This window comes from Sciurus vulgaris (assembly GCF_902686455.1).
Source record: "Sciurus vulgaris genome assembly, chromosome: 16".
Lineage (NCBI taxonomy): Eukaryota > Metazoa > Chordata > Mammalia > Rodentia > Sciuridae > Sciurus > Sciurus vulgaris.
The window spans coordinates 5,327,686-5,556,043 of NC_136477.1; the positions used below are offsets into that span (position 1 = coordinate 5,327,686).

The 228,358-nt window shown below is 54.4% G+C and overlaps 10 protein-coding genes and 2 pseudogenes across 28 annotated transcripts; 9 read left to right on the forward strand and 3 right to left on the reverse strand.

Annotated features, from left to right (window-relative positions):
• Positions 1-26,823: 26,823 nt before the first annotated feature.
• Positions 26,824-101,688, forward strand: ARHGEF18 (Rho/Rac guanine nucleotide exchange factor 18). Of its 3 annotated transcripts, none has more exons than XM_079114493.1 (29): positions 26,824-26,952; positions 36,062-36,190; positions 43,859-44,126; positions 44,976-45,126; positions 46,178-46,292; positions 46,932-46,989; positions 47,322-47,366; positions 47,968-48,045; positions 48,743-48,845; positions 49,001-49,142; positions 80,134-80,272; positions 81,058-81,170; positions 81,282-81,422; positions 82,323-82,573; positions 83,366-83,491; positions 85,267-85,384; positions 86,205-86,453; positions 87,397-87,473; positions 90,255-90,433; positions 91,241-91,332; positions 93,746-93,925; positions 95,005-95,142; positions 95,577-95,686; positions 96,388-96,453; positions 96,543-96,590; positions 96,697-97,167; positions 98,121-98,454; positions 99,196-99,321; positions 99,398-101,688. In XM_079114493.1, exons 2-29 carry the CDS (start codon positions 36,172-36,174, stop codon positions 99,556-99,558), a joined length of 4,098 nt encoding a protein of 1,365 aa, XP_078970619.1. In that variant the 5' UTR covers positions 26,824-26,952; positions 36,062-36,171; the 3' UTR covers positions 99,559-101,688. The 3 variants fall into 3 exon arrangements, with proteins under 3 accessions (XP_078970619.1, XP_078970620.1, XP_078970621.1); XM_079114494.1 differs by having other exon boundaries at positions 96,397-96,453; XM_079114495.1 differs by lacking the exons at positions 26,824-26,952; positions 36,062-36,190; positions 43,859-44,126; ... (5 more) ...; positions 48,743-48,845; positions 49,001-49,142 and adding an exon at positions 54,087-54,240.
• Positions 67,888-69,906, forward strand: LOC306646074 (protein archease-like; annotated as a pseudogene). The gene has a single exon. The product of its transcript is annotated as a protein archease-like (transcript).
• Positions 101,689-103,137: 1,449 nt separating the features above from the next.
• PEX11G (peroxisomal biogenesis factor 11 gamma) lies at positions 103,138-116,212 on the reverse strand. 6 transcript variants are annotated; one of them, XM_079115955.1, is made up of 7 exons: positions 116,070-116,212; positions 115,206-115,363; positions 112,019-112,172; positions 107,399-107,587; positions 105,812-105,990; positions 104,216-104,278; positions 103,138-103,759 (listed from the first exon to the last, which is right to left on the reverse strand). In XM_079115955.1, exons 3-7 carry the CDS (start codon positions 112,130-112,132, stop codon positions 103,525-103,527), a joined length of 780 nt encoding a protein of 259 aa, XP_078972081.1. In that variant the 5' UTR covers positions 112,133-112,172; positions 115,206-115,363; positions 116,070-116,212; the 3' UTR covers positions 103,138-103,524. The 6 variants fall into 6 exon arrangements, with proteins under 6 accessions (XP_078972081.1, XP_078972085.1, XP_078972082.1 ...); XM_079115959.1 differs by lacking the exon at positions 107,399-107,587; XM_079115956.1 differs by lacking the exons at positions 115,206-115,363; positions 116,070-116,212 and adding an exon at positions 112,660-112,985.
• A 191-nt stretch (positions 116,213-116,403) lies between these two features.
• On the forward strand, positions 116,404-120,603 carry SAXO5 (stabilizer of axonemal microtubules 5). The gene is made up of 8 exons (XM_079115954.1): positions 116,404-117,313; positions 118,196-118,299; positions 118,385-118,485; positions 118,735-118,847; positions 118,928-119,037; positions 119,308-119,509; positions 119,853-119,938; positions 120,328-120,603. The coding sequence occupies exons 1-8, from the start codon at positions 116,788-116,790 to the stop codon at positions 120,553-120,555; spliced, it is 1,470 nt and encodes a 489-aa protein (XP_078972080.1). The 5' UTR covers positions 116,404-116,787; the 3' UTR covers positions 120,556-120,603.
• A 4,400-nt stretch (positions 120,604-125,003) lies between these two features.
• ZNF358 (zinc finger protein 358) lies at positions 125,004-129,091 on the forward strand. 2 transcript variants are annotated; one of them, XM_079115216.1, is made up of 2 exons: positions 125,004-125,475; positions 127,314-129,091. In XM_079115216.1, the coding sequence occupies exons 1-2, from the start codon at positions 125,259-125,261 to the stop codon at positions 129,020-129,022; spliced, it is 1,926 nt and encodes a 641-aa protein (XP_078971342.1). In that variant the 5' UTR covers positions 125,004-125,258; the 3' UTR covers positions 129,023-129,091. The 2 variants fall into 2 exon arrangements, with proteins under 2 accessions (XP_078971342.1, XP_078971343.1); XM_079115217.1 differs by lacking the exon at positions 125,004-125,475 and adding an exon at positions 127,168-127,190.
• A 1,553-nt stretch (positions 129,092-130,644) lies between these two features.
• On the forward strand, positions 130,645-138,898 carry MCOLN1 (mucolipin TRP cation channel 1). Its single transcript, XM_079115953.1, has 14 exons — positions 130,645-130,797; positions 132,691-132,896; positions 133,605-133,772; positions 133,851-134,016; positions 134,498-134,606; positions 134,836-134,932; positions 135,094-135,193; positions 135,442-135,548; positions 135,663-135,812; positions 135,957-136,058; positions 136,370-136,492; positions 136,845-137,060; positions 138,446-138,576; positions 138,671-138,898. Exons 1-14 carry the CDS (start codon positions 130,767-130,769, stop codon positions 138,705-138,707), a joined length of 1,743 nt encoding a protein of 580 aa, XP_078972079.1. The 5' UTR covers positions 130,645-130,766; the 3' UTR covers positions 138,708-138,898.
• Positions 138,899-140,329: 1,431 nt separating this feature from the next.
• Positions 140,330-161,026, forward strand: PNPLA6 (patatin like domain 6, lysophospholipase). The gene is given in 48 exon segments (XM_079115961.1): positions 140,330-140,398; positions 140,729-140,816; positions 140,952-141,034; positions 141,194-141,291; positions 143,322-143,462; positions 143,551-143,710; positions 143,989-144,069; positions 144,249-144,377; positions 144,653-144,733; positions 144,816-144,978; positions 145,288-145,371; positions 145,776-145,885; positions 146,025-146,192; positions 146,274-146,351; positions 150,796-150,807; positions 150,809-150,826; positions 150,828-150,920; positions 150,922-150,966; positions 150,968-151,005; positions 151,480-151,614; positions 151,709-151,832; positions 152,207-152,320; positions 152,510-152,585; positions 153,913-153,917; positions 153,919-154,023; positions 154,025-154,055; positions 154,254-154,338; positions 154,622-154,678; positions 154,680-154,761; positions 154,763-154,789; positions 154,942-155,100; positions 155,102-155,125; positions 155,310-155,361; positions 155,364-155,427; positions 155,619-155,664; positions 155,666-155,677; positions 155,679-155,780; positions 156,124-156,204; positions 156,206-156,241; positions 156,338-156,398; positions 156,401-156,406; positions 156,859-156,979; positions 158,632-158,929; positions 159,697-159,813; positions 159,984-160,080; positions 160,164-160,273; positions 160,740-160,772; positions 160,774-161,026. Coding segments are annotated over 48 exon segments (4,161 nt in total). The 5' UTR covers positions 140,330-140,371; the 3' UTR covers positions 160,978-161,026.
• A 20,443-nt stretch (positions 161,027-181,469) lies between these two features.
• CAMSAP3 (calmodulin regulated spectrin associated protein family member 3) lies at positions 181,470-196,437 on the forward strand. 5 transcript variants are annotated; one of them, XM_079115529.1, is made up of 19 exons: positions 181,470-181,747; positions 186,925-187,178; positions 187,724-187,846; positions 187,926-188,021; positions 188,191-188,223; positions 189,139-189,186; positions 189,445-189,583; positions 190,148-190,287; positions 190,364-190,457; positions 190,526-190,580; positions 190,701-190,774; positions 191,087-191,156; positions 191,306-192,740; positions 193,834-193,973; positions 194,070-194,386; positions 194,798-194,897; positions 195,186-195,298; positions 195,373-195,491; positions 195,576-196,437. In XM_079115529.1, the coding sequence occupies exons 1-19, from the start codon at positions 181,600-181,602 to the stop codon at positions 195,879-195,881; spliced, it is 3,804 nt and encodes a 1,267-aa protein (XP_078971655.1). In that variant the 5' UTR covers positions 181,470-181,599; the 3' UTR covers positions 195,882-196,437. The 5 variants fall into 5 exon arrangements, with proteins under 5 accessions (XP_078971655.1, XP_078971652.1, XP_078971654.1 ...); XM_079115526.1 differs by having other exon boundaries at positions 191,255-192,740; positions 195,576-196,160; XM_079115528.1 differs by lacking the exon at positions 189,139-189,186 and having other exon boundaries at positions 181,471-181,747; positions 191,255-192,740; positions 195,576-196,160.
• Positions 196,438-197,255: 818 nt separating this feature from the next.
• Positions 197,256-205,705, reverse strand: XAB2 (XPA binding protein 2). The gene is made up of 19 exons (XM_079115532.1): positions 205,630-205,705; positions 204,351-204,499; positions 203,949-204,072; positions 203,491-203,688; positions 202,926-203,060; positions 202,675-202,839; positions 201,446-201,590; positions 200,942-201,093; positions 200,738-200,857; positions 200,468-200,599; positions 200,251-200,382; positions 200,060-200,173; positions 198,825-198,987; positions 198,541-198,731; positions 198,264-198,386; positions 197,982-198,153; positions 197,632-197,761; positions 197,445-197,554; positions 197,256-197,361 (listed from the first exon to the last, which is right to left on the reverse strand). The coding sequence occupies exons 1-19, from the start codon at positions 205,678-205,680 to the stop codon at positions 197,300-197,302; spliced, it is 2,568 nt and encodes an 855-aa protein (XP_078971658.1). The 5' UTR covers positions 205,681-205,705; the 3' UTR covers positions 197,256-197,299.
• A 192-nt stretch (positions 205,706-205,897) lies between these two features.
• PET100 (PET100 cytochrome c oxidase chaperone) lies at positions 205,898-207,389 on the forward strand. 4 transcript variants are annotated; one of them, XM_079115538.1, is made up of 4 exons: positions 205,898-206,016; positions 206,671-206,758; positions 206,911-206,943; positions 207,242-207,389. In XM_079115538.1, the coding sequence occupies exons 1-4, from the start codon at positions 205,991-205,993 to the stop codon at positions 207,323-207,325; spliced, it is 231 nt and encodes a 76-aa protein (XP_078971664.1). In that variant the 5' UTR covers positions 205,898-205,990; the 3' UTR covers positions 207,326-207,389. The 4 variants fall into 4 exon arrangements, with proteins under 4 accessions (XP_078971664.1, XP_078971665.1, XP_078971666.1 ...); XM_079115539.1 differs by lacking the exon at positions 205,898-206,016 and adding an exon at positions 206,017-206,155 and having other exon boundaries at positions 206,672-206,758; XM_079115540.1 differs by lacking the exon at positions 205,898-206,016 and adding an exon at positions 206,093-206,246 and having other exon boundaries at positions 206,672-206,758.
• Positions 207,337-209,312, reverse strand: LOC306646807 (Purkinje cell protein 2-like). 2 transcript variants are annotated; one of them, XM_079115536.1, is made up of 4 exons: positions 209,087-209,312; positions 208,403-208,517; positions 208,129-208,253; positions 207,337-207,573 (listed from the first exon to the last, which is right to left on the reverse strand). In XM_079115536.1, exons 1-4 carry the CDS (start codon positions 209,291-209,293, stop codon positions 207,454-207,456), a joined length of 567 nt encoding a protein of 188 aa, XP_078971662.1. In that variant the 5' UTR covers positions 209,294-209,312; the 3' UTR covers positions 207,337-207,453. The 2 variants fall into 2 exon arrangements, with proteins under 2 accessions (XP_078971662.1, XP_078971661.1); XM_079115535.1 differs by having other exon boundaries at positions 207,342-207,573; positions 208,623-209,303.
• Positions 209,313-213,620: 4,308 nt separating this feature from the next.
• LOC306646812 (syntaxin-binding protein 2-like) lies at positions 213,621-221,503 on the forward strand (annotated as a pseudogene). Its single transcript, XR_013766908.1, has 19 exons — positions 213,621-213,657; positions 214,771-214,819; positions 215,073-215,155; positions 215,648-215,746; positions 215,890-216,001; positions 216,085-216,189; positions 216,557-216,706; positions 216,910-216,994; positions 217,091-217,220; positions 217,323-217,430; positions 217,747-217,804; positions 217,951-218,016; positions 218,130-218,210; positions 218,477-218,615; positions 219,054-219,163; positions 219,899-219,994; positions 220,591-220,676; positions 220,775-220,932; positions 221,357-221,503. The product of XR_013766908.1 is annotated as a syntaxin-binding protein 2-like (transcript).
• Positions 221,504-228,358: the final 6,855 nt, after the last annotated feature.

Here is a 228,358-nt window from a genome sequence, read left to right on the forward strand (position 1 = left end):
GCAGGGTATGAAATTGGTGTGAGGAAATGTGCCTTTTAACTTACATCATGTGTTGTCTACCTGTTCTGCTCCTTGATGGGTGTATTCCAACATTTTCACAGACCTCTTTTATTTTTTATTTTTTAGAAATGGGGTCTCACTGTATTGCCCAGGCTAGTCTTGAACTCCTGGGCAGAATTTTAGCAATTCTCCTGCCTCTGCCTCCTGAGTAGCTGGAACCCCAGGTGCACAACACTGCACCTAGCTTCTCCTATTCTTAAAATTTCCCCATTCCTAGTTCTTTTGAAATCCACTGGCATTTTGCTTTTCTTCAATTTTTGTATTTTGGTAAAATACACATAATGTAGAATTGATCTTGTTTTGTTTTTTGCTTGTTTGTTTCTGCAGCACTGGGCTGGAAACCAGCGCACTGAGCTTGCTGAGCATGCGCGCCCAGGCTGAGCGGCTCCTCCAGCCCAGTCTGCCCTCCTACCCATTTTGCAGTGTGCCGGCAAGTGGCCTTCCCACTCTCAACACCCACGCTGTGCCCTGCCTCCTTCACAGGCTTCCCACAGCCCGCCCGAGGCCTGTGCGCACAGAGCACCAGCTCCTCCCTCCCCCCCCCCAGCCACTCCCATCCCTGCAGATTCACCTGTGGTGGATATCGCTCATGGTGCAATCCCAACACCTGAGCTTCTTGTGACCAGCCACTTTCATTTAGCAGGATGTTTTTGAGGTCCATCCTTGTGGCGCATAGACCTTCCCGCTTTTATAGTTGAATGAAACTACATCATCCCTTGGTTTGGAACAATCAAACCCACCCCTCCTTCCTCGTCTTGAAGCTGGACTTGAATCCACACTTTCTGGAGCTTCACTGTGGGACCCACAGGACTTTCTGGATGATCTGCTTCCTCTGGCTTCTTAGGCATGGGCCCTTGAGACTTCATCTTTTTTGTTGTTGGTTGGTTGGTTGGTTGGTTGGTTGGTTGTGTTGCTGGGGCTAGAACGCAGGGCGTCGGTCACACACTAGGCAAGAGTTGTACCATGGAGCCAGCCCAGCCCCAGACTTCATCCCAGAGAGTTAACTGGACCAAACCAATAAACGTCCTAGAAGATGAAAGGTTGCCACAGAACTGTTTGTGCCTCAGTCAGGCAAAAAGTATAAAAGAAGCCCAACGTGTCTTGGGTCCTCCCTGCTGTGGGATTTGCCCGTCTTCCCAGCTCCCTCCTCCCAGGGCCTTTTCAGGAGATGGAGATGGAAGTCTTGTAAACACTTTCAATGAAACAGCGTTTCATTGTTGCAAATGTACAAGACCCTTTCCCACCGCCAAGAGATGCAGTTGCATCTAGGTGGAAGATTTCTTTCTCTCTCCCTCCCTCCTCCCTCCCTCTCTCCCTCCCTCTCTCTTTCTCTGTTTCTCCCCCTCCTTCCTTTTCTTCCTCCTCTCCTCCTCCTCCTCCTCTCCTCCTCCTCCTCCTCCTCCTCCTCCTTCTTCTCTCCCACACCCCTCTCCCCTCCCATTTCTATTTTCTTTGCTTCAGAAAACTCTGGGTGATCTAATCCTCTGCCAAGATATTGACTCTTAATTGTACGGAGCCCCTCTCCCAATTTTTTTTCTCCATCCAGGATCGTATGGACAACTGTCGGGTGGGTTTTCTGAACTGGATTATGAGCAATTCAACTGCTTGGTGGGGCTCAGTGACAGAGCACTTACCTAGCATGCACAAGGCCCAGGTTCCATCCCCACCCAGCAACAAAAAACAAGAAAGAAAAAAATGATCTCTTAAAGATAACTATTATGAAAGATTTCAAAATTAAAGTAAAATTGCTTTTCCAACATAAGTAAATATTGGATGACATTCAATGGAATACCATGACCTTTTAAGAAAAGAATGAGCTAAATCTACAAGACTAGAGATGAAAACCTCCAAATGTATATTATATATGAAAATCATTAAATGAAGGATTGGGTAAATAGAAGCTACCATTTGTAGCTTTAAAAGGGGAGAGGTACTGCAACACACACTAACACATACATATTTATAGATAGTTCTAAAATAATGGAATATTTAAAATATTGATGCATGCATAGAAACTAGCAATCCTTTCATCGTTTAAATTGTTTCAACCATGTGTATTAATTTGCTTTTAAAACTCAGCATATGAAAGCCGTACTTTTTTAGAATAAGATCACCATAGCTACAAAGCGACATAAGATAAAATACAGTGGGAAAAATGTAACAGTAATGGCTCCAACCCGTTTTTTTTATTATAATGCTTAATAGAAAAACAAAGTAAAACTTGAATAAATAAAGAAATATGACTTATTTCTGGGTAGAAGATGAGAATTTTGTACATGAGCCATCCCTCTCCCTCCCTGCAAAATTTATAAATCCAAAGCAAATCAAAATCCATATCTAAAAGAATGTAGAAAATTATCCTGAAATTCATCTAAACCTGAGGTGCTTAACCTCAGGGCTGTGGACATTTAGGGCCAGATGACCCTCTGTGGTAGAGGGTTTTCCTATGCATTCCACAACCTTCAGCAGCCTCCTTGGTCTCTGTCCTTCACATACTGGCAGCATGGCCCCAGATGCGACTCCCAAAAATATCTCTAGACATTGCCAAGTGTACCCTGAGGGAAAAAAATCACGCACAGCTAAGAATCATCAGCCTAAATGAATAATTAAGTCAGGATGGGGAAGAAAGAGGGCTGGGGGTGCAGCTCAGTGGTAGAGCACTTGCCTAGCATAGAAGAGGCCCTGGGTCCATCCTCAGCACCACAGAAAGAAAACAAGGGTGTCCATCAAAAGTGTATTTGGAAAAGGCGATAATATCTCCAGGTGTTAAAATCGTATAAAGCTGAGATCGGTTAAACAGGCACTAGTATAGGCTATTGAATCAACCTACCAGAGAAATAATCTTAAAAGGAGACTCCAATTTTAATAATTTATTTTTGAAAGTGCCTCCCAGGCAGTTGAAAAGAGAAAACAACACCATTATTCAATAAAAAGGGCGGGGGGGGGGGCGTGGAAATTGGCAATTTCAGAGGGAAATCCGTAATCTCTCACGAATGGATTTTTAAACATAGACCTAGAAGTTCATTTAAATATAATTTGTGAAGGCCAAATTTAAAGCACCGAATGAACTAGAAGACCATAGAATTAGGAAGGGATCAGCGACCAGAGGGAAAACCCTGCTCAGCGTGAGGTCACCACAGACACGGTGACAACCTGGACAGCTCACTCTGACGCTCTCCAGCGGGAAAGGACCTCATGAAAATATGAGCAAAGCGGTAGGAAGGGAGTGCAGGTCCCGCAGGGTCGAGGGCGAGTTCAAGTCCACAAGGAGGAAAAATAGACTCTACCCAGGTACCAAGCAGAGGGTACCGAGGAGCTGCTCCCACGTTCTGTCTGTGCTTAACCAAAGAAATTCCAGAAAGAGCAGCTTAGGTGGGGGTCGTAGCTCACCTACTAAAGCCAACAGCTTAAAGAAGGACACAGAAAATTAAAGAGCGTCACCATATGAACCAGCACTTCCACCTCTGAGCCTCTTCACCAAGGGGCCGGAGGCAGGAACTCAACAGGCTCAGAACAGCACCTGCAGGGGCTGCCAGCGGCGGACAGCCATGTCCATTGACAGAACATGGCACATGCCTGCAACAGATTATCATTCAGCCACAAGGAAAGGAAGGAAGCCCTGGCTCCTGCTACAACTTGGATGGACCTGAGGACGTGGTGCTCAGTAAAGTGCACCAGACACAGAAGGACGCAGGCTGCAGGGTCCACTCACAGGAGGTCCCTGGAGTCGCAGAGTTACAGAGACAGGAAGCAGCATGGTGGACACAGGGCGGGGAGGGGACAGAGCTGGTGTGGAAGGGGCAGAGCTTCAGTGTGGGGAGAGGAGGAAGCCGTGGAGGTGGATGGTATGGAAGACTGCACAGCCCTGTGACTGCTCCGTGCCCCAGGACTGTGCACTTGGACATTTAAATGGTAAAACTCATACTACACACATTTTATCACAGGCTTTCAAAGGAGAAAATGTGAATACATATTGCTAAGAGAGAGGAGGCAGTTTAAAAAGGCTAGGATGCCAACTCTGTGACATTCTGGAAAAAACAAATCCCCGAAGGCAGCTGACGCTCTGCTGGTGGACACGTCCTGTGTGTTCGCCAAAACTCAGAACGGCCAACGCGGAGAGCGGATCCCCATGCGGGCTGTGCACACTGATTACTAATGGTGTCTCAGCAAGGGTCCATCAGCCGTCAGGAGAGGCTGAGAAGAGCAGAGTGGGGGAAGAGGGGGGGACCTTTGTACTCTCCATAAACCCAAAGGAGCTCTACAAAATAAAGCCTACTAATTAGAAAATTTAAAAAGGATGTCCAGTGGCACATTTCAGGTGCCTTGTGCCACCTGCATCCTTGAGATGCAGTCAACCCAGCAAATGGGGTAAGGAAATTGATCAGGAGGTGCCTCTCCTGATTCCAATCTGTGTCCATGTGGATGACGCCGGTCAGCTCTCACCTTGAACTTTGACCTCCCCATCCCCAGGGCTGAGGGCACCTGGGCTAGAGCCCACCCGGCACCTGGCCCCTCTGGCTTGGGGTTCACCAGCTCCCCACTCCTCCCCAGGTCCTAGCCCCGAGGTCACCCTCCCACCATACATAACAGATGCTCACTGAGCTCTGACGGGACACAAGCAGAGAGGGTTCCCGTGGCTGCTGCGACTATCACAAACATGGTGACGTAACACAGCCCCGCGTCACTTGATGCCAGGGACGCACTCTGAGAAAGGCATCATCAGGCAATTTCGTCATCGTGCCAAAACCGTAGAGTGTCCTGCACAAACCTGGATGGAGCAGGTCCCTGGCTGGACTAGGCACCTGGAGGCCATCTAAGACCAGGTCCAAGTGTTCATGGGGGGCTGCTGCCAGCCCAACACAGCATACTGTTTTTACAGTACATTTTAAAAAGGAAAAATAGGAAGATACCCTAAAATAACAATAAAAATATAGTGTAGATAGGCATGGTGGCACTCGCTGGTCCTCCCAGCAACTTGGAAGGCCGATAGGGGAGGATCACATGTTTGAGGCCAGCCTGGGCAACTTAGTGAGACCCGGTCTCAAAATAAAAAATAAAGAGGGCTGGGGGCGTAGCTCAGTGGTAGAGCAGCCTGGGTTCAATCCCTAGCTGCCCACCCCCCCCCCACACACACACACACAGTACAGTGACATGGAAACCAGAGACGTCACGGCTCATTGTCAAGTGCCACATGCTGTCCATAACTGCACAGTCACACTGTCACCCGACGGGCAGCACAGTGACCCTGTTTACGCCAGCATCACCATGAACAGGAGCCGAAGGTGTTGCATTACAAGGTCGTGGTGGCCACATGTCACTAGGGGGCAGGAATTTCCCAGCCCTGTTATGAACTCACAGGACCACGGTCACAGCCCGGCTGTTGTGCAGGATCATCACCTTACCACTCTGGAGGCCAGAAGTCCAGTGAAGGCCCCCTGAGTTAAAATCCAGGTGTCTGCAGGGCGGGTGGCGTCCCAGGCCCCTTCCAGCTTCCAGAAACACCTGTGTCCCTGGGGTCCAGCTCCAGGCACACCTCCCGACCTCTGGCTGTCCCTCTCCTGCCTGCTTCGGCCACAGGTAAGGACTCTTGCCATTACCCTGGGCCATCTAATTCCCCTTTGCCATAGGACCTGCTGCACTCACGCTCACGGGCTCCTGGGCTTAGGACGCGGACATCCTTGTTGGTGGAGGTGATGTCTCGGTGGCGGGAAACTGGCAGTAAACATGGAGGGGAGGGCAATAAAGACAGCCGCAATAGCAACAAGTGCCACACAAAATAAAACAGCGGACCTGACAGGCCGCAGTAACAGCACCGCCCGCCGGAGGGCCCAGGAGGAGGGCCAGGGCGGGTCACTAAGAGGCTTTCTTGACCCTGCTTGTACACTCGCACTAAAGTCCAGTTTAGAAAAAGAGAACCCCATGGCCTGGGGCTGTGGTCGGAGGTAGAGCTCTCTCCCAGCACGCCCAAGGCCTGGGTTCAATTCCCAGTACCAATACAGAAAGGAAGAAAGGCGGGCAGGAAGGACACAGAGAACCCCAAGACTCATCCAGAGATATAATCTTTGATACAGCAATTCTGCCACCAGGAAATTGGGCTGAGGAAAATCATACCACATTTTTATTGAGTACCTACTATGTACCACATGACCCAGCTCTCTGGGATCTTACCCGTATTCTATGAATTTGTCATGAGTATCTCATCTTGGGGAAAGAGGTGACTATAGGATTAGTTAGGTCAATTGCAGGGTTACTTCGTAATGCTCTGTAAAAGGTCACAAATTCATGATCCACGATGGTTATGGACAAGGCTGTGCCGCAAAGCCAAGTGGACAAAGAGACTTTAAAGAAGGCATGATCACAACTATGCTTGGAGAGAGAGAGGAAATGAACAAGATATTAACAGTAATTGTGTTGAAATAATAGAATCCTGGTTCCTTTCTGCATTTTCTAAATATTATATAATTGTCCTGAAACTCCCGTAACAGAAGAGAAAGCATTTTAAAAGTGAACAATTATGTGATATTTAGCACCTTCACCACGCTGTAAAGCACCACCCCATCTAGTTCCAGAACATTCCATCACCCCCTAAAGGAAGCCCCACACCCATGAAGCAGGGGTTCCCCATTCCATCCTGCTCCTTGGAAGCCAGTAATACACTTTCTGTGTATGGCTTGCCTCTTATGGAATTTCCCCATGAAGGAAACCATGTGACATGTGACCTTCCATGCCTGGCTCCTTTCACTAAGCATAACATCCTGGAGGTTTGCCCCTGTTGCAGGCCAGGATTTTGTTTTTTGAGGGCTGAATGATATTCCACCATATGCACACGCCCCATCCTACTTCTCCATTCAGCAGGGAAGGACACTTGAATTGACTTCACCTTTTGGCTACTATGCGCCATGCTGCTCTGTCGAGTCTCTTTGAGATCCTGATTTCAATTCTTTAGTGTTGAACCCAGAAATGGAACTGCTGGGCTGCATGGTGACTCTGTGTCCCCATTTCTTAAGGAACAGGAATACTTTATCCATGGTGGCTGCACATCTTACATTCCCACCACGATGCCCAGGGGTTCCGGTGTCTCCATACCCATCAACACTTGATGTACACACTAATAAACATTTTGTACCCCAAATCCTTCCTACAGTCTGCTTTCAGGGTGCCTCACAGGTGACAGTCAGATCTCACCATGTGTGTTCCTAGCCACTGTGCCTCCCAGCCTCTTTCTGGTAGGTGCTGTCTTCAGAACAACTTTGAGCCACAAATGCCCACAAAGAGGGCTTCCAGCTGGCAGGGCCATGTGAGACACTGTAGTTTGGTGCAAATAGACCATCTCCAAATCCGGGAGACATTCTTTCCCTAATTTTTGGTCAACACACCCCACCCCCACATCCCACAACCTGATCCATACCTTCCGGTTCTCAATCCCTGTGACCTGACCTCTCCCCTCTTCCTAAAACACACCCAGCTGGTGGCCTCGCCTCCCATTCCCAAGAGGAAGAGAGGTGTCCATCCCACCACCTCCCAGGCCATACTTGGATCTCTGTCCACACCTGCCTGTGGCTCTCCCTCCTCCTGTTCCTGTCTGGGAACAGCCTTCCCCCACATCTGGAGCCTGGCTCTGAAGTGCCTTTGGGATGGTGTTCACCAGGCGTCCTCTCTCCTGAGCCTCTACTCCGTGCCCCAGTGCAGATTCCAGGGCTCTGATTCCAGCTGCATGGGAGGCAGGCCACCTCCTGCAGCCTGGAGCTCTTCTTCTGTAGAATGGGGATTAGGGAACCACCCGGCCTCGTGCAGTGCTGGGGCATGAGAACGTGGAGTGGAGGTTGGCGTCTGCTGGAGTGCAGGAGGCTGCTCTTCCCTCTGTCTGGAACATTCGTCCTTCCAGCAGACACGCCCATGGCTAGTGGCTCACCCCCTTCCAGTCTCCACTCACATGTCACCTCTTCGTTCCTTCTCCTGATCCCAGAACCTAGAAGGTGAGCAATAAGCATTTGTTGGAGGGGTGGAGGTTTCTCTCCTAAGACCATGCTGGCTACTGCTGAAGAATGCACCATGGAGCAGAAGGGGGACCAGGGCAGGCTGGTGCAGCTGCTTAGAGCATGGTGCGGTGGCTCCTCAGAAAGTTAAATGGAATCGCCAGGCCACCCAGCAATCCCACTGCTCGCAGCACATCCCAAAGAATTGAAAATAGGCTCTCCAAGGGACATTTGCACACCCAGGTTGAGTCACAACATTCACAAGAGGCCCACGTGGAAGCATCCGCTCATCGGTCACTGGATGAAGGGCTAAGCAGAATGCTGTCCAGCCTCACATAGGCATATGGCTCAGCCTTGAAAGAAAGGAAGTTCTGGTAGGTGCTGGGCAGGAGCAAGCCTTGAGGCTCGGTGAAATGGGCCAGTCTCAAAACGATGGAACTACAAGTCCACAGGAGGCCTCTGCAGTCCTATCTGAGACCTTCCACCTCTCGCCAGCATGAGAATGTTTTCCCAGGGCCTCGTGCATGCTAGGCAAGCACTCTACTACTAAGCCCAGGCCCCGTTCTTCTTACTTTTTATCTTGAGACAGGGTCCCAGTAAGTAGCTGAGACTGGCCTCTAACCTGCGAGTGGCGTGGTGACAGGCGTGGCCACTGCACCTGCTCGGAGCCTTAGAATTCTTCCTGGGTGTAGGCATGCGGTCCCAGCACTGACTCCCCAGGTCTGCACACAGACCACAGGGTGACCTCTTTGGGATTATCACATCTCACCATTGCCCTTGGGAAGCCCTTGGAAGGGACACGTGTGACCAGCTGTGGCATTTCCTGGAGTCTGTTTAGTGAGATCAATGACTCGAGTTGGCACCGGACCTGACAGTGTCCTTTCAGGCGCTGAGGACGCTACTGCCTTTTCCGTCCTCCAACTGGCGCAAGGAAGACCTGTCCTCTGGCTGCTGCTCTCTTCCTTCTGTGTTGTGGGTAAAAAACAAAACAAAACCAAAAGAACACAACATAAATCCCACCATCTCAGCCCACTTCAGTGCAGTCAGGGCGATTGCTCATCATCACCATCCTGTCTCCAGGATGTCACCTTCCCAGACGGCAGGATGGCACTTGTGCGGTCGACACATGGTTCTCCACAGCGGCTGAGTTGGACATCCCCACGGGCCAGGTGCCACCAGCTCGCCTTCCTCTGCACTGTTTCCCGGCCTGTCACTGCACGAGCACGCATTGGTCCCGGACAGGCAGCGGTCCGCTTCACCATGGTGGGGCAATGCACCTGGGTTTTATTCTGGGTTTTATTTCCATACAGTATCCAGTAAATTATACTAGTCACTCAGCGTTTTATTGAGGAACAGGCTCTGTGTTCCGCGGTTGTGCGGCAGAAGTGTTCTGAGCACTGTAAAGGTAGGCTGGGCAGAGCCGGGAGGTCCGCACGGTGAATGTACTAGGTCAGCCCAGGAAGATCAGGATGCAAACTTCCAAGTATGTTTCTGTTGAGCGCACATCACTTCTGCACCAAGCCACAATGTGTGAGCGAGCACCCTGTGGCCTTCTACAGCTGGGTGGGAAAAGAAAAGGCAGATACACACTCTGGAATTCCGTACAACCTTTTAAAAGCAGAAATCCTGCCATTTGCAACAACATGGATGGACCTGGAGATGCTGGACTGAATGAAGGACACTATGTGACCACTCTTAAACCTAAGAGAGTCAGCTTTGCAGAGAGAAGAGGGATGGTTGCCAGGGTCTAGAGTGGAGGAGGAGAAATATCAGTCAAAAAATACAAGATTTCACACAGGAGGAGTACTTTTAAGAACTCTATCCTGGTCGCCTGTCATCCCAGCTACTCAAGAGTTCCAAGCAGGAGGATTCCAAGATGGAGAACAGCCTGGACAACCTGATGAGGGTCTCCACATCAGAAATAAATACATAAAAAGGGCTGGGAATGGTAGAGCACCGTTGTATGCAATTCCCAGTACCAACAGGGAGAGAGAAAGAGAGAATCCTCCAACAGAGTAACTGCAGTTAATAACAATGTAATGTATACTTGAAGATTACTTAGAGAGGAGACTCAAAAAAAGATACATGTGTAAAGGAAGGCTCTCCGGCACTGAGCTTGATGTAGCTGTTGCACGATACACATTTCAAAATATCCTGTTACACATCATACATATACACAATTTTTGTTATCAGTTTTAAAAACTCCCTTTTCTCACATAGCTGTGAAGGCAGAGACAATAGGCAAAAGAAATAGCTAATGCACAAATTCTATCGAACTGGGGTGTACACTGAGGGGAAAAAAACAAAACAAAGATAGTATTGGCATCAGATCTGCTATTTCGCTGCTGCCATTATTCTCCCTCCCCCACACCATTTTACAACCCAGATTGTTAGCCCGTGAGCTTCCTAGTTAGTCATTGGTTCAGACTTTTAGCCCTCAAACCTCCTCGCCAGTCATTGGTCTGTTGTTATTAGCTCGCGACATTCCACTACTTAAGGATAGCTCCCTGTCCACCATTCTCTCTCTCCCTCCCTCCCTCCCTCCCTCCCTCCCTCTCTCTCCCTCTCTCTCCCTCTCTCTCTCCCTCCCTCCCTCCCTCCCTCTCCCTCCCTCCCTCCCTCCCTCTCTCTCCCTCTCTCTCTCCCTCCCTCCCTCTCTCTCTCCCTCCCTCCCTCCCTCTCTCTCTCTCTCTCTCTCTCCCTCCCTCCCTCCCTCTCTCTCTCTCTCTCTCTCTCTCTCTCTAGCTTTTCTCTCTCTCTCTTTCTCTCTCATTTTCTCTCTCTTTCTCACCCTGCAGAAACTCTGCCTGTTCACTTAATAAAAGCTCTTGCGTGAGTTCCCACATCCAGAGTGGTTTCTCAGACAGAGGTTGTCAGAGGGCAGGGGTGCAGTTTTAAATAGGGAGATCCAGGAAGCCCTCTCTGGTGTGGTGACATTTGAGCAGAAATCTGCAGGGTGAGGAAGGGAGGGACTCAGCTGAGCAGTTGGGGGAGGAGCATTTTAGGAAAGGGGAATAACCAGTGCCAAGGTCCTGGGGCTGGGAGGTGCCTGGTGTGTTCCAGGGATGGCAAAGGCTGATGTGGCTGAAGTCCAATGGGACAGTGGAGGTGGGACAGGTAAGAGGCAACCCTCAGACACATAGGTCTCAGAACACACTGTCAAGGTCAGATTTGACCTCCTCAGTCTCAGGAGTTCGATAAGCTGATAGAAGCAGTGAACTTACATGAAATCTGGTAAATAGCAAATGACCAGGGATGAGAGCCAGGGATTATTTCTCAAGACCGTCAACAGAGGTGGAAAAAAAGGAGACGTCTGTAAATTTCAATGAAAAATGAACAATTACAAGGAGCCCAGAAACACACAGCAGGGGAGCCCAGAGCTTTGCACATGCTAAGCATACACTCCACCACAGGGCCACACCCCAGCCCCCACCCCACCACCCCGGCCAGATTATCAACAGCCCTCAGCGCTCCTAGACACCAGCCCCAGGGCTGCAGTTCTTGGGTCTGTCTGAGAACTGACATATGTTTTGAACCCTGGAAAATCTGAAGGTCAGTGCTGAAATCACATCCTCATCCACCGTCAGGCCAGGCAGCCACTGATAAGGCGCCTCCTGCCCTGCTGGCTCCACACCCATCCTAGGGGAAGACTCCTCTCTCCCTGGCCCTGGCCCAGGGGTGCTCCGTGAAGCAGAGGAGAAGCAAGTCTGATGATCCCAAGCGCAGGGTTCACTCTACCAGAACAGGTTCCCTCACACTCGGCACTGCGGACATTTGGAGCGGGATCCTTCTTTTTTTAGGTTGTTATTTTCATTTTGTTTATTTTTAAATATAGTTATTTTAATTGCTAGTGGACAAATTAAAATGAATTGACAAATAATAATAGCTGTGCACATCCCTGAGGTGTGCGGGTTTCCACCAGGCGCTTGGTACAATGAGGGGACCAGCACTCAGCAGACGGGCATTCCAGACGGCGTCACTTCTTGGCGATGAGAACATTCCAACTCCTCTTTCAGCTGTTTGCACATCAACGGTGCATTATTACGAACAACTCCTAGTTACCCGTCCTGTCGATCGCAGCTGGGCCCTGGCTGATCCACAGCACACCGTCCCTGACCCCATAACTTCCCACTCCTGAAACTCTGGTAACCACACCTTTCTCTGCTTTACTTCTGGAAGTTCATCTTTTTAATTTTTTAATCTAAAAAAAAAATTTAGCGGTGCTGGGGTGTACCCCAGGGCCTGATGCTGCTGGACAAACCCTCCACCACGGAGCCGCACCCAGCCCTACCGTGTGTTTGGGTTTCCTGCATGAGTGCGATTGCACAGGATTGGCCTCTCTGCTCCTGGGCTGGCCCACTTAAGATCGCGCCCTCTAGGTTGACCCAGGTTGCCCCGAGTGATGGAATTTTATGGCTTTTTAAAAAGCTAACTAGTATTCCACTGTGCGTGTACCACTCTCTAAACTCATCTGTCTTGATGGCCTGGGTTGTTTCGCTCTCTGGCTATTGTGAATCGTGCCACAGGGCTGTGGGGGTGACCCTCCTGGAGGGGCTCCTGCACATCACAGAACAACATCCCCACCAGATGCCGACCTGGTCAGTGCTGCACATCACAGCACTCCTCCCCAGCTGTGACCTGGTCATGTCCCCAGGCCTTGCAAAATGTCCCCTGGGAGTTCAGACCACTCCAAGTTAAGAACCAAGGGATTAGGATCCTACTGGCTGCTACAACAGACAAACCCCAACATGTTAGATCTTAACTGCTCACTTCAGCAACAGTCTCTTTGGGGGCCTTGGTTTCCACATCTGCAAAATGTGTGCTCCCAAGTAATGAATGATTCAGGGTTGCATCCTCCTTTCCATCTTGTATGTTGGCCAAACCTGGGAAGACGGCACATGTGTGTTCCAGCGTCTGTTGAAAGAAGACAAAAAGGAAACGGTTCAGCTACCCATCTGCAGGCAGCTGAGGAAGTCGATGCTAAGGGACACTCATGTCGTGTGTTGTCACAAATGGAGGTCTGTGTCATTTATTTGTTCATTCAGTCACATCATGTGGGCACCTCCTTCTAGAACACAGCTGGCCTTTCATTCCTCTGTGGCTGGAAGTTATTTCAACTGGAAAGAACCTCTTCTCCATCCAGAAAACTCCTATTCATGCACCAACACCCAGCCAAAACGTTCCTTCCCTGACCCTTCTCTCTCCCACAGGTCGCAAAATGAGCTCCTCCCTCGCAGTAAATAAATTTTACCCTGAAGCATTTAACCCAACAAGCTCTGTCTGTGTTTATCTGCCTGTTTGTCTGTCTGTCTGTCTGTGTTAAAATAAGAGTTCACCATGACCGTGTGTGGGGGTCCTCTCTGCCACGTCCCCCGTGGAGGAGAAAAGGGTTAACTGCCGGAGGAGGATGTTGACGTTTTTTCTATTACCCAAAAAACTCATTTACTCAATAAACACATGAGAACCAATACTCTTTTTAAATGAGAGGGGGCTGGACGGGTCTGGCCATACCAACTCTGGCCTTTTAGCTCTGGCCTCTTACAACAACGTGGAGTGACCCAACTCTCCTGTATTTATAACATACAGGTAAAGGGGGCCAGGACTGGGAGGAGCTTCTTCTGTGATGGACAGGATAGGGTGGAGTTAGGGGAGCCATCCTCTTAGGGGAAAATTCCAGAAGGAGACAGGGAACCACTCCCACGCAGCGCCACGTGCTTGCCAGCAGTCCCTAGAAGCCAGGTCTCTGCGTCCCGTGGCTCAACCTAGTCTGATTCTGCTAAATAAGGATGGCTTCCCACAACCATGGAGGGCATTTGCTGGGAACACAAGTACGGATCAAAATGGGCAGCAATGTGCTGAAATTAATTTGTGACCGGTTACAAGAGCTGCCCAGGACCAGCCCTTGCAGCCCCTTCCTCAGCGGTGTCCTGTTGGCAGCCTGAAATTCAAACCATGGGAATTGACGATGCCGCTAATCAGGACTTTCCCCTTCTTATCAGCCCTCTATCCAACCTCGGGAAATCTTTTAGGCGAAAGTCCGTAGGTAAAAGAAAGAATACAGTGTGATTCCCTTCTTATCTTCAGTTTCACCTCTATGGTTTCCATACCCACAGTCAACCATGTTCTGAAAATACTCCATAGAAAATTCCACAGGTAAACAATTCGTAAGTTTTAAGTTGCACATACTTCTGCGTAGTGTGATGAAGTCTCATGCTGTCCTGCCCAGGGTGTGAATCATCTCTGCCCAGTGTGTCCAACCTGTATATGCTACCCTCCCATTAGTCATTTAGAAGTCATCTTGGTAATCAGATCAACTGTTGCTATATCAAAAAAGCTCAAGTTCCAGTAACCTTTATTTTATTCAATAATGGTCCTGCAGCATGAGAGTATAGATGCTAGTGACTTGGATATGCCAAGAAGCTGCAAAGTGCCTCCTACTCCACCTCCCTGATGACCTCATTGGAATCCTAGTCAGAACCATCTTCCTATATTCACACCAACCCCCTGAACTAGAGAATTTCAATTTGGTCTCCAGCCCTGGTCCAACTGAACTGTCCAGTCCCAAAGAGAATGAGAAAGACCCTGACATGAAGACTGGGAGGAGGACACAGCCCTAGAAAGGGGACGAACAAGTGTGAAGGCCCTGAGCTGGGACAAAGGGCTGTTGAAGGACAAAATGTCAACCTGTGTGGCTGGAGCACAGTGGCCCGATCTGTTAGGAGGAAGGCCTTTGTGGCTGCTTTGTCCCAGACCTGGCACACAGCCCAAACTCAGTCAACGTTACGATTGTTGCGATGGCCTCCTAAGAGATGGGAGCCACTGTAGCTGCCCTGGAGGTTGAAATTTGGGAAGTCCCCTGGCCTTCAGATGCGGCCACAGTACAAACAGCTGCCGTGGGAACGTCTCCCAGGCCTGGTTCAGGAAGGGCCCGTCAAGGAAGCCAACTGTCCACAGCGTCATCTTCCTCAGATCCTCCAACACAGCCCTGGGGTCACCCACCTGCCAGGAAGGCAGCTAGAGAATCATCACACCCTTCCCGTGCTCCCAAGAACCCCGCTGCCAGGTGACAGCTGACTTTCTCACACAATAATAGTGTGTGGGAAAGGAATAACCAAAAACAGAGACTATTCAAAACTCACTCAAACTCTCGCATGTATCAGACGTGTTTTATGTACTGCAATGAGGGCCGCTAAAGCAGGCTTCCCAGAAGCCATTCAATGGGTGTTTGTGCCAACCAGGGGTAGCGAACCCTGTGGCAGGGAGCAAAGACCTTGAGACCAGGCTCCCCTGGGAAGCACCACCAGCTCTGAGCTCCTGGTCAACGGTGGCTCAAGTGGATAAAAATATATGACTGCAGTGGCATGCAATTCAGTGAGAGGGCCAAATTCACTTCCCCAGCCCTGGACTTGGCTTAACCGAGAGAACATGGTATGGTATGAGTGACAAACTGGGAGATGAAGATGAGTGAAGGGAGAGTGACAGGTAGGTGTAATGGCAGAGGACTAGAACCATAGATACATTAGATAGATGATAAAGATAAGTGATAGATAGATAGATAGATAGATAGATAGATAGATAGATAGATAGATAGAGGAGATGAATGGATGGATGGATAGAGTGGATAGATGAGTAGATAGATGGATGAATGGATGGATGGATGGATTTGATGAGTAGATGGATGGATGGATGAACAGATGAGGTGATGAGTAGATGGATGGGTGGGTCAATGGATGGATGAATAGAGCAGATAGATGGGTGGGTGGATGGATGGATGGATGGATGGATGGATGGATGGATGGATGGATGGATGAGGTAATGAGTAGATGGATGGATGGATGGATGGATGGATGGATGGATGGATGGATGATGAGTAGATGAGTAGATGGATGGGTGGGCCAATGGATGGATGGATAGAGTGTATAGATGGTGGGTGGGTGGATGGATGGATGGATGGATGGATGGATGGATGAATGGATGGATGAATGGATGGATGGATGATGAGTAGATGAGTAGATGGATGGATGGATGATGAGTAGATGAGTAGATGGATGGGTGGGCCAATGGATGAATGAATAGAGCAGATAGATGGTGGGTGGGTGGATGGATGGATGGGTGGATGGATGGATGGATGGATGGATGGATGGATGGATGGATGAGTAGATGAGTAGATGAATGGATGGATGGATGGATGAACGGATGAGGTAATGAGTAGATAGATGGATGGGTGGATGGATGAGTAGATGAGTAGATGGATGGGTGGGCCAATGGATGAATGAATAGAGCAGATAGATGGTGGGTGGGTGGATGGATGGATGGGTGGATGGATGGATGGATGGATGGATGAATGAGTAGATGAGTAGATGAATGGATGGATGAATGGATGAGGTGATGAGTAGATAGATGGATGGGTGGATGGATGAGTAGATGAGTAGATGGATGGGTGGGCCAATGGATGGATGGATAGAGCGGATAGATGGTGGGTAGATGGATGGATGGATGGATCTGTAAATTAATGTACTGATAGAGCTGTAGTGACAGGTATACAGGTATACAGACATACATGTGTACACAGATAGATGTGGTATATATCTCTATATATTTATGTACCTACCCATCTCTGCCTGTGCTGCACCTCTCCAGAGCATAGGTGTACAGACCTGTGTTTCTGTGCCTATCTCTATCTACATGCGATGTCTACATGCCTCTGTATCTGTGCATGTGTGTGCACATGTGTGCATATCCACACACATACACGTGGAAGGCAGCCTTCCTTGACTCGTGGCCCTGTCCTCCAGCATCCTCGTGCCTCCATCTCCAGCCTCCCACCTGCTTCCATCATCACACCTCCCTCTCTGACTCCACCCCTCCTACCCCCTTCATTGGCCACTGGCACTTCATCTGTCCGCCTTTTGTGAAGCACGAGCCCAGCTGTGTGAAGGTATCCGAATTCACCCTTGCCTCAGGGTCCTGTCTGACTCCCTCGAGCTCCTGAAGAACCTCGCAACAGGGTGTCTCCCCCTCAGCACCCTCATCAGCCAGAGTAGCATCACTGTCCTGGGTGTGTCTGGTGCCCGGTGCCTCGTAACAACGGGAGCAGCCCCGGACTTGACCTACCGGAGGCCAGCAGCACCGACCCTTGCAGTGACAACCAGAAAGAATTCCAGGCCTGATTAGTGTCACTGGGAGGCAAAGTCACGCAGGAGAGAACACTCAGCCTGGGTTCAGATCATGCCGCTCTGGTCATGCTCAGGATTCTTGTACCATGACCTCCAGGAAACACCTGCTGTGCAGCAGACAGGACTGCTTTTCTTTCCTTAGTCCCCTCCTTATACACAGGGACCCCTTCCAAGACCCCCAGTGGAGTGTGGGACGTGGAAGAGCAGACCACAAGGGACCACCATACTATGGTCCAGTGTCCTGACTGAGTGTTGGTGGGCGTCTTTGGCAAACATCCCGGTTACTCAGGTCTAGCCAGATCCAGGAGTCCCTTCTAAGAACACTGTTCTGCTCCAGACAGCTCTGGATGCCTGTGGGGACCGCCAGGAGCGCTCAAAGCTGCTGGGAGGACTTCCCTGCTCAGCATCCTGGTTCTCTGAAGGTGGCTTCGGCTCTGGGGGAGGCTATGAGGTTGAGCAGAGGCCGGGAGCTGTGAGGGAGGCATCCGGACACCCCTGGGATTAGGCTCCCAACTCCAACAGTCCACACGGAACTCTCACATGGCTGCACTTGGGTACACGCACAGGCATGTTGGGGACATGTGTGTTCCCATGGGCACATTCAAAGACAAGCCCGAACGTGCATTGACACATCAGTGAGCACACACTAAAGGCTGTGCTGAAACCTCCCTGTGTAAAAACACAGAGACGCCCCGGCACACGTGGACATCTGTGGGGTCAAACACACACAGCTGTGCCCCAATTCACTCACATGGGGCCACAGGCTGCTCAGGGACGTGCGTGTGCCCATCTGCTCTGACGACGTGCACAGGTGTGCACTCGAGTGTGCGTCCCCTTGGCACACGCAGCGACGCTCAGACCCACTGTGGACAAGCACAGGGGTCCTCATGGCCCCCGCCTCTGTCTCCACTGCCAGGCTGTACACATTTGTTGGATTCATGTGGACCGATGTCTGCTGAGCACCACATGTATACCTGGAAGGGGATCCAGCAGGGGCTAAGTCAGCTGCATTGTACTCTGGGGAGCACTCAGAATGGAGGGGAGCCCAGTACTCCAATCCAGTCTCTAAAGACCCCAAGTGGCCAGAACCCAGGAGGATGCCAGCTTTCTCAGGCTCTCCTGGCATGTGGGGCAGGCGTGGGGCAGACTGGAACGTGGTCTGCAGACAGGTGGCGCTGGAGAGGGACTTCCACAGGACGCGTTCTGCATCCCTCCTTCCCTACACTTGTTGGGTCCAGGTGCCCCGAACACGGGTCCTCCAGCCCCCACCCAGGCCTGGAGTTCCTCAGCACCGGCAGGGTCTGAGTCACGGCGGCTGTGACCCCTGGTCCACTTGCTGGATACCCTGCCCTTCCTCCCGGGTTCCCAGAGGCTCTGGCACCAGCTCCCCTGGAGGAAAAGGAAGAGCGTCAGGCCAGGGCATCCTCTGCCCTTCAGGCTGGTGCTGGGGTGGGGACCTGATTCCCAGGCTTCTCCTCCAGGATGACAGGAGGAGTGGCTGGGAAATTCAAGGCTCAGGAAATGCAGCTGGCGGAAAGGGAGTAGGGATGCTACACCCACAGATGGCGGGAATGGAGGCCGCAGGTCCACCCCGCTGACCCTAGAACCTGCCCGGGCTGTGTCCCTGGAGAACCGGCTGAGAACCGAGCAGCTCCCTTGCTGTCCACACCCCTATCTACACAAAGACTGGCTCATTCTGCCTCCTGAATCCCCCTGCAAGTCACCCACTTTCCTCTCTCCCATGCCTGGGCCCCTGTCCTGTCCCCCCTGAATGACAGCAGTGCCACCTCCCCAACCTCCAGGATTCACCCTATTCATTCTCCTCATGCCCAACCACAGGGAGCTTGCTAACACAAACTCCTGACCTTGCCACCCCTCTGCATAAAGCACCCATGGCTCCCCACTGCCCTTGGGAAGAACCTAAAACTCGTTGCCAACCCATGTCTTCAGACCCAGCACACGATGGCCTCTGATTCCAGCTTCCTCCACTGTGGCCAGTCCCCGTCGTGGCTCACCTTGCTGCAGACAGGGGCGTCACCTGGGGTCCTCCCCGCCTCACTCCTCTGCCTGGTGTCTGCTGGGCATCACTTCCTGATGAAGCCTCTCTGGACTCCCAAGTCCGGGGCCGGGAGCTACTCCCCTGGCTGGCACATTACTGCACCCTTACCTGTCAGTCGCCTCAGTAGACTGGAGCCCCCCGCCTGATCCACATCTGGTGGAAGGAGACGCTCAGCAGATGAGAGCCGAGTCCTGTCTGGGCCCACAGGTGGCAGGCTGGCAGCAGGAGTGACAACCTGCTGGTCCCAACCACTGGTCCATGACAGGGGGCAGCGGGGGCCACCAAGGACTTACCAGCTGCCCTGCACCGCTCACCCAGAGGTGGACACAGGTGGCCCTGCCCTTCTGCGCTCTTATTTGAGATAAATTTCATGGGCCAGAAGAAACCTTCTGACGTGAAATGAAGTGAGGTGGGCACAGAAAGCGTCCCCTCTGACTCTCTCACAAGCAGAAGCCGCAAAGCTGGTCTTAGAGGAGCCAAGAGTAGGGAGGGGAAGAGGAAGGGCCACCAAAATACCGCACTGAGGAGAGGGACGTTCTAGTGCCCTGTGGCAGGGGATGGCTACAGTCGGCAACTACTTATTGCACAGTTGGTAAATAAGTAGAAGAGAGGAGTTTGATCGATTGTTAAGGAGACGAAGTGCCACAGCGTACATTACAACCCGTGGACAGCGCACACACGTGTTCCAGGATCACCCTGCACCCCATGAACATGTACAATCATTACGTCAGGGAACACTTATTGACAAAAAAAAAAAAAAAAAAAAAAAGGAAAAAAGAAAGTTTTTCAATGGTGCCAGGAATCTAGAAGCTGAAAGCTGGCCCTGCTATGGTCAGGAGTGTGGATGACCCCGGTGGCGGAGCTCACAGCCTCTGGTTGCCAGGTGACCCTGACTTCTAAAAGGCAAGGTTAGGCCCAGGCCTGCCCTGCCTCTCTGTACCCGCCAGCATCTGGGGAGGCCGCTGCTCCCCGAGACACCCCTGAGCCGGCTGAGAGCTGCAAGATGTGGCTCAGGGACTCCCAGGCTCAGCGCTTCCCGTGACCTGGAGCCAGAAAGGCCACCCCGCTGCTGGGGAAGCTGTGGCAGGATTGCTTGAGCCCAGAAGTCTGGGGCCAGCCTGAGCCGCAAGGAGAGACGGCGTCTCAAAGGAGGTAGAACATGGCCCCGAGAGCCTGCTGTGTCTTCCTCAGGCGCGCAGTGGACAGGTGTCCACCTGCGGCCAGGAGACTCCGGGCACTCTCAGGGACAGTCAGGGTGAGCAGCACGGTGTACAGTCTGGTGCTGCGGCCGTGACTGACAGCCTGCCCAGCGCGCCTCCCTCAGCACGTCCTTCGCGAGGCAGGCGCTCTGGGGTCTGCACGCAGCAGCCCTGGGCGCAGCTCATAGAATCTCACCCCCCACCTGCGCCTCAGTTTCCTCTTCTGCAAAATGGCCCCGGGGAGCCCCACCACCCCGCACGATCGAGATGACGCGCACCACGGAGAAAGCGCTCAGAGAGCAGCAAGCCCCTCGGGAGTCATTGCCAGCCCGGAAGCTGCTCTGGGTCAGCTCGCCGTTGGAAATGCGCAAGGAAGCAGAGCCGTCCTTCTGTGGACGTGTCCTTAGGAGGACTCTGAGTCCTCGGGTATATTAAGATGTGGTTTTCCTGTTGAGGTTCTGAAGCGCCTTGTGGTTTCTCTGGGAGTCCAGCAGCAGGGGAGGGCGAGTCCCCAGAGAGCAGTGGCCTCAAGGAAGGGCCCAGCAGCCCCCAGCCCTGGGGAAGCTAGGCCTTGAGGACTCAGAGTCCACCAAAGGGCCACTACACAGGGTGACCACACATGGCCAAGAAAAACACAGGATGTCCAGTCATCAGGTGACCCTATTCCCGAGACCAGAGGTGTGCCAAGAACCCTCACTTGTCTGAGGATGTCTCCTGCATATATGTAGGTCTGCTGTTCTAATGTGCATAGGTGCTGTTCTATTTTTTAAATACAAATGATTTAATGACATCAATTAACTACTCTTGGATTTAACTAGTGCATGCATGTGCACAAGAGCATACATATGCATGTTCCAAGTTAAGTACTTGAAAGAAGACCAGAGGAATACTCCAGCAGAGGGGATTGCAGTGCAAAGGCCCGGGGGCTGCAAAAAGGCTGGCAGAAGAAACCATGGGAAGAACTATCCAGTGCCTGCAGTGTGCCAGATACTGTTCTGTGCCCTTCTCCTGCTCCTCTCCTCTAATCCTATGACATGGGAATACTGCCACATTCAGAGGAAGGAACTCAGCAGGTAGCTGCCCCACTGGGGTCATGCAACAGTGATTAGCAGAACCAGGAGTTGAGGCTGGAGGCCCACACTCCTAAGCCCCTCATACCTAGGTATAATTGAGGTGCGTTCAGCAAGAGAACCTAACCAGCGTGGCCCCAGAATGATGGAGAACCAGGAGACGAGGACGTGAAGGGAGCCTCTGGCCCGCGGAGCACCCTGCGCATGTGCCAGGTGAAAGGAGCCAGACGCAAAGGCCACGCGGCAGCAGGGTGCCCCTTACACGCTGCTCTGGAAAAGGCAGAACGAGAGACAGGGAAAAACAAATCGTGACTGCCAGGAGCAAGGGAAGAAGATGCCTACGAGAGGAGAGCAGAGACTTTGGGGGGCAGCGGAGTGGTTCCATGTCTTCATTGTGACTGTGGATGAGCCAGACTCACAGAAATGAGGGCTAAGAAGATCGGATCTTCCTATGTGTACATCAGACCTCGATTCTGAAAAGTCAACAGAAGGGGAAGCTTTATGCTCAGAAAACGGGACCCTTCTGGCCATCTTCTCCCACGTGGGTCTTAAATGGAGTGGGATGAAGAATCTCAGCTAAGTCCTACAGAATAAAGTCTCTTCACACCGGATGACCAGAGCAGAGGGACCCCCCTTAGGGGTCAACTTTCGTGGACGATGCCCCCTAAGGAGGTTTCTGCAACATGACCACGTGCACGGTACCCTTTCTCTGCATCTCTGCTAGCAGTGGGTGTTATCACTTTGTAATGCTTTGAATCACTTTATTTTCATATATTTTATGACAACTGCTTAAAAACTTTTGTTCGACTTCTATAAATTATTCGAAATCATGGACAAATTAAATTGGTAGAATTTCTAATTTCCAGTATATTTTCAACCATAACAAGATGACAAGCAGATACATGCTTTCTCTTTCCTTTGTGATTGTGATTGCTGATGGCTTTGATGTGAACAGCACATTGTTACTAAAATTTGCACCCTATGGGGGCTCCTGAGACTCTATTTTCACACATTCTTTGACTCACAGTAGAGTTCATTATAATGATTGTTGGTGTCCTTTCTCAGTTTTCTATTGAAGTCACCTTTTTCTTATCACTGTGTGAAAACTCTTTACATAGGGTGGTACCAACACTTCTTAAAAAACCAGCTGATCTTTACTTATATTTTATAGTATTTTTCTCTATAATAGTATTTTCCCTAATCATTTATAAAACTATTTCCCTAAGTTAGTGTTAGTGTGTGTGTGTGTGTGTGTGTGTGTGTGTGTGTGTGTGGCCAAATTATATGGTTATATTGTGTGCATGTACAACTGTGTAACAATAAATCTCACCATTGTGTACAACCATAATGCACCAGTTAAGAAGAGGAAAAGAAAGATGATATACTTTTTTAAAATGTGTATTTCTGTATTTGCGTTAGTGGCTTCTGGGTTTCCTGTCTTAGTTTTTCAAAATAGCATGTTTTCAACTCTAAGTTATAAAAATAGTCTTGTAAATTCCTTCCAAGATCTATATTGGCTTATTTTACACATTTTATCTTTAGCCCATCTGGAAATTTGGGGGTGTGCCCTTCACAGCACAGAGTATTTCACCCTCCCGCATCTCTATATGGGAGAAGGAAGGTAGACCAGGGGCCACCTGGGCCTGGCTGACTCAGGCCTCCGCCTGGCCCCAAGTCCTGGGGTCTCATGCCCACTGGTTTTTCTCTCTTTGGTCTTAGCAGGTGGGAGCGAAGCCGCGGGAAAGTGCTGCTCTCTAGTGGCCACATCGATGATAGCAGTTGGAAGCAAAAAAGCCATCCTAAGAGTGAAAGCAAGGGCCTAAAGAAAGCAAGGGCCACGGACTCGTGGATCACGTGGTCCATCTCTCCAGTGGAATATCACTCAGTCATGAAAAGGAAGTTCTGACATGGGTGTGCCTCCAGGACACTGTGCTGCAGCTCTGTCAGTCAGACACAGAACACACCCTGCAGGCCCCACCCAGAGGAGGACCCTAGAGTCAGACCCAGAGGCAGGAAGCAGCATGGTGGGAACCGGGCTGGGAGGAGGGCAGGGGTTGGGGTTGGAGGGGACAGAGCTCCAGCTGGGGAAGATGAGGAGGTTCTGGAGATGGGGTGGGGGGCTGCACGGCCAAGGGAGTGGACCCAATGCCACTGGACCATGCGCCCAGGAGAGTTCAGATGGTGGATTTTACCACCGATTCAAGCAAGATGGCATCAGGCAGGGTGAAGGGGTGGGAAGGGACCAGGTGCGTGAGGCTGAGGGCGTGGTCCCGGATTCGGCCTCCAGGAGGCCACTGGAGATGCCATTATGGCCCGTGGGGCAGGGGACAGAAGCCAGGGGACAGGGTTGGGATGTGTGGCTGGGGGCGTGGGCAGCTCCCTCCAGCAGTCCTGTGCTGCCCTCCTGCTGCCCCGGCCACACAGCCTCCTCCTCGCCCACCCACTCCATCCTTCCTCCCAGCCTTTGCCCTGGCCTTCCTGGATTGCCTTTCCCCCAGATCTTGATTCACATGCTCTGAGCTTCTGGGCGTTCAGAGCTCAGCTCAAGTGGCCTTTCCTGACCTTGCTGACTGAAGCCGCAGCCTCCCCACCCAGCCAGTCACTTCATGCTGTTTACTTCCTGCCCCAGCAACTCGGCCGTCTCAATTTACCTCCCGGGGCTGTTTCCTGGTTCACATTGGCCTCCTCACTGCACCGTGAGCTCCTCCTGGCAGCAGGCGTGTCTGTCTTGTTCACTGGACAGTGCAGGCATGCAGCAGGTGCTCAATAAATGTGCGTGGCATTAAAAATACAATCCATGGGTCATGGAATGCATGTGTGCAAATTCGTGCTGTTCTGCGTCCCCTTCTGTCCTGTGCAGGGCTTGGTTCTATTCTTGTGGACAGTCCCTGAGGATGAGTGTGAACTTCTGTCAAAACAACCAAGCTCTTAGGTGTAAAGATGACGTGCTAATAAAGGAACAGGCTTCCCGCCTCCAGGGAAGCCAGGAAGTCCTCCCTCACTCAGCCATCCTCTGGGAAAGTTAATGCTTGATGCTCTAGGTCCTTTAAGAACGTCTGCCTCTCTGCACAGGACCAGGGAAATGACTGATTACCTACCAATGCCCCAGAGTTTAAAAATAAGCTCCAACTGATGGCACCATGGGCCCAAATTTTTTTGCCCTGAATTAAACAATATAAAAGTAAAAAAAAAAAAAGAAAAGAAAAGAAAAAAAAGTTCCGTGTCTGTGTTTGTGTTCAGAGGCTTCTAGTTCTGAGTGTTCTTGAGGGGGGGGTCACCTGATGGCCAGCGTGCCAGTCAGTGTGTCCACGGGTGTTGGGGTGCCCAGGTCCCCAGGTGTGTGTGTGAATTCGAGTCCATGCATGTGTGTCCGGCACGTTCACTGTGTGTGCGTGTCTTCCTGTTGGTCCCATGTCCGGGAGCTGGTATGTGCTCGTGTGTGGCCCTGTGCCCAAGAGCAGGTGCGTCTGGATCTGGGTCTCCCGTGTGCCCCTCTGCTGTTCCGCTGCGTCACGTTTCTAGGGGCCCATGGGCCTGCGGCACCCATGGGTGCCCGGGCTCCTACACACATGCGTGTGCACTTACACCGGCCTCTGGAAGCCCTGGGCCTGTGTGTTCACGAGTGACTCTGGGTGTCAAAGTCCACGGGTGCCGGCCTGTGTGCTGCCAAGCCCTCCGGTGGCTCTCAGGCAGCGGTGTGGGCTGGTGCGTGAATTCACACCAGCTCCCCAGGGGTGAGCTCTCCCAGCGTGGCCGATCTCACACCCCCATGTGGGTCGCTGAACACGGGACAAGATGTCAGCAGCACACGCTGAGCAGCCCCTCTACCACGCAGGTCTGGGGAACACCTGGCGTCTCAAAAACACATGACCCAGAAAAATGCAGGAAAAAAACTGGGAAGCAATTAACATTTTTATTGTGGCAAAATAAATACATCCTAAAATTCACCACCATGACCGTTTTCAGTTGATTAGCACTAACACATGATGATGGATGCTTGATGAATATTTTTAACCTTCACTTATTTTTTTTAAGGTCTGGTTGACAAAAAATTATGGTATACATTGTAATTTTTTTTTTTACGGGGCTGGGGACGGAACCCAGAGCGTCATGCTGGGCCAGCGCTGACCACTGAGCCACCTGGGCTAAGCCAGCGTCGTGAACACACCCTGGCGCCGCACACATGCCGTCTTCTGCCGTGAGAACCTCGCAGACCCCCTCTGGGTGACTCGGTATCTGACACGCTGCTGGGCGGAGCTCCTGAGCTTGCTGCCCGCTGAGGCCCTGCGCCCGTCTCCCGGGCCCTCCCAGTCCCGCGTGCTCAGATCCCATTTGGGAAGGACATCACGCTGCATTTACAATAGGATTTCTTCCGCTATGAGGTCATATTCCTAAAATTTCTAACGAAGGCTGGATTTGACTCCGAATTCCCGAGCACTCGAGCAAGGAGCGGCTCCCGCGGCCAGCACGGGCCGCCCTGGGGGCGCTCAGAGCTGAGCCTGGGTGAGGCCTCCTGGGCCTGTGGGCCCGGGTGTGTGCGAGTGTGCATCTGCACTCCTGCGTCCAGATGTCCAGGCAGGTGTGCCCAGGTGTGACCACGTGCAGACCCAAACCGAGGCATCTCCAGGGCCGGGTCCCTGGGTGCGTCCTGTCCCTGTCTGTGTCTCCTCTGGGGCCTTGTGGTCCCCGCCTTTGTCCCTGCGCACACCCGCTCCATGCACGGGGCTGGGGCCACAGCCCGTGTGCGCCTCGAGTCCACGCAGGGCCGTGTGCACCACACTGCCATCTGCACACGCTGCACTGGGGCCCTGTGGGGGTGAGAGCGCCCCCCAGCTCTTACTCTGTGACGTCCGGGGGTGGATGGACAGGGCCAGGGTGTTCACCCAGGAGAACTGACCCACGAATGCCACCAGCCGGAGAAGGGTCATCAGGCCTTCCTAGCACACCACAAGACCCACGCGTCCCTCCCCGTGTGTCCTGTGCGTGTCAGAGCGCCTGGGTCCCTCTGCAGACACGTGACGCCTGTGTCCCCATGTGTCTCTGCCTGTGCACCCATGTGCCCGGGGGAGGCCCCCACGCCCCGTTCCTCTTGAGCAGCTGGTTCCGCAGGAAGCTGCTGGGTGGGGTGAGGTGCCGAGCCTCCGGGCCCCCTCTCCGCCTCCCCACACCTGCGAGCGCGGGCCAGGGGAGGGCTTGCTGCGCCTCAGGCTCCTGCTCTCTGCCCTCCTCAGACCCCTGGTCTGCCCCCAGCTGGGGCCGGCGGTGGAGGAAGGGGAAGTTGGGGCAGAGTTGTATCATCCTGTGGCTTGCGCCAGGCTCTTGGGGCCAAGCTCCCCGGAGCTGCTGGGAGCCCTGGCCGCGGGCTGGTAGCCAGGCCAGGTACCCACTTTGCTGAGAACCAGGATCCCTCTGGTAAGTAACCCCCCAGGCAATGGGGTCAGATGGACCCGCGGGGACAGAAGCAGAGGAACTGGGGACCTGCCAGGTAGCAGGCCAATGGACAGGCATCACAGTCCAGCCACCTGCTTCCCATCCTAAAGAGGCCTGTGGCCCTGAGAGATGACTGGGGTTCTGGCGCCAGGGAGGAGAATGGAGCCCCTGGTAGCCAAGGAGAGTGTGGGGCAGGGGACAGGAGGCTCCCTCTGGCAGTCACCAGTCATGTCACTGTCCAATCTGCAGATTCTGGGTCCCCAACGGGCTTCCCTGAAACTAGCTCTAAAGGGGGGACCTGGGGACTCCATCTTGCACAACAAACTCTCCCTGGAGAATGGCATCCAGGCTCCAGCCCAAGCAGGGCCTTGCCCATCTTCTGGGATCACAGGAGGATGACCACCCTCTCCCCAGCATCCTGGGTGGGGGCTTCTCCTGGGGAGCCACCCCCAGCGCTCCATGGCCACCTTGGGGAACCTCCACACCAGCTGCCGGTGGGGCGAGGCAGCAGCTGTGGTATGCGCTGACCCTGGCCCGCCTGTTTCTCAGCTTCCTCCAGCCCCAAGGCCACCGGGATGGGCCCGCTGGGGTCCCAGAGTGTGGCCCCAGAGCCAGGAGGGGGCAAATGTGGAGCTGAACGCTGGGACCGGGAAGAAAGGAACTGGTGAGGGAGGCTGTGGGTATCCGAGTGCCACACCCAGGGGATGGCCCTTGAGGGTCCGTCCCCTGTGGTCCTGAAGAAAGGGCTTGACACCCAAGGAGGCTGTCCCCACCTCCAGCTCCCTTGTGATTGAGTCCCTCTGGGAGGGCTTCCTGGGAGAGGAAGTCTTTTCATGAGGTCTTGAAGAGCCAGCAGAATGCTGGTTGCAAACCCCTCACCGTCTGGGCGGGGCTGTCTCCACAGGCCTCTCTGATGTCCCCATCAGAGGGCTGGACACACGCTGGTGCTCAGTCCTGCTGTTGTCAATATGATGATGACTGTGCCGGGCAGATGCGGGTTCATATCCCAGTTACCCTGCTTCTGTGTGTCCACCGGCAAGTGGCTTAACCTCTCTGGGCTTCAACAGCTCATCCATAAACAGGTGGCCATGGGGTCTTGCATGTGAGATCTTGGTGCAGTGCCTGGCATGCCGACCGTACCTCATCTTTCCTTTTATGATCTGTTCTTGCGCCACAGCCCTAGGCCTGGGCCGTCCCCACCCATGCAACACTTGGGTGTCACCAGAAACTTTGGGTTGTGCTCAAGAAAGACTCGAGATGAGTCCCCATCTCTAAGCAAGTCCCATAGTTCCCGTTAGCCACAGCTACACTTTTTGTGGTTTCTTTTACCCGCAGTCAACTGAAGTCTAAAAATACTACGTATCATAAACATTTTAAGGGAGAGATCCCATTTGTATGACTGTTACCAGTCTATTGTGATAATTGCTCTATTTTATTATCAGTTCCTGTCTACTGTGATAATTGCTGTATTTTATTATCAGTTCCTGTTGTTAATCTTTGTGCCTGGTTTATAGATGAAACTTTATCGTAGGTTTGTATGTTGGGGGAGAACACTGGGTGCCTTCTGTGGAGTCCGGCATTCACCGTGGGGGATGTCTTGAAATGCACCCCTGAGGATTAGGGGGGACCACTGCATCCCAGGGTGGGCTCCTTAAGATCTAGTGTCTAAGCAGGCCACCACCCCATGGACCCTGAGGGAGGTTGGATCTTCCTTGGCAGGGTGAGGTTTAGCAGCCAGGGAAAGCTTGAACCCTCGCCCTGGGTCAATGGGAAGAGTCTCTGGGGCCCCAAGGGAGAAGCAGCTGGATTGAAGTGAGGGACCAGAGGCAGCAGAGACCCTCGTGGAGCTGGGGGCAGCTGGAGCCCCGGAGCACTGTGGGCTGAGAGCAGGCTGCGGGACGCAAACGGGGCCTGGCTCCGCCTTGCTGGGCGGGTCAGGGGAGGGGGCGGATGACAGATGCTCCCCGACTTATGATGCCCCGACTTACGATTTTTCTTTGGCTTCACCAAGCCGGGAAATCGTATCCGTGCAACCCATGGGTGCGCTCGCTTGCAGAGGGAGTCTGCACGTCGCTACTCGTTAGGTTTTGAGAGACGATTTCGCCGTCGGCTCATGTGAGCGATTCCCAGGCGGGCTGGGCTGCGCTGGGGCGCTCCAGGGCCCCTCCGTGCGCAGGAAGCGGTACTGGGGCTTCCGCCACCAGGGGGCAGCACTGCGCGCTCGCGTACACACCGCACACTGCACGCGCACCACACTTGGGTACACACAAGATACACGCATACAGAGAGACCCAGAAACCCGGGCAGACGCCAGAAACCCTCCCATACCACAGCACAGACCAGACACGGAGATGCATCCCGACTGACAGCACCGGCATATCACACACACACACACACACACACACACACACACACGCACGCACTACAGATTTCAAAACCACTTCGACCTGACATACGCTCCCACCCAGACAAGTCGACACCCAAGACTGACCCTCACCAGCTCAAAATACACGCTCTGTCCACTGATACAACAACGCACTGTCAAACACTCAGACTCACACACACACACACACACACACACACACTCAGACACACACACAGTCTCCCTGAAGGACCCAGGCTGTGTGTGTTTCCTCCGGGTAATGTCTTGTCTGGTCAGAGGCCCCAGGACTGGGTGAAGGGGGTGCTCAGGGCTTGGCCTCCCGGCAGCTCGGGCCTCTGAGCCCCCCAGCTGGAAGTCCCAGCCCTCCTCCCCCAGTCCCAGGCTCCCATCAGCTGATGCGTCTGGCAGACCCCGCGGCAGTCTCCGCCCCTTGCTGGCAGCCCAGTCCTGGCAGGGATTCCCAGCCCAGCTCCCACCTCCGCTCGCCCTGCATCACACTCTCACACGAGGGCCCCATGGCTGGCTCGGCGCTCAACCACTCCTGGCCGGCCCTCTCCAAGCTGTGGCTGACGCGGTGGGCCTTCAAGAGAGGTAAGCGGCAGGCAGTGACCAGCGGGCACCATCCACCCAGGAAGGGACCCTGGGTGGCCGGCTCACAATCCCCTTTTCTTGGCTGGGGAACAGACACTGCCTGAGCCTGCCCAGATCCCATGACCCCGGTTTGCCCAGGCTCCGGGGAACATCACCAACCCGCAGGCCCCCTCTGGTCTCAAAGAACGCGTCTCCCTGGGCTCTGCAAGGAACTTGTCCCAAGACAGTAAAGTCTACAGGACGGTCCACTTTCTGCACTCGGCCACAGAATCCCCAAGGGCAGCCTGCTGACTTGCTGGGGTCCCCCTGCTGTGGGTTCCTGGACCCCTGAGGACAGGAGGCTCAGGGTGGCTGCTAAACCAGGGCTCAGTTTACCTGTACATGGACCTGAGAGGCCCCGTATAGCATCCCCCAGGGCTCGGGTGAACGGTTTTTACAAAGACCCTCCTTCCTCTGGGGGGAGGTTAGCTCCTGAGGATAACCAGGAGCTGTCTGAGCACCCAAGACATGGGGGGACAATGTGATAGGAGCTGGCCAGGCTCCCATTGCCTCCGGATTTCCTTATGGTCTGTGCCTCCACCCACCAACAGGAGTCCCTCCTGGTCAGGTCAGCTGCACGGCTCAGCCTCACCAAACCTGGCCACCACCGCCAAGTGAGCCAAGTCCTTGTTCAAGGTAGCTTGTGTTCCATGAAGGAGGGGGTGGCCATGAGGATCCCATAGCTCGTTCAATGCACAGACACTGTGCTGGGTCAGGGAGTAGGTGGGAGTGTCAGGGGACCCAGAGGCTATGACGGGGGCTGGAGAGAAATAGGGCAGGCAGGGAGCTGGGATGCAATAGAACAGTCATAAAGGTAGAAATTACTGCCAGTTGTTGAGCCTTCATGACGTTGAGCTCGGAGAGGTTGAGTGACTTACTCAAGGCCACACAGCAAGTACATGTTGGAGGATGTAGAATTTGAAGTCAAGTCTGTTCTGGGGTCACCTTTGTGGTGGGTTCTGACCAGTACATAAAGCAACCAATGTGGGCAGCCCAAGCACTTGGGGAAGGTTTAGCAATCTGTTAGTGGATGCATTCCTGAAGAATCAGGGCATGGGCCGTGGATGGCCGTGGTGTCTGCCTGTGACCTGTCCCAGTGAAGGTCTGCTCTGCTCCTGGCCACCCTGCCTTCCCACCCAGGCAGGTTGAGGCTGTGATCTACAGGCTGGCAGGTGGGGGAGTCAGCTGTGGGGACGGACAGTGATTCTTACACCCTTTTATGGCTGATGCTGCAGGGGCCGGCGGAGGCTGCCTGGGACCTGAACTCAGGCTGACGGGCGGCCGCGTGGAGACAGGCAAAGGGTGAGAGGGGGGCTGTCCCTGGCTGAGCCCCATCCTGATCATGGTCTGGGGTCCTCTGCTTTACCCCCGCCCAGTGACACTCCAGTGCCATCCCTTCTTCCGAAGGCCTAGACGGTGGGCAGAGGGCCTTTCTGGACCCTGGGAAGCTCCGCCACTGGCTGCCTGGGACCTCCAGAACTTCCTGGGGCAGTAGTGGGGTTAGACCTGGAAGAGGGGACTGAGGCCAGCGGTGAGGGTCCCGTCCTGGCCACATGTTCCCCCCTCCCCAGGGAGTAACAGAGTGTTCTGGGGGTCACCTGGTGGCCTCCCTGCCGGGCTCTGCCCCAGTTCCCCCCCTTTTCCTTCCATTTCTGCCCCCGCAACTCCTCAGAATTCTGTGTGTAGCACATCGCTGCCTCTGGATGCAAACACACCGCCTTCCACCCGCTGTGGACCCATCTGTCCACCCACCGGCCAGTCAAGCAGCCAACAATGCACCCATCCACCAACCCCACCTAGCCATTCAGCCACCATCCTCCTCTCCAGCCAGCCCAACGTCCAGTGCTCAGCTAGCCAATTGACTCTCCATTACCCAGCCACCCACCCAATCATTCATCTACCCTTCTAACCATCAGCCAGCCAACCCACGGTCCCTCTACCCAGCCAGGTAGACCTTCACCCCCCAACTACACAGTCATCCATCAACTAACCAAACAACAACTAGCCAGCCAGTTAACTGTCCAGTCATCCAGCCAGCCACTGTCCATCCCTCCATTTATCCATTCATCCTTACAGCACTGACTCTGCCCAACCCAACACAGCACAGGATAGACTGGTGGTTGCGAGTCCTTGTTTTGAATTCAGAAATATACTCGTTCAAATCCCAGCTCTGTCCTGTACCAGTCTGGTGTGACCCTGGTAGGGTAGTGTACCTCTCCAAATCCCCATACCCTGCTCTATAAAACGAGGACTCCTGGGACACTGGGGACAGAAGAATGAGAAGCCCCTGGTGGGTTTAGTCCTAGGTAGGCACAGAGGAAGTAAGAGGTCCCTAAACACAAGATTTTACTACTAGATACCAGAGAACCCAGATTTACTGAGCCATGGATTGCAGAGTCTGGTCTAGGAAGAGCAAGTCAAATAATGACACAGAGCAAGGCCTGGGGAAGAAGGCAGAGCCATGCAGAGCCTCGGGCTGCACCTGCAGAGTCTGAGCTGCCAGCTTCAGGCAGGAAGGGTAGGAAGGAGGTAGGAACAGGATGGGGGGACACAGCAGAATGGGGAGCTGGGGACTAGTAAGGGAGGAGAGTTGAGAGGGAAGGCTGGAAAGAGCTTTGAATGCCATTCTAAGGAGACTGGTGCCTAAAGGAGTGCGGGCAGTGAAAGGGCAGTGGTCACCAAAGTGTCAGGCCAGGAAGATACATCAGCTCCAGGACAGAAGGTGGACTGGATGGGAGAGACTAGTGGCTGAAGGTTAGTGGCAGTTGTGGAGCTCAGCCTATGACACTGGGATCAGGGCTCAGCCCATGACATGAGGACAAAGGTCCAGCCTCTAATAGGGCATGAGGACCAGTCTATAGCATAAGATTCAGGCTCAGGATGTGGCACCAGGATTAAGGGTCTGTCTATGATACTGGGATTGGGGCTCAGTCCTCAGATGAGGACTCAGCCCGTGACACTGGGGTTGGGGCTCAGTTGATGACACCAGGAGTTATAGATTATAGGGAGAGATGAAACTAAGACGAGGGCAGAGAAAAGAGAACAGAGTAGAGAAATGTCACAGAGGTGGAACTGGTAAGGTTGGCGTCCTGAGGGGTGAGGAAGTCTGGTGGTCTCCAAACTTCCGGCCTGCTCACCAGGAAGCTGGTGCAGTCTCACTGGTAAGGAGACGCGGGAGGAGGGAGATGATGGTTTGCAGTCTGCATTCCGAGGCTGGTGTGCCTGGGATTACCAGGCGGTGAGGACGGAGGCCACTGGAGACAACACCAGGGGCCTGGGACAGTCTGTCTCCAGTGTCAGAGCTCCATGTGTGGCCTGAGGGTCAGGACCCAACCTGTGCCTGGAGTCAGGTTTCAATGTGGCCCTGGGATGGAAGCTCAGTCTGTGACAGGATTGGGGCTTGGCCAACTACACCAGGATCTAGGCTCAACCTAACAGCATGGACTGAGGAGGCATGGACTACAAACCAAGATCAGGGCTCAGTACACAACACCAGGAGCTCAGTCTATGACACCAGGATGGGACTCATCCTGGACGGGAAGACTGGGACTCCGTCTCTGAAAGAGGATCAGGTTGAGTAGGTTGAGTGTGTCATCAGCTTGAACCTGGCTTGTTCCTGGGTCAGAAATTTCCACATAAAGACTCAGCTCAGTCCTGACCTTTGATGCTTGGCCTGTGGATCCCAGAGCTTCAGGGTTCACTAGTACAGGGCAGGAGGGTCTGTCTCTGTCCTCTGAAGGACACCTCGGGCCTCTTCACGGCCCCTGCCCAGGGAAGCCGGCAGACCCTGCTGGCCGTGGCTGCCCCTGGGGGGCTCCCGCCCCGCAGGGCTCCCTTCGGCCTTCAAGTCTTACCCCTCCGCCTGTCTTTCCTCTTCCTTCGCAGCCTGTTTGGCTCCCATGTGTCCACCGCAGAAATGCCTTAGCTTTGGGGTGGGGAGAGGGGAGCTTCTAGGCTTGAGGGGGACTGCAGGACCCAGCGGCTCCGACCTGCAGCAGAAGGCTGGGAGGCGTGTGTCCCTCCGCAGCAGTGCACTGGTGCGTGGCGCCAGAGTGGCAGCGCCGCTGGGAGAGTGGCGCTGGAGCCATGGCTGCACGTGCCTGTCCCTCCCGTGCTTGGCTGGGGGCGCAGCTTTTGTAACTTTTGTTGAGATAAAATTCACTTACTAAACAATTTACCAACTTAAAGTGTACAAGTCCAAGGTTTTTAGTACACTCACAGAGTTGTGCACCTGTGAACACATCCATTGTAGAATATTTTCATTACCCTAAAAAGAAGCTCATGAGCCAGCCATGGTGGTACATGCCTATAATTCCAGTGACTCTGGAGGCTGAGGTAGGAGGATGGCAAATTCAAGGCCAGCCTCAGCAATTAAGTGAGGCACTGTCTCAAAATACAAAATAAAAATAAGAAAGGGTTGTGGATGTGGCCCAGTGTTTCAGCACACCTGAGTACAATCTACAGTGGGAGGGGGGACGGGGAGAGAGAGAGAGAAAGAGAGATACCTGTATCTATTAACCTACAATCTCCATCCGACAGGGGCTCCCCTGGCCACCACTAATATACTTTCTGTCTCTATAGAGCCACCTAGTCTGAACATTTCATATAAATGGAATTGGATAATGCATGGGTTTTGTGACTAGTTGCTTAGAACATATTTTCAAGGCTCATCCATGTAGAAACATAGACAGAATTCCATTCCTTTGTGTGTGTGTGTATTTATTTATAACTCTTTTATTTGTTCTAATTGGTTATACATGACAGTAGAATTCATTTTCACACACTATACACAAATGGAGCATAACTTCTCATTCCTCTGAATTCCATTCCTTTTTACAACTGAGTAATATTCCCTTCTGCAGCTAGACTGCACTTGGTGTATCCGTTCATCCACAGAGGGGCGTTTGGATTGTCTCCACCTGGCTTTCGTGGATACTGAAGCTGTGAGCAATTGCGGACTGGCTTTTAGGTGGATGGTGTTTTCTATTCTCCCAGGGCATTTGGTAGGGGTGACTTGCTGGGCCACATGCTAGCCCTCTGCCTAACTGTTGGAGGAACTGCCAGACGGTTTCCCACTCTCGTTCTTTTTGTACACATGCTCGCGTGCACACGACCCCTTTTCATTCATCTATTTACAAAGCGTGTTTATTTCTGCTTGGCTGCTTTCCACTGTTCTTGGTACCTCCCAAAGGCCCTGGCAATTTTGTGTTTGTAACTTTACATACTTTTTTCTTAAAGAAGTCTCCCCAAATTGTATACGCATCAAGCCCCCAAAACTCCAGCCAGCATTGATGTACACACGGGGAGGAGAGAGAATACGACGTGGGCGGGGACATCTGCAAGCCCCTCCCTCTGTTGGTCCCACGTTGGTGTGGGAAGGGGCATCGCCCCTGCTCTCCTCTGCCCGGGCACGTGGCCATGTAGTGAATCTTCCTGCCTTTAGAGAGCAAAACCCAGGGTATTATAAATAAATACCCTGGTACAGCAGGACTGTCCCGAGCAGATGGGAGGTGAGATCAGCCCAGCCACGGGGCAGCCGAGCTGTAGAGTGAACAGGAACCCTTGCATACTTTCCAAATCTGTACGACCATTACTGGCAGGTTCTGGAAGGAACAGCCTGGTGGGCCCCAAAGCCCTTGTTTTCTCCTCTCCTCTGTGCTGCCCGTAGGTCCCCAGAACTCTGGAAACTTTAGGACTCCAAGGTCAGAAGGGAGATGCTGGTATGTAAAAAGAAAGAGGCAGACTGAAATTCCACCATTAGAGACTCTCCTGCAACTGTGGGCATGGGAACTTGCTTTGGTCTACGGACCCTTAGGACCCTTAGCACTGCCCTCGAAAGAGAACAAAGGCTCAGCAGGAAAGAGTCTCCCGGTTGACTAGGAATGTCTGCCACAGGCTCAGGATGAGGGAGGTAGTGGGTACAGTGGCTTCGAGGTCATTGGAAGATCTTTGCCAAAACCTCGACCCTCTTCCCACCGTCCCATCACCCGGGACGAGCAGTGGCAGGTGCAGAGCTCAGGTCCTGGCTTCCTCTGCCCTCCCAGCCAGCCTGGCATCTTGTCCCTCCTTTCTCCACAGGCTCTGAGCCCAAACCATGCGTCCGAACCTTTGACTCCAGAGCTGCATCCTTGGCCACCAAAAGCAGCCGTGAAGCCTGGACACCTGAGAACCCGGATTTCTTCTCCACCATGGAGGATGAGCAGGCAGGTGTCGGCTGCTGAGAAGGGCGGGAGCCGATGACAACAGTGGCAGCAAGTGCACTTTGTTTAGCACCCGCACTTTACCAGGCACTCTGTTCCCGACCTCAGTGAGCTCCCCCTGAAGCGTGGCACAGTGGGCACATTCTTGTGTGACGGATGAGGGAACTGGAATAAGAGGAGGGAGGGGGTGATGGATGATGGATGGATGGATGGATAGGTGAGTTGGTGGGGATGTGTGGCTGGGTGGATGAGTGGATGGATGGATAGATGGATGGATGGATAGGTGAGTGGGTGGGGATGTGTGGCTGGGTGGATGAGTGGATGGATGGATAGATGGATGGATGGATAGGTGAGTGGGTGGGGGATGTGTGGCTGGGTGGATGATGGATGATGGATAGGTGAGTGGGTGGGGATGTGTGGCTGGGTGGAGGAATGGATGGATGGATTTTACTAGGCACTCTATGTACATGGTCTTAGCAAGCTCTCACTGAAGTGTGACAAAGTGGTTATGATCTTGTGTGACAGATGAGGAAACTAGAATCCTTTCTGGAATAAGAAGGGGGAGGGGACAATGGATGATGGATGGATGGATGGATGGATGGATGGATGAGTAGGCTGGAAGGAAGGAAGGAAGGAAGGAAGGAAGGAAGGAAGGAAGGAAGGAAGGAAGGAAGGAAGGAAGGAAGGGAGGGAGGGAGGGAGGAAGGAAAATCAAAGCGTCTTGGAGAGGAGTGCTGACGTCCCTCATCCTGCAGTGACCCTGCTGACCTCGCAGCCTGCACCCTTGCCCTCCACCCTCAGGCTTCCTCTTGGTGCTCGTCTCAGGAGCCTGTGGATGAGCTCTGCCTCCAGGGGAGACTCTGAAAGCTTAAGGTCCCTGTGCTTCACCAGGCCCTCTGCTGTGTGGTTGAAGCTGGGACTAGAATTGAGATTTTGACAGAGGTCCTCATGACAACCTCCAGCCTGCTTCTGGGGCAAGGCCCCCTTGGGGTGGGGGATGAGACAGCTAGGAGAGCAATCCCAAGTAGGAAGGGGCTGCGTTGTGGCCTCAAAAACACATCTCCACTCCACCTCTGCCAGGGATAGAGATGACCAAGTGGTGTGAATTCGATTCCCTGGGAGCAGACTCAGAAGGAGTTGATCTGAGATGGTATATTGGTCCACTTTTCATTGCTATAACAAAATACATGAGGAAATTAATTTTTAAAGAGAAAAGGGTTATTTTAGTTCATGGTTCTGAAGGTCCCCATGGAAGACTGTGTGACCCCATTGCGTTGGGCCTCTGGAGAGAGTGGCACTGTGGTAGGAGTGTATAGCAGAGGAAACCACTCACCTCACAAACCAGGAAGTGGAAAGAGAGACCCAGGACCCACAGTTCCCTTCAATGGGTGACCTAAGGACCTTCTACTAGGCCTGCCTCGAAGGTTCTGACACCTGCCAATACTGCTGTACTTGTCAACGTTCCACATGACCAAAATGCCCAGCAGGAACAACTTAGAGGAGGAAAAGCTTATTTGGGCTCACGATTTCAGAGGTTCAGTCCAGGGTCAAGTGGCTCCATTGCTCTAGGCCCTGGGCCTAGGCAGAGCCTCACGGCAGGAAGGCATGGCAGAGGAAAGCCAGGAAGCCAGGAGGGGGCAGTAGGGGGACAAGATATAACCCCCAAGGTGATGGTGCTGGGAGGTGGCATGGAACCTTCTGGAGGTGGGCCCAGTGGGAGGTCCCTAGGCCAACTGGGAGGGTGCCCTTGGAAAGGGCTGTGGGACTCAGTCTACAATCCAACCTCCCCCAACTACGGCGAGCCTGGAACCTGCCTAGTGGCCACCAGTCAGTCCTCTAGGCTGGCCGTCAGGTTACAGTGCTCACGTTCTACTCGTTGCACCTCCTGCGTTGACTCAGGAGCTTTTGGGCAGCACCTCACATCCAAGCCACAAGGCCAAGCTGGGGGCCAAGCCTCTAGCCCATGGACCTTTGGGGGACACTCTCCATGATCGAAGCATCGCAGGACCAAACGCCAGTGAGATCCTGGCTGGAGCACCTGTGGGAACAAGAGATCACGTCTTGAGATAGGAAACCAAGCAGTCCTTTCCAAGCGCACCCTCCCAGTTGGCCTAGGGACCTCCCACCCAGCCCACCTCCGGAAAGTTCCACGCCACCTCCCAACACCATCCCCCTGGGGACCAAGCTTCCAACACAAGAACTCCGGGGACACACCACATGTAAATGGTAGTAGATGGCTCAGCCTTTATGTCCCCATGTCCATCAGCCAGTGCTGGTAGGCTGCCCAGGAAAGCATGTGACTGCTGGGCAAGGGGCTCGGAGCTGACTGCCTCCCCCACCCCGGAGTCTGGGGATCTGGGTGGCATTTCACAGTGCGACTGAACTGAGGAAGGAGACTCTGTGACATACAGGGCGCTCTGTGTCTACTCATTTACAGAAGGGGACGCTGAGCCTCGGGCAGGGTGAGAGCGGCCCACGAAGTAGCCACAGCACCAGGGCTGGTGGAGCCCTAGCCCTGCCCCCAACCTGGACCCTTCAAACAGGACCCATGGCAGCGGGTGGTCAGGTGGACAGAGGAACTGTGGGAGGCCATGGAGGGAGGCTCCGTCCCTGCAGCAGGCCTGTGCCTCTTCTGCATCCTCAGTCATCGTCATCCAGTTGCCCACCAGAGCTGAGACCTGGCCTTGTCCTTATTCCCTCCCTGTCTCCTCAGCCGCTCAGTCCCTCAAACGCAGAACCCTGGCAGCCCTCAGTTCTGTCTGCATCTCCCTTCTGCCACCACCCTGGTGGAGGCCACCATGACGGCTCGCCCTGGTGACTTCATAGGTCTTCTCTGGTTCCCCAGCCTTCATCTCGGCCCCGAAGGTGGGCTGTAGCCACCCTGCTCGCCAGGCTCTCCATGAACACTGGTAGAAGCTTCCGGCTGACCCGCTGATGTTCTCACTGGCAGCTTCTTACTCATTCTGGCCTCTGTTGGCTGTCCCCTCCTCCGGGAAGCCCTCCCTGATGCCCGGTGGACAAGGACAGCTGTCCCCCTCAGTTCTTCCCTCGCCCACTGCCTGGACACTTCTGTCATACTTGACAATAAAAGCTGGGTGCAATCCTGTCTTCTCCACTCAGCTCCATGAGGACAGGAAGCTGATTCCATTTGGGGCTGTTGTGGACTTGGAGGGCAACAGTTCTCCCATTTTTGGGAAACCAAGGCCCAGATAAGCATAGGAACAGGTCTGAGGTCACCTGAGCTGAGGAGAGCCACCGCAAGTACGCAGACCTTGGCCGTGGTCTCTATGAGGCAGCCACTGGAGAACCATCTGCCTTACTATAGGTTGAGGATCCCTAATGCGAATTGGGGCCAGAGAGGTTTGGATTTCAGAATTTTTTCTTTGGGATTTGGGAGTATTTGCATATGGGAAGTGGGACTCCAGCTCTGGGAATGGGACCCAAGTCCAAACGTGAAGTTCCTTTAGCCTCACAGACACCTACACCCGAAGGTCATTTTATCCACGATTTTTGGGGTCTCTGCATTTTGCCGTGACCTGACATGAGGTCAGGGGTGAGATTGTCCACTTGTGGCATCAAGTTGGGGCTCAAAAAGTCTCAGATTTTGAAGCATTTGGCCTTGGGGTCAAACCTGTATTTATGTACTGGCCATCTTGTTTGAAATCAAGTTACTTTTTAAAAATACTTCTTTAGATGTTGATAGACCTTTATTTTATGCATTTATTCATATGTGGAGCTGAGGATCGAACCCCGTGCCTCATACATGCTAGGCAAGTGCTCTACCACTGAGCCCCAGCCCTGAGATCAAGTTCCTTTTAAACAGAGCAAAATGAGACCCGGGAAACGGTACCCTTGGACTCCTTTGATGAGTTCTTTCTTTCCAGAAAACACCACGACGGATGGCTACTTACACTTTTGAAATGAAAGTGTTTCCCTGGGTCCCCTAAGAATGGGGAACGCTGGGATGTTGGCCTTCTGAGTTTGACTGGGGGAGCCCATCCCCCAGGGAGCCTGGATTTACTGCATCCTCTGTGGCTGTCGGGACCCAAGAAACGTTTAACCAGAGCCGGGAAAGGCCCCCTGCGGGCTGCCGCCTGTCTTTTCTCTCCCAGGAAATAAGTCAGAAAATGGGCACAAGCTTCCAAGCAGAGGGTGAGCCCCCAGCTCAGGGTGCCTGCTGGAGAGGAGCTGGACAGCCTGGGCCACAGCTGACCAGGCCCCTCTCCCCGCAGCTCTGGCCTGGCTCCCACCTCTGCCTCTGAAGAGGGAGGCCAGATGCAGGAGAAGGAGGGAGGCCCGGGCCGGGCCGAGAGGCTGTCCTGACGTGTTTATATTTGTGGAGGATGAAAACCAGAGATGCCAGAAAACCTTAGGGGGCGATGGTAAAGGAGACGGGCGTCAGGAGGAGGCTGTCCAGGCACTGGGGCTAGGAATGGAGTGCCCGGGGGAAAGGCCAGCGCCCAAAGGAGGCTGCCCGGGAAGTCACGTCAGGCAGGGCCGGGCGGTCCGCAGCCCGCCTGAGCCAGAGTCGTGGGTATTTCCATAGGACTGAAGAGGGAGGAGGAAAAGAAGGAGCCACAGGGAAGCAAAGGGGAGGAAAGGCCGCAGGAGAGGTGCAGGAAAACCGGCTGAGAAAGGGTGGAGGGTCTCTGGAAAGTTCCGCAGAACCACCCAGGACGCAGCCACTGCCTCTGGGCGTCTGCCACAAAGCACTGCAAGCTGGGATGCAGGGAGAAAGCGTCCTTCACCGCAGCCAGGTGGGGGCCACGCTGGTGTGGCCGAGGCAGGAGCCACAAAGACCAAGTGCGGGGTCCAGACGGGGAGCATCGTCCTGCCCGCAGGGGGAGCCTTCCGCCACCTGCTCCAACAGGACCAACCCCGAGGACGCTGTGCTCAAGGAGAGAGCCAGATGCAGGACGCACAGGCAGGATCCACTCACGGGAGGTCTCCGGGCAGCCGGCTCTCAGAGAGACAGGAGCTGGTGCTGAGGGGCAGAGCTTCAGCCGGGGGAGAGGAGAGCTCAGGAGTGGGCCGGCCACAGCAGCAAGGCCTTGTGAAGGCAACTAATGTCCCTGAGCTGGACATGCACAAGTGGTCAGGACGGCAGCTGGGGATGCAGCTCAGCTGGGGGAGGGCTTCCCAGCACCGCAAAAGATGAATAAATAAATAGAGGAGGAAGAGGCCCAATCCCTAGAGAGACAAGCGTGGACTGAGTGGCCTGCCTAGCCCCAGGCAGGTGGGGACCCTGCCCTCTGCCTCCTGTCTACCAAAATCCACAGCCGGCCCAGGGCCTGGCTTTGGGCTGGCAGGTATTTTCCATCTAGACAGGAAACATCTCTGGGAATGCCCCACACCAAGCTTTCGAGGGGCTTCTGCATTCTTCCCTCACCTGAGAAAGAGGGACCCAGCCCCGCCGAGCTGTCCCATCTGGGGTAGGTCACCTGGCAGAGCAAAATGAAATTGCAAGACACCAGTTAGACTTGAATTTCAAATATTGCCATGTTTGGGATAGACTTTTATGAATAACGTATTTGCTATCTGAAGTTCTAACTGAACTAGGGGTCTTATGTTTTATCTGGCAATGCTACGGTGGGGGCTTCCTATGGGATTTATAGAAGGGGCGAGTTCTTCTCAGTGGCCTGCTTCAGGACACCAATCCGCAAAGCCCATCAGGGCTGCCTGAGATCACACAGAAGCCTAGGTCCCACGTCTCAGCATTGGCCTCCTGTGAAGCACCCACCCACCTCCCCACCAAAACCTGTCTGAGGACAGTCCCAACAAAGACAGAGAAGGGGCAGCTCCTATCTTGCAGATCCTGACAGCCTAAAGGAGGCCACCTTACCAGCCTCAAGGAGTCAGGAAGGCAGCCTAGAGGGCATTCCCAAGCTGGGTTTTGAAGGATGCATAGGAGCTCACCAGGTGATCTCCAAATGGGTTGAGTGCAAGTAAAGGAGAGGAAAAGGAAAGAATGGTAAATAGCATGACTGGGAGGAGGAGAGAGAAGTGAAAGCCAGAGACATAGAGACAAAAGAGAGGAACGAGAACAGCACATGAAGAGCCTAGCACTTGATTTTTAGCAAACCTGAGTCTGAGTCTAGCTCTGCTGTTCATTGGCTGTGTGGCCCAGGGCAGGTCCTTTCTCCTCCGCAAGCTTCAGACTTCTGATCCAGAACGTGGAGGCACAGCGCCCCCTGGTGGAGCCTTCCAGAGATTAGAGACCACACAAGTTTGGGTCAGGGTGGGAAATTCTGGTAGCCTCTGGGCGTTGTTCACACCTGCATCTTCGGTGTCTCACGGTGCCTGGCACCTCACTGCCTCCCGGGTGGATTGGAGATGAAGGCGCAAAGGGGTCAGGCAGGAGGTGGACGAGCTTGCAGTGTTTCGTGCTGGACTGAGGAGGCTGGGCTCCCCTACCCTGCTGGGGAGAGGGGGTGCTGAAGGTGCTTCACAACTCAGTTTCAGACTCCACTGTGGTGGGAGGTGCCTGTGCTGAGGCTAGCGGGAGGTGGGTAAAGTGAGCAGCTCAAACCCAGGGTCCAATAGAGATCAAGCATCCCTAATCCGAAAACCCCAAATCCAAAGTGTTCCAAAAGCTGACACTTTCAGGAGTACTGGCCAGACCCCAGGAGTAGAAAATTCCACCCCTGACTACATGGGACGGGTCATAGCCAAAACACAGGTGTGTCACAAATAGTGCATAAAATGACTTTGGGCTGTGTGCATAAGGTGTGTGTGAAACAGAAGTGAATTTCATGCTTAGATTTGGATCCCATGCCCAGGTTAGCTCACTGTGTACATGGTAGTATTGCAAAATCTCAGAAAGCCTGAAATCAGAAACACTTCTGTTCCCAAGCATTTTGAATAAGGGATGTTCAACCTGTACTGTCATTATGTAAAATTCAGGTAATTTATTCACCATGGATCACCTTGCATTATTTTTGAGTTTTAAGACATTGCATTAAAATATTTAGCTGGGCAACTTGTTTTTTGGCCCCCACTTCAATTTTGTGCCCAAGGCAAATGGCTCACTATTGCTGGGTTGGGAGGGATACGTAGGGTCCCGGAGACCTGCAGGGAGACCCTCTAAGCAGTCCAAGAAAAAGACCAGGAGTCCTGAGGCTGCCGGAATTGCAGCATTGCCATCAGCAGTGACCTGCCTCCGCACAGAGCTTTAACAAACTGTTCAGACATCATCTTTCTTGTGCCTTAAAATAAGCTGAGGAGTCCGAGATCAGATCCCCAAATCCAGTTAGGTAGGAAAAGTAAGCTCCAGGGTCCTGCCGCACAGTAGAGTGCCTATCGTTTACAATAATTTCATGTACATTTTGTGAAGAACTGGAGCAGAGGAGTTCAAACCTCTGTTTAAAGAGATGAAAGTGCTGATTACCCTGTTAGATCATCACACGTCGTATACACGTAGTATTGTCACACTGTACCCGTGAGTATGTACCGTGATCGTGTGTCACCTAGAAATAAACACCAGCTGGTGAGTAGGACAGAGGTGACAGTGCATAATGATCAGATGGGGACAGTGAGGTGTGGCCCTTGGGGGACAGTTGGATGGGAGGGAGATAGGCAGGGCCTGGGTGCTTGGGCATGGGGATCTCATGGCCAGGAGACCCTGGCTTTGCTGTCCCAGGGTCAATGCCTTCTTCTCCCACCAACCTATAGGAAGATGGTTTTCCAGGACGGCTCAGCGAGAGCACAGAGGACCTCAGCCTGGATTTGGGAGCCCTTCAGGGCAGCGAGTATCTCCAGGACCTGGGTCTAGGGGCCCCTTCCCACAGCCAGCCTGGGGACGCCACAAGCAGTGGCCCCCCTAACAAAGAAGGTGGAAGGGCTTCGCCCTTCTCCAGCTCAGCGGGGGCCCAGGTCCTGCCTCGGAGACGGAGGCGGAGACGGAGCTGGGAGAGGTCCCGGAGCTGCTCAGAGAGCTGGCGGAGGTGAGCCCCTCTGCCCCGCACCCCACCACTGCACACTGTCAGTGCGCCCCCAGGACAAGGCAGGGGTCTGGGAAGCCAGGGCCAGTTCCAGCGTACCCTGGTGCCCTACACCTGCAGCGTCTAGCTCCAGGGTCACGAGGGGTGTCCGCTCGGTCAGAGGCAGCCTGGACATGAGCCTGTACAAACACACTTGCATGCAGACACACATGCACGTACGCACACTCACAGGCATGCAGAACACACTGCATGCACTAGTGTGGAGACTGTGAGGGCACACAAGTGGACTTGCATGCTGATCAAGTGCGCGTGCACAAGCCAAATCCAAGACTGCGTTGCACACTGCAGGCACGCTTTCCCGAGCACACCCATGCTCAGGCTACACACTTGCACCTTCGCCCTGTCAGGCCCATGTCTATAAGCTTGGAAGCCTATATGGGGTGTGGTTTGCACACTGCCTGCACACATATGCACCACGTCAGAGAGGCACTTGTGATCCAAGCACATATACGTGCTCAGCTCCTTGCACCCCACAGCAGCAGCAATGAAAATGAGCCCTCACCACCCACCCTTGTCCCTCCATCCTCCCAAGTCACCCCAAATAGGAATCCAGTCTGAGCCAAAAGTTGCATCTGCCATGCAAATGTAGCTTTGGCAAATCTAAGGGGCTTCCCGAGCACCGCCCTGCTGGTACAGACCCCTCCTGTGTGGGGAAGTCTGGACCCCTCTCTGTGGCCTACACACCCCTCCCTGACGTGGAAGGGCCCCTGCAGGTCCCCTCAAGCCCTTGGGTGCCTGGGGCAGTGACCAGGTGAACAAGACTGAAGCCCTGATGTCCCCCTTCTAACCCAGGCTCAGCCTCGATGCCTCGGCCATGGACGCGGGACCCTCTCTCCCTCGGACGCTGGCTAGCCTTGCTCTGAATCTGTCTGGAGAGGGGCTGAAGACTTGGACCCAAGTGTGTCTGTCTGGGGGCGGGACCCCAGCAGAACCCCCAGGCAAGGTGGGTGTAGCTTGCAGCTGCCTGCGCAACAGCAGCCCTCTAGGCCTAGAGGCCTACTGCGGGTAGGAGAGGACGCCTCACCATAGCTAGCGGGACCACTTACGAAGGGGAGTCCATGGTACAGCCCAGGGCTCGGGCGTCTCCCTCCCTGCGAGTCCGGTCCATACCCTCTCTGTGGCTAATAGCAGAACCCCACAGACTGGATAAATGGTCAAAATGTCTGTTTGGACTCATGATTTGGGAGGTCCAAGGTTAAGGGCCTGCATCTGGTGATGGCCTTCTTGCTGCCGAAGTCCCAGAGTGAGGTAGGACTTCACATGGTGAGAGAAACGGAGCATGAGAGTTTCCTGGTGTCTCTCAGTCGCTCGCGCGCTCTCTCTCTCTCTCTCTCTCTCTCTCTCTCTCTCTCTCCTTATACAGTTACCAGGCAAGTTCAATCATGGGGACTCCATGATCTTATCTGACCCTGGTCACCTCCCAAAGGCCCTGACTCTAACGCCATCCTGGGATTAAGTTTCTGTCCTCTGAGTACCTGGCACTGGTCATAGAGTCCAGCATGGGATGAGGAGGGGGAGGCCACACTCAAGCCATAACAGTATCCCGAGTCCCGGAGGACCCCGTGGTGGGCAGCCGTGGCAGCTAATGAGAAGCCCAGCCAGGCTCCGAGGACCTTTGACGGGCTGCAGTCTGCAGGGAAAGGGAGCCACAGCTACAGCTGGGGAGGCTGCACTCAGACTCGAGTCTGGGGGACTCTGCCCACAGCTGGGGGACGTCTGTCTGGCTGGGGCAGCGTGGCCCATGATGCAGGGGGGCATTCCTGCTGCTGCAGCTTTGGGTCTGGGGTTCCAGTCCACAACTGGGGATCCTCAGCCAGACACTATGGCCATGTCAGTGTCCCTTGGCTGGGGGGAGCTCCTGACTACAGCTGAGGCTGGGGCAGTTGTGTCCCCAGGTTCTACGACGGTGGCCCTGGCTGTGCGTGGTTGGGGCCCTCAACCTGGGGAGGCTGCCTGCAGCCAGGCTGTCTCAGGGCCGTGCTCATTTCCTGCAGGAATGTGGCAGCTCCCAGCAAAGAGTGAGGTCAAGGTCAGTTCCCCTGTCCTGCGATGAGATCAGCTCCCTGGAACTCACTCCTGGCTTGGAATCGCCAGCCCCACCTGTACAAGGTAGCCTGCCCAGAGTGTCCCTCATTCACACCAGGTCTGGGAGGGAAGGGTACAGGGACTGGGGCTCCACTAAAGGGTTCCAGGGGAAAAGGCTGGTGGAGGGGCTTAGGGTCCCCTGGGCAGGAACTGGACAGTAGGCTGAGGATCCTGCAGGCCCAGAGGTGGGAAGGCACCTTCCACATCTGCCCTTCTCTCTCCCTGGGTCCTCAAACCAGGGTGATTCACCCATTTCCATGGCATTGCCACACACCCTGGGTCTCCTCTGCTCTCTCCCTCTCCCTCTCCCTGTCTCCTCCTTTGTCTCTGAATCTCCCGTGTCAGTCAGACCTCCTGTCCAATCCCACATGGGCCATGTTCAGGCAGGCCTGCGCCCCTGAGGCTTTCTCTGTAAGGTGGGACAATAAGTGTACCTCCTCAGGCCACTAGAGTTTGCTGAGCTCAAACACATGCATCATCTAAAGTCAGAAGAGCCCAGGGAGCTGGGGACACCTTCCTCCCTGGCTCTCTATCCTCCTCCTCCCACCTCTCCTCTCTGAGAGCAGCAAGTCCCATCTGGGTGGTGTCCAGTCCTGAGGGGACTGGGTGGGCAGGAGCAGGGCTGGGCCCTCTCACCTCTGCCCCCGTGGGGGCTGCTTCTAGGCCTGGAGCCGCCGGTGCTGGAGTGCCTGGAAAAGGACCATGTGGAGCCAGACCATGTGTGAGTGTCTGCCCCGTGGCAGGGGTCGGGTTAGCTTGGGTTGGGGCCAGGTCAGAGGGCACTAGGGAAGCAGCATGGCTGGCCATGTGTCCAGGGCCAGCCATCTTCCCACCTGGACCTCATAACCTGGGACTTCTCTCCCATACCATCCTTCTCCCAGGGAAGGGACACAGGGCCACTTGGAATGGGTCTCAAGCTGGCACTGGGAAGTGGGTTGGGGCTCCCAGAGAGGGCCTGCAGCAGGACCCATGGCCTGCCCAGGGCTCACGGCTCATCCTGGGGAAAGCGTCTAATGGGGCAACTGCGGGCCCTTACCTCCCACCCCGCCCCAGGTTGATTGTTCAGCAAGTGCTTCAAGAACTTCGCCAGTATCATGGGTAAGTGGGTCAGGTGCGAGGGAAGAGGTGTGGGGTAGGGGTGGACAGGTACAGGGGACCGATGTAGAGACAGGTTAGGGAGAAGCATGAGGAGCACACGTTCAGGGGAATGGGTGTGAGAGGGCAGGTGGGGCAACAGGTACAGAAGTGGGCAGGTGTGGGGGACAGGTGCAGGAAAGGACGGATGTGGAGACTGTCAGGGAGAAGTGGGGAACTCAAGTTGAGGGTAACAGGTGTCAGGGGACTGGAGTTGGGGTAGACAGCTTGGGGGACAAGTATAGAAAAGTCAGGGAGCAATGGGGAAAAACAGACAGGATCCGGGGAGGAGCCAGCTGCCCCGAGCCGGGCAAATGAGAAAGAGGGCCTCCTTCCTCAGACCCTGCCGTCTGTCAGGGAAGGTTCGCCTGGGTCCAGTCTTGCCTGGCCCATGCTCAGGTCTCTGCTGGAAACTCTGTCAGGATGTCCCTGTGAGCAGGCCCCGGTCAAGGCCCGGTGGGCTCTTAGACCTGGCATCTGTGCCCGGAAGCCCTGGGAGGGGGGCGGGGCAGGAGAAGCGCCCAGGCAGCTGCTGACCCAGGCGTCTGTGCCTCTGATCCCGCAGGGCCCGGCAGAGGGCTCGCCTGTCCACCGGCCCTGGGGGAGCCCCCTCGAGCCTCACCTGGTTTGAGTTCCTGTCTGAGTAAGTGTGAAGAGCTGCCGCAGGTGGCTGTGGCAGGATGGGAGGTCCCTGTGTCAGGACCCCTGAGCACGGACTTTAACCTAAGCAGCGATGGAACTTCGGGCATAATCCGTTGTGGTGACAGAGGATGGGGACCACGGACAGGGCTGAGGGTCCCCGGCTCCTTCTCTCACTCACACATTCACTCAACAAACATTTATAGATACTAGCAGTGTCCCAGGAGCCACGTGGGCTTGAGGAGTGAGTCTCCCTCCAGGGGACAGATTCCGCCAAGGCTGGAAGTGAGGTGGCTTGTTTGTCACTGGCTTTATAGATATTTATTAAACGACTGTGAGCGGGCAGTCATTTAGGGGAGGCGTGACAGTGACAGCGTTGGTGGGAGGGGCAGGATTAATGCCAATAAGATGTGGGGCAGGTAGGTGGTGGGTATGGATTAGAGGGAGGGGTCAGAGGCGGAGGGAACCTTAAGCTTGAGACTATGTTGCATTCTCCTTTGCAAACCCAGACCCCTTAGCTCCGGGAACATTGCAAAACCTGCAGATGTTTGTTGAGTGAATGAGTAAGGGAGTCAGGGATCCTGCCAAGAGTAAGGCAGGATTGGGATGTCACGGGGGAGAGAGTCCAGGTGGATTCCAGGATTTGCCTCAGAATGGCCCGCAGCCCCTTTCTGACCAACCTTCCCCCACCCCCATCCAAGGAGCGAGGACGGTGCCAGCAAGAATGAGAAGAATGAGAAGAGTACCCGGGTGAAGCGGAGTCTGAGCTCCCTCCGCAACCGGGTCACCAGGCAGAAGGAGAAGGTCAGGGGGCTGGGCAGGGGCTCTCTTTCCTTCTCCAGCTCTGCAAAGTGCTCTTGACCCAGGAGCCCTGGGATTCAAGCTGGGGCTGATGCACAGGGTATGAAAGGACCAGCCCTGACAGAGGGCACCCTGTGACCCACCTCCGTCCCATACAGGGGAAGAGCCCGGCACATGTAAAGGACAAGGCTCAGGATGCTCGGGAGAGGCGGGAGTGTGTCAACGGACACCAGCTGGTGCGAGGAACCTTCTTGGGCCACTCCAGCTGCCCCCTCTGCAGCAAACCCTTCCTGAGCTCTGGTGAGTCCGGCGGCCCCATCCAGCCCCTGGATGCCAGCTGCTCTCTCTTCTTTCCAGCCTTCCAATTGCTCTCTCAGCCTCCCTTGCTCTGTGGAGCCTCACTCCATTGCACCCTGGTCCTCTGCAGCCAAATCTTGGTGGCTCCCTGGAAAGAACCAGGGATCGGGCACCGAGGACAGGGGTCCTTGAGTTATCTGAGAACTGGCAAAATCCTCTTTACGTACCAACTTTGTTATGGTAAGAATCCTCCTGCAAAATCTGGGCTCTGAGAGGGTATTCCTTTGCGGGAGCTGCCGTGATAAAGTACAACGTATCTGCTGGTTTAAATATCAGAAATTTATCACCTCACAGTTCTGGGGGTTGAAGTCTGAGATCAAGGTACCCCCAGGGTGCAGCTCCCTCTGAAGGTGCTGGGAAAGGATCCACTCGTGGCCCCTCTCCTGGCTTCTGTAACTCTTTGGCCTGTGACAGCGGAAGTCCAGTCTTTACATGATATTCTCCCTGTGTGTATGCCTGGGAAATGTCCCAATTTCCCCTTTCTAAGAGGACACCAGTCATGTTGGATTAGGGGCCCCACCCTACTATACTGTGACCTCATCTTAACTGAGTACATCTGCAGACATCTTATTTCCGAATAAGGACACATTCTGCAGTACTGGAGGGGGGGGGGGTCGTGACATATGAATGGGGGGCAGGGACAATGGAACCCATAACAGGCAGTTTCTGACCTGGAGCTCTCCATGGTGCGGATGGCAAGGGTCTCTGCTCAGAAACAGTATCAGGCTCCAAAAGCTCCGGAAAGAGAGGACTCTGGTTGTCACTAGGATTTAGAACTTTGCTCTTTTGAAATCCTGCCTGACTTTGAAGGGAATGAAGAGGTTGCTGTAATTGCCTATTAGAAAGTTGTGTGTGTGTGTGTGTGTGTGTGTGTGTGTGTGTGTGTGGTTTGTATCCAGGATCCAAACTGCAGACTGTTTGCAGGTAGAACTCAGGCAAGTTCAAAGTTCCTGAATCTCAGAGCTACTGACACTTGGGGTCAGGTAATTCTCAGCGTGGAGGGCCTCCCTCTGCATTGTAGCATCCCTGCCCCTCTCCGCTAGATCCAAGAGCAACCATCTTGTCTCCAATTGTGACAACCAAAAATCTCTCCAAACATTGCCAAAGGCCCCTATGGGGACTTTTGTCCTGGGCAAGACTCAACAGGCTAATGAGATGCCCGCAGGCCCTAGAGTGGACCCAGACAATGTGGTGACAGCAAGATTCTCCACCCACTGGGCAGGAGCTTCCTCCGGACCTGAGCTGTAGAGTTTGTATTTCTTGACTCTGCTTGCTTCAGACTTGGGCTTTTCCCTTCTTCCTCATCCCCCCTCTCCCCAGAGTGCTGTTTTGCTGACTAGGGGGCTATGGGTCAGTCGCTGGTGGCTGCTGCTATCAATGCTGTCCAGCTTTGAGCTTTCTCTCCAGGAGGTGATCCCCAATGAGCTCTGTGATACATGAGCTGTCTTCAGGCAAGGCTTGCATGAGCTTTGCAAAGGTCTTGCATGCACTGACAACTGGAGCATTATGAGGCCCTTGATTTTAAGCAGCAGGTAGCTTCCTGCTCTTCTTGCATTCTATTCTCTTCTGCAGGGGCTGGGGTTCGTTGGATCTTTATTAGGCGTCAGATTCAAGGGGCAGGTGAGATGTCGTCAGGAGGAAGGGTGAGCCCAGAAATCCAGAGTCAAGCCTGCATGCACAGAGCAGGTGCCAGAAGCCTGCTGCCTAGAGCACTTGTTGGCACAGGCGTAGCCAAAACCCCCACTTAACACCGGCACTGCTGCTTCCTTGTTCATCATTGGCCTTTAATTTTTGTTCCTGCTTTTCCTTTGCTTCTCAGAAAAATCCTGAGGTCTCTCAGCTCCATTTTTGTGTCATCAAAGGACTTGTGTGTCTTTGTGGTCTACTCACCTGCAGTCTCACTGTCATTTGGGGACTTAGAAAAACCCACTGAGACAGATGGAAGTAGAATTTGCATTTTAACAAAATCGCCCAAGTGTTTTGTATGGTGTTGGTTCACTACATGCTAGCTCTTACTCTAAGGCAGGTTTCTCCACCTCTACCGCAGACATTTGGGGGCCAGCTCATTCTTTTTCTTGAAGATCTAACCTGCACACTGCATGATGCAGTGATGTTGATTGGCACCTCTGGCCTTTAGGTCAACTCAATGCGAATAGCAACCTCTTTTGCCCTCAGTTGTCACCATCAAAAATGTCTCCTGACATTATGAGATGCCTGTGGAGGCAAAAATCACCCCTGGTTGAGAACCACTGTCCTAGGACTCTTCCCATCCAGACGTGTTTTCAGCCCCAGTGTCTGCAGTCCTCTTAAAACATGGCTGGTGTCCCCTCTCAGGTGCACTCAGGGTCAAATCCAGCTCTTGGTAGGGCCTGCAAGCTAAGAATTTATTTTTTAACATGTTTAAGTGGTTGGAAATGAATATTTTGGGACATATAACGTAGTACAAAATGCACATTTCAGAGTGCCTAAATAAGGTTTCGTTGATGTACAGCCGTGGAGGTTTTCACGTGTATTATCTGTCACCACTTCCAGGCAGCAATGGAAGAACTAAGTAGTTTGAAGCGTGGCCTGCGAAGCTGGAACTGTTTACCGGCAGGCTCGCCCCTGAGCCAGATTATCCAGCAGCACACCAGTCAAACCAAGTGGGTGGCTTACCATGGCTTGCAGATCAGTAAGTCCCTTACAAATAGAGCCTTTGAGATCAAGGAAGATTTGAGTTTGTGTAAAAGAAGTGCTTAGGGAGCACTTGGCGTGGCGCCTGGTGCACAGAGGCCATGGTACATGTGTTGCCTCCGCCCCCTCCCTATCATCATCATTATTGGGTTTGCTGTTGTCATCTAAGGTCTTTCACCAGTAAGAGGCAAGGCAAGCATTTAAATCACATGCTTTGACCGCGGCCCTCTCCACACCTGGGTCAGGAGACTTGAAGCACCAGAATGTGCACCTTATTCCCAACAGGTGCCCCCAGTTATGCCTCAGAGGTATTTGAAGCCAGATGTGACTGTCCTGTAGAGGAGCAGGCTGGCAGTGTGGTAAACAGAATAGAGAATGGATCGCGCTCAGGTAATTAGGGCAGGTAGTCTCCAGGGGAAAGCCGGGATGCTTTCCCAGACACCAATCCACATGGCCCTATTCCTGGTCTCGACCCTTAATGCCCTTCAGGGTCTGACCCCACCTGCCCCTCCTCTCCTCTGTCACCACCCGCCCACCCAGACTCCATGACCTGGCCACTGAGAAGGACTAGCTGATGAACAATGTCTGAACCTTTATCCAGTTCCTTAGATCTGTTCCCTCTCTTGACCTTGAAGGCTGGACTTAACCTGAGCGCTCTCACTTGGGGGCCTGTGCCCCACACCCACTTCCCTACTAAGTGCTCTTGACAACATAACCATGTGTGTTGATGTGAATTCGGTTTGGGGAGATCTTTTTGGCCTGTTGACCAGCCTGGACTTTGAGAGTCGCTGGGCTCTGCTCCTGGTTACTGCCCAACTGCCACACCTGGGGGTGGGAAGGGCCTGAATTGGACAAGTAGCTTCAGGGCTGGACTATGGTGGCACCTGGGGGAACTGACATTGTAGCAGCATCCAGCATGTCTACAGGTGTCTCATAGCACCTGGGGGCGGGGGGGTCTGGAATGTGTTTCAGATTCGCAACACCTGTTGGCAGGTGGCTGACGACATCTGTAATGGAAGCATCTGGTGTATGTTTTGGGGTAACTGAGAGCTCCCATGTAGGGTCTCTGAGGTGTTTCTGAGCGTCCAAAAGCTTGTTGAGGACATCTGATGGCTCCTAGGTAGAGGTGTCTGGTACTTTTGGAATATTGGCATGCTTTTTAGATTCTGAATGTTAGTTTTGAGATTTCCAATGGATCTAGGTGGGGTGTCTGACATATTTTGGGGTGCCTGGAAGCCTGACATATTTGGTGGTGCCTGCCTGGGTGTCTGTGTGTTTGGGATAGCTGATGCCACCTGTGTTGTGGTGTCTGGGAACACCTGTGAGGTATATGAGTAATTTTTCCCAGATCCACCTTTCTGTTATCTATGCTGCACCTTATCAACAGATCCTGCCCTCTCCAATTCTTGCCACCAGAGGAGGAATTCCCCTTAGATACTGCAATGCCCCCCCAACATAACTGATTCCCCCAAGACATTCCTCTACCTTGTGGGCCTCCCCTAGGATTCCATCCTCAGATGTGCTAATCACCTAGGCTTCCACTGGCCCTACAAAATGCCTCCAATTCATTGCCCCCCCATCACAGGAACTCCCCATTCCACTGACATCCCAGGCCTCTGCTGCCCCCCAGTAACTCCCAACCCCGTTGCCTGCCTCCCCACACCCATGAGACTAGTAGGCCCTCGCTGACTCCTCAAAACGCACCCCCCACACCCCATTTATCTTCCTTCAGGATCCTCCCAACTCCAGATCCCTCTCAGGAGCGGCTAAACCCACTAATACCCCAGGTCCCCATTGCTCCCTCAAAATAAACGCCCCCAACCCCGTTGCCCCCTCCCCAGGATTCCCTCCCCAGCTCCACTAATCACCCAGGACCTCCAGCCCCGCTGATCTCTCAGGATCCCTCCAACCCCGTTATCCCGGTCCCACACATAGGGTCTCCCATCCCTGCTGATATCCAGGCTCCGAATGGCCCGCCTCCTATGAACGAACGCCCCTCAAACCCGCAGACCCGCCGCACAGGCTGCCCTGGCCCTGTCACCACAAGGCCCCTCCCCGTGGGGTCCCCGCGCCATCAGCCACCGCGGAGCCGACGGCACCCCAGCCCAGTCGCTCAGCGCTGAGCCTAAGGCAAAGTCCCAGGTGTCGGGTACCGACCCGCCAAGGCCACGCCCCTTGTGGCCACGCCCCCTCTAGGGCCACGCCTCCGGGTGGGTCGCGCATGCGCCGCTCGCGCCGCGCTGGCTCCCGCTTCCGGCTCCGAGCTGCGGGCTTCTGTGGTTCGCGGAGGCCGGGCGGAGGCGGTGGCGGCTGCGGCGAGAGTGGTGGAGGAGCGGGCAGAGAGCGGCCTGCGGGGAACCGGGTCGAGGTGAGAGCGGCGGAACAGTCCCGAGGGAGACCGGGCTCGCGGGGGAGGCCTCGGTCCCACTGCGGACGGCCTGGGGGGCGGGACCCCCGGAGCTGCCTCAGGCCTCACGCCGGGCCCGGTAGAATCTATGGGGCAGGTGGACGGGTGTCCGGTTGAGGCTGCCCGTTCAGTGCATGGGGACTCTGCGTGGCGAATGCAGTTGCAGAGGTGCAGACGTTGTCCAGCCAGTCCTAGGGCGCTGCAGCCTCTCCTCCGAGAGAGGAAAGGTCGCTCGCCTGCAGTCTCTGCTCCTGGTTCAGGGGTGCCTGGGGGCAGGACCAGAGATGGAGTGATACCCACGACGGTAACCAGCTCCCTACTGCTTTAGGCTTCCCAGAGGAATCCTGAGACCCCGGAGCAGATGTCCCCCCAGCCAGCGAGCGTTTGGGTGCAACGGAGCTGGTGTGCTTGGGTTCTTCCCTACGCTTCTTTCCAAGTCCTTGGCTAAAAACTCAGCGGGTGCAGTGCAACTGCCCACGGGAATGAGAAGCCATTCCTTGAGTGTTTTGTTGTAGCTGTCTTCCCTTTACCTTTTACCTGTTGGTCTGTTGAGATGGCTAGCAGAGAGAGTAAAAAGTTTCTCAAAGTTTTAACACGGAAGTAAGGCCAGAAGCAAAGCTTTTCCCTCTTTGCCTTGTTCTCAGGGAAGTGGAACTCCAGACTAGCTTTGAGGGGTCCCTTCTCTTCTCCTTAACCACAATTCCCGAATGTGTGTACAGTCCTGTAGGCGAGAATGATTTGGGGATGGTTTTTGCAGGTATCCTGGTGAATGATTAATCCTGAAACTAGGAGGAAGAGTCAAGAGGATAAGTTTGAGTGTCACATCAGACCTGAGTTCTGGTCTTAGTTCCACCACCTCTTGGTCATGTAACTTCATCAAGCCTGTCTCTTCCATTTTAAAAATGGGAAAAAGGATGAGTTGGGGATTCAGTTGGACAATTATGTGTAAGGTGCACCGGCAGAGTGCCTGGCATGGTGCATGCCCAATATAATGTTTTATAACCTCTGCTAGGTACCCAATGCCAGACCTGTATTTTTAGGTTAACATTCCCAGTACTAAAGGGTCCAGAAAATTTGAGCATCTTTGGTGTCTTGAACTGGGTCACGGTTTACACTTATCAATATTTTGCTATTTCTGTGGGTCATTGAACCCTTCTGAGGAAATACAAAAATGAAGACATTTGTTCTAGAGTGAATAAGAGCAAACAGCCAGAAGGCATAATTAATTTTATTCTTGTAAAGGCAATTTGTTTTGGTTTTGTATGGCTTATTTCATTTTTAAATTGCATAGGATAGAGAAATGGAAAAGATGCTGTAATTCTCTCTCCTTTCTTTTCCTTCTTTCTTTCTTTACTTATTGGTAAATTGACTTGGGAATGCCCCCACTTTGCAAACTGAAGAGGTACATATGTTGTTTCTCATGAATAGCTGTGGTATAATTTTCATTCTTGTCACAGAGTAGCAATTAAGGCCCCAGCCACTGCACTTGTTGTCACCAGCCCCAGGGACTCAGGCTGTGGTAACCAGCTGTGCCTCCCCGGGTGTTTACCTACCACATGTTTAACATAGTTCTGATCTTGTGTCAAGGTCTCCTTGGTTCTCATATGCTGGGTCATATTTCCATTTCTTTAAACTCCATCTGTGACTTTTGAAACCTTTTCACTTCCAGCTATCTTAAATAATTTCAAGCCCAAAGACCTCTGATAAGTCCAGCCAATCATTGTTTCTTTGTCACTTGTTAAGTAAACTTCACTTTCCCCCTGAAAGTGATCAAGAGCTGCTGTTTTTGAAAACCCTCTCTCCGGGTGCAAAACAGTTCCAGTCTGTGGCTCTGGAGCTGCCCATAGGAATTTGTTTGGAGGAGGAAGGCAGCTCCTAGGGAGGTGGGGGTGGGGGGAAGGAAACTGGTTAAAATAATGTCTTCCTGGGGGTCTCAGCTGCAGCTATGCTTCATTTTTGTGTTCAAATCAAGTTGTGTATACTAAATTCAGTTTGCTTGCTTGTTTTTTAGATGTACAGGTAGATTCATAGTTTCAACCAAGCATAAAGTTGTAGTTGGTTATGTTCAAAGTAGCAAATATACTAATTTGTGATCAAACCTTGAAAAAATATTCTAAAGGTTCACCAACAGCTTAACACATTGTAAATAGTTACATTTTGAATTATTTCACTTTTTAAATGTAACAGCTTCATTAAGATATAGTTCATGTACCATAAAATTCATTTTTTAAAAATGTACCACTGGAGATTTTTTAGTGTATGTAACAACTGTCATCAATATCTAATTCCAGCACATTTTATCAGTTCATTAATCTTATGAGTGGGATTCAGAAGGAGAGAAATTCAAAGAGGGTGTCAGTTGGAGCAAGCAGCCCCTCCATTGGAACATGGGATTGAGGAAGGAGAGGACCACGTCAAATTCTTGGCAGGCGTCCAGCATAATCCTGCATACAAGGACATCCCGGTTACGCAATGTTTATGGATAACTCTAATTTGCTGAGGTTTGTTTATAGAGTAAAATTGAATCTAGAAAGAATAATAAATCATAAAGTCATGCAAGGTAGGGGGTTCATGTACTCAGTAATCCCTTTACCAGGGTGAAACGGAAAGTGAGTGACCACATATAATGTAGAGCAAGAATCTGAGCATCCGTTTACGACGGCAGAAGCAGTGAGGGAACAACTCTGTGGTGTTCACACCACCAGGCTAGGGTGATTAGTACTGGGCCCCTGTGACCCTCGTGGTATCCACTTGGGGAGTCTTAACTGAAGAACTCTTAAGAGAGATGGGAAGACAGGAAAATTGGGATCCTCTTATAATGCTGGTGGGAATACAGAATGGTGCAGTTGCTTTGGAAAACTGTCTGCAGATCTCCAAAAGCTTGAACACGGGATGAACATACAACCCAGCAATTCCAGCTTAGGAATATGCTTGAGAAGAAGGAACCCATAGGGCAACCAAATCCCTGACTGATAGCCCTTGGCTTAACCATGGAGTTACATCCTGATGAACCCATTGTTAAATTGAAGATATTTATAAGTTGAAAATTCATTAATACATCTAACATAAAGTCATTGTACAATTTCTGCTGAATGCATACTGCTTTTGCACAATCAAAATTGAGAAATTGAAATTGAACCATCACAAGTGGGTGATGTTCATAGCAGCATTCCTTCAAATTCTGTCCCATATCCAAACTCATTTCCACTGTGCCAGAAACAACCCGGATATCCATCTTGCAGTGGATAAGTAATCTGTACAATGAAATATTATTGAGCAGTAAAAAGGAGTGAAGATTCAATACATGGATGAACCTTGAGAGCAATATGCTCAGTGAAATCCCCAAAAGGCCAGATCATGTGACCACTTACATGAAGCATCTGAAACAGGCAAATCCATGAAGACAGTAAGCAGATTTGTGGTTGCCAGGGTCTGAATGGGCAGAGTGGGGATGACAGCCAAGGGGTTCCAGATTTCTTTTTAGTGTAATGAAAACATTGTAAAATTGGTGGTGATGGATGCACAACTCTGTGAATATACTAAAGGGAGAGGTAGGAAGAAATCTAGGAGCATAGTGGAAATGTGTTTGTACGTGGTCAGAATTGGAAGGAATGACTTGAGACTGAGTAGCCGGAGGTTAAGGGGGTAAAGCTCAGAGAACTCCAAAGACAAAAGAAGCAACCCCATCACAAATGGCATGGTCCTTAATCATTGGCCTGGACAGATTGCCTCCTCTGTCAGACACTGTGGCCAGGCACTGGTGGTAAAGTAATGCATAGACTCAGTCCCCTACCAGGGAGGAGACGGTCATTAGGTGTGTGCACACTGTCCAGCCTGGCAGGGGCATGGAGAGGGTTCTGTGGGCGAAGCCCCAGCACAGGCAGGAAAGTTCTCTCAAGCCACAGTGGTGGACTGAGTCTCAGCAGCTGCTGGCAGATGAGGAACATGCGTACAACAGCTGGAAGTCGGGAACCAGCAATGTGCCGTTAATCTAGTAGCACCAAAACTGTTGTTTTCTGGTCTAGACTGGCATGCTGTTGTAGAGGAGTCTATGGTTGTTTCTGTCGGGAGTAGAGGATGACTCAGGAAGGGCAGAGGCAGGGAACAGGGAGGCCTTATTGGTAGTGACCTGGGCAGAGGACAGAATTCAGGTCTATTTGAAGATAGATGTGACAGGGCTTGGGTGACAGTGTCGGGGAGAGAGGAGTGTCCTCCAGTTGCTCTAGGGGATGTGAGCTGGGCCAGGTAGATGCAGGACCAGAGGTTGTCTGCTGGGACAGATCTTTCCAGGTGACATGGTACCTGCAGCCTATGGGTACCACCATCCATTGGTACAATCAGCTTGTACCCTTCTCTAAAGTGTATTTTGCAGTGGGGAGGCAGAAATCTGTGCTCTGCTCCAGAGCACAGATCTCCCACCTCCACTCCATCCTAGGGTTATTGTTCTTTTTTTTGTTTGTTTGAACCCAGAGGTTCTCTGCCACTGAGCTATATCCCCAATCCCTTACCTTTTGAGACAGGGTCTTGCTAAATTGCTGAGGTTGGCCTCACACTTATGGTCCTCCTGCCTCAGCCTCCCAAGTTGCTGGGAGTTGCTGGGACTACAGCCTTGTTTATAGTACTTTGGGATGGAGGGGGCAGGGCAGAACAATGTTTAGAGTGCCCCTGCTGCCAGCTGGAGGCTGGTGGAGGAGGGAGGCAGAGAACCTGGCAGCTGAAAGATGCAGAATCCATCAGAGATGGAAACTAAGTAAACCTGATGGCAGAGCAGTGATCTGGTTAATGTGCTTATGTAACTAGAGGCGGAGACCTCCAGTGGCTTCCGAGTCCTTGCAGGTCTCAGGCTGCCCTGTCCACACCTGACAGGTGTCAGCACATTGTTCATGGAGAGTGGAATGTCTCTTTAGAGACTGCAAGGACATACCAGTCTCTTCTCTGTTCTGTTATTTATGGCTGGCCTCCGGACACGTTGATCTGTGAAAACAGCATGACTGGCATGGTGGGCAGAGTAATGAATGGCCCCCAAGGACATCCACAGGCTAGCCCTGAAAACTGAAAACATGTGCCCTCGCACGACAAAAGGGACTTGACATTGTGATTAAGTTAAGGGTCTTGAGATAGGGGATCATCCTGGATTATCCAGGTGGCCCAGTTTCATCACAGGGTCCTCATAAGAGGGAGGCAGGAGGGTCAGAGTCAAAGAGAGACTGGCGGACCCTGCGCTACTGGCTATGAAGGTGGAGGAGGGGGCCACAGCAGAAGGATGCAGGCAGCCAATAGAGATGGAGAAGGCGGGACACAGCCTCCCTGGAACCTCAGGAAGGAACCAGCCCTGCCTCTGCAGGATCTTAGACTCCTGATCTCAAGCATTGCAGGATAATAAATCGGTGTTGATTTCAGCCACCGATAGTTATTTGCTACAGCACCCTCAGGAAACTCACATTCCGAGTGTCTCATCCAAAACTGAAGGTCTTGAACTTCCAGACTTGACTTGGGAGTCCCTGCACTGGCCCTCTCTCCCAGCTTTCCTCGCAGCTTGGCCGCTCCTGGCGCTCTGGGCTGTGCTGTGCTGTCCCTCCTGCAGGCGCCTGCCCTTTCCCTTCCTCTGACCTGTCCAAAGGCGGCAGCAGGAGCTGGGGCACCCTCCTGTGGTGAGAGCCCTCCTTGACCCCACCCTCACTTCTCACCTGGGAACCGGGAGGTGCAGGGCTCCTCGTTTCCTGGGTCCGCGATGTGTGCGAGGCTGTGTCAGCGTGGGTGTTCGTGCATTCAGCAGGTAGCTGCTGTGTCACAGCTTCCAAAGGGGAACGCGGTGTAGCTATTACACAAAATTATTTTTTAAATTAAAAATAATTTAAAAAAATAACTCAGTGACAAACAAAGTGTGGTAATGAATGGCACAGAGGTCCACTTCAGAAATTTGAGGAACAAGTATAAGTCACATCTCGTAAACATATGCCACTAAATATGTCATTAGCTCCACCTCGCTTATTTCCTTTTAGGTCTCTTCCTCTTTCAGAGTTTTCTAAAAGCTCCAATCAAGGGGGGGGGCAACCCCCCACCACACACCTGGCTTCCCTACTTGCTGGGCAGAGGCCTGTCATTCACGGCCCTTTTAAAATCGTAATGTTATCATTAACATAAAATCCACCCTCTTACAGTGTGCCGTTTGGTGGTTTTTAGTTTATTCACAGAGCTGTACAAGCTTCACTACTAATTAATTCCAGAAATTTTTCATCACTCCCAAAAGAAATCACATTCCTAGCTGTCATTTCCTGGTACACTGTCCTCCCAGCCCCTGGCCAGTGCCACCCTGCTCTCCATCTCTGGATTTGTCTATTCTGGGCATTTCAGATCAATGGAAGTCTACAATCTCTGTGGCCTTTTGTATCTGGCTTTTGTAGCATAACATGTTAAGACTCATCCAGGCCTGAATTTTGCTGTTTCAATCTGTAACAACATGAATGTTGAAGCAGTAGTGACAGGGACGTGCCAGAGGGGAACACAGCTGCCCCAGGGCCGCATCAGTTTCACTTGGTTGCCTTTATCCTGTGTCTCTGACTGTGGTTGATTCTTCCTTGTCCTGACTCTGGGAGACAGCAAGTTAGCTCCTGGCTTGAAGGGCTTCTTTGCCAGGTCCTGCACTGTCCCATAAATACTTCCTGTTCATCACTGTAACACACACCTAAGATAAACCAACTCATAGGGGAGCTTTGTTGGCTCACAGTTTCAGTGGGTTCAGTCCATGGTTGCTTGACCTGTTGCTTTTGGGCCTGTGGTGGCATAGTACCTCATAGTGGAACAGTCGGGGAGTAAGCTGCCAGGAAACAGAGAGAGAGGAAGGGGCCAGGCCCCAGCCCCTCCAGGGACATGCCCCCGTGACCTAGCTGCCTCCCTCTAGGCTCCACCTCTTAAAGGCTCCACCACTCAACATAGGGGCCTTTGGGAAACACTTAGAGCCAAATTCTTGCAGTTCTGAGGGTAGAACACTGAAATCAAGTGTCTGCAGGATTGGACCCTCTCAGAAGGCACTGGGGAAGAATTCTTCCACGGCTCTTCCGGCTTGCAGAAGATAGCCCGTGGGCTGGGGAGATAACTCAATTGGTAGAGTGCTTGCCTTGCAAGCCCAAGGCCCTGGGTTCAATCCTCAATACCGCAAAAAAAAAAAAAAAAAAAAAAAAAAAAAAAAAAAGGTAGCCCATGACCAACCTCTCCAGTCTCTGCCTTCCTATTCACTTGGTCTTCTCCTGTCTGTCCCCCCATGTCTGTGTGTCTTGCTGTGTCTCAGTCTCCCTCTCCTTTTTCTACAGAGACACCAGTCATTGGATCTAGGCCCATCCATGCAAAACTGAAATTGCTCCTCAGGATCCCTAACCAAGACATCCCCACAGGCTCTATTCCCACTTAAGGCCACATTCTGAGGTTCTGGGTGGATATGAAAGTGAGGTGGGCACTATTCAGCTGAGCACAAGAACCTTCTATTGCAAATGACTCTTAAATGAGATGAAGTTTACTAGTTATTAGTACTCACTTCTTATGTTCTTTATAGTGCATATCAGTTTTTCAATACTTTGAAGTTAAAGTAAACGGTAAACTTGGGCTCATGCAGGAACCAGTTAATCGCAAAAAAGAAAGAAGAAAGCTCTTGGATTCTTTCTGGAAAGCTTTTGAATCTATTCTCTGAAGATAAACTTGTTATAAAGTATAAATAGGTACCTGATATTATTTGTCAAATGTTCGGCCATTTGTCTATACTCTATGTAACTGTTCTCTCCCTGGGCATTCAAATGCCACTTTCAGCAAACACAAATGTTAATGTGGGTGCGGTGGCATGCATCTGAAGTCCCAGCTGCACAGGGAGATAACTAGATGGCTAGGAGGATGACTTCAGCCTAAGAGTTCAAGGCCACCTTGGGCAACATAGTGAGACCCCCATCTCAAAACAAACTAAAAAGTTTTGTAGATCTAAAAAAGGAAAGAATTGTACCAGTCATCCTTCCCTGCACCTAGCTTACAATCTGACCTTGAGATGCAGGATATATTAAAATAAATTCAAGCTCACACCATTGAGGTTGTAAATGGAATACTAATGAAGGTCTTTGCAAGGTTCTGGAATTAATAGTTAACACCCAGCATTCCTAAGATGATGGGGAACTTGAGATGCACAGAAAACAACCTCTGTGCCACCTGTTTGCCACTGGCATAGGCTGTTTCAGGACTCTGGGATTCACTGATGACTCCCCAGTTAATCCACGTGGGCTTCCTCTATCGGGATCCCTTCTGCACTTCAGACATAGCAGGAGTTCCCCTGCGGCTGAAGCCACCTGCAGGGCTGTGGAGAAGAGGCTTTTCCTTCCAGGACAAGCCAGTTTGGTTGTAGACTTGGGGATCAGCCAACTTTTACTGCAGAGACCCGGGTAGTAAATATTTTAGGCCTTGCAGACCAGGTGGCTAATCAACCCATACAACAGGCTCATGCGTTTGAGCTTGTTTCTAGGCCATGGCTGTGTGGCTTTGTAAGTGTGGTAAGGCCACAGGTTAGGGACTGGAGGTCCTCATCCGCCTCAGGTCTGTCTGTCCTTACAGGGACCCTCTTTACCCTGTGGTGCATTTTGTAGGACAATGATGATCTTGCGTGGTATTTGTAGGTCAGGGAGGTGGGGGTCAACATGACCCACCCTGCCCCAGTTAAACAGTGAGACTTAGAGTTGTTCAAGCCCCTGCTTTGGAAGATGGCCTCAGCCGACCTTGGGCAGGTTCAGACTGGAAACATTGGTGAGTCTTCCAAGTTCCCTACCCATCCCATTCCAGTTATCTTCTTCCAGAAATTCAGTGCCCTTGGATCATTTCCCAACGCATTGAAGCAAAACGGTTTTTCTTCTGGGTTTCTATGACATGCTTTTTGCCCTGCCTCCCCCTGTGACAGAAGTTTCTTATCTGCTGAAAGAAAACCCACTGGCCTCCATCAAGTGTTTGATTTCCTCTGTCCTCTGTACGGCCACCTCTGCTAACATTTGCACTTTATTTCTCACATTAAAATTGTCTTTTATTTTTTAAAAAAATAAGGCCAGAGGGTTTTCCAGAAGATTTCAGATGTGTAATAGCTACACCTGAATTAATCTTTTCAGAATCAATTGTTTTCATTAAAATGTTTTTTTGCCATGTCATTTTGATTTCTGCATAGCCAGTTACTTTGACATAATTGTTTAAAAGATGCCCAAAGGAAAGCCGGCTGCCCTTCCTAGGAGGGCCCAGCGGGCGGAATTGTTCTGCTGAGACCCAGCCGTTCAGCTCCAGCTTCGTTGCAGGTCAAGAGAAGTACTGTCCACAGGCGTCTGCTTTCCCAGTGGTGGAATACCTGAGTGACCTCGAAGGTCCTCCGTCCTGATTCTAGAAAATTGTGTGAAACATGAGCCAGAGGAAGTGAATAAGCTCCAGGACAAGCCTGGGCAGTTCAGGGCCACCTCCACCCCATTCTTGGCCTTTTGTACTTTTTTTTTTTTTTTCCAGATATGGTAAAAATGAGATCACACACCAAGCTTGTCTTTCTTCTCAGTCCCTCTCTGGCCTTGAGACGGAACTCTTGCCTCCTGATTAGATTTGCCCCTTTCCAGACTCCCTTTGCAGGGCCGCTTCCTCCATGGCTGGTCTCTTCTTAGCAGTGGTTCTTACCTCTTCATCCTGGGCGAGCAGTTCCAGCACTGGCTTTGCTCATCAAAGCGATTCCAGACACCAAATGGAGCCAGTCTTGGGTCCCTTCTCCACCAACAGTCCTGGGATGGCCTGGGGGTTTGATGAGTGCAGGCAGAGAGGCAGACACCTTTTAGGCACACGTGGACTCAGCAGGGGTGTTTAGAACTGATCTCTTGGGAGGCCGCCTGGGTCCTGTCACCCAGGACGGCTGCAATAGAGGAGGTAGGAAGAGGTTCTGAAGTGTTGTTTAGCATTTGCCTTTTATGAACGCTGTCAGGTTCCTGGGAGGAAATCTTACGTCCAAGATGTGAGGAGCCCCAGCTCTGAGGTTCAGGTCTCCAGAATGGGTTACATCCCTTTAAAAAGCCATTTTAACCATTTCCCATGCATGATTCAGTGGCGTTAAGCACATACACATCGTTATACGACCATCCCCACCAAATGAAACCACCCATGCTAGGTGCTAACCCTGCCCCCAGCCCTTGGTACACACTGTTCTATCTCCTGCCTCTATGGATCCGGCGGTTCCAGGGACCTTCTGTGAGTGGACTTGTGCTGCTTGTCCCAGCATGGCTCTTGGTTCACTGAACGTGGTGTCCTCAGCATTCAGCCATGTGGTGCCAGGTGTCAGCATTGCCCTTTAAGGCTGAATAATATTCTAGCAAGCGTGTTTATTGTGGGAGGTGGGTATCACACTTCACCGGTTTTTCTGCTGGTAGAGGATTAGGCTGTGTCCACTTTCTGGCTGTTGTGAATAATGCTGCCATGAACATGGGATACAAACACCTGGCTGAGTCCCTGCTTCAGGTGACCCTGCAGAATGCAGTTTACGAGGCAGGCTAGATTGAGGAACGCAGAAGCCAGCACAGATCCTTGTGGAGAAGTCCTTAGCCCCTCTGGAAGGTGGACATCAAATCCAGCTGGCCAGGAAATGGAGTTGACCGTGTGAAATGGACAGCCATCATCAGGTCCTGTACATGCTCTTGGGGGCAGGCGAGGCAGGACAGATGCTGAGCTAATCATCCTGTAGCCAGGCTTGTAACTAGGCAGGTAAAGTTCTCGAAGCTACTTATTAGTGCACTGGTTCCAGCAGGAGGTCACCACTGGGGTGGTTTGCTTAACATGTCAGTGAAAAAGATAAGGATGTAAGAAGCTTCCATATCAGAAGTAAAGATGACAAACAACCAGAGGGGCCTTTCCATCACATGGCAGAGTCAGGACCCAAAGATCTCGGTGACTGAAGCAGTTGGCTAAAGCACATTAGAAGGTCTCAGTGTGATGCACATTTAGACTCCCGTGCCTGGGTCTAAATCCAGTTATCCAACCTGGACACAGTTGACTTTGGGACCGGGTCATTATGGTGGGCTGTACTCAGCACCACAGGGTATGGGACAGCATCCCTGGCCTACTCCTCTTCTACACCAGGAGCACCCTCCTCCCTGGTGGTAACAATCAGAAATGCCCACAGAGGGGCTGGGGGTACATCTCAGTGGTGAAGCATGGGCTTAGCATGCTGGCTGCTGGTTGGGAACTACTGGCCTAAATAAGCCACTATGTAAATATGCAGTGGGGGAATGGACCTAATGACAGCTTATGAGAAAACATCTTAAGGCTTTTAGTTAATAATAAAAATAAAAAAATAGTCTGAGCCAGTGGCTGTGATGCAGTAGTCCTTCCCCTTGTTCCCCCAAATAAATGACTAATGTAATTTGACTGCTGTAGTACCTTGACCTCTCTCAACAAAGCCAGACCCTCAGGACAGTTAACTCCATCTCATCCCGATTAATCCCTCCATAAAGCTGCCCGTGAGCTCTGGAATGTCACCCACTTCTGGGCTGCAGGTATCTTCCTATGCCCAGATTTCCATCTCCCAGCCGTGACTTTGAGTTCTCATGGGGGCAGGGGCTAGACCCCCACCTACAGTGGAACTGAACTTGCCACCTCTGCCTTGCCCAACCCAAGGCTGCCCCAGTCTCCTCTCTTCACTGCTCCCAGCCACAGGCCCGGGTGCCCCAGCAGCCTCCTTAGCTGTTCCCAAGACCACTAGCAGCACCTTCAAATTCAGTCCCCATGCCACTGCATTTCCAGAAGCCAAGTTCAGCCACTGCTCTGCATAAACCTCTGTGGCTTCAGCTTCAAGGAGAAAGCATCAACTCCACGGGCCCCGAAGGCCCCCAATTGTACCTTCCCAAACAAGGACTCCTGTCCACTTAGTGGACCCCAGACCAGGGATCTCCTGGACATCCCCTCCCTCTCTCTAGTGAACATTGTCCAGCAGCATCATGTAGCAGGCCCGTGCCAGTGAGGAACAGCACAGAGCCCCCACCTCCCAGAGACCCCTCCTCAGTACACAAATATCGTACAAATTCACCTGCTGGGTAAAAAGTCTCTGTGACCCCCAATCAATATTCGGGTACTTTCTTGGTCCTTCATACGTGTGTACAGAGTGGGAACTGTCCCCAGGCAGGTCCCAGTTGAGGGGGTGCCCGGGCCACCTGCCTTCTGGCTTTCGCTGTCCTGCCCTCCTCGAGGTCTGGGGTGCCAGGTGTTAGCCCTTCTGTGCTTTTCACTGGTGATTTTGATATTGAACGCGGCTCCCAAGCATAGTGCTCAGGCACTATCTGGTGTCCCTTACAGCAAGTGGGCTGCAATACACCTCACAGAAACAATGTGTTCACCAGAGAAGCTTCACCTGGGCACGGGTGGCAGCACTGCTGGCCACGAGTCCAACATGGATGGATTAACGGTGAATATTAAATAAGGCTTCTTTTAGCAGAAACATGAAACAAGGTCAAGTATTGATAGGGTGACAAAAACCCGGTGAGGGGAGGCTGGCAGGAGCCCACCCCCCTTCCCCTGGGAGGTGGTACAGTGCTGGCTGACTCACTCTGCCCAGTGCCTCTGCAGACAGCCACCAAGAACACGGAGAGAACTGGCTCAGAGTGCTAGCAGGAAAACTGAAGCCAGGCGGGAGGGGGCCTGTGTTTCAAATAGGGCAGTCCCGGGGCCTCCGTGACCCACAGGGTGGGACAGGCAGAAGGTGCGGTCGCCAAGCCCTGTTCTTTCTACACCACTGTTGATTCTGGGTGGCATAAAAAAACCACTGCCATGCTCTTTGAACTTTTTTGTGATTTTTATTTTGAAAGAATTTTAGGTAGTTTTTAAAGAGATTGTGCAGCGCTCCTGCGTGCCCTTCCCCCAGCCTCCCGCTGTTACCTTTTGTTATTATTTGAAAGCCCGCGGAGGGCAGGGCCTAGGAGGGCAGGGCCAGGACTGAGGGGCAGGGCCAGGAGCCTCCTGCCTGAGGAGGCAGCACACCACCACCTGGGGCAGAGACGGCACCTCTCTGGGGGCCCTTCCCGCGGACACCACCGCCCCAGATGAGGGTTTCACCATCTTAACTGGTTCTGAACCGTGAAGCTGTATCCCCTTGAGAAGGTGGGCAGCGCATCGCCTGAGCCAGAGAGCCTGCTCTCATGCTGTGTGGCGTCACTGCAGGTCCCCCAGGTTCTGAGAGCACTGCTTCCTCTTGAATCAGAGTTGCAGAGTTTCAAAGAGAATGGCCTCCTTGTGGGTAAGGGCAGGTCAGGCGACAGCGGCCCCACAGCATTTGTGCGGCTGTTTACAAGGGCGAAATCCAAGATATTCCTGTGAGCCCGACATTGCCCCATGCTGCGTCCAAGTCCCTAGTATCTTTGAAAAGAAAAATAAACATAATTAAAATCTTTAAAAACAAAACAAAACAAAACCACAGGAGCCTAGCCAGCATGGGGGCACAGGCTTGTGACCAGGGGGTGTGGCTCGGCGGTGTTCCTCCTGCCTCATGGGAGAGGCCCTGGGTTCTCCCAGCACCTTTTCCTCGTGTCAATCTTCAGCTCACCTCATGCTGCTGAGGAAGGAGGGTGGGATTCAGCCAGGCGTCTGTGGGTGAAGGGTTCACAGCACAGGCACCCTGCAGGACCCTGCTAGGCAGCTGGCTGGTTTCAGGCCCAAGGATGTTCCATGTGGTTCTTTTTTTCTCCTAAGATGATACACCTATAGCAGTTTGCCTTGTTTGCTTCTTGTCTTTATTAAAGAAGAATGAAGCTGTGTGTGTAAGACTTCAGTTTAGAGAAAACGCCACGTTGGTGTTTGTTACGGTTTCCATCTTGAATGTCCCCACAGGCCCGCGTGTTCAAGCCTTGGTCCCAGCCTGTGGAAAGCGTGGGACCTTCAAGAGATAAGGCTGGTGAAGCTAGGTCATGGGGACGTGCCCTTGAAGGGACTGTGGGACCCTGGCCCCCTCTCCCTCTCTGCTTCCCAGCCACCTTGAGGGGAGCAGGCCTCTGCCACGTGCGCCCGCTGTGACACACTACGCCAGGGCCAACTGACCCTGGACTGAAACCTCAAGCCACACACCAACACGAACATTTCCTCCCTTTAGGTTGATCATAACGTGAAGCCATTCTGTCACATAACAGAAAACTGACTAAAGGCAGTATTGGATGTTAATTTTTTAAAATGTCTTATATATCAGTGGAATAATTAAACTAATGTGTATACTCCCACTTAAAAAAAAACTTCGAAATTAAGGTTAAGAATGATGAGGGAATTAGGGGGCTGGGGAGACAGCTCAGTTGGTAGAGTGCTTGCCTTGTAAGCATAGGGCCTTGGGTTCAATCCCCAGCACCCAAAAAAAAAAAAAAAGACTGATGAGGGAATCAGAGCGTGCAATCCTGTGATCATGGCGCAGGAAGGGGAACGTTAGAGATTGCAGTTTGACTGAGGAGCAGAAGGCGATCAAGGCCAAGCATCCTCCAGTCCATCGGAAGTGTGACTGAGTAGAAGGCTCGCTTCTCTGTTCAAATATGGGCACACGAGCATACCTGACTTCTCGCCTGCAGCTTCCCTCCTCACCTTCTACCTTGCTCCAGAGGAGCTTCAGGCATCAACTTATTGTGCCCTGTGTGCGCCCTATCTTGTAGTATCTTTTGGATTTGTCCTAAAGGGTTCTAAAAGGAATAGGCCACCTGGCTTGGGAGTCAGGAAACCTAGGCTTCCACACTTACAGTTTCTTGAACAACTTCCACAAGTGCCTGATCACATTTGAGTTTTACCAGTGTGCTAATTATAAAGATTTGGATCTTATAGCAGATGTCCAGTTACATGCATGGGGAGATACTCTGGAGAAAGCATTTGAGCAGTGTGCAATGGCCATGTTTGGTTACATGACAGATACTGGGACTGTGGAACCCCTCCAAACGATAGAAGTAGAAACCCAAGGGAGATGACTTATAATCTCTGTTTCACTTTTTGGACAGGTGGCTTTATAAGTTCAGTGCTGATGAATTCTTCATACCCCGGGAAGGAAAAGTACTTCATATTGATCAAAGAAATTTTAAATTGCATTCAATTGGGTGGGGAGAAGAATTTTCAAGCACCCTCAGGGAATGAAAGTCAAAGCAATAACATATGCAGCAATACAGGTCTATAATGAAGAGAAGCCAGAAGGTTTTGTGATAGTTGATATTTAAGACACAGAGAGAGAGAGAGAGAAAAGAAAAGGAAAGAAAGATGAACTCCTATGAAGAACTTTTTCAAAATCCTCCTTTTGAGAAGATCAGTGATTTGATTTCTGTGGTATCTTGATAAATGGGCATTTATGCATCAGGTATTTTTAACTTAAAGTGTGACTTTCAGAAATGGAAAATCAGAGCAGAGCCTTGGTCTGTGTTCCCTACACATTCAGACTTCGAAGAATCGTTTAGTGCTTGAGGGCAGTTATGTTCCCTCCTGTGCTCATTCCCTGCTATGGCGCAAGTACCCAGGTTCTCCTAATGCAGTGACAGCCCTCCAGTTGGTCCCAGAAGGGATCACTGACAAGTGACAGTTGGGATAGAGTCCAGTTTGGAAAAAAAGAATAATATGAGAAAATAACATTTCTTTACCTAGAAAAAAAAATGATGAGGACTGGGGATGTAACTCACTGGGTGAGGCTCTGGGATTTATCCCCAGCACCACAAGAAGAAAGGGAGCGGAGGGAGGGAGAGAGAGGAGAGAGGAAAGAGGGAGAGAGAGGAAGTGAGAGAGGGAGAGAAAGGAGAGAGGGAAAGAGGAGAGGGAGAGAGAGGAGAGAGGGGGAGAGAGAGGAGAGAGGGGGAGAGAGAGGGAGAGAGAGGAGAGAGGGAGAGAGAGAGGAAGGGAGAGAGGGAGAGAGAGAGAGGAGAGAGGGGGAGAGAGAGGGAGGAGAGAGGGGGAGGAGAGAGGAGAGAGGGGGAGAGAGAGGGAGGAGAGAGGGAGAGAGAGAGAGGAGAGAGAGGAGAGAAAGAGAGGGAGAGGGGGAGAGAGAGGAAGTGAGAGAAAGAGAGAGGGGGAGAGAGAGAGAGGAGAGAGAAGAGAGAGGAGGGAGGGAGGAGAGAGAGGAGAGGGAGAGAGAGAGAGAAGAGAAAGAGAGGGAGAGGGGGAGAGAGAGGGAAGAGAGAGGGGGAGAGAGATTTGGCCGCCGAACCCCAGCCCTCTACCAGCGTCTCCCTGTCCACAGTGGGTTTTCCCCTTGCCCAGAATCTGTATCTAATGTCTGAAAACCCTGCTGCACTGGTTCAGGGAGGGTTGGAGCCAAGTGGAATGTGTCCAGAGGAATCAAGGCTTTACCTGAGTATTTCCAAGTGTTTCATACCACAAAGTGTCCCTTAGTCTTAGGGACTGGACCCAGAGGGAAGAGCTGTGGCTTCTCGTGTGGCCCCTTGGCACGCTATCAGATGTTCTGATCGTAAGTCACGTAGCAGCATTGAAAGGTCCTGCAGAGCCCTCCAAATGGCAAAGAAAGTTAGGCCCATTCTGAGGAAGGTCAGGTGGGGCTCTTGGAGGTTAGAGGTGAGGACACCAAGGGGCCCCTTGTTCTTTTCACCCTGATGGGCTATGGCCAGGGAAGGCCAGGACCCCGATTCCAGACAAGGATGTTGCTCCGTCTGACCATCTTGTGACTCAGAATGTTACAGCCTGCCAGGAAAGCCCACATGGGATGTTTAGGGCCCGGTTTACCACAGACCATGGAGGGTCCACATGGGAGAAGTTACCACAGGAGGTCCCAACAGCCTAACTGTGCCTGCTGGGTCCAGGGGTAGGTGTGGGACTGCCTGTGGACTCCATGTGTCCAGGCACCATGCAGAAGAGCTGTGATGTCAGCTCAGGTTGCTGACTGGTGGAGTCCCTGGAGAGCAGAGGTTGGGAGCAGACAGCTTTGCAGGAACACAGAATCAGGTCAGGTGAGGGCAGGAGCTGGCTCAGCGGCCCTATCTGGGGGCGAAGAAGCGCATCAGGTTGTGGGGGACAGGCATCTCATGCAGACTTGAGCTGGGAGGGTGACTGAGGCATTCATCTTTTGCCCACCTGCCATGGGCTCCTCAGCCTGGGGCACCTACCCTGCAGTCAGCCTCTTTGCCCGAGGCCCTGAGTAATCGTAAAAGAAAAAAAAAAAATCTGGATTCTGGAATATTCCATCCCTCGAGTAGCAAAGAGTGCTCCTCGAGGAGCAAAGGAGAAAGGCAGCAAGCCCAGTACTGGCAGCAGCTCAGACATGCCTAGCAGCCATGTCGGCCCAGGGGCTTACCAGGCAGCTTCCAGAGTTGACTGCCTCTGTTAGAGTCCTCGTGTTGCCGCCCCCGTCTCTCTGTCCCCTTCATACCTCCATCCCTCGTCTGTAAAATGGGCACAAAAGGACACTAGGGTTCAGATGAGAAGGAAAGGAGTCACACGTTCAGACTTGGCAGGGACCACGTGTGCATGTTGGCTGCAGCCAGTCACCTCTCCCCACTCAGCCTGGGCTGCCCAGGTCCATGCCCTAATCCCCAGGCGTGTCCATGGTCACATCATGGTATATGGCAAGATGGGATCGAAGTTACTCCTCAGCAGACCTTGAGATGGGGGATCATCCTGGGTCATCTAGGGCCATCATCACAGGGTCCTCATGAGAAAGAGGCAGAGATGTCCTTAAGACAAAGTCAGCTTTATGGTGGGATGTGCACTGGGCCCCCGCAGGCCACCTTTGGGTACCACCTTCATCCCGTCCTCACTCTGCCTGCTGCCTTCATGCAGGGAGGGATGCAGTGGTGTGTGTGTTCATGCCACAAGAGGCTGGCTAAGCACCCAGGTGACCTCTGCCCTTGGGGTCAGGTATAGGGCGACTTGTGATAGCCATTGCCAGCAGTGTGCTGGGCTGTAGTGTAACAGGCACACTGGCCCAGGCCATGTGCCAGGACTGCCCCTAAGCTGGCCAGGCAGAGGGGCTGAAGGCAGGCGCCGGAGATGCTGAGGATCCCTGGTGCTGCAGGACAGTGTAGTTGGGGTGCAGGATGCAAATGTTGTCAAGAGATAAGGCTGAGAAGGGTCCCAGACACCAGGGATGGGGAGATGAGAGTGGACGTCACCAGAGAGGCCACAGCCTGGGCAAGTGACTGGGGGACAGCCCATAGCCCATTAGTAGGCAGAATGCAGGCAGTGTTCTGTAGGCAGCCCAACCTGGGCTGTTGTCCCTGACCTGAAGAGCCCACAGGAATGGCCACGGGAAGAATGAGGCAGAACGTCAAGGGCCTGCAGGGGGGAGGATGCCACCTCCCAGGAAGTGCTGTTGAGTCCAAGCTCCCCACTCCCCAGCCCCCACAGTGCTCAGTGGACACCCACCAAACACAGCCTAAAAATCTGAGCAGCCACTGGGAGTGATACTGGCCAGATTATATTGCTACGTGGTGTACGCAGGGCTGGGCAGAAAGGCGCAGCTATGGGGCGTGAGCGTGTTCTCATGCTCCTGACATCACCCCAACCTCCACACCCCTGGGAGCTCCCTCACGGGTGTCAGCCTGGATGGCTTTGAGGGTCCCGAAGGATGAGGAAGCCCCCCTCTGGCCACTTTCTACCAGTGAGTACAGATCCCAAAGAAGTATTCAAAATACCTTCCCATGATGTCTGTCACAGTTGTGTTTATAAACAGTCACGTGTCACTCAATGGCATGGGGGTGCATTCTGAGAAATGCCTCGCTAGGTGATTTCGTCACTGTGTGGACCTCATAGAGCACGCTTGCAGGAACTAAGGCATCTACAGTGTCCCAAGATGATGTGACTTGCGGGACCACTGTCTCACATGCAGTCCCCAGACTGACACTGTGTGGTGCTCAACTGCATGTGAAACGTTGGGAGCAACCCAGGTATGTGACACCTGAGGAGTGCTCTGAGTGATCAGCACAAAGGGTTTCGAAATCTCTCCGGCAGTAGGTGTGGAATGGTGTACACCACCGTCAGCTGAAGGAAGAGGCAAACGTATTCAGTCAGAGACCCGCGTGCTAGGCCAGTCTGTGCAGTGGTCTGTTCTGGAGGTCACAGTGGTGACCCTCAGCAATGGATTCCCCCTCATTGGAGGAACTAACAGAAATAAGAATGGGAAGGAACGTGCTGGACAGGAGTCTTGGTGCTCTCAGGTTTGCGGACTGCTGAGCAGTTGCTGTGTAAGTGGTCTTGACAGGCTGCAGTGATAGAGGTGTCAAAGACTTGGCACAGATAGCAGGTGGGTGGGCCCTACCCGTGCAGCAGATGGGTGAGAAAAGTAAGCCTCAGAAAAGTTAGAGCATGGTGTATCCAGGCCTGGGTCGCTTAAGGTCATGTCAACACCAATGCAGCAACAGGAACCTAGAAGCCAAGTTGCTGGCCAGCCAGTCTCACTGGGGTTGATCTCAAGCCCAGGCCAAGTTTAGGGAGAAGGCTTGTCACCACCACACTGGAAGCTGCATTCTGACAAGCACCCTGGTAGGTTTGTATGCAGGTGGGCTGCAAATTCCACAAAGACCGAGAGGTTGAGCAGAGTGGCCCAGGAATCCAACCATGACTCGAGGAAGGATGAGAAAATGGGCTGTTTGTAGAAGAGGTGGCCAGTCCTCGGGAAGGCTGTCCTGTGAGCAGGCAGAGAGCGAGGCCCTTCTGGGGGGCAGCCTTGGTCCAGGAGAGGCTTTCTGGCTGTGAGTAGCTCGTGGATAGCAGCTGCCCCGGTGCCTCTGCCTCTGTAGTGTGATGACTGGGAAGCACCTATGGTGGCATCGTGACATTTGTCCTGCTGGGATGGCTCATTCACTAAGCCCAGTGTCCTCGAGGGTCACCCACACTGGCCTGTGTCTGGGCCAGATCCTTTTCATGGCAGAATCACGTTCTTTGGCATGGAGGGACCTCCTGGTGCTTATCATGCCTCCGTCCACGAGTGGCCTGGGCATGTGTGCTGTGAACGTGGTGGCCGCAGGTACGGGGGCTGTGTGTCCCGCAGCTCCCTCCTCTCTGCTCACGGCACCAGTGGGTCCTATCTCGGCTCTGCTGCTCACTCTCCGAGCACCTGGGGCAAATCTGCCTGTCTCCTCAGCTGTGAAATGTGACAGCGACCCCTGCTATTGAGCCACCATGAGGATGAAGGAGCTAAAAAATGCACAGTGCTTAGAATTCAGCCTGGAGCATAGTAAGTTGAGAAAGGGGATCTGCTGCTACAAATCAGCACAGTTTTTAAAATTACCTGGTTGGTGGTGTGGCTCCGTGGAAGAGTACTTGCCGGGCACTAGTCCGGATTCCATCCCCAGCACAACAGAGTAATAAATAAGCAAGCAGTAAGAGGATGTTGACTGGACTGTAGTCTACGGTGGGGAACTTACAGGTTTTGTTGGGTGTGCTGAGTGGTGCAGTCATCCTTCAGTGTCCGTGGGGGATTGGTTCCAGAACACTCCACCAAGACCAAAATCCATGGATGCCCAAACCCCTCTATACAACGGTGCTGTGTGTACCTACCACCTGCCACGCATGGGCCCGTGGAGTGTGCGTCTCTAGATGACTGCACAGTGCAAGTGCCCCGTAACTAGGTATACTGTGTGGTTTGGGGAAATGACCAGGGAAACGTTTGTATGTGTCCTGTACAGAACCACACTTTTGCCAGTGTTTTCCACCAGGTTGGTCAAGTCCACAGGTACAGAACCCGTAGATTTGGGGGCTGCTGTTCCAGATTGAGGAAGAAGATTCTTTCTGACTCATACTTACTTCTAATCTGCAAAGTGTCTTTTTAGATTTTCCTTTGTCCCCTGAGGCGTGGAGTTAAGTGGGCTTTTTTCCTCCCATATTCTACTTTCTCTCTTACAGTTGGCTTGTGTGACATCAAAATGAGGCAGAGCAGAGAAATCAATGATTTTTCTTCTCATCGATTCAGTCTCACCTCAGGCGGCCAAAAAGCCAGGAACTGTGAACTGAAAACTTCATTTTGCATCAAATTCTCTAATTGTCTCTGAAGCACTTGCCAGTAACTGGTGCCTGCTAGAATTCTCCAGAGCCAGTAGCACGCTCACCTTTAACAGAAGTCTCGGGAGAACAGAGCACAGATGACTGGGTGGGACACAGGGCCTCGCCACACAGGAGAAAAGGAGCAGGGGTTTCTAGGCCGAGTCTGAAGCTGCTGTGTACCTGGGAACTGCAGGTGCCAGTCCCCTGGTCCCTTTTTTCTCCAGTAGCCTTTTACAGAAGATGCAGCGATTTCTGTGCCAGGCCCGGCTGCCTCTGCATGATGTCTTCAGTCACTTTGCCACTGAGGGCAGCAGCAGTTTGCATTTAGAATTCACAATGGTCACTTAAACATTGACATTTCAATGGCTGGAGTATAGTTCATTGGTAGAGCTTACCTAGCATAGGCAGAGCCCCAGCACACATGTGCACGTGTACACACACACAATCACCTGTTTTTAGAAGCTGGTGTACTTCTGGATTTTTCTGGATTGTATATAAAAGGTGGTTTAAAACTGAGTAAGACAGTGAACATATATTGGGCTTCCTCTTAACTTCCTTTCCGTGATCAGAAGCTATGCTGTCCTCTTAACCTAATCTCACTGTGGGTCCTCGATTCCTGCAGAGCTAATGGGGCTTGTGCTTGTGCATCAGAGAAAAAAACCTGTGACTTGGAAGCATTCATGAGAAACTGAGCCACACAGGAGCAAAGCTGCAGAAAAGCAGCCTATGAGCTGGAGCTTTGTAGCACGGGCTCTTCTGCCCAGGTGGAGTTACGTGGACGGGCTCCTGACACCTGCCATAAGCTTCATCATCTGACTTGCTCCCACAGACTGCTCCAAAAAATCCAAAAGCCAACACAAAACAGGTTTCTAGAAATCCTCATGAGGACAGGCTGCTGTCTGAGAGTTGCTGGGAATGAGTGTATTTTTCCATTTGGGCCAGAGGACTTCCACACTGTCACTGTTCATCTCTGCCTCTCCTCCAGGTCCCCTTGCAGAAGCAGCTCCCAGTGCTGTAGCCCCGCAGATCAATCTCTCCTCTCAGCAGGGGCAGAGAGTGTTAATTGAGCGCCAAGGCCCCCCCCCCCCCCTTTTTTTCTTTTCTTTCTCTCCCTTCCATTGCTGGGGATGGAACCCAGTTGTCCTGCATGCTAAGCAGGACGAGCCACACCCCATCGCCATTTTTATTTACTATTTATTTATTTTGGAGTGCCTGGAGTTGAACCTAGGGGACTCTACAGCTGAGCCACCCTAGCCTGCCCAGAGCAGCTTTTGTGGCTGCACAGGCAGCACTGGGCTGAATCTATTGTGTGGCACGGGTAGCGTGCCACACCACTGCCGGTCCATCCTGCCATAGCCATGGGCTTTAGGAAAACATGGTAGCAGAAGATAAATATGCATTCCTACCTCAAGGCCAAGGACAGAAAGACTAACTCATACCAAACAACTGCAAATCAAGTCTGGTTCCCCTTCAGAAAGGTGGCTGTATGTGTGTGTGTCAGCCTCAGACTTGCCCATTCAAGTGTACCATGCAGTGCTCTTAATGTATTCAGAGTCACCATAACCAACGTTAGGGCCCCAAAATAAACGTCATTTCTGTTAGCCATTACCCTGCAGTCTTCCACGGTCCTGGACTTGGCTGATTTGTTTTGCAGTGCTGGGGATGAACCCAAGGCCTCACGCATGCTAGGCAAGGGCTCCACTACCAAGCCACACTCTTCTGTGCCAATTCTGGACATTCCCATAGGTGGCTCCTCCGCTGGGTGGACTTCTGTCTGACTTCCCCCCACTGGGCATGGTGTCCTCAGGGCTTATCTGAGCTGCAGCATGCACATGGACTGCAGGAAGATCTCGAGTTCAAAGCTAGCCTCAGCAATGGTGAGGCACTGAGTTCAATCCCCAATACTAAAAAATAATAATAACAGAAGAAAAAGATATGATTAATACAGCTGTTTGTGGTAGGGCCACTGGCTTATGAGTTACTTCCACAATTGCAAGTTGCAGAGATGTGATTTGTGACTGTCTGCCCTAAGCTGTGAAGCTTCAGGCTGTCTCCTGAATCATCCAAAGGAGCGTTGAGTCGATGACCGTAGCTTGAGCATTACCGATAGTTTATTAGCATTTTTTGGACCAGTGACTCGTACATGATGTTGATAATAGCTTTTTCTTCCGGGGACTATGTGATTAAAGCAGAACCTGTGAGACATCAGGCCAGACCTTGCTTCCCAGGAAAGTTCTGCCAGCCATGCCAGGAGGCTGAGCAAAGGCTGCATTTCAGGATTTGTCGCATATTTGTACATTTAGGTCATAATTGCCTGGGTAGGGTTTCATGTGGTGTGGAACTGGCAGGAAATGCCTGCCCTGGACCACATAGACTTCAACTTGTGACTTGTGTCTTTTTGTACACAGGTGTTTGTATATGAGTGACATCGTGATTGACTTACTCTATCATAATAATAGTAATCATTAGCCATTTATTAACATGATGTCTGGCACATAAATGTCATCACCACCATGTGGGGCCGTAGTAAGGAATGAATATATATGGAAAATATGTGCAGTGAGGAATCACACAGCTGGTGATTGGCATCTCCATTTATAAGCTTTCTTCATTACTCTTCTGCCAGAAAACCTTAATGCGTGGTGTCTTACTCCATCTTCTGCTGCTGTAACAGAATACCTGAACCTGGGTGATTTATAAAGAGCAGAGATTTATTTGTCTGATGGTTCTGGAGGCTGGGAAGTCTTAAGAGCATGACGCTAGCATCTGGCGAGGGCCCTGAGCAGTGTCATGCCATGGCAGAAGGTGGAAGGGCAAGGGTGTGAGCCACAGGGAGATGAGCTTGCTGTTGAATCAAATCCACTGTCGCCACAACTGACCCCCTGCAATGAGAGCGAGATCAATCCATTCATAAGGCAGAGCCCTCAGGTCCTGATCACCACTCACTAGACTTCACCTCCCAATGCTGTTTTACTGGGAATTGAATTTCCAACAGATTGCTGGGCACGGTGGCCACACCTGTAATCCCAGAAACTCAGGAGATCAGGAGGCTGAGGCAAGAGGGTCACAAGATTGAGGCCAGCCTCAGCAACTCAGTGAGGCCCTGTCTCAAAATAAAAAAGGGCTGGGGATGTGGCTCAGAGGTAAAGTGCTCTTGGGTTCAATCCCCAATACCAAAAAAATAAAATAAAATAAAATCTCAAAACATAGACTTTGGGGGACGATGCAAATCATGGTACATACCTATCTGCACATTTGCAGTCACCTAGAATTCTACCCAAATTAGCACTCGCTCACAATGCCAAGTTCACTCCCTGGGAAAGCTGCCTAGAAGCATCCTTCCACCCGGGGTAGGCTCCATGACTAGCTCATTCATAGACTCCGTTCTGCCTAGGACCAAAGCCACAGCTGCCCTCTTCCAGTGACCTAGAGAAACCAATGGATGGGTGCACTGGGGACACAGGAACCAGGTTGGGAAGATATCAGATTCCCTTCTAATGCTATTTGTCTTCATCTGGAACAGGGCCTTAAAATGCAGTTTTTACCCTGAGAGCACATTAGCCAAGCAGCCCATCCTAATGAGACAGGGTTTCAGTGACTGGCTTGTCAAATAGGAGGGGGAAACTCAGCCCAATGCATGAGCCGTGATCAAGCTTGCATTAAGAGTTGCATCTTGAGCCAGGCTTGGTGGTGCATACGTCTAATCCCAGAGACTCAGGAGGCTGAGGCAGGAGGACTACTGTAATTCAAGGCCAGCCTCAGGAAATTAAGGAGGCCCTAAGCAACTTCATGAAACCCTGTCTCAAAATTAAAAAAAAAAAAAAAAAAAAAAGGACTGGGGAATGTGACTCAGTGGTTAAGCAACCCTGGGTTCAATCCCTGGTACCTAATGGTAATAATAATAATGTTTTTAAAAAGAAAAAATATCTTTCAGACCTGGGGTGCAGCTCAGTGGTAGAGTGCTTGCCCAGCATGGGCGAAACCCTGGTTTGATCACTAGCCCTAGGAAGAAAAAAGTGCATTTTTTTTGTGTCCGTAGCAAACATTTCCACTCATGGGTACATGCATCCTCTGATCCAGACCTTACGTTAACAGGCATTTGGGTGTAGACAGCCCTCTGGAGCCCAGTGCGTGTTGGGTTTATTACAGTCGCTGTGTAAGGAGAGTCGGAGCCTTGGTGTGCTCTGACGGTAGCACTCAATCAGCATGGTGCCCCGTGGTCCCTGGGTCTTAGCGTCGCCCTGACATCAATCTCAGATTAATTATCCTTGTGTGTGTGTGTGTGTGTGTGTGTGTGTGTGTGTGTGTGGTGTGGGCACGAGCCACTCCAAGCACAGGGCGCTGCCTCACACGCATAGGTCATTTACAGCAAGCACACCCGCCCTCAGCTCTCCACCCCTGCGAAGACCCAGGAGGTGTAGGAGCGTTTTTATTCTTTTTACTGTTTTACTGAAGGAGGAAACACTATGCGATTTCCACACTAAGCGGTCACAGTGGGGACCAATTTCCTGCGCTCCAGCCCCGCTGCTTCAGCCAATACAGCAAGGGAAGGCGCAGCTGTATTTTCTAGAAGGATCCCGCCAAGGCATAAAAACGGTGCAGACCAGCCTGGCCCGGCGCCGGGTCCCTGAGCCCCGAGTGCCAGCATGGGGAACACCCATTCCAAGGGTGGCGACAGGCACGGGGCTCTCCCGGGCCGCCCCGACCTGTCTTTTTACGGCTCTTTCCCCAGGAAATGGAGCGAGAACGTCTTCCTAGATAATGAGCTGTTGACCTCTAAGATCCTGTCGGTGCTGCGGCCCCAGTCGGAGCGGGGCTTCCGGACCGGTGACCTCCGCTACCCTGCCCACTTTTTGAGCACCAACTCTGTCTTTGCCTCTGTCGCAGCCTCACTGAAGGAGCATCCGAGGAGCAGCCTCCTTTCTGATGGCAGCCCAGCCCCATCCAGGAATGTCGGCATGACGGTCTCTCAGAAAGGGGGTCCCCAGCCAATACCAAGCCCGGCCGGAACTGGGGCACGACTCGGGTAAGCCAGGGTCCTCTCTGCCACCAGGTGCAGAGGTAGGGCCGGGGCAGTGGGTGGCACTCATCAGTGGCCTCTCTGGAAGGAGGCCCTTTCTTGGTCTGTGTGAATGGCAGGGCAGCCCCCCCAGGGGAAGTTCCCATTAACAGTAGCCTTTTCAGGATTTATGCCTTTGTGGTTAGAAAATGATGTAGCCTGGGGTAAATTTGACCACCGCTAAGCCAGTTTGCTTAATACCCATGACTCTCATCAGACAGGGCTGCTTCGTCCCCAGGACGATGCCGAGTCTCGCAGCCCAGTCTGTACCCGGCCGGGCTCTGCAGGGTGCTGAGGGCCCCTCCGTGTGTGTTCAGCACTGCTGGGGCAGAAGGACTGCAGAAACCCAGTGCCTTCACAGCCATCTCACCATGAGTTCCTGGCCAAAGGATCGATTATCTTTTTTCTCTGTGAAGAGACTATCTTCCCACCCTTCAATGTGAGGCTGTGTCCCCCTAAGTCCTGTAGATAGAATTCCAAGGGCTCCAGTGGGCTCTGGTGGCCAGCAGTGGAAGCCCACAAATCACGCCTCTCAGATGGACCTGGACTTTAAGGTCACTGTTGTGCACAAAGTCCTGGTTTTAGGTCAGTAGTCTCCTATTTTTAAAAATGACCTGTGACCAAGTTAAAGGCTTCTACTGGAATCCAGAAAGTTCTCTGATCACATCAAATCAGGTGGAGTAACAATCTGATTTGCCTCCGTAGACTGGGGAGCATGCGTTGAAATGGCTCTTCTGATTATTTCCACTTAGACCAGCCACAGGAGAGATGGATGAAGCCAACTCTGTGGTTCTAAAGTTCAAGCAGGCAACCGAGGACAGCCTAGCACTCACATCCTCCAATACTGAGTCTGTTTTTGTAGAAGGTAAGTTCGCCCTGAGTCTCAAGGACACCGCATGGTCCCATCCATGCTGGGAGGTGCCGGCCAGGCTCTGCCAGGCTGCAGCTCCCACAGCAGCCCCCGTCCTCCCTTCAGATCCCTACACTGCCTCACTGAGAAGCGAAGTCGAGGCGGACACCCATGAGTTCGAGGCTGAGTCCTGGAGCCTGGCCGTAGACTTGGCCTACGCCAAGAAGCAGAAGAAAGAGGTGGTGAAGAGACAGGATGTCCTATATGGTAGGAGACCAGTGCCCCATGCCCCAGGCCCACCCTCCATCGCTTCTTCTCTTTCTTTTTTTCTTTCTCTTTCTTTTCCTCTCCCTAATTCCATCTAGGCATTTGGGCTCTGTGGCCAACCGTAGACCACATCACCCTCTCTGTGCCCCGCCCCCAGGGCAGCCCAGCCTTCCAGCCTGGGGAAGAGGTGGCCGGAAAGGGCTTTGTTAGCACAGGTCCCTGTAGTTGAGCCTGGCTAGATGCCCACAGCTGACTCATTCTTACCTTGTTGGTGGCTGTCTCCGTCCACTTGGGCACCTCTGACAGAATTCCGCAGACCACAGACCGACCGGTGACTTGTAAACAACAGAAGTGTATTGCTCACTGGGTTCTAGAGATCAGAGAGTCCAAGGTCAAGGCTCCGGCATGTTCAGTGTGCAGTGAAGCCCACTTCCTGGTTCACAGGTGGAACCTTCTCTCTGTGTCTTCACTGGTGGAAGGGGCAGGGGACTCCCTGTGTCCCTTTCTCAAGGGCACTAATGATGTCCATGGTGGCGCACTCTCGTGACCTCATCACCTCCCCAAGGCACCACCTCCTCACAGCTTCACCCTGGGGAAAAGTTTTAACATATGAAATGGGGGGACATAGACATTCAGTCCTCTGCAGTCTGGTCTGATCAGACACACACGCGTGTATTACACACAGAGCACAGGCATGAAGTTCCTCAGAACAACTGTCTTAAAAAATAAATACAAATTTTAAAAAATTAAAAAGTAAACAAGAAAGGCCAGAAAGGCAGGCTTAGGTAGAAAGCCTTCAGAGGTCAGCCCCACCCAGGGCAGGAGGGCAGCACCCACTGTTGCCCAGCAGGACCATGGCGCCCCATGGGTAAGCGCTGCTGGCCCTCTGCATCCTCACAGAGCTGATGCAGACAGAGGCACACCACGTGCGGACGCTCAAGATCATGCTGAAGGTGTACTCCAAGGCCCTCCAGGAGGAGCTGCAGTTTGGCGGCAGGGCCATCAGCCGCCTCTTCCCCTGTGCAGACGACCTGCTGGAGATGCACAGCCACTTCCTTGCTCGGCTCAAGGAGCGGCGCCAGGAGGCTCTGGAGGAGGGCAGCGAGCGGAATTACATCATCCAGAAAATCGGGGACCTCCTGGTGCAGCAGGTGGGCACCATTGGGACGGGGTGGTGCCACTCGAGTCCCCGCCCCATCTCCACTCCTTCCAATAACAGAATGAAAATGACTCCTCTTCATCTGCGTGTGGCTACTCCAGAAAACACGCAGCCCTAGCCCTCCCTCCAGCCTGCAGCTCTGTCCTGGGAGCACAGAGGCCGGAGTAGCCAACATGTCTGTCCAGACCCTGTTCAGCTGTGCTCTTCTGTGCTTTTGTTTGGTTTTTACTTTGGGGTTTTATCACTGTTTGTGATGGTTAGAAGCATACTTCTGACCAGGACCATCCATGGTGGGTCTGCTGAGTCTAGGCAAAGATAGAAAGTGGGAGCAGCACCCCATCTAACCTCAGGCTGCTTGCCCAAAGTATGCCAGGTCAGCTAGTAGGAATTAGGAGCTGAGGGGAGGCTCAGTGGCAGACACTTGCCTGGCACGCACCAGACCCTGGATCCACCCCAGCACTGAAAGACGAAACACGTGGAAAATTAGAAGTAATTTTTCATTTTTCTAACATTCTTTGACATAAATTTCTTTTTCTTCTTGAATCTCTGCAAGCTTTGCAGCATCTGTGAGTAGCAAAGCCCTAAAGCACAAAATCTTCTCATTTTACCTTAATCGTCCCTTATGATTAGACACCCGAAATGAAGCACATCTCTGATTGAGGGTGTATCAATCACCCTCAATCCAGTATTTATTTTAACATAATCATATAGACTACTTGAAGACACACTGTGGAGGTTTCCATGTTTTTCGTTTTGATGACATTTCCATCCTCTTCCATATTAGTTTTCAGGTGAAAACGGGGAGAGAATGAAAGAAAAATATGGTGTGTTTTGTAGCGGCCACAATGAAGCTGTCAGTCATTACAAGTTGTTGCTGCAGCAAAACAAGAAATTTCAAAACTTGATTAAGGTAAAAAAAAAAAAAGTTGTTTAAAATATTTTCTTTGCTGTTGGTTTTTTCCACCAAACTAGCATCTTGGGTTTCAGGAATAGTAAGTTGTTATAAAGCAGTGGTTTTCACAGTCTGGTTTGGTTTTTAAACAAATTCATTCAAACATGTCAGTGGAATCTCACATAGAATCCCAAGATACAAAACAAATCAAAATACTTCCAGGTCGCTGCTCCTCACCACACCAGGATGGCCCAAGATCCCCTGCAGGTGCTTGGTGTGGACTCTGCTGAGCATCCTTTCATGGGGCCTCCCATCCTGGGAACTGCCCTTCAGAGGCACAGCATTCTGCCTGCAGAGGCTCCATCAAGGCATGCGTTCCTCTATACCTTATCCCCTTGAGGGTCCCTGCCTGCCCCCTGAGGCCTGTGGGGTTCCTCTGACTGAGAGCATTCAGGCACTTAAACCCAGAACCAAACCCCCTCCACCCAGCCACAGTCCATGGAGTCAAGCTGGTCCCACCTCCTGTGTCCCAGTAATGACACTTAGGAGCTGGGCGTGGTGGTGCATGCCTGTAATCCTAGTGACTTGGAGGCTGAGGTAGGAGGATTGTGAGTCCAAAGCCAGCCTCAGCAACTTAGCGAGACCCTGTCTCAAAATATAAAGGGCTGGGGGTGTGGCTCAGTGGTTGAACGCTCTTAGGTTCAATCCCCAGTACCTAAGGGGGAAAAAAAAAAGTCAGAAATGGTACTTAAGTTCAGCCACACAGCCCATCAGCAGTCACTTTTGCAGCAGCCCCAGCTCCTTTGGTTCCAAGCTCCAAAACAGCTCTACAGTCTGTTCCCTGGGCCCTGGGGACTTTGTTCTGAGGGGGCATCAACAAGTACTGGTCTGAAGTTAAGAATGACATGCATTTAAATTTTGTTCCAGTCTGGTGATTCATGTGGACAGTCCTGCTCCTCAGCAGTCTGAGGCAGGAGGATCACTGAGCCCAGTAGTTCAAGGCTAGCCTGGGCAACATAGCAAGACCCCGTCTCAAAAGAAAAAAGTGAAACAAAAATCTGTTCCACAATCCTCACAGTAGATGGGCTTGAAAGGGGGAGAGTAATTTCAGACCAAAATCCACTGAGCAATAACAGTCCAATGGACCACCTGAGAGCATAAGCCATCTAGAAAGGGGGCAGAGGGTGGCAGTTCCCATGGAACCTGCAGCCACAGATTGTCACAGTCCCACAGTGACAGTACGGTGCTCTCAGGAAGTGGCTCTTTGTGAAGGCTGGCTTTCCTCAGATACACAAGAGCAGCGGGAGCCAGTCCACAGAACGCATGGAGTGCTCCACAGCGCAGGAGCCGCTCGCCCACTAGGGAGTGAGTGCGAGTGGCTGCTGCTGCGATCGCCAGCCAGAGGTGTGCGCACCAGAAGCCACCAGGGAGCCAGTTCTACAGCAGAGGCACATGCCCAGGCTAGTCCCAGAAGCTTCTGAAACAACAGCCGTGCAAGCACGTCTGACAGCGTGCACATGTGGGCAGCTCCACAGGTGATCCCCACAGCTGCCCGTGATGCCCTTGTCTTCTGGCTAACCAGTCTTTGAAGGCGAGGCCACCTTTGCTCGTGTGGCCTTTCTGTATACGTCAGGTGGTTCCTGCTTCCAGATATCCAGTAAGTACCTCCAACAAAGCAGCATGGAAAAGGTCTCAGCAAGCTGGCCATGAAGGAGCCCCCAGTCGTGGAGGCTGACAGTCAGTAGTCAGAAGACGAGATGCTAACCCCAAGCGACTCTGCTTTCCCTTCCTAGAAGATCGGCAGCTTCTCCATCGTGAGGCGGCTTGGTGTGCAGGAGTGTATTCTTCTGGTTACTCAGCGCATAACCAAATACCCAGTGCTGGTGGAGCGCATCATTCAGAACACAGAAGGTAGAGGAGCACACCCTGTTCTCTGGGGCCATGGCAGGGCGGGGTCCCTGTCTACCTGGTGCAGATTTTACCAATGGCTTGGACAAATTCCCCTAGGAGTCCATGATGCTGGGTTTGGGGCTTCCCACACGAAGACGGGGCAGTCATCCCGGTGAAGGCAGGGGCTGGGTCTCATCAGCTCACCATGGCCCAAGCACAAGCTGGGCACAGCAGGTCTGTGGCCTGGATAAATGGATGGAGCCCAGGTTATTCCTGGGTTGTCCAGACATGCCCCGAGATGACCTCTGTCATATGGCCAAGGGCAAGAAAGTGAGGAGGCTGGAGCTGTGGGGGAGGGACGAGAAAAGGCTTATATCCTGCCCAGGAGTTCTTGGGGGCGGGCAGTGTCGATCACACCCAGCACACCTGCAGATGATTGGGTCTGGGAGAACAAGAGAGTTCCCTGCTGCATTCTTGGAGCAGGAGGACCCAGCTCCAGGTCACAACAGGAGGTGGAGGGAAACTTTTATGATGAACTAGACTTGAAAGGAGTTTGTGTAGCAAGGAGTGACCAGAGAGCCATGCTGGGCAGTTTTTGTCACTTGAGTTACACCTTAACTTCTGCATTTGACAAAAGCTGTACCTGGGTATAAGCGAAACTCTAGGCTATTGCATTTATTTTGGAGAACCATTTCTATCTCAGAAATGGGAGGTATTTCTCGAGGGTTACTCTGGCCTCAGGGAACATATCTCACACATCCCATCCTTACCTAGTGAAGCCACTTCATTTATGTTCTTGAACATGGGCAAAGAAAGGTGCTAACCCTGCTGTGTGTGGCAGCCGGCACTGAGGACTATGAAGACCTGACCCAGGCCCTGAACCTCATCAAAGACATCATCTCACAAGTGGATGCCAAGGTCAGTGAGTGTGAGAAGGGCCAGCGTCTCAGGGAGATCGCAGGGAAGATGGACCTAAAGTCCTCCAGCAAACTCAAGAACGGACTTACCTTCCGCAAGGAGGACATGCTACAGCGGCAGCTACACCTGGAGGGCACACTGTGCTGGAAGACCACTTCAGGGCGCTTAAAAGGTAAAGCTCTGTCCCTGGCCACCTCTAGTGGGGGCCTGTCTTGGATTGGTGGGTGCCCTCTTGGAGTGATAGGCACTGTCTTGGAATGGTGCCACCATCTTGGTGTGTTGCACATTATACGGAATTGGTGGCCTCAGTCTGGGAATGGTGAGTATTCTCTTGGATTGATGAGCACCCATCTTGAACTGGCACCAAGCCAGGTTGTGGGAATATATCTCACAAGACTTGACCTTTACCTTGGAGGCTTCAGCCTGTGGGCGAGAAAGGGAAACAAGTAAACAGATACCGAAAAAAGTACTTAAAAGTGTGGTAGATGCTTTGAAAGAACCATCAGGCTGCAATGAGAGAACTGGATGAAAAAGGATATTTGATTTCAATAGGAGTATCAAAAATGGCTCCCCCAGAAGGTAATGTTTATTCTTCCTGCAACATGAGTATACCTCAATTCAGTATTTGCACTTACATGCAGAAGCCTCATGGTGCAAGATGTCCATACAGGGACAAGGCACCAAACAACACTAGAGCATGAGGGGACTGAGGCCAGCCCTCCCTGTATCACTGCAGTAGGGAGAGGACTGGAGTACCAGCAGCTCGTGGTTGGGTGACCTGGGCAGGGAGGGTGATGAGATTTGTCCACCTTGACAGTCAGCTAGAGCAGCCCCGAGGCCAGACCATGACAGCCACCTGGCATGGTGGCCTGGTGGTGAGGCTGGAGTCCTGACTTCAGCTCTGAACACTGAGCTGGAGCCTGAGGGGAATCTAAGAGGAGACGCCAGCGTTCATTGGTGACACACATGGAAACCCAGAGAAGTGATGGCAAGGTGTGAGTGAGAAAGGAACTGTCATCTGCAGGAGCCCTTTGGAGAGTTGGAGACTGTCAAGCTTCCCAACCAGACCTGGGGGCCCTGTGACCTCTAAGACGACCCCTTTGTGCTCTCTCCAGATGTCCTTGCTGTCCTCTTGACTGACGTGCTTCTACTGCTGCAAGAGAAGGACCAGAAATATGTCTTCGCCTCTGTGGTGCGTACCCAGTGTCTCCAGACAAGGGCCTCCTGTGGGGCCCCAGGGGGTTGCCATGGAGGGGTCCAGGGAACAAGGAGAGGAAGTGCCGCTGGAACAGTGCACGGTGGCACCCGGGCCTCCTGGAAGGCTCCCCCCAGGCAGGAGTAGGATCTTGCAAGAACGAGCGCCCCACTCCCTCCCTGACAAGGCTCGGGTCCATCGCCGCAGGCTCTCCACCTCCATTCCCTGTGTTTTCATGTTCTTCCTCTGGTAAGGACTTAGGGACACTCACAAGCCCCAGATTCCTGGCTGGGAGGACCTTCCCTTCCTGAGGACTTACAGGCCCTGTCACTGGATCCAAGCCCAGGCAGCTGCTCTGTGAGCTGTGACCGTGTTGACCCCAAAGAGTCAAGGCCCCAGAACACCCTTATCATGGGAATGGAACCCACCCGGCTCTGTCACCCAGGACTCCCCACCCCATCACCAACGCTGGCCCTGGACACCTAGGCATCTCACAGCACAGACCCAGCTGCAGGGCAAGAAGGCAGGCCTGACCTTCCAGGGACACCAGCTCCTAAAGAGGGTAAGGAAGCCATTGGCTTCCAGGTCACTTGGAGAAGAAGGCCCTGACCACTGAACCACAGAATCACATAGCTCCCTATAATGTGAAGTGACTTCTCCAGGGCTGGGACCATAGTTCAGCAAAGGACTTGCCTGGCATGTGCAAGGCCCTGTGTTCCGTCCCAGTGCCATAAAAAAAAAAAAAAAATTTAAGTGGCTTCTTCAAAGAAGTCCACACTGCCACCTGGCCCTGTTCCTCCCCTCAACCCACTGCAGCTGTGTCAGTGTTTTGTCCAGCAGGTGTCCTGCCTTGACCCACACACCTCTGAGCCTGCCATGCCCTCACAGGAGTATGATGTGCCCGGACAGTGTGATGCACCAGGTGGCTCTGTGTGCCCACCTCACCTCATGAGAGAGCCTTGCGGGGGTCTCTCCTGCCTGTACTGTGGTCAACCACATGGCCACTATGCAGCCCAAGAGCCTGGGGTTCTGGCTGGTTGAGGGTGAGACATAAAGTAGCATGTCTTGCACCCCAAAAATATAGAGACAGGGAGACCACATTCAACTGGATGCAACTTTGTTTCAGAGACTTTTACAGTTCAGAAAAGCACAGAAAAGAATCCAAATCATCCTGTCACCCAGGGACATGGACATGACTGTCTTTGTCTTAGGGAGTCTGCTCAGCCAAGGTATGCCATGTAGGTGCTTAAGGAGTCACAGTGATCGCTCCGTGTGGCCACTGTGTTCTGGAACCACAGTAGAGAGTGTGCCCGGGAATGGCATCACTGCATGCCAGTAAAACTCCGTTTACAAAGCCAGGGACTGGAGTGTGCTGTCACCCTGGTCTCCAGTGATCAAATGCATATATTTTAACACTGCATTTTTAATCTTATAACCTTCCTTTTTTATTCCCACTCAGTACATTTTGAAGCTCCCTCCAAGTGCACATTTTATGCTGTGGCCTGGTATTTGTGGCTGCCTGCCCCTTCCATGTTATAGCCACCCTGCATTTCTATTGACCCTTTCCAAGCAACCTAGGTAATAGTCTCATTAATCCACTCTCCTGTTGGTGGATATGTGTGTGGTTTTACAGTTTGGGAATTGGCAGGGGCTGGAGCTGCTTTGAATATCTATTAAGGTTGTACAGTCACATGCTCCTTACCAGATCTTTGGGGGCAGGGGTACAGGTTATTGAACCCAGGTATACTGTGATTACAGGCAGGTGCCATCCTGACCATATTCCAAAGGTCATGCCAAGAGAACTTCCTCATGTGTGGAAAGCCAAGACTTGGGAAAATTAATAGTTTTGATCCAAATGGGCTGAGAACCCTCAGGGAACATTCAGACCTCGAATAAGGGATGGTCGGATGTGCTTGTTATGGCTCCTGTGGAAGTGCTACAGACTGACTCACACAGGACAAATGTAATGCCTCACTGTTCTGGAAGCTGGAAGTACAAGACCAGGGTGTGTGCAGGATTGCTTCCTTCTGAAACTCCCTCCTTGGCTGGTGGACACTGTCTTCTCCCCAAGTTCTCACAGGGTCATCTCTTCTCCTGAGGACACAGTCATGTTGAAGTAGGACCCACATTACTTGATTATCTCTGTAAAATCCCTGTCTCCAAATACTGCCACATTCTGTCAAGTCCTAAGGGTTAGGACTTCAGCATATGAGCTGGAAAGGCTAGGGATGCAGTTGAGCTCGTGACACCAGTTGAGAAGTGCCTTTTACTGGTCTACCACAGCATTCTCTCTCACCAGTGTGCAGTAGGTTGGGAATACTGGTTGGCTCTGGGTGGTCTGTGGTACAAAAACCAGACAAGGATTTGTTGTTGCTTACATTACATACTATGTAATGTTGTATCTTGAGTTTAGTCGGATGTACTGTGCACTGCTAATTATTTACATAGTTGCTACTGTACCTGTAGCTCCAGCTACTCCAGAGGCTGAGGCAGGAGTTACTGGAGACCAAGAGTTCAGGGCCAGCCTGGGCAACATAGCAAGAACCTCATCTCTTTAAAAAAAATATATATATATATAATAAAGTTGACACATTAAAAGGATAATAGGATATTATTGCATTAGTCTTTTTCCCCAGGTGGCAAAGTATTTCTCAGTTGTTTGCAAGGAAACAGGGCACGTGACTTCTCTCTGTGTCTCCCACCCCACCCTGAGACTCGGGTCCTGCTGCTGTTTGGATGCAGCAGGTAAGATGGGACCTCTCTCCTCCACCCGTGCAGGACGCGAAGCCACCCATCATCTCTCTGCAAAAGCTCATTGTGAGGGAAGTGGCCAACGAGGAGAAGGCCATGTTTCTGATCAGTGCTTCCCTGCAAGGACCCGAGATGTACGAGATCTACACCAGCTCCAAAGAGGACAGGAACTCCTGGATGACCCATATCCGCCAGGCTGTGGAGAGGTGAGAAGGGCCAGGTCTCCCTCCCCAAGGAGGGTGCACTTTCCATAGACTTCATACCCTTGGCTTTGAGGGAGCCTTGGCTAGACAGCAGTGGCCTCGTACTCCCTGAGAGACCCCTTGTTTTCCTCTCTACCATCCCCCAGATGCTCTGTTTGCTTCTCAGAAATGGGCAGATGGTGCCATTCCAGCTCCTTCCAACAACAGCCCAAGGTGTCAGATGTCAGCTCCTTCCAACAATAGCCCAAGCTGTCAGATGTCAAAGAGGCCTGGGTGTCTCTGGCCAGCAGGACTGAAGGCCTGCTGATCTAACCTGGACCTTTTTGCATTCATGGGCCAGACACAGTGGGCTGTGTGCTGCACTCAAGCCTGAGGCCAGACCCCTTGCAGTAGGCTGTGGCTTCCTGTCCTCCCTCCTCCCACACTGTGCCCTCTTCATTCCAGGTTAGAGAGAGGGGCAGAAGGAGGCCATTCAACCCCAGCCCCAGCTGGCTTCCTGCTCCCTCTAGGTGCCTGGAGACTTCTTGCCACCTCAGCCTGTTCCAAGCTCCATCCATGCTCAGCAGCTTTAGCCTCCCATGCCTAGTGGTCCCCAGAAAGCACTGTCCAGTGGCAGCCTCCTCCAGGGCACAGCTGGACACTTGAAACCCTTGCCTGGTTGCACCTTGACACTTAAAGACCATTCTCCCATCCCTCTGTTCCCCGAAGGAACACCACTTACAAGTCAGAGATACTCTGCAGAGCCAGCAGCAGTGTTGGAGGCCAGCCAGTGTGGGTAGAGTTGATTCTATCTGTCCCCCCTCTCTGCAGCTGTCCCGATGAGGAGGAGGGGCCCTTCACTGAGGCCGAGGAAGAGAGGAAGGTCGCTGAGGCCCGTGCAATGAGACTCCGGGACTTTCAAGGTAAGGGGTTGTCAGCATTATGGTCATGTCCCTTGTGTGGTGATGGCCCTGCAGAGCCCTCCTGAGACCGCCAGCCTGGTGCCCCAGCCCCCAGTGGCATCTCTGTTCTGTCCTGTTGAGACTTGAATGTGAAGGGAATCTCCACCCAGGTGGCCAGGCATTTTGATGTGAGCTGCCCATGTCCTGCAGCTCTTCGAGCTTCAGAAGGGGGCTGCCCACAGGGGTGGTGTTCCAGAGGCCAGAGGGTGTGGAGGCGAGGGGAAGGGAGAGAGCTGCCCTCAGGGCCTGCAGCCCCTCGCCCACCAGCTCAGCTGCACACAGCGCCACCACTGTCTTCATTCGGGAAGGACGTGCGCGAACGCAGCCTTCACACGTCAGTTCAGAGCATTTTCTTCACCCTGAAAACAAAACACCCTTTAGCAGTCACTCCCAGCCTGGCAGCCACCAGTCCACATCCCGTCTCTGTGGACATGCTCGTTCTGGGCACCTCCTGTCAGTGGAGTTGCATGCCGGGTGTCCATGTGTACCTGGCTTCTCAGCAAGCACAGCGTCTTCAAGCTCCATCCACGTCGTGACCTGTCAAAGCCTCACTCCTGTTGGTGGCCAGAGTGGGTGCTCCTGGTGCTCCTGGTGCTCCGGGGCGGGTGGAGCACACGCGTTGATGCGCCTCCTTCCTGTGCCAAGAGGTTCTGAGAGTGCATTGTGGTGCTTGCCCGAGCAACTCCTGGTACCCAGGGCTCTGGCAAACCCCTTCCTCCTTTCCTCTAACTGCGTTGTTTATTTCTTTAATTAGGTAGTAGTTAAGCAATGAGTACGTAGAATTTAATAGCATATGTTTTATTTCTCTTGTGGGGAGAGCAGCTTTGATTTAAGTATGTTTTTTTCTTTTAATAAGTTTGAGAGTGTTAATTAAAATGTCCAAAAGAAAGGCAGGAAGAATCCCATTGAACCCTAGAAGCACAGCTTAACATAGTACAGAGCTCCTCGGCTTCCACTGGGCTCAAAACTGCACTTACACTCAAGCCACGAAACATCCTGGTGCAGCCACAGGCCACACTGTCGTGTCTCAGTCGTTTCCTCTTGTGACTGGGAGCTGTTGCTCACTGCCACTACCCCTGCCTAGCACCACAAGAGAGTGACATATCTCATGTCACTAGCCCAGGGAAGGACAAGAAATCAAAGCTCAAAGCACAGTTTCCACTGAACACATCGCTTGCGCATCATTGTTAAATCAAAAAAAGTTGAACCATTTTGAGTTGAGGACCATCTGCACTAATTTTGTCCCATGCTAATTGCTTATTTCTGCTGGGTGGTGATTCAGACATGTTCCCTGCAAGGAAGCACCTCCTTGAAGGCACAGTCATTCGGTAACACTCGTGGCTCATTCCCCACAAGGCTGTCAGTGAACCAGAAATGGGAAGATATTCAGCTTACTGAGGTGCTTCCCACCTTGAATCAAGAGCCTGTTGACCTCATGCTTAACAGCAGAACGTGAGGGACACTCTCTTTAAGCCAGGAGCCAGGCAGGGCCCTGCTCTCACCACTGTTTCCTTCCTCTTAGAGGTTCCCGCAAGAGGGGAAGGGGAGAGACAGGGATAAGGTAATATCAGGAGGCAACAATTTATTTTCTGCATATGTCATAACTCCTTGCCTGGAAAATCCCGCAGAATCCGCTAAACCGGGCCAGGATTGGTCAGCACGCCCAAGTAGTGCAGCTGAACCAGCACCTACCCCAGCAGCCACCAAGGAGGAAGGCTGCCTGTGCGCATCTTCTGCTGCTAAAACCCAGGACACAGGCTGCTAAAAAGAACAGAGATTGGTTTGGCTCCTGGTTCTGATCTAAGACTAAGGGCCCACATCTGTGATGGCCTTCTTGCTGGCAGAGTCCCAAGGCAGTGCAGGGCATCCTCTGGAGAGAGACCCAGCCCACCCTGGCCTTTACAGCAAGAGGCCCACTCTCGAGGTAACCCATTAACCATTAACCCATCAGTTGATCAGTCACATGAACAAATTAATCCACTCTAGGGGGCAGAGCCCTAATCACCTCATTAAGAGGCCCCAGCACCACAACAGTAATCATAATAAGGCTGGTCACATTAGCAAAAGAGATCCCTAAGGAGTTCCACCACCCAAAGTCTTGAAGGGAGACTTCCGAGTTTAGGAGACCCAGCTTCTAGGCTCTCAGCTGCTCCATACCCACTGTAACTGGTGCTCTTGATGCGCATGCACCAAACACTCAGGGCAGGACCACACCCTCCCCTGCTGCTCAGGGATGGTGGACACCAAGAGTGGCCCACCTCAGGACAGGGTTGCTCTCCTGGGGCTCCGTCCTCCCAGCTTGACCCCAGCTCCAAGGCCACAGAATCCAGGGGAAGCTGACCCAGCTGATCACCTCCTCCATGTCCTTTCACAGAGCGACTGAGCCAGAAAGACCAGCTGATCGCCCAGAGCCTCCTGGAGAAGCAGCAGATCTACCTGGAGATGGCGGAGATGAGCGGGCTCGAGGACTCCCAGTCACGCGGCTTTTTCCGTGGAGGCGATGCCTCGGAGACCCTGCAGGGGGAGCAGATCCTCAAGTCGGCCATGAATGAAAGTAAGCCAGTGCCCCACCCTGCCAAGTGCACTGGAGGTGCTCTGGGATCCCAGGCCAGGCCTGAGGCTGTCTGGCCTGACAGTGGGACAGTGTCTACCCTGCCACATGTCCCTGCTCCTCACTGCAGACACACACTTTCTCTGTCCATTGACACATACTCTGTCCAGGTGCCCTCACCAGCCCTGGGGATCTGAAGCTGACTGACACAGACCCTGCTTCTTTCTCAGCTGGGTCTCTGAAGATATCCCTAGGAAAACACCCATGCACACTCGGTGGCCGTTTCAGGGAACCCCCTGAGCCCAGCAGACTGCCTGCACTAGTAGCCATGGTGGAGGCTGCTGGCCAGTGAGGCACCTCCTGTCTCGTGTGTGCTCTGCCCTGTCTGCTGAGGCCCTTCTGCCAGCCCCAGGCCAGGGCCTGCTGCATAAGCCCTTGGGGCACAGCACACTGCGCCCTCTGTTGGCCCAGCAAATGAGACAGACGCAGCCTGCCCTCCATAGCTTTCCTTCAGAGACAAGAACAGAAACCAGATGGCGTGAGGGGTCAGTCTTTCTCCCCCAGCCACACCCACACTGTCCTTCCACCCATTTCTCCAGTGGCCATTGTCCTTGATCCTTGAGGACACTTGCATATCCTGCACCTGGGCCTAGAATGTCCTCTTCACCTCTTCACCTGGCCAGAGTTTTGATCCTAGAGGACTGTATGTGCAAAGCTCTGCCCCCCAAGAGGCACTCCCTGTGTGGCCATCATTACATAGCATGGCCATGGGTGGAGGCTGGTCAGGGCCTGGACGCAGCCAGTGCCTGGGTAGGTTGGGAGGGGACATTAGAAGCCAGCACAGCCCTCCCACATGGCCACACCATGGCCTTGGCATCTTGCTTAGACAGAGATTGGCAGGTCCTGGTTACAGAACCAGAAGTGAGGGAGTGCAGAAAGGATCGGAACCGGAAGCTGGAATTCCACATCAGACAGTGGGTGGGGGTGACCAGCACCCAGTGAGCTCCCTGGGGTCTCAGCTGCTCCCTGACACCCCCCAGCATGCCTCTGAGGGTGACTCCTTCCTCCCGTCTCCTTCACAGTTGAGGGTATCCAGAACCTGATCTGTAGGCGACTGGGCAGCACCAGTGGCCTAGCGGAAGAAGGAGGCAGCTCCACAGGCCTGCCTCGGAGGGCTGAGACCTTCGGGGGCTACGACAGCACAGGCAGCCCTAGCAAGAGTAAGTGATATCCCCTGCCTCCCCGTTCGCCTCAGGCTCAGCAGCAACAAGTCTGAGTGTCCCTGAGGTCGTGTCCTTTCTCTGTCCAACCCCACTGGTCTCTACTACAAAAGCCACTGCCTTGCCTCACACCTGTCATCCCAGCAACTTGCAAGGCTGAGGCAGGAGGATCGAAGTCCAAGGCCAGCCTGTACAACGCAGCACGACAGACCCTGTCTCAAAATAAACAATAAAATAAAAAGGCTGGGGATGTGGCTCAGTGGCAGAGCACCTGCCCATCGCTGTGCAAGGCCCTGGATTCAAATCTCAGTACGGGGGGTTGGGGGCCGGGTGGAGCCACTGTGGATTTCCCACCTGGGCAGGGCTGGGGCAGAGGAGTGTTCCAGGTCCCATGGGATCACAGCAGCCTCACAGACATGTCTTGGGCTTCCCAGATGGCAGTTTTAAGAAGAAGGTCTGCAGCTGGCGGGGGCCTGCCAGCAGCCCAGACCCGAAACTTGGAAATGGCGATGTCCCTGGGGGCTGGGAGGAGTCACCTCAGGAGGTATGTGACTTCCTGGGATGTTGGTTCACTCTGTGCAGAGTCAGTCCAAGTCATTATAGTTGTCATTAACCAGTGTGACCAGCTCCTTGGGGCTGTCTGTCTCTCTATCATATGGCAATGTCCATAAGTGCCATACGGCAAATGAAGCGTTTCCACCCAGGTTACCATGCAGCCAGGTACTTCATCCTGTAGTCCTCTGGGAAAGGCAGCCAGTGTTCCAGGAGGGAGATGGGGAGGGGACAGGCTAAGGGCAGCAGGGATGGCTTCAGCAGTCCACAAACCCCATGTGGGAGCCACAGGCCGTCTGCCCAGGTGTAATGACACCTCCCACATCTGGCTGGCTCTGCCCTCCCCTTTGACTCAGAAGGCCCATCACGTGTCTGACCTTGCCAAGGTTTGGGCTCAGAGGCCAAGGCCAGCTGCCTCTGGCCAGCTCCAAGGCTTGGCCTCACCTCCTTACCCAGAGCTGGCATACAAGCTTCACATCTGGGCCTGCACTGCCATGGACTGGGTGATGGCTGGCCTGTACCTTCATTCTTCAGACACCAGACTGGCTTGTCAGATGACCCGCAAGACCTGTCCCCCACAGTGGCCCAGCCCTGGGTCCTTTCTGTTGCCCATGCCAAGGGAATGTCTTGTTGGTAATAGGTGGACTGTGCCTCCTTGGATCAGTCCTTAAACACTGTGGTTTGATGCTATAGTCTTCGCAGGTGGAGGTGCCAGGTGCAGATTCTAGCCCTCGGCTGCCCACTGTCCTGGAGTCAGAGGTAGGTGGCAGCTGGTCCATGTCCTTGGGGGTGGCACACAGGCCCCCTGTGCTGGTGGGCGGAACCCAGAATCTGCCTTCTCTCCACAGCTTGTCCACAGGATCCAGACTTTATCACAGCTGCTCCTCAGCCTCCAGGTACCAGTGTGTCAGGGAGGGACCAGCCACACCTGCCCTTTCCTAGTTAGCTGGGTCTGGGCAAGGACATGGCTCTCACAGGCCTGGCTCGTGACCCTGTCCACAGGCGGTCATCGCCCAGCAGGACAGCTATGTAGAGATGCAGCGGGCAGCCATCCAGGAGCGGGAGAAGCAGTTTCGACTGCAGTCAACGCGTGGGAACCTGCTGCTGGAGCAGGAGCGGCAGCGCAACTTCGAGAAGCAGCGGGAAGAGCGCGCAGACGTGGAGAAGCTGCAGAGTCAGCTGCGGCAGGAGCAGCAGCGCTGGGAGCGTGAGTGCATGCGCCAGCGGCAGGAGCTGGAGCGCGCAGGCGCGCGGCTGCAGGAGCGGGAAGGCGAGGCGCAGCAGCTGCGCGATCGGCTGGACCAGGAACGCGCAGAGCTCGAGCGGCAGCGCAGGGCCTACCAGCAAGACCTGGAACGGCTGCGCGAGGCCATGCGCGCCGTAGACCGTGAGCGCGAGCGCCTGGAGCAGCAGCGTAGGCTCAAGAAGCAGAACACAGTGCCAGGGGCGCTGCCGCCGGGGGCACTGGTGGAGGTGAGCCCGGGCCTCGTCACATTGGGCTCTTGGGGTATCAGGTTGGCACATGCATTTGCAGGTATGAGATCAAATGTCAGAAAACGTGAGTGAATGCGTGGGCCGGGGGTGCAGCTCAGTGGTAGAGGGCTTGCCAAGCTCATGTGAAGCCCTGCGTCCTGGCCCTGGTACTGCAGATGGTGGTGAGGATGACCTGTGAGCACCATGGCGCCCTTGTAGGCCCAGCACTGGGGAGGCCAGGGCAGAAGACTCATGAGCGCAGGAGTCCCGGCCCACCTGGATGACACAGCCACATCCTCTCTTTAAAAAAAATGTTTTTAAAGAGTGAATGGCCGGGCATGGTGGCACACGCCTGTATACCCAACAGCTCAGGAGGATTGCAAGTTCAAAGCCAGTCTCGGCAATTTAGCAAGGCACTAAGCAACTCAGTGGGACCGTTTCTAAATAAAGTACAAAATAGGACTGGGGATGTGGCTCAGTGGTCAAGTGCCCCTGGGTTCAATCCCTGGTACCAAAAGTGGGGGGTGGGGAATGTACAAGCATGTACACACACGTGAGAAGGTAATACTTGTTTATCTGCATGTGGCTGCAGAGAACACAGGAAATGTCGGCGACTTCTTTTTTAAAAGAATGCAGTGCAAATGTGAACGTGTGACTTTGATGTCTGTGAGAGCATCTGTGTCACTGAGTGTGACCATGAGTGTGCACAACTTCAGGCTGAACCCAAGCTCTGCATGCAGAACAGACATCCCAGGGGGATCTGGACCGGGTGCAGGAATCTGCCCATCTCAGCCCTGTCTCCCGCATTGCCTGGCTCTCCCTGCCCCTCCTGGGGCCTCTGAGCCTGGCAGGTCTGCTTGTGCACATCTAGGAGAGCTGCCCCTCCAGGGATGCTAGGGAGAACTTCCTGTAGGTTCAGCAGCATTGGGATATGTCTTCTGTCACTCTTCCAGGCCCAGCCCCCAAGCCACCCTCCCAGTTTCAACGGGGAGGGGCAGGAGGGGTCCCTGGCCCTGGCTAAAACACCCGGGATCCGGGCGAGCCTGCTGCTGTCCAGTGCTGGACCTGAATATGTGGAGCGCCCTGAGGTGGCTCGCCGGGACAGTGCCCCAGCCGAGAGCCGACCAGCCAAGAGTGACGTGCCCATCCAGCTGCTCAGCACCACCAACCAGATTCAGAGGCAGGCAGCAGTGCAGCAGCAGATCCCCACCAAGCTGGCCGCCTCCACCAAGGGCAGCAAGGACAAGGGCAGCAAAAGCAGGGGCTCCCAGCGCTGGGAGAGCTCAGGTGAGCCTGGCCGCGGCCCCAGAGCTCGGAGCCTGCAGGAGGTGGCTGTCCCCAGTGCCTCTTCCCCCTGGGACCCAGAGGTCCAGCCATGGGCAACTTGTGCGACTATAGGGACTCATTGGGAGTAAAAAGCAGGATACTAGTGTCACCTGGAGAGGGTGCCAGAGGAAAACCAGAAGGGACAGGTGTGACAGGACAAGGCCTCCCCTCCAAACAGAGGCCTTTTGCTCAAGAAGCAAACTTGAAATGGCAGACCAGTCCCCATGTCTTTTTCCCACCGTGGACTTTAAACAGTAAGACGGGGGCTAGGGGAGCTTCAGACAGTGTCACAGGCCAGAAGTCAGCCTGCTTCACTTAGGACCATGACAGGGCCAGGGGCTGTTCTCAGTGTTCTGGTTTCAGGGGGATGCTGCAGCCCAGACAGACATAGTCCCTTGCCCTCGGGCACCTGCAATGGATACCACCAGAGTGAGCCTAGGAGCTCCTCCATGCCCTGCCCTGGGTAATGCTCCTCAGATAACAGCCAGGGATGTTGTGGGACATTCTTAAGGAGCAGAGTCTGTGTCCTGGGTCCACTGGGCATGACGGTCACCGGAAAGGGATCCTTCCCCGGAAGCCACACCTTCCCTTTGTCCAGATGTTGGATGACTCTGAGGGTTTGCCCATGGGGACTGTCAGTGGCTGGCCGTCCTCCGGGTCCTGAGGGCCTGGAGCAGGGCCCAAGCTCCTTCCCTCTTCCAGCTTCATTCGACCTGAAGCAGCAGCTGCTTCTCAACAAGCTGATCGGCAAGGATGAGACCACCTCTCGGAATCGCCGGTCGCTGAGCCCCATCCTGCCCAGCAGCCACAGCTCTGCGCCTGCTACAGGTGAGCCCAGCACCCTGGCAGTGGGGTCGCCAGGAACACCTGGCGACATCTGAAGCCCTGGTCCCCTCTCTTCCAGACGCCTACGTCCCAGCCCTGAGTCCAGCCCCAGCCGACATCTCCGCTGAGGCCTTCCTCACCAAGACTGGGGGCACATCCTTCCCACCTGTGCCCCCATCTCCCTCACCACTACAGGCCACCAGGGAGGAAGCCAGCAAGGAAGATGTCATCTTCTTCTAGAGGGGCTGAGGCTCCAGGTGCAGGCTCCCCCTGGCCTGCCAACCCTATGTCCCTGGGGATCCCATGGGGTGGCCGCCTGCCCAGCTATCATCCTCTCCTGCCCAGGCACATCCCTGATGTCCATCTGGCCTGGGTTGGCCCGTTGGTGCTTTGGGTCTCACGGCTCTGTCTGTAGGATTAGTGGTAATGCCTGGGTAATTTCCTAAACCTCTTTTTTTAATTCGTATATAAAAAAAAAAAAAAAAAAAAGCTTGTAATGGCAGGCTGAACCAGCTAAGACAAGGGGTTGTTTTAAACTGTAGCACCCCTTTGGGTAGGGAAAGGTTGATTCCCATCGTTCTCTCAGGCAGTGAGGAGTGCCAGGGTGGCCGAGGAGCTGGAAGACAGGTCAGGCCTGGGTCTGAGGAGCTGCCGGCCCCAGGCCAGGCTCCACAGACACCCAGAGGCACTGGAGTGGTCACATCATGAGGGTACCAGAAGGGACCATGGCATTGGTCTGCAGAGTCAGGCAGAATCCTCTTTCAAAGCAGAGACCCCCCACTAGCCATGGAAAACCTCTGCCAGCAAGTGAGTCGGGCAGGGGCAGGACAGGGCCCACCCAGGAGTAGAGAGGGCCACAGGGAGGGGGCAGCCATGGCACTTCATGCATGTTCTGTGGGTTCAGAAGCTCATCCTGAAAGGGGCTGATCATTACTCCTTTAATTTGGCAGAGACTTTCCAAACTCTGGTCTGCTTCTCGAGGGCACCTGCCATCCCCACCACTCAGCCTGTCCAGGGCAACAAGCCTCAGGCTTCAGCCAGGGCTAGCACACACCCAGGCAGAGGTTCTCAGTCTCCTGTGAAATGGGCAGGTTTTCCTGGGGCTGCTGGGAAGAAGCCCCCAGGGCTACTGTCCTGCCAGAACCTGAGGGAACACCTGGAGACGCTGCCAGCAAGTGGACAGGTGGCTATCTTGGGGGCACCTCACTTGCACTGAGCTGTTGCAGTATGGAATCAGCTTCCTCTGGAGGACAGGGCTTTGGGGGTGGTCTCCAGTGCCCAGGGCAGGTCCAGATGGTCAGATCCATGTTCCAGCTGCAGCCAAGATGGAGCCTGGCGGCCCAGAGCAGGAGGGGCACATTGCCAGCCTTGCCCCACAGCCCGGGCTTCCCTGCTTTGGAAGTGTTGACAGCAGGACCAGGTCCTGGGCTGGTCATTCTTGTTCCAGAACTCAGCCCTTCTGGGACATCAGCAGTCGCCCTGTGACGCCCAACACAGTAAGCAGGGGACATGTCCACCACTGAGGGACAGGTGGGCACAGAGGAGGGGGAACTGTTAGGAACTGTGCAGCCTGCCATCAGCTTCCTGTAGCCATGGTGCCTGCTAGTGTCACAGGCTCAGGAGGGGACTGGGCAGGTGCAGGTGCCAGCAGGAACCAGGACACAGCCTTGGTGGTAGGGTTTTTAAAGCAGCAGTTCCTAGCGAGTGGTGTATCCCCACCCTCTTCTCCAGGCTCCTGGCCTCTCTTGAGAACCTACTGTTCCCACCCTGGTCCTTTTCCATCAGCAGTGCTATCCTGTGTCCCGAGTGTCCCCCGACCCACCAGACCTCGTCTGTGCCATGTTTATAATCAGTGTTTTGTATTTTTGTACTGAGACGTATTGGAGCACTTTAGAGAAACTGAGCTCCTGCTCTGTGGCCAAGAGAACATTCCTGGACCCCTGCACTGGGTGGCCTCCAGCTCATGTGCTCTGGACCCACCATCCAGATACGGGGATTCCTTGAACTTGGACAAGCGCAGGGAATTTCTGCTCAACCACAGCAGGCCATCAGCAGGAAGTGGGGCCTCCCTGCCAGGTGGCCAGGGAGGGGGGTTTAGTCAGGCTCCACACATAGTAGGGCAGTATGGCCGGTGCGCTGCTTGCCACACCCACGGGTACTCCTGGGTAGAGCCATTTTATCCGTACAGCTGGTGACTGCGCAGTTCCCCGTTTGTGTGGGCCCATGCCTGTGGTCTTTGGTGATCGTGACCATGACCTTAGCCCACCATTACTTCACAGTGATTATGTTTCCTTACCAGAGGGTGTTTGGGAACCACCCTAGAACTTAAGACCAGATTCTAGCAATAAAAGTGTCTAAGATGATCTCTGACTTAAGCTGCTGTTCTCTGGAGTTTGGGGGGTCATCCCCAGTCCACGTGTCAGCCTCAGGGGATACTGGGAAGCAGGGGAGGAGCAGGCAGGATCCATCCAGAAAGGTCCTGGGGCAGGAGATGGTAGCCACCTGCACAACCCAGCACTGCCACCCTGTCCAGCCCTGACTGCTGGGATGCTGGCCAAGTACAGGCCACAGGTATGCCAGCCACCTGGGGGCCTATGAGCTGGCCCACTCCCTGGTCTGGACCCTGCTAAGTACCCCCAACCCTAGCTGTCCCCCATCATCTGCCTGACAAGCCCCTTGCCCCAGGACGCCCCTAGCCTTCCCCAGCGGAACCGCACTGCCTCCCACGGGGTTGCCGCTCTGCCATGGGGTGTGCAGGTATGTTCTAGAGGAAGGTCATGTTCAGGGGACCGCAGAGCGGCCCCAGTCCTGAGGTTGAGCCACTGAGTCAGAAGGTAGATTAGCGGTCACAAGAACAGAACAGCAGGGAGGAGGGCGGTGAGTCATGGCTAAGGGGCGAGGTTCCTTTTTAGGGGTGAAGAACACATTCTCGGCAGGTTGTGGCCGGCTGGGCAGCACGCCGCAGTCAACCTCAATGGGCTGGGTGGCCTGATGGCAGGATGTGGGCTCAGCGCCAGACTCTGCATCCCATCCTCAACACAAACAGAAAAGAAAACACTAAAGACCATAAAGAGGCTGAGGTCGCAGCTCCGTGGCAGAGCACGTGCCTAGCATGTGAGCACTGGGTTCCATCCTTAGCACCACATTAAATAAAGACATTCTGTCCGTCTACAACTACAAAAAAACAAAAAAAAAAAAAAAAAAAAAAAAAAAACAAAGAGCCACTGAGTCGCTCGGGGGTGGCCAGGGGCCTCTTTTTGGGAGCACCTGCCTGCCCTGTGCCGCACCCCTTGTGGTCCCTAGGCCTGGCTTTCCTTCTCGGCTCACGTGGGAGCTGGGAGGGGGCCTGTGCTGAGGGCCAGGCAGACACGCACCCACCCACATGGGATGGACTAGAGAACAAACGTGCCTCAGCCTACCACATTTGCCATGACGTGGCACTTAGGACCGTCACAAGTCTCCAGGCACCAGCACACGTAGCCTGGTCCCAGCTCAGAGCCCACAAAATGCACAGGAGGGCCCAAGTGGACCTCAGCGGCTGTGGGTCTAGCACACGTGGCATGAGTTAAGTGTAAGTCACCTTGGCCACAGAGCAGGAGGAAGATGTGGCGCGGGCGTGGTCTGGCAGGAAGCAGCACCCCACTCCCAGGGCCCGTGGCAGCTGGGTCGGTGGGCAGCACTTACTCAGGCGGAGAGAGGCTGCAGGGCCAAGAGCATCCTAGAAGGTGGGCTGCGTGCTCGGGTGAGCAAGTCAGTGGTGTGAGCCGAGGACGCAGGGCCCCGAGCTGTCAGCGTAATCATCTCACACTTGAACTGGGCACCAGCTCCAGGATATTTAATTGATTCTCATTCCAGCTTTCCCAAGTCCCACTGGAAGCGCGGCACGTGTTGCTCCTGCTTCTCTCATTCAGACGCAGGACGTGGCCAGCAGACGGAAGGCTCTGCAGAGGCCCACGCAGGGCCCTTCCAAGCTCCACCATGGTTGGGAGTCCTGGGGGCTTCCCCGTTCGGCCCTCAGAGAAGAGCTTTCCCCACCGAGGCCCTGGCTGGGGTTGGGAGTTCCCACGCCAGCCCCTCTTCCCTCCCTGCCTATGCACTGGCGCCAGGGCTGCTCAACTAAAGACGCACCTCCTGGCCTGGTGATTCCGCCCTGAGGGAAGGGGCCTCCATTGGGTCCAGCCGCATCCGCCTGCTTCTCACGCCAGGTCAGGGGCTGGCAGCCTCGGGCTGGCCACTAGCCTGGACCGCCTGGTAGATGCTGAGCAGGGAGGAGGTGGTGCCCAGGAGGCCCACCAGCCACGGGGGAAAGCGGCCAGCCCACAGGACACCTGGTGGCAGCCAGTGCACAGCGTTGGCCAAGTCGGCCAGGTTGCTGAGGAGCGTCAGCACCTCCGACTGCATCCGTGCCTCAAGGGCCCTCTGCTTGCTCTGGGGCAGCCGGCTGTGGAGCAGAGCAGGCACTCACAGCCTGCACCACCTGTCCCCACCCGCCACCAGCTTGAGCCTCAGAGGCAGAGGGAAGGGCTGGTGGCCCGGTGGCCATCCTGACCCTCCCACAGGGACTGCACCCCCAACTCAGCCCCACAGGGAGCCCCAGCCTGAAACGCACACTCCATCCCCCCAGACTCCCTGGAAGATGGGGCGAGGTGGAATGGGGGCTGTGGGGTGTAGGAGGACACACAGTGACAGTGGCGACTGTCCTTGGAAAATGCCTGCCTCATCCAGCCAGGGGTGTGGCCTTGAGCACCCAGCCCTCAGCTTCCCCACCTGTAAAAGGTACCACCTTCCCACCCAGGGGCCAAGGTGAGGCCCTGTGACCCCCACACACGCAGGGCTAGGGAGGGGGTGACTGGTCACTAGAGCCAGCAGGCACCTCCAGGGCAAGGCCCAGATGTACCTGGTAAGGTTGGCCACGGGGCTCCGCAGCCTCTGCCTCAGCCTCAGCACCGTCCATAGGGACCTGTAACCCAGAGACAGCGGGGGAGCCTCTGCCGCCTGTTCCTGCAGCCACAGGCTCCTTCCCACCTGCTGCGCTCTGGGACAAGCGGTCTTCCCTTTCACTGCCACCAAAGGTCCTGTACCTCCTGGGCAGAGCTCTGCACGGGGCAGTGCCTCAGAGGCCCCTGGACTGATCACACAGCCCCACGCTGCCCGGGCCACACCACAGACCTGCCCTGGGACAAGAGGCTGTGAGCCAAGGCCCCTCTGAGCCACAGCCAGAGCCCAGCCCAGGGGCCTGCCCAGGAGTCTGAGCACACGGGGAGAGAGGGGGCAGCTGCACCAACAGAGACCTCGAGGAGACCTCTGAGGTCAATGAGCTACTGCCACCTAACTGGACGTGAGGAGACGGTCGAGTGCTGAGCATGAAGACAGAGGCTGGGAGGAGCCACCCGAGCGGAGGCACTGGGGCCTCCTTTGGGGTCCATCTGGTTTCTAGACTGTCGATGATGAGCACGTCATCAGGGCACTGGCGATGAGCGGGAACTACCTGAAGTCAGAGCCTCACCCTGGGACAAGGGACAGCAGACGCAAACTCTCCCCAGAGCCAAGAAGGTTCTGCCTCCCTTCACCAGGTTAGGGGTGGCCCCACCTCACTCCGGGGATCCGAGAGGGTTTCTCAGCCACCATCAAACATGGGGACTGGAGGACCCTGCTCCTCCACGTCTTCTCTGGGCCAGCGGATTTTGAACAAACCGGCTCAGCAAATTTACAGAGGAAAACATTTGGGAGGAAACCATTACAGTAAAGTTCTAGAAACCGGACAGCTTTCAGAAGCACAAAGCCAGTCAGGAAACAACTGGCTCTCTCCTCTGGGGATTCTGCTGACAAGGCAAGCAGGAGTCAGCGACCAAGGAGAGGTCACCATGCTGTCTGCTCTCTCCAGTTCCTTCTCCTTCAGGGATTCAGTTGGCAGAATCAGGGCCCTTTCCCCAACATGTCCCCAGAACATGTGAACGTGTGACTCTGCAGGTAGGATTAAGGACCCTAAGGTGGGGCATCATCCTAGATATCCAAGGGGCCCAGCTACACCACAGGGTCCTCACAAAAGGGAGGCAGGAGGGTCAGGATCAGAGAGATGCTAGAAGACACTGCTGCTGGCCCTGAAGATGGAGGGGCCACCAGCCAAGGGCTGCAGGTGCCTCCAGAAGCTGGAGAAGGTGGGACGTGGATTCTCCCACGGAGTCTCCGGAGGGACCAGCCCTGCTGATGCCTTGATCTGAGCCAGGCGAGTCCTATTTCAGATTTCCAGAGCTGTAACGTAACATGACCTTCTAACTGTACAACTGAGAAAAAATAAGTCTCTGTTTAAAGCTGCCAAGTGTGTGGTCCTTCATTACGGCAATTATCAGAAACAGGCACAGCAGGGTGGCAACAAAGGGCAAGAGGCAACAGAGGGGCTCAAGAGGTGAAGACCAGCGCCCCTCGGGCCTACGGTGCTCTGCGGAGTCATGGCCAGGGCCCTCAGGTGCTCCCTCTGGCTGATGTCACTTACCTGGCAACCCCCAAGAGCAGGGAGAGGCCCCAGAGGGCCGTGCTCAGTGTCCACCACCTGGCAGAGTCCGCGTGGAGGACCTTGGCGTCGGCAGCCCAGGCCATGTGCTCACATGGATAGTAGAGCTGGTCAGCTATGTTGCCCAGGACAGACATCCAGCGGACAAAGACGTCCTCCTCCTGCAGGGCCGGGGACGCAGGGCCTGCAGTCAGACCTACACACACACTTCAGGCCCGTGGCCAAGCCAGCTGGTGGCAAGATTTCTCCCCACAGTCCCAGGGTCATGCCCAGGCCCCGCAGGCTGCCAATGGCCAGGTGCTGCAGGTGAGGAAGGCTGCTGGGCCGGGGGTCCCCCAGGGCTCGTTTCTGCTCCCCACGCCCACTGCATGGAGCAGCAGGTCTTAGACCAGCTGGGCAGTGGAACCCCCAGGGAGCTTAAAGAGCCCAGGCCCAAGGCCAGCCCTAAGGATTGTGCCTCTATGGCAGGGGATGCCCAGCTCGGGACATGCACATGTCTACATTTCTGTTCCTCAGGGATTCTCATGTACGGCCAAGTGGGGACACCTGCAGCAACCTGCCTTCCTGGAGGCTTCCAGTTCCTGCACACAGCTCGGGTGAGGCTCTCTGATGCAGGACCCTGGGCGGGGGCCAGGGAAAGCAGGGTGGTGCAGCAGGGCAGGAACGCCAGCTGCATGCCCGAGCAACAGTGCAAGGCTTGTGTCACTCCCCCAAGCCCCAGCGCTCAGCACCTCACGCCACAGACTGTGCATGGAGGCACTTAGGTTAAGCTGCTCACCCCCTCGCCCCTGGCCGATGAAACACGAGTCCACAGAGCACGCGGTCCTCACAAGGCCTGGGCCACCCACCCCAAGTGCTTGTGCTTTTCGGTTTTGTTCGTTTGCAGTGCAAGGGTTTGAACCCAGGGCCTTGAGTGCTGCGCTCCAACGCCAGCACCTCTGCGCCCAAGTCCAGAGCAACTACCGGTGTGCGCCTAGCCAAGAGGAGCTCAACACAGAAGCAGCAGATGCACAGAGGATACCAGGTGGCCATGAAGAAAACAAGAGCTTTGTGTGGAGGGATCAGCAATGACCTCCAGGTTGCACTGTTCAGTGGACACAGTAAGCAGTGGGACACAGTAAATGGTTAACTACCAACAAGGCACTTGCACCTGCGCAGGTACAGGAGATCCCACCGGGGAAACGGAGCTGACCAAACTCCTCTGAGGAGGACGCTGGAGGCCAGAGAGCAGGGCGGATTATGCATTCCCGATTACACAGACAAGCAAGCTTTATTTTTGAATTTTAAATCAAGGGCTGGGGATGTAGCTCTGTGGAAGAGCTCCTGCCTAGCAAGTGTGAGGCCCTGGGTTCCAACCCCAGCACAGCAAAGAAATAAAAATAATAAAATTTAAATTAACATGAGAACATCTGATCGTCTCCAAATAGAAAGCAAAATTTAAAAGATAATAAACTGTCCAACAGGGAGCCCTTTGGGACAAATCCATAAAACACCAACAGAGCCCAGGGCCACAGGCTTCCCAAGGGTGGGGCCAGGGGTGGGGCCCTCCCTACAGACCCTGAACATTACCTCTGACCCCAGGCCGTACTGCTTAGTGTAGACAAACATGGCCAGGTCGTCAAAGAGTCTCAGGACAGTCCTGCAGTGGCTGAGCTGGGCCGACACGGCTAGCAGGCGTGTGCCCACTTCAGACCTGGCAGGACACTGTTCCATCAGGACCCCGCCAACCAGCTGGCAGCAGTACCCCAGCGTTCGGATCTGTGGGAAACCAGAAGCGATCAGCATGGCCCTGCTCCTGAACTGAGCTGGAGCAACCCGCCTGGCCGTTGCCCCTGCAGGACCCAATGAGCAGACGAAACCAACAAGCGTCCAACGAAAGCTCCGCCTGAAAAGGTACCAGCAGGCAGGACAAATGGAAAAACACCGGACAATGGCCCAAAAGGAGAGCTAACAAGGGCCCTGGCTCATGGCACTGATGAGCACACCCTTTGGAGACAGTGGTAATGGGGACAAAGAAAACAAAACTACTTCCCACCTCCTGGGTCCTCCTTCCCAGCAGGCCAGAGGAGGATGAGGTTGGAACATACACTGGCATCTACCTGGCTGGGAAAGCCCTTAGCTGGGCCGCAGGCTGGGAGCAAGTGGCCTGTCCCAACCCAGTGAACAGGACAGTAATGTGTTTGAATTACTTTAGTGGCAAGGAGCCCATCCAGTAGGTGATCTGGAGGGTCACAAGGAGATCAGGTTCGTCACCCCTGTATCTGTAATTCACCTGCGTCTCAGAAACTGCTAGTTCTGTTGTTTTACGTATTATTTTACCTGTAATTCTTTTTCAGCCCAGGTGTAATGGCGAAACACTGCTATTTATTGTCCAACTTAGGAGGCGTTAAAACCTGACTGTTCAGCCATAGGGGATTTGGTTGGAACCTAACTGCCCTGCTACGAGTAAGCACCGGCCTCCTGTACAACCTAATGTCTACCTTTAAGGGACTGGTCAAGACAAGCCAGGAGTTCAACCTAAGGGACTTGGATGGAACAACCTTAATGCCCAACTAGAGAGATTTAGTTGGAACCTAAAAATCCAGACAGAGGGATTTAAATCCTGATGACATCCTAAATCCCCATAAAAAAACTGTTCAGTACAACCCAGGAACTAACTTCGGTGGCCAGATCAGATCTAAGGGTCCACACGAGGAGACTGGGTCAGTCGGGTTGCCAGGAACAACCTATATGTCCAACCGGAGGGGACGAGTTTGGGTCTGGCTCAGACAGGGCCTCTGCAGTGAACGATCTGAGCGACCCTGTTCCCGCTTTGGCCTGTTTCCCCTTCTCTGAACTTCGACCGAACTCCAGGCCTCCGGCCCCACTCGGCCCCAGCCTCACCAGGCGGTCGCGGCCCCTGTAAGACTCCAGCGCCGACGCCAGACCGTTCAGGGCCGCCATGGCAACTCCGCCGTGGCGTCACCGCGACGTCAGCGCGCTGCGCCAGAGGGCGGGGCTAGACCGCGCCCCGGGGAGCTGCCGAGGGCCCGCGCGCAATCTGCGCAGGCGCGGCCGCTGCCCTTTGTCCCTGAGACGGACTTTTGTCCGCTGCACTGAGGAGCCGACTTTACAAAAAGTTAGGCGGCCACGTGTGCGCTGCCCGGGCCGATGAACCCAGGATGAGCCAGCTTGCTGTAATTTGCCCAATGGCGACTAGACAACTGCCCACTCGCAAAGTGTTGCAAAGTTAACCGGTTACCAAGCAACCCAGGGACAACTGCAGTCAGATACTGTCCAGATGTGGGACCATCCCGAGGAGGGACTTCTCTTCCGAACTCTTCTGCTCCACCCGTCTTCTGTTGCGTGTTTGTCTGCAGTGAGCATAAATGGCTCTTGTAATATCATGAGTTATTTTCAGAAGTTAAGGAAAAGCGCAGATCATTCTAGACTAGACAATAATCTAGTAACCAGAGTTGCTCCAGGAAGGAAACTGCCGTGACTGGGGAAAAGATTTAGGTTTTCAGCTTTATACTGTTTTGAAGCTTTTGAATTTGGTGCAAGATGCCTGGATTAGCTCACCAAAGATTTTTCAAAAAAGTGGACGCCCATTTCCTTTCATTGTTTCTTATTGAGGTAGAGTTCGCATAATGTAAAGGCCACCATTTTAAAATGGATAACCTAGTGCCATTTAGTACATTGTCAGGTTGTGTCCCCACCCACCCCTCACTAGTTTCAAAGTTTCGTCAGTTCCAAAGGAGACCTTCATAGGAAACCAGAACATGCCACCCCAAGATACGCCACCTTGGCATAAGGGTTCTTTTGAGCTAAAGGCAGTTAGGAAAAAGCACACAGGAAAAGCTCTCTGGCCTCCCACTATTTGCTTGAAAGGAAGATAAATTTACAAAGGTGTCCTCCCCCGCTACCAGGAAGGACAAACGTTGATCACTAGAGACACCTTTGGGTCCTTCCGCACCAGAGGAATCTATTTAACAAACCTTGCTAACTATCCTTTAACTGCCATTTATCTTCCTACCCACAATTTGCCACTACCAGAGACTCCAAGTCCTTCTCCCTTGTCTTGTCACTTCTCTAAAAATTCCCTCTTCCTCGTTGTAGATGCCTTATGAGCCAGGGTTCCAACCTACCTCTTGAGAATAGCATTTTTCTGGGTGTCGCCCATGTATACATGACATACATGTGTTAATGTATGTTGCTTCCCTCTTGTTGATTCTTTGGTTTTAAGGGTCCATCTCAGCTTAGAACCAAGGACAGAAGGAAGGTTATTTTTTTAGTTCTGCACTGTAGTCCCTGATCCCTTGCAACCACTACTCAGCTTTCCCTGTATGTATTACCTATTCTTGATATTTCATATAAATGGAATCGTGCAATTTGTGACTGCTATGGTTTGGAGAGGTGTCCCCAAAGGCTTATGTGTCAAGGGTTTAGTCACCAGCCTGTGGCACTATTTGGGAGGTGGTGGAACCTTTAAGAGGCGGGGCCTAAATTAGGTCATTGGAGGCATGCCCTGGAAGGGAATATTAGAACCCTCCCTTCCTCTCACGCTTTTCACTTCCTGGCCTCCATTAGGTGGACAGTCTTCCTCTGCCACCTGCTCCCACCATGATCTGCTATGTCACCCAGAGCAATGGGCCAAACAATCATGAACTGAAACCATAAGCCAAAAGAAACCTTTTCCTCTTCACAAGTTGATTATCTCAAGTGTCTTGTTGCCATAATGGAAAGCTGCCTAACACAGTGATCATTTGTGTACTGCTTCTTTCCCTAAGCATAACGTTTTTGAGGTTCACCTACGCTGTAGCATGTTCCAGAGTTTCACTCCTTTGTGTGACTGAATAATAATCCATTGGATGGTTAGACCACATTTTGCTTATGCATTCATCATTGATGAACATGTGGGCTGGTTCCACCTTTTGGCCATTATGAATGGAGTTGCTGTGGACATTCTTGACATGTATTTGCTTGACTCCTTGCTTTCAATTCCTTGGGATGTATACCTATAGAGTGGACTTGTTGGGTCACTTGATAATTTGTGTGTGTGTGCGTGGTGCTGGGATGGATCCCAGGAGAGCTGTACCACTGGACTACATCCCCAGTCCTTTTTATTTTGAGACAGAGTTTCACTAAGTTGCCGAGGGCCTTGCTAAGATGCTGAGGCTGGCCTCAAACTTGTGATTCTCCTGCCTCAGCCTCCTGGGATGACAGGCATAACTTTTTGAAGAACTACCGATCTTCGGGATGTGAGTGCACCATTTTATGTCACCAGGAGTGCACCAGGGTTCCCGCCTCTCCACATCCTTGCAACATTCTTTTTTTTTTTTTTAATTACTAAAACCAACATAGTCGGCATGAAGTGGTTCCCCAACTTCAAATTCTATTATTTTCCTCCCACTGCCTTTCACTTTCCTCCTGTTCCTTGAAGTGACAGCACGTTCCTGCCGCAGGACTCTGCACCGCTGTTCCCTTTGCCCAGAATGTTCTTCCTCCGGATACCTGCCTGGCTCCCATGCTAACCTCCTCTGAATGTCCCCTTGGATATCATTTGCCCATGAGCGCTCCACGATGACACCCTCGCGGGCGCTTCCTGCTGCCATTCTTCTCAGCACCTAGCGTATTGGATTAGTCATCCGCATTCCGATAGTGGAACAGCTGGCACAGAGGAGGGTTTTTGGTGTTGGAGGTTCAGGTGAGGCACTGGCCTCAGCCCTGTTCTCAGTGACGTCACGTCACGGTGACGGCCTCGCTGGAGCACGTGCAGCAGCAAGCGACTCCATGGCAAGCAGGAGCGGCAGGACGGGAGGCGCCAGGCCTGCACCTTCCACGACAGCCCTCTCAGCAGAACCACCTTCAGAGGACATGCCGGAGGCCCCCAGCCCCACCTCCCGAAGGTCCCACCAGCCCCGAGAGCGCCACACTGCCCGCCGAGCCTTCCTCCAGGGTGGGCCCTGGCGGGTGCCAGCGGTTCCCAGACCACGGCAGCTCTCAACAGCCACCCACGAGGTTTGCCTGCTTTCCCGGTTGCCTGTCTTCTCAGCAGAATGGGAACTCCTCCGGGGCAGTGGTGGTCATGGCTCTTCACAAGCGGCCTTGCTTGCGGGGCTCAGCTCCCCGACCGAGGCCCTCTTACGCGCCACGTGGTCGGGGCGAACTCACCTACTCCCGAGGACAGGGGACATGGTGGGAACTCACCATGCCTCGAGCGGGCAGGGGCCTGACTCGAGTGAATGTCCCATCAGAAGTGTTTGGGCCGTCATCTAAACGCCACTCCACAGGGCTGCGTCCCCACTCCTCGCGTGAGCTCATTCAGCACAACCCAGTGCTAACCTCTCGGCCTGGCCAGAACCTAAGTGGTCAAAACGTGGAGATTGGGTTGCAGGCGAGGGTCCAGCCCAGTCCAATCCCCAGCACCCTTCCAAAAGAAAAGAAGCCCGGAGCCCATCTCTCTCCTCCCGGCCCAAGCCCTCTCCTCCAGCAGCCCCCGTTCTTGCTCACCTAAGACCCTGATCTCCCACAACATCCCAAGCAATTTTTTTTGCAGTATGCCAGGCCTGGCTCATGCACAAGAGCTCCACCATTGAGCCACACCTTGGCCAGCCCCGCGAGCAAATTTTCACTCCCACATCCAACCAATGCCAGGCCCCAGGAAGACTTGAGTGCAGGGGTCTGTGTGCACCGTCCTCCTCCAATTGGGTTCCCTCCTTCTGCAGCAGAAAAGAGCCAAGCCAAGGTGGAGCATGCAGAAGGAAGAGGCCCCTGGCCACAGTCTGCGGCCACATAATTGGGGGATCCTTTCTTTCAAGCCTGCACAGTCCCCCACGACCTTGGGATACCTCAGTGCATTTCTCTGGGCAGCCACCGGGTGTCAGGCCCTGTTGCGGGCACCCAAGACACAGCGGTGAGCCCTGCAGGCACTGCCCAGCCCTCCCAGCACCCGCCATCTGGTTAGAGCTGCATTTGACCTTGGAGAAAGAGACTGGAGTTGGCCTGGCCTTCACAGCTGGCCTTGGTGTTGCTAGGCACTGGTCTGGCAGTCACAGCTGGGCCCCAGCCAACCTCCTCCTGCTCAACATAAACAATCCCATGGAATGCCAGCATCAGACAAGGCCGCCCTGTGACCCCAGAGGGCAGGACAAAGCAAGCCTGCTCAGCCATTCCATCTGAACACGCAAAGCAGGAACAAGGATGGCAGACACCACCCCCCACGCCCGCTGAGAGGAGCCTTGATAATCCGTCACCCATCGCAGATTTAGTCTTGCTGCATTCCTCCAACTTCTTCCTGAAAACGATTAAGATAATAATAGAATGACCTCAATCCCTGGCTTCCTATTAGCATCCAGAATCTGCCTTCCAGATCCTCCTTTTCCCAGCAGGCAGCAGGACAAGATCGAAATCTGAATTGCATCTGCCTGGCTGGACCAAAGCCGGTGACTGGGCCGGAGCTGGCCGCAGGTGTTTGAACCTCAACCCAGGAGACAAAATGATGATGAGCTTGAATATAGTGGAAGGAGCCATTCAGCTGGTGAGCTGAGGCATTGACAACTGGGCCAATCTTACATCTTTATTTCTTTTTCTTTCTTTTTCTTTTTCTTCAATTTTTCAGTCAGCTGGGCATGATGGCACATGCCTGTAATCCCAGCGACTCGGGAGGCTGAGGCAGGAGGATCAGGAGTTCAAAACCAGCCTCAACAATTTAGCAAGGCCCTAAGCAACTCAGCGAGACCCTGTCTTTAAATAAAATATAAAAAAGGGCTGTGTGGTTCCGTGGTTAAGCACCCCTGGGTTCAATCCCCAGTATCAAAAGAAAAAGAAAATTTTCAGTCAGTTTTATTGAAGTATAATTTATATACAATAAAATGCACCATTTTAAGAATGTGGTTTAATGAGTTTCAACAAGTGTATACAGTCATACAATCTACCATAACAGTCAAAATTTGAACATTTGTATCATTTCCCAAATCTCTCTTGCCTCTCCTGTGTATTTTCTCCCTCAGTACTGGGGACTGAACTCAGGGGTGCTCTGAACATCCACGGTCCTTTTGAGATAGGTTCTCACTAAGTTGTTGAGGCTGGCTTTGAACTTGCAATCTTCCTGCCTCAGCCTCCCCAACCAATGGGATGACAGGCATGGATCACAGCTCCTGGCCCCTTTTGTATTTTTTTTTTTTTTTTTTTTTTGCAGTGCTGGAGATTGAACCCAGGGCCTTGTACTTGCGAGGCAAGCACTCTACCAACTGAGCTACATCCCCAGCCCTCCCTTTTGTACTTTTTAACACACTAATTTTTTTTTTAAGTTTTAGATATAGGGTCTCACTATATTACTCAGGCTGGCCTTGAACTCCTAGGTTCAAGTGATCCTCCTGCTTCAGCCTTTTTTTAGATATTGAGAGACCTTTATTTTATTCATTTATTTATATGAGGTGCTGAGAATCAAACCCAGTGCCTCACACATGCTAGGCAAGCGCTCCACCACTGAGCCACAACCCCAGCCTCTTTAATGCTGGGTCTACAGGCATGTACCAAAGGGGTTTTGTACATTGTATATGTTTATAGCAATACAGCAAGATGTGGAACGACTACATCAAGCTAATTAACATATGCATCACCTCACACAGTTTTTGTGGTGAAAACATTTAAAATCTACTCTCTTTGGCTGGTGGTGTAGCTCAGTGGAAGAGTATCTGGTCCATCCCATAGGACCCCCTGCCCAGCAAGATAAAGAAATAAAATCGATCCTCTTAGCAACTTTGAACTATACAGTACAATATTGTTATCCTGTTGTTTGTTGTTATTTTTATTTGTCTGATTGTGTTAAAAAAAAAAAAAAAAAAAAAAGCAAAATTTCCAGCCACTGGTATTGGGGTGCAGCTCAGTGGTACAGCACTTGCCTAGCATGTGTGAGGCCCTGGGTTCCAGCCCCAGCACCACTTAAAAAAAGGAAAAAAAAAAAAAAAAAAGTCCAACCAATAAATGTATCCAGCACAGAACCAAGTCCTGCTTCCTTAAACTCTCCCCCAAACACCTCACGCAGCCCGAATCCTCTTACGAGCATTCTCACCTGCAGGCACCTGCTGGAACCACTCACAGCCTGAATTAAGCCAGCCTTGAGTGTGTGCCTGGTGGTCTTTGGTGGTGGGGCAAGCTGATCCCTTTAAAGTGCACCTCCAGGTCTGTGAGCCCTGGGATGATGTTAATGGATGCAGAAACCAGGGGAGATGGGCCCATCCCGTGTGGGAGTGTCAGGAGGCGAGGAGCTGCTCCCAGCAGCCTGTTTAATGCGATCCTCACTGGCCATTATCAACCTCAGTCCCATTCTCCAAATGACAAAACTGAGGCTCCAAGAAGTCAGGAAGACGGCTTGAAAACCAGATACGCTCACCTGCCTCCAGGGGTGCTAGAGGACCATTGTGACAGCATCTTCTGGGGAAGCTCTTGGTCACAATGGGCTGAACAGGACCACAGTTGGATGAAGTCCTTGGAAGGACCACGTGAGTGTCCGCTGGAAGATCTGGGACAGAGGGAGTCCAAGAGTCCCGCCTGTTGCAAAGTTCAGGATTCGTTAGTCCCCATGTCGTCTCTTGAGGTAGGTCTCTGTCCTTGTCCCTGTCCCTACGTGGAAGGAAACTCAAAACTACCTGGCCCGCAATCCAGCCAGTTGTCAGATTCTCCCATAAACTATTTTAGAAAGACAAGAAAGCCCCAGGTGGCTGAGTGGAGGGGCTGCGAGTCTGAAGTGGAAGGTCAGAGAAGGGAGGGAAGGGGAAGGTGTCTAGAGAGACAGAAGATGAGGAGCCGGGAGGGCGGGCGACTGCAGACCGCAAGCGCAGCGAGCAAGGCTGTGGCAGAGACAGGAGACCGTGACAGGGCTGTGGGGCTGGGTCCGACAGGCCAGAGGTGGGCCTCCAGGTGGGAAGGAGAAGAGAAGCCGGGCCATTGTGGCTGAGGGTGAGAAGACATGTCAGACACATGTAGAATGCAGTGGTTAGTTGTTTCGGTTCTAGAATCAGAATCAGCCCTGGGTTCAAATCCTAAGCAAACGGCCACCTCCCTGAGTCTCAATGTCAGATGTGAAGCAAAGGCTAAAACCCACCTCACTGAGTCCACCGGATAAAAATGGATGCAAAGTGAACATTCCACACATACTGGCTGTGGATGGACATTGTTCCCCATAATAGCTACCCTCCTCTGCTCTAAACCCTACTACCATGACTCCAACTTCATACTGAGAAAATGAGGTTCTCACCAGGGTCTTGCAGGACCTCGCCAATCTCATGTCTCTGGTGCTTCCATTCACTCATATTACATGTGTCTCTGGGCTTTTGCACTTTCTGTTCCCTCTGCCTGGGATGCTGCTCCCCCTTGATACTCAAGTTTCTCTTTTCCAGCTGTCAGGTAGTTCACTAACAGTCACCTCAGGGACATGTTCCCTGATCACCCTGCTTAAAACTGCAATCCTGAACTGGGGTGTAGCTAGCTCAGTGCAGAGCGCTCACCTAGCACCAGGGAGGCCCTGGGTTCCATCCCCAGCACCCCAAAAACAAAACACCCGCAACCCCCCAACCCCCATCCCTCTATCCTGCACGACTTTCCCCCCAACCCATACCACTTAACTTACACTGCAACGGATGTTATTATATTTATTGATTATTGTCATCTCCTGCCTCATTATCAACTACATACGGGTTCTTGGTCTGGTTAACTGATGTCCCTCCCCGGGCCTAGAACAGTGCCTGGCACAGGGTAGGCACCAACTCAATGATTATCCCTCGACTTTCCCTGGGGGCAGGCACAGGCTGCGCCTGTATTCTGGAGTCCCCCGCCGCCTGCGCAGTGCTTGGCGCACGGAAAGGAGTAAAAGGCAGCATTGTCCTCGCGGCCACTTTGCTCAGTCTCATGTCTCCGCCCCCTCGCAGGTGGCGCACTGTCCGGTGCTGGCAGAGAGCGCCCTCCTGCCGTGCCCGATGTCCCGGCTGGACTTCCTCAAGGCCTCGCACTTCGCGCTGGGGCCGGACCCGCGGCTGCACCAGGGCGTCATGCAGTCCACGGTGCACCGGGACTTCCCGGCCTACCCGCGCGCCACTCGGGAGCAGCCCAGGCCGCCGCCTCCGCCCTCGTCCGTCTTCCAGCAGGACGCGCGCTGGGTGGCAAAGGAGCAAGTGTCCGAGATGCACCGCGAGTTCACGCCGCGGGATGTGAAGCCCCCGGAGGAGACGCGGGAGCGCACGCTCGCCATGCAGTCCAGCAATCTGCGCATGCACGCGGACGCGCGCGCCGGCCTCAGCTTCTCCACCGCGCGCGCCGCCTACGGCTGGCCCGAGCAGCCGGCGCACGCCGGAGAGCAGATCCGCGGCGCGCGCCTCATCTTCGACCGCGACTCCCTGCCGCCGGGGGACAGGGACAAGCTACGGGTCCCGCCCACCACGCACCAGGAGCTCTTTCCGCCTCACAACGCGTGCCCGCCGCCCCGTGCGCCTAGCTACCACCTCGGTGAGCGCGCGCCCCGGCCTCCTGCGCGATTTGCTCAACCCGAGAGGGAACATTTGGCAATGTCTGGAAACATTGTTGGTTGTCACCACCGAGGCTAAGAGTGTTGCTAGCAGGCAGCGTGTAAAAGCCGGGGAAGCTGCTCAGCATCCTGCCATGCGAAGGGCAGATCACCCTCAAAAAAGAATTAGTCAGTCCCAACTGTCAGTAATACCAAGGCTCAGAAAATCTGCAGCTTCCTGGAGCCTGTTTCTGCATCTGTGGAGTGGATTCTTTCCAGGAAGAAGTCACCAATGTTAGTCTGAGGACACAACCCTCAGCCTTGTGTCCGTAGTAGCTCTGAGCAAATAGACCTCTCCTCATCTGCAAAATGGGTACAATCACAGGGCCTAACCTCACAGGAGCGGGTAAAGTGGAACGAGCCCAGTCTGCACTGTGCACCTGGCGGTAGCAACTGTGCAACAAAAATTAGCCACCATCTGTGTGATTTTCCAATTCCGTCACCTAGGGGTCCTTCCCGTGGACGTTACTAACCTGAGTCCTTCCAAGCTAGACTCAGGGATTGTCAGACTTGAGTTTGACTCTGAGTTCCAGCCCAGACTTTTCTTGACTTCTAGTAAGTTGCTTTACTACTCTGAATCTCAGGCAGGCTGTAAAACAAGGAAATAGCAGATCCAAGAAGGAAGTGCAAAGCACTAGCCTTAACCCCTGCTCAGCACTGGTGAGTCTCAGTGCCCTAACTGTTCTTATTACCGGCATTTTCTAGACTGATCAGGACTGCCCACCTTCCTTCCCAGGCAAGGAATCAAATCCCAGGGGGCCTGAGGCTGCAGGGAATCAGACCCATTCCCCCTTCTCCCCCCCCCGCCTCTTGCCCATTAACAGGTGGTCCCAACACCCTTAAGTGGGACTACAAGAAGCAACAAGGGACCTCCTACCAGAGACAGTTCCAGGCCCTGCCAGGCTCACCTGCCTTGATGTGTAGGAGGGTAAATCAAGGCTGGGCTGGGGTTGCTGGGAGGACAGCATTTGGGGCTGAGTGGTCCTGGCCTTCCCATCCCTCTCTGTCCACAGGCGGCCTCCTCTGTGCAGCTGGGAGACTGCAGGCTGGGCTATGGGCCCATGTGTTCAGAGCTGAAACAGAACCACAGGCCCCAGGGGCTGCCCCCAGACAGGTACCAAAGGACACTGCCTTCCCCTGCCCCAATATGGGACAGTTGGCTCTCAGCAGCATGTGGGTGTATCACTCAGATTCTAAAGCTAGCACTCTGCCTTCAAGGTCTCCACCACTGGCTGGGAGGTCCCACTGCTGTGCAGGATCACCCACTATTAGGGTGATCTGGCTTGACCAGTGGGCAACTGCCCTCCTTGCCTTTCCTGGGAGCTTCAGGGACACACATGGACCCCACCTTCCTTACCTGCAGGTATGACAAGGCCCAGGCTGTGGCTCATATCCACTGTGTGAATATCCGTCCTGGAGACGGCCTCTTCCATGGCAGGACCACTACATCGGACCACTTCTGCCCTCGGGAACCAGGTGAGAAGAAGCTCCCTGCCCTGCCCTGGCTCCCTCAGCAGCATTCCCTAACTGCTCAGCATCTACTCTGCCACTGGCAGAGCCTTTTGTTCTTTATGGGGATCAGACTCCGAAGTCCCACATCCTGAAAGGAAATTGGCGCCCGGGCCCTGGCAGCCTCCACACCTCCATGCAGTTCTTCTATGGCCAGGTCAGTGGGTAGGAGGAGGTGTCAGGGCTCATGAGGGAAAAAGACTTAAAAGGCAGAGCAAGTAGCAAGTGCAAAAGCCCTGAGGTGGTTGTGAGCTTGACATGTGTATGCCAAAATCTCTTGGATCTATTTCTGTGATCTGGGGCAAGTCACTTCAAACTTCCCAGCTTCACTGGCTCTGTCCAGAGAGGGGGAGGGAGCTTCCAGGGTTACCGCCTCCCTCCCAATGGGAGGGCAGGGGAGCTTCCTAGGTACCATGTGGTCCTACAGGCACCGCCAAGAACCCAACCATCTTGCCGCCACATGCCCCATGCGAATTTGAAGTGTCACGTAACCCTAGGAGAAGAGAAGCTGCTGGGACACTTCTACCAGACCACCACAGGCTCACAGTATTGCCCCCAGCACGTGGAGCAATCACAGAAGGCACCCAAACTTCATTTGACACAGAGCAACCTGCTGCGGGGCACCTGCGGTAAGGGTGGTCCTGCCACATTCTAGAAAGCCCCTCCCTGGCACATCTCTGGCTCTGCCTCCTGAAGGTTTAACCCACCCGGAGTCGACCAGGCCCCCAGTGCCACCGTCCCTGGACTACCACACCCCTGGTGGCCTTGGCCTTCCCCCGCCCCTGCACATCCACCTACTTGCTCCACCCCTTTTCGTATCTGCCCTCACCTCCCACAGTCCCCTCCTCCTGTTGGACTCTTGCTCCTTACCTGGTCCTGCCCCTCCCAGGCCAACGTCAGCGCTTGGCCTCTGAACCCTTCCTGACACCTCCTCTGACCCTCAACTTGGCCGCCCCCCTTCCACATCTCCAGGATTCGATTTTTTAACCATGAACCAGAAGATGCTGAAGCCACATGGAAAAGCTAAAGCCCTGGTGACTGAAGAGTTGCTCCAGCGGGTGAGAGGGGAGAAGGGATCAAAATCAGGGGGACTCGGAGTTGGTGTCAAATCCAGTGGGATCACTGCTGGTCAGGGTCACCCCTCGCTCACCCCCAGGGTCGGGTCAGGGTCAGCCAGTCAAACCTCACGCTGAGGGGACTAACTTAGAGTCACCTGGTGTCACTCAGTCCTGGGGTCATTCCAGGGCTAACCCTGGTTTCTCTCTGGTACCTGGGTTGGTCAAGACTGGGGCCCCTTTGCCCACCTCCCCAGAACCCACCAGCCAAACCTGGCTGAGCCCCCCTCCCCACTCTTTGATGACCCCAGGATGGTCCAGGGATCATGGGGTGGCCAGGATAGGTCAATTGAACAGGCTGCCCTACCTGGCCACCCACCCTGACTTCACAGTGCAAATACAGCCACGTGGAGCCCCCGTTTGGCAGACAGCGCTTCCTCTCCACCCACCACAAGGCCGACTTTCCTTTCAAGTACCAGGGCCCAGCAGTACTGAAAATGAGTGATTTCCAGGAGAGCCACGTGCCCCTGGGCACACCTCGTGAGCAGGGCTGCAGGGGCAGGAAGGCGGACCCTCAGGCTCACCAGCTGCCTATGTACCCATGCCCCAGCCAGCAGTAAATGTCACCCTGGTGGCATCCTGTCCCCTTCTATCAGTCATCTTTTAAAGAGGAGAGAATGTCTCATTCCCTTCCACCAAGAAAACCCTGGATGCCTGAGCAGACTCTTCTGCAAACCCTGGGGTTCCTCCGAAGGATGTGAGATTTGAGTTCCAGTGTTAGACAGAGGCGTTGGGGAAGGGGTTGAAGATGCAGGCTCCTGGGTCTGGATGGACACCATCCACATCCTGACTCCTTCAGGTCAAGTCCCTTGACCCCTATGAGCCTCATCTGTAAACTGGAGCAAAAGAGCAAGGCTCTCATTAGATCCTTACAACTGACCAGAAGCGGAGCAGTGCACTGGTTGCCTGGGTGACCGGCACCCGGATCAGAGCAGCATCCAGGGGAAACTGAAAAAAGCCACAAGGACACGATGAGGTTCAAGGAGGCAGGTGTGCAGCCAATCAAAAGTCAAAAGGGAAAAGGTGGAGTCAGGCCTTGAAACCTAGGAGTGACCAATACCTTGGACAGCACCGGACCTTTAAGGTCTGGGGTCTGGTGAAGACATTAGGTCTATCTGGATAATGTGGGCCCTGGTGGCCATGTCGCAGGCTGTTACGATCCTCTTTCAAAGAACAAACCTGGGGCCAGACCTCCAAAGACCAAGGCGCCCAGTCCAACAGCTGCGAGGAGCCAACCCCAAGCCTGGCCGGGTGCCCCCTTCCCCTCAGCATCAGCTCTTCAAGGCCAGGATGTCATTTCCACAGCAAGGCCAGGAGTCCAGCTTTGGACCTTACAGGAACAGGATGGCCTTTTAACTGCACTCATGGTCCCCACCCTGGCCACAAGAGTGCTGCAGGCCACAGAACCCCTCCTGTGCTTGCCTGCTCTGAAGACATTTTGCAGGACACCATTCGGAGCTGTGTCATGTGGTCATGACCCGGGGTTCTCACTGACATCTTGGTCAGATGATTCTTTGTTGGAGGCTGTCCCTGTGCATGTCCTCTATCCATTAGTTGTCAATAGCACCCCCCCAGGTACTGCCAGATGTCCCCCATGAAGAGGTGCGGTGGAAATTGCCCTGGCTGGGAACCACTGCAATCGAACATCCTGTTCTGTGAAGCTAGCCTGCCTATTGACCAGATAACTAGAACAGAAAGACTTTTCCCTTCTGCTTCACCTGCTAGGAAGCTCAGATCTGTGTAGCTTCAGTTACAGGGTTGCTTGTGCTCCCGGCTGGTTCCAGGAATGGCTTCAAGCAGCTCCATGCCAAATGAAACACAATGGGTGGGTGTTACCGGGGGCCAAATTTCAGCACAACTTGAAGCATTTCCTAACAATGGAACTGACCAGCCCTGGGGTGGCTTGCCAAGGGAGAACAGAGACATTACTGGAAATGTTTAATCAGTAAGGGAAAAGACTACAGGATGATTCTGGATGTATTTTTAAATTTATGTCCATCCCTCCTCTATTACATTTAGCAACCCCCCCCCCCCCGACTGGGATGAATACAATAAGAATGAAAGTGGGAAAACCAATTAATTTTTAAAGGAAAATAACTTTGTCAACTGTTTGGCAACAGAATTCAGACCTGTTATTTTCCTGTCTTGGACAGGTTTCAAGCTCTATAATTCCTCATTTCCTCACCTGTAAAATGGGGAGGCAATAATTCCTCCTTGACAGACAGTGTTACAAGGATTGAATAAAATGTCGGTGTGCTTGGTTGGTACAGGGGCTGACCGGCAGCTCAGTGAAAGGCGCCTAAAAATTGTCTCGAGTCAATTTTGTTGTACTGAAACTGGGCTCTAGTCAGTCCAAGCAGAAAGGGATTTTATTGACTTAGAAACCAGAAAGTCTGGAATCAGGGGTTGGGTGGCCACGTGGCTCAGTGGCAGACCACCGTGATGCCGGGGTTGTGTTCCCAGCTGGGGTGGGGCGGAGAATGAGGGAGGAAAGTGAGAAACCACAACACTGTCTGATCGGGTCTGACGTCGGGCGTGCTGGCTCCTCCTCAGGACATCTCCTTCACCATCTCTCAATCCCACGTCCCTTGAAACGTTGGAAAGGAGGGTGCGGACGACCCCCAAAGAAAGAAGCGCCCCCTCCTCCCAGTAGAATTGAAGGAACACACTGATTGGTCCATTTGGGTCACGTGATCCAATCGCTATGCTCAGAGGAAGGGCATACTGTGATTGGTGGCCCAGCTGAGTAGCCCACCCTGAATTCTTTGGTTCCCCAAGCTTTACCAGGATCTTGGAGCCTGGGCCTCACCTTGCTGACCCGCATCTCCTAACAACAGAACTGTGTTTGCCCAGAGCATCTATCTTGCCCCAGGGCATAACTGCAAACAGGCTTTTCCTAGTGAGAGTAATTGTTAACTTTTGTAGAAAGAACGTTGATGGTGTTTGGGAGAGACCTAAGTGCAACCAGTGTCGTCCTGGTTTTCCTTCCCACAACATCACTTGTCTCCTCTTTCAACTTGGGGCAGAGAACTCAGGTTTAATGATCAAATGGAGCAAATATCCGCTTTTGCTTCATAAAAAGCACATGAAAAAAATCTTGCCTTTCAAGACCTTGCTACATAAAAGCTCCCACATATCCCAACGTCCTGATATTTTTGTTAAAAGTCCCTCAATCCACAGCCTCAGGAGACATGTGATCAGGGTTTCAAGATAAAATAGGCTACAATTTAGCTGTTTTTCTTCCACATAACAGAGATTTCTAGTTTTCCGAGGAAAGCTCTTCTACAGGGCTGCCTTATACATGCGGAGGGGCTGTGTACTGCACAAGTCTAGGGAGTCCTAGTCACTCTTTCATCCATGCAGGTTGTGGCCCTGGCTCTCTAGCCCACCTTTGTTTAGCCAATTCCACATTTTAAGTTATTTTTCTCAATACCCTTTGCTCTCCAGGTACTAATTTCTACATTAGTCAAGAATGGATGCAAGGGAAAGAAATCCGTTTTAAAACTAGTTCAAACCCCTAGAAATTTGTTGATACCAGAAAGAAGGAAGGCTTCAGGCTTCAGAAATGAAGCTAAGCAGAACTCCCTTACCATCTCACTTCTGCATCCGGGTGTACATTGACCTCACTTTGCAGGCTATTCTGAACACCTGAGGTGGCTGCTGGCATGTGAGTCCCTACAGCTCATCATCCCTGACAAAGGGCAAAACCCACCAACTTCACATCCTTATCCCAGACTAGTTCTTGTGACCAGGCTCTCTGTTAGTAAATGTAGATTCACATCCAACTGGGGAGCTGTTAGACACAGATCCAACCACAAAAGCAAGGTGCTCAGATATACTGAGAAACAACAGATGAGAGCCACCGTCCAAGTGAAGGCATCTCTGATCACTCTGATCCACTGCGGGCTTGCAGAAAGGTCTCAGATCATAGCACAGCACAGACTTAGGAGGTTCGGGAAGGGACATGACACCTGGAAATCTGGTTGCTTAGGGGTATTAGTATTTGCGGGTAGGTGGTGTTCAACACACCAAAGACTCTCAGGAACACACCTAGAATCAAAAAAGTAAGATAGATTTAGCTTGTTTTAGTCAGAAGTCAACCACCACGAGAGGCCTTAGCATTCCCCTTAGAAGAGGGAATTGGGGGGATTCTTAAAGGATTTGGGCTTATGCTGGGTGGTTTTAGGGAAAGTTGAAGCAATTCCAGAATGTGCTGTCAGAAGGCAGGAAACGGATTGGTGGCAGGGATTTCAGTGATTTTCATCTGAGAGGCAGGAGGACTGAAAGCAGAGTCAGCGCTGTCATTGGCAAAAAGCAGCAGTCATTTGCGTTAGTGGGGAGAGGCGGGGTGGGCATTCATGTTTTGTGGTTGCAGTGTGTTCTCATCTCTATCTTGGTTTAGATATGGTCACAGAGTGGCCTTGTCTGATTATTGCTTATATTCTGAGACCGTTGTTTATGTTTAATAAAGAACATCATGGCCCAGCTGCCAGCTGCCAGGGGCTGTTTTTCACCCTCTCTCCAGCAGAGAACTGTGTTGCCAGGTAGTTTGTCCAGAGCCCTCCCCAGACCTGGCTGAGGTTTCCCAGAAATCAGCAGTCAAGACAGGCACGTGGAGTCCCCCAGGTCCGGCAGCAACTCGTCATCTGGGTAGGAGGCTGAACACACTAAGGGAGAGAGAATATCCCAGACTCTGCTCCTTGGGAGTGTAAAAGGGTACCTAGAAAGAGTGGAGGGGAGGGTTCCATTATTAAAAAAGAAAGTTTTTTGTTTTTTTTTTTTTTTTTTAGAAATACCGGATTAAGTAAAGATAGACATGCTTTTTAAACTGTTGGGCTTCTCAGAGGCTTGACCATGCTCATGTGCAGGGCGAGTCGGCCACGAACATACCATATTTGCTGTTGTTTGAACAAAGGTAGAGACACTGACCGGAAGCCAAGATAGAGACAGAGGCAGAGAGAGACAGACGGATGGAGAGGACAGAGGCAGAGAAAGTGAGGGGACCGGGGGCAGAGCGATGAAAGAGAGGACAGGGACAAAGAGATGAGGACCCAGAAAGAGAGACAGGGACTGGGAGAGACAGGGCCGGAGAGAGGGCCAGAGATGGAGGGAGAGACAAGCCCGGGACAGAGAGGGGCTGAGAGGGGCCCGGGGCCAGGCGGAGGGACGCAGTCAGGGCGGCGCGGGCCGGCGCGGCGCAGACAAAGGCGCGGCCGGGGCGGCCCGGCCGGGACAAAGGCTGGCCCGGGGGGCGGGGGCAGCGATGGCGACGGCCGTGGCGGGCGCGGGCGAACTACAAGTCCCAGCAGCTCCCGCTGCGGCCCTCGGCCGGCCCCTCTCGCTCCCCGGGAGCGCCTGGCGGGGCCGCTGGGCCGAGGGGGCCGCCGGCGGGGCTGGCGGGCGGGGGGCTTCCTGCGGGCCCGGGGGGCGCCGGCGGCCGGCGCGGGCGCGGCGGGCCGGGCAGGGGCGAGGGGCGCCGGGTGAGTGTCCCCGCGAGCGGGCCGAGCCGGGAGGGGAGCGCGCGGGGGGCGGGCGGGGGGCCCCGCGCGGGGCGCGGCCCGGGGCGACCTCTATTCGCCCCCCGGCCCGCGCGCCGCCCGCCCCGACTGGGAAGAGGGGCTCGGGGCGCGGCGGGAGGGGGCCCCGCGGTCGCCGGCCTAGCGCGCCCATCCCGCCGCGGCGGGGGAGGGCCCGGAGCCCGAGGGGCGGGGGCGCCCGCTCCTCTGGGGTGCGGAGTCAGGGCGCTCGCGCCTGGAAAGCACGCGGGGGGCCCGGGCATTGGCTTGCCCACCTCCAGCTAGGGTGCGGGGGTTCAGGAGGCCCTTTCCTCAGGAGGAGGGATCCAGGGGTTCCTTCTGCCCCTAGGACCCCAGGAAAGGCCCAGCTATTGTTTGCCTCCCCCTCTCGTCTTGGGGTCTAGAGTTCTGGAAGCTCCTTTCCAAAAGGCGATGCAGGGGCCCATCGGTCCCCAGGAGCTCTGCGCTTTCTCCTCGCACCGTCCAGCTAAGAGATGGGAATTGAGGAGGCCTTTCCTCTGGAAGCGATCTAAGGGCTCCTTTGCCTCCCAGGAACCCAGGAGAGGACCCAAATAATTCCACCCAGCCTCCAACCATGGGTCTGGGTTAGGGGACCACCCAGAAGCTCCACACTCTTTTGTTTGCTTACCTCCTTGCAGCTGTGGGGTTGTAACTCAGTATGTCCCCCTTCCCAAAAGGGGAACCAGTGATTCCCCCCACTGCCAGGGACTCAGCCTCGGGTAACTCAAGACATCTCCCCATGGTAATCCTGAGCTTCCCCATCCCTGAGTGGCTCCAACTGTTCTTCCACCTCCCCCTGCTCCCCCCCAGACTGGATCCAGCTCAGGATCTTCCCTCCATGAGAGCAGGAACACCAGTGTAGAGACACCATCCCCACACCCAAGTTGTGGCTTCCTTGCTGTGAATCTCTCCTCCCCAGGGGTTCCCCCAGTAACCCAGAGGGTATTATTTTCACCTACTCTCCAGCTTGGGGTTAGAATTCACAATCTTCTAGTCAATAGGGAAAACAGACATATTGGCAACTGTCCCCCTGACTCTCCCTGCTCCTACTTCCCCATCAGGAGGGATCTCAAATATGGTTTCCCTCCCCTCCTCACTAGCTTAGGGAACAGGCATTAAGGAGCTTCTCTCTAGGACAGAACGTACCCCCTAAGCTGTGAGGTGTGGAATTCAGGTTGCCTCCTTCCCATCTTCCCCTCAGTGACCCAGGAGGGGTACCAGATATCATTTGCCCCCACCCAGCTTATTCCCCAACCGTAGGTTGTAGAGCTCAGCATACACCTTAGAGTTGAGCCAGACTCTTCCTACAAGGAACCTCAAAGTCTGTCACTTTCAGCCGGGGGCCAGGAATTCAGGCCATGTGCTCAGGACACAGGAACCCCAATACCAACCCTCTTCCCCAGGAGGGGGCTCCAGTTAAAGGGGTTGGAACCCAGGACTCTTTCACAGGATACAAGCTTCCCACCAGAACACAGGATGGACAGAGGGGCAGAGCCATGGGATTGGGCACCAGAGACCTACTGTGGGGTCCCATGACTTTCATGCTGGTTCAGATCGAGAGGGGAGGGTCCCACCATGTCCCACTAGGGTCCTTCTACTCCACCTCTTGTCTGGGCAAGTGAGAAGTCTTTCTTCAGAGACAAGAGAAAGATCCATGAGTATGTTCAGGAGTGAGTTATGGGGGCATGGGTGAATCCCCTCTCCCACCCCTTCCCAGACTCCAAAGAGATTCCCTGTTCCTCAGAACCTATCTCCATCCACTCTCTGTCCTCACTCTGCAGATCCTGTCCCTAAAGCAATCAGCAGTTCCACACCTGGGATGCGTCGCTCAGTCCTAGTCAGGAACCCAGGCCACAAGGGCCCGAGGCCTGTTTATGAGGAGCTTGACTCTGACACAGAGGACCTGGACCCAGTTTCTGAAGACCCAGAGCCTGATCCGGAAGACCTCAACACTGTCTCAGAAGATGTGGACCCCAACTATGAAGATCTGGAACGTGTCTCAGAGGATCTGGGTCCCGGTGCGCAAGCTCCAGGCTCCATCCTGGGGAACCAAGATTTGGATCCCCAAGATTTGGACCCCATGTCTTCGAATTCCGACCTCGATCCGGATGTTATTGGCCCTGTACCCCTGGTTCTCGACCCTGAGATCGACGCCCTAAGCCCCGCAGCACCAGACGTGGACCCCCTTTCCTCCAGCCTCACCGCCACCCCCCAAGTCCTGGCCACCAGCCCTGAGGTGCTCCCTGCCCCAGCCAGCCCGCCCCGGCCCTTCTCCTGCCCGGATTGCGGGCGAGCCTTCCGCCGAAGCTCCGGGCTGAGCCAGCACCGTCGCACCCACAGCGGCGAGAAGCCGTACCGCTGCCCCGACTGCGGCAAGTCCTTCAGCCACGGCGCCACGCTGGCTCAGCATCGTGGCATCCACACCGGAGCCCGGCCCTACCAGTGCGCTGCCTGCGGCAAAGCTTTCGGCTGGCGCTCCACGCTGCTGAAGCACCGCAGCAGCCACAGTGGTGAGAAGCCGCACCATTGCCCCGTGTGCGGCAAAGCCTTTGGCCACGGCTCGCTGCTCGCGCAGCACCTGCGCACGCATGGCGGCCCGCGGCCGCACAAGTGCCCAGTATGCGCCAAAGGCTTTGGGCAGGGGTCGGCGCTGCTGAAGCACCTGCGCACGCACACCGGCGAGCGCCCCTACCCGTGCCCTCAGTGCGGCAAGGCCTTCGGGCAAAGCTCAGCGCTGCTGCAGCACCAGCGCACACACACCGCTGAGCGCCCCTACCGCTGTCCCCACTGTGGCAAGGCCTTCGGGCAGAGCTCCAACTTGCAGCACCACCTGCGCATCCACACCGGCGAGCGGCCCTACGCCTGCCCGCACTGCTCCAAGGCCTTTGGGCAGAGCTCGGCGCTGCTGCAGCACCTCCACGTGCATTCTGGCGAGCGCCCCTACCGCTGCCAGCTGTGTGGCAAGGCCTTTGGCCAAGCCTCGAGCCTCACCAAGCACAAGCGGGTGCATGAGGGCGCTGCAGCTGCTGCTGCTGCCGCTGCTGCCGCCGCTGCTGCAGCAGCCGCAGCCGCAGCTGCTGGCCTGGGCCTTGGGCCTGGCTTGAGCCCTGCGTCTATGATGAGGTCTGGGCAGGTCTCCTTCCTGGGTCCTGATGCTGTCTCTGTGCTGGGTTCTGGCTTGAGCCTCAGCCCTGGTCCCAGCTCTGGCCGCAGCCCAGACCCTGGCTCTGCTCTGAGCTCCCTCCCCAGTCCCAGCCCCCAGCCTCTCTCTGGCTCCACATCCACCCCCAGCCCTGATCCTGTTGAATGTTCTGACCCTAAGCCTAGTGATGATGGCGACCCTGACCTTGTGCCCAGCCCTGACCCCAACCCTGAGTCCCACCCTGACCCCTGCTCTCCCATCCGTGACACTGTCATCCCAGCCCTCCCTGCTGGTGAGAGTCCGGAGTGGGTAAAGGAGCAAGGGGCCCTGCTGGGGCCCGATGGCTGAAGGAGACACCCGCACCCGCGGGCCTGGGGAAGTCCTATGTTGTGCAGTTAGTAAAATCCTCCCACTGCCTCCTGGCTCTGCGTTGTGGCTTGCCTTCCGCGCTTCCTCCCTGATGCACAGCCAGCCTTCCAGAGATGGAAGGGTGTGGCCAAGGCCAGCCATACACCTGGAGCCACACCCCACACGATTCTGAGCTTCCTCTATAAAGGCCCACATTTGTCCCTCCCACTAGTCGCCACTCTGCCTCTCCAGGCCAGGGGGTGCCCTAGTCAGGGGAGGCTTGTCCTGAAGGTGGTCTGAGCAGAGTCCCCTCCCTTTGGCCTTTTCACTAGTGCTGGAATCCCCGGCATGGTGCTAGGTCTAGTGGGCTGTAATGGAGGTTGATAATGGACCGTGCTGGCAGCCCTCCCCATTTACTCTGTGAACCTACCCCTTGCCCTTGGAAGCTCACCAGGCAAATGGAGGCTACACATTTATGTGTTCAACAAACATTTGCTGATTGTTAGTGTCTCAGCAGGGAGCAGGGTAAGCAGGGCCCGCACCCTGGCAAAACTCAATCAAATTTTTAAAAATTTCAAACGTAATCAGAGGATGGCACATTGTAAAAGAAGCAGAACAAGACTTCTGATCTAGATGGAGGGACACGTGTCCTGAGGAAGGTTTTATAGTTCTAGTACCACTAACTGAATAATCAGCACTGTTAGCCCAGCTTTGTGCAATGATCTCGCATTCACTCATTTAATTCTTTCAACAGCCCCAAGAGTCCGATAACTGAGTATCTCCATTTTGCAAACGAGGAAACTGAGGCACACAGGGTTCAAAAGACGCTGGAAAATGTAGAAGTGGCAGATAGATGGCAACACCTAGATTTAAACCTGAATTGTCTACCTTGCAGAGCCTGGTATTCTTAATTGTTATGCTCCAAGAACAAAAGTGTGCAAAGGCCCTGGGGTGATCAAGAGATGAGCTACAGAGAGAGGTGGGAGCTAGACCAGAGGGTCCTAGTAGGCGGTTGTGGGGAGTTGTCTTTCCCAGTAATAGGAAGCCGCCAACAGGTTCCCTGGCAGAGACTGATATGAATAATTCTTTGAAAGTGCTTCTGGTTGCTGGGTGAACAGTGGAATCAGGGGGTAGCAGGAGGAAGTGGGCTGGGATGGGGGAGGTTGCTTCAGAGGTCCAGACCCGGACTGCTGGGGTACTCTGGGCCGTGGGCAAATGGGTGGGTGGGGCGATAAGTGGTCCTATTTGGCTTACGAAATTGGTTCGTTGACGGGCTGGGAGGAAGAAGGAGGACAATCCTGAGGTGGGTCGCAGAGTCATCACCAGACCCCGCGGAGGGTGGGGGTCAAACTCTGGACATGGAAGTCACGAGGCTGGCATCACACGCGGGCCATGACAGGGAACCAGGGCGGAGCCAGTCGCCGCCGCGCTCAGGGCCAGCCTGTTTATCTCCTCCCCAGCCGCGCGCTGGGACGCTAGGACCTCGCGATCGCCTTCGGCCCCGAGTCGCGGCCAGGGCACGCATGCGTGCTGCTCCGGGAGGGGGTCGTCGTGGCGCAGTGGGCGGGACGGGGTGAGTCACGTGGACGCCCGGGCGCCCTGGTCACGTGACCGCGGCGGCGGTCAGCTGATGCGGGAGGGTTTGAAGCTGCGCCGCAAGGGAGCGAGGCCGCAGTGACAGCGGCGGGCGCTCGGACCCAGGCTGCCCGGCCGCGCGCCCGCGCCCCGCGCCCCGCGCACCGGCATGGCAGCCCCGGCGGGCCGGCGCGGCTCAGGTGAGCGCGGGAGGCGCGCGGGGCAGCTTCTCGGACCGCGGGCATCGGAGCTGCGCGTTTCCTCCCCCTCGGCCCGGGTGCGGGCTTCTCATCTGCTCCACGGTAGAGACGTGGGCAGAGCGCTCCTCGCACTTGGGCGGCGGGTGAGCATCAGCTTCTCCGAGCGGGGCGGACTCCCGATCCCCCTTCCCAAACCCAAGCTCTGCTCCGAGGTCCTGAACTCGGGCAGCCGGCAGGCCGCCAGCTTCTCCAACTCGGGTTGGCGAGGTGGCCAGGATTTCCTTTCCGAACCCAAGTTCTGATTGCACAACTTTGCTGGCACTGAGACAGCTGTCATCAGCTTCTCTGACCGCACGTGAGACCCCTGGCTTCCCTTCTGCACGCGGGAGGCAAATGCGCGGCTTCCCTGAACTTAGGCTGTGGCTGCCCAACTTCCAGCCTCTTCAGAGGTTCTCTCTCATCCAGGAACATGGAGGAAGACCCCGGTGTAGATCCCCCCCTGAGCTGTCTGGAAACACCTGATCAGTGTCCCCGCTGGTAGGGCGTGGGGTAGGTTAGCTGTTACCTAGCCAAGGCAGGAGCCACCTTCTGGCTTCCCCTCCTCCCGGCTTGTAAACAACAAGAGCATCCACGCTCCAAGGGAGAGACCAGGAGCTGGGTCCCAACACCACAGGTTCTGACAGCTCCCAGCTTATTCTGTGGCTTTTGTGCTGGGGTGTGGCTCAGTGGTAGAGCACTTGCTAGTATCTTCAAGGTCCTGGGTTCCATCCCTAGTATTGAAAACAAGAAAAAAAGAATCTATTCTGACAGCTTGCCAGACGGTGTTCCAAGTCCTAGAAAGAAAAAGCAAGGAGGTGGTGGGGTTGTTAGGGACAGTTCTGGGACATGATGACTGTGACCCCAGCCATTGCTGAAACTTTGGGTCTTCCTGTTAGTTTCAAAAGAAAAGCTGTGATCAGCACCCCTTGTTCACTGAATAATGAGGGAGGGCTTTGCTTGCATTGCCTCACTGAATTTTCAGAGTAGCTTCAGGCTCTCTGCCTTGGGGATGAATTATTTTGACTTCCACTTTTCAGATGAGGAGCTTAGTTAGAGAGGTGTCCTGTAATTTCCAGGACCAGCACCCTTGGTGAGGATGGAGTGAGTGGTCTGCAGATGTGTTCCAGAGTTGTTACCGTTATTGTAGAGTACCCCTTCCCCAGGCTTGTGGCTTGTGACGGTGTCAGCAGGACAGCCCAGGTTGGGATGAGTTCAAAGGTCATCTAGTGGTGTTTGTCCAGAAAAACCTGGAATTTGGGGCTTGGAATTGCGATGAGCCCAGGGACCTTGAATGCTCTGTGGGAACCTAGTGCATGCAGTTCCTTCTCCTAGATCCACAACAGGAACATAGGTGAAATGTTCTGATACTCACTGTGTACCAGTCTCCATGATAAATCCTTTAAAAGCATCAATCCTTAGCTTCCCTGTGAGAGACGGTTATTGCTCCCTTTTGCAGATGTGGAAGCTGAAACTCAGCAGGGCTGAATGTCCTTCCTGAGCTAGTGAGCAGGGTCACAAATCAGCACAGGCTTTTTCTTCTCTTTTTGAGAGCGGGTCTCCCTAGGCTGCCTGGTCCTCCTGCCTCTGCCTCCTGAGTAGCTGAGTTTATAGGCATGTGCCACTGCACCTGGCTAACTCAGGTCCCCAACTCAAAACCTCTGTAGAGGACTACTGCATACAGCAGTAAAGGGTTGCAGATTTCTCGTGTTTTCTTAGACCTCTCACAGCAGTTCCTTGGCAGAAGCATGGATTGGGGGGAAGAAGGCAGAGGCAGTCGCCCAGGCCTTTGGGCTAAACCTGTAGCAAGTAGAGCTTCCCAGGGGTGGTCTTTATTGCTCTCTCCTGTTGCCACAGAGACTGAGCGACTCTTGACCCCCAACCCTGGGTATGGGACGCAGGCAGGGACTTTGCCAGCCCCTTCGACACCCCCAGAGGAGGAAGACCTCCGCCGCCGGCTCAAGTACTTTTTCATGAGTCCCTGTGACAAGTTCCGGGCTAAGGGCCGCAAGCCTTGCAAGTTGATGCTACAGGTGGTCAAGATCCTTGTGGTCACTGTGCAGGTGAGACCAGCCAAGCAGGTGGCCCAATCAAATGCTATCTGAAGCTGCTGTTCCCCTGGAAGGAGAGGCTTGGAATGGGAGCCTACTCCTGATCCCTCGCAGGAGCATAACCACGCTGACAGTGCAGTAGCCAGCCAGAAACATCTGAGATTTGTGTGCAGCTGCTCGTTTTAGGCTCACAAGGGCCCCGTATGATTGCTCATTGCATACATGAGGCCAGTGAGGCGCAGAGAGGTTAAGGGACCTGTCCAAAGTCACACAGTGACTGGGCAAGATAGCATTTGAGCCCAGACAGTCTGACACCACATGGGCTCTCAAAGAGAGCTGATCCAGTGGTTGAACCAGACGCTCCTGCTTCCCCAAGCCAGGCCTACACTGGGCTTTGGGGACCCCGCAATGAATCACACTCAGCCCCTGCCCTCGGCTCTTGCTTCTAATCCAAGGCTGTGACTGCAGGCCTCGCTCCCTCTAACTCGCCCTTGGACAAGGCTCAGGGAGGTGCTTACCTGGAGGTTTGTTTAGGCGTCCAGTAAACTGGTGATGAGCACTCGCTGCTGGCGTGAAGTGTACAGGTGGCCCCTGTGTGCTGCACATGGGGACATCATGTAGATGTGGCACGGAGCTCAGGCCCCCGTGGAGGTGTTTGCAGAGCCCCGCCCCAGGGAGGCCCCGCCCCAGCAGGGCCAACCTCCCTGCCCCTCTCGCCAGCTCATCCTGTTCGGGCTCAGCAACCAGCTGGCGGTGACATTCCGGGAGGAGAATACCATCGCCTTTCGGCACCTCTTCCTGTTGGGCTACTCAGACGGAGCGGATGACACCTTCGCAGCCTATACGAGGGAGCAGCTCTACCAGGCCATCTTCCACGCTGTGGACCAGGTGTGGTGGGCAGCCTGGGGGCAAGGCATGCCTGGGAGCCCATGGGACTAACAGACCCTCCCTCTCTCTGCCCCACAGTACCTGATGCTGCCCGAGGTGTCGCTGGGCCGGTACGCCTATGTTCAGGGTGGGGGTGGCCCTTGGGCCAACGGCTCAGCGCTGGCTCTCTGCCAGCGGTACTACCACCGTGGCCACGTGGACCCAGCCAACGACACCTTTGACATTGACCCAATGGTTGTCACTGGTGAGTGATCAGGGAGCCTGGGCTTCTGGGATTCAAATCCTGGCCCAGGGGCTGGAAGTGCTGTGCAGTGGTTAGCGCTCGCCTGCCTGCGTGAGGCCCTGGGTCCCAGCCCCAGCACTGCTAAAAAATAAACAAACCTCAAAATCCTGGCCCTGCCCCTTGCTCATCTGTGACTTGGGGTTGGGATTTGTGATCACGATCGTGAATAATTTGACATGTACAATGTGCTTGGTAGACTCCACAGACAGAAAAGAGCCAGGAATTATTCTTTTACTATCATTTGTTCACTAACTGTTGGGGTCCATGCAGCATCAGGCGGTAGGGTCTCTGTAGAGAATGAGCCCCAGGCCCTGCAGTAGGGGAGACGGCAGATTTTCAAGCACATCATGGGGTGAGGCAGGGACGGCCTGCAGGGGCTCAGGGGAGACCAGCCTAGGCCTCCTCTGCTCCCTGAGGCCCTTCCCTGACTGCCTGTCCTCAGACTGCATCCAGGTGGATCCCCCCGAGAGACCCCCTGTGCCCCCCAGTGACGATCTCGCCCTCTCCGACGGCAGCTCCAGTTACAAGAACCTCACGCTCAAATTCCACAAGTACTGCCTGCTGGCTTGAGGGGCTGAGGGCCGGGCTGCGGGCGGGGGCGCAGGACGCCTGCATCCTGAGCTGCAGCCACTTCCTTGCAGGCGGGGGCAGGGCGGTGGCACACTGACGCCCTGTGAGTGGTTCCCTGCTAGCTGCAGAGGCAGCACCGCAGGGGAGGGGCACTGGCAGCGGGTGGGGAGGGACAGGCAGGCCCCTCCCCTCACCTGAGCCTCCCCCTAGGCTGATCAACGTCACCATCCACTTCCAGCTGAAGACCATCAACCTCCAGAGCCTCATCAATAATGAGATCCCTGACTGCTACACCTTCAGTGTCCTGGTGAGGACCTTCCCGGCTCCTGAGTTCCAGAGCTGGCGCTTGCCGGGTCAGGGAACGTGTAGGGAGGCTGGGACCGACATGGGCCATCGTGCAGGTCTGGAGGGGCTGGGGGCTGCTGACATTTAGTCTGCCTTCTGCCCTGCCCCACCTGACCCCTGCAGATCACATTTGACAACAAGGCACACAGTGGGCGGATTCCCATCCGCCTGGACACCCAGGCCCACATCCAGGAGTGTAAGCACCCCAGTGTCTCCAGACATGGTGAGCCCCTGAGCCCCAGACCACCCCCAGGCCAGTGGTGATTGGGGTCCCCAACCTGCCCAGGGATCCCCCAAGCCTCAGACCGGCACTGACCGGGAATCCTGACCCCAACCTCCAGAGTAACCTGAGGCCCCTGACCAGTCAGAACCAGCCATGGAGCCCTCGGGATCTCCAGCCCTAGGCTGACCCAAGCCCCAGCCTCCCATGGCCCTGTGTCACCCTTGACCCCAGCGTCCTGTCCCCTGCAGGAGACAACAGCTTCCGACTCCTGTTTGACGTGGTGGTCATCCTCACTTGCTCTCTGTCCTTCTTGCTGTGTGCTCGCTCGCTGCTCCGTGGCTTCCTGCTGCAGAATGTGAGGCTCAGGCTCCTGTGCCAGTGCCCATCTTGCCCGGCCCTGGGGCCCCAAGGACCAGGGCTTCAAGGCTCCTGGGCTGGGACGAGACCCTCACCCCACCTTCTCCTGCAGGAGTTCGTCGGGTTCATGTGGCGGCAACGCGGACGGGTGATCAGCCTGTGGGAGCGGCTGGAATTTGTGAATGGCTGGTACATTTTGCTGGTCACCAGCGATGTGCTCACCATCTCAGGCACCATCATGAAGATCGGTATCGAGGCGAAGGTGAGTCATGCCCATGCCCATGCCCTGCCCTGGGTCCCTGTGCCATCTTGTCCCAGGCCCTGGCCCCTGCACCAGGCCTGTCTGGCACCACATTCCTCCCAGGAAGGGAAGGGTGGACTGGATTGGCACTGCTCTCGCCCCTAGAACCTGGCCAGCTATGATGTCTGCAGCATCCTCCTGGGCACCTCTACGCTGCTCGTCTGGGTTGGCGTCATCCGCTACCTGACCTTCTTCCACAAGTACAATGTGAGCCTCGAACCCCTGAGCCGGGCCTGGGCTGGGGTGCACCTGGCCCTCCAAGTGATCGCCCATGCCCCCTGAGTGTACCCACACATGTAAAGCAGTCACAGCCCCTGGGCAGGACCACAGGCACCTGCCCCTTCTTGCCCGTGGTCAGCCATGGGGGTGGGAGGGCATCCTTGGACCCCTGCCCCCCCAGAATGGCTTTGCCCCTTCCAAGTGCTCACCAACCTCCCTGTCCACATTGGTGAGGCCCTGCCTGCTTCTCCCAGCTGGGTTGTGGCCACATCCTGAATGTGGCCCCCTGCCCTCGACAGATCCTCATTGCCACGTTGCGGGTGGCTCTGCCCAGCGTCATGCGCTTCTGCTGCTGCGTGGCCGTCATCTACCTGGGCTATTGTTTCTGCGGCTGGATCGTGTTGGGGCCCTACCACGTGAAGGTAGGGGCTGCTGGCGTGGGGGTGCCTGGGTCCCTCCCTGAGCCCACTTACTCTCATCCACCTGGTGGCCTGAAACCCCCTCTCACCCATGTACTGTTTCTGCTAGTCTGTAGCAATTCTGTCTGTCCCCTCTGACCCCAGTGGCCCTGACATTGACCTTGTGACTGTCATCATCATGCTTGCTGATGATCCTGTCCCGATCCCAGTTTTTTTTGTCCTCGGCTCTCTGCTGATACCCCTTAGCCCTGAGAAACTATGTCTTTTACTCTGTGACCTTGTCATTGACATGATGACCCTCCGATGGCCACATCATGGCCCACTGACCCCCGACCCCTGGTGACCCCTCCTGCAGTTCCGCTCGCTGTCGATGGTGTCTGAGTGCCTGTTTTCGCTCATCAACGGGGACGACATGTTCGTGACGTTTGCAGCAATGCAGGCGCAGCAGGGCCGCAGCAGCCTGGTGTGGCTCTTCTCCCAGCTCTACCTCTACTCCTTCATCAGCCTCTTCATCTACATGGTGCTCAGCCTCTTCATCGCGCTCATCACCGGAGCCTACGACACCATCAAGGTCAGCTGCCCAGCCTGCCTCCCTGCACGTCCCACACACTTGTGACCCCGAGCTCCGTGAGCTGCCTGCCACCGAGGGGTCCTGGGGACAGAGCAGGCTGAGTAAAGACCCAGGGCGAATGTGGGAGCCCCTGAAGTCCAAGGAGAGGGTGACTTGGCACTGGAGGGCACAGGTGGGACTGAGGCTGCCCAAGCATCGGCAAGGTGGGACTCAGGCCAGGACAGCTCTGGGTCTGCTTCTACCAACAGGGAGACTGAGGCAGTGTTTCAGGGACTCGCCCAGTGTTAACTCCCGAGTGTGGGCCGTCTGAATCTGCCACACTCTCAACCCCTGTGTCTTATGGGACCTCCAGGAATGGTGGTCTTCCTGCAGGCTGCAGGGGTCAGAAAACAAAGAGCAGGACATGGGGGTTGCAGAGGGCAGGATTCTTTCAGCAAACATGTCCCAGGGAGTATTGTGAGCCAAGCTCTGGGCTGGGTGCTGGCATCGAGAAAAAGCAGGCCCTGGGCAAGATGGATGATACACAAATGGATGTCCAGTGGCCACAGACCATGCAAGAGGCATGAAAGGAGTGTGGAAGGTTAGAAGGTACCTTGCTTTAGACTGGCATTAGGGTGAATACAGGAAAGATTCTGGAATGTTCTGTTCATGACCAGTTTCTAGCCACATGCAGATATTTAAGTTTTGATTTGAACTCTGAGCATCCACAGATCAAGTGCCTAGAGGCCATTGTGGCTAGTGGCAGCCATATTGGACAGCTTAGCTAGTTGAGCATTCCCATGGTCTCAGTTTCAGATTGAAGAGGTGGAGTACAAGGGAACGGGCCCCCAGGGAAAGGAACAGTCACACAGTCACAGGCAGAGACCTAGTGGCCAGAAGGACTCGGAGAAGAGATGGTGGCTCTAGTAGGCTAAGGGGTGGAGGCGGTGCTAGGCCCTGTCCTGTGTCACTGGCAGACGTGTGCCTCCTTCCCCCTCTGTGCACAGAGCTGTCTACAGCCATATTCCTGCCCCTCTGACCCCAGGAGCCTCCTCAGGTCTTGCCCTAGCAGTTGGAAGTCATGTGTGTCAGTTTTGGGTGCATGTACCCAGGCCCTGTGCCCACAGCTGTGTGCCACCTTTGCCTGACTCACTCCATAGATGTGTGTCTGGGCCTGCGGCAGAGGGCACCAGACTGACGGAGAGGAGGCTCGTGGCTGCACTCTGGTGGGGGAGGGCTCCTCATGTAAACAGACCTTGGGAACAGGAACAACGAAGGCCCAAGGGTGGGAGCCTGTCTGACCATCATCAGATCAAGGACACCCAGGTAGCAGGAGAGGGGTGCAGACCTCAAGGGCCTCAGAGGGCAGGGCCACCCTCATGCTGGGTCTCCTGGTGTCTCCCCAGCACCCGGATGGTGCTGGTGCAGAAAAGAGTGAGCTCCAAGCCTACATCGCACAGTGCCAGGACAGCCCCACCTCTGGCAAGTTCCGCCGCGGGAGTGGCTCGGCCTGCAGCCTGCTCTGCTGCTGTGCAAGGTTGGAATCCGGTTAGGGTTGGAATTGGGGCCTGGAGCTCGAAGGAGAGCGTGCCAGAGAACTGACGCTTTTCCTCCCTGCTCCCCTCCTCCAGGGATGCCTCGGAGGACCGTTCGCTGCTGGTGAATTGACTGCACCATGACTGCCCCTGGACTTTATCCTGCACTGCGGGAACCCCTGCTTATTTATTTTTAGAGTTTGCTTTTAAGAATTGGCTCCCTGTTGCGCCCTGTGAGGGCCTGGGTCAGTCAGGTCGGACACCGGGAAGGGGAGGGAAGAGGGTGATGCTAAATAAATGGGAAAATCCAACTTGTTCTCATTTCTGGAGGGAGGGGCAGCCCAAGCGGTAAAGGGTCATCTACGCCTTTAAGGCACCGCCAGGCTCCGCCCGGCCCGCTAGGCTAGACCTTCCTAGCAGAGCGTGGGCGGGGCTAGAACGAGCCCTTAGGCGAATGATTTAAAGGGGCCGCGCCTGCGGCGCCGGGCGGAAAGCTAGCGGTGGTGGCGCAGAGTGGACCCCGGTTACGGCCCCTGGGTGAGTCCGGGTTCCATCGGCCCAGCAGGAACGTCACTTTGAGGATGGTTAAAGAGTTTTGGCTTTCCCGAGATCTGCTCTGTTCAGAATCCCGGTAGTCCCCGACTTTTTAATGCTCCCATCCTCCCAGTTCCTTGCGGGTGTTTCCGCACCCGTAGCCAGGTGCGCCCTGGGGTGGAAGGAGAGTAGACACGTAAGAATTTTCAAGGTAACGTCTCAAGGCTCGGTGATTCTCTTAATTTTCCATTAACATTCCAGCGGCGTCAGAAATACTTTCAGCGTCCCCAAAAAGCCCCAGCAAGATTCCAGCATTGCTCAGTATCTTCCAAGGAAAGCCCTTCCCAGGCCCCCAGGAACATGCCCACCCAGCTCCCGTTTTTCCCATTAGTAGTCTTGTATTCCTCAGAATCTCGCAGTAACTTTCCATTGCTCCCCCGATAATCCCAGCGTCCCTGGTTACGCCTCCCAGCAATGGCGCCAGTATCATTCCCACAGTTCCAGTGATGCTCCACACCGCTCCAGACCCCATAACGTCTCTGGTGCGTGACTGTAGATTCCAGCATAAATCATTAACACCTTTGGAGCCCGCCCCACCTAACGTACCAGGACCCCTTCGATGGGAGCCCCCGACAATATTCCCGCACGCCCCAGGTCTCAGGTCCTGGGGGCAGGCTTGGATCAAGAGGCAATGGTTCAGCCGACCCCTTAACACAATAGCTTGGGGGCCCTGTTTTCTTGGGGTGAAACATCCGATTTTCGCAGGGAGTGCGAAGGAGGGATGCAACCTAAGGGTCGGTGGGTCAAAATTGATCAATCTTGCAGAGAATAGAGACCAGGGTAGGGGCCAGCAGCCGGAAAGGGCCATGCCCTGCAGGGACCCGCCTGCAGGCAGCTGACGATGCCAGGCCACCCTTTGACCTCGGGGTGGGGTTGGACCGGCGGGGCGTTTGATCGGCCCTATGCGTAGGTGAAGGGAGTCAGGAAAGAAGCCGAGACCCGCCTCGTTCCCTGGCCCGGTCGGGAGGTCAGTTTACCCCATCCCTCTGTGCCGCAGCGCCCCTCCAGCCGCTTCCACTCAACCGTAGGTGAATGGAGAAGCCACTGGAGCCGGAGGTACCTAGGGGGCGGGGCCTGAGGCAAAGGGCGGGGCCTGAGGCAGGGGAGGGCTGGTTCAGGTTGACGACGTGCGCGGCTTCCTTCTGCTGCTTGATTCCCCAGGACTCCGGGCTCTCAGACTTGCTGCCAAGCCTGAAGCAGTCGATGGAGGCCCCGCTGCAAACCGGAATGGTAAGGGGTGGGTTTGTGCAGGGACTACAACTCCCAGCGTGCTCATCGTGCGCCATCGCGGTCCCGCGATAACGAGATTGTGTCTGTTCGGGCGGAACTACGTTTCCCGGCGTGCACCACGAGCCGCCGAGCCGCAGGAAAGAGTCGCGCCCCCCGGGGAGGGAGCTGCGCTGGCCCATTCTGCAGATGGGGACACCGAGTCACGGGCTGAATACGACCTCCTCGGGGGCGGAGGTGAAGTGGGATGAGACCCGGGACGTCCCTGCCCCCAGCGAGGAGGGCTCGGCGGGACGGATATGCGGTGCCCAGCCAGTGCCGTTCGTCCCACAGGTGCTGGGCGTGATGATCGGGGCCGGAGTGGCGGTGCTGGTCACGGCCGTGCTCATCCTTCTGGTGGTGCGGAGGCTGCGAGTGCCGAGTGAGGACCCGGAGGGCCCCTGGGGGGTGGGGCTGTGGAATGGGGAGCCGAAATGCCCGGGTCTCCGAAGCAGTAGAGGTGGGATTTGCTGGAGTCTGCGCAGAGCTCAGAGTGCCCCTCCCCTCCTGTCCCTAGAAACCCCAGCCCCCGAAGGCCCCCGGTATCGGTTCCGGAAGAGGGACAAAGTGCTTTTCTATGGCCGGAAGATTATGCGGAAGGTGAGTCCAGGACCCCCTGAGGCCCGTGCTGACCACACAGAGGCCCTGCCTTTTCCCTGTTTACACTTACTAGTGGACACCTCTACCCACGTGGACTCAGGGCCCCTCGGTCTGGCCACCCTCTTCTCGACTGACCTATCCTCCTCTGAATTCTCCCAGGTGTCACAATCCACTTCCTCCCTGGTGGACGCCTCTGTCTCCACCACTTCCCGGCCCCGTATGAAGAAGAAACTTAAGATGCTTAACATTGCCAAGAAGTAAGACTGTACTGGGTGTGCCTGGGAGCTGTGTTCGGGGCTTTTTGAGTGCTGTGTACATCAAAGTGTAGATCCAGGGATTGCTTATCCCCATGGACTGTCTTGGGTATCTTCCTAAGTCAGAGGGACATCCCTGGGCTCTCTTCTGAGGGGCTATCTCAGAGCTCTTGTTTATCACAGGTATCACATGTGTGGGGGCTTTGTTCCTTGAGGCTCTCTCAGTGTTGTTCCCCTAACCACAGGGCTCTCTCTGAAGGCTATTTGCCATGTATTTAGGGATCCACACTTGAAGTCTCCCTATTCTAGAAGGCTCATTCCAGACTACCTCAAGTGTTTCTGTGATCTGCTAGGGGGACTACCTCTAGCTTCTGTTCTCCAGGGGTTAGAAGAGTCTCAGTAACCATTATACATCACAAGGCATCTCTTTGTCATCTGCCTCTGAGTTCTTCCGGCTGTAGGGAGGAGGCTGTTCTGGGAATATCTCTTCTCCAGGGACTATCTCAAAAATCTTCTTTCACTAGAATTATAGGAAGGACACCTCAGGGGTCCCTGTCAGCATCAAAGGGCTGTCTCAAGGTCTCTGAGAAGGCTCTTCCAGGCATCTTTGTAAGTTGGGAGACGGGTTTTGCGGGGGGCTCCTGACATGGGGGTCTATCTCAAGGGGTCCTTCACACCAGGGGGTCATACCAGGACTCCCATGACCAGCATGGTATTGCAAAGCTTTCTGTGATTGGAGTAGAAGGGCCATCTAGGTTTTCCAGGCTCAGTAGATAGTCTACATATCATTTGTCTCTATATCATGAGGGTTGCACTTCCTGTATCTGTACACCCTTAAGGAACTACCCTGATGTCTTGTCTTTTTTTTTTTTTTTTGGTACTGAGAATTAAACCCAGGGGTGCTTAATCACCAAACCACATCCAAAATACTTATTATTGTTGTTGTTGTTATTATTATTTTGAAACAGAGTCTCACTAAGTTGCTAAGGGGCTTGCTAAGTTGTTGAGGCTGGCCTCAAATTTAGGATCCTCCTGCCTCAGCCCCCCTGGTCACTGGGATTACAAGCATGCGCCACTGCACCCAGTTTACCCTAGTGTCGTAATGATTGTTGAAGAGGTATCCCTGAACTCTATGACCTGAGAAAGGGCTAGCCCAGCTCCTGTGGTCAGAAGAATTATATACAGATTTCTCTATATCACTGAGTTTAACTCATGGGTCTGCTCACACTAGAGAGTCTGTCTCAGGGATCTCATGGTAGGGGAAGGGCTATCGGAGCAGAAACTGCTAATTATAGGGAGTGACTCTCCCAAAAGACAAAAGGTGCTGTATCTGTAGTCCCCATGTGTAATGAGGACTATCTCAGGGACCTCTGTGGCTCTCAGAGAGGCTGTCTTAGGGTCCCTGAGACCTGAAAAGAAGGGGTATGTTAGGGAACTTCTCTCTCTCTTGATTCCTTCTTCCTTTTTTCTTTTCTCCCTTTTTTAACCTCAAGGATCTTGATGGAGAGTAGAGAGGCTGTATCTGGAGTCTTATGTGATGGAAGCAGCCTCAGAGGCATGGTGATGTTAGGGAGGCTGTCTCAGGAATCTACTCCAGGCTACTGAAAAGACCCCTTCAGGGCTGTTGTGACAAACAGACCCTTTTTCTAAGGTCTGCCCATATCTTGGAAGCTATGTCAAGGGTCTGCCAGGAGAACTAGAGGGTCCATTTTAGGGGCCTGTGACTGGTGGAAGGGTTCACACATTTTTTCTATAAAGGGCCAGGTAGTAAACATTTTAGGCTCTGCAGGCCACATACAGTCTCAGTCATGTATTCATCTCTGCTACTGTAGCATGAAAGCCACTGTAGCTTTGTGACTGAGTGAACATGGCCATGTGCCAATAAAGCTTCGTTTACAGAAATAGGTGATGGGCCTGATTTGACCAGTGGGCCAGAGTGTGTGCTGTGTGAACCCTAGGGAAGGGCTCTCTGGGGACCTTAGGTCTGCCTGAGCCTTCTCCCTGCTTCCCACTTCACCCTCTCCTCCTACCAGGATCCTGCGGATCCAAAAAGAGACACCTACACTACAGCGGAAGGAGCCCCCGCCCGCAGTGCTGGAGGCTGACCTGACCGAGGGTGACCTGGCCAACTCCCACCTGCCCTCCGAGGTGCTATACATGCTCAAGAACGTCCGGTCAGTGTTGGGGTGTGGGGGGTGGGGGCGCTGCAGCACGAGGGCTGTCTGACCTCCTGTCTCCCCGCCACCACCACCCATCCAACAGGGTGCTGGGCCACTTTGAGAAGCCACTCTTTCTGGAGCTGTGTCGGCACATGGTCTTCCAGCGGCTCGGCCAGGGGGACTATGTCTTCCGGCCGGGCCAGCCAGATGCCAGCATCTATGTGGTACAGGATGGGCTGCTGGAGCTCTGCCTGCCAGGGCCTGTGAGTGAGATCCCACCACGGGAAGCTGGGCACTGGACATGGTCCCTGGGGTCAGGCACTACTGTTGGTCAGAGGAGACGGTTGTCTTAGTGGGGTATGGTCAGAAGTTGGGAATGGGAGGCCATTTGGGGTGATCTGTGACAGTGAGAGGTGCAGAAAACGCTGCTGGTCAGGAGGTCTGGTGTGTTCAGGGAGGGGCCTCAGTGATCATGGGGTAGGTGCAGTGGATGCCAGTCACCAGGGGAGGCCAGCTCTGCTCAGTGGTCCCTGTGTCTCAGGATGGGAAGGAGTGTGTCGTGAAGGAGGTGGTCCCTGGAGACAGTGTCAACAGCCTCCTGAGCATCCTGGACGTCATCACTGTGAGTGACTAGTTCGTGGGCAGCAGGATTGGGACTGGGAGGGAGGACACCAGTCTCCGATTGGCCCTGATCCTTGCTGCTGGTGGTTCCTAAAAGCACTGACACCGGAAGGATGGAGGGAGCATGAGAAGGCTCCCAGTACTTGACCGAGTCTCTCCTCATGCCTGCTCCTGCCCTAGGGTCATCAGCATCCTCAGCGGACTGTGTCTGCCCGGGCAGCCCGTGACTCCACTGTGCTTCGGCTGCCTGTGGAGGCCTTCTCTGCCGTCTTCACCAAGTACCCAGAGAGCCTGGTGCGGGTGGTGCAGGTCAGCAGGCCCTTCTCCTTCCTCTACCCACCCCAGGGCCCTGCCTCACACTCATCTCCACCCCAACCCGTCCCAGGCATCAGTGGGGGCACAGCGCAGCAGCCAGCAGCCAGCAGGCCTGGAGCTGCAGTCTTTATGCTGTGGTTATCACTCCTGGGCAGCAGCCCTCTCTAGCTCTGACTCCTCCCTTAACTGCCTGGCATTCCCCATGGGCCTGCTCCGGCCCCGCCCATGACCCAGCCCCCTCTGCTGGCTCCACCCCTCACACCCTGCAGATCATCATGGTAAGACTGCAGAGAGTCACCTTCCTGGCGCTTCACAACTACCTGGGTCTGACCAATGAGCTTTTCAGTCATGTGAGTTGAGGGGGAGCACAGTGGGTTGGGGGACAGGATGGGCCTCCTGGGACATGTCACAAACTGCACTCTGTCCACACAGGAGATCCAGCCCCTACGCCTGTTCCCCAGCCCCGGCCTCCCAAGCCGCACCAGCCCAGTGCGTGGCTCCAAGAGAGTGGTCAGCACATCAGCTACAGAGGAGCCACGGGAGACCCCTGGCCGACCGCCTGACCCCACTGGGGCTCCACTGCCTGGACCTGCAGGTACCCATAGTGACCCCCAGGGACTGGAGGCCAGCCCAGCCCAATCTCCTGCCTCAGCTCTTAAACCTTTTCTTAGTCCTGAGGATTCAGCATGCCCTTTCCAGTACCCTAGGGACCCAGGTCTGACTTCTGTCTGCTCAGGGATCCCTGATCTCGGCCCCAAGGACCCATTTGAATCACTTTTCTTATTCCTGCAGTCCCCAGGGACTCCCAACTGACCCCTCCACATGTCCCCTCTGCTCACCCCCTAATCCTTGCTCTGGACCCATGGGCTCCAAGGGCAGGAGCCTGATCACACGTCTCCCCCAGGGGACCCCATGAAACCCACATCCTTGGAAGCCCCTGCAGCCCCTCTGCTGAGTCGCTGCATCTCCATGCCAGTGGACATCTCAGGTTTGGAGCTGGGGTCTCTGTGGGGTGTGAGCCATCAAGCTTCTAGATTTGGATTCAGGCAGTACGTCCTCAGTCTTGATTTTTCTTACCTGTGAAGTTGGGGTACTGATGGTATTTCCTTGGGTGCCTTCTCTCTGGATATTCACTGGGATGGCCTCCTCCCAACTGTGTTGAGAGGGTGCAGAGGTAGAGTCAGTCATCGATTAGTCATGTCTGCATGGCTGTGGCATTCCACCTGGAGTTGGGGTTGGTCTTAGAATGAAGCTGTGGGTATTCTTGTTTGTTTATTTATTTGTTTTGTGGTGCTGGGGATGGCACCCAGGGCCTCACACATGCCAGACAAGTGTCCCACTGAACCACACCCATCTCTGTCTTTATTGTTCTTTTTGTCCCCATTCACTCAGGCTTGCAGGGTGGCCCCCGCTCTGACTTTGACATGGCATATGAACGCGGCCGGATCTCTGTGTCCCTGCAAGAAGAGGCCTCTGGGGGGCCCCAGGCAGCCCCTGCTCGGGTAGGCCCCATTCCTCCCCTCCCCACCACTGCAGTTTCCTCCTGGGACTCTGGCCTGCATGTGGCCTGACCAAGGGTGTGTCCCCCAAGGAGGGAGGCTGGGAGGGCACAGAAGAGGTGACAGGCCCTGCTCTGTGCAGACCCCCACTCAGGAGCCCCGGGAGCAGCCAGCGGGTGCCTGTGAGTACAGCTACTGTGAGGATGAGTCGGCCAGTGGCGGCTGCCCCTTCGGGCCCTACCAGGGCCGCCAGACAAGCAGCATCTTTGAAGCAGCAAAGCGGGAGCTGGCCAAGCTGATGCGGATCGAGGTGGGCAGCTGTGGGAGTCTGGGACAGGTGGTGGGAAGGGGAGGCCTGACTGAGCCCCTCTCAACCCTCCTCCCTCCCCAGGACCCCTCCCTTCTCAACAGCCGAGTCTTGCTGCATCACGCCAAAGCTGGCACCGTCATTGCCCGCCAGGGGGACCAGGTGAGACTGAGCCCCGACCTCTGCCCATGCACCCCCAGCACTCTCTGACTTGATCCCTGATCTTTTTTTTTTTTTTTTTTTTAGCTATTACTTGATTTTACTTATTTATTTTTAAGATCCCTGATCTTTGATGTGATGATTAACACTCCCCGCTGTGGTACAGACCCTCATCCTGTGGTCAGCCTCTAACCCTTGGGTCCTATGACCTTTACCCGCCCCTGCCCCCTTCAACATGTCCTCTGGCCTAGCAACCCTTCACCTCCAACCTTTCTCCTAGGGCCCCAACCCCTAGCTCTCTCCCACCTGCCCTGGCTCTTCTTGTGGCCACTGTTCTCTGTTTGATCCTACAGTATACCCTGTAACTTTGTCTGCTTCCACCCGATCCCTGCTGCAATAGGTGCTCAATCAGTGGGCACAATTTGCAGTCAGGACCTGGAAACCATGGCCAGCCCCAGGGGTGGCTTCCAGTGTCTCCTGGCAGCACCAGGAGGTGTGGGAAAGTGTATCCCACCCACCCATCCACACTCTCTTGGTGGGAAACAGACCCACCAAGGGAAGCCCGCCCAGCCGTGACCTCATGGTCAGGAGGTGTGGAGGTGGAGCTTCTGGAGTAAGTTGCACAGGGTTGAAACCTCAACTCTGTCCCAGCTCCCTGTGTGATGTTAGGCATGTGATCAAGAAGATTCTCAGCTTCCTCCATCTGCAGAATGGGGGTGATAAGCAGAAACACTGTTCAGAGATGTGTAGCATTTACAAGGGTCACAGGCCCCAGAGAGAAAGCTTAGAAGTAGCTCATAGTGGTGGGGAATCAGGGAGCTAGGGTTACATGCAAGCCCTTGACGAGTGACGTGACCAAGGCTTTGAGACCCTCGTACCGCCTCCTGTTGAGAGAGGTGGGCAGTCCCACCTGTTGGCTGACTGGGGGTCCTGGCAATTGACAGAGCAGTCTCGTTGACTTCTGGAGCTGCTCGTCACAGGGGGGCTCCTTTGCCGAGAGGACATTGAGTAAGGCCTGTGCCCACTGTTCCTGGTCCTCGGGGCCATGCTGAGGCAGTGCAGGACCCAGGGGAAGTCAACCCAGCCCTGTCCTGGCCCTGCGAGGGGCCACACAGGTCTGCAGCCCCCAGTCCTGCTCAGGTCTTCCGGGCTTTGTTAGAGACTGCTCTTCTGCTCTCCTCCCTCCAAAGCCTCATACCAGGAGTTTCCAGGTGGGTGAGACTTTGCCCCCTAGGGAACGTTTGCTAGTGTCAGGACACTTTGGGTTGTCATGACATGGGCGCTACTTCTGGCTGCCAGTGGGTAAAGGCCAGGGATGCAGGAATGCACAGGCCAGCATGAGGGATCGTCCACTCCAAGTGACCCGTACCACACTGCACACAGCTTCATGGAACCTCTGCACAGCTTGAGCATCCCTAGCCTGAAAATCTAAAGCCCAGAATGCTCCAAATCCGTGACTTTTTGACCTGATACTCCAAGTAGAAAATTCCACACCTGGCCTCACAGGAAGGTCTATAGTCAAAACACAGGTGATTTAAAAATAGCATTTAGAATTACCTTCAGGCCGTGTGTATAAGGTATGTAAGAAACAAGTGAATCTCATGCTTAAACTTGGGTCCCATCCCTAATATATTTATGTATATGCAGATATCCTCAAATCCAGAAAAAAAAAATGAAATTTAGAACACTTCCAGTCCTAAGCATTTGGGATAAGGGACACTCAGCCTGTATTACGAGTAGGATCTGGGGTCAGACAGGTGTGGGAAACTCTGTTGCTCCTTGGAGACTCCTCATGAGTAGTAGTAGCGCATCCAGCTTTCTGGGGACTAAACATACACTAAAACATGTTTCTGGTGTGTCGGCAAGTGGTAGCCTGATACTGGTAATGCCCATCTATATCTGGTCTGGAATTCTGTCACAGAAGGTTCTAGAAGGCAGGTCTGTGTGTATACTCCTGGGCAACGCTCTACCCAGGGACCCCTCCAGTGTTGTGGCAGGTAGAACTTTGTGGAGTGTCAGATAGGTTGGCATGGTAGCAGGGCAAGATCTTTCTGTCTCAGGACAGTTTCAGTTCCCAATTTCTAAAGGGGTGGAATGAGGAGGCTTCTTGCTGGTCAGGCTGATCCTGGGAGAGAGAAACCTCTGTTTACTGAGCAGCTGCCATGTCCCGGACCCTGTGCTGCCTGCTGGACAAGAGGCTGGAAAAACCAGTGTGGTCTCCGCCTTAGGGAAACCTGCAGTTCTGACAGACATGACTCAAAGGATTACCCAGATCCTTGTAAAGTCCTCAGGCTGGGTGCTACAAAGGAGATGTTCTAGGCACTGAAGAGTCTGGCTTAAACAGGGTGGTACCTCTCTCAGGACCTCAAGCTAAGGAGGAATGATGAAGAGCAGCTGCAGGAAAGGTCATTCTAGGCAGAGAACAGCTTGTATGAATGTCCTGTGGTTAATGCTTGCCTAGCTTGTGGGAGATCCAGGTTCCATCCCCAAAATAATTAAAGTGGAAAAAGTTTTTCCAGTGTACATGTTGATCTCTCAGAAACAAAAGTAATCCAGCAGGGATCAAAGGAAATAATTGCAGAGGAGCAAGAGGAATTTTTTTTTTTTTTTGGGGGGAGGGTGTTATTCAGCTGTAATTCACCTCTCATACCATTTAAAGGGTAAGCTGCAGAGCTAGGGTGGAGCTCAGTGGTAGAGTACTTGCCCCAAACTCTGCCTAGCACTCAGGAGTCCCTGGGTTCTATCCCCAGTACAAAAACAAACCAAAAATCAGCTGGAAGTGGGGATGCATGCCTGCAATCCCAGCAACTCCAGAGGCTGAGGCAGGATTGCAAGTTTGAGACCAGCCTCAGCAACTTAGCACATTCCTGTCAAAAAACAAAAATCGGGTATGTAGTTCAGTGGTAGAATGTCCCTGGGTTAAATCCCGCCCCCCCCAAACAAAACACCCCTTAAGTGTTTTTTGTTTTATTTTGTTTTAGTACAGACTTGTGCAACCAGTTTACTTACTGCTTCTAGATTTGCCTGTTCAGGACATTTCATGTAAAATGGAATCATGTAGTGTGCGATCTTTGGTGTCAGGCTTCTTTGGTTGAGTGTGCCGTTTTCGGGGTTCACCCATGCTGTGGCACGTCAGAGCTTCCCTCCTTGGCTGAATGACCCACTCTCTGGATGGAGTGTTGTTTGTCCACTCGCCTGTTGGCTTTGGTGGAAATGCCCTTCTGGCTGTGGTGGAAATGCTGACCGTTTGTGGAGAAGTTTCTGCATGGACAACACAATTTCATTTTGCTTGCTTTTCATACCAGGAATTGAATTGCTTGGGTCATATGGCAACTCTATTTTTATCTTTTTGGGGACCGTTTTTAACTTGTGCCAGATCGTTTTCTGCAGCACCTGCACCACCCCCTCCCCACCAGCAGTGTATGAGGATTCCAGAGTCTTCACATCCTGACACCTTCCTGTCCTGGCCGTCATACAGGGTATGAGGTGATACCTCATTGTGGTTTGAATTTGCATTTTCCTAATTTGTGATTTTGAGCCTATGTGTTCATAGGCCGTTTGAAGATCTTACTTAGGGAAGAACCTTCAGAGCTTTTGCCCATTTTAAAATTGGATTATGTATCCATTTTATTTTATTTATTTATGTTTTGCAGTTCTGGGAATAGAACCCAGGGCCTCACACATCTTTGACATAGCACTCTATCACTGAGCCACACCCCCAACCCACAGGTTATGTCTTGCTGTTGAGTTGTACACACACACACAGAATTTTCTGTGCTGGGGATCTGACTCAGGGCCTTGTATGTGCTAGGCCAGCACTCTACCACTGAGCTACGCCCCCAGCCTCCTGATGTAGCTTTTATAGCCTCCCACTATCTGTTTTGAAAATAATTAATGGGCTTGAATCTGGATTGAGTTTGGTGATCCCTTGGTGATGTCTGTCGAGTGCTGATTCAGGCTGATATGTCATACAGTTGTCCTCCCCACAGGTTCTCCATTTGTGGATTTGGCCAACAAGGATAAAGATGTAGTTAGGCCTAGGATAGTTGTCTGTATGGAACATGTAGAGACCTTTCCTGTGCTTACACTCTGAGAACAATACAGTGTAACAACCATCTATGTGGCATTTACATTGTATTAGCTATTATAAATCTTGTCCAGATGATTGGAGGTCCAGGGGATGATGTGTGTAGGGTAGATGGAGCTACATATACCATTTTGTGTAGGGAGCTCAGTCGAGCATCATGGATTCTGGTGTCTGATTACAGGTGCCAGAACTAATGACAGGTGGATACCAGGGAAGATTGTTGCTCGGGTCTAGTGTACATCCTCCTTTTTCTGTTCCTTCCTAGCCTTTCCTTCTTTCACCTTCCCTGGTGCACTGGCCTGAGCTTGGGGCTATGGCTGGCTGGTCGGTGCTCACTCCCGGGCCCCTGTCCCCCCACAGGATGTGAGCCTGGCACTTCGTGCTCTGGGGCCTGCCTGCATGTATATCAGCGCAGATCGATAAGGCGGAGGACCGTGTGTCTGTTTGTGGCACAACCAGGGGAGCTGGTGGGGCAGCTGGCAGTTGCTCACAGGGGAACCCCTCATCTTCACGCTGCGTGCCCAGCGAGACTTGCACCTTCCTGCGAATCTCCAAGTCCGACTTCTATGAGTACGACTCGGCCTGGGGTTAGGGTAGGCGGGGCACTGGGGCTAACCCCATGCAATTTCATTCAGTAGTGGGAGGAGCAAAGACCTCATCTGTCTACCCCAGCCCCAGAGGGGCAGAAGGGAGACCCTAGATCTGGCTTCTCAGTGCCCTTTAAAGTAATTCTGTAAGCTGGGTGTGGTGGTGTGCCTAGCTCAGGAGGCTGAGGCAGGAGGACTGCAGGTTCAAGCTAGCCTCAGCAATTTTAGGGAGGCCCTAAGCAACTTAACATGACCCTGTCTCAAAATAAAAAAATAAAATAAAAAGGGTTGGGGATATGGCTCTGGTAAAGTGCCCCTGGGTTCAAATTTGCAGTACCACCCAAAATGAAATAATTTTGAACCCCTTCCCGTTTGACCCTCAAGCTGTCACCCACTTCCTCCATGCCTCTGAGGTGTTTCAGGGCCCCAGCCCATGCACCGCTCCAATTGCTCACAGGATCATGCGTGCACAGCCCAGTGTGGTGCTGAGTGGCCGCAACACACGGTGGGCTGCAAGGATGTCGCCTTTGTGCGCCAGATGGACCTTCGCCATCGACTGGACAGCGGTGGAGGCAGGACGCGCGTTGTACAGGTTATAGCACGGCAGCTTCCACCTTGCCACCCACAGGGTCTGCCTACGTCAAGCCCCGACCTTGCTGATCCGCCCCTCTCGTTCTCCACCCTAGACAGGGTGATCGCTCTGATTGCACCTATATAGTGCTCAATGGGCGACTGCGCAGCGTCATCCAGCGTGGCAGCGGCAAGAAGGAGCTGGTGGGGGAGTATGGCCGTGGGGACCTCATCGGAGTGGTGAGCAAGGCCCCATCCCTGCCCTCTGCTTCTCGTAGCCAGGCCTCGCAGTGTCCCAAATCCGAATGCACCCGGACCTCTGCCGGCTAGTCACACGCTTCCACCTCACGGGGGAGAAGTCTGATGTGCCTCCACCCTCAGAATATATTCAGAGACCCAGAAGAAAGCCACACACACACACACGTTGCTAATCTCTGTCTTGTCCCTGTCTCCGGAGCACTAATGCGTAGTGGGCAAGACTTGATTCACTCCACTTCCATCTTGGTGGAACCCTAGGTGGGGCAGTAAGGCGGGCTCCGTGCCTGTGCTTGGCTTCCCCTTCCCTTTCTCGGCCTCCCGGCCCAGGCAGCCCCCGTCATGTATATGGCCCGCAGGTTGAAGCGCTGACCCGTCAGCCACGAGCCACGACGGTGCATGCAGTGCGTGACACAGAGCTGGCCAAGCTCCCGGAGGGCACCTTGGGCCACATCAAGCGTCGGTACCCACAGGTTGTGATCTCTTGTGGGAGGTGGAGGAGCCTAGATGGGTGGGGCCTAAAGTGGGAAATCGAGGGCGGGGGCTTTTGGGGTGGGATCCAGGTAATGGGAACCCCCAGGACACCGCAGTTAGAAGAGGGAAGAGTGGGGCCCGCATGTCACTTCCGGGTCTCACTGGACCAATGGTCTCCACACCCCCAGGTCGTGACTCGCCTTATCCACCTGTTAAGCCAGAAAATTCTAGGGAATTTGCAGCAGCTGCAAGGACCCTTCCCAGGTGAGAGCTGGACCCTCCTGGGTATGCTGGGGGATGTAGTTCGGCGCCCAGAGCATGCTGGGAACCCCATGCCTAAGCAGCGTTCAATGCATAAATCCTGTGGGGTGAACACGGGAAGTGAGATCCGAGATCCGGTGCGCGTTGGGGGCTTGGAGTTCGGGTTCCTGTGCATGCTGGAAACCGAGTCCCGGACCCCAGGGACGCTAATTAATGGGCTCTAAAGTGTCCATTGCGCTGGGCGATGGAGTCTTAAGCGATGAGTTTGCCCCTGGAATACAGTCCACATCCTGAACATTCTGGGAAGGGAGCCTAGAATGTGATGGCAAATGGAGTCGTGGGGCGGTGTGTAGGGCTCCAGCGCACGCTGGGAAGTGGTTTCTGAAGTTACCTGACTTTCTGCCCATCGTATGCTTGTGGTTTCTCCGAACGAATGCATGGGGAATTAAACTGTGCTAAAATGTGGGCCTAAAGTTCTACGTTATGGCAGCCCGATACCCGGCCCTGACATTTGGAACCCCGCCGGGGCTGGGATTGGGAGTGATGGGGTGGCCATTGGTGACATCAAAGACAAGACTTTAAAATTACAAGGAGCACAATATCAGGAGCTGATAAGTGCAGTGAAAAGCAAGATAGGACCCATGATGCAGCGTGACTGCTGGAGAGAGAGGGGCTTCTCTGGGGGACAGTGGGACCAGATGTGGAAAAGACTAGGAGGGTGCAGTGCTACTGGACTTAGAATGTGACTTTGACCCACTGCTAGGAGGAACTGACGGAAGGGCGGCATGGGGTGGGGCAGGTCACCTAGGTGTATTGGAAACTTTGGTAAGGGCATTAGAGCTTAAGGCTGTCACTAGGGGGAGAGCTGACCAGTGAGGAGGCAGTTGAGGTCTAGGCAAGAAATGGAGGCTCATGGGCTTGGTGTAGGTTGTTATTGGAGAAACTGGGAAGGAAGGTGTGGGTAGAAGTGTATTTATTCCTGCACAGGTTTGTGTTTGGCTCTAGGAGTCCAGGTCAGATATGGGGCGGGGGACACTGATGGTTCCACCACACCCTCAGTGAATCTGAATAGTTGTTAGAGTTGTGTAATGGTCCCGATGAAGAGATTAGGGCCTAGCGGAGGTTAGATGGCTAAGCTTTAACAAGAAGGAGTAGTGGGTGGAAGACGTGGGCCAGGCCTGGAGCCTGGCCTTCAGTGTGTGTCAGGTCGAAGCTTGGAGCAGCCTGGGAGGAGGGCTGATGGCCTGGAGGAAGGGGAGGATGAAGGAGGAGGTCCATTTCTCCAGTATGTAGATTGCCACATCAGACTCATCTGTTGGGTTCTCCCCAGGCTCGGGGCCTGGGCGTCCCCCCACACTCGGAACTCACCAACCCAGCCAGCAACCTGTCTACAGTGGCGTGCCTGCCTGTGTGTGCTGAGGTGCCCATGATGGCCTTCACACCTGGAACTCCAGCACGCTCTGCAAGCCATTGGTCAGTGAAGGCAAGGGCTGTGGGTGAGGGCTAGGATGGAGTCACTGGGCTGGCCCTTGATCTGTGCTGTGCAGCGAATGTGGGCTGGGGACTGGGTGGATGAGTGTGGTGGACCAGGCTGGAACAGGCCCAGGCCACATGCTGAGTGACAGGTTTTCTCTTGGGAGAGGCTCCAGCCCTGTTGTCGAGGTTCCATAGCCCCTTTCTCTCACTACCTATGTCCCACACTGCTCCTCAACAGTGACATCATCCGGGAACGCCTGGGAGCCTCTGCGCTAGATAGGTGTGTGTGTGAGGGATTGCAGAGGGTGAACGGAGGGCGAGGGGCATGTCTGGAGCCTCAGACTCAGGTCTCGGTCTGGAGGCTTTGAGTCAAGAAAGCATGCAGCCCACACTCGGGTCTTTATGGAGACAAGTGGGCGGATCCCAGTATCTAGAGCATAAACTTCCACTCTGGGGGCCTGAGTGTCGAAGTTCCTCCCAGCAGTGGAGCCATGTGGTCTGCGGGAGGGGAGGGTCATGACCCCAGACCAGTTTCAAGACGACCCTCCCGCGTCCCATCCTAGCATCCAGGAGTTCCGGCTGTCAGGGTGGCTGGCCCAGCAGGAGGATGCGCACGCATCGTCTCTACCAAACAGACGCTTCGCTGACGCCCTGGACCGTGCGCTGCCTGCGTCAAGCCGACTGTATCCTCATTGTTGGCCTGGGGTGACCAGGAGCCCACTCTTGGCCAGGTGCGGCAGGCCATACTCAGTGACCCCTACCCCGCCCCTCCTGTGCCTGCTCTAGGCCACGTGCACCTTACTGGGACTTGGTGACTAGGGACCCAAGCTTGGCTGGGTGGAGGTGGGGAAAACAGTGACCTTCCGTTCTCCCTGTTCCGCAGCTGGAGCAAATGCTGGAGAACACCGCAGTGCGCGCCCTCAAGCAGCTCGTCCTGCTACACCGCGAGGAGGGCCCTGGCCCCACGCGCACGGTGGAGTGGCTCAACATGCGCAGCTGGTGTTCGGGGCACCTGCATCTGCGCTGTCCGCGCCGCCTCTTGCTCGCGCCGCAGTCCTGCCAAGCTGGTGAGGGCCCTCGGAGGAATTCCTACCTCAGGGAAGGCATGGCCTCTGGGGGCGGGGTTGGGGCTGGGGCGGGGCTGGGAGTGCCGGGGATGAGCCACGAAGGGCGAGAAGGGGCTGGGGCATCTGTCATGCGCCCTCCCCATGCCCCCGACCTCTTGGTTGCCGTTCTCTTCCCGCATCCTAGCATGAGCTCTACGAGAAGGTGTTCTCCAACGGGCAGGACCGGCACAGCGACTTCTCCGCTTGGCGCGGGTGCTCAACTGGAACACTATTGCCCTGGTGTTGGGCGGGGGTGGGGCCAGGTGAGTGGCGGTCCAGCTCCTGGGGCGGGGGCCTGCTCACTAGGGCTTCACTGGGTGGGGACGGAGTTACATCCTGGGGGGAAACCCCAAGCAGAGGCTGTCTTTGCTGTGGGGGCCCTTGGGATCAGGGGAGCTTCTGAGGGAGGACCTAGCGGATCCCCAGCCAGAAACTGCCCCCTCCCTCCCCGCAGGGGCTGCTCACATATTGGGGTGCTCAAAGCATTAGAGGAGGCAGGAGGTACCAGTTGATTCTGGTGGGTGGCCACATCCATCGGCCTCCTTCATTGGGGGCTCTGTATGCAGAGGAGCGCAGCGCCAGCCGCACCAAGCAGCGGGCCCGGGAGTGGGCCAAGGTGTGTATTGGGGGTAAGGGTCGTGTACCCAGGAGCACTGATTCCACCCATTACTTGACGTGGTGGGGAGGGGTCTTCCAGGCTCAGTGACCCTTCCTGGTTTAACTTGTGAACACTGCCTCCATCCTATGGCCAATTTTCTGTGACCCCTCTGTGGCTTCTTGGCTAGCGGGACCCCTAGTCCCCAACCCCTTGCTGGAGCATCCAGACTCTTAGTGACCACTTTGTTAGTGTCCTGGTAACCACATCACCATCCCTGTGTGCTCGGCTCCACCCTGACTGATGATCCCATTGTGACCCTGACTCCCGGCTGACCCCTGCTGGGCCCCCCCGCACCCCCCAGAGCATGACTTCAGTGCTGGAACCAGTGTTGGATCTCACATACCCCGTCACCTCCATGTCCACGGGCTCGCCCTTTAACCGCCAGCATCCACCGTGTCTTCCAAGATAAGCAAATTGAGGTATCGCTGACCCTCACACCCCCAGTCTGCTGCCCTCCCCACAGGAGTACCCTCCCCCTCCCCTCCCCTCCCCTACCTTGGTCCTTGTCCCCATAGGACCTGTGGCTGCCGTACTTCAATGTGACCACCATACATCACTGCCTCGCCATGCGTGTCCACAAGATGGTGGGTCATGTCCCGGCCCTGGCCCCTGCTCAGACGGCCTGTGCCCTGTGTGAGGTTGGGGTACTTTGGGGAGGGCAGCTGAGCGTCCTGGGACGTTGTTAAACATCCCAGTGACCGTCCACCTGTGGCCCAGCCACCGACCACTAACCATCACCCACTAATGCCCCAGAGGCCCCAGGTATGTCCATCTCCAGGGGTGGGGAGCCAGGAAGCTTGTCAGGCCCCTCACCCCTCCCGCCATCCCCACAGGCTGCGTTTGGCGTTACGTCCGTGCCAGTGCCTCCTACTGCCCCTACCTGCCCCCACTCTGCGACCCCAAGGACGGGCACCTGCTGGTGGACGGGTGCTACGTTAACAACGTGCCAGGTCAGCGAGCCCAAGGGGCTGGCCAGGCCTCCGAGCGTGTCTGAGCGTGTCTGTGCGTGTCTGTGTCTGTGTGTCCCACCGGGCAGGCTCCCTGTGGCGGTATGTGCGTGCCAGCATGACGCTCTCAGGCTACCTGCCCCCGCTGTGCGACCCGAAGGATGGGCACCTGCTCATGGACGGCGGCTACATCAACAACCTGCCAGGCAAGTGGCTGCCTGCCCGCCCTGCACGCGCACACGCTGGCACGTGCACTTGCAGCTGTGAGCAGGCAGGTGTCAGATGGGCTCAGAGAGGACACACTGAACCCACGCAGGGGGCTGCACAGACATGGAGACACGAGCAGACGTGTGATGTGCCTGTGCACAGCATTGTGTGTAGCCACTCAAAGTACACCCATGTGCTTGTGTGTTGTGTGTTAGACACACGTGGATGCACACACACGAGGGTCAGATTTACACACAAATACATGCACAGACAGCAGGAAACAAGACTTACATGTGCACACCAGGTCTGCGTGCCCGTGTGTTTTCTCACATGTTCACGTGGTAGATAATGCACACACATATGCACAGGCCACCCTTGTCCCGCGTGCTCCATCAGACATGCATGTGTGGACACAATGGGGCACCTCCATGACCCTATTAAGTGTTTTTTCACAGCACTGACTTTATGAGTAGGATGAGAGGCAGACCAGTGCACAGCGTACAAAGTTCATACCCCTTGCTGGGCATGCGCACATGCTTATAATCCCAGCAACTTGAGAAGCTGAGGCAGGAGGATCTCAAATTTAAAGCCAGCCTCAGCAACTTAGTGAGGCCCTAAGCAACTTACCTAGACCCTGTCTCTAACCAAAATGTAAGAAGGGCTGGGCATGTGGCTCTGTGGTTAAGCACCCCAGGGTTCAATCCATACCACCAAAAAAATGTTATACCCCTGGAGACAGGTGCAGTGGCCACACCTGTAATCCCAGCTACTTGAGGCTGAGTCAGGAGGATCACAAATTCAAGGCCAGCATAGGCAACTCAGCAAAATCCCGTCTCAAAAATGAAAAGATCTGGGGGTGTAGTTCAGCACTATAGCACCATGGGTTCAATACCAGTAACCACCCTACAGGTAAAGTTTCATGCACCTGGAAGCGTGATACTCAGGTGGGCCCAAGGTAGCTGTACTCACGCTACAGCTCCATAGACCAGGAGCCAGCAGACCATGACCCCCAGGCCAGGCTTGATGATGCAGATGAAAGTCCTACTGGGACAGCCGCACCCAGTCGCTCACCTGTCATCTCTGTCACGACAGCAGAGTTGGGTCATCGGGTCAGAGACTGTGTGGCCTACAGAGCTGGAGTGCTTTTTCCGTGACCCTGTGCAGGCCCTTGACATCTGCAGCGCCACACACACCTGCAGTAGTACACAAGCCTCCAGGAGGGCCGGCACACGTGGAGCTAAACACGGGCAGGCTAGGTGTGGCTGCAGAGATGCAGGTGTACCCAGAGGCAGGGCATTCACCAACACCAGCAGGCACACCCAGCACATGGGCTCACAAGGAAACAGGCAGTCTGATGGAGACTCAGGGGTCCCCTGGCTGGGCCGAGCCATAAGACATGTCTGTGCTCCCAGTTCCATTTGGGGACCCTCCCTGGGGCACAGATGTACCAACAGGCCCCCCACTCTACTGTCCTCTCAGCCCTCACCCACCCTCATCCCTCAACTTGTATTTCCATGCCTTTTGCATGTCGTTTGCATGTCCTTTTTGCATGACCATTTGCATGATGTCTTTGTGGGACTGGGTTGAACATCCCCACCCTGGGCCCTGGGCCTTGGCGGGGAGCAGCCTGCTGACCCCCTGGCCCCACAGCGGACAATCGCCCGCAGCATGGGTGCCAAAACAGTCATCGCCATTGATGTGGGGAGCCAGGACGAGACAGACCTCAGTACCTACGGGGACAGCCTGTCTGGCTGGTGGCTACTGTGGAAGCGGCTGAACCCCTGGGCAGACAAGGTGAAGGTTCCAGACATGGCAGAGATCCAGTCCCCGCCTGCGTATGTATCCTGTGTGCGGCAGCTTGAGGTTGTCAAGTCCAGCTCCTACTGCGAGTACCTGCGCCCGCCCATTGACTGCTTCAAGACCATGGACTTCGGGAAGTTCGACCAGATCTATGTGAGCTGGTGGAAGACTCGCATGTGCTGGGCGTGGAGAGCAGTGTGAGGGGAAGGATTCTGGGGTCCATCTGGAACCTGTGGGAAAGAGATCAGAGATCGATTAGTGATGTCTGCAGTGGTTGTGACCAGGAGTATGGCTGAGCACGTTCTACGTATGAGCTGAGTTTCTTGTTATGTGCCAGTTGCGCTGCCTGAAGCACTGTAGTGCTTTCTAATGCCATTTCTGCGTGAGTGGCAATATGAGTGGTGGTCAATTAATAATGTCTTGCCACAGGTGTGGCAAAGGGATGAGCAGCGTGTATCATATGCCACTGACCCTAAAATATGTCACAGCCCATGCCAACTTTAATTGACTATTGGATGCTGGCCCGAGTCTCCGAGTAAAAATTTCGATAGCCCTTTCTGGGCTCACTGAGAATATGCTGCGGTGGATTAGTGATGCCTGCTTTGGGCATGAAAGATGGTGTTATCCACAGATGTACTGCATATTTGCAGACCTGGAAATAAGCTGTGCCATCCTGGGTCTTTGGTACCTTGCACACTGTATGGAACTGAGGGGGAAAGAAGTGGCAAGGAGAGGTTGGTAACGCCTGCTGGGGCACCGGCGGGAGGTGTGGGCGAGTGTGCTATGTAAGGGCTGACTCTGAAAATAGGCTTAACCTCAATGCCCGCCTCCCAGAGCGTGAGGGCCAGAGGAGAGGGAGGCAGAATGGGGATACGCGGACGGGATGGCAGGCATGGCCCCAGCCCCCTCGCTTCCTGCAGGATGTAGGCTACCAGTACGGGAAGGCTGTGTTCGGAGGCTGGAGCCGGGGCGACGTCATCGAGAAAATGCTCACAGACCGGCGGTCTACAGACCTCAACGAAAGCCGTCGTGCCGACGTGAGCCTGTGACCCTCTCCCGTTAGGGCTCCTCTGGCTCCCCCAGACCACAAACGACTCAGCACATCCCTTGGTCTCTCTGAGCCCCCGAGAGCCCTGTCCCAGGATCCCCTCTGAGCCCCAGGCCCGCGGGTCCCGTGCCCCAGAGCCTCACCTTGGCTGCCCCACAGGTCCTCGCTTTCCCAAGCTCTGGCTTCACTGACCTGGCAGAGATCGTGTCCCGAATTGAGCCCCCGACCAGCTATGTCTCCGACGGCTGTGCCGATGGTGAGGGCCTGGGGCCCCCTGGGGGGCGGGCCGCTGGAGAGGTCCGACCAGTGTGTCCCCTCACCTTGCCCACCCCTTTCCAGGGGAGGAGTCGGACTGCCTGACGGAGTACGAGGAGGACGCAGGACCCGACTGCTCGAGGGACGAAGGCGGCTCCCCCGAGGGCGCCAGCCCCAGCACTGCCTCAGAGATGGTGAGCCAGCAGTTCAGCCCTGGGAGCGTGTCCCCACACTCGGGGGCCTGAGACTTGCAGGGCGGCTGCTTTCTGCCCCCCTGGGGCCCCGAATCCGCTGCAGACGATGCTGCCCCCGAATCCTCTTGGCGGCAGTGGCCCGTGTCGCGGGCGTTGGAGGACTCCCCTTGGGGCTGACGTGGGAGTAGCCCCCACTGGGTCAAGGCGTGGAGAAGAAGGCGGCAGGTGCACGTGGAGCGTCGGCCGGGCGGTGTGTGGCGACTCTCAGGACGCTGGGGCTTCTGAGGAGCAACCCAAGCCCCAGGGTGGAACTTGAGTGGGGGCAGGTCGGGAGACTCGAGTCTTGGCTGGCATGGCGATGCCCCAAGTGGGTGTCCCCAGTGTTGGGCGGCATGCTGACTTGCATTCAGTGACCTCATGTGTCAGGTCCTGTCTGGATGACACAGGTGTGACCTGTCCCCCACAGGAGGAGGAGAAGTCAGCCCTCCGGCACCGGCGCTGTCCTGCCCCAGGAGCTTCCCAGCTCAGCTGCCGGACACTTGAAGACCTCAGCGGGGGTCCCTGCCCCTGGCCTGGCTGGGTTGGCCTGGGGAGATGGCACCCTTCCTGCTGCTATTCCTGTGACACTCCCTGGGCTCCCCTGGCCCAGGACCCACACACTGGAACGCTTCGCCTGCCCCAAGGGGCGGGCAGTGCTGCACTGACGACCCTCAACCGACTGTGTCCCCCACCCAATAAACTCGCCTCTTGGAAGCGGCCTCGTGCTGTCCCTGGGTTTTGGGGAGGCGCCTCGTCCCGCCTTCTGTGCTCAGGACAGTGGGGCAGGGGTCTGGACTGGCCTGCAGCTTGTCCTCCCCTACTCTGCTGACACCAGGCCACAGGCCTCGGGGCTGCTTCCCTGCCCCACAGGCCTCTGCACCCCGCCCTCCTCCCTGCTAGGTCCTGCAGAGCCAGTCAGTTTCTCACTGCGTGACAAATGCCTGAGGAGGAAAAGGGTTTTGGCTCGTGGCTCCAGAGGCCTCAGTGCACAGCCGGCTGGCTCCTTGCTTCCAGCCTTCAGTAAGGGAGAGCATGACGGCAGAAGGGCATGGTGGAGGGAAAGCCACTCACCTCTCAGCTGCCGGGAAAACAGGAAGGGAGCCAGGATGGACACAGTCCCCGGGAATGACCCAAGACCCCTTCCCTTCCACTGCATCCCACCTCTTGCACTTTCCACCACCTTCCGTAACCATTCTAATTATTAATCTATCAAATGGATTCATCCCCTGATGAGGTCAGAGCCCCTCATCAACCAGTCATTCCTAATAACCCCACATTGAGTCTGTGGGGAGAGCCCATGTTCAAGCCATAACACCCTCAGCTAGCCTACTGAGTCAGGTCCACTTCCCCACGAGGACACGGGCTCAGGAACTTTCCTCCAGTGGCTCCGGGCTTTGTCCTTACTGTGCACTCATCTGAGGTCACAGAATGAGCTGATCCCCACTGTGCTGAAGCCTAACTCAGGGTCTTTTGTTCACCATCCTGATGGTTAGGAAAGACTGTGGATCCAGGCTCCCTGGGGTGAACCACAGCCTGACTTCGTGGGTGCCCATGGCAAGTTACTTCACCTTTGAACCCTGGTCCTCTCACCCATAAGGAGAGGATTGTGCCTTGTCAGCTTTACGGTGCCCTAGCCTGAGCCTGGGCCCCTTGGGGCTCCAGTCAGAGTCCCTCCCATAGGACAGAGCAGAGCCTTGGCAAAGGACTACCTGAGGGCACCGGGCAGCTTTGGGAATCCGTAGGATTGTGTGTGTGTGTTAAACACAGAAAAACGCACTGTTTTAACCATTGTAGGTGTAAAGGTCGGTGGCATTTGGTTTGTTCACATTATGCAGCCATCCCCATCACCATTTCCAGAAGTTTCTCGCCTTCCCAAACTGAACCCCTGCCCCCACTGAGCACTGACTCCACAGCCCCACCCCTGGCGCCCCCAGGCTACTTCCTGTCCCTGTGGGTCTGATGTCTCTAGGGACTTCGGGAGCGGGATCATGTGTCCTTTTGTGACTGGCTAACCCACTGGGGCATCATGTCCCAAGGTGATCCTCCTTGTAGTGTGTGTCATAATTCCCCCCTCACTTTTTTTTTTAATATACTGGGGATCGAACCCAGGGCACTCAACCGCTGAGTCACATCCCCAGCCCTTTATTTATTGTTTTTAAATTTAGACACAGGGTCTCACAAAGTTGCTTAGGACCTCTCTAAGTTGCTGAGGCTGGCTTGGAACCCGCCATCCTCCTGCCTCAGCTTCCTGAGCTACTGGGATCATAGGTGTGCACCACCGCCCCTGGCTAATTTCCTTCCTTTCTGTGGCTAAACCATATTTCACAGTGTGGACGGGCCCCGTGTGCTCACTCACGTTGACTGACGAGTGGATTGCTTCCCTTTTCCTGGTGTGGAGCACTGGCCCCCGAGTGTCTCTTTGGGCTTCTGCTCTCAGTTCCTTTGGAGATACGCCCAGGACTGGGATTTCCGGGTCATCTGGTGGTTCTGTGTTTGCCTGAGGAACCTCCAGACCCTTCCACAGCACTGTTTGTAAAGTCCTACCCGCCGACAGTCTCTGGCTGTCAGCACCATGGACAGTGGGGGGGTGCTGTCCGAGGTGCTACCAGGCCCCCTCCGCTCTTCCTCCTGAGCCCCCGGACATCCTCACCCGCTGGGATTTCTGGGTTCAGGGTGGGGCACATTCAGCTGAAGATTCAGCCGAAGATGTGCCACCAGTTAATGGCCTCCATCCCAGTTGTCACTGTGTCCTCCCTCGCCTACTCCAACTGTACCAGCCTCTTTCTGTCCCTCAGTCCTCCTTTGATTCCTGACTCCAAGCCCTTTACTCTTTACTCTTTATGTAGCTGAATGTATCTGTCCTCAAATATCACCTCTCCAGACTGTCTGAAGTCACCGTCAAAACTACCCCACTTGACTCCCGCTTTCTCCCCTTTAAAAGATTTTCTTCACAGTTGGTTTCCCTGTCTATCATGGGTCTCTGCAAGGACACTCATAGAAGTTCTGTCCCTGGAGCAACCTTGCACATAAAAGCGCCTGGCTCATAGTAGGTGTTCAGTTAATATTTGCTGAATGAAATCAAGCTCTGGAGACAGCCAGTTCCTGAGGTGTGTCCCACTCTAGGAATTGGAGATGCTCCTCACCCTGAAGCAACCTCATTCCTGTTTTCTCTTCAGCACAAATTAACATCCCCACCAGACGCAGTGGTGCACACCTGTAACCCCAGAAGTTCGGGAGGCTGAGGTAGGAGGATTGCAAGTCCAAAGCCAGCCTCAGCAAGGCAAGGCAAGGCAAGGCACTAAGCAACTCAATGAGACCCTGTCTAAATAAAATGCAAAACAGGGCTGGGGATGTGCTCAGTGGTCCAGTGCCCCTGAGTTCCATCCCTGGTACCACTCTCCAAATTAGCACCATGACCAACAATAGCAATAATAATGTATGTACAATTGCTACACATCAGACTTTGTGCTGATGTGTACCTATTCTTTTTGTGGTCGTTTTTGAGATGGGGGTCTTGCTATGTTGCCCAGGTTGGCCTTGAACTCCTGAACTCAAGCAATCCTTCTGCCTGGGACCACTGGCATAACTGGGACCACTGGGCAGCTTTGTGGGACCCTGTCTCAAAATAAAAAGGGCTGGGGGTGGAGCTCAGTGGTAGAGCACTCGCTTAGCATGTGTGAGGTTCCCTGCCCACACCCTGCGCGTGCGCACACACACGCACGCACACACACACACAATGACCGGAGATCATCCCCAGGGGGGAGGCAGCCACTCTCTCAGTGTTTCCGGTCACTTTAGCAGAGGAAAGACACCTTGGAAGGACCTCATACTAGCAGCTGAACCCTCTGGCTCAGAAATGGCACATTTCTTCTCACTGCTTATTGGTCAGGACAAATCACATGGCCCTACCCCAGCACAGGGGCAGGAGAACAGCCCCACCACATGCCCAGAAAACAGAGCACTGGACGCTTGGCAAGCGTCATTAATGAGTGACGGACTTGGAGGTGGGCCTTAGCTGCTGCCTCTCTCTGCTTCCAGAGCTCGAGGTTCATCTGGCGGCAGGACATCTTGGAATTCCACTGAAGACCTGAGTTCAGGGTCGGGGAATTGCCCGGCAGCGCACGGGAGCAGTGAGGAGGCATGGGTGGGAGACTGAAGGAGCCAGACTCACAAGGGGTTTCTATGTGTTTTCAGCCCAGTCTCTGAAAAAGGCCATGTGGAGACAAGCACCAACCAGGTGTAGCCCTGGGGCATCTGGTAGGCTGCAGCAAAAGACCTCCCCTAGCTGGGTGCTATGGTACACACCTGTAATCCCAACTCAGGAGGTTGAGGCAAGAGGATTGCAAGTTCAAGGCCAGCCTCAGCAACTTAGTAAGACCCTGTCTCAAAATAAAATAAAAAGGCCTGGGGATGCAGCAGATTGGTAGAGCTCTCCTGGGTTTAATCCTCAGTACCACCACCACCATAACAAAGGTCTCCTGCACATAGAGATTCCAGCAATACCACTCCCAGGTAATCACCCAAGAGAAAAAGAAAACATGTCCACCAAAATCTTGCAAATATTAATAACCAGAAAGTGTAAATAACTCAAATGTTCATCAGTGGATGAATGGATAAACCAATCATGAATATTCCATTCAGTGGAATATTATTTGGCCACAAAAAGGAATGACACTCTGATACATGTGACAGCGCAGATGATTGCCAAGCCCAAGACACTCAATAAAAGAAGCCAGTCACACAAGACCACATCTTGCATGAAATATCTTGCATGAAATAGAACAGGCAAATTCCTAGAGAGAGAAAGCAAATCAGTGGTTGAGGAAGGGGAAATGGGCAGTGACTGCTACTAGGACAGGGTTACTTTTTGATCTAGAATTGATTATGGTACCGTGGCACAACTCTGTGCATACAATAAAACCCACCAATCGTACAGTCTCAGTGCGTGCATGAGTTGGATGAAGAACGAATTAGATCCACAGACAGTCAGGGCTTTGGGGAGCTGAGAACACTGATTTAAATGAGGACCTGGCTGGCACTGGGGAGGATCCTGCTGGCCTTGTCCACTAGGTGACGGTCATAGCCTCTCCCACTCAGGTTTTTTTTTTTCCGGTTCTGGAGATTTAACCCAGGGGCAAGTCACCACAGAGCCACAGCCCTAGCCCCTTCCCCCCAGACTTTTTTTTTTTTTTTTTTTTTTTTTTTTAACTTTCTGTGAGAGTCTCTCTAATTTGCTGAGGCTGGCCTTAACTTGTAATCCTCCTGCCTCTACCTCCTGAGCCTCTGGGATTACGGGTGTGCGCCACCACACCCGGTTCCCAGAGTCAATTTGTCACCCATAGATCCTACCTTATTGTAGTCCCAGCCTCAAAAGGATGTTTTTGTGAGTTAAGGAAGATGAAACAACTCCTTCCAACAGGGCGCACACGCCCACGCCTTCCCTGACCGGCTTCACATTTTTCTGCCACCAGGGGGCGATCCTGCTGCCTTGTTTGAGCATCGGGCCGGTGCTGGAGTTTTGCTTGCATTGTTTTGGGAGGGTTCAGTATGGAAGAGCCGCAAGGTCTTCGTTTTGCTTTGCTTTGCTTTGTTTTCTTTCTTTTTTCTTTTCTTTTCTTTTCTTTTCTTTTCTTTTCTTTTCTCTTTCTTCTCTTTTCTTTCTTTCCTACCTACCTTCCTTCCTTCCTTCTTCTTTCTTTCTTCTTTCTTTCTTCTTTCTTTTTTTTTTTTTTTCTTTTCTTTTCTTTTTTTTTGGTAGTGCTGGGATGCTGGGAATGGAACCCAGGGACTCACATAGCTAAACAAGTGCTCTACTACTGAGCTATAGCCCCAGCCCTTATTTTTGCAAAATGATCTTGCTAAATTGCCCAGGCTAGCCTCGAACTTGCAATCCTCCTGCTTCAGCCTTCAAGCAGCTGGGCTTACAGGTATGTGCCACTGAGCCTCGCAGTCCATGCTTTTTTGTCTTTCAGGAAAAACATGTAGGGAAGGACGGGAAGAGGGTACTTTTCTCATTATAAAGTTACTATCTGTGTATTTAAAATAAGTTTGTGAAACAATGAAACATAAAAAGGATGGTCATGTGTGTTCATTTGGAAATACAGGTTCATTAAAACATTTGGAGGCTGCAGGTGTAGCTTATGCTTAACATCCCGGAGGCCCTGGGTTCAACCCAGCAACAAACACACAGACAAAAATGCACACACAGACACAAACACACACTCCAAAATAATGGGAAAGCACAGAAAACAAGTCATAGGAGTGGAGTGTGGTGGAGCACACCTGTAATTCCAGTGACTCAGGAGGCTGAGGCAGGAGGATCACAAGTTGGAGGCCAGCCCCAGCAGCTTAGTGAGACAAAATAAGAAACACAGAGGGTTGTGGGTGTAGCTCAGACAGAGGTAGAGTGTTTGCTGCACATGGCTCTGGGTTCAACCCCCAGTGCCACAAAAGAAAAAAAAGTCTTTGGAATTCCACCCCCAGAGGTGAGCCCTGTTGATAGTTCCTTCTACAGTGTCTTCTATTTTCCCATGGTCAGTTTTTTTTTTTTTTTTTTTTTTTTTTTTTCCAGTGCTGGGGATTGAACCCAGGGACTTGTGCTTGACAGGCAAGCACTCTACCAACTGAGCCATATCCCCAGCCACCCCCCCCCCCATGGTCAGTTTTTTATTCTGCACTCAATTTAAATGTTCTAGGTTTGCTATTATTGAAACGCGGTGACATGAACAGAAAGACTGACAGGTTGGAGGGTTGAAAACACATTGAAGAAACAAGATAAAGCAACAGCGTGGAAAGGGATGCTTGTAACAAATTATAGGCAGAAGATCAGGGGGTCCGCCCCCCCTCTCTGTTAATGTTTATTTAATGCTTACTGCATACCAAACAGCTCTAGGTGGTTTATATGTCTCAAGGAATGGACTCCTCAGCACTGTGAGGTAGCTAACATTATCTCCATTTTACAGATACGAAACAGAGGTTATGTGACTTTCCGAAAGTCACACAGCCAATAAACCTTAGAGCTTGCATCAGAACAGCTCACTCCTAACCCCTACACCATTATGCTTCCTTATATAGCCTGGTTTGATGTCCGGATTATATGAACAAGCTAGCAATGTATGTAGCAACAAACAAACAACTGCATGCTCAACTGCACTAACGATCAGGCAGATTTCGATTTTCACTCCTTAATCTGTCAAAGCCTAAAAATATTAACACATTAACACATCAAGTCTTACTGAGAATTGGGGGGAAAAAAAAAAAAAGCATTGCCACACTGTTCGGTAAATTATTGAGTTTGGGGGGAAATTTGATTGTTGTCCAACAAAAAATTAAAAGCACATCACCTTTGAGCCGGCCAGTCTTCCTCCAACCATCAACCCCTGTGCAGTCGTGTTAAGGGGGTGCGCTCAGCTCCGCTTTGGCAGTGGCCTGCATTCGTAAAAGTGGGAACCCGACCAGTTTCCATGACGGACAACGAGGGCGTGGTTTTGGCTGGGCTGGAGCCGCGTGCTGTGGGAATGCTCTGGGCGGTGGAGGAGAATGAGCCAGACCTACGTTCCAACTCGGAAAAGCCCTGAGCACGCTGCTCGGCGGAACAGGGACGCACGGGTGCTGTGCCCGCCGCCCAGGCACTGCCCGCGGGGGCGCTCGCAGGGCACCCCAGACTCGGCGGGGGCCTTCAGGGGGCGCGTCCCCACCTGTCTTTGCTGCTCCTGGACCCGTTCACCAGATGCGTTGCTTTGATTACTCATAAAGCCCCAGAAAACACGGTGCTAATTAAAGGTTAAATTCCCCTTTAACTCGCGACCCCGCCTCCAGGTCGTCCTCGGTCCTGGCTGTAGGTGAGGTTGAGACGATGGCTTTCTGAAGGCTCCGTGGGCCCGGTGAGGCATCGGGGCTCAGGGACCGCGGGCAGGTGCTCTGAGCTGCGCCCGCCCGGCCTGTGACTCTCAGGTCCAGCTTTGATTTCTTTCTTCCCTCCCTCCTCTCCCGCAGCCTCTCCCTTCCTCTTTCTTTCTTTCCTTCCTTTTTTCCAGACAGGGTCTGGCTCTGTTGCCACCGCGCCCAGCTGGATGATTTCTTCATGCCGTCCCCAGGTGGTTATTGGAGGAACAATGCATAAGCACCTACTCACTGTTCCTCCGCTTGTGTTCTGGGTGGGGGCGGGGGCAGACATGGAAACACAGGGTCTAAACCAAGTGGTTTTATTAATAGTGCTTGGTGCGTTTTGCCAAGTCGCCCTGGAAAAAAGTAGTAATGTCTCCATGTCCCCAGCGATGGATACAAGGCCTTGTTTCAAGACAAGTTGGAAGCACCAGATACAGGGCCCAGGGTGCAGCTCAGTGGTAGAGCCCTTGCCTAGCATGCACCAGGCCCCGGGGGGCCAACCCAGCAAGGCAAAGAAAGAAAAGAACCCCTACCAGACAGGAGATTTATATGTATATATACATTTTTTTTTCTTTTTTCTTTTGTGTTTGTGCAGTAGCCAGGATTGATTCAAGAGCGCCCCACCACTGAGCTACTTCCCCACTCCTTTTTAATTTTTTATTTTGAAACAGGGTCTCACTACGTGTTCCCAGGCTGGCCTCAGACTTGCCAGGCTGGCCTCAGCCTCCTGAGATGCTGGGAGGGTAGGTGTGGACCACCCTACTGGGCTGGGATAGCCATTTAAAATGTCTTCGACATAATCTAAAACATCAATGACTCACAGTCAGAGCGGTTTTATGTCCCAGGACCCCATCTACTTCTCCCTTTCTTTTTCACTGAATCCTTGTAACAATCCGACTCTGCTTTTTATTTTATAAGTAAACTGAAGTCCAGGATGAAAAAGTTGACTCACTGGTCAGATTTTTAAAATTCGTTTGTCTGGTTTTGGGGTGCTGGGGACTGATCCACGACCCCAGCGTCACCCCGATTCCTTTTTGGAGACAATGTCTCACTTTGTTGCTTAGGCTGCCTGAGACTCCTGAGGCCTTCTTCAGCCTCCCAAGCAGCGCAGCGGGGACCACAGGTGCGCTCGGGCCACACTCTGTGCTTCATGGTCTGACTTCTTAAAGGAGAAGCCCAAGGGAGACCCTCTGGGCAGAACGGCTTGTGGCTCTGAGTTTTGGCCTCTCTGACATCAATGCGTTCCTCGCCTTTTCTGTGAAGGGTCCATTCGTAAGTGCTTTTGATTTTGCAAACCATGCACTCTCTGCAACCAACTGATTCTTCCTCATTTCAAATGTTTGCTCTCTATCAAAGATATTAACCCACTGGAATTTGTGTTGCAAACATTTTTATACCAACTTACTTTATGACTTCATTTTTTTGCTCTTAATTTTTTATTGATCTCAGATTTATGTTGTTTTGGAATTAGACTTCTCTCCAAAAGGTAAACCAGTTGCCCAGTCATAATTACTGAATATTTGATCTTTTCTCCACTAATTTGAAATGCCATCTATATTATATTGTTATTAAATGCATTATACTATTATTTATAGATAAATGAAGATATAGATTAAAACTGGAGTCTAACTGGGTGTGGTGGTACACACCTATAATCCCAGCAGTTTGGGAGGCTTTGGCAGGAGGATTGTGAATTCAAAGCCAGCCTCAGCAACTTAGTGAGACCCTAATCAACTCAGCAAGACCCTGTCTCTCAATTTAAAAATATAAAAAATGGCTGGGGATGTGGATTAGTGGTTAAGCACCCGTGGGTTCAATCCCTGGTACCAAAACAAACAAAAGAAAAACAAACAGGAGTCTATCATTTTCTTTCAATGATCATTCATTTTTATGACACTGCTACACTATTGACTTTGTCATTTTCAGGTAGTTTCATTATTTTTTTCCAAAATTTTATTTTAACATTCTTACCTGTTTATTCTTCCAGGCATTTGGTAGATCAATTTTTGAGTTCTTTCCCCAAATAGCTTCTCTGAAGCCCACTGGAAATTTTGTTTGAAACGTTTTTGTTCCTGGGGATTGACCTCGGGGACTTGTGCAGCCTTAGTACATACTCTGGGGACTTGTGCAGGCTCAGTATGTGCTCTACACACCCACTGCTTCAATTGATTTATAGGTTTGTAAAGTTATTGATTTACAGGCTCTAATAATATTAAAAACCTATAAATCAGTTCACAGAAAATCAAAACCTTATGGAGTTCCCCATTCAATGACAGGTTTTGGTTCTCTGCTTAATTCAAGCCTTCTTTTATGTCTCTCATAACATTATGTCCTATGTACTTATTCATTTTACTTTGTTACCATTATGAATGAGCATGCATAAAATAACTGAACATCTCTGGTCCTTAGGAAAGCAGTTGAATTTTCATCTTTAGTTTGTAGCTGGTCACACTTTTAGTTCTAACAATTTTCAGTTTCTTTTCTTTTTTGTACCAGCAATTGAACCCAGAGGTGTTTAACCACTAAGCCACATCCCCATCCCTTTTTAATATTTTATTTAGAGACAGGGTTCTTGCTGAGTTGCTTATGGTCTGGCTAAGTTGCTGAGGCTGACTTTGAACCCTCCATTCTCCTGCCTTAGCCTCCTGAGCTGCTGGGATTACAGGTGTGCACCCCTGCACCTAGCTTTCAGTTGATTTTCTAAGTGCTAATGATAAATTGTTTCTCTTCTTCCATAATTATGTTATTTCTGATTCCTGTCTTATTGCATTGGCTACCACTTCTATGGTTCTCACTATGTTGCCCAGGCTGGCACTGAATTTGTGATCATCCTGCCTCAGCCTCCTAAGTAGATGGGATTGCAGGCATGTGCTACCACACCCAGATCTCCAATGCAGTGCTGGATATAGCTAAGAGCAGATATCTTGCCTTGTGTCAGATCTGAGGATGAGACAATCTTTAACTTTCAGCACGTTAGCAGTGTTTCATAGATGCTTTATACTTAGTAGAGGAATTTCCCTTTTTTCCTAGTTTGCTGAGAATTTATCCAGTATCATGAGTGAATGTTGATCTTTGTCAAATTATTTTTCTCTATCAAGGTGATAATTCATGCCTGATTTTTCTTGTTTTCTTTGCTCAATATTGCAAATTCTATCACTGATTTTCAAGTGCTGAACCAACTTTGCCTTCCTGGGTAAACTACCCTTGGCCACAATGTGTTCCCTTATTTTCCTCTTTTTTATTTTTTGTCAGCCAGACTCTATTTGCAGATATTTTGTTTAGGATTGTTTGTGTCCGTTTTCGTGAAGGATACTGGCCTGTGGTTTTCTTATCTTGTAGAGTCCTTATCTGGTTATGGTTGCAAAACAATGCTGTCTTAGCTGGGCATGATGGCACATGCTTGTCATCCCAGTGACTTGGGAGGCTGAGGCAGGAGGATGGCATGTTCAAGGCCAGCCCAAGCAACTTAGCCAGACCCTGCCTCAAAATAAAATATAAAAATGACCGGAAATGTATTTCAGTAGTAAACACCCCTGGGTTCTATCTTCAGTACCAAATAAATAACTAAACGTAACAAGTTCATTTTGAAAAATAATAATACTTGCCTTCAAATAATTGGGAAGTGTTCCCTCATCTTGTATTTTCTGAAAGAATTTGTGTAGAATCAGCATAATTTATTTCTTGCATTTTTGTAGGGTTCACCAATGAAACCCTCTGGGCATGGAGTTATTTTTTTGTTTGTTTGTTTTTAAGGAAGTTTTCTTTTTTTTTTTTTTTAATCACAAATAGACACAGGACTATTCTGGTTGTTGGTTTCTTCTGAAGTAAGCTTTGGTAGTTTGACATCCAGGGAACTCATCTGTGTCATGTGAATTGTCAACTTTATGCACATAAAGGTGTTTACAGAATCCCTTCCTTACATTGTCTTTAGGGTCCTTAGTGATAGCCCCTGATATGGAAGTTCTTTTCAAGCCTTTGCTTCTGTCACATTTTATATTGGCCCAAACCAGTCACTTGGCCAAACCCCAAGTCAGTGTGGGGGCCGGCTCACTAAGAACTGTTGGACGCAAGCAGATATGGACAAATTTGGCACCATTACTTCGACAATCTACCCCACAGGGTCCCTCCCTGTGATGAGTCTGCCACTAAGAGACGAGTTTGTTGGCACTACCTGTCTGGTGTTTCATCTACCTGGGGTAACAAGAGCATTGCTCCTCAAGACCTCCTTGCTAAGCAGAGTACCTGACTTCCCCTACATCGCCTCCTCCTGGCCCACAGAAAACAATTACAGTTAATAATTCACAGTGTCCATGTTCCTCTAGAACGTAAGATCCAGGGGACAGAGATCTTTGTATTTTTCCCGGTTATACCCTCAGTTGCCGGCACAGAGTAGGTGCTGTGTTAACACACACACTCAAAGTGAAAACCCCCATTGCCTTTACTCCACACTTTGACGATTACATTCCTCTCTAGGACACATTGCATAATAGAGACACTGAGGACGAAGGAGAGGGAGTGACAGACAGGATGACGAGGACAAGGACTGAAAACCGCCCAGGAGGGCAGAGAAACAGATTCCATAGACAGTAACTGGGCATCTCTGCTGGGCATGAGGACGGGACTGCTCCTCTCCACAGTGGGGGACTGGATCCTTTGAGCTCTGAGTAAAGCTTTGGACGAGCTGATGCTGGAAGTTCCTTTCATCTCCAAGACCCTACATTTCTGCAAGACAGATTCCCTTTGGAGGAGAGAGAGGAGGCAGGCAAAGAACACAAAGCGAGGACCCAGGAGGAGGAAGGACGGGGTTGCAGGACAGAACTGCCTGGCAGAGGAGCAGAGGAAAGGAGTGAGTGGAGGGTGCCTGAAGACGCAGAGAGAGTTAGGGGGAGCGTGTGTGTGTGTCCAGTGCTGGGGACTGAACCCAGGGCTTCTCCAACACTAGGCAAGTGCTCTACCACTGAGCTGCACCCCAGCCACCCCGCTGCTGACTTATTAATCCATGTCCTCCCTGAGCCTCCCCACACAGCAGCCTTGAGACCGCTTCCTCCAAGGACCGTCAGCTACTCGCTTCTTATTGTACACACCTCTGGGCCAGTTCTGGACACTGGTGACCTCTCCCACCTTCTTAAAGCCCTTCTCCCTCCTTGGCTCCGCCTCCCCCTCCTCTGGAAACCCAGACACTCCTCCTCCTCCTCCTCCTCCCTCCCACTTCCTGGGTTTCCTGGGGCTCTGTTCTCAGCCTGCCTCTCCCTCTCCTGTGGCTGCAGCTTCTCAAACTCTCATGCCTGTGTTCTCAGCCTTGACCATGGTTCAGAAGTGCAGACCTGCACAGCCTTGGGGTCCCCAGCTTTGGGGTCTTGGCCAGCTCATGCATCTTGAAGGCCCCAGGTTTGCATGCGAAGCACTTTCTCCTCTGTGTCCCTTGGCTGTGTCCGGTAAGGGCCAGCAGGCACAGCGATGCGTGCAGAGAAGGGATCAGAACATCCTCACTCTTCAGTCCCTTGGTGGCTGCACCAACTAAAGGGAGCAGGGGCGCCCCCTTTCTCCCCTCCCACTTCCTCCCGCCGCCTCTTCCCACCCATCTTGGTCTTTGTCTTTTAAACTCAACAAGTTACTGCTTTGGTTCTGGAGGCCCAAAGACCTCCTCCTACCAGAGGGAGGGAAGGGAAGAAACCAAAGGGTGGACAGAATGTTTCTTCCCCTCAAGGACATGCAAGTGACGGAGGCATGCTTGAGGGGATCTCTCTCCCCTGGCCTACACCAGCGCTGAGTGTGCACATGGACACATTTGTGTGTGTGGAGGTGTTTGTGTTCATGACAGCAATTGTGCAAGAATCACTAGGCATATTTAGAAACGTCTGAGCACGTCTTGGTAGTGTGTACGCGTCCCCTCGTGAGTGTGTGTGTGTTTGTAACAGACTTTATTTTTAGAATGATTTTAGGTTCACTGCAAAATTGAGCATGAAGTACAGAGTTCTCTCTCTCTCTCTCTCTCTCTCTCTCTCTCTCTCTCTCTCTCTCTTTCTCCCTCTCTCTCTCTCTCCCTCTCTCTCTCTCTGCCCCACTGCTGGCATCCTGTACCAGAATGCATATCTGTCACCCTGGATGAACCTCCATGGACACATCGTTATCACTGGAACCCGTGGTTCTCCTCAGGGTCCAGTCTCGCTGTTGAACAGGTGTTTGGTGACATGTAGCCGCCATTATGGTCCACAGAGCAGTTCCACTGCCCTCAAAATCCTCTGTGCTCCGCCCACTCATCTCTCCTTCTCCTGAGGCCCCTGGTAACCTTTGATCCTTTTACTGTCTCCATAAGTTTGTCTCTTCCAGAATGCAGTGCAGCTGGACTCCTGTCCTGTGTGGCTTTTTCTTAGTTGGCTTCTTTCCCTTAGGAGAGTCGGTTTCCATAGTCATGGGTTCCATATCACCGATTTCACCAACAGCAGATTACAAATATTTGGAAAACAAACTGTGTCTGTACTGACCATGAACAGACTTTTCTTGTCATTATTCCCTAAGTGACACAGTATGACAACTATTTCCACAGCATGAACACTGCATTGGTTGTTGTAAATCATCTAGAGAGATTTGAAGGCACGCAAAAGGTGTGCAGGTTCCATATAAACAGTGGTTCATTTTATACAAGGGACTTGAGGATCTGTGGATTTTGGTACCTGCAGGGGGGCTAGAGGGGCCTGGAACCCCTCCCCTGTGGATAATGTGCATTTAAGCTTCCCCTGTCTTTCAACTTGGTAGCTCACTTCTCTTCAGCACTGAGCAATGTCCTGCTGTGTGGGTGGACCGCCATTTGTTTATCCGCTCACCTACTGCAGGGGATCTCGGATGCTTCCATATCTCCTTGTGTTTTTGCACCAGAGACAGGGAATGGGGTCAAGTCACTCCTTCAGGATCCTACACCTTCGTGGAGGCTCACCTTCGCGGAGGTCCGCTCAACACGACCTGTAGAAGATGACACTTCTGGTCTTCCTGATGGCCCAAGGGACCTGAAACTCAACCTGTCCAAGATGAAGCTCATCGTTCTCACCCAACCCAACCTCTCATCTCATGTCCCCATCGCAGCACATAGCAGCACCATCTGCCCAGTTGCGAAAGGCAGAGATCTGGGCATCTTCCAAGGCTCCTCCCTTCCTCTCCTGCCCTCCTGTGTACTTTAGATTGGCAAGTGCAGTCCATTCTATCTCCCAACCACGCTCTGAATCCTTGCGCTCTCCTCGGCCCCGGAACCACTCCCTGCGACTGACCTCGTTAGTGGAGCTCTCATGGTCCTTTGTCAGCGGCCGACTGCTCTGGAACACGGGCTCCCTCGGGGCCACCCTCAAGTGCACAGAAACGCATGAGATGGGTCTTTCTGGACCAAATTTGCAGACTTGCTTCGTCACCTACATGCCTGCTGGTTTTTTGGAGGACAGCGATCATGCTCACTGGAGGAATATTTGCATGTCTGGAGACATTTTTGGTCCGCACACCTGGAAGGGGGTTCTGCGGGCATCAAGCAGGGTGCTGCTAAACCTCCCACAGGGCACAGGACAGCCCCCCCAGCCAAGAAGGCTATGTCCCCAGTCAGGAGCTGGCAGACATTGAGAAATCCAGTAGCAGCACTCAAGTGTGATCCACAGACTGCAGGTCTCAAACTGCTCATCAACATCCAAATGAGAGAGCACAGGAAATAATAAGTGTTTAGAAACTCAAGAGTAATTTGACATAGTAATTTTAGGATTTCTGGGCTCGAGTTTTGCATATCTTCTTAATTCTTTTTTTTTTTTTTTAATTAATTGACTTTTAAAGGAATAGTGTTTGTGCTTTGTTTGGTTTGCCATTCTCAGGCCTGAATACACACAAGACAAGTGCTCTACACCCAGTCGCGCAGAATAGCTGTAAATTTACAAAAGTTTGAGCAGACATTGGGAGTCTCCATACACTCCTTTTCCCCACCAAAAGACACACACACACACACACACACACACACACACACACACACACACCCCAGGGTTTCAGTTTCCTCTATGATTAACATCTTATTCTAGAATGGTATGTTTGTTACAATCAATGAACCAGTTTTGATACATTGTTATTAACTGAAGTCCATACTTTGTTCAGATTCCTCCAGTTTTCCCCTAAGGCTCTTTTTTTGTCCCAGGACTCCCTTTAGGATCTCAGTGACACCTCTGAGTGAGTCGCTGGAAATGGAACCAGGCCCTTGGAGCATGCTGAGCCATGTCCCCAGCCCCCACGGGACATTTAGTTGTTATGTCTCCTAGATTGCTCTTTAATGGGACAGTTTTACTAATAGTCCTTTTTTTTTTTTTTTTTTTTTTTAAGGGTTTTGTTTTAATTGCCTTTATTTATTTTTTGCTATATTGGGGATGGAACCTAGGGACACCACCCCTGAGCTACATCCCAGCACTTTGATTTATTTACTTTTATTTTAAGATAGGGTCTCCCAAAGTTGCCCAGGCTGTCCTCAAAGTTGGGATTCTCCTGCCTCAGCCTCCTGAGTGACTGGGACCACAGGCAGGTGCCACCCCCACATTTGGCAGAAATTCATCTTGATTGCCTCTTGTGGATCAGAAAAAAGAAGGGCTTTTCCCCAGGAAAAGGAGTTTGCGATTCTTCATAAAGAGGGCACGGCGGCTGGCTCCCTCTGTGCTCTTCATTTCAGAACTTCCCTTAGTAACTGCGCCGCCTGTCCCTGCCCCGGGGGCCTGTGCTCCCGGTGTTCCCTCTGCCTGGAATGCTCTTTCCCATGGCTTCTTTCCACCATTCCAGTCCGCCCCACCTCCCCGCCTCCAGGAATCTGCTTCCAGCTGCCTTTCTCACCCTCATTTTGCTTTATTACCATCCTGATATTTTGGGGGGTACTGAAAGTGAAGCCTGGACCCTGGCCCAGGCTGAGCATGCGCTTAATCACTGAGCTGCGACCCTAGCCGCATCCCCAAATTTTGCCCCTACCTGAAATGTTCTCATTCACCTGTTTCTTCACTGTGCATTGCTGCTAAATGCAGGCATCACAAGGACAGAGCCCTTGGCATGTGCCACACAACTTATGCCAAAGTCTGAGTTGCTCTATTGTGGACATATCCCCTGGAGGTCCACAGAGGTCCTGATAATCTTCGTTGAGTCTGAACTTCAGTGGGGCTACCAGTGGCCTGGCCCTTCAGCTCACTTTGGGCTGGAGGTACCAAGAAGGGACCCCAGACCGCCTCTTCTCTGAGATCCCCACTTCTGCTGCCCTCCTCCAACCCTATGTGAGGACCGTAGATGTTTAGAGATGGTGACACCAGCCATGGGATAGAAGGACAGCATATCTGTTTAGCCAGGGGAGCTGAGATCCCAGGGACTCGGGCCCAAAGGCTCTTTCCATTCTTTCTTGCTGTCTGATGTTGGGGCTCAGTCTCAATTTTTCCATCTGTAAACTGGGTATAAAACTCATGATGTTGCAGTTGTCTGGTGCAGTGGTGCATACCTGTATTCCTAGCTACTTCAGAGGCTGAGGCCAGAGGTTCAAGGAAACAGAGTGAGGCCCCAGTGAGTGTGTGTGTGTGTGTGTGCGTTGTGGGGGTTGGGGGGAGGTCATTATGTTGGGCTCATTTTAAGGCTTAAACCATTATGCTAGGTTTGGGATTAAACGAAAAAGTGCCAAGCATACAGCACACTAAAACTGTTACCTGTTAATATGATCTTCCAAATGCACACAGGCAGGGTTTTGCAGATGATTTTACAGCAATCCATACACTCCCCAGACCTAACCCCTGAACCCCAATCTACAAACCCTCTAAGTCATCAACGCCCCCAGCTTAATGACCAGGGCCTCTGATGAGTTGGAAGGCGAGAGAGCCCAAGGAGGCTCCAGGTGAGGGAGGAGGCGGGAGGCAGGAATCTGAAGAGGGGGGAGGGGGCTGCGGGTGGGGGCCCAGCACACAGGGGAGCCAGTGTGTCTGAGGCTGCCAGGGCCGCAGGAACAGGCCCCCGGGGGCAGGTGGGACCTCGATTCCAGCCGGCCATGTGTGGGTGGGGCGGTCCAGCCCAGCCTGGCGTTCCGGTCGGCCCAGTGTGGGGGCTGGGCCCAAGGAGGCCCCTGGCGCCGGGGCAGGGGCACCGAGCCGGCTTCTGCTGCAGTGCCGCCCCCACGCCCCCTGCCCTTCCTATCCCAGGGCGGCCAGGGCCCAGAGCCCCCAACCGGGGCGGAAAACGCATGCCTGTGTGTTGTCTTCGTGTCCTTCGAGTGTTTGCAGCAAGCAGCAGGAGGCGCCCGTGCGGGGGTTTGTCCTTGGCGTCCACGGAGGTCATGGGAACCTTCCCAGGGAAGGGAGCCGCAGGACACGCCCACTCGCAGAAGGGACTAGCGGGAGTGGAACACCTCCCCATGCTGAGCCCCAGATCCCCCTAGTGCTGCAGATGGGGAAACCGAGGCCCAGTGCAGAAGGGACCTTGTTGAGGTGCTTGCAGGGATTGGTACAGGAGCCAAGGCACGCGACCCGTGCGTCATGCACATTCACACGTGTGTTCCAACACATACACACTGGCCCCTTTGTGTGCCCACACCCACTCCTGCACAGACACATCCAGACAGGAGGACACACGCCCCAGCTCCCCTCCCTCCGGCACACCCACCCCCTTGCCTGGTCACACGCTCTGGACCATGAGACCCACCCCTCAGCACACGTGTGCAACATGTGTCAGCAGGACTCTGGAATTTCAACCAAGGGCCCACTCAGGGGCCACCACCTGGAGAGGGGTGTCTTGGAGGTATGTGTGATGTCATTTTTCTATCTCAAAGCATTTTATATAGCCCTCTGTGTGATTGAAATCTCCTCTGCAGTTATAAGTCCCACTCATATTTCCTCAGAAGCCACCCACCCAGTCCCACTGTGTAAGACACATAAATACACCTCGATACAAACAGATACACTTAGGTACATACAGGGTCATTCAGAACAGAGACCAGTCATCTGCTGACATCCAGACACCACGAATGCACACATATGCAGGGGTTCATTCAGATACTTGGTTTATATTCAGAAAACACATACACAGGTATGTACCCGGTCACCTTGTAGGTGTAAATCACACAGGTCCATGTATGTCTCCACAAATTTACACAGATGTAAACACACAGCTGTAGTCACACAAATACACTCAGAGATCGATACATAAAAAGAACAAACCCATATTCATGTATACACTTGTTATTTACTGGGGATTGAACCCAGGGACACTCACTGAGCCACATCCCCAGCCTTTTTTTGTATTTTATTTAGAGACAGGTTCTCACTGAGTTATTTAGGGCCTCGCTAAGTTGCTGAGGCTGGTTTTGAACTCATGATTCTCCTGCCTCAGCCTCCTGAGCTGCTGGGATTATAGGCGTGAGCCACTGCTCCTGGCTACACAGTTGGTTTTTTTTAAACAGAAAACCACAATGGAACACGCAAATTTTAAACAAATATCCACAAATGGGGGCTTATGCTCTTACAAATATATTTATTTACAAATATATCCACACAATTATGCTCATGTGTATACATATCTGTACATATACAGTTCCTAGATAAATATGCACAGGTGTGCGCTCATGAATGCACTCAGCAATAGGAATTCTTGAACATTTACACCCACTTCCGTGATTTACAAAACCTGTCACTCTAAGGTTCACACCATATACTCAAACCCACAAATACACTTACAAATAAACACACGTAAAGTCATCCCTTGGTGCCCGAAGGGGATTGGTTCCAGGACCTGCTGCAGATACCAAATCTACAAATGCTCAAGTCTCTTATATAAAAAGGCAGAGTATTTGCATAGAACATGTGCAGTCCTCCCTGCTTTAAATCATCTCTAGATTACTTATAATAACTAATACAATGTAAACACTGTTCACATAGTTGTTATACTGTATCATTTAGGTAGGAATGTCATAAAAACTATGAACATGTTTAACATGTTTTGTTCATTCAACTTAAGTGCATTTTTTTTTTTTTTTTGGTACCAGGGATTTAACCCAACAGTGCTTAACCACTGAGTCACATCCCCAGTCCCTTTTTGTATTTTTTTTTAGAGACAGGGTCTCCCTGATTTGCTTAGGGTCTTGCTGAGTTGCTGAGGCTGACCTTGAACTTGAGATCCTCCTGCCTCAGCCTCCCGAGCTGCTGGGATTACAAGCATGTGCCACCTGCCCGGCTCAGATGCATTGTTTTCCCAAATACTTTCAATCCGTGGTTGCTTAAATTCATGGATGCAGAATCCAAGGATACAAAGGGCTGATTACATGTGCACAAAAGTACACCCAGAAACTGTTTCTCATATACACACACTGGTATGCACATTCACATACTCATGTACAAATTCATGGATGCAGAACCCAAGGATACAAAGGGCTGATTACATGTGCACAAAAGTACACCCAGAAACTGTTTCTCATATACACACACTGGTATGCCACATTCACATACTCATCTACAAATCCACTTTCCTCATTTACACACAGAGCCTTCCCCCAACAGATACTGCACATACCCACACACATTCTCAGGCATACCCATTAATGACATACAGTCACACTGAGACACTGCCGCACTCCTGCACAAATACATGTACCCACTCTCAACTTCTCTCCTATGCTCCTGCATTGACACAAACATCAACCACACACACTTATACAACAAACACGTTTAGATACCAACGAATACACTCATATACACTCAAAAAGCAGATATCCACACACTTTTGTTCTCAGACTAGACATCTACCTAATACTGACCTTTGTATACACAACACATGTTAAAAACACATACACACATTCTTACAAATACATGCAATGTCACACTCAAACGCAGATGTCCTCCAAGTCACCACCCAAATACACTCAGAGATGCACACAGATACGAAGACACACGTTCTTGTGCCCCAGAAGCAGGTGCACACACGCACACGCTGCCTACGGGCCAGGCATTACAAGTCGGCGCAGGTGTTCACAGACCTAAGAGTAGACATCCGGGCCTGCACACACATCCACAGAGGGTCCCTAATCCTCCTCAGTGTCCCAGGCGCGCACGCGCGCACACACATATGCACACACTCACTCCTCCGCAGCGCCCCCTCCCCCTCCATCACTGCAGTCCCGCCCGTCCGGCCCAGGACATAGGCAGCTTGGGTCCAGGCGAGGCCCGGGACCCGCCCCGGTCCGGGTCCGGTCCGGGGGGCGGAGCGCACCTGGGCTCCGCCCCGGGGCGGGGCCGACGCAGCGTCGCCAGCGCCAGCGGCCGCACCTGGTTCAGCAGCAGCGGCGGCGGCGGGCCCGGCCGGGGCACGAGCGCGGCGCGGCGCGGCGCAGCCCAGCCCAGCCTGAGCGCGGACCCGGCGCCCGCAGCCCCGGCGCCGCCATGGTGGAGGCGGCGCCCGCGGGGCCCGGGCCGCTGCGGAGGACCTTCCTGGTGCCCGAGATCAAGTCGCTGGACCAGTACGATTTCTCCCGGGCCAAGGCGGCTGCGAGCCTGGCGTGGGTGCTGCGGGCCGCGTTCGGGGGCGCAGGTACCCGGCCGGGGGGCGGCGGGCCGGACGCGGCAGGTGCGGGGGGCGGGGCGCCGGGCCCGGGAGGCCAGGGCCGTGGGAACAATAGCGCCGGTCGCCAGGGGTCCCCGGGCCCGGGCCCGCCGCGCCGGGCCTCAGAGCTTCCTGTTCGGCCGGGGCGGTGGACTTTGCCCACTGGGCTGCTGGAGCGCGGTGGGGGTGGGGCCGCCCGCACAGCTCCGCTTGGGGACCCTGGCGTCCCGGCCCCCAGGTGAGCGGGGCGGGGTCTGCGGGTCGGGTGGGGTCGCCGGGTGCCGGCCTCTGGGACCCGCCTCCCACACCCCTAGCCCTAGCTCTGCACGCCCTTCTCTCTTTTGCACTCATCACGCGCCTCCGATGACCCCCTCCCCACTGTCCCCGGCCTCCCGCGGGCCTTATGCGCTGGGGTTCCTAGCTCTGCTTGCTCCTCGGCCCGGACACACGCCCCACGTCGGCCCTGCCTGCGCTGTGGGCGGCGGGGCGAGCTCTGGGAGCCCCCTCGCCTCCACCGCCCGGCCTGCGGCTGGCAGCTGTGACTTATTGCCCCATTTACCGGGAGGCAGGCGAGCCCTGTGGAAGCGGAATGGTTTGTCCATGATTGCCCCGCGTGGGGGCCGCGTCAGGGCCTTCTCCCATTAGGGCAGATCCACCGCTCAGTCCCCAGGCCCGCATGTCTAAATAAGTCGAGCCATCCCCACAGGGAGGATGCCGGTGGGTCCCTAGGATGAGAGGCCCTGGGCACACGCTGTCCCCACTGTGGGCAGCTCCAGCGCCCTAGACCTGAGCTGGGAGCAGGAGCCTGGCCTTGGGGACGACAGGGGTTAATTAAGGTCTGGGCCTTCCGGGGAGGTCGGGGGACGCCCTGCCTTCCCACTGGTCCTGCCTACTGGTCTTGGCACCGGCTGGGCACAGCCCATCCCCCTTCTCAGTGGCCTTCCCAGACCAACCTGTTCTGGGTGTGGGTCTCAGTGACAGCTGTCCCTCTCCTGCTTCCGCTTCAGCCTGTCCCTTCCACTTTCCCCTAGTAGCTTTCCATGCATGACCCACTCTGAGGCCTGCCCACCCTCAGGGGTTTACTAGAGGAAGAAAGGAGTTGAGGATTGGACTCGGACTGCCCAGCCCCTCACACCCAAGGTTATGAGGCTATAGAAAGCTTCACTTTGCAAGTCAGAATTGAGTTTGAGTGCCAGCTCCTCTCGGATGTGGAGGAATTATCTCAGTTCTAAGCTTCTGTTTCCCCCTCTGTGAAAGAAGGCTTTCATTGGCTTCTATATCTATGTTGGAAAATGTTTGTGGGGTACACACATGTGGCAGGACAGCACACTGGGGATTGAGACCCCAGTACCTTTTGGGCAAGGTTGCTGGTAGGCATCAAAGAGGTACCCACTGTCAAATCACATCTGGCACCTGGTGCATGCTAAATGGATTCTATTGGTGAGGTTATTTTTATTAATACTATGAATATCATTCATTGTTTCTTGGCCAACAGACAGAGCAGGAATTACTATCCCATTTCGCAGAATGGAAAGCAGAACCTCCTGTGGGGGTTGTTAGGATCCTGATGCCTGACGCGCCCCGTTCTGTTCTGAGTGACCCAGCTCCCTCTGCTGTGTAACACTACCCTGAGGGTCAAGTTCAGTTTCTTTCCTATACACCTCCCCTAAACGGAGGGGAACACAACTCTCTGGATTCATGAACTCCAGGACTCTATCAGTGATTATCAGGTGCCCTGCCAGTGCTGGGGGCCGGGATGTCCAGTAAGGAGGATGGATACAGGAGAGAGGGGGATGGGCACGAAACCGGATCATGGCTGCTTAGAGTGATAAGCTCTGTGGTGTGGAGCAAGCTTTGCCTGGGGGAGGAAATCCCTGAAATCTGCCAGGGAGTGAGGGGGCAGGGAAGGCTCCCCAAAGGAGGAGGGGCTTGAGTCTTGAAGGATGTGTAGGAGTTTGCCAGGGGGGAGGAGTCTCTGTGCAAAGGCAGGGGTGTGGATGGGCAGGGCGTTCTCAGAGAAGAACATGCTGGTCCCAGTAGTAGCAGTGGGGAGGCTGGAGATGAGGGAGACTGAGACTTCAGGAGGAGGGCTTCTCAGGCTGTGGGTGGGGACCTGAGGACAGTGGGGAACCATAGCAGGTGTTTGGGAACTGACAAGATCAGACATGCATTTGCCCAGTAGGGCTTGTGTCTGGGGAAGGGACAGTTCTGGTGGCCCTGAGGTACAAGACTGAGGAGCTTATGCAGGAATGCAGGCAGATGGCCTCAGCAGAGCACAAACTCAAAGATAAGAAAGGGTACTGTGTTTAATAAGTTTGGGAAATACCGCATGCCATTCCTTCTGCCTTCAGAACGTCAGTAAGATATGTGAGGGAAGCAGTTCATGTGGGTTCTTACCTGCTGTGCCATCTTGGACAAGTTAACTCAGCTCTCTGGACCTTGGTTTTCTTATCTGTACAGTGGCATAAGGAAAGTTTCAGGATGAAATGAAGGTCACAGTATAAACAAATGCTGTGCCACAGAGCTTTGCTGTCCAGTAGGGCAGCCACTAGCCCCACGTGCTCGTGAACACCTGAAGCGTGGCTGGCTGAATCCAGATGTGTTGTAAAGGTAAACTAGACACTGGATCTGACTTGGTACAAAAAAAAGTGAAATAGCTCATCAATGTTTTCACATTGATTACATGTTGAAATGATGTTTTGGATACATATTGGGTTAAGTAAACTATATTACTAAATTAACATTCCTTGTTTCTATTTTTTTTAACATGGCTACCAGAAAACTGCATAAAACTACTTACGTGGCTCGCATCATATTTCTGTTGGACAGCTCTGCTCTGTAGTAGATGCTCAATAGACATTTTATAGCACAGGGCAGTGTTTCTCAGCCTGTGACATTTTGGTCTTTAGAAGACATTGGGCAGTGTCTGGAGACATTTTTGGTTGTCACTACCTGGGAGGAAGGTGCTGTTGGTATCTACTTAGGGACCAGGGATTTTGTTAAACATCCTGAAATGCACCAGACAGCCATCCCCACCACACAAATACAGCCAAGGTGGAGGACGCTGGCACAGAGTGAGTGCTCCAGAAACTTGGGCAGTCAGTAGCTTGGTTCACTTTTTTTTTTTTTTTTTTTTTTTTTTAAATCATCTTGAAGGTTGAGGGCCCTGAGAAAAGTCTTAAGGCAAAGAAACTTGTTATACTTTGCTGATGGGACCTGGAAGTGCTCTGCCCTGAGTCTCCAGCAGGGGCTGAGAGGTGGGTGGGAGGGTTTGGATTTGGGAGATGTCAGAAGGTTAAACCAGAGGACTGATTAAAGGAGGGATGTTGAGCCCATTCAGTGGTGCACACCTGTAATCCCAGCAACTTGGGAGACTGAAGTAGGAGGATGGCAAGTTTGAGGCCAGCCTCAGCAATTCAGCGACTCCATCTCAAAAAATAAAATGGCCTGGGAATGTAGATATGAGGTAGAGCTTCAACCTGGGGATGGGGAAGAGGAGGGTGCACGGGGCATACCTCTAATCCCAGAGACCTGGGAGGCAGAGGTAGGAGGATTGCAAGTTCAAATCCAGCCTCAGCAACTTAGTAAAAAGGGCTGGAGCTGGAGCTCAGTGGTGGAGTGCTTGCCTAGCATGTGTGAGGCCCTGGGTTCCATCCCTAGCACTGCAGGGAGGAAAAAAATAATAATAAAAAAAGGAATGGTGATTTCTCACTGTGATGGGGACAGGGAGGAACAGGAGGTTTGGAGCAAGATGTTGAGGGTTGTGAAAGATCCTGGGTGGTTTTGGCGGGGGGACAGTGGGATGTGGAGCCTGGGTGGCAGCAGGAGGCCTCAGATGGCCATGGAAGCAGTCAAGGAGTGAGTGAGGCATGTCCATTTATAAGGAGACACCAGGGGGGTGGAGGAGGTGCTGGGCAGAGAGCCCAGGCACATACGGGCCCGGATGTGTGCCTGGGGAGGTTGGAAACCTGAGGGCAGAAGCCAGGTCAAGGAGGTTGAAGTGGACAGGGAAGAGGCCGCAGGCAGAGGGGAGGAGGAAGTGAACCTGGAATCCCTCTTTCAAGGAGCTGAACTGAGCCAGCAGGGAGAAGGAGCGTCTCTACACAGGGGTGGGTCTTGAGTGGGAAGGTCAAGTGTGGTTTTAGGGGGTGGGAAAGGAGCCTTGGCAGGGAGCAGGTTCTGTCAAGGGTGCCTGGGTCCTTGTAGTGGAGCCTGGCTTTGCCCAGGGGAACCTGGGAAAGGTCTGGCCTGATGGGCCCCCCGCCCCTTCTTTAAAACCCACTTAGAACCTCAACATAGAGAGGTGCCGCCTGGGGCAGCAGCCAGGGCAGGTTCGTCATGTGGACCTCAGCCACCTCCTCCCGGACCTCTCCTCTCCACGTAGCCTATGTGGACCTCTCCCTCCACCTAGGATCCTGGTGGCCACCTCTGACAGGACCTCGCCACCCGCCTCCGCTCCCTTCCCTCATGTTCTCTGCCTCCCGGGTGTCCCCAAACCCCCTCACACTCTGTTTTTACCCTCTCACCTGCTGCCCCTCCTGTTCCCCCATCAGCCACTGACCCTGTTGCCTCCGTCTCTCCCCTCAGGCCCCAGGGAGCCCTGGATGCCTCCTCTTCCTTCCCTGTCTCCTCTTTTTAGTTACCAAGGTCAGACGCTCAGTTCCCTCAAAGCCTCTGACCTCTATCACCTCCCCATTTCCGTGTCCTGCCCCACCCTCACCCCTCATCCTGCCCGGCTGTCAAGCTGAGGGAGGATGTAGAGTTGGCCTAGGGTGTGGGTTTGACTCCCCGTCTTGGCACTGGAGAACTGTGTGGCCTTGGGCGGGTTGCTTGCCTTCTCTGTGCGTCCTCTGTAAGGGGCCCCTGCGGCTTCCTGGGGTTGAGGACGGCTTTCGTGAAGCCAGCACTTGGTGTTCTTGCCTTTCCCTCGGGTCTCGCCTCCCTGTCCAGCAGCCCACCATCTCTGAAGGCGCGCGCCTTTTGCCCTCTGCCCGGAGTCCGCGTTCCTTCCCATGGCAGACTGCACGCCTGCGCGCCCCGCCACCTTCCCGCCTTTCCTTTCCGGGTGCCCTCCTTCCTAGACCTCCCCCGTGGCTGGGGCCTTGTCATTGCGTGTGATGTCTGGAGCCCTGACTCCCCGCATGCCCCTCCACATGCCCCTGCAGAGCACGTGCCCCCGGAGCTGTGGGAACCCTTCTATACTGACCAGTACGCGCAGGAGCACGTGAAGCCCCCGGTGACGCGGCTGCTACTCTCGGCCGAGCTCTACTGCCGGGCCTGGCGCCAGGCGCTGCCGCAGCTCGAGACACCTCCTAGTCCCTCTGCGCTGCTGGCCCTGCTGGCACGGAGGGGCACAGTGCCAGCATTGCCCGAGCGCCCGGTGCGCGAGGCTGACCTGAGACACCAGCCCATTCTCATGGTAGGCTCCGCCCCTGCCCAGTAGGCCCTGCCCACCCGGCCTGGTTCTTTCCCCGAGCCCCCAAGTCCTGGGGCTTACCTTCCTCAAAGCCCTTTCTCACCAGGCCTGGCCCTCACCTCGAGCCCCACCCACCTTCCTGCTGTTCCCTGAAAGCTCCACCTACTGGGTAGCTCCTCCCACAAAGCTCCACCCACCAGGGTAGCTGCTCCTCATGAGGCTCCACCCCTCATCTGCGTGGCTTCTCCTGTCAAGCCTCACGCTCCTCCCACCAGCCTAGCTCCTCCCCCAGACACACCTCTGGCCCTCAGAGACTTCCCAGTGTGGCCCTCTCCATCCTGAGGCCTTGATCTCAAAGCCTGGCCGTCATGAGTGGTTCTTCCAGGACCACAGCCCGCAAGACCCCACAACAGCCCCTGGCCAGGCCCGCCCGTCCCCTCCTACTACACTCCCCTTCCACCTCCAGCTTCTTTCTCTTCATTGGCCATTGGAGGCCAAGGGAGCCCCACCGTACCGCTGGTCTCATTCTTTAGCCCTTGCCCCCACAGGGAGCCCATCTAGCTGTCATTGATGCCCTCATGGTTGCCTTCGCCTTCGAGTGGACAAAGACGCTGCCTGGTCCTTTGGCTCTGACCAGCTTGGAGCACAAGCTCCTTTTCTGGGTGGACACAGTAAGTGGGGTTGGGCCAAGGTGGGTGGGGACCAGGACCATGCAGTGAACAGAGCACTGAACTTCTCCTTGGCCTCCAGACTGTCAGGCGGCTGCAGGAAAAGACAGAGCAAGAAGCCGCTCATCGTGCACCTCCTGCTGCCCCTGCAGATGGGGCGGCCCCAGCACAGCCCTCGGTGAGGCCAGGGCAGGGCATGGACTGAAGAATGATGGATGATTGGGTGACGGAGGGCTGGGTGGGCAGGACCAGGTCGGGGGTGGCTGGAGGTGACTCTCTCCCTCTCTCTCTCTCACTCCGCCCTCTCCCCTGCACCGGCCCCTGCTGTACCCCTCTCTGCCCCTCAGTGCCCCACACGCTGGTATTGGAAGCTGGTTCCTGTAAGTGGGGCTGTCTGTCCGCCCCGTCTGCCTGCCCTGCTTGTTGCGGTCTGTGTGCCCAGTTCTGCCTGCTTGTCTGCACCCTCTCTTCTCCTCCACTAGCTGTGAGCAAAGGAGGTGGGGCCCAGGAGAACCCCCCAGTGAACCAAGGGAAGAGTGCAACCCTGGCTGTTCCCGAGAGGGCCACCCCCCTCAGAGAACTGACCATTGACGAGCTTCCTGTTAACCAAGAGGGCAAACCCTCCCCCATTAACTAAGAGGGCAGGACCTCCTGTTCTTGGGTGAAGTGGAGGGAACCCCAGTCTATCAGATGCATGGATCCTGACCCCAGTGGGCAGGTGACATGGAGATCTCCCCAGGCAAGAGGAAGAGCCTCAACCCTTCCTAAGCCCGGCTCTCAGTTTCCCTAAGGAAAAAATCCCAGCTTCGGGAGGAGGCCTGTTTTCTCAAAGCTTGAAGTTTGACTTTCTCTTCCCTTAATTAGTTGTGCAGCCTTAAACAAGCATCTACGTCTCTCTGTGTTTCATGGAATTTATCTTTGCAACAGACAAGCAAGGGGAGAGGGGGAAGCTTTGAACTGGGTGGGCTCCCCACCTTTGCTCACTCCTTACCCCCACCCCGGGGTCTGGGCTGGGGAGTTCCTTTCCTGCCTACCTGCTTCCTCTGCATCCTCTCCCCAAGCTGGGGCCTGGGTTTCTTATGGGAGGAGGGTTCCCTGCATGGGAGGCTGCTCTCTGGGGTCCCTCAGGGCTGGGAGGAGCTGGGGTCCCCAAAGCCGGCCAGAACACAGTCAGGGAGCTGGACGGCCAGAGCTCAGGACAGGGGTCAGGACTACTCCCTCCCTCAGAGGTGGGCTTGGGGGCCCGCAGGTCAGCACCCCTCCCGCCCTGCTGACGGCTGCTCCTCTCCCCCCAGCACGCAATTGCCTTCTGTTTGAAGGAGTCGGGGAACAAACCCCCCATGGTAATGTATCCCCCACTCCTGGGCCCCAGGAGCCCCTGTCCCTAGCCCCTGCTGCTGGCCTGGCTGCTCGCAGACACCTCCTCTGCCTCTCGCTGCTGCCCCTCCCCTGCTCCAGGCTGGCCCCCACCATTCTGGCTCTGGGACCCCCGGCTTCCCGCCCCCTCGTGGCGGAAACCCCAGGCCTCCCCGCCCAGCCTGCATGACCGCTGACTTAGGAGGCCAGCCCGACCACTCATCTGACCTGGCTCCTGTCCACAGATCCGATACCGCAAGGACCGTGCTGTGGCCCGCCGTGCCCCCTGCTTCCCAACTGTGACGAGCCTCCAGGACCTGGCCAGCGGAGCTGCGCTGGCCGCCACAATCCACTGCTATTGCCCCCAGCTGTTACGACTTGAGGGTGAGTGAATGGTCCAGCCCCATCTGGGAAGCCTGGTGTTCTGAGCCCCAGTCCCCAGGCTTCTGTCCCCAGGTCCAAGAGACCAGGATGATGCACTGGTTATGCGTGTGGCTTCTGAAATCAGCAGACCTGGGTTTGCATCTCATGTCCCTAATTAGCTGCGTGACCTTGGACAAGTTTCTAAACTCCTCTGTGCTTCAAAGAATTCATGCCTGTAGCAGGACTGTGTGCCAGGGATCCTGTGAGAATAAATAGAGGCACACTCCTGACCTCACAGATGGCTCAACATCCTCGTGAGGGGAGAGAGAGAATCCAGAAGTCCCTTAGGGATCAGGTGCTCCAGAGAGTGATGGGTGATCAGAAAAAGGTTTCTGAGTTGAGTTCTTGAGGGTCTAGTATTCCAGGCAGAGTCCAAGGCCACGGGAATGGTCTATCATGGTATGCCCTTTGCAGAGGGCACCTGGCACAAGACCAGCCCACAGTAGGTCCTCATGTTGGCTGCTAGGTTCCCTGGGCCCCCTTCCTCCACTCAGAGCCAGGGACCCAGGCATCCTGTCCCTACAGAGGTGTGCCTCAAGGACCCCATGTCCGTGGCGGACAGCCTGTACAATCTCCAGCTGGTGCAGGATTTCTGTGCCTCCCGTCTTCCCCGTGGCTGCCCGCTGTCCCTCGAGGACTTGCTTTATGTCCCACCGCCCCTCAAGGTAAGGCTATCGTGGGGGCCTTGGCGGGGGTCCAGGGCTGTGTGGTTCGCTCACTGACCCCGCTTCCCACCTCCAGGTCAACCTGGTGGTCCTCCTGGCTGAAATGTTCATGTGCTTCGAGGTGCTGAAGCCTGACTTCGTGCAGGCCAAGGACCTGCCTGATGGGCACGGTGAGCTCTGGCTGCTGTCTGGGTGGGGTGGGGGCCAGGCCTTGCCTGACACTCTTTTCTGTCCACAGCTGCCTCCCCCCGGGGCACCGAGGCCTCCCCACCTCAGAACAACAGTGGCAGCAGGTACAGCCCACCTGCGGGGTGAATCTGGTGGCTTCTCCCACCTGGGTGCTGGGGTGGTCCCAGGAAAACCCAAGGGATGAGGGGCGGTGGGGTCCGAGGTTGATATGTGTCTCCCGGCAGCTCTCCTGTCTTCAACTTCCGCCACCCACTCCTGTCACCTGGCGGCCCCCAGTCCCCACTCCGAGGATCCACAGGTGAGGAATGGGGTCAGCTTCTGTCACAAGGGGCTCCCCCACAAAGACTGCCCCAGCTGACCCCATGTCATCTCATGACCCCTCGAGTAGCCCTGGGTCCCTCTGCCGTCACCAAGGTGCTCCGCAGAACTTCCCTGGTGGGTCCTCAGCACCCCTTAGTGTTACCAAACGGCCCCAGGTCCCATCTCTGGAAACCTCTCCTCTTACTAGACACATAATGACCCATCAGCGACCCATCCAGTGACCTTGCAGAGGATGCTGACCTCATCCAGTCCCCAATGACCCCACAGTGATCATTCTGCCCCTCCCCAGGCTCCCTGAAGTCCTCTCCGTCCATGTCCCACATGGAGGCCCTGGGCAAGGCCTGGAACCGTCAGCTCAGGTGAGCATAGCTCAAGGGCCCTGGCGGGTTGTGGAGGAGGCTGGTGGGGTAGGGCACAGGCTGGCCCCAGGGGCTGACCCCTCCCTCTGGCCGCCCAGCCGTCCCCTTTCCCAGGCTGTGTCGTTCAGCACCCCCTTTGGCCTGGACAGCGACGTGGACGTCGTCATGGGTGACCCCGTCTTGCTGCGCTCCGTCAGCTCTGACAGTCTGGGCCCGCCTCGTCCCGTGCCGGCCCGCACCCCTGCCCAGCCACCCGCAGAGCCCGGCGACCTGCCCACCATCGAGGAGGCCTTGCAGATCATCCACAGTGCCGAGCCCCGGCTGCTCCCAGATGGGGCTGCCGACGGCAGCTTCTACCTCCACTCCCCCGAGGGGCTCTCCAGACCGCCGGCGGCCCCTGCCTACCTGCCCGAGGGGGCCTCAAAACCCCTGTCTGACGGGCCCGCCAAGGTGCCCATCTACGTGTCCCACCCCGAGGCCCCCTCAAAGCCATCTCCCTGCCCGTCGGGGGAGGTGTCGAAACTGCCAGCCCCACCTGAGGGATCCCCGAAGGCGGTGGCATCATCCCCAGCGGCCACTAACTCTGAAGTGAAGATGACCAGTTTTGCTGAACGCAAGAAGCAGCTGGTGAAGGCTGAGGCCGAGGCTGGAGCAGGGCCCCCCATGTCCACGGCGGCGGTCCCTGAAGCCCTGAGCTCAGAGATGAGTGAGCTGGGAGCCCGCCTGGAGGAGAAGCGCCGCGCCATAGAGGCCCAGAAGCGGCGCATCGAGGCCATCTTTGCCAAGCACCGCCAGCGGCTGGGCAAGAGCGCCTTCCTACAGGTGCAGCCGCGGGAGGCCGGAGGGGAGGCCGAGGCTGAGGCAGAGGCCGAGGCTGAGGCTGAGCAGGGCTTGGCCCCTGGTGGGGAGCGGCCAGCTGGTGAGGGCCAGGGTGAGCCATCCTCGCGGCCTAAGTCAGTGACCTTCTCTCCGGAGCTGGGCCCAGTGCCCCCCGAGGGCCTGGGGGACTACAACCGAGCTGTCAGCAAGCTGAGTGCTGCGTTGAGCTCACTGCAGCGGGACATGCAGAGGCTCACGGACCAGCAGCAGCGGCTCCTGGCCCCCCAGGAGGCCCCTGGACCTGCCCCACCACCTGCTGCATGGGTCATTCCTGGCCCCACGGCTGGGCCCAAAGCTGCCTCCCCCAGCCCTGCCCGGCGTGCCCCAGCTGCCCGTCGCAGCCCGGGGCCTGGCCCCAGCCCGGCACCGCGCAGCCCCAAGCACGCACGGCCCGCAGAGTTGCGACTGGCACCCCTGACCAGGGTGCTGACCCCACCCCACGACGTGGACAGCCTCCCCCACCTACGCAAGTTCTCACCAAGCCAGGTGCCTGTGCAGACTCGCTCCTCCATCCTCCTGGCGGAGGGCACGCCTCCTGAGGAGCCAGCAGCCAAGCCTGGCCTCATCGAGATCCCCCTGGGCAGCCTGGGGGAGCCTGCCGCCGAGGACGAGGGGGATGGGAGCCCCCCTGGGGCCGAGGACTCCTTAGAGGAAGAAGCCTCTTCTGAGGGAGAGCCTCGGGCTGGCCTCGGATTCTTCTATAAGGTGAGTCACTAAGGGGATGGGAGCAGATGCCTGGTGGGCCAGGAAGTGAGGACATCCTGGGGGTGGGTGGGGCTTTGGAGAGGTGGGTGGATAGGTGGTTGGACAGATGGGGCATTGCTAATGGATGGGTGGGAGGATGGGTAAGTAGATGGGGTGGGTAGAAGGTGGGTGGGTGGGCGGAGAGGTTGGATGGGTGGGCGGGTAGATAAATTGCTAGGTAGACAGAGAAATAGGTTATGTGGGTGGGTAGATGGTGGATAGCCAGGTACGGGTGGACAGACAAGGGTGGGTAGCCAGATGGACACATAGGTGGGGCAGGTGGAGAGACAGAGGGATGCAAGATGGCAGACAGATGGACAGGTGGTTGCTGGGCAGATGGAAGGATGGGTGGTTGATGGTAGATGGACAGGGCTAGGTCTTCTGTGGTGTCTCCTCCCAGTGGTCTTCCAGTTCCCCTCCATGATCCTAGCCTGTGTTCCTTGTCATGACCCCTGCTGCCCGAACCATCCTGGTAGCCCAGCAGTCACCTGACCTGTCCCTGCTGCTTCCCTCCAACCCCACTCCTCCAGTGAGCATGCAGGAATTTTGGCTCTTAGGATAAAAGCCCTCCCCATGGCTTGGGCTCTGCTCACCTCTGACCGTGTCCTATACCATTCTCCCCAGCTCCACACCCCAGCTCTGCTATCCTCACACATCTGCTGGGTATATCTGGCCCCAGGGCCTTTGCACTTGCATTTCCTGAAAGGCTGCCCTCACGTATCACCCCTGCCTAGTTAAACCCTTGTCACCCCCAGGGGTGCTTCCCCCAGGAGGCCTCCTCAGTGCTGCCAGGGTGGAACAGGCCCCTACCTGCAGTGTAGACAGCAGCACCCCACGCCCTTCTCCAGGTCTTCCCCGATGGGCACAGCACTGGCTGTACCCAGTCCTCCTCACCCCTCCGCACCTGGCGTCGGGGTTGTGTAAAGTAGGCACAGCTAAATCCTTTTAGTACATTTATGAAGGACAGATGAGTGGCTGGCCAGCTGGGTGAGTGGGAGACGAGCTCTAGCACGGCAGGGAGGGCTGGCCAGCCGGACTGGGCGCCTTCCCCTAGGATGAAGACAAGCCCGAAGACGAGATGGCTCAAAAGCGGGCCAGCCTCCTGGAGCGGCAGCAGCGGCGAGCAGAGGAGGCCCGGCGGCGCAAACAGTGGCAGGAGGCCGAGAAGGAGCAGCGGAGGGAGGAGGCTGTGAGGTGAGGCTGCGCCCTGCCAGGGGACCCCTGCCTTTGGTCTTCCTGCTCCCAGTGACCCCATGCCAATATGACTGCTGGCTTCCCCTCCATCTGCAGGCTGGCCCAGGAGGCCCCTGGCCCGGCCCCTGCAGCACCCACAGCTCCTGTGGCCCATGTGGCCCCGGCAGCCACCCAGATCCCTGCTGCCCGGGCCCCAGCTGAGGAGGAGGTGGGCCCCCGGAGAGGGGACTTCACGAGGCTCGAGTATGAACGCCGGGCCCAGCTAAAACTGATGGACGACCTTGATAAGGTGCTGCGGCCCCGGGCCACGGGGACCGGGGGGCCGGGTCGGGGCGGGCGGAGGGCCCCCCGGCCACGCTCTGGTTGCTGTGATGACTCGGCCTTGGCACGAAGCCCAGCCCGCGGCCTGCTGGGTGAGGACCCTGTGGGGGTGGGGCCTGCCACGGCCCTTTCTGGGCTCTCTGGGGGAGGCCCCGTGGATGTGGGGGGGGCTACAGGGGTGCAGGGCAGGGGTGGGCATGTGGGGTGGTAAAGCTGCCAGTGGGGTTTGACCCTGACTGGGGGGATACAGTGGGGTGAGGGGTCTTCCCTCCGTGGCTGCTGAGACCCTCTGGGGGATTCTAGGGGACAAAGGTGTCCAGTGCTGCTGGGCAAAGCCCCCTTCCCTGCAGGTGTGCAGAAGGTTGGACCTGGTGGGCTGCGGAGGGGTGAGGGTCTCGGGCAGGGCTGACCCTGCACTCCCATTACAGCTGCTGGTCAGGTCTCGGGCACTGGTGGAGGCAAGGGGGCTTCAGGTGGGGCTGACCTGTGGGGTCTCTTCCCAGGCTCGCGGCTCAGCAAGGTCTACTCCCAGTCCACCCTGTCCCTGTCCACCGTGGCCAACGAGGCCCCCAATCACCTCGGTGTGAAGAGGCCCACCTCTCGGTGAGCTCTGTCGGGGGCTGCCCAGAGCTTGTGGGTGTGTGCACCCCTCCCTGTGCGCCTGAGTGGGCGTGGCTCGGGCGTGTCAGGGAGCCACCCAGTCAGATGCAGCGTGTGCGAGGTGGGGCTGCCTGCGCCTGGCAGAGGGGCCCTGGGGGCCTGCGGGGCTGAGCGCACAGCCACGCTGCTGGACCTGGACCGGGCCGCCTGACCCCCGCACCCACGTCCTCTGCACTGTGCTGGTTTCACCTCTAACACTACCTCACTCCGGCCACCCCTTCGTTGCTGCAGGGCCCCGTCCCCATCTGGTCTCATGTCCCCTAGCCGCCTGCCTGGTAGCCGAGAACGTGACTGGGAGAATGGCAGCAACGCCTCCTCCCCGGCCTCAGTGCCCGAGTACACAGGTGAGCGTGCTTGGGCGAGGTGTGAGCAGCAGGCTCCACCTGGCCCGTCGCCCTGCTGACCTCCTGCCCTCCAGGTCCGAGGCTGTACAAGGAGCCCAGCGCCAAGTCCAACAAGTTCATCATCCACAACGCCCTGTCACACTGCTGCCTGGCGGGCAAGGTGAACGAACCCCAGAAGAACCGCATTCTGGAGGTGAGCCTGCACCTGCCCAGCTGTGGGGCAGGTGGAGGGTCAGTGGTCCCGCCCAGCTGGCTCACGGCTCTCACCACCTGCTAGGAAATTGAGAAGAGCAAGGCCAACCACTTCCTGATTCTCTTCCGTGACTCGAGCTGCCAGTTCCGGGCGCTCTACACGCTGTCTGGGGAGACGGAGGAGCTGTCGCGGCTGGCGGGCTACGGCCCCCGCACTGTCACGCCTGCCATGGTGGAAGGCATCTACAAGTACAACTCGGACCGCAAGCGCTTCACCCAGATTCCCGCCAAGACCATGTCTATGAGCGTCGATGCCTTCACCATCCAGGGCCACCTCTGGCAGAGCAAGAAGCCTACCACTCCCAAGAAGGGCGGCAGCACCCCCAAATAGCCCCACCCTGGGTGGTGCACGGGCTGGGCCCTGCGAGGTTTGGCCACCGCCCTTCTGGAGGACAGTTGGTCAGTATTCCTGGGTCCTGTCTGTCTCCGACCTTGTCTGGGTGGGGCTGGAGTCCCCACCCCCTAACTTTGAGTCCAGTCCTACTGTGGGGGCTGAGCTGGGAGGTTCAGGGACTCAGGGCTCAGCTCAGTCCCCTTGTCTGTCCTCCCCACCTTCTTGAATAAAATAATTTAAAGAGAAGTTGAGTCTTGTCACCTCCCTGAGGCTGGCTGGGTTTCAGTCTCCTGTCCTACTCGCTCTTGAGCCAACTTTGTCTCTTTTGCCCCCTCGATGGCCCCAGGGTGGCTTCTCCAACAGCCCTCCTCTCAGGGTTTCTCGGCTGCCTCTGAACCGCTCTCTTGGCGCAGGAGGCTCATGACCAGCGCCTCTCCCAGGGCCTCCTCCGCTTCCCCATTTTCCTTTTCTGTGGCTGTTGTTATTGGCCTTTCCTGGCATTTGGTTCAGGGCCAATTTCCAACTCATCCTGTCCCCTTGCCTCCCTTGGAGCCAGCCTGCCCAGTTTCCGTGCTGTTGCTGCCTCCGGGCCAGGGCAACTGTGCTGCCCTCCTGAGCCCCACGTCCGAGGATCCAGGTGCCTTCCTGGCATCGCCACTAGCCACCTCAAGTGCAGGGCTCACATGGCCACCCACGTCAAGCAGGGCCTGGCTTCCCTGCCACTTCCAGTCCTGGGCAACTCACCCCTTAAGCCCACTCTGGCCCCAAGACCACCCACCCCGTAGTCCAATCCAACAGCCTGGACCTCCTCATGTCCCCAGCTGCCTCCTGCCCACACAGCATCCTGTGTGACCTGCTAAAGCACAAATCGGATTATGTCCCCTGATGCCTAAAACCCCTTAATAGCTTAGAGCCTGCTCACGGCTTCCCAGAGCTTAGGACTAAGGGCCACGCCCTGGACATGGCCGGGCTCCTTGCCAGGGACAGAAGCACCTTGCTAATAAGTCTGCAGAGATGGGCTGCAGCCTGCCTGATCCCACCCCACAGCTCAGGGATGGTGGAGCAGAGCCCCAGAACTGTCCAGGTGGGCAGGGGTTAGTGACACCTGGGCAGCTGGGGGTCAGGTGCTCCCAGGCTCTGGGCTCCAGGAGCTTCTGGGCCAGGAGCTTCTGATTCAAGGCCTCAGGTGGTAGAGGGACTGGCCACGCAGCCCAGCGTGCAGAACTGGCTCTGCAGGGTGAGGGCAGGGTGTGCGCCTGGCCCGGGCTGGGCTGCCCCACCTCCCACACCAGCCAATCAGGGCCCAGGGGCAGGGCGCTCCTGAACTGGCAACCCCTGGAGCACCTGGTGGCAAGAAGGAGGCACAGGCCATGAAGTAAAAAAGGGCTGTATTATGGGGGGTTTGGGGGAGGGGCTCAGTCTTCCTTCAGGCTCCCAAACACAGCAGCTGGAACGCTCTGCTGCTCCAGCCGAACCTCTGCGGGAAGGAAGGTAGGGAGGTGGTTACCCGCTGGAGGGGTTCCTGCCCCTGGCCTCCCCACTACTCGGGTGGTCACTGACCGTTGGGCTCCAAGTCCATCTCGTCCTCGTCCTCATCTTCACCCAGCTGGATCTCCTCGGGGTTGGCCTGCTGAGCCAGCTCTGCCAGCTCCTCCCGGGATGCGTCACTCCTGGGGGGCATGCTGTTTCAGCAGGGGGCTTCTTGCCAGCCTTGCCTGTGCCTCCCTCCTCCCGCCCCAGTCCTCACCTCACAAAGAGGATCTTGCTCTGGGCCCGTGGGGGCTGGTCCCGCTCGGCCTCGGCTGCCAGCTGCTCTGCCCGCTGCTCCAGCAGCTTCATGTCATCCATGCCGCTCTGCCCTGGAGCCAGATCGGACACTGCGGAGAGAGGGAGTTCAGACGCTGGACAGGCCCTCTCTTGGGCGTGTTGCACACCCCCGAGGTCCCCAAGGAATTCCCAACAGAGGTGGGGAGGCCAAGTTGGGTCCCCAGTGCCCCCAGACATAGGAGGTCACGGCTTGACAGTGGACACTGAGACGGGGAGCGCTGAGACCTGTGCAGCCTGGCCACAGCAGGGGAGTGGCTGGCAGCTGCTTACCGGTGCCTGTGGCACTGCCCGACACCTTAAGCATCTGTGAGGCCATGAAGTTGACCTGCGTGTTGTACGTGGCCTGCACGCTGCGACGGATCCGCAGCATCTCCCTGATGGTGTCCTCGTTGCCGTGCCGAACTTCAAACTCCTTCCATGTTTGCCAGAACGCCCCAGTGGTCTGCGGGGGCAGGGAGGGCGGACGGGGGGTGGGGGTGCATGTGTGTGAGCTGGCTGCTGGGCGCGCCTCCTCAGGGCCCGTCCCTCCATCCTGGCTGGCTCCAGACCTACCCGGGGGTCACATATCTGGGAGCAGAAGCTGTAAATGGCCCTGGCGCGGTCGATCTCCCCGAGCTTGCATTCCATGTCTGCAAACCGCAGGCACATCTCCCGGGCATGCTCGTCGGACAGCACCTGGGTGCCAGCAATCCAGCAGGCAGGTGTGAGGTGGAGGGAGCTTGGTCACCATCCCTGGTCTTCCAGAATGCCTCCTCCCAGCGCCCACGTGCAGGATCCTCCTGCCTGCCAGGTGCCCCTCATCCACTCAGGGACCCCTGGTGGCAGGTACCTCAATGGCCTTCTGGTAGATGCCGCGGGTGTGGGTGACACCATAGATCTCAGCAGCCCGCTTGATGTAGATGTTGAACATGTCATACTGCTGGGCAGGCTCTACGGCCCTGGTGGCACGGTCGTACACAGCCATGGCATGCCGCGCCAGGCCCCACTCCTCTTCCAGCTGCGCATACAGTAGGTACAGGGCTGCACAATGGGAGGAGAGAGGACTGGTCACAGGACAGTGGCCCAGGCTGCCGTGCCCATCCCCAGGTCCTAGGGAGTCCATGGCCTCCTCACTCTTGGCGTATTTGGGCGGGCAGCCATCCAGTGCCTGCTCAAAGAGGTCCCGTGCCCGCTCCAGCTTGCGGCCTCCATAGCGGGCAATGAATTTGGTCAAGTAGGTGCTCCAGATGTCGGACACATTCGGCCACTTGAATAGGGAGATGCCACGCTCGTAGGCCTGTCCCGGGGGAGCAAGTGTGTGAGCACACAGGGGTTGACCACTCTGTCACCCTCAGGTGGTGCCCGGGAGGAGGCTGCCATGTCTCCCTCAGGCTCAGCAAACAGGCCACTTCCCATCCACCCCACATACACTGCCTGTCTCCCTCAACACACTGCAGGGGTCTGAGGAGAGAGGTGTGACGGGTCTCACTAACATGGTGTCTGTCACCTCTGGTGACATTCCGGGTGCATGGAGGTGGCTCCCCCCCTCTGCAGACACTGGCGCCCAGGGTGCTGAGCTGAGGGGTTGGGGGCACACGCGCTCCGCATCTGTGTATCTGCACACAGGCTTCACAACCACCTCGGCAGTGAAAAAACCCCACATGTAAAAACCCCACCACCTACAACCTGTCCCCCGAGCAAAAGAAGGACAGTCATGTGCTATCAACATCTTCCCCATGTACATGGAGGCTGTGAGAGGCTGAACCACGTGGCCTCCCACGTTCATACGCTGAAGTTCTAACACCCAGCGCCTCAGAACACAGCCTATTTGAAGACGAGGCCACTGAGTTAAAATGAGCTGTTAAGAGTGGCCTCATCTACTGTGGACTGCTCTTGCAAAAGGAGAGCAGGCTGGGCTTACAGGGGCACATCTGTAATGCCAGCTACTCAGGAGGCGGAGGCAGAAGGACCACAAGTTTGATGACAGTCAGCAACTCAGCAAGACCTTGTCTCAAAAACATGAAAATTAATAAAGGGCTGGGGGTGTAGCTCAGTGGTAAAGTGCTCCTGAGATCAATGACCAGCACCAAAACCCAGAAGCAATCAGACACAAAGGCACGCAGAGGGATGAGGCATGAGGCCCAGGGAGATGGCACCTGCAAGCTGAGGCCAGAGGCCTCAGAGGGCACCTACCCTGCCTGCACACTCATGTGGATTCCAGCCTCCTGCACCTTGAGAGAGAGAGTGAAGTTGTTGTCCTGAGTCCCCTACACTGGGGCATTCTGTCACGGCAGCAGCAGCTGAGCACACGCACCATGCCCCACACCCCAGTCGTGACCAGTCTGGGCCTCCAGGTCCACACGCCTCACCTTGAAGCTCTCCTCAAAGTACTTGTGCTCCTCCAGGAACATGGCGTAGTTGATGACAATCTGCGGCGTGGCGATGCGCAGGTCCAGGATGCGGTCGTACACGGCCTTGGTGGACTGTGGGGACAGGGACTGGTCAGGGCATGCTCCAGGCTGAGCACAGCCCCCACCCCCTCCCCACGGCGGCAGCGCACCTGGAAGGTGCCCAGGCTCTCCTCCAGGTCAGCCAGCATTGACCACACCTTCAGGGACTTGTACACGCGGTTCTGCACGGGCTCCGAGCCATCAAAGTACTCAGCCCTGCGTGCGGGCAGCGCAGTTGCCTTCTGCAGGGGAGGCAACAGCAGGGGAGGGGCACTCAGGGCCTGTCCCCCCGCCGCACCACTGCCCCCAGGCTGGGGCTCTGCTCACCCGCAGCAGCCGCAGGGCCTCGTCGTAGTTCTCGTGCCGGAGCTCCAGCTCCCCACACTGGCACCACACACTCGCCAGGTCGTCCACCTGCTTGAAGTTCACCTTGGTGGCCTTCTCCAGGATGACACGGGCCTGTCAGGGATGGGCAGAGGAAGGCGGGGACTCTGCAGTGTTGCCACCCCACTGCGAGTGCATGTGCCAGCGCACGCACACCTGCAGCGGGGCTCACACACACTCGCGCTCACACGTGCACCCCGGCACGGCACTTACGTCGTCCAGCTGCCCATTGTCTTCATAGAACTTGGCGAACGCGACCCACAGCGTGTGGGGCTTGCCTGTGGCCTTGAAGGGGTCCACTGTCTGCACGGCTTCCGTGTAGGTGTTGATGATCTGGGATAAGAGAGTCAACCAGGCTGCTGGGGCGGGCCCCGCAGGTCGGGGGGGGCAGGCTGGGCCCTGGGGGCCAGCACGTACCTCCCGAGGGCGGCCCTGGTGCAGGGCCACGCGCTTGTGCCACTCATGGACGTGGTGTGGGTTCTGGCGCAGCAGGACGCTGTTGAGGAGCAGGGGCCGCCGGCTGATGAGTTGCTCAAAGCGAGCCAGGCGCAGCTCTAGGTCCACGTCATCTGGGAGCCACAGAGGTGTTCACAAGTGCCAGGGAGGGGGCTGCGGGCCTTGGTCGGCCTCCTGGCCCCGCCCAGCCGCAGCCCCTTGGGAAGCCCCTCCTCCCCGCACCTGTCCTCCAGCTCTCTTGCTCTGCCTTGCTCTGGCCCGAGCCTTGAGTGATTCCAGCCCTGGCTGCTCCAGGACCCCAACACCATCCCTGCTCCCTGCAGGCCCCAGGCTGAGCCTTCTGAGGCTGTCCCCACATAGGACTTGCCCGCTGCCTGCTCTGGTCACTCAGGACTGCCCTCTACCCCACGCTCCAGGTCCACCCCATCCTCAGCACCCCTCAGCGATGGCTGCCGCAGGGCTCACCCTCTTCTTCGCGCCCTAGCTCTGAGGCAGTCTCCATCTTGGCGGCAATCATGCTTTCCTCAAACTGGGCGTAGCTGTCGAATACTTGTGTGAAGTCCCGCACGGTCATCACAGTGCGGATGGCCTCCTCGTACACATCTCGGGCCTGTGGGATGGGAGCAGTGATGGGGAAGTGCCGGCAGGGGAGAGGCCCGTGAGCCCGCCCGCCGTCCAGGGCCCTCGCTGGGATCCCGCGAGCCTTTCCAGGTGCCCCAGCACCTGCGGGCTCCAAGTGGTGGCGTGGAGCACTTCCCATCCCTCCCTGCCCTGGGAGGCCACACTGATCCTGGGAGCCGCAGGGCATCCCCAGTAATCTGAGTGACAGTCGTATGCAAAGGGACCTTGAGGCTCGACTGAGACACCTGCATAAAGCATTTTGAACCCAATAAGCCCACACCATGCCAGTCTCCATGTCCTCCCCAAGGAACTGCAGCCTCGCTTGTCACAGAGGGCTCCATTTTTGCTCTGAAGCACCCCTCATGCCTGCCTGACCCCTTCTCCACCTCCTGTTCTCCCGCCTCATGGCTCCATCTCTCCACCCCTGTTCCTGCCTGGTTCTGCCCACTGCCTTGCTGGCCTCTTCTGGAAGGGGCACTGCAAGATTCCCACCTGCCTGTGAGGCCCCTGACCCCCTTCCCAGTCCTGCACGGCCCCCACTTCTGCTCCTCCCACTCACTCACTCCAGCCCTGCACCCACCTTTCCTCAGGCCTCAGGAGTCCCAGCCAGCCCTCTGGGGATTCCAGAAGCTCCACCCACTCCCCTGTCCCAAGCTTGCCACTCCACTCCCAATGAGAGCAGGATGACAAGGACAGCCAGTCACACCAGTCCCTGAGGGATCGACCCTCACATCAGGCACCTGCTCGGTGCTCTGCAGGCACCTCAGAGACAACTCCTCCCAGGCAAGGGAAGTCAGGTAGGGACAGCCAGGCTTGGCAAGACCACGGCCACACAGCCAGAAGCCAGATCCTGAACCCACATGTGCTGGGTCCAAGGTGTGTTCAGCTGCAGGGATTCGGCCTGTCCTGTCAAGATGGCAAATCGTGTGCATGTGTGCTTGTGTGTGTGTACAGACACACACGTCACCAACAGCATGTCTACATCTGTGTTCTACCATGCCCAATGTTCCTGAATGTCCCCCAAGTGTTAGAGGAAGACCTGCCCGACACTCAAGGCTAAGGGGCCCAAGCACCTTCTCGAAGTGGCCACTGCGGATGTAGTAGTCAGCCAGTGAGCACCACAGCTTGCCCAGCTGGTCAGTGAAACGGGTGAGGCCGCCGCGGATGATGGCGTCCACGTTGAGGGACTGCACCTTGTCTGGATTCTGCGAGATGAGGTCGCACAGCTCGTGCCACAGCTGCAGGGTGCAGGGCGTGGGGGTCTTAGCCTTGGTCTCAGAGGGAGGAGCCCTCCTGCCTGGTCCCCATCTCCCTGCAGGCCCACCTGGTAATTGGACTTGCCAGCCTTGGACACAAAGCGCTCGTCATTCACCACAGTGGCCAGGCGCTGTGCAGCCTCATCCAGCCGGTCACTTGACTTGAGGTACTCGATGTACTCCTCAGCACTCTCTGGACTCAGCTGGGGACCCACCAACCTCGCTGGAGTCAGTGGCCCCAGGGTCACACCTCTCCCCTGATTCACTGCCTCTAGGCCTCCTGCCACCCACCCTCCATTGTCCTGGTCAGAAGCCTGCCCTGTTGGCTCAGCCCCACAGTGGTTCAGCCTGGGCCCACGATTCCAATCTCAGTCCCAACTTGATCCCACTGGTCCAAACCCAGTCCAGGACTTGGCAACCATCTTATTTACACTGTTCCCCGCATCTGTCCCTATGTCTAATGTGGAGTAGGTGCTAGCAAATTATTTGGAAAATGAAGAATCAGAAAATCTAGGTGCCTCCAGGAGACTCCTCCCCACATCCTGTCTGTTGGATGACATCTGCATGCAGTGTGTCCCACCAAACCAGCGTGTGAACTCCAACCAGCGCAACTGGACTGCCTGATAGGCTCACCTTGAGGAAGCGCCGGTATCCTCGCACAGCTGTCTCAGGCAGTGGGTGGGAACGCAGGAAGCGCAGGTACAGGGGCCAAATACGAGAGTGCTGGGTGATAGGCAGTGCCCGGAGGGCACGGTCAAAGGTGCGGCGGGTGTGTGTGACACGTCCCTGGTCCATTAGGAACTGGCAATAATCTAGCCACAGACGGGGCATCTGGAAGTGTGGGAAGAGATAGTCAGGTCTGAGCTGTGGGGTCCATGGCCTGGCCAAAGATGCCAGAGGTCAGAGGCCCAGTCACACCTGGGACATAAATGTGGCAGAGCTCAGAACTCTCAGTCCCAGGAACGACTCTGTCCCAATGTCTCATGCAGAGGTAATAGGACCCCAGTCCTCCACCCCTTCCATACTGAGCTCAGCCCCCCTGCTTTGCCCACCTCTGTGGAGTCTGAGCCCCACTTTTCCCAGCTCCCCACCTTGTGCATGAACACAAAGGCTCTCTCGTGGCAGTTGTTGACATCTTCATAAACAGGGTCAGTCACACAGCGATGCTTCACCTGTGCCCGACGTGCCTTTAGGTAGCGGTACCAGAGTTTGTAGCTGGGAAATTAGGAAGGGACATACACTAATGGGCATAGACTTGCAGAACCTTTCCTCCCATCCCAAGAGGCAACTGTGGGAAGAAAGGAACTGAGGAAGGGTGACAAATCTCAGGAAGAGAGGGAAGGACTGGGACATCAGGGAAGTGCTGTGACTTATCAGGGGTTGCACACCCAGTGACAGAACACAGCAATCACCTGGGACCTATTTGTCAGTTCCATTGTGAAGGGACAAGGTGGGATGGGAGCTAGTGGAAGGACAGTCAGAAGTATGCCCACCTGCAGGGCAGCAGCTTGAGTGCCCGCTCATATAGTTGGTTGAGTCTGGGCTTTGGGGCCCCCTGTTTGAACTCTATGTAGCGGAGCCAGCATTTGACTGAGAACTGGTTACGCATGATTTCCTCCTCATAGGGAAGGTCCTCTTCCTCCTGCCAGGGCCAGGGAAGGGAGAAAAAGAGACCTGCCCTCAGAGTCTGAGTGCGGCAGCATCCCACCACTGGGGTCCATGCCCAATCTCCAAATTTAAACTCAGATCCCAGATTCACTGCCCACTGTCAAATCTGGGTCACCAGATGTCCAGACACCAGGATGTTGGTTCAAATCTTTGCCCTTCAGAATTCTACTGCTCATGATCTGACCCAGTTAGTCTGACTTCTCAGTCATTAGAGTTCCAAGCCAGATAATGAGACCATTAGCTGGACATCAAGGTCTGGCCCTCCAAATCCCACCACCCACTTGCTGGTCCATATCACCAGGTTCCTTACACACCAGGGCCCTGGTCCAGATGCCAGGTCTCCACCTTACCTCCTCACAACACCTCTTTACAGACACCAGGTCTTTGCTCCCACTGCCACAAACTAATCAATCTTTGTTCCAGGCAAGGTGACTAGATCTTTTCCTCAGTGACCAGGATTCTCAGGACCAGAAACCAAACTGCCTAACTCCTAAGATCCCACCAGCCAATAATATAGCTCAACTCTGCCCCAAAGTTTGGAATTTAGGCCTTTACTTCTGAAAGAGAGTTATGGACCAGATGTGAAGCCCTTAACTCTGGATGCCAAGAATCTGGTGAAAATGCTAGGCCTCTACTCCAGACACCAAACCTTTGGCTATTTAGCATCTTACTGGCCGTCGCCTGACAGGATCCATATCACCAAGTCCTTTCTTCAAACTCCAGGGTTCTTGCAGTCCCCCACAACAGGTCTTTACCCCAGAAACCATACGCTTTGAACCAGACATACGACGTTTCGCCGAACGCAAGCCCTTGCCCACAATCCAGAGCTAACCTGGCCACCGTGCCTTTATTCCAAACACCAGTTCTTTAAGCGTCAAAATCCAGCTATGCGATTTCCCTTCTCTCCAATTCTTGGCGCACCCCCATTTCCGCCCCCAGCCCGAGACTCCTGTCCCTCAACCTCGGCAGCAGCTCTTTACTTAGGCCAGTCCTTGGATAGGCACAGTGTAGGACTAAATTCCTCGGGCATCCCAGTCCCCATCCCCCGTGGCATCTAGGCCCCGATGCGCTCCGCGGGCCACCCGGGTCCAGTCTTGGACTCACAAAGACAAGGTCCGGCCGCTCGGGCCGCGAGACGCGCGCCATCACCACCATTTTTCCGGCTCTCCAGGTAAGGGCGGGGGTCGCGCGCTTAATGACGTCTCCGACTGAAGGCCCGCCTCTCCGAGCCAAACTCGTTTGCAATTGGCTGTACCCTCCTCGACCGTGCGGCTCGCGTTGTTGACTTCCGGGTAGACTACGCCAGCGACCGGAAGCGGGGAGAGGCGCCCGAACATTACGTCATCCTGGGCTGATCGGCCAATCAGCTTCAGCAGCGGGGTTCACGAAACACCAATAAGCTGCTGTGTAGCGACTGCGGGGTCAGCTTTGGGCGGAAGTGGGTTTGTAGACCTGCAGAAGCGAGATGGGGGTGAAGCTGGAGGTGTTTCGGGGTCAGTGAGTCCGGAGTAGGTTAGGTGACTGGTTGGGAGCTCTCCCTGGATCTGGGGCGAAGCTGTAAAAAGGGGGGGACTCCAAAGAGGGGGCCGCTCCTGGAAGAACGCACTGGAGACTTGAGAGAGATTTGACGGTTGGAAACTCAAGAGGAGAGGGAGTTGGATTGTGGGGGTCGGAGTGGAGCATCTGGGTTTGAACTGAGGAGGCGGCTTAGTGAAGGAAAGGTTGGGATCCTGGGGGAGCCTCGGGCTCATGGTGGGAGCCTCTGACAGGGGGACTCCTAGACTTAGGGAAGTAGATTTGAAAATTAAGCCCTTCTGGCTTCGAGGTGCTCCCGGCATCTGATTAGAGGAGTAACGAGGTCTCAAGGAGTTGTTTTTGTCGTAGGTGCTTTTGTTCTGCTGGGACCTGTGTGTGTTTCTTTGAGATGGAGACTCAGAGAGGACTCACAGGAATAAAGCCTCCTGGATTACGGGGGCCAGACTTTAAGGTGTCAGGTTTCTGTACCCTTAGTGGGAGTTCTGGGGCTCATGGGGCAGACCATGAGGAGGTGGTCCTGGATTCTGCCAGAGGGTGTCTGCCCTCCAGGCTCTGCAGTCTTCCTGGGTGGTGGTCTCAGGCCCTGCTCATCCACGTGCTGCCTTTGCAGATGACACTCTACCTCACTTTCCCTGTGGCTATGTTCTGGATTTCCAATCAGGCTGAATGGTTTGAGGACTATGTCATACAGCGCAAGGTGGGCATAGAAAAAAATATTCACCTGCTCATTCAAGGGGGTGGGTAAGGGGTGGGTATGGGGTGGGGCACCAGCCTACTGGGGACCAGACCTAGGTGTGAGATTCTGGAGTCACCTGGCTTGTGCCTCCAGCTATGACTTTGTCCCCACAGAGGGAGCTGTGGCCACCTGAGAAGGAGGGCCAGGTAAGTAACCTACCCATCAGAGGCAGAGAGGAGTCTGGGTCCCCATAGCCATGATGCATTTTGAATGAAAGTTTTGCGGGTAACCATGGGTAGGGAACTGAGAGCCGAAGGGTGTATGTTTTCCTTTTTGCCTTCTTGAGGGATGAAGTTGGTCTCACTTAGACTCCCTATAATTGGCATGGGGCACCCAGTGTAGACACTAAATTCTGAAGCCAGGAGCAGGGTGGTGGGAAAGGGTCCAGGTCCTTAGGCGTGTGCCCCCTCCTTCCTTCCCATCCTATCCCTTTCCCACCCCCAGCGTCAAGAGCTTGAAGAATTCAAAGAGAGGATACGGAAGCAGCGGGAGGAGAAACTCCTTCGCGCTGCACAGCAGAGCTCCTGAGCCCTCCAAACACTTGAGTCCCAACCCCTCCACCCATGAAATAACACATACTCAGTTCCTTGTTGCTTGTGCAAGTGTTTTATTGTCTGCTTTCAGGGGCCCCGTGGGGCCCAGGACAGTTTGGGCCCTTAGGGTGCTTGTGTCTGGGGCTGGGGACTGCTGTTCCTGCGGAAGCTGAGAGCACTGGGGTCCTGAGGGGCAAGCAGGGGTTGAGGGCTGAGGGTCCCAGCTCGTTTCTGCACTCCGTCCTGTGGATGAAAAACTGTCAGCCAGAAGGAGGGACCAAGGGCAACACAGACCAGAGGTAACACAAACATTGGAGAGAAGTACAGGTGGGAATCCATGTTCTTCCTCCCCCTGTGTGAGTGCCCCCTCTGTCTATTTACCTTCATTATCTGCCATTTAGGGTGGTGTTTGCGTGTGAGGTGGCAGGTCTTGGGGTGCTCACCGGCGTCTCAGTCAGAACTTGGGCTGTGTGTAGGTACAGTGCAATGTGTGGATGTGCTCGTGTGAGTGAGCTCCTGTGTCCTCCTCCCTGGGAGCTTGTCTCAGGAAGGGGGCCTGTTCTCTCCCTCTTTCTTTCTCAAAACCCTCAGACAGGGTTGGGGCAAGAGCCATGAACTCCAGCCACAGCTCTGACACTAAATGGCCCTTGTGTGACCTTGAGCTCCGCTCAGGTCTGCTGTCTGGGGCTTGGTCTTCTTATCTGAATTCTCAGCAGATGATGGACAGATGGGTGGGGAGCAAGGTTAGAGAGTGTAGTCTGGTAGGTGTCTCATCAGCACTGACCGCACATCACCTACCTTGGGGCCAATGGGCTGGAAGCCAGGCAGGGTGCTGACTGTCACACGCTGATCATCCATTCGGCGGCCCTGGGTGCTCTCCAGCATGTCCATGAGACTGTCCATCTCGGGTGTAGGGTCACCCTCTGCATGGAGCAGAGACATGTGGCCATGAACACAGATTCCAAAGGAACTTAGCATAGTCATCTCCCCGTGCTGCCACCCCCCAGGCTGCTCTGCCCCCTGTACTTCCTCCCATTCCCACCACCAGGAGCATCCCCATGCCCAGGCTCACGGCTCTCAGGGGTCTGGCCCGGTCCGGCCCGAAGTGAACAGCGCTGCTCCTCCATCCGACCACCCTGAACGTGGCTCAGCAGGTTGAAGAAACCCTCCTGGTCTGGTGAGCCCGCCTGGGGACAGACACACTTGGTCTAACTGAGGGTTCCTCCGCTTCTCTCCTGGTGGGCTGGCTCCGCCCCGTCCTGAGCCTGCCCTCCGTCTCCCTCAGCTCTTACCATGGTCCTTGTCGGTCTGCTCTGCAGAGCTGCTCTGAATGAGACATGAGTCTCCTCAGTGCCGGTCCCCGCCCCAGGGGCCCCAGCCAGCAGCACCACTTCACGTGGTGCCGCCTCTAGGGAGAGGCCTGCCTGTGACAGCGTCCTGCCTGCCGTCCTAGATTGGGGCCTGACAGGTTGGCTTGGGGACTGGGACGCAAAGAAGGAAAATGGGACTCTGGGGCCACCCCTAAGTCCTAGCACCTGCCACCTCCTAGGGGTCAGCACCAGGATCCCTGCCCTCTGCCTTGGGGCTGGGGACCAATACATGAACCTTCTGCCCATCAGCACCTCCATGTGGTGACAAATGGGTCAGGGGACCCCAGAGACTCACTTGCTAATTAGGTGCCCTACAAATTAACTAGTCCTGTCAGTTAGGGGCTCTGAGAGCTGGAGGAGCTGAGGTAGGGGTGGGGTACTCTTACCTTGCTTGGGGGGTCTGAGCCCCCCTCCTCTCCCTTCTCTTCCTGTTCCATCATTGTCCTTCCACTGACTCCACTTTCTGCTCTTTGTCCCAGCCCTGTGCCAGGAAGGCCTTTTAAACGGCCAGGATGTGGGGGGAGTGGATACCCTCTCCAGTCCCAAATCCCCAGCTCATGCCCCATCTGCTCCCACCCAAGCTTAAGCCCCATAAAGATGATCCAGATAATTGTTTGCCCAGAATATTGCTGGGCCTGGCACAAGGGTGGGAGGGAGGACGGCCTGGGTGTGAACCTCACCAGACCCAGCAGCACTTACTGACCAGGTCCCAAGGGCTGTCAGGTGGAGTGTGGAAGAAGGCCAGAGCAGTTTTGGAGAAAACAGGCCAACAAAGGAGGGTGAGGCCTGCTGCCCACCTGTGGTACCCAGTGCAGTCTGTCTCCACCCTGGCCAGCCTGCTAGCTCCCTCACAGTACCTGTAGCCTCATCCTGCTAGAAGGGCAGTTGCCATCTGCAAGGGGAAGCAAAAGAGAAAACTGGAGCCCAGGACCCCTTCCCTGCTTCCCTACAACCTCCTCAGGCACCACCAGCCAGCCTAACTCCAGCTCTGCCTCCTGGGCAGTGGTTCCGAAGGACATCCTGGCCACCCTGCCCTGTGCTCACTGTCCTTGAGGCTTGGTTGCCCATCCCAGGCTTCAAGACAAAATCTGGGTTCTCCTGTCCGCCTGCCACCCAGATCCAAGTTGAACTGCCTCTGATCCATCACCCCAGTCTCATGTGGGAACAGGAGAGGAAGTCCCTGCCCCCTTCCCTTAACAACTGACTTTTTTTCAGTGTCCTAGGAGCCCTGTCCCCTCTCACAAGATGCCTTTTTGGAAATCAGCTTAAGTTGTTTCTCAGAATTAACTGTCTCCACTCTCCCACCTGTGCCTGGGAGCGCCCATCCAGGCCCCAGGTCCTCACGAATGATAGGGTGTTCTGCTCCACACCTTGGTGGGTGCATACATTTCCCTGGACTGCTGGAAGGAGGTACCACAGACTGGGTGGAATAAAGCAACACCTACTGTCTAAAAGTTCTGGAGGATGGAAGTCTGAAATTGGAGTGTCAGCTGGGCCATGATCCCTCTGCAGCCCAGTTTCGGAGTCTGTCCTAGCTGCACTTCTGCTGGAGGCCAACCATCTTTGCTGTTCCTTGGCCGGTAACTACAGCACTCCAGCCGGCCTGTGGGCACAGGGTCTTCTCCCTGTGTGTCTTTGTAGGACAGTCTTATATGGACAACAGGCATATTGGAGTGGGGGCCCACCTCTGTGTGACCTCATATTAACTAATTAATCTGATTATTTCCAAATAAGGTCACATTCTGAGGCACTGGGGATTAGAACTTCAGCATCTTTTGGGGAGTGTGCTGGTGGTAGGGACACAATTCAACCCATAATGCGGGAGGACCCCTGATCACCCCATCAAGTACAGTGGAGGACGTGCTTCTGGCTCCCACTTTTGCACCTGCTGCCTGTTCCCCAAGATCTGGAGGAGGTGTCCCTTCTTCCCTGTTCCAAACCCTCCCTTGGCCTCCATTGTTCTCAGAAGCAAATCCAGATACCCTGGAGGTAAGGAAATGGTCAAAATGGACACTGATGGGTGCACAGTCCTGAATGCTGAAAGCTACACACAGCCAGGCACCTGCAACTCCAGCTCCTTGGGGTTGCAAATTCGAAGCCAGCCTGGGCAACTTAGTGGGACAGCATCTCAAAAAAGACTGGGAATATAGCCCAGCATTAGAACTGCCCTGAGTTCAACCCTCAGACTTGGGGGCAGCTTTGACGTACGCGGCAGGCGGGCGGAACACATGGTATAGGAATTACTTATTGAGATTGAGCTGTTAAAGAAGATGGAGGGAAGGTGCAGGGGGGAAGCTTACAGGTAGAGTGTTGGCCTCGCCTGCACGTGGTTAGATCCCCAGCACTACAAGGGGGGTCAAAGGGAAAAGAAGGGCCTAAACTCCCACCTAGGCTGGCGACCATCCTGGTTTGCCTGTGACTAGCATTTTCATTATTGAAAGGCCTGTGCCCTGGAAAACCTCGCAATCTGGGCAACCCAGAATGGGTTATTCTGACATTGTCCTAGAGAAGACTGGCTTCTGTCACGGTCTGAACTGTCACTTCCAGGTGCAGTTGTCAATGCCTCCCCTTTCTCCACATGAATGGCTGCTCCTAGATGTCATTCAGAGGTTAGTCCCTCAGAGAAGCCCCTGAGACCTCCCCACTCACTCCTGTACTTGCTGTAGCTAGTTTATTTCCCTTAGGGCAGGATTGCTACTTTCCTTTTTCTCCTCTAGCTTCACATAGGACAGAACATATAGGGCCCTTGACCTTCTGAGTTTGGCTTATTTCGCTTAAAGTAATGGTCTCAGGTTCCATCTGTTTTCTTGCAAATGCTGTAATTTCATTTTTTAGTCAGAATAAAACTCCATTGTGTTATATACCTCCTTTTCTTTATCCATTCGTCAATGGATGGACCTTTAGGCTGGTTCCATAGTTTGGCTATTGTGAATTGTGCTGCTCTAAACATGCATATGCATGTATCACTATAGTATGCTGACTTTGTGTGTGTCTATGTGTGTGTGTTTTTTATATATCAGGGACTGAGCCCAGGGACACTTCACCACTGAGCCACATCCCAAGCCCTTTTTATATTTTATTCTGAGATGGGATCTTGCCAAGTTGCTCAAGACCTTGCTAAGTTGCTAAGACTGGCTGTGAACTCATGATCCTCCTGCCTCAGCGTCCTGAGCCACTGGGATTATAGGTGTGCACACTGTGCCCGGCCCTGACTTTAATTCTTTAGTATTAATACTGAAGAGTAATATAACTGGGTCATATGGTGGTTCTATGCTGAGTCTTTTGAGGAACCTCCATACTGATTTCCATACTGTTTCTGCTAATTTACAATCCCAGAAACAGTGTCAAAAATGTTCCTTTTTCTCCACATCCTGTCCAGCATTTATTAGTTTGTATTCTTATGACTGCCATTCTGAGTGGAGCAAGAGGAAATCTCAGTGCAGTTTGATTTGCATTTCCCTAATTGCTAATGATGTTGAACATTAAAAAATATATTTGTTGGTCATATTTATTCTTTCAAGAAGTATCTGTTTAATTCATTTGCTCATTTATTAGTTGGTTATTTGTGGCTTTGGTGTTGAGTTCTTTGTACGTTCTAGATATTAATCCTCTTTCAGAAGAGTAGCTAGCAAAGATTTTTCTCCCATTCTGTGGTGCTCTCTCTTTACACTTGTTTCCTTTGCTGTGCAGAAGCTTTTTAATTTGATGCCATCCTATTTGCTAACTCTCAGCATTATTTAGGGGTCCTATGGAGAGAGTCTTTGCCCCCCCAGGAAACTTTAAGTGTCCCATGGGTGGGTAGGCCTTCTGGTCTTACTCCTGTGTCCTATGTAAGTGGCAGAGGGTCCCACACCTAGGAAACTCCCCCCACCTTTATTATTGGGGATTGAACCCAGTGGCAGTCTCCCACTGAACTACATCTCCAGACCTTTGTATTTCTTGAGACAGGGTCTCCCTAAATCACCTAGGCTGACTTCAACCTTGTGATCCTCCTGCCTCCTGAGTAACTGGGATTACAGTTATGTGCCACTGTGCTGGGCTTGGAACACACTTAACATGGCCAAATGAAGAAACCAGTGCAGATGAGCAGGACTCTGTATTCACACACATCATGTTAGATCTGTAACTTCATTTATATGGGTGCTGTTGGGACTGTGCCCTTAGAAGCAACAGGAACAGGCACTAAAATTCCGAGTTGAGTGTAACTGTGCATGTAAGCATGCCACTCACCTCGTGTATAACGGTTGTGAATAAGATGGTCAGCCTATGAAATTAAGTGTGTATGTCTAATAACAAGCATTCTTTCAGGTACAGCTCCTGGCTCAAATTCCAATAGGTTCACTCATATGGTCTTGAACTGGGGGTTCCGCGGATCCTGTTTCCTCCTCTGCACCGGATTCCGTGTTATCGAGCAGGATTGAGAGAAAATTGTAAAGCCCAGGTGCGAGGCACACGGTGGATGTCCAGGCTTCCTTTCTGTTGGTGCTGCTGCTGCTAAACTTTGGAGTACAGTAGACAAGTGGGTCCTGGGTCCCAGACCAGGAGGTTTGGGAGCCCCTGTCCTCCAGTGGACACACTGCATCTCGCAGACAGAGGAACTTCTGGACAGGATGCTGGTTGTGCCTGTGTTAGGCAAAGGGCTAATTGTCCTGCGATCCCTTTCTCACCGCGCACAAGCCAGGGAATGTGTCCGAGCTCTCGTCCGTGAGCGCGCGGTCGGGGTCGGGGTGTGCCGCTTCATTGACTCGGTGGACGCACCCGCCCGCCCAATCCGCGCCGGAAAGGTTCCCGCGGTCTCCGCTAGAGCCGGCGGCGGGGCGGGGCCAGGTGCGCAGGGGCGGGGCCCACGTGGGTGACGCGCAGAGCCACGCCCCCACCTTGGGACAGACCCGGAAGCGGCGGCGTTGCGCCAGGGGGAAGATGGCGCCCTCAGGGCTGAAGGCGGTGGTGGGGGAAAGTGAGTGCCTTCCCGGGGCGGGGCTCTGGTGTCCCCTGCGGGGCGGGGGCCGGGGCGCACGGGCTCTGGGAGCCCAGGACCCCGGCGGGGACTTGGGGCCCGGGCTGGGTGCCCGAGCGCCTGACCCTCGAGGGGGCGGGCGGGGACTTGGCTCCAGCGGACGCCCCGTTCCTCAGGTGCTGCAGCGGAACAGAGCTGGGCTCCGGGGACCCAGAGGAGCCGGTAGGGGGTGGCGGAGGCTGGAGACAAGACCCTCGGGCCTCCTAAACTGCCTGCAGGAGGAGGGCATAGCTGGACCTTTCCAGACTCGGCCTCTCAGCCGGGCAAAGTTCTGGGGCTGGATTCTAGTGGCCCTACCGTGCGCTGGCCAGCGACTCCAGGTGGTGTCAGCGCTCGGAGGGCGTGTCCAGGCCCCACGGGGAAGAGGTGGAGGCGCCTTCCTCCTTGCCCCGTTCTCAGGAGCGCCCTGCAGCGTGAGGACCCAGGCGTCGGGGCCTCGCGGGCCCAGGCCCTCTACCCCTCCCCCACCTCCCGTAGTTCCGGCCTCAGCTGCTCCTTCCGCCCTGTTGGTGCTGATAACAGTGGACGTGACACTGCGGACCGGCCAAGCCAGGCCACCCTGTTCCTTCTCTCCATCCCTTCCTTTGGGCAGGGCAAACCGGCTCAGATCTCCAGCACTCCAACTCAAAAGGGAGATCCTTATACAGTGGGCGACGGGGAGAGGGGATACAAATGAGGAAACTGGGGTGACGGGATGGGCACAGCCAGGCATACGCCAGACCTGGGGACGTGGGTCTTGCCGTCTAGTCTAAGTGGGTCTAATGGAAGTGGTAGCGGGTCTGGTTGGTAACCCCATAGCAGGAAGACTGGAGGTAACTGGTGGGGAGGCAGACCCTTCCTCTCTACTCATTCATGGGTTATGAAGTGGCTACTTTTGCCCCAAGCCCTGTGCTGCTTAGGAACTTATGGTTCTTAGGCAAGTTGCCTGTCCTCTCAGAACCTGTTGCCCTGTCCGTAAACTGAGAAGAGCTGTCTCTCCGGATCAGGGGGCAGGGGTGAATGGGAACTAAGATGAGGGTCTAGTATCCTGAGCCCTCCCCACCCTTCCCACAGAAATTCTGAGTGGAGTCATTCGGAGCGTCAAAAGGATGGGGAATGGAAGGTAGGGTAACCAGAGTCGGCCCCTTGCCCCAGCCTACATTCGAGGGGGTTCCTCAATGTGGTACCTGCAAGAACTCCTTGAGGAGGCTGTTGGTTCAGTGGGTGGAGCGGGTGTATGGGTCTTCGGTCCTCTGGCCCAGCCAACCCTTGAAACTGTTCATCCCTCCACTGCCCTGCCCATTCTGGGCTAGCCATGGCTTCTTCTGCCTATTGTCTGCCCTTTGGTTAATTTGTCTGTCCATCCACCTGGACAGGTGCTCATCATGGACCACCCAAGTATGCGCATCCTGTCATCCTGCTGTAAAATGTCATACATCCTGGCTGAGGGCAATCACCAGTGAGTGGACACCCCCACCTCATGCTCTGGATAGAACCTGAGTGTGGGATCTCCTGAATGTGGGGCCCTTGGGTATAGCTCTTGAATGTGAGATTCCCTCAGATTGTCCCAAACTCCAGAGTATGCTCTCTCTCCCTTCCTAGACTATCTAGAGCATGTGACCAAGTACATCTATCAGGTATGCAAGCTGAGTTCAGGAGACCTTGGGGTCCCACAAAGGACTCTGGCTGAAATCCTTAACAGGGACTGCTAAGGGACCTCTTTGACCGTGTAGGCCTGTGTAGAACTCCCAGAGTGGACTCTGAATCTGTCCTCTTACCGAATGCCTAGCCTTCTATAGGAGGTCTCTAGAGGTATGGCTGTGTGGTCCTAAAGGTGCAGAACCCTATAGCTCTTTGGTGAGTGACTCCTGGGTGTCTTATTTCCTGCTTAGAACTTCAGGTAACGCAGCTCCCCTAAGCATCCAATTCCCAAGCCTGTGCCACCCATGAGTGCCCCTTCTTCTGTTGCTACTGTTGTTGAAGACATCAACAAACGGCGAGAACCCATCCCCAGCCTGGAGGCATTTATTTGCTGAGCCCCACAGAGAAGGTGCCTCTACGAGTGAGCGTGCTCATGGGTGCATGCATATGTGTGCTCGTGTGTGGTGCGTGTGGCCTCTGGGCATGACTGCATCTGGAAGAGGATGGGCAGTGGCTGGGGGGGCTCAGGCAGAGGATGGGTCTGGTGCACAGGGTCAGGCCCAAAAAGTGATCCACATTCCCCAGTCGGTTCAGGCTCTGATCGCAGACTTCCGCGGAACCCCAACCTTCACCTACAAAGCGGCACACATCTTCTTCACTGACAGTGAGTGAGGAGAGTCGGGATGGAGGCAGGGGAGCGGGGTGTAGGGTGGCTCTGGTCTGCATGGCCCCTCCTGCCCACCCCAGCCTGCCCCGAGCCCCTGTTCAGTAGCTGGGCCGCTCATCGCCTGGCAAAGGTGGTGAAGACGCTGAAAGATAATCCACCTTGCCTTCCTCCCCTACGAGGCTCAGGTACAACCCAGGTGGAGGTGGGGTGTCTGTGACCCAGTACCAGAAATAGATCTGAGACAGGACCTTCCACAGAGAGTCAGAGAGGGAAGGAGCCAAGCCAGGAGCTTTGTGAGCCTCACAGATCTGGGGAACTGGGCATACCATCCCTCTGGGCAGCTCCAGGGGGCAGCATGGAGTCCTCCAAGGGGGAGGAGGAGGACTGGGGACTCAATCTATGGACCCTCCAGGCATTGATTGCCAGACTGCCTTGAGACTGGCAAGCAGACTCCAGAGACCTGGGAAGGCCCCAGGCAGATGCAGGTGGCATCAGCTGAAAGTTAGGCAGGTTTGCACCTACAGTGGTGGCCCTGGCACTTCTGTCCTCCAGGTGTTCTCCCTGGATGTCCCCCACAGCACTTACAACCTCTACTGCCCCTTCCGGGCAGGGGAGCGAGCACGGCAGCTCGAAGCACTGGCCCAGCAAATTGCTACGCTGTGTGCCACTCTGCAGGAGTACCCAGCCATCCGCTACCCGCAAGTGGGGACCCAGCCCAGCCCGTGGCCCCAGTGCTGCCCTCTGACTTGACCCCATCCTACATCAGCTTTTAACCTCTCAAAGGACCCAGCCCTGATCCTCACTCTGACCTCTAACTCCCACCTCAACCCACCTTTAACCCCCTGACTGTGACTGGCCCTCCCAGACCCCATAATCTAATGTCCTGTGTCTGACCCCACTTCCAGAGGTCCAGAAGACACAGCCCAGTGGCCCATGCAGTCCTGGCCAAGCTGAAACGCCTTCAGGCAGACACCCCCCAGTCTGGGCGAGGTGATGGGGATGCTGGGGAGATGAGTCAAGGCCCTGCAGGGTCAGGGTCAGGGTCAGCATCCTTATTCCTGCCTCTGCCTCTCCTGAGCCATCTAGGGCCCTGAGAAGACCCGCTCACAGCTGCTGATTGTGGACCGAGCAGCAGACCCTGTGTCCCCACTGCTACACAGCTAACGTTCCAGGCCATGGCTTATGACCTGTTGGACATCGAACAGGACACATACAGGTGGGAAGACGCTGGAGCCCACTGACCCCAGTTGCTCCTAACCTGGGTCCCTTGTTCTTACCGAGTGCCCTGACCCTGCGTCCCACCTTCCTGCCCTCACAGGTATGAGACCACCGGGCTGAGTGAGGCACGGGAGAAGGCTGTCCTGCTGGATGAGGACGATGACCTGTGGGTGGAGCTTCGGCACATGCACATCGCTGATGTGTCCAAGTGCGTGCGTGCGGTGGGTGCTGGAGGTGTGGGTCCGCCTGGATGCCCCTACCTCCTTCCATCATGTGGGCCTGGTACGTGGTTTGGGAGCCCTGCTGCACCCAGGCTTTGGGTCCTCAGGACTGCCCCTCCATAAGCCACCCCTCAGTGGGACCCTTGACCGGCACCAACCTCACCCTACCTCCTGAACGCCCAGGGACATGTCCCTGTCTGACATCCCCAAATGCAAACGTGCACTAACCTCATGCGGAAGTCTCAGCACCAGCCCCGTCTCACCCTACCCTTCCCATCTCACCCTGCCCTCCCTCTTGGCTAGGAGGGTCACGGAGCTTCTGAAGACGTTCTGTGAGAGCAAGAGGCTGACCACTGACAAGGTAGCCCACGCTCCAACCTTGGCTGCGAGTGGAGGAACGCTCCTCCCCACTGGGGCGGGGCCTCATCCGGGTGCAGAGCTTGGAGTGGAGCCCGGTGGGCAGGGCCTGTCCTCACGCAGCGCGTGCCGTCTCCCACACTCCCTCAGGCCAACATCAAAGACTTGTCCCACATCCTGAAAAAGATGCCGCAGTACCAGAAGGAGCTGAACAAGGTGACAGAGCCCGGGTGGGTGGAACCTCCATCCATGGGCTGCCGGAGCCCCTAACCCCGGGCTCTGCCGTGACTCAGCGTCTGTGACCCCCACTCCCACACCCCACTCTGCAGTATTCTACGCACCTGCATTTAGCCGACGACTGCATGAAACACTTCAAGGGCTCTGTGGAGAAGCTGTGCGGTGTGGAGCAGGTGTGGGTGGGGCCTACCGGGGAGGGGTGGGGTTTGGGAGTGGGCGGAGCCTGCAGGGGAGGGCCCTGTGAGCCACTGGGCATATGGAGTAGGAGCCTTAGAGGGGTGGGACCTGGTGGGGGCGGTCTCGGAGGTGAGACTAGAGTGAGGGGTGGAGCTTGCGGGGAGGTGGTCCTGGGGCAGGGATGAAGTCTGTGCCTGCTTGGGCGAGGCCTTGGACAAGTGGGGCCTTGGGATACCCGTTACAAAGATGAGGTACCCCACAGGACCTGGCCATGGGCTCTGATGCAGAGGGCGAGAAGATCAAGGATGCCATGAAGTTAATCGTCCCCGTGCTGCTGGATGCAGCGGTGCCACCCTATGACAAGATTCGGGTCCTGTTACTCTACATCCTCCTACGAAATGGTGGGTGGGAGGCATGGGGAGGTCTTGGGACTCCCCCTTCCACCAGCATCTCCAACAATCCCGGAAACCTTTCAGCCCTGCAACTTCCCAGTCACCAGGCATGGTGAACCCTGCAGATCTGCTTTCTGGACCCCGTGACCTTCCTCCATTCACATGAGCCTCGCCTTGACATGAGCCCGGCTGCCCATTAACATGGAAATTCCCAAATTGTCATTTCCTCTACTAATTCTGGAGGACCGCATTCTTCTCCCTCAGGGATGCCCATCCAGAGCTTCCCTGGCATGAGAATTTCCCTTTACAGTAACTCCAGGGGCTGCCTGGATCCTGAGGACCTCCCACAGCAGGACATCCATCAGAGCCCTGGGATACCTCACCCCACCTCCAGCCCTCTTAGCCCAGGACCTCGTGTAGCCACTTTCGGACCCCCTTCCTCCCCAGGTGTGAGCGAGGAGAACCTGGCCAAGCTGATCCAACATGCCAATGTGCAGGCCTACAGCAGCCTCATCCGGAACCTGGAGCAGCTGGGGGGCACGGTCACCAATCCTGGGGTATGCCAGGAGCAGGCTCAGAGGCTGGGTGGAAGGAGGGTGTGGGCTTGGGAGAGGGCAGGAGTCAGGACCTGGACCTGTGGTGTTGGGTACAGGCACACGTGGCTCATGGGGACAGTGCCAGCCAATCCTAGGTCACACAGTAGGTGGCAGGGTGAGGTGTGCTCACTGCCACACCGGTCCTGGTGACAGCACAGTGTGGGGTGTATGGTTGAGTGCTAGAGGCATGGGAGGGTCACCAGTGTTGAGGGGCAGGGCCCCACATGGCTTGGGGCTCCCAGAGACCACAGTGGATGCCCCCACCCCATCCAGCACACACACAGCAGCTTCCTGCACTCAACTCTCGGTTTAGTCTCTCCTGTCTCTCTCTGGCCCTATGTGTCCCTCCTCCCCTGATCCTACCTCCTCCACGGGCCCTGTGTGCCCCTATGTCCCATCTGTCTCCCTGTCCCTGTGTCTCTCAAAGGTCTCTGTTTCTCTGTGTTTGCCATATCTCTGTCTTCCATCTTTCCGTCTTCTTTCTCTTTGCTCCCTCTTTCCTTCCACCACGTTCCTTCTCTACCCCCTGCTTCTGTCCCTATCTCTATCTCAGTCTCCCTGAATCTCTCTCTCTATCCATTGCACCTCTTCATCTTTGTCTGCCAACCCCCGCTAGCCAGATGAGGCCCCAGTCCCATCTGTGACCCACCTCCTTCCCCCCAACCCCCTACTGGCCCCACCTGGCCCTGCCTGCAGAGCTCAGGGACTTCAATCCGGCTGGAGCGGAGGGAACGAAGGGAGCCCACCTATCAGCTGTCCCGCTGGACTCCGATCATCAAGGACGTGATGGAGGTACTCGGGTGGGGGTTTGGGGCCCTGTCCCCTGATCCTGTCGGCTTCCCTCCCCTCCTCGTGGCTAAGCCTCAGGGCTTAATGGAAAATCCCTCATTACTGGCATCTCCTGACACCCAGTCTCCTCTGGTCACCCCAAACACACACCCCAGGAATTAGGGCAGCAGAGAGCCCTTTAGCTGAGGAGTCACTTCCTCTCCACTCTCTGGCTGCCGCCTCTGCTTCCCTCTGTTCTCTTCCTTCAACCCCCAGAAACCCTCCCTCACCAGCCCTTGGCCATCCTGAGGCCTGAAAGCAGGAAGATGAAGCAGTTGCTGGCCAGGGCTGTGGCTTCTGTCTGTCCTTGTAGAGTTCTGTGCCCCTTCCTGCTGGTGGCCCAGCTGCCTTGGCTTTCCCACCCCATGGAGCTCGAAATCCTGGATTCCCAGGTCCCAAGGGGCTGAGGGTGTTGACTCCTGGCTCCCCAGGGGGCAGGAGGTGCAGATGGCTCCAGTTTGTCAGGTTCTTGACCTCTGAACCTACTGATGGTGGAGACTCCAGTCCTTGGTCCCCATTATCTGGGGCACCTCTCCTAAACCTTCTCTCTGGCCTCCCAGGATGTGGTGGAGGACCGCCTGGACCGAAAGCTGTGGCCCTTTGTGTCAGACCCTGCTCCCACATCCAGCTCCCAGGCTGCTGTCAGGTGAGGTCCTGGAGGTGCCCTTCACCGTCATCCAGGCCCACATTTGGGGGTGGGGTTGTTTACGGCCTGGACTGACCCCTGCCTCCCTCCCCACACAGTGCCCGCTTTGGCCACTGGCACAAGAACAAGGTGGGCATCGAGGCTCGGCCTGGGCCTAGGCTCATCGTGTACATTGTGGGTGGTGTGGCCATGTCAGAGATGAGGGCCGCCTATGAGGTGACCAGGGCCACTGAGGGCAAGTGGGAGGTACTTATTGGTGAGTAGCCAGGACTGGGGTCCTCAGGGGGCTGGCCTTGGGGTTCCCCGGGAAGCTGGAGCTAGGCCTTGGCCTCTGATGTCTGGGGCTGGACTCTGGGGTCCCTGGGGTGCTGGGATTAGACTTAGGTCCCTGGAGGTCTTGGGGTGGTCCTTAGGGGTTTGGGGTGGACATTGAGGGACCTAGGGGTGGTGGATCCTGGACTCCAGGGTTTCTGGGGGGCTGGGGCTTAGGTTGCCAGGGAAGAGGTCACCTGGGGCCTGCACTTTCATGTTCCTAAGTCTCTAGATTCCTGAATTCTAGAAAGTCAGGGTCTTGGTTTGCAGAGGGGCAGGGACAGGCCTTCAGCCAGCCAGGAACCTGAGCAGGGGGCACCAGAGGCCAAGACAGCACCCCATTCTTCCCAATCTCCCCTTCTGACCAGGCTCCTCACACATTCTCACCCCGACCCGATTCCTGGATGACCTCAAGACACTGGACCAGAAGCTGGAGGACATTTCCCTGCCCTGACCTTGTCCCCCACCTCTGACCCCTCCTTTCCAGAGAATAAACTCTTGCCTTCTCTCTGCCAGCCAGAACCACCTCGCTTTCTTCCCAGGAAAGGCCCTGGGAGCTGAGCCAGATCAGCTCTGTGCTAAGGCCTTACACAGGCCGCCTGGACCTTGCCCTGGCCCTGGGCAGCCTCAGCACTTGTGTGGTTCAAAACCTGGGCTCTAGTTTGACAGTGGGGTGGCCCTAAGGTTTGCGAGACCCTGGCCACCTTGCTGGGTCCCCCATGCAAAAACAAGGCCATGAGTAGCAGCTGCTTTGCAGAGAAGATGACCATCAGCAGTGCAGGCGGATGGCAGCTCCTCCACTCGCTGCAGGTGCAACAGGACCATTACCATTACCATTGAGGGGCACAGCAGGCAGGCCTCGTGGGACTGTCCCCAGGGGACCTGCGGCCCCATGAAGCTGAGGTTGCCTCTGGCTCCGGAACGAGGGTCTGCATTGAGTGAGGCCGGCCGGACGCTCTCTTCCTGCGCATCCCCAGCCCCGTGCTCACAGGGCTCCTGACTGCAGGCGGGCCAGGCCTTCACTTGGTGAAGCTGTTTGCCAGGGTTGTCATACAAAGCGCCACAGATGGAGGCTTAATAGAAACCTATCGTCCCACGCTTCTGGGGCTGCAAGTCTGAGAGCAAGGTGCCCCCCAGGTTGACTTCTTCTGAGGCCCCTCCCTTTGGATTGTAGACAGATCTCCGTGTCCTCACATGACTGTCCCTCGGTGTGTCGGTGTCCTCGTTTTCTCTCTCCCAAGGACACCAGTCATTTTGGATTAGGGCCCACCTTATGACCTCATTTTACTTAATTATCTCCTGAAACCGCATCTCCAGGTACAGCCGTTCTGAGATCCTGGGGGTCAGGACCTCAGCACGTGAATGGGGGAGTCACAGGAAGCCTCAGCACTTGGCTGAATTGAGGTGACTAGGAGCCAGGAGGACACAGACTCGGCCAGGCAGGCCATCCAGCCAGGAAGCTGTGGGAGGCAGAGGGCACCCTGTCTGGGTGGTCAGGGAGGGCTTTCCCGGGAAGAATGAAAATCAGGAGGGTGGGGAGGGGAGGAGAGAGGAGCGGGGCTCGGTGGGGGCAAAGGCAGAGAGGGCGGAGAGCAGCTGCCCTGGCTCGAGGGAGGGCGCTGACCAGCGGCAAGGTCTGCGCACTGGGGCCCCGCGGGCCGGGAGTAATGGGAACAGTGGCTGGAACTGAGCTGGGCTTAGCTCCGGCCCTGGTGCCCTGCTGAGTGGGGTCCCTGAGGAGGGCGCCGTGGTGGGAAGCCGGGAATAGCGCCCCCTCGCGGGCGCTGCTTATTTCCTCTCCCTGCCTCCAAGGTTGTGGCCCATCCTGATGCTGGGCCAGGAGTGGTGACCGGGCACTGGGGACCCTCCTGATTTTGAGGTCACAGATCGTTTCGAGAGTTCAGAGAAATCTAAGGACACTTCCCAGAAAAATTGCACACACCAGTGTGCAGGTGGGGCCTGAGACAAACTGCGATTCAGCAGTTGTGGGATTCATGTGTCCCCCACCCGGGCCCAGATGCTGGGCACGCGGATGGGATGGGGTGCGGGCCCCTGAGACGGCGTCCTGGATGCTTGGCGACAGGGACCCGTTTGAACTGGCGGAAGACCGAGGGAGTGGGAGGGACGCGCCGAGTTATTTAAACCACGGCCCTGCGATTCTGGGAAGCCGCGGCTCGGCTCCAGGACCGCCTGTGTAGTGATGCGCGGAGAGCGCCAGGGGGCGCTGCGGCTCAATTTTACGGTTTCTTTGATCTTTGGTATGTGTGACTGAACTTGGGCGACCCTAATCAGAGTGACAGGAAGTAGGTCGAGGGTTATTCTGTGGTTCTCAGCATAGACAAAACCTGTTGTGTAAACCACCTCCCTTTTCTGCTACTTATACTTAGATAACTTAATGTTTCTGCACTAAAGACAAATATTGTAAATATTCACGGGCCCTATGGACAACAGCGTCTGGTATTTTTCTGTCCTAGAAAAGCATCTCACCAACCCTCTACACACATTCTGCAAAATCCTCAAAACCCTCGTTTTGGGAATAAACCTCAACCTTCCCTTCTCTGCATCCGTTGAGATTGACTTCCACAACTCCATTTTCTTGCCTTTCTCAGACTGATGTCCCTCAAACAGTCCACACTATTCCTGCCCCAGGGCCTTTGTACCTGCTGCTCCTGGTCTGCAACTACTTCTTCCTCCTTTGCCATCTCAGCTCAGATGTCACCACCTCAGAGAGATCCTCTGCTTTCCTCCCTCATAGTATTAATCGCTGTGTGGCATCTTTTCTTTTTGGTTCTTTTCCTGCCCTGGGAACTGTCCCACATTCTAGATTGGGCAGGTTGCTTCCTCATGACCTAGTGTAACTTGTTCCCTAGAACACACCCCCGCTTTGACCTCCTATTTCTCCTTCACAGGTGCTTAGGACAACAGCCTTGGCTCCAACCAGATTGAGCTGCAGCCAGTGTAATACATGAGACTGGATACTTCCTTCCTCACATTGGGGGTCTGGAAAGCCACCTAGCCAAGACTGATCACCAGGCTCAGGGGCTGTCCCTGGTTCTCAGTATCTCTCCACGTAAAGATGTTAGCAGCCACCAGGTCTGCATAATAATCCCGGAGGATTATTTCCAACTGTATCCTTCCCTTGGCTAGAATTAGCTGTGATAGACAGAATTTTCTCTGTCAGCAACTAGTTGGTTTGTACAAAGTAACAACCTGATATAACAACTTGATACATTTTCTTGTGTATTATTTATGGGATTTCTGAGGTCACTGGACATGAGCTCAGTAGGGAGGCCTGGAGTGGGGACAAGTCTCAGGGCCATTTTTCGGTCACATTGTATGGGCAAGAACACTGGTGAGTTTGTTTGTGTAATCACAGGGTGGGAGAGCTTCTCCTGTGTTGTACAGACTCTACAATGATTGTTGGAATAGCAAGAGGGAGAGGTTTGTGGTCTTGAACTTGCTTAACTTAAAAAAGTCAGGGGCTGGAGGTGTGGCTCAGTGGTGAGCACTTGCCTGGCACCAAACCTGCTCACCTTTTAAAAGCCTCAGGGTCCCGGGCAACCTGGAGCTTCCAGCTGAAGCAGGGAGCCCAGGACCCCTGGCAGAAGAGGGGGAGGACAAATAGGGTGCAGTGGAGACCCCAGGGAGGGGCTTGGTGCCTGCAAGCAGGAAAAGGAAGTGGTGTGACTCGTTAGCCAAGGAAAGCTGGCGGAAATGAGACGCGTGGAGAACAGACCCGAGCCCAGGAGGGGCACTCACTCAGCACGGAAGCCGGGGAGCTTCCCCTTTCAAACTTTTTTTTTTTTTTTTTTTTTTTGCGGGGGGAATGGTAAAGTTGCTCAAAATCTTAAAACACAGATTAACCAACAGTTGCACCCAAGAACATTGTGAGACCGTGTCTGGGGGGGGAAGCGGCCCTCAAGCAGAAAGGTTTTTCTTCGACTGAGGCCAGAAATGGGACTCCAGGAGTCTTTGGGGTGGACAGGACAGGACAGGGAAATCTCAATCACAGGCCCCTCTCCCTTGGGTTCCACCAAAGACCCCTCAGAATCTCAGTGGTTGAGCCAGGTGGGGTGGTGGACACCTGTAATCCTAGCGGCTGGGGAGGCTGAGGTAGGAGGATGGAGAGTTCAAAGTCAGCCTCAGCAACTCATTGAGGCCTGTCTCTAAGTAAAATATAAAAAGAGGCCTGGGGATGTGGCTCAGTGATTAAGCGCCCCTGGGTTCAATTCCCTGCACCATCCTGCCCCCCCCTTGTGGTTGGAGAAAGTTCTAGAAAACCCATGAAAGGCGATGTTTATGAAGACCTTACTCTGCGCTGAGCCGCACCCTATATAGCTGGCATAGACACATGTAAAATACCCGAGGCTCACCAGGGTCGGTGAGGCCATCACTACCAATGCTCCCGTGTTACCGAGGTGCTTAGCTGCCTACCAAGATCACTAGGCGCTGGGACTTGATCTGGGGAAAGGGGCTGCAACGTCCCTTATGCATAACCACTTCTCTGTGGTTATTGGGAAGCCCATGCCTGTGTGTTGTCTTCGTGTCCTTCGAGTGTTTGCAGCAAGCAGCAGGAGGCGCCCGTGCGGGGGTTTGTCCTTGGCGTCCACGGAGGTCATGGGAACCTTCCCAGGGAAGGGAGCCGCAGGACACGCCCACTCGCAGAAGGGACTAGCGGGAGTGGAACACCTCCCCATGCTGAGCCCCAGATCCCCCTAGTGCTGCAGATGGGAAACCGAGGCCCAGTGCAGAAGGGACCTTGTTGAGGTGCTTGCAGGGATTGGTACAGGAGCCAAGGCATGCGACCCGTGCGTCATGCACATTCACACGTGTGTTCCAACACATACACACTGGCCCCTTTGTGTGCCCACACCCACTCCTGCACAGACACATCCAGACAGGAGGACACACGCCCCAGCTCCCCTCCCTCCGGCACACCCACCCCCTTGCCTGGTCACACGCTCTGGACCATGAGACCCACCCCTCAGCACACGTGTGCAACATGTGTCAGCAGGACTCTGGAATTTCAACCAAGGGCCCACTCAGGGGCCACCACCTGGAGAGGGGTGTCTTGGAGGTATGTGTGATGTCATTTTTCTATCTCAAAGCATTTTATATAGCCCTCTGTGTGATTGAAATCTCCTCTGCAGTTATAAGTCCCACTCATATTTCCTCAGAAGCCACCACCCAGTCCCACTGTGTAAGACACATAAATACACCTCGATACAAACAGATACACTTAGGTACATACAGGGTCATTCAGAACAGAGACCAGTCATCTGCTGACATCCAGACACCACGAATGCACACATATGCAGGGGTTCATTCAGATACTTGGTTTATATTCAGAAAACACATACACAGGTATGTACCCGGTCACCTTGTAGGTGTAAATCACACAGGTCCATGTGTGTCTCCACAAATTTACACAGATGTAAACACACAGCTGTAGTCACACAAATACACTCAGAGATCGATACATAAAAAGAACAAACCCATATTCATGTATACACTTGTTATTTACTGGGGATTGAACCCAGGGACACTCACTGAGCCACATCCCCAGCCTTTTTTTGTATTTTATTTAGAGACAGGTTCTCACTGAGTTATTTAGGGCCTCGCTAAGTTGCTGAGGCTGGTTTTGAACTCATGATTCTCCTGCCTCAGCCTCCTGAGCTGCTGGGATTATAGGCGTGAGCCACTGCTCCTGGCTACACAGTTGGTTTTTTTAAACAGAAAACCACAATGGAACACGCAAATTTTAAACAAATATCCACAAATGGGGGCTTATGCTCTTACAAATATAATTTACAAATATATCCACACAATTATGCTCATGTGATACATATCTGTACATATACAGTTCCTAGATAAATATGCACAGGTGTGCGCTCATGAATGCACTCAGCAATAGGAATTCTTGAACATTTACACCCACTTCCGTGATTTACAAAACCTGTCACTCTAAGGTTCACACCATATACTCAAACCCACAAATACACTTACAAATAAACACACGTAAAGTCATCCCTTGGTGCCCGAAGGGGATTGGTTCCAGGACCTGCTGCAGATACCAAATCTACAAATGCTCAAGTCTCTTATATAAAAAGGCAGAGTATTTGCATAGAACATGTGCAGTCCTCCCTGCTTTAAATCATCTCTAGATTACTTAATAACTAATACAATGTAAACACTGTTCACATAGTTGTTATACTGTATCATTTAGGTAGGAATGTCAAAACTATGAACATGTTTAACATGTTTTGTTCATTCAACTTAAGTGCATTTTTTTTTTTTTTGGTACCAGGGATTTAACCCAACAGTGCTTAACCACTGAGTCACATCCCCAGTCCCTTTTTGTATTTTTTTTTAGAGACAGGGTCTCCCTGATTTGCTAGGGTCTTGCTGAGTTGCTGAGGCTGACCTTGAACTTGAGATCCTCCTGCCTCAGCCTCCCGAGCTGCTGGGATTACAAGCATGTGCCACCTGCCCGGCTCAGATGCATTGTTTTCCCAAATACTTTCAATCCGTGGTTGCTTAAATTCATGGATGCAGAATCCAAGGATACAAAGGGCTGATTACATGTGCACAAAAGTACACCCAGAAACTTTTCTCATATACACACACTGGTATGCACATTCACATACTCATGTACAAATTCATGGATGCAGAACCCAAGGATACAAAGGGCTGATTACATGTGCACAAAAGTACACCCAGAAACTGTTTCTCATATACACACACTGGTATGCCACATTCACACTCATCTACAAATCCACTTTCCTCATTTACACACAGAGCCTTCCCCCAACAGATACTGCACATACCCACACACATCTCAGGCATACCCATTAATGACATACAGTCACACTGAGACACTGCCGCACTCCTGCACAAATACATGTACCCACTCTCAACTTCTCTCCTATGCTCCTGCATTGACACAAACATCAACCACACACACTTATACAACAAACACGTTTAGATACCAACGAATACACTCATATACACTCAAAAGCAGATATCCACACACTTTTGTTCTCAGACTAGACATCTACCTAATACTGACCTTTGTATACACAACACATGTTAAAAACACATACACACATTCTTACAAATACATGCAATGTCACACTCAAACGCAGATCCTCCAAGTCACCACCAAATACACTCAGAGATGCACACAGATACGAAGACACACGTTCTTGTGCCCCAGAAGCAGGTGCACACACGCACACGCTGCCTACGGGCCAGGCATTACAAGTCGGCGCAGGTGTTCACAGACCTAAGAGTAGACATCCGGGCCTGCACACACATCCACAGAGGGTCCCTAATCCTCCTCAGTGTCCCAGGCGCGCACGCGCGCACAC

What these genes read in the sequence shown, in the direction of transcription:
- ARHGEF18 (XM_079114493.1), top strand. An exon ending in TGCTCAGAGAGCTGGCGGAG is followed by an intron (nt 44,127 to 44,975) that starts GTGAGCCCCTCT and finishes CTTCTAACCCAG; the next exon opens with GCTCAGCCTCGATGCCTCGG. An exon ending in CCACTGTCCTGGAGTCAGAG is followed by an intron (nt 96,454 to 96,542) that starts GTAGGTGGCAGC and finishes TTCTCTCCACAG; the next exon opens with CTTGTCCACAGGATCCAGAC.
- PEX11G (XM_079115955.1), bottom strand. Translation starts at nt 112,132, where the DNA reads ATGAGCTCACGCGAGGAGTGGGGACGCAGCCCTGTGGAGTGGCGTTTA. An exon ending in CCCTGCCCGCTCGAGGCATG is followed by an intron (nt 107,588 to 112,018) that starts GTGAGTTCCCAC and finishes GGTTTCCCACAG; the next exon opens with ATCCGAACGCTGGGGTACTG. An exon ending in CTGCTCTTGGGGGTTGCCAG is followed by an intron (nt 104,279 to 105,811) that starts GTAAGTGACATC and finishes TCTGGGTTACAG; the next exon opens with GTCCCTATGGACGGTGCTGA.
- SAXO5 (XM_079115954.1), top strand. Translation starts at nt 116,788, where the DNA reads ATGTCCCGGCTGGACTTCCTCAAGGCCTCGCACTTCGCGCTGGGGCCG. An exon ending in CTTCTGCCCTCGGGAACCAG is followed by an intron (nt 118,848 to 118,927) that starts GTGAGAAGAAGC and finishes TGCCACTGGCAG; the next exon opens with AGCCTTTTGTTCTTTATGGG. An exon ending in CCTGCTGCGGGGCACCTGCG is followed by an intron (nt 119,510 to 119,852) that starts GTAAGGGTGGTC and finishes CCACATCTCCAG; the next exon opens with GATTCGATTTTTTAACCATG.
- ZNF358 (XM_079115216.1), top strand. Translation starts at nt 125,259, where the DNA reads ATGGCGACGGCCGTGGCGGGCGCGGGCGAACTACAAGTCCCAGCAGCT. An exon ending in GCAGGGGCGAGGGGCGCCGG is followed by an intron (nt 125,476 to 127,313) that starts GTGAGTGTCCCC and finishes CTCACTCTGCAG; the next exon opens with ATCCTGTCCCTAAAGCAATC.
- MCOLN1 (XM_079115953.1), top strand. Translation starts at nt 130,767, where the DNA reads ATGGCAGCCCCGGCGGGCCGGCGCGGCTCAG. An exon ending in GGCGGGCCGGCGCGGCTCAG is followed by an intron (nt 130,798 to 132,690) that starts GTGAGCGCGGGA and finishes CTGTTGCCACAG; the next exon opens with AGACTGAGCGACTCTTGACC. An exon ending in CTGCTCTGCTGCTGTGCAAG is followed by an intron (nt 138,577 to 138,670) that starts GTTGGAATCCGG and finishes CCCCTCCTCCAG; the next exon opens with GGATGCCTCGGAGGACCGTT.
- CAMSAP3 (XM_079115526.1), top strand. Translation starts at nt 181,600, where the DNA reads ATGGTGGAGGCGGCGCCCGCGGGGCCCGGGCCGCTGCGGAGGACCTTC. An exon ending in CGGCCCCAGCACAGCCCTCG is followed by an intron (nt 188,022 to 188,190) that starts GTGAGGCCAGGG and finishes TCTGCCCCTCAG; the next exon opens with TGCCCCACACGCTGGTATTG. An exon ending in ATGTCCCACCGCCCCTCAAG is followed by an intron (nt 190,288 to 190,363) that starts GTAAGGCTATCG and finishes TCCCACCTCCAG; the next exon opens with GTCAACCTGGTGGTCCTCCT.
- XAB2 (XM_079115532.1), bottom strand. Translation starts at nt 205,680, where the DNA reads ATGGTGGTGATGGCGCGCGTCTCGCGGCCCGAGCGGCCGGACCTTGTC. An exon ending in AGCGGCCGGACCTTGTCTTT is followed by an intron (nt 204,500 to 205,629) that starts GTGAGTCCAAGA and finishes TGGCCCTGGCAG; the next exon opens with GAGGAAGAGGACCTTCCCTA. An exon ending in ACTTTGAGGAGAGCTTCAAG is followed by an intron (nt 198,988 to 200,059) that starts GTGAGGCGTGTG and finishes CCCCCGGGACAG; the next exon opens with GCCTACGAGCGTGGCATCTC.
- PET100 (XM_079115537.1), top strand. Translation starts at nt 206,450, where the DNA reads ATGGAGACTCAGAGAGGACTCACAGGAATAAAGCCTCCTGGATTACGG. An exon ending in TACGGGGGCCAGACTTTAAG is followed by an intron (nt 206,513 to 206,671) that starts GTGTCAGGTTTC and finishes CTGCCTTTGCAG; the next exon opens with ATGACACTCTACCTCACTTT. An exon ending in CACCTGAGAAGGAGGGCCAG is followed by an intron (nt 206,944 to 207,241) that starts GTAAGTAACCTA and finishes TCCCACCCCCAG; the next exon opens with CGTCAAGAGCTTGAAGAATT.
- LOC306646807 (XM_079115535.1), bottom strand. Translation starts at nt 208,958, where the DNA reads ATGGAGGTGCTGATGGGCAGAAGGTTCATGTATTGGTCCCCAGCCCCA. An exon ending in GCAGACCGACAAGGACCATG is followed by an intron (nt 208,518 to 208,622) that starts GTAAGAGCTGAG and finishes GTCTGTCCCCAG; the next exon opens with GCGGGCTCACCAGACCAGGA. An exon ending in GGGCCAGACCCCTGAGAGCC is followed by an intron (nt 208,254 to 208,402) that starts GTGAGCCTGGGC and finishes TGCTCCATGCAG; the next exon opens with AGGGTGACCCTACACCCGAG.